We start from the raw sequence: 270,821 nt of genomic DNA on the forward strand, positions 1-270,821 counted from the left end.
ACGTTAAATGTTTTTAAAAAATCAACAGTAATTCTGGTCCTTGAAAAAAGAAAACGAGCTGGACCACATAACGTAAAATCTTTTTCTATAGCTAGTAATAATTTCCAACAGGAAAATGGAATGTCTGGGCTCTTGGGGTGTCTTGATGCGGCTATGTCTTCATTTGAGGAGATTATAATTTAAGACTAGACACTTAAAAAGTAGAAATCTGAGCTACTTCAGTAACTTTGTTTTTAACTTTAAAAAGAATCTTGAGAGGTCAGTGGTGCCCACTGGAAGGCAAGAACTTGTTCTGGCAGGAAAACCACCACCCATGGCTTGTAGTATTTGCACTTAACCTCTGTGCCTAGGTTCCTCTGGCTGTCAAGTAGGGAAGAATAGTAATTGCTACCTTCCGTGAGACATAGGAGTGTGCTTTGACATCCTTGGCTGAGGATGCTATATCAACATAAATTATTGTTATTAGAACATAACGCATGTAGGCACATAAAACACCAGCATAGTGTTCTTTTAATGCTCCTATAACATCTATAAATACTGCTCTTTTATGCTTTCCCTTCACTTTAGGTCAGAGGAGAATATATTCATAGCATGCCACTAATCCGATTTCTCAAAATATGGAAGAAATATATTTCTTAAAGCTCCGTATCATCCTTTTGAGAAGCACTAAACCTGTTAATCCCTCATGGTCTCTGTGGCAATTGCACGATGGCCCCCATATTAAGCCTTTGGCATCTTTTCAACTGTTGGCTAAATTACTGTTTTCTGGTGACTGGAACCATCAGGGAAAGGCTGGGGGAATGAAATTGGCTAGCGATATTAAAATTTTGGTTGTTTAACATTTAACTGAGTATCAACAACGTGTTAAAGTGCTGTCTAAACAGATAATTAGCTGGTTGCTGCGCAGTGGGCTCTGTCTAAATTTAGCAGTGAAATTAGGTTTAGGGAATGAGAAAATAGGAAAAGGAATTTTCTCAAGGGAAAACGGTGGTGTCAGCACAGCTGAGGAATGTCACAATAGCTACATTTCGTCAATTACGATCATCATCAGGGGATCTCCCAGAGCGAGGCAGGACAAGGTTTATTCATAAGTGCATCCCAAGGATAGGTGATGGAGAGGAGTGGCTGCAAGAGACAGGCTTACAGGGACAGCAGAGGCAGGCAGGCTTCCAGAAGGAGAGAGAAGAGGAAGGGGGTGGAGGAAAAGAGGTGCTAAAAGAGCGCAGGGAGATACGATGGGAGGTGGAAGTTAGGCAAGAAAAAAGAGAGGTGGGCAGGGGTAGAAAGGCGTATAGCCTTGGAGGTGAGTAAAACATTTTGTAAGCCAGTGGGTGGAGGGCGGGGAGAGCCTCGTGAGTGAAGGGGGAGGACAGCGTGATCTCGGCGGCAGGCAAGCATTACTTTAGCTGAGACAGACGGCTAAATCCTTATTCGACTTTCTTACTGGAGCACATTTGTAGCTCTCTGGTGAAGATGGCAGGACCTACATAGAATTAATGGTGTCAGGACTGAGGACGTGTGTCCTCTGCCTCCAGTCCCCCCACAGGACAGTCCACACTGTCCATCACCCCCGCAGAACCGCCAGTGGCTGTGGCTCCAAGGTCAGGCCACCAGGGCTGTGCGTGGCGGGCGGATGCAGAGGGCAGGGCGCGCAGCCGTCTGGGGTGAGGGAGGGTCGTGGTAGATCACAGACGCTCCCCTTTCAGGCAAATGTTTAATACTTCCCGAGGTCGCTTTCCCTCGGTCAGTTCAAAGGCAAACAGGCAATGAAACTAAAATTACACGTGCGAACATGCAAATGAAACAAAACTAAAGAAAAACACCACCGCACTCTAGGCGCTCCGATTGGGGAAATCCATGGCCTCCTGTTGCCAGTTGCCCGGCGAGGATAGCGGACAGCCCGGCCGCCGGAGAAGCAAGAGGGAGAAAGAAAACCTTCCGGGGACCCTCTCCTCGCCCGGCTCCGCTGACCCTTCCACCAAGCCGCCCTCCCAGAGAAGGGGGCAAGAAAAGCGCCCGTGCAAACGTGCCTCGGCGGGCTGGGGAGTGGCGCCGGGGAGTGGCGCCGGGGAGAAGGGCGGCCTTCGGAGAGCACAGCCGTCCCGGGAAGAGGAAGGAGGAGAAAGCCCTCCTTTCAGCCCCCCGCGCCCCGGGCGAGGAGGGAGGCGACGAGTCTAGCAGGCTGCGTCCCAGAGCCTCCTAGACCTTTAGCATGGGCGACGGAAGGGCAGCCCCATCCGGCCTTCCCCTCCCCATCCCCCTGCCCGTCCCGGGCCCACGCTAGAGGGACAGAGCCCGCCCGGCGAGGCGAGCGGCAAGCACGCCGGGCCCTCCGCCCTCCGCCTCCGTCTGCGCCGGAGCCGCGGTGGACCCGTGAGGGGCGGAGTGGGCGAGACCATTGGAAGCGCTCGGGAGGGGGGACGAGGCAGGAACGAGGGGCGGGGCCTCCTAACCTATTCCAGATTTCCCCGTGCTGTCTAAAACCCTGCGTTGGGAGAAACCCCGTTATCAAAGTGGAGAGAAGAGATTTCTTTTTGGAAAGGGGAGGAGCGTGTGTAGGAGGGCGGAGGGTGGGGGGGTTGCCGCGGCCGGCACGCCGGGCTCAGACAGGAGCAGGGAGTTGCGCGGGGAGGGCGGGCGAGTCCCGGCGCCCGCTCGGAGGGTCGGCTGCCTCTCCCCCTCCCGCGCGGGCCGGGGTGGTGCGTTCCGAGTTCCCAGGAGTTCGAGGCGGGCGGGTGCCGGGGGGAGGGGAGTGGTGGCGGTGGCGGCGGCGGGCGGCTCCCGCCTCAGCCTCGGCAGTGGCGTCGGCGGCGGCGGAGTCGAGGCAGCCGCGAGTGCTCGGCTGAGAGGCAGCCGGCGGCGACGGCTCGAGAACTGGGAGTTGAGGGCGCGCGCGCCGGACCTTCCGCCGCCGCCGCGCTGCGGCCGCTTCTGCCGCCGCCCAGAGCCTGAGGCGCGGGGGCCGGCGGAGCCGGGGGAGCCGGGGGCGGGCGAGCGGGCCGGGGGGAGGGTGGGGGATGGCGCGGACCCCGGGGCCGGCTCCGCTGTGGCCCGGAGGCGGCAAAGCCCAACTTTCCTCCGCCGCTCCCCCCGGGTCCGGGCTCCTGCTGCCGCCCCCGACGCCGCCGCCGCTGCTGCTGCTGCTCTTCCCGCTGCTGCTCGTCTCCCGGCTCTGTGGTAGGTGCCCGCGGGCGGAGGGCGGCGCGGCCGGGGGGCCCGGGCGGCGCGGCGGCCGTGTTCGGCGGTTGGCTGCGCGAGCGGGCGCCGCGCACTTGGGGTGGAAACTTTTCGCCGCGCCCGGGGCGAGGCCGGGAGGGCCGGGGCCGCCGAGTGCGGGGCCGCCCGCTCCCGCCCCGCCCCTCCCCTCCGGCGCCGCGGGCCGAGCGGACGGCCGGGTTCGGCGGCGGTGCTTTCTGCCCGGACGCCGGCAGCTGCCTGCGCGGGCTCCTCCGGGGACCGTTACTTGTTCGCGGTGTCGCGGAGGCAGCCGAGAGCGCGGACTCGTGGGCCAGGGCCGAGGTGCCGGGATGCCCGGTGGCCGCCTCCTTTTTCCCCGGTGAAACTTGAGCTGTGAGCCCGGACACCTTTCGGGAGCGGAGCCCCAAGAACGAAGCCTTCGGGTCCCCGCCCCTCTTCGTCTGCCACCCGGGACAAGGCACCATGTTAGCCCCCTCCGCAGCATCCCCTCCGGCTCGCTTTGCTCGGTCCTCCGGCCCCGTCCGCCCGGGCAGCCCCGGATCGCTTTGCGTCGCTGCCTTCCACTTTGCGGGACGTCTCTCCCCCTGCCCGTGTTTATTTTAGCGATCCCTGTTTGTCCTCAGGGCTTCGATTTCTGGGTGAAATACCTGATTGCATCGACTGTGCCCCGGCTGTTCTCGTCAAGACAAACCCCACGCCTCTTCCCCATCTCTTTCTTCCCTCCTGTTAGGTTACAGTTTTCCTGTCGCATTTGGGAGCTAGTCTGTAAGTTCTGTTCCTAGATACTTGAGACCTTGTTAAGGGTCGTATAAAAAAAATCTGCTTTTCGTGCAAGAGAGGTGTGGACGTAAGGGATCGTTAATGAAAGGCAGCGGTTTGGGAAAGTAAGACGGCCAGGCTTTGGGGCTTAGCTGTTTTTTGGTAACACCGAGAAACTGCAGGATTTTAGTCATTTGGAGACTCTTTGGTGAGGAAGGTGGAGAAGCAAAACTTAAGCTCGCTCAAAGATTGGTTTGCTGCGACGTTTTTCTAGTACGTACAGCTGCTGTTGGATCTCAGTGTTTAGGGAAATCTTAAATGAAACCAGAAGTTTTCCCAGTATTTATTATAAAGAGAGGTGTGTGCGGATTTCTTGGATACTGTGGTTTAGAAGAAAGAGAATCCTGTTCCGGGTAGGTGTGTCAGCGTAGTTGGTTATGAGGGAGGCAAAGTTTTCAAGAGATTGAGTGCCCCTTGCAGGTTGAGAATTTCCACTTGCAGTTCGCCACCACGTTTCAAGCACTGTAATGAAAGTTTCTGATTTACGGAGTATAGAAGGATAAGTGGCATGTTATCTCATCTGCATTGTTTCTGCAGCGGCACTCCCCAGATGTTTGGTTCCACGGCACAGTTTTTAATGCTGTTACCTCTTTCAATTGATGCAGGATTCTGGACTGAATTTGTGTACTGTTCTTTTCCATTGGAGAGGATTGTGGATTACACTTGGGTGGGAGGAAAGATGGACGGGGTGTTAACAAGTTTACTATCCTGATTTAGATTGTGTTAAGGACTGAGAGAATATTATTTGTACCTCCAATAAGTACTTACTGGATAAGGCTTATCTAGCTAGGCAAAGCCCTATGGAAGACTGAAGCTTGGTAAGAAGGACAGCTCATACAGGGAACTCGAATTTGGGTAATGATTTCACAGTGATTGTGCACGTGAAGTGTTGATTACTTTTTGAAGGAAAACATTGGTTTTAACGTGGAAGAAGAAAAGAGTTTTATTTCAAGTAAAATTTCTTTAATATAATGTGCTGTTGGAGGGATGGACTTGATATTTTATTTTAGAGTCCTAAAAATTCAGTCAGTATAGGCAAATAGACTGCTTTAAAGAAGGTGTAAGTTGAAGTTATTAGGGTCAATTCTGCTTGTAGTTGTAGAGACAGACGCTAGCTTTGTGTTGCTGTGCACTGCTCGTTTGAAGAGCTTCCTTTTTTGGCGTGTAGTGTTATAACACCCTAATTTGTGAATCCTTATGACAAGTTTTTTTTCATGAACTTTTCTGTATTTTAGAATTCAGTCTTTGAGTAGGGTACAGTTGCGACTTATGGGTGCTTAGTAAGTGCGGAGACAGAGTTTTCTTCTTGTAACCTGTTTGTTGATCTAGTGTTCATAGCACTCCTTACACACCAAACTTACAAGGTTTGGCATGTACTAATGCTTGACTGAGTAGTCAGTTTTAGAGTCGAAGAGATTTTTAGGTTTCAAAGAGATGACTGTCTGATGATATGTTAATCAGAATGCTTTACTTCTTGTATCACATTCGGATTTTGTTTCTTTTTGCTTCTATTTTTGATATGCTGCTTACATTTAGCATTGCTTTAACTATGCTCCACTTCTACAATATCATCTGTTAGCACTGGATAATTTTTATATCATGTTAATTTGACTGTTAAAAAAACCCCTCGCAACAGGTAGACTTGATATTCTGAAAGCTATAAAAAAGTTACATAAGATTTGCTGTTTTGAGGGTGTATGTTATCTGCCTTATTTGAAGAACAGAACTTTTAAAATGAGAATTTTCCAGGTCAGTTTTTTTTAAAAAGTCTAAGAAATCCCTAGGTATAAAGGTCAGGGGGACTAGATTTACAATACCATGTGACTAGATAAACTTTTTTTAATTCTGGGATTCCATATTTCTTTATGATGGCAATAATCAATTCGTAAGTGATCAGATTTATCTCACTTTTCTTGTCATCGTTTTTCTTGAAGTAGAGCGTATTAGCAGGAATGTGGTATTGATGTAAGAGAAGATAGACTATTTGACCTGTGCAAGTTCCTATTTGAATCTGGGATTCTACAACTCTTTCCGTTTTTTTCAGCAAGGTTTTTGTCTTAAGATGGATGTTTAGAAGATGATAGGAAAGAAGAGCTAGTATGATATTGAATCTTCGACAGCACTGTCAGTACTTTATCCCTACTACTGGATAGGCACTTTGGGACATGAAATGTAAATAAGGCAGAGTCCTGGCTTCAAGGAGCTTACAGCATTGTGCTAGACATAAAGGCAATAGATGACTATAGGACAGTTTGGTGTTTATGATAGACATCTGCTTGAGGTACTGTGGGTTGCCCCAAAGAGGGATGTATAACCTGTAAGGTAAAGATGTGAATGTGAACTGAGAAAAAAAATTACTTTTTAAAATAGGAATTAAGTCAGATCTTATTGAGATTAGACGTTGTGGTAGGTAGTACAAGTGTGTTCTCTCTCTCTCTGCCGTTTACCGTTTGATTCTGAAAAGACTGCCACTTAACTAGTTGTGTGGTGTTGGTGAGCAAACTTAAAGGTTCTCATCTTTTAAAAAACAGACAATATTATCATCTTGCCTATAGAGTTCTTGTGAGGATTAAATGAAAGAATAAAATATAAACATGTAGCAGAGTGCATGGAATATAGTAAATGTTCAAATGTTAGCATTTGTTATATTACACATTATAAATCAACCAGCCTTGTATTCATCATTCTTAAATTCTACCCTGATGTCTTGAATAATTGAATTTTCAAGTTTGAGTCTATAGCCCAGTCAGTACTCTTTAAATATTTGTTAAATTTACTTCAGCTAAATATACAGATGACTAGTTTTCAGGATATTAGGATACAGTGAAATTAACTCAACTGTGTAATTGTATAGGACCTAGTTGAATCTTCTCTTAATAAAGTAAAATGCATTTTAGGACTTGGCAGTGCCATAAGGTCGCTTAGAACACTAGTGATTATATTGAAAATATGGAATTGGAGAGGGGAGTCACAATTTTGCTTCTACTTTATCAAGTTACTCATAGTATCAGGTTGGGGCCTATAATATATTGCTCATATGAATCTTCTGCATCCTAAACAGATATGATTGGAAAGTGAACCAGATTTAAAAGCAAGCCAAAAATATCAAATCATCCTTTCTTGCATTTAGCTACAGCATCAGAAATAGGAATTGGAAAAAGCTGGGCAATTATATATTTGTGGTGTGTGTGTCTATTTATTGTCTTAGCTTGTTTATCTCCCTTCTGCTTACATGTATTTATATGTATTTAGTTTAGTGATTCAACAACTCTGATGCACATTTTGCATCTGTATAGTTAAGAAATAAAACTTATGGCTTATTACCTACTTTTTGAGATTATTTGAAGAGAAGCTGGCTGTGATACCCTTGTTAAAAAATAGAGTATTTTGATATTCGGTAATTTACCCCTTAAAAATTAGCGAATAAATAATATATTGCTATACCATATTCTCTAAGTCCTTGTAAAAATTGACAGTGAGGACTATATGATTTGCAAAAGATATGGCATTCAATTAATAATGGCTATTAATATGTACTTGTAGGATAAAATCAAATAACCCTTAAGTCAGTAATGGAATGAATACTAAAGATGATTTTGTGTGCCAAGCACTCAGATCCAAAAGTCTAAGTGCCATTAATGTCATTCTTTTGATTACCTTTTATATGTTTACCTAAAATTGTCCGTAAAGTCTTAAACCTGTATCTTTTCCTGAATTTCATAAAACTTATGATTTTTATTTACAATAGGCTCTGAAATAGTTTAATCATTTATTTACATAAAATTTGTTGTGAATCTTTATCAAGGATGAGCTTTTTTTCCTAAATGACTCACTTGTTATAGCGTACATCGTTAATTTAAAATTTTAGTGAGAGCCTCCTCCTCTGAGTTTAGATACAGCCATATTGTAGGTACCATAGTGGTTTTAGAAAGGATATTGTACTGTGTACTTAAATTGTGAATTTTACATATGCTCTTTAATATAGCCTCCAGGGAGATTGTTTTTTTACGAGTCTGTTGACTGCCTGACATTCATTCTGCTTGTTGAGTAGGAAAGAACTGTTGCTTTGTGAGTAGATATTCATAAACTGGAATTTGAGGCTTCTGTAAAAACATACCAGCTCGTAACTGGATTAAGTGGCTAAGAATTAACAGTCTGCTTTTCAACACTTCAGATTGTTATTTTGTAGGTATAAGATAGTAAATTATACATGTGACTCTGTAGATAGGAGAGGTTATAATAGTTTTTCTTTTTTTTGTTAACTTTACTTCATTTTCTTTAACTTTAATGGTTAAAAAAAATCATACGTGTTCTTATTTTAAATAGGTTGCTGTTGTACACAGTAGAGGCTCTTTAGTTTCTCAGCCTAGGTTTCTTCAGAAGAAATAAAATTTAGAAGCGGGGAGGGGCTATAAATCATTATTCTCAGTTGGCCAGGATCAGGAAAGTAGGGTGTGTGGTAGATTCAGATCCTAGTTACCAGAGAATCTTTGTCAAAACAACATTCCACACCCCACTGTGGACTTACTGGATCAACAGTTTTTGAAACAGGAGTGGGGGGTGGAGCCTTGAGATTGGGGCATTGTGTTTTGAGAGACATCTTCAGATCAGGCTTTCTTTCCTTGACAGGTGCTATTTATTACAGCATTTTTATTTCAAGAGCTTAGCAGCAAAATCAAATTTAGTCTAAACCAGCATTGTCCAATAGAAATATGGTGTGAGCCATTAACATAATTTTAAGTTACCTGATGCCACATTAAAAAAGTAATAAAAGAAGTGAAATTAATCTTAGCATATTTTACTTCAACACAGTGTATCCAAAATATTATAATTTCAGCATGCAATTGATATTAATGAACTGAGATATTTTACATTTTCTTTTTTAGTTAGTAAGTCTTCAAAATCTGGTGTATGTGTTTTACACTTACGTATGGTTATTTGTACTAGCTATATTTCATGTGCTCAGTAGTCAAGTGGGGCTGGTGGCTGCCATATTGGACAATGCAGGTCTAAGCTAGTCATTGTCTCTGATAGCTTCTGCCCTTCTCTGGTCCTTACTCATAAGGCTTAAAATGACATTACTTTTCCTTCCTACCTAGTCCAAATCTGAAGTGCCCAGTTTAAGATTAATTTTCTCTTTGAAGCCCTCCCTCACCATTTCTTGCATACAGTGAGTGAGCTTTTCTTCTTTCTAAAGTAATTACTCTTTATATTTGTTATTTAGTATTTAATTATTAGTTTTTTCGTGATGTGTGCTCTTTGCGGTAAAGACCTTGCCTCAGGCTTCATTGTATGTATCATAGCATGTGTCACAGAATAAACACAAATTATTTTTAAAGGTATATAGATTTTAACATTGGCTTTCCTTCCCCACCCCCATTAATAACTATTTAAGGAATTGACCAAATTTGCTATACCATAAAATAATATCAAGAAATACTGGGTTTATGATTTTGTCTTCCAGATTGTAATAAAATAATAAAATAGAATAATAGCTGTAATAAATAAATACTAAAACTTTTCTGAGTTTGACTTCATTTACTGTCTGTTCATAGATATCTTTCAAATCCTTCGTCCCTGGAAGCCTACCCTTGTCTGTGTTTAACAATGTGACATGTAGTCATTAGTGGGAAAAACATGCAAATTCTATTCATTTTTGTGTTTTTAGGTTTAGAGCAGTTTGCCAAAGTGGTTCAATGGAAGACCAGTCTCAGAAAATTTGTTTTTTGAAGAAAGTACCATGGTTGAATACATTTACGAAGGGGAAAAAACTAACCATATAACCCCCTCATGGAAAGTCACTATGTATATTAGTTTTATTAGTGGTCTAAGAAATTCTGAAGTAAAATATCCTGTTTCACTAACTAATTAAATGCTTCTTTGTGTAATACCTGTTATATTGCAGAGGCTATGTTGTGCAGAACATACTATAGGAAATATATCCTTAGAGACATTTGTATACTTGGTATTATTTCTATCTTGACATTATTCCTATTTCTGCCTTCCAAAATAGGGGAAAATAAATATATTAAATAAATAGGTATATTTAATAAACTAGAGTAGGTTGACAGTTTTAAAAATGTTGTTTGATGAGATAGTTCTTCACTGGTTTTTCTTAAAATTATTTTTGCTGTCTTTAGTTCTGTCTCTTTATTCCCCATTGTCTTAATCATTTTGAATCTGAGGTATTTGCAAAATTGACTTTCTAGGAGGAATACAGTTCTTCCTCTTTGGTATTGCAGACTAGGCTATGTATCAGTCACCCCAAGATATGTGTAGTTTAAGCAGCTTCTTTTGGAAGTACCTCACTTTATGTAAAACACATCTCATTCTGGGTTTGAGTTTTAGGAACAAAGTGCGTAAATTTAAGATTTTTTGTAAGTTTGGTAAATTTTGTAATGGAAATATGTCAGTGGTGTTATTGAGAAGGCATGAAAAAAAACCAAGAGGCCAATATAAAAATAGATACACTCGGCTAGGACTCCAACTCAGCCTTTGAAAACATTGTATATAATTAAGAGTGTGCTTGACCCTTCTAATGGCTTCAATTCAGACAAAAAACAAAATTATCAATGAAACGTTAGCATTGATATACTGTGGTAAGATCAGTTTCATGTAGTAACAATTTTTGTGAGTTATCGGTGATAGGCAAGGTTGTCATTACTAAAACATCTTAGGCCACCACTTTTGAAACAAATTTGTATGATTTCTAATTTAGTCATATATACTGTGGGCTAGATTAAGATTCATTTCACAAGTGTCCTGTCATCGTGAACTCCAGACTCCCTTCTAATTTGATTTAGATTAGAAGTAATCATTCATGGTTGTAAGTTCAATTTAATACTAAGACAGTAAACTATCTAGTTTTTAAACTGCCTAGAGATTACCCCGGTTCCGGTATTTTAAATGCAAAATTTAAAAACTTCTTAATTTTTTTATATTTATTTTTTAGTTGAAGAGATTCAAGTGGGAGAAGGTACATAGGTAGAAGTTCTGTCCTCATTAAGGACACAGGGCTAGAACACCATAGCATTTTTCACTAAACCCTGAGTCTGCTGTGCATGTGTTCATGGCTGTAGCATCTACTCTAAATCTCTGATTTCTGCTTGTTAAAAGAGGTGAAAAATTACTACCAACATAACATCCTTGGGGAACATATGCAAATACTGCAGTTATATTGAATATCAACTTTTATAGTAGTTTCCTTATTCCTATAAGCAATTCTGAGATTATAAACATGTAATTATTTTGATGATAGTTTCATTTGCCTAGTTCGTATTAAAACCTGAATGAACTTTAATATTGAAATAACAGTAAGGAACTCCTATTCTCTTTCAAGTTGTTATCTTCTGTTTGTTGTATTCGAGTAAAATGTCAAAAGATTTATTATTTTTTCTTTTAAAGCTAGGATAGCCCTTACAGTTGACTGACTGATTTTGAATAACAAAAAGAAGACATATCAACACTAGAATTAGTAATACTAATGAAAGCGTCTATTCTTTCTTAGCAAGAAATGAGTGTTGAATTAGACTGTTGACATTCTTTTCTGTATTTAAGTAGATTAGTTTTACACTTTTCAATGAAAAAATGTTTTCAACTTCTAGTTTAAGTAGATTAGTTTTACACTTTTCAATGAAAAAATGTTTTCAACTTCTAGATTAGTAAAAGAGTCAGCAATTACGGTGGCTATTTTGAAGCCATGCATTGTTTATCAAACTTATTTTTCCATTTGTATATGAAAGAATCTGAGCCTTAATACTTTTATTATTTTTATAACTGATAGTGAAAATGTTTGAATATATAAGTAGCTGGTGAAATTTGTATATAGCGTGCCAAAAAGTCTCTTGTCTTCTAAAAGCTTTAATCCTAACAGCATCTGTTAAAATATAAAAGCAAATCTGAAGTTCCCTAAGAGAAATAACACATTTGTCTTTGAGGATACTACTGTTGCTTTGCTGCCCTCTACCGTCTTCTAAAATAGTTACTCTAGATTTTTTTTCCCATCAGATGATTAAAATACTTCCTTGACCTGTGAGTGTTAAATTTCAGGAATGGGTTGAGTACTATTTATTGTTAAAATATGGTAGTGTTTTATTAGTCGTAACAGTTGATCTATCCTTGTAATGCAAAAAATAAAACGCTTAGAAATTGAAGCAGGGGATAGATTGGGGACTATTGAGTGTCAATCAGGAAACACGTTCCCTCTACATAGTGTATTTTTCATGTCTTTGATGATGTCTATGGGTTTATTGCTGTGGACCCTAAAACTGGGGGAGAAAGACCCAACATCCTCTCTGATTTGCTGAACTTGAAGCAGCCAACCAAGTGCTAGGTAGTATTGAAGGTACCACAGTGGAAAAAGACATGGTGGCTGCTCCCAAGCTTATAAACCCATTAGTAAGACTAGCTGCATGTTAGAATATATACGTAAAAAAAGATATTTGTAACAACATACCAAGTGATATGATTCAGCCTGTAAAAATCAGTGAGGCCTGGAAGAATCAAGGAGAGCTAATTAGAAGAGGTGAAACTTTTGAGCTATGTCTTAAAGAATAGATTAGAGTTCAGATAGGTAAAACAGGGTTATTGCAAAAGAGAAGAAAATGTTTATTAAAACACAAAGCATCTGTTGTACAGAAGGGACTATGCTCGGCCCCGTGGAGTCTTTGCCCTTAAGAAATGTACAATTTAATTGTTAGGAGATTGAAATTAGAAAATTGTGTATATGTGTGTTTGTTCTAAACCCAGTTTCTTAACCTCTCTGCCTGTTTTGTTTCCTATACAGTTGGCTAAATAATACTTCTTTTACAGAGTTGCTGTGAAAATGAAGTGAAGTACTAATTAAACTGCAATAAAGTGCTTTACAAATACAACTAACAATAATGCAAGGGAAATGAATTGTCTTAGAAATATAGACAAAGTTGTGGGATTATAGAAGAAGGAGCACTTTAACTGGGAATGGAGGAAGACTTGACACAGGACCTAATTTTCTAGCTGAACCTTGAAGGAAGAGTTTAGATTTCCACTTATGAGGGAAGGTCAATGACAAAGAAGGCATTCCAGGCTGAAAAGATCACTGACCTAAGGACTCTGTGGAAGGAATTAATGTTCCCAAATGGTTTAAGCATGAGCTTTATGGAAGGAACTCATGGATTTTTAAATACTTTGCTGATGCTGAGATTACACTGTGTGTGGTAGGCAGTGAGGAGCTTTTGAAGGCAGGTAACTAGTGAGTCTGTGATTTGAGAATATTGTATAGCTCTGACAGCAGTGTAAAAGATATATTGGAGATATGAGAAACAAGCAAAAGGGAAAACCATTGCAGTCATCCATGGGAAGAGTGGATTGTGGAGATAAATGGCAATTTGGCAGAAGAATTTGAAGAGAGGGTTGGATCTGAGAAGGAGATTACATGGTATTTGAATATTATTGTGGGTGGGGAAGGAAGATTGGATATGAACTTATGTTTCTCTGTTAAATGACTAGGAAAGGACAGTAAAAGGATTGATAAATCAATTCAGTAACTTTTTGGAGATATTTTAATTGCAGTGCTTCTGGGGCATATTTTAGATTTATGGTTGGAAATTTGTTATGAGAAAGTAGGGGATAAGATTTGGAATTGGGAATTAGGAGGATTTAGGTATTTGAATTAGATGAGCTGTTTGAGAGAGAGAGGAGGCAGATGGGGAGGAGAGAAAGAAGGAGGGAGGAAGGGGAAGTGGAAAGGGGACTGGGAAAAATTTTCAAAGTTGAGGCATTTTGATTGGATAAGAGGGTGGGAAGAAGGGAAGAGAGAATCTGGGGAAAAAATCTTGGTAAAGAGACCACTACATTTAGTAGTGAAGAGGAGTGCCTTGATGACTCAGTAATTTGGTAAAAGTTGTTAGGAGAAAGAAGTCAAATTCCAACAAATTTACAAATGAGGGGATAGTGAAGAAGTAGTAGGGTAGAGCCTACTCTTGGGTAAGATGAGAGAGAGAAAGATGAGAGATTAATTTGAAGGGAAAGAATAATGTATCAGTTGTTATAGACTGAGTGTTTGTGCCGTGCCACAATCTGTATGTTGAAGTCCTAACTCTCAATGTGATGGTATTAAAAAGGGTTCTTTGGGAGGTAATTAGATTTAGATGAGGTCATGAGATTGGAACCCCCTTGATGGGGTTAGTGCCTTTATAAGAAGAGGAAGTGACACCAGAGCTTCCTCTCTCCACCATGTTGAGCACACAGCCAGAAGGCTGCCATCTGCAAGCCAGGAAGAGTTCTCACCAGAACCTGACCATGCTAGCACCCTGATCTTGGACTTCCTATCCTTTAAAACTGTGGGAAATAAATGTTTGTTGTTTAAGCCACCATAACAGCCTGAGCTAAGACATCCATCAAGGTACTTAATTACAAACATCAGAAACTTAACTTTGGTTAAAACAAAGCTTACTGAAGGATATTGGGTGGTTCAGGTAAAAATCAAGAACCAAAGAAGGGTAGGCATCTGGAACCATATCCAGAACCAAAGCCAAGATAATGTCAAAGGGCAATCTGTCAAGGTCATTGCTTGCTGCCTGTTGAGACTGGGTATTATAGCTTTGCCTCTTACACTGGCATTGCTGCTCTTAGAAAATGGATATTATTGTTGTCGCCCAAGAGGATATATTTTCCCTGGGTGTCCACTAAAGAAAGTTGGAGAAAAGCTTTTCAAAAAATTTTTGTGGTGAGACTTCTCTGTCTTTGAGAGAGGAGTGGGAGAAGCACGTTGATATGGCAAGGTCCAGGAACAGAAAGTAAGTAGAAACATTAAAAACACAGCTGAGAGCTAGTCTTGGAAGAGCTGAGAGGCTCTTTTACTGGACAGAGAAAAAGAAAATGATAGGTGAAGATATAGAGATACTTCCATGTATAAGAGGGGAAGTTATGGAGAGGCTTTGATCTTTAGTGATTTAAGTGTTATATTTTCAGAATAAATGAATGTAGGGTGATGTTGAGACTCACTAGTAGAACCTTTGGGCAAAAATGGGGTAAGATATCAACTAAGAATGAATAAAATGATGGATCAGTATTGAAGGCATAAGATGAACTTGTAAAATATGAATGATGGTGTGGAGGTAGTAATAAGGTTTATATTGGTGGTGGTTAGTATTTAATTGAGCGCTGTGTCTGCCAGAGTTATCCTAAGTACTGTGAAAAACTATCTGATAAAAGAATAAAGTGTGTTTTTGGGGACCAGTTGTATTTATGTATTGAAAGAAATAGCATAGTGCCAAACTATGGAATGTCTTTGAATATGATGTAATAGCGTGTTATAGGAAGTTTGGGAAGAGAGAAATGATATAGAGAAAGTAGTATTTAGGAACTACTGATTTATCATAAGCAGGATAGTCTAGATGTAGAGTTATAAAAGCCTGAATTAGGATGGTAATGGTAAAAATGAAAGGGAAAAGTTTGAAAATGAGATAATTGAAAGGCAAAATAATACCTCTTGATCCCAGGATATGAAGAGTGGGGAAAATGAGTGTATTTGGAGTTTTTGCATTAGACAGATGGGAGAATAGTGTAAATACTGCTGAACATGAGGTTTAGGTAAGAATTAGTTATCACATGAAGGGTGTATTAATTTCCTAGGGCTACCATAACAAGGTACCAAAAGCCGGGTGGCTTACACAACAACGGAAATTTCTCTTTCATAGTTCTGGAACCCAGAAGTCTGAAATCAAGGTGTCAGCAGGACCATGCTACCTCTGAGACTCTGGGTAGAATCCTTCTTTGCCTTATCCTAGCTTCTGGTGGTGGCCGTCAATCCATGGCAGTCCTTGGATTGCAGCTGCATCACTCCCATCTTTGCCTCTGTCATCACATGATGTTCTCCCTGTGTGTTTGTCATGACATGTTCATCATCTTATAAGGACAGCAGTCATATAGGATTAAGGCCACCCAACTCCAGAATAACTTCATCTTAACTCAGATCTTAATTATATCTGCAAAGACCATATTTCCAAATAAGTTCACAGGTGCTTAGAGTTAGGGCTTCAACATGTCTTTTAAGGGGGACACAACTCAACTCATAACAAAGGGATAATGATTTTGTTTTTGACTGTTGACTGTGAGATTTGAGGCTTAATGTAACTCAAAGTGCCAGGTAAATACAGCATTTGAAGATGTGAGGTATGAGCTGGTTTGAACAAGACTTGCGATATATATTCATGAAATACTGAAATTTTTTATTGACGTATATGCACACAAAAGTTTGTGTGCAGTAGTGTGCAGTCGCATGAACTATTATTAAATGAGCATATCCATGAACCGTCAAGGAAATCTTTACCAGCACTCCAGAAGCCTCTCTTACACTCCTTCCAATCACAAATCCTTCTCTCTTCCTCACTAATAACTGCAATTCTGACTTTTAGCATCATAAATTAGTTTTACCTGTTTTTGATCTTTACCTAGTACGTCTTTGCTGATATTGTGAAATTCATCCATGTTGTTGCATGTGACAAACAGTAGCTTGTTCTTTTTTTTTATAGCACTTTGCAGCATTCTGTTTTATGACTGATCCATAATTTATCAGTTTTAATGTTGGGCGGACATTTGGGTTGTTTTCACTCTGAGGCTTTTATGAATAGTACTGCTATGAGTATCACTGTACCTCTCTTTTGGTGGTGAAATTGCTGGTTTATTTTTTGCATGTTTTTGTTGAAAAAGTTTTCCATCTATGCAGTCATGCCATCTGTGAATAACGAAAGCCTTTTTTCTCTCCAATCCTTGTGCTTTTCTTTTCTTTCCTTTGCTTATTGCACTGGGTAGGACCTCCACTATGATATTGAATTAAAGTGGTGACTGCAGGCATTGTTATCTCATTCCTGATCCCAGAGGTAAAAAGTGTTCAGCATTTCAAAATTAAGTGTGATGTTTGCTGTAGTTTTTTTTTTTTAATAGAACTCTTTTTTATCAGATTAGGAAAGTTTCTATTTCTGCTTTGCTAAGAATTTTTAGTATGAATGGTATTTAATTTTATCGAATATTTTATCTAAGTTTTGAGATGATTATATGATTTTTTTTCATTTTTTTATAATGTGAATTACATTTTAAAAAATGTTAAACCATCTTTGTGTTTCTGGAGTAATTCCAGTTTATTTTTGATGAATATTTCCTTTATTATATCACTGGATTCAGTTGACTGTTGTTTTCTTTATTTTTTTCCCCATCTATGTTTATCAATTAAATTTGCCTATAGTTTTCCTTTCTTATAATGCTCTTGCCAAGTTTTGGTATCAAGGTTATGCTGGACTTACAAAAAAAATTGAGAAATGTTTCATCTTTTTCTATCCAGTGCAAGAGTTTAAGATTGGTACTATTTTTCTTCTTTAACTGTTTGGTAGAATTCATAGATGTAAAGCCATCTGGGCCTGGAGTATTTTTTTTATGTATTTAAAAAAAATTCTTTGCTAAAGAATTTTTAGTTACAGATTGTTTTTTAATAAGTATGGTACTATTTAGATTTTCTTTCTTCTTGTGTCAGTTTTGGCACATCATGCTTTTGTAGGAATTTGTCAATTTTACGCTTTCAAATCTATTGACATCAACTTGTTCTTAATGTCCTATTACCTTTTCAAAGCCTGGAGGATCTGTAGTGATTCCCCCCCTTTTCATTCCTTATATTCATATTTTGTGTCTTTGGTTTTTGGATTAGTCTTGCCAGGAGAACCCACCTTTGACTCCTTGTTAATCCTCTCTATTTTATGTTTGTTTTCTATTTCATTATTTTCTGTTCTATGTTTTCTTCTACTCTTTTTGGAGGGTTTATTTCCTATTTATTTTCTGTTTCTTGTGATGGTTAGATTATTGATTTTCAGCCTTTCTCTTTTTCTTATATATGCATTTAAGCCCATATATTTCCCTCTAATTGTGTAACTGCATTGCATGAGATAAATGTTCACAACATTCTTAAATTTCCATGTAATCTTTTTTTTACTCTCGGATTATTTTGAAATTTATCACTTAACTAAATGTATGGAAATATTTTAGTTACCTTAGTTATGGATTTTTAGCTTAATTACATGGGTCAAAAAACTTGTGTCTGATTTCAGTTTTTGGATACAGCATGCAGTTAATTTTGATAATTCATGTATACTTAAAAAGAATGTACATTGCCCTTTTTGGGTTAATTGTTCTCTCTCTATATATATATCACATAGGTCAAGTTGGTTGCATTGTTCAAATCTTCTTTATCTCTTCTGATTTTTTTCCTGCTTTTTCAGTTAATAACTGAGAGGTGTATTAAAGTCATATACTATGATGTGGACTTGTCTGTTTTTTCTTTTGATTCTGTGAAGTTTTTTTTTAAAGATTGGCACCTGAGCCAACAACTATTGCCAGTCATCTTTTTTTTAATTCTTCTCCCCAAAGCCTCCCAGTACATAGTTGTTTTTTCTAATTGTGAGTGCCTCTGGCTGTGCTATGTAGGATGTCGCCTCAGCGTGGCGTGCTGAGCGGTGCCATGTCGTCGTCCAGGATCTGAACCAGTGAAACCCCGGGCCGCAGAAGCAGAGCACATGAGCTTAACCACTGGGCCACAGGAGCGGCCCCAAGTGTGAAGTTTTGCCCTGTACATTTTAAGGCTAGGTTGTGAGATACAGTCAAATTTGGAATTGGTATATCTTTCTGGGACTTGACCCTTTTATCATTATTAAATAGCCCTCTATCTCTAGCGGTACTTGTTGCCTTAAAGTCTAATTGTCTGCCTTTAGTATAGCTACATTAGGTTTATTTTGGTTAGTGTTTGCATTTCATCTTTTTCCCAACCTTCACTTTCAACCTTTCTGTGTCCTTAAATGTAAGATGTGTCTCTTGTAAGCAGCATGTAATTTTTAAATCCAGCCTGCTAAGTTTGTCTTTTATTTGACGTTTAGTTATCTATAATTAATTTAATCACTTTCATATTTGTTTGAATCCGCTATCTTACATTTTGCTTTCTGCTTGTCCCTATGTTCTTTGTTTTATTCATTGATTCGTTACTTTCCTTTGTATTAGTTATTTTTAATTCCATTTTTTCCCCTTTTTGAATTGTTAGTGTTATAGTCTTTTACTATTTATTTAGTGGCCACCTTAGAAATTATAAAATACATCCTTGACTTATTAAACACCGAATACAAATTAATAAATATATAATTTCTTCCCTGACAACGCATGGACCATCAAACCCTTCAGCTCTGTCCCCATTCTGCCATTAATGCGAGTGTGTTTGTGTGTGTGTGTATTCCTTAATACATTATTATTGTTTTATACAATAAATGTTCATTTAGTTTTCCCTATGTGTATTTACCTTTTCTGTGGTTCTTCATTTCTTTCTGCATCTTATAGTTTCCATCTGGAATCCTTTTTCTTCTGCCTGAAGAGCATCCTTTGTATTTTCTTTCTTTATTTTCTTTATTTTATTTTCATTATTTATTTTCATGAATCTGTTCATTAAAATTCTCTGAGTTTCTTTGCCTGAAATTTTTCTGTTTTCTTTTGAAATATATAACAGCTTTATTGATATAACTCACATACTGTACCCTTCACTGACTTAAAGTGTAAAATTCAGTGGTTTTTAGTATATTCACAGAATTGTGCAACCATCACTACAGTCAATTTTAAAACATTTTCCCCACTTCTACCCCCACAAAAGTAATTATTCTCCCATTTCCCCTCACTCCTCCCAATACCAGGCAACCATTAATTTACTTCATGTCTTTATAGATTTACCTGTTCTGTACCTTTCAAATAAATGTGTAGTCTTTTATGTCTGGTTTATTTCATTTAGCACAATGATTTCAAGGTTCATCCATGTTGTACATATGTTAGTACTTCATTCCTTTTTATTGCCAAACAATATTCTGTTTTGTGGATATATCATGTTTTATTTATCTGTTCCTCAGTTGGTGGACATTTGGATTATTTCCACTTTTTGCCTATTATGAATAATGTTGCCATGTACGTTCATGTACAAGTTTTTTTGTGTGGACGTGTATTTTTTACTTCACTTGGGTATTTAACTAAGAGTGTAATTGCTGAGTCTTATGGTAGTTGTAACCTTTTGAGGGACTCGCAGTTTGTTTTCCAAAGTGGCCGTACTATTATACATTCCCACTGGCATTATAGGAGGCTTCTCCACATCCTTACAAATACTTCTTATTATCTGACTTTTTGATTGTAGCCATCCTGCTGGGTGTGAGGTGGTATGTCATTGTTGTTTTGATTTGCATTTCCCTAATGGCTAATAATGTTGAGCAAATTTTCATGTGCTTCTCGGCCATTTATATATCTTCTTTCCAGACATGTCTATTCAGATCCTTTACTCATTATTTAATTGTTTTATTTGTGTTTTTACTGAGTTGTAGAAGTTCTTTTTATAGTCTAGATACAAATACCTTAGATATATGACCTATAATATTTCCTTTCTGTCTGTAGCTGTATTTTCATTCTCTTCATGTCCATTTTAGCACAAAAGTTTTTAATTTTAATGAAGTCCAGTTTATTTCTTTTTTATCCTTTTGTTGCTTTTGGTGCCATATCTAAGAAGGCTTTGCCTAACATAAGTTCGTGAAAATTTGCTGCTGTATTTTCTTTTGGGGTCTTATAGTTTTAGCTCTTACATTTAGGTTTATGATCTATTTTGAATTAATTTTTGCGCATGCTATGAGGAAGGAGTACAACTCGTTTTTTTAAATGTTGATACCCAGTTTTCCTAAGACCATTTGTTGAAAAGACTGTTCCTCCCCCGTTGAATTGTCTTGGCAGCCTTGTTGAAAATCAGTTGACCATAAATGTGATGGTTTATAACTGAACTCTCCGTACTGTTCCATTGATCTATATGTCTATCTTACGCTAGTTTCACACAGTTTTGGTTACTGTAGTTTAGCCACATATTTTTTATTACTGTAGTTTTGCAGAGTCTTGAAATTTGGAAGTGTTAGTCTTCCAACTTTGTTCTTTCTCTTGTTTGGTTATTCCTAAACCCTTTAATATTTGTATGAGTTTAAAGTGAACTTGTTATTTTCACCAATGATGCCACCTGGGATTTGGAGATTGTGTTGAATCTGTAGATCAATTTGGGGAATATTGTCATTTTAACAGTATTGAGTATTCTGATGCATGAACATGGGATGATTTCCCCTTACTTTAGATTTTCTTTAATTTCTTGCAATGTTTTATAATATACTGAGGATAATTTTTGTACTTCATTAAGTTTATTCATACTTATTTCTTTATGATGCTATTGTCAATAGAATTGTTTTCTTAATTTCATTTTCAATTGTTCATTGCTAATTTATTGACATATAGTTGAATTCTGTGTATTGGTCTTATATCCTGATAATTTGATAAACTCTTTTATTAACTCTAATGGTTTTTGTGGATGAATCTCTTAAGATTTTCTATATATAATATCATATTCTGTAAATAGAGATAGTTTTATTTCTTATCAATTTGGAAGCTTTTAATTTCACTATTAAGTATGATGCTAGGTCTGGATTTTTGTAGATACCATTTATTGGGTTGAGAGATCATTTGAATTGCTTTTTCTAATTGCCACATGTTATATTAGGTACTATATTTCTTTGTGCTTTTAAACACATTCAGTTATGAATGTTTCCTGTAGCTTCCCATTAGCTTCACTTGTTACTTTCTAGAAGAGCTTAATTTCATGGGTAGAATTGGAGATTTTCCTGTGTACTTCCATTTCAGAATTATAAAAATCTTAAATAATGCTCTAACATCTGTGATTTGAGTGCTATATTATTATTAATAACTTCAAGATAAATCCCTGTTTATATTCAAAAGTAGTTTGGGTCTGTTCAGGAGACAAAAACTATGCAATAGGTTAATTAGGGAAAGTTTAACTTAAAGAATTATTAACTTTAGTAAGAGAAAAACTATACAGTATAAGGAGACTCTATGGTATGCTAGAGCTGAGGGAGTGTACCCAAGGGAGGACAAACTTGGAAGGGGCTCAGACTTTGTTGAGAAGGTGTAGTTTACCCCACCTGATAGTGGAGCAGGCTGGAACTCGTCTGGAGATATTAGGCAAGAAATAAGTTATCTTCTGGGAGTGCAGGTGGTGGTGAGTGTTTAGTGGGAGTTCTAGTGCTCGTGGGGGCATTAGACTTTTGAGAACATTTGAGCTGCCTGGGGTCTCTGGTTTCTGTGTTGTGAGGACTGAGGAATGGTTGTTGCCAGGCTGAGGCTACAAAGCTGTGGAGGGACTGAGTTCTGGGCTCATGGCTGGGGCTGGTTCTACCTGATATCCTTACACCTGCACTGGCTCTACCCAATGTCCTCACATCCAAACTGCCAACTGCTAATCTGCACTGGATGTGGCAGGAGAGCCTCTTCCTCCTGCAGTATCCTTTTAGCACCATCGTCTGAGAAAGTTTAACACCATGTTCACATTAAGTGGAAGTACTTAAAGGAATTTCGTTTATCACAGAGCATGTATGGAAGATGCATTTGGAATTGAGAGGCAATAAATCGATAACACGTGTACCTGCATAGCATAAAGGTACTTAATAGGAGTTCCTGCATAAGATTAGAAGCTAAGTATTATGTGTTTTGTTTATCTCTTAGGCTAATTGAAGTGGAAAATGTCTCTATTAATGCTTTTCTAGAAACTTTGAGAATTATAGATTCATGTAAATAAAACATTTTGATTTAAATATCTAGAAAGTATGTGGAATAAACAAAATATATGTAATTCTTTTCATATCTCTTCTAATCTGTTTTTTTGAGTGTTGTAACTTGCGTTAACATCTGACTTATATGAAATACTTATTTTTTAGGATGCTGATGTACTGCTTTAGGCTATCAAATTTTGATAATTACTATATTTCATCAAAATAAGAAGTTATTGATTAAGAGATACATTATGATTTTATATACCATTAAGGAATTAAAAAAGAAACTATGACAGTACTTTTCTATCACTTAGAATTTTTATTTTGTGTGTATTGCTTCTACTTATTGGGCTTTTATTTCATACTTATCAATATTTATAGGCATAGTTTTTTAAAATCATCATAACTTGTATGCATGCATGAAAAGCACAGTATAAGTGGAAAATCTGTTTAACGTATTCCTGTTGCTGCTTCACATTCAGAGTCCTACTTTGTATTGATTTTTGCCTCCGTGCCATGAACAGCTCTTCGATGCTGTCTTTCTTCAAAGATGTGTTATAGGGTCCCCAAGAACACTGTTAGATTCAGTAATTCTCTAAGAAGTAAGACTCACAGGACTCGGCATATAGTTGTACTCAAGGCTATGATATTATAGCAAAAGTTCCCACAGACAGCAAAGGGGCATAATGCAAAGTCTGGGGAAAACAGAGTCCCAGTTGAGTTAATAGGGTACTCTTAATTCCCCCAAGAATGACTTGCAACAATATGGATGAAATGTTGCCAACCGTGGAAGCTCATTAGAGACTCAGTGCATAGAATTTTATTGGACACTCATCACCTGATTACATAGGCACTCCCTCCCTAGCACATATGCAAATTCCAGATTCCCAGAAGGAAAGTAGATGTTCATCATAAACCATAGTGTTTATACAAACAGTTTAGGCACAGTGAGCCACTATTATCAATTAATGATGGAACTTTCCCAAAATCTGAGTTCCTCACCAGCAGCCAAAGCCCATCCTTGCAGAAAGGCCTTTTCAAGGATAGCAGTTTATGGTTTCTGTGTTAACCCTTTAATACACAGAAGACCATCATCTCTGAGATTTTTTTTTTTTTTTTTACAAGCCTCTAATATCCAGCCTGCAAGTTTCCATTTTGGTGCTGTCCTGATCTTACCAGAAGGAATTAGTGGAACATACAGTTCTTGTTGTGTTAAAGCTCATATCATAGGCTCCACACCATCAGCCATGCTGTCAGGAATTATAACCAAGTTTGCATATGCACAGGCCACCTGTACCCCAATTTTAGAGATGTGGAAAAAATCTGCATCTTGGAGTCAGTGGAAAAAAGTAACCTAAAATTTTCTTTTTTTGAGGTTGCTTGCTGTATTGAAGAATTTAACCAGATTCAAAGAACAGTAAATGTTTACTGCTGAGAAGATTTTTATGGAAATTTTGGTGGAAGAGAGTAGCGTGGTTAGATTATAGTATAAATTTTGGGAGTCTAGCTTTGACCATCTTTTGTCCAGAATGTACAAGGACAAACTGTGCTGAAAACGACTCGAGACGTCTAGTCTGGCAACATTCAGACCCCGTCCTCTTCCGCTTCCTCTTCCCCCTTCAACAATTTTACATGTATAAAAGTGAAACTGCTCAGAAGTTCTAAGCCCTGTACTTTGAAATTGTATTGTAGTGCTTTCTCCCCACCCACTCCTCACTCTTTCAGTCAACGTTACTAGAATTGGACCTGGAGAACAGTTTGAAACCACTTTGCTAGTCCAGATTCTTCCTTTTCTAGATGAGGAGTTTGAGACCTATCAAGGTTATAATTGTGGTTTTTGTCCGTCTTAATTTGTAAAATTCTTCTCTAGATTTGGAACAGAGAAGAAAAATACAGTGATTCTGGGACTTTTGAGTGGTCTCTAAGTCTGAACATCTTCCCTGTTTCTGATTGTATTGTTACTACTCTTATTTTGGGCAGTTATTCTCTCATGCCTAGTTCAGTGCAGTAGCCTTCTCTCTATATTAGTTTCCTAGGGCTGCCATAACAAATTACCATAAACTTGGTGGCTTAAAACAACAAATTTATTCTCTCACACTTCTGGAGTACAGAAGTCCAAAATCCAGATGTCTGCAGGGTCAGTTTCCTTCCAGAAAGCTCTAGGGGAGATTCTGTTCCTTGCTTCTTCCATCTTCTGGTGGCTACAGATGTTCTTTGTCCTGTGGCTGCGTAACTCCAGTCTCTGTCTTTACATGGCCTTCTCTTCTGTCTTTCCTTTGTGTGTCACTTATAAGGATCTTTGTCATTGGATTTGGGGCCCACCTAGATGATCCAGGATATTCTCATCCTGAGATCTTCAATTTGATTACATCTGCAAAGACCGTTTTTTCAAATAAGGTCACATTCACAGGTTCACACTTCCTAATTGTTTTTTCTGTATCTGTGCTTTTTTCCACTGTCATATGTGAACCTTTGCTAGATAAATTTTCCTAGCTAATTTTTTGACTTCTTATATTTTCACACTATGATATTCCTTATTTTTTCCCTCCTGCTTATTTACACTTTCCCTGACTTGGCTTTAAGCTCTTGAAGGGTAAGGAATGTTGCTTCCTCCTTGTCCTTCTTCAGCATAAAGCCTGGTCAGTATAGGGAGGTGTTAAATAAGTGTTAGAGAAAAAAATGGATGTGCAAACAAAGTGAATTAAGAATTTGCCTTTCTGGCTTCATCTCTTTTATTTTGTTACCAATTCTGGGATTTTTCTGACTTCTCCAAACTGTCCTTGCACTTTCTGTTTCTGTGAATCTCTTTGCTTTTGTTCTTTTTCCTACAGTGCCCTTTCTCTGCTTGGAAAAAACTTGCCTTGCCTAAGATCCAGCTTAAATTCCACTGTTCTTCCACAAATTTACCCAAATAAAATTAGAATCACTGGGTTAGGCTTAGCTGAAGGAAAATTTCCCTTTCAGAAGGAGCTTTTCTCACTTTACAACTCCTCTCATTCCTTCTCCCAAATCTCTATAAGTTTGCACCTTTAACTAGCATGGCTCTTGGAAAGGTGATATATCCCAGTTTAGCTTGGAATGTCTAGGTTTGCAACTGTTATTCTGGCAATATTATCAGTAATGCTCCTGCACTTCCCTTTCACTCTAAAGAATATTTTGGCTTGGATAACAAATGATAGAATCACTCTACCCATAACATTCACTGCCTTGTGTGTCTTATTTTCTCTTCCAGATTCTCAGCTCTTGGAAGTCTCAGGCTATACTATTTTCTACCTTATGGTACCTAGTGCTTAATATTCAGTGAATGAAACTCAGTAAATATTTGAGGACTTACTATGTGCCATACATACTGTATTTTGTCCATATTAGCTCACTTCTTTTTTCAACCTAGACTTGTTTTGTAATATCTAATCCCTTCCCCCAGATGTTTTTCACTTAGACCGGCCTTGGGAAATCTTAACTCCAAATCAGTTCAGGTCTACACATTCTTTATGCTTCTCTCTTGACTACTCGTGGTGCTTGGGTAGAAAAAACCCGTATAACCACACAGATTGGTGCCACTACGGAGTCAGGCTTTAACTTGAAATGGACCTCCAACAATCCTTCTAGCAATTCTTCCTTTGGTGTTTAATCAGTGCATGCTCCCGTATTTGAATTTTTTCTTTTAAATTTTACTGAAACCTTGTTAATTAGCTGATAATAGTCCCATTTTATAGGTGATAAAACAGGCTCTCAAGTACCCAGGGTTACACTGCTAATAATTTAGATGTCTGTGTGTTCTTGAATCTAGGTTAGTCTGGCTCCAAAGTTCTTGCTTTTTTATTCCACCATGTTAGAGTTCACAATTTTAAGCCTCATTCTTGGGTCTGAGAAGTATTGTACTGCTGAACCATAAGCTCCATGTACTTGTTTAGAGATGTCTCTTTTAAAACAGTAAGTTTGAAATTTTTGGATTATTAATGCATATTGTATAAATTTTTATGTGGATCATTATAGAAGGCTTTCATTTATGAGAATAATAGATCAATGTCTTCGAAGCGCTGGTTCTGTACAATGGCTACTTCATCTGAGAATATTTACATATTCATAGGCCTTCTGTTTTTATGTATCACTTGTAATAAGGTAAAAGTAAATTAAAGAATCAGAAGTAAATTCATTGTATGGTTAAAAAAATAATTCCATTGGTTGAAAATTGTTTACTGTTGATTGTAAATTTTACTGCTGAATAACAGTAAAGCCTAGGAGAATACAATTACTAGAGTATTTTGGGGAATAAATTTTATGATGGTGATTAAAACTCATAATTTTATTAGTGTTTAAAAATTGCCACAATTTCACAGGTTGAAATGGAATTCAAAGAGCAATTTGTTAGTAATTGTTAGGAAAACCCATTCTCCCAAGCATTTCACGTTTGGTGGAAGTAGTGCTAATTTGAGAACTACAGCTCCCCTTCACCTTTTATTTTGAAAATCACTAAGCTTTTGAATGTCTTCACTAATAAGGCTTCTAGATTTTCTTTCTGTGAAACGTTTAGTATTTATTCATAATGTGCTCAGCATAATGAAGTTGGAAAGATTACTTTTCAAAACCAGGAGGCTTCTTTTCTGTGTTTTGCCACTAGCTATAAGATAAGGGCAGTTCACTTCACTGTGACTCTGTAAAATGAGGTAGATCAGATGTCCTGTAAGTTTTCCTCCTGATAGAAGATTCTGTGCTTCTGTTCTGAAAATTTGAAGGAATTGTGCTTTTAAGCATAAATTCAGCTAAAGAAGACCTTTATTGATGTTGGTTGGTTAAACCAAGATGTTTTCTTTATTTGAAATTAAAAGGTAGCGACTGAGAATATATAGTGGAAATGACATTTTAGAGCATTTTCTAAAGGCTGAAATTGATACTTAAAAATTAGTAAAGATGATATGTTACAGTGGGATGAAATTTATAGTTAGTGTTAATGTATAGGAAATACTGTAGTAGAAGTTTGCTATCTCTTGCATCTGTCATGCCCTGTATTGGTTTCATGTAAATCATTATCATAGAAAGCCTCTAGAACCTCCTCTCCTCTTATTCTCACATGAAATCCTTGCTTCCTATTTTAAGGAGCAAATAGAAGTAGGCAGAAAAGAACTTTCACTACCATATCTACCAACCTACCTATCTACTGGTAGACTCTGCCTGCTACAACTGATGCACAATGAATGGCCAATGGTATCCTTTCCAGTCCTGTCCCCTACTGTCTGTTCTCAAAGATACCACTTCAACAATTGTCCCCCCTTCTCCTGTAAACTTTCCTTTTCAATCAGCATAAAAATATGCTGTAATATCTCCCATTAAAAAAATACTCTCCCTGAGCCATCGTCTCTTTTGAGCTACTTTAATCAGCAAGTCTGATCTCTTTGCCTGCCTTTATAGTAAAAATCCTCACAAAAGTTACTTATGTGTTAAATGTTCTCTAATCCCTCTCCTACTCTCATTTTTTAATAAAACAGCTTTACTGAGTATAAGTGACATATAATAAGCTGCACATATTTAAGGTATACAATTTGGTAAATTTTAACAAAGGTATGCACCTGTTAAATCATCACTACAATGAAGGTAGTGAATGTTATCCATCACCCCTAAAAGTTTCCTTGTAAGTCCTCTGTAAATCATCTATCTCATCCCTTCTACCCCTCTTCCCTCAGGCAGGCACTGATTTGCTTTCTGTCACTATAAAGTAGTTTTTATTTTCTAGAGCTTTCTGTAAATGGACTCATACTCTATGTACTCTTTTTCTGTCTTTTTTTAATCATAAAATATTTTGAAATTCATCCATGTTGTTGCATGTGTAAGTTTATTTCCTTTTATTTCTGTGTAGCATTTGGGTCTATAAGTATTCCTTTTTAAATTTTTAAGTAGACTTTATTTTTTCAGAGCAGTTTTAGTTCAGAGCAAAATTGAATGGAAAGTATGGAGAGTTCCCATATATACCATGGATCCCCTTCCCCACAGTGCCCCCCCTAACATCCCCCACAGGAGTGGTACATTTGTTACAATCAGTGAACCTACCTTAACACATCATAATCATCCAAAGGACGTAGTTTACTTTAGGGTTCACTCTTGGTTTTGTACATTCTATTGGTTTTGACAAATGCATCTACCATTATAGTATCATACAGAGTAGTTTCATTCCCCTAAAAATTTTCTGTTTTCCACCTATTCATTCCTCTTTGCCCTCTCACCCCTGGCAACCACTGATCTTTTTGCTATATCCGTAGTTTTACCTTTTCCTCAGTATCATATTCAGTATATATATATATATAGTCATTCAGTATATAGCCTTTACAGATTGGCTTTTTTAACTTAACCCTATGCATTTAAGGTTCCTCCATGTCTTTTCATGGCTTGATAGCTCATTTCTTTTTAGCACTGAATAATATTCCATTGTCTGGATGTACTACAATTTGTTTATCCATTTGCCTGCTGAAGGACACCTTGGTTGCTTCCAAGTTTTGGCACTTAACGAGTAAAGCTGCTGTAAACATCCATGTGCAGTTTTCTGTGTGGACATAAGTTTTCTGCTCATTTGGGTAAATAGAAGAGCACAATTGCTGAGCATAGGGTAAGAGTACATTTAGTTTTATAAGAAGCTGCCAAACTGTCTTCCTAAGTGACTGTACCGTTTTTCATTCCCACAGCAATGAATGGGAGTTCCTGTTGCTCCACATTCTTGTCAGCATTTGGTGTTGGTCAGTGTTTGGATTTTGGCTATTCTGATAGGTGTGTAATGGTATCTCATTGCTGTTTTACTTGTCACTTCCTTAATGGTATGATGTTAAGCATATTTCATACGCTTATTTACCATCTGTGTATCTTCTTTGGTGAGGTGCCTGTTAAGGTCTTTGACCCGTTTTTTAATCGAGTTGTTTTCTTTCTTATTGTTTAGTTTTAAAAGTTCTTTGTATATTTTGGGCAGTGGTCCTTTGCAAACATTTTCTCCCAGGCTGTGACTTGACTTCTCATTCCCTTGATGGTGTCTTTTGGAGAGCAGAAATTTTAATTTTGATGATGTCCAGGTTACCCATTATTTCTTTTGTGGATCCTGTCTTTGGTATTGTATTTAAAAAGTCATAATCATACCCAAGGTCATCTAGATTTTTTCCAATGTTATCTTCTAGGAGTTTTATAGTTTTGCATTTTACATTTTGGTCTGTGATCCATTTTGAGTTAATTTTTGTGAAGGGTGTAAAGTATGTGTCTAGATTCATATTTTTGCCCGTTGCTGTTGAGTTATTCCAACACCATTTGTTGAAAAGACTCTCTTTGCTCCATTTTATTGCCTTTGTCAAAGATCACTTGACTATAGTTGTATGAATCTATTTCTGGGCTCTCTATTCTGTTCTGTTGATCTATTTGTTTATTCTTTTGCGAATGCCACACTGTCTTGATTATGTAGATTTATAGTTAAGTCTCGAAGTCATGTAGTGTGACTACTCTGACTTTGTTCTTCTTCTTCAATATTGTGTTGGCTATCCTGGGTGTTTTATTTCTCCGTATACCTTTTAGAATCAGTTTGTCGATATCCACAAAGTAACTTGCTGGTAATGTGTTGAATCTATAGATGGAGCTGGGAAGAACTGACATCTTGACAATATTCAGTCTTCTTATCTATGAACATGGAATATCTTACATTTATTTAGTTCTTTGATTTCTTTGATCAGTTCTGTAGTTTTACTCATATAGATCTTGTACATATTTTGTTTGATTTATACCTAAATATTTCATTTTTGGGGTGTTAATGTAAATGATGTTTTTAATTTTGAATTCTAGTTGTTCATTACTAGTATATAGGAAAGTGATTATATCCTGCACCTTTGCTATAAGTGCTTATTAGTTTGAGCAGTTTTTTGTCAGTTGTCTCTGATTTTCTACATAGACAATCATGTCATCTGTGAACAAAGTTTTATTTCTCCCTTTCCAATCAGTATACCTTTTATTTCCTTTTCTTCTTTTTTCTTTAAGATTGGCACGTGAGCCATCTGTTGCCAATCTTTTTTTTTTTTTTTTTCTTTCTTTTTCTCCCCGAAGCCCCCCCAGTACATCAGTACATAGCTGTATATTCTAGACGTAGGTCCTTCTGGTTGTACTATGTGGGATGCCACCTCAGTGTGGCCTGATGAGCAGGGCCATGTCTGTACCCAGGATCTGAACTGGTGAAACCCTGGGCTGCTGAAGTGGAGCACACAAACTTAACCATTTGGCCATGGAGCTGACCCCTATTTCCTTTGCTTATCTTACTGCTTTAGCTTGAACTTCTATGATGTTGAAAAGATAGCATAGAGAGGACATCCCTGCCTTGTTCCTGATCTTATCATGAAGGCTTCTAGTTTCTCACCATTAAGTATGATGTTAGCTGTAGGTTTTTTTAAATAGATGTTCTTTATCAAATTGAAGAAGATCCCTTCTATTCCTGGTTGCATATTTTTTTTTATTGCTGAGTAGTATTTCATTGTATGGGTATGCCACAATTTATTTATTCATTCACCTGTTAATGGACATTTGGGTGGGTTCTGGTTTTTGGCTGTTACAATTAAAGCTGTTATGAACATTTGTGTACAAATCTTTACATAGACACACACTTTCTTTTTTAATGAGTAAAGACATAGGAGTGAAATGGGTGGTTGATATGGTGCTTGTATGAACTTGAAGAAATTGCCAAAGTGTCTTCCAATGTGGTGGTACCATTTTACAGTTCAGCCAGCAGTGTAGGAGAATTTTAGTTCCTCCACATTCTCTCCAACATTTGGTATTGTCAGCCTTTTTAATTTTAGCCACTCTATTGGATGTGTAGTGGTACCTTGTTTTGGTCTTAATTTGCAGTTCTCTAATGATGTTGAACATCTTTTCATGTACGATTTGGTGATGTATCTGTTCAGATCTTTTGCCCATTTGTTTTTATTGGCTGTTTGTTTTCTTTTAATGAAGTTTTGAAAGTTCTTTATGTATTTTGGTTTCCAGTTCTTTATCAGATATAAATCCTTTATTAAATACATTTTGCAAAGATTTTTTTCCCATTAAGCAGCTTAAGTATATCTTTTTTTTTTTTTTTTGAGCAAGATTAGCCCTGAGCTAACATCTGCCACCAGTCCTTCTCTTTTTGCTGAGGAAGATTGGCTCTGAACTAACAGCCAAGCCCATCTTCCTCTACTTTATATGTGGAATGCCTGCCACAGCATGGCTTGATAAGTCGTGCACAGGTCCGTGCCCGGTATCTGAAATGGCGAACCCTGGGCTGCTGAAGTAGAGCACGTGAACTTAACCTCTACACCACCGGGCCGGCCCCTCTCAGCAAGTTGTATAGTTTTAACTGTACGGGTTTTTCATAGCTTGTATCAGATTTGTCTCTATTTCGTCTTTTTAAATTTTTGATGCTATTCTAAACAGCAGTGTTTTAAATTTCTTTCTCCAATTTGTTGCTACTAATACATAGAAATACAATTGATTTCTGTATATTGATGTTAGGTCCTACGTAAGGACTACTTAGTGTTCTTGCTGAATACCCTTGTGTAGCTTTTTTATAGATTCTGTCATGTTTTCTACACAGATGAGTGTGTTTTCTGCAAATAAAGACAATTTTATTCTTTTCTAATTGGATGTGTTTTATTTCTTTTTCTTGCCTCATTGTACTGGCTAGTACCAATGTTGGACAGAACTCAGGGAGACTGGCTGGCTGTTTAGGTTCTCTTTCCCTATGTTGAGGCTTTGGAATTGATTCCAGGTGGTAGGCTGAGGCTATTCATCAAGCTCACCTTGTGTGTTTACTGTCTCTCAGGGATCAGTATCCTTTTGTGCCTGTTGATCATTGTCTTGAAATGGTTGTTTCAAGCAGGAGGGTGAATCCTGTTACTCCTCCTTGGCTAGAAGTTGAAGTCTTTATAGGATTATAAATTCATTCCAATCAGACTTTTATCCTCACCACTCACTGAGACAGTTGTTAAATTTATTGATTACTTATCACTCCTTCTCTTTTTTGGCTTATTGGCAGCATTTGGAATAATTGATCACTCTTTTTCTAGGTAGTTGCTTCACTGACTGTGCAGGATGCTTCTTGGTATTCTTCCTTCTTCCCTGGCTACTCTTTTGCTATCTTTTTTTTTGAATTTTACCCAACTTCCAAACCTTTAAATGTTTGAATGTGCACCATGGGTGCTTGTTCTTTATGCCATTAATACCTTGTAGATGGTTTCATTCAGTCTCATGACTATTATATGTTGGTTACTCTAAATTTGTATCTCTAGTCCGTCTCTTTCTCCAGAAGAGCATACTTTTACATATCTAGCTGCTTCTTCAGCGTATCCATTTGGTTGTGCAATAGGCATCACAAATTTAACAAGTCCAAAACTGTAAAACTGCACTTCTGAGCTCCTCTCTACCTCCACTTCTGAGCTCTACCGTCTGAGCTACCTCTAATCCTTAAAAATGCTCCATTTGCTAGTTGTCATTTTGGTAAGTGGTAACTCCATCATTCCACTTGCTCACACCAAAAACTTTGGAGTAATTTTGGCTTCTCTCTTTCTCTCTGACTCAATTTTTTGTTCCATCAACAAATCCTGTTTGCTCTGCTTTCAAAATATAGTTTAAACACTGTCACTTTGATTACCCTGGTGCAAAGCCCATCTCTCTCCTCCATTAACAAAATAGGTTCCTAACTGGTATCCTTTGTTTAGTACTTGCCTCCCTGTCATCTGTTCCCAACATAGCAGAGTGATCCTTTTAAAAGTTAGAATATGTCACGTTTCTGCTAAAAATTTTCTAGTGGTTTCTCATTTAGGATTAAAGCAAAATCTTACAATGACCTGTATAGGTCTGGTTCCCTCCTACCTCTGTGGCCTCATCTCCTATCATTCTTCCTCTCCTTTCACTCTAGGGACACTGAAAGGTTCTTTCCTCTCTCTCCCTCACTTGAAAAAAGTGCTTTAATGTCTTCTCAAAAAGGCCTTGTTTTATCACTTCTAGATCTAAAAGCTATGGTGCTACCCTAAGCAATTAGCGTCCCTCTTACCTTCCGTACTTTCCTCCATAGTTCTTACTTTCTGAGATGTCTTTTTATTTTCTTGTTAGTTCTTTTTCTCTGATTAAAATGTAAAGGAAATAAAGACAGGGACATCTGTTCAGTACTCTTCCCAGCACCTAGAACAGTGCCTGGCTCAAAGTACCCACCTAATACATACTGAGAAATGAATGCCCTGGGTTCTCTGAACCATTTTTGGTATGTGATTCAGGTTTCTCCTTAGAATATAGGATGTCCTATGATCCCAGGCTTATCTTTTCTAGTTATAACATGACAGGAAGTTAGAGATTCTTTCATAGAACCCTAATAGAATTTGAATTTGCAGCTTATAAATAGTTTCACATTTTATTCTTTAATTCACTTGGCTCTGCTCTTCTATGCTTTTGTGTTTTGGGAATTTTGTTGAAAAGACTTTTTCAGTACATTTTCAAAGTTGACATGACGTAAACATTTATCAGTTTAAAACAGTTCAGATTAATTATTGAATGTGCTGGTGATAAATTTGATTCATCTAAAATGTGTTTATGCTGAAGTTGTTGAGGATACCTAGATGCTGTGATTTTACTAATTTTTTGAGAATGTATGCTTCAATTGTTGCTTCAAAAAGCTGTTCTAAATTCAGAGGGGTCTGAAAGGATCCATACCTCAGAGATCCTTGAAGGTTTCTAGTTGGACATAGAGTACAATAAATGTTTCATTTGTAGTATATTTGAATGTACCTCTTTGTAGATCCTGACATTTGAAAGATCCTTGGACCTAAAATGTCCAAGATGTCTGCCATTTCCTGTAGGTTGAGAAATCAAAGGTGATAAAAGATGGTATCAAAGTGTCAGAAAGGATAGTTTTAAAGATAGATTTGTGATGACTTCAACTACTTCTTGGTTCGTTCCTGGGAGTGAGAGAGGTAAGAAAGTTAACTGTTGCCACTTTATTCATACTTCCATTTCAAACACTTTAATATCATCTCTAATAGGAATCTCAAGTCTTTTTGTTTATTTTTGTTTTTAAATAACTCATAGAAGTTATAGTACATGAGTCATTATATTTTCTTTTTCTGACACAAGCTTCTTGTTGGATATATATTTCCAAATGATTTGTATCGTCTGGGCACTCTAAATCCTGACTGAGTGACTACTCAGATACACATGAAAACTCCAAAAAGTTGTATTTTTGTAGTTGTAGTGTTTTCATGGGAGCTACAGTTAGGGGAACTTTCTCTCTGAAAGGATAATAAATTGGATTTAATTAATTAGTTAATGATACAAAACTTATGAATCAGATAGACACACGGAGCAGAAACAGAGCATCATATCTTATCATGTTTTTCCTTGGCCCCTTGAGTGTTCAGTAGCTGGGAACACGTTATGACAAAGTTAGGGTTTTGCCAGATATGATGGTTCAAGTCTTTGCTCTTCCTTAGACTCTTTATATTCTAGGCTTCTATCACCATTAATGAAGAACTTACTTCACATAATTTAGGTCTTTAGTAATAAACATTTATGTTTCCCCGAGACATGCTTCTGCTCTGCAGTCATACTCAGCTTCATATGGGAAAGTTCGGAGTGAGAGTAGGCTCAGTGTTTGGGATGCCTTGAGTAGTGAGGCATTCTAAGATTCTTTGGTCTAAGAACCACAATGGAAAATCTGTTATTCCACAGGGAAAATCATCTTCAGAAGTGATTTTTAACTTTTGAGTTTAGTTTAGGATTAGAAATGTATTAGACACTTTGTTTGCAAGCAACTGAAACCAACTCTGGCTTAACTAAAACACAGAAAAGGAGATAAATCATTAAAAGCTAATAGAATCTAACAGAGAACCAGACTATCAATATTTGAAGGGTAGTGTAAAGCCTTGCTCAGAGGTTTAAGGATTGAAACAACAAAAAACATTACACCAAAATTTACCTTTGCAATAAGCAAAAACTACTCAGAATATTTTTGTAGAAAGTAAAAAATCACTCATTACTTCCTAGAAATTAAAACAAAAAGTGAGTGTGAAAAACCTGATAGTTACATTAATATTTATTTGTTTACTAGTATAGTTGAACACATTAAAAATAACCATTTATAGTTTTTTGTAAATATCTAGTCAAACTCTTTGTTTACTAAGGGGTTAGTTTTTCTGGTCAAATCTGTCAACCTTTTGCTTGGTGTTTTTTCTGTCTTTGCTGATATGCTGAGAGAGTGGCTTTCACCATTTAAATGTTGCAGAATATTTTTTGTGTATTTTTGATTCAGTGGATCTGTTTTTTTTTCCTATCTCTAAATACTCCCTTGAGTAATAGTGGCCCACGAGGCCATGGTTTTTATAGGTGGAAAGGAGATAGAATTAGCACTATCCCTCCCAGGTTATTCTGATACTTAATGTCTTAGATCAGATTGCTATAACAAAAAACACTATAGTCTGGTTTAAACAACAGACATTTATGTCTCACTGTCCTGGAGGCTGAGAAGTTCAAGATCAAGGCATGAGCAGATTCAGTTTCTGGTAAGGACCCTCTTCCTGACTTGTAGGCATCCACCTTCTCACTTAATCCTCCCATGGTGGAGAGAAAGAGAGAAACCGTGAGAGAGTTCTAGTCTCCCTTTTCTTATAAGGACATTAATGCCGCCTGGGGGCCCCATTCTCATGACCTCATATAAACCTAATTGCCACATAAAGGCCGGTCTCCCAGATACCATCACTTCAGAGGTTTGGGCTTCAATATCTAAATTTTGGAGCGATACATTCAGTTCATAACACTATCCTTATCCTACCTCTTCTCCACTTCCACCTCAGGAGGAGAATTCTGTTTATTTTTATTTTTGATTTGCTTTTATTACTAATATTACTTATTATAAATGATTCTCATGTCAAAGAATAGCACAAAGTAATAACTAAAAGTTCTTTTTTTAATCCTTAGTAATCCCACACCATAGGAGTAACTAATATTATCTGCCAGAATATGCAAAAAGTAACTGTCAGTATATGCACATTTTACATTTAGATCTTCAGTCAGTCCATCAGGATTTGTGTGTGTGTGTTTAGTATAAAGCGAGGATCCATCTATTTCCAAATATTTAGCTGTTGTCCTTTCAGCATGTTTTGACTAATTCATTTTCCCACACATATAAAATACTAACTTTATACTATATGCCAGTATATGTGTTGATGTATTTGTGTACTTTCAGTTGTTTTAAGATACTAATAGTAAGCTTTTTATTATTTTTACTTTAGTATTTCCACTCCCTCCTTCTGGGCCATTGTTTTTGAATATTTCTTAGCTATTGTCCTTAGTCTAATTTAAAAAATTTTTATCAATTTTCACTGCAGTTACATTGAATTTGTTAATATGGGGAGATCTGATGTCTATGTGGTATTAAGTTTTCCTGTCCAGGAACATGACATATCTTCCATCTATTCAAGTCAGTTGCTTAGGTTTATAGGTTCTTTACAACTCTATTCATAGATGTTTTGAATAGTAATATTTTGCAAATATTGTCTTTTTCTGCAATAAATTTATAGACGTTATCACCTGTTATAATGTGTTAATTATATATTTTCTATACATTTTGCGTGTCTTCTAAGCAACGCTATTATTTCTTTTAATAGCCCTTTACCTGACCTTATTAGGGTTTTCAGGTAATAGGTTTTTCAAATAATAATTCTGTCTGTTCCTTTCTAATACTTATCCTTCCGTTTCTCTCTTATCTCATTACACTAGAATGTCCAGTCTCAGTTGAACAATGATAATGATACTGCACCATCTTGTCTTGATCTTTCTTTAATAGCCATGCCTCCTTTTTCTGTTTTAGTGTTGTAATGGCCACTGATTTGAGAAGAATCTGTTATTAAGAAAGCTTTTCTTAGTTGTTAGGTTTTGTTTTTAAAAATCGGATAGTGAATGTTAAACTTTATTAAATGCCTTTTCAGCATCAAATGAGAAAGTCTTGTGAGCTTACAGTGTGATAAATAGTGTAAAACTATTCTTAAGTTCTTGGAATATCCTACTTGGTCATTGTGTCTTTTTCTTTAAATACAGACCTCAGTGTTATTTCATAATATTACATGCAATTTATAATTAATACTCATAAACTGCTCTTTCATTTGTGTATTTTCTGTTTTATTATTAGGCTTATGATAACTTGCTAGAATAATTTAGAATACTTATGTATATATTTTATGTATCTTGGATTAATTTTAAAACAGTAATTATCTATACTTGAGAGCATGATGGTACATATTTTGGGCTTGATACTTTTGGGGGGCAATGATTCAAAAAAATATTTTTCTTCCATAGCTGTTAAATTTAGTAAGTGTGAATTGTCATTTTTTGTAATATCCTCAGTCATCTCTTGAATGGTAAAGTTTTCCCTCTTATTTATTTATTTATTTTGTTGTGTTTTTTTTCCCTCCCAAAAAAGGTTCATGGAATAATATTGTATAGTATTTGTCATTGTTTAGAACTGTTTGAACATGTTTAAACATATTTTTCTTGATTATCTTTTAAGCGATACCCTTCTGCATTTTTGTATTTATTTAAAAATGTTATTAGACATAACTCTAAATTTTAAAGGTATTGTTTATGCAATTTCCATTTTTGAGTGTTTATATCAGTTGGCTTCTTAATCTGAGTATTTATTTTGTCAGGACACATATGTGAGTCATAAACTCTTCAAGAATTTGTTATGTATGTTCTAATATTGTCAGTGAGCAGCATCTTGCTTGACTTTAGTATTCATAAATGTTAGTCTTCTTTCCCTTAAAATGATTTAGATTTTGTCTGTTGCTTTTAGGAAGGAAATCAGTATTATAAGAGAATTTGATGTCATTTCATTTTAACTTTTGTTTGTGAAATTCTTTTTTTCTTCATGATGAAAAATGGAAAAAATTGATTTCACATTTATATGTGTTTTTAAATTTTAATTAATTAATTAATTTATTTTTAATGAGGCTTCTTTGGGATTGCCATGCTTTTAGTCTCTTTTTCCCATACCATTTTGTCCAACTGGAGAGCACCTTAATTCAATGGGAGGTGGTGTTTTGGGTTTTTTTTAAAAGGTATGCTTTTTTTTGGCGAGGAAGATTGGCTCTGAGTTAACATCTTTTGCCAGTCTTCCTCTTTTCTTCCCCCTTCCCACAGCGCTAGCACATAGTTGTATATCTAGTTGTAACTCCTCCTAGTTCTTCTATGTGAGATACCACCACAGCATGGCCTGATGAGTGGTGTGTAGGTCACACCCAGGATATGAACTGGCAAACTCTGGGCTTCCGAAGTGGAACGTGGGAATTTAACCACTATGCCACCAGGCCAGTGCCAAGTGTTTTTTTAATTAATTATTTTTTGGCAGTTGATCTATCTTAAAGTTTTTTATAGAGATTTTTGGTAGAGGAATCCTCTAAAAGAGGATACTTTGGACAGATCCTACATGTATTACTTATCTTTTGCTGAGTAAAAATTACTCTAAAACTCAGCAGCTTTAAAACTACTGTTTGTTATCTCTGTTTCTTTGGGTCAGGAATCCAGGCATGGCTCAGCTGGTCCTTTGCTTCAGTCTCTCACAAGGCTGCAGTTAAGGTGTCAGTAGGGCTGGGATCTCATCTGAAGACTTGACTGGGGAAGGATCTGCTTCCAGTCTTAATCTTGGTCCAGTCTAGTACTTTTCCCACTGCAGCAATATTGGCTGGTATTTGATCTATTTGAGAGTCACTCTTTGGGTCTTATATCTAGCCCCAGGAATATCTAGCATTTTTCAGTCCTTCTTGTTATTCAGTCATAAGTGTGTGTGTGTGTGCCCCTATAGGAGGGAAAGGGAGGGAGGGGGGAAACAGTAAAGGAAGGAGAATGGTCATATGTTAGCATAACTTTTTTCCATTTTAAGACCTATACTTTTTTTTTTCCCATAGGTGCCTTAGCTGGACCAATTATTGTGGAGCCACATGTTACAGCAGTGTGGGGAAAGAATGTTTCATTGAAGTGTTTAATTGAAGTAAATGAGACTATAACGCAAATTTCATGGGAGAAGATACATGGCAAAAGTTCACAGACTGTTGCAGTTCATCATCCTCAATATGGATTCTCTGTTCAAGGAGAGTATCAGGGAAGAGTCTTGTTTAAAAACTATTCACTTAATGATGCAACAATTACTCTACATAACATAGGATTCTCTGATTCTGGAAAATACATATGCAAAGCTGTTACATTCCCCCTTGGAAATGCTCAGTCCTCTACAGTTGTAACTGTGTTAGGTAGGTATGCTTGAATTGTATGTTTTGGTGGTATTGGTGAGGATTATAATAAAAATATTTTCAAGAATTTAAAATGATTGAAATTATATATAAATTTATGTTTAAAAGAATTCATATATGATTTTTCAAGTTGTCTTAAAATTCTGTGATTCTAGGCTCTCTTAAACAATGTCTGTATCTACCTGCCTATCTATATAATGCTATGTAGTTTTTAGCTATTTTTTCTTCATGAAAGATTGCTTTTTATTTTTAATAACTGCTGAGTTTCTTTGACATATTTATTTTCATTATTTTCCCTCAAATTTTCAACCTTTAAATAATCTTTCTCCGTTTTTTTTGAGGAAGATTAGCCCTGAGCTAACTGCTGCCAATCCTCCTCTTTTCTCTGAGGAAGACTGGCCCTGAGCTAACATCCGTGCCCATCTTCCTCTATTTTATATGTGGGACACCTACCACAGCATGACATGCGAAGTGGTGCCATCTCTGCACCCAGGATCCGAACTGGTGAACCCCGGGCCGCCGAAGTGGAACGTGTGCACTTAACTGCTGCGCCACTGGGCCTGCCCCACCCATTTTTTTTAAATGACTTGTCTTGGAGCCATTGACTCCTTCTGTTTGGTTTTTAAATCAATTTTATTTCTGCTGTTGTGGATTTGCATAGCTGTTTGAATCTTGGTCTCCTGCTCATAATGAGTGATCTTTTACCTCTTCCTCTCTGATAACTGTTAAAGTTTATGGTGGAATTTAAAATGAGCTTATTAGCATTAAGATAGCCTCTTGCAGTGAAAGGTAAACCAATTTGGAAATGCTGGTGAATACGTTTGGAATATTAGAACAAGAATTAAGGAGTAATAGCAATGTTAGCCATTTCCACCCGAAGTGAGACTCCTTTAGTGGGCAGGAGGAGGAAGATTGTGCCGAGTCTTCCTGTTGCCTGTCAGGGACTTTGTCAGGTCTGCTGATAGATCCCCATACTCAGTCCTTCTCCAGTTTTCTCCCAGATGTTATTCTCTAATGAACCTTTGTGCTCCTCACATGGTCTCAGTGTCTGCTTCCAGAGAACCAAACAAGTACACAGCTCCTATCATCTAATGGTTTAATTTCCTGAAATGCAGGAAAGCAATTTTGTCCAAATTTGTTATGTTTTTTCATGTTGAGAGATATAATATAAAAATAGAAATAAAATTAAATATTTGAGGACTTTATATGTTTAAGACACTGCCCTAAGAGCTGTGGGGAAATATAACTTAATTTACGAATTTGGTACTTCTGAGAAACATTTTGATTGGAAAGCAAGGCATAAATATCTGAAATATCAAGTGCAGGCCATCAGGTTTTTTACCTGAGGTCGCAAAGTTCAGTGTCAAGAAAATAAAAGAAAAATAGTTTGCATGTGGAAGAGAGCTCATGGGAATGAACTTATTTTTTGCTTTAAATTTTAGTAATTTTTCCTAAATTAATACAGTAACAATGGTTTAAAACTCGACTGTTTATAGTATAAGACGTCATGATTTTATCAGCACCTACTTCTCTAGCTTGATCCATTCCGTCCCTTGCTCCACCTCTCCCAACAACCAAAATTTTATGCTCATAACAGACTATTTGTAGTTCTCTTAACACCTGTCTGTGTTTTTACGTGTATTTTTCCTCCTACCTAGATTGCCACCTTTTCCTCCTGTCTCTCCCTGCATTCTTCTGTTTAACTACTATTCATCAAACCACATCCTTTTGGAAACCATACTGGAAATATCTAGCCCCCACACAATTTGATGTTGTTTTGCTCTTTTGCTGTTGTATCTTGAGCATATTTTTGTTGCAGCAGTTACCATACTGTCTATTATGTTTTCTCCAGTATAAACACATGGTGGACTGCAACTCTGAGCTTTAAAACTTAACTTTATATTTCTGAAGCCTATGAGAGTTCCTGGTATGTAGCAGTCATACACTAAATGTTAAGTAGGGTGTAGGAATGGATTGGCAAACTTGGTAGTCTGGAAGTGTTTTCTAAAAAAACAGTTGAGCCAGTCCTTGAAAGGTGGGTAATTTTTGGGTAGGCACAAAGGAAGCAAGCATAGGGAGAGTAAGTGAGCCAATGCAGGGAGGCAGAAAACATTTATTAGGGCAGAATTTCTTCAGTGTTGGCATAGTTGAAATTTTGGTCTGGAATTCTTTGTGATGGTAAGCTGTTCTGTCCATTGTAGACTGTTTAGCAGTATCCATGGCCTCTACCCACTAGATGCTAGTAGCAATCCCATGGTTTTGACAACTTAGAATGTCTTCAGACATTGCTAAGTGTCCTCTGGGGGAGCGTGGAAGAGATCTTTAACTGTTGAGAAGCTTCGTTGGTGGAACTACTGAATAATTTGTTGATGGTTTAAAGGATTTATATAGAGTACAAGACTTGAAGGCTAGAAATGTAGAGTAGGACCACATTAAAGGAACTTGAATGTTAGGATGGGGAATTTGAGCTTTATGTTATGCAAACTTAGTATACAGTGTTGTGTTTCTTCTCACTTCCCTGCTTCTGCTCTCAGACTCTTGCTGTTTAAAATGTGGTTCATGAACAGCAGCGTTGGCATCACTTGGGAGCTTGTTAGAAATACAAAATTTCAGACTCCTCCTAGACTTATTAAATGATAAATCTACATTTTAGCAGGATCCCCACGTGATTTATATACACAGTAAAGCTTGAGAAACACTGCTTTGACCACCTTCTCACCTTGCTTAGAGGGATGCCTAACTCATAGTAGACCTGATTTAGGAAGTATTGAGATGAGAGTTGTGATTTAGGAAGATCAGTCTGATGTTTGGGTTTTTTTTGGTGAGGAAGATTGTCCTTGAGCTAATAACATCTGTTGCCAGTCTTCCTCTATTTTGTATGTGGGATGCTGCCACAGCATGGCTTGATGAGCAGTGTGTAGGTCCATGCTCCAAATTCAAAACTGTGAACCCTGGGCCTCCGAAGGAGAGCATGCGAACTTAACCCCTATGTCACTGGGCCAGCCCCCCAGTCTGGTGTTTCTGATGGATTGAAATGAAGAGGTCCTGAAATCATGATGTCTCAGCCATGAGGCCATGAAGGCTTGAAATTTTCTAATTTCTGCCACTTGAGTGAAGAAAGAAGCTATTACAAAGGAATAACTAGCAGGACTTTATAACTGACTGGATATAAGAAATAAGGGAAGTTTGAACAATAACAGGTTTTGAACCTTGGTGATTGAGTAAATCTTATTACCATTAATTTAAATAGGCCTGTCTGAATGAAAAACAGGTGTTGGGGATTGGGAGGATGAGATGGTGATGTTCAGCATTTGGTTTTTTAGTTTGAGGATATATAGGCAAAAAATACGAGGCAGGTGGTTAGAAACTGTGGAGTCAAGCCTTGTTTCAGAATTGGAGAAAATTAGGGATCATCAGGGAAGTAGTGTTTATCAGATAAAGGTTTTTAAGGGAGATACAAAAAGTAACTGAAGGCCTAGGGCTGAGTATTTTATTATGGAAAAGGTTGGAAGAAATAGAGATGAAGAGCTCAAAGAGAGCTTTCAGGAAACTTGGGCAAAGTCATATTATTTCTATCAAGAGAAAAAGTTTTTAAGATTACTCTAGCAGCTTTTTTCCACAGTGAGAGTTAAATGTTAGAGAAATTGAAGTGAGTGACCGTTTTTTCATTTCTCCTATGGATGATGCACATAGTATCATTCTAAATGCATAGCCCAGAAGTTAGCTCCTTACAGCCTTAGGGAGTTAGTGCTTAATTCTTCTGGAACTGATTGGGAAGAACTGCGCTGAAGTAGCAAATTCTACCAAGTTAGTCAAAGACAATAGCAAGGAAAAGTATTGAGCCTGTAGATTAGGTGGTGATGTTAAAGTTTCAATGGAGTAGTAGTAATAGAAACCAAATTAAGGGAATGTGATTTAACAAAGAACTTTGGGAAAATTGAAGAACAAATGCTCCATAGTAAAAGAGTTGTTACACGATTGGTTACTTCCTCTTGATGGGATATTACATAGTTGTTAAAATTATGATTGAGAGTTATTGCTGCTTGAAAAACAAAGCCTCAAAGTTGTAGGCATGCCATGATTACATCTGTATAGAGACTAGAAATAGAAAAAGAGAAGGAAATGGAAGAATATGATGACTGCATTAGCATATCGGAGCTGTGGATAATTTTTCTCTGTTTTCCCAAATTTTAGTAATGTTACTTTTTCAATTAAAAAATAGACTTCTGTTGCTGGACGTGCTGGAGTGACTGGGATTGGACTTAGCCTCTCTCTCTAGGAACAAGAGAACCAGGCAAATAAGAAACTTTTTGTTTTGAGGAAGATTAGCCCTGAGCTAACATCTGCTGCCAATCCTCCTCTTTTTGCTGAGGAAGACTGGCCCTGAGCTAACATCCGTGCCCATCTTCCCCTACTTTATATGTGGGACCCCTACCACAGTATGGCTTGACAAGTGTGCTTAGGTCTGCACCCGGAATCTAAACTGGAGAATCCTGGGCCGCCGAAGAAGTTAACCGAACTTAACTGCTGCACCACCAGGCCAGACCCAGCAGTTTTTAGTTGTTGGTCAATAGGCACTGTAGGATTATGATCTCAAACAAGGTGAGTCCTACAGTTGCTTCAGCTCTCTCCTTAGCAGTTTCCAGGCTACTGCTCAGTGACAAGGAATTGGAGCAGCGCTTGGGGCCTCACTGAATTTAAGAGATTGGACTTCAGGAAGGACAGGTGATTAGAATTTGTGGCGTAGAATACTGGAAAGAGGGAGCATCAGAGAGATGGGGAGAGTGAGAGTGAGCGAGTGCTTTAGAGACATATAGAAGGGCTCTCTGAAGTCTTTAGTACTGATGTGTGTACATGTGAGAGGAGACTTTTGAGGTGGAAGAAGGAAGCAACAGAAAGCAGAAGACCTAACAATATCCTGGCGTTCATATAGGGCTGGGGAAACTTCGTGTTCCCTCCAATGAGAGTACACAGGGCATTGGATAGCATCTTAAGGGGAGGCAACAGCAAAACTGCTGGACAAGGAAGGGGGTGCAGAGAAGTTAACGAAATACTGAGGTATTTGAGAAAAGTAACTTTAGAAAGCCAATAAAATTGATAACCAGGAGATTGAGTCCCTTCAGAGGAAATAGGAATAATGTAATTTAAAATTGACTTGAAAATAAATTTTTAAGTTCCTGAAAGATAAAAGTTTCTATTGCTAATGGCATAATTCGTTCAAACCAACTCACCCACAGGGGTTGAAATATTAAAAAACACCATTGAAAGCTTCAAAGAAATAACAACATAATAAGGAATATAACTAGAGCAAAATCTAAGGAGAGGATGAAAACGTAGAAATCAGCCTAGCACTGAAAGCTGAAAGGTGCATTCAACCTGAGGACATTTGACAATTCAGAAGAAACACTGGAGATGCTGAGCTAAGATTTTGGGAGCCTTGAGAAGTGAGAGAGGAAAATAAGTGCAATTCAGCTCAAGATGGGATTTCTAATAACCATTCTCATATTCACCTGGTACCTAAACGCTTATATTTTCAGAACAGTAGTAAACCAGAAGTAAATCAGCCTTCTCATGACTTCTAGGCCTAGTTTATATGACCCAACTAATCTGAACTTAAATTAAGGAGATGCTGGACTGGTTAGTGTTTTCAAGAGCTTGGCAGAAGAAAACACATCTTTTCTGAAGGAAAGGTACCTTTGTTCTAGACCTCAAATTTACTTCTACCTTAATTAGTCAAACATGGGCATGTAGTCTGCTTGAATAGCAGGCATACAAGTAAGGCATACCCCAGAAGCGGTAGCCAGCACAAACAAGACAACACAAACAGACGTGCAAAGATATAAGATGTTGGAATTATCAGACACAGACTGTTAAACAACAATACTTGCCATTTGAATAAATAAGTCAATCTGTAAAATTTCTGTAGAGAAGAAGAAACTATATACAAAAACATCACACAGCAGTTGGCCTCAAGTATTTCTTAGTATATGAAAGCAGTTAACATAAAAGGAAAATAAAAATTGATATGTTTCACTACATTTGAATTAAAAACTTCTGCTCATCAAAATATACCAGACGGGCCTGGCCTGGTGGTGCAGCGGTTAAGTTTGCACATTCCGCCTTGGTGGCCCAGGGTTCACTGGTTCAGATCCCCAATGCGGACCTATGCACTGCTTGTCACACCATGCTGTGGCAGGCATCCCACATATAAGGTAGAGGAAGATGGGTGTGTATGTTAGCTCAGGGCCAGTCTTCCTCAGCAAAAAGAGGAGGATTGGTGGCAGATGTTAGCTCAGGGCTAATCTTTCTCAAAAAGGAACACACCATGGTGTAAAAAGACAAGCCCTAAACTGATACGAGATACTTGCACCAGTTATAATCAAAAAAGGACCCTCTTCCCAAATCAGTAAGAAAAAGCAATTGGCTTTAATAGTCATTTTTCTGAAGAAGAAATTCCAAATTGCCCATAAACATGAAAAGATCCTTAACCTCATTCATAATCTGAGAAATGAAAAAGTCTCAGTGATATGCCATTGCGTGCCTGCGAGACTGGCAAACATTGCGAAGTCTGACAATATCAGTTGTAGTGAGTATACAAACTAACAGGGACTCTAAGATTGGGAGTAGAAGGTACTTTGGAAAGCTTTTTGGCATTATCTGGTGAAGCTGAAAATAAACACAATAGTAGCACTGCCACTGCAAGGGATAAACTTGAGAAACTTTTGCTCAGAAGATACCAAGGTAAATGAATGAGAATGCTTTTAAAATTGTTTATACCAAACAGGAAACAACACCAGTATCTAATAGTAAAGAAATCGTACAGCAGTTAAAGCTAAGTGATCTAAAAATAAAAAGTAAAAAAAATGAGTTCCAAAATAAGAGACTAAGGCTAAATGTTGCCACCTAAATGAACTTCAAGAACACAAAGTTGAATCAAAGAAAAACTATACAAAAATACATGTAGTCTAAGTCCATTCATGTTAAGTTTACAAACAGGTAAAATGAAACTTGTTTAGGTTTGCATTTGTTGGTTGTAGAACTATCATGAAAAGTAAGCAAAAATTTATTTCTAACATCAGTAAGAATGGTGTCACACTTGGGCAGATCGGGTGTTAAGATCAAGAAGAGGCATATGAGGGACTTGGGAGGTGCCAGTATTCTTTATTAAGATGTATGGTGGTTACATGGATGTTTGCTGTAAATTATTCATTACATGGGTTGTATGCACTTTTTATTATTTTATGATCATGCATCTTATAAAAGAGAAAATACATACAGAAAATATTAATATCCCTTCAAGTAAATTGTGAAACAAAAATAGTAGATACAAATCAAGAACACCTGGCATTGAAAGAACCAATTAGAAATCTTGGAAATGAAAAAAAGTCTTTGAGATAAAAACTTAATGCACAGAATAAACTATAGGCTTAAACCAAAGAATTCATGAAGTGAATACCAAGGAATTTATGCAGAAAGAAGCACATAAAATTTGCTAGGAAATGTGAAGAGAGAGCTAGGATATCTGGAGCGTAGATTGAGAGTGTCTAACATTATGGTTACTTTCCCTTGCTGAGGAGCTTTCTTTTACCAGAAAAAGGTAGGTGGCATGTACATTCCAATAAACGTAGCTCTTAATGATGTTACATTTTAACAGTGTAGGTCCATACTGGTAACGTATTTTAAAATGTATTTTTCTTTAAACATTTTTGCTGGAAAATGAAGCATTATATATTAAAGGTCCCCTTTTTTCCAGAGTAATAATATCTTTAATCTCATAATGGAACTTATCATCCAATTCACAGGAATTTTTTTGTATGTATTACTAATTTTGAGGGAGAACTCATATATAACTGTAAAGAAAAGCATCTCCTTCCCAGAGAGAGCCGTCTTTGTAATGGTTCTATAGAAAGACGGCTTCTTGTTTGTCCTGGCTTATGATCTCTTGTTCCAAGAATCCAGTTGATGTTGACATTACCTAAAAAGCGTGTGTGTAAATTTTATAGGTAGTTACCTCTAAGTTTATGAAATATGGCTAGATGTGGCTTGGAAGGGTGTAAATATATTCTTAATTGAAATGTAACTAATTTTTTAAAATTTAAACAGTTGAACCCACTGTGAGCCTGATAAAAGGGCCAGATTCTTTAATTGATGGAGGAAACGAAACAGTAGCAGCCATTTGTATCGCAGCCACTGGAAAACCAGTTGCACATATTGACTGGGAAGGTGACCTTGGTGAAATGGAATCCACTACAACTTCTTTTCCAAATGAAACAGCAACAGTTGTCAGCCAATACAAGCTGTTTCCAACCAGATTTGCTAGAGGAAGACGAATTACTTGTGTTGTAAAACATCCAGCCTTGGAAAAGGACATCCGATATTCTTTCACATTAGATATACAGTGTAAGTAATGATAACGTTTGCTTTTTAAACGTCATGCATTTTAATTTTCTTCCTTTGATGTATATCATACTTTTTAGTTTGAATATTTAGTATTCAGGTATTCTTACAGCTTTTCCTTGTTGACATTTTTTCTTAATTTTTAAAATATTTTTGTGGAAATTTCATTTAACCAGAACATTTTTTATCAGTTTGTAAAAAGAGAAAATGACTTTAAAACTGCTCTCCAACAAAATTATTTAACCCTATCCTATTTATTTACTTATTTTGGTGAGGAAGACTGGCCCTGAGCTAATATCTGTTGCCAATCCTCCCCTTTTTGCCTGAGGAAGATTGTTGCTGAGCTAACATCTGTGCTAGTCTTCTTCTATTTTGTATGTGGGACGCCACCACAGCATGGCTTGATGAACCATATGTAGGTCCATGCCTGGGATCCGAACCAGCAAACCCTGGGCTGCTGAAGTGCAGTGTGCAAAATCAACCGCTATGCCACTGGGCAGTCCCCAACTTTACCCTTTTTAGATCTTGAAAATAGACTGGACTTAAGTGAATTGTGGAAATTTATGCCTCAAAATGTGCATTACTTAGAGACAAATGACTCCTTCTCCGAGCCACTTAACTCAGCTATTGTTCAGTTATATTGACACTACCCATGAGGTTTTTAGCAAGAATATTTTACTTCCTAGGTGCATTTTAGTTAGTTTGAAAATTTGTAGTTTTTCAGTATTATTTCTAATCTGATTTTATTGGCCATGTTATAACATTCTTATGTAAGTAAAACAATATTTTAAAGACATCATTGAGATAATAACCATTATAGATAAGGTTCAAAGCTGACCCATCTTGTACTTTTATTTTTTTGTTAAGGGGTACTCTCTCATGTGTATGTGTGTGTGTATATACTTTTCCCTTTTCTATAAAGTTTCTCAGTTTTTGATACATTCTTCGTGTAGCATTTTAAAATTTTAAACGAGAAAAAGTGGTGGTGCTGATAGCTTATAGCAAGGATAATGAAAATTAAGCAGATTAGAGAGAAAATTAGAAGTTTTTGGGTTCTGTTGTCATTTCCATCCATGAGCACATCATAAACCTAGGTAGATTTTTATAGGAGATGTTGTATTTTTTGTTGTTATTTGATATGACATGCCTGGAATTTTAAATTATAGATATTCATCACACTTGGTATGATAGTTTCTAAAGCTAATTCTAAGGATCTTTTTCAACATTTATAATGTTAAACCTGAGAAGTGATCTTATGTGAGTGTTATTACCATTGTATTCTTCAGTTCAAATACCTTCCTTTCTCCGTACTTCTCTGGAGAATGCAAATTTTTCTTTTTCCTTTTCCTACTTTGCTTTCACAGACTTTTAACTTTTTCCTTTTTCTTGTAAAACTCAGATCCCAATTGTAAGTACTGTTAATATTTTTCTCATATGTATTTTTTCCTTCCCTGTGTCTAATAATGACTGAAATTTTCAATTTGTATTATGTATATTTTTTGTTTACTTGGGTGCAATCCTAAGTATGTAAAAATATTTCTTCTAATGTAAGACTTTATAGTTATGGCTTAGATTTATTGGCTTGCTCTTAAAATATTTTTAGAGTACTCATGACTTCTTTTCCTCTTTGTAATTGGGACCTGTAAAACATGTGAACAAAATTTAAGGTGATAAAATCTTACATCCAAAATTCACATCTCAAAATTTGGAAGTATTGTTTGGGGATACTTTAAAACCTATCCTCTCCTCCTTTTACAAGAAATTAAACTCACAGATATCTGTACTGTTCAGCAACATCTTTTTAGTACCAATTTTAAGTTACAAATGTGTTTAATTCTTGATTTTTATAAGAGGCAGGCATTTCTTTTTAAAATTACTAAGGAACCTTAGTAAAAGTTTAATTCTTTACCACTTTTCTGTAAACCTTGCTTGACAATATGTCAAGCTTCCCTGGCAGAGTTAAAGACTGACCTGGTCTCTCTCTAACTTCACATTTGGCCATGTACTATTATCTAGTTCACTATGTGGCTCGCAGAAAGAAGGAGGGTTCTTGCACCATGAGTAAGTAACATTTCCTTGGGGAAGTCTTTTATGACTTTCCCCAACCCTATGCCCAGTGTAGATTAGGCTCTTTCTCTTTTTTCTTAACATCCTATTCTTTTCCTTCTTGGCCCTCATAACAGATGTTTAGTTAAATATTTTTAAAATGTCATCTTTCCTATTACTGTTAGAACATAGATTTTATGTTCTAGTCTAGAGTGTATATGTATAGCAAATGCCTAAAACAGTGCCTGTTACTTACTAGGAGCTAAATAATATGATGGTTGAATGAATGATTAGTGTTGGATTTGATAGTTTGAAGGCATAAATTTTTTTCCTGGTAGATATGGATAATTGCTTTTTAACTAGTTGTATTGTAAAAGACCTTTGGGTGCATTGAATGGATAAAAGTTCATGTTTTAGAACAGTTGAGGCCTTGGATAATTTACTTTAGTTGTAATTATAGTCTTTGAAAGTTTGTGTCACATCTCTACATGTCCATAGAATATTAACTGTAGTATAAGAAATCTAATCTCTGTAATTGAATTGATATCTCTTAGGGGATATTTCCTTTCAGATTAAACATTTCTTTAAAGACAGTTTTATGTGGTGATTTGGTACTTAAATGCCAAGTCTCATTATCAAATTAAGTACGATAATGTATTTTCATTGTTCATATGTCTCTACATATGTCATAATAGGACTCTCGTTTTTTGCTTTTTCTCATTATAGGTTTGTGAATATTCTTACATTCAGCCTCTAATAACTAGAACTGTGCATGCTTATATAGTTGCCTAGTATTTGGGTACTCATTGTCCATTCATTCACTCATTCTTTTAGTCAACTAATATTTATTGAGTACTGTCTTCCACATTGGTTATGTATATTGAGAGAAGGAAAAATGATTTCTGTTCTTCTAAAGTTTAGTGTATTATGTTAATGCTTTATTATTGTATGTTGCATTTATCATTAACAAAAGATAATCTGCCTTGTCATGAATTTATTTTATAGATGCTCCTGAGGTTTCAGTAACAGGCTATGATGGAAATTGGTTTGTAGGAAGAAAAGGTGTTAATCTCAAGTGTAATGCTGATGCAAATCCACCACCCTTCAAATCTGTGTGGAGCAGGTAACAATGTTAGATACTTCTAAAGATAAATTATTGCAAAGTGAAAAATATTATTAAATCGTATTTAAAGTAATTTTTATCAGTGTAATACATGATAATAGTAATAGCTGAAAATTAAATTAAATGAAGAGTTTCTAAGTGTTCTTCTGTCCCACCTCTCCCCACCATCCTTCTCCCACAGTTCTATTCCTCAGAGGCTACTTTAGCAATTCCTTCTGGTAGTTACCATCATAGGTCTTAAACCTAAGATTTACTAATTTTTAACACTATCAACTTATTATGATAAATGAAAATTTAATTTTGTCTCCCCCTTCACACACAAACATGCTCATATATATTCCAATGTTTCATAGCCCCAGTGAAATTAAGCTACTTTTAGTTCAACTCTGTAATCATTGTTTGCCTCCCAATGACAGATGAATATTATTTACTGAGAGCTAAGTAGTATACTGGAATGCTGTTTTCTTTTGTCTAAAGCTATTTGTTTTCCCTGAGGCTAATAATTGCTTCTTTTTACTTGTGTAGTTTACTGTCTGAGTATCCTTAATTCTCTTTACCTATTAAATTTCAAACTTATACTGAAGTTTTCCTTTGTATTTCTCAGTATTGGGGGCTCTTCTCCAGTATAGAGACTTGTATCTGTCAACTGTGGATAATTTTCCTATTTTTCTTATTCTCTGTTCATTTTTCATAGCATCTTTTTCTTGTTTTATGCATGGTAGTGTCTTCTTGTTCCTTCCTAGGGATACTAGAGTTGTTTCCTCTGCGGAGAGTTTTTTCTGCTTTCTACCTACTGTCTCTTTTGTTCCTCCAAGGTTTTGGTGGTTTTTTGTGTTTGTTTGTTTTTGTTTTTGGTTTTTTTACTGAGGAAGATTGACCCTGAGCTAACATCTGTTGCCAATTTTCCTCTTTTTGCTTGAGGAAGATTGTTGATGAGCTAACATCTGTGCCAGTCTTCCTCTATTTTGTATGTGGGATGCCACAGCATGGCTCAGCAAGTGATGTGTTGGTCTGTGCCTGGGATCTGAACCCACAAACCCTGGGCCACTGAGGTAGAGCATGTGAACTTAACCCCTATGCTACTGGGCCAGCCCCTCAAGTTTTTTTGTTTGGTCTTTTATTTTGTAGATGTTCCTTAATTTCTCAGTGTCCAGTCATTTCACATTGATGTATTAAAATAAAATGCTGAGTGGAAACTGCCTCTATAATGAGGATTACTCATTAGTAGATTCTACTTAGAGTGATCAGGTAGAGAGCTCGTTATTTTCCTGGGGAAGCTTCAGATGGCACTTATGGAAGAGTGGAGGTCTTTTTTTCATGACCGTTCAGTTTATTTATTGAATTAACCTTCATTCTTTTGCTTAAAACATAAATGCCTGGTAACTGTACAGAGTTGGGAGGAGTCTATTGTCTTTTCAACTTTCAGCTAATCTTATTTCTAGCCCTCTGCCTCACTCTGGCCTTCTGCAGTACAGTGAGTCAAATTCCAAATCTTCCTTGTGTTCTTTGGAGCAAATTGGCTGCTTTCTCATCTGTTTGCCTTCTGCAAGCACTTCTTCAGCCCAAAGCAGAACTTTTCAGCCTTGGCACTCTTGACATTTTGCACTGGGTAAATGTTTGTTGTGGGAGGCAGTGCTGTGAATTGTAGGACATTTAACAGCATCCCTGGCCTCTGTTCTCTAGAGCAAGTAGCACTTTGCTCTCCCCGTCTCTCCCCCCGTCTCCCAGTTGTGGCAACCAAAAATGTCCCCAGACATGCTGCCAGCCAACAATGTCTCCAGATGTGCCAAACACCCCTCACAGACAAAATCACTCTTGATTGAGGAACACTGGCCTGAGGCGTAGATTGTTTTCTCCTTCTGCTTTCTGTCTTCTAAAAGTTTGTTGAAGCATCTTGTCTGATGAATCCTGCCTCCTGTTCTGTTTCTCCTCATGAGTTTTTAATAGCTTTTTAATTCCTTTACTCTTGTTTTAGGTGGGATTTTGTGGGAGCAGGGAAACAGTGTATTTGGTCAATCTATTGTCTTTAAGCAAAGGTACAATTTTAAAAATAGAGAGGGCCTTTTTCACTTACATTTTCTTAAAAGTGGGGAGCAGTTATTGGGTAAGATGTGTGATAGGGTATTTCTGAAAGTCTTAGAATTCTGAGTTCTCATCCTAGTGTCTGTAGTTGGAGATGTCTTTTTTGAGTAAGTTATTTAACCTCTCTAATCTTTTGTTCCTATTGATAATAGTACTTTATAGAGTTTTTACTAAGGTAGAGAAAGTGGATATAAATCACATAACGTAGGTAAAAGCGTAGATGATGCTTAGCATGTCATTTGTTGTTGAGTTTAATGTGATGTTTAGATTTTTCTGCCTGTGGCTTATTTGAATGAACAACTTTAAAGGATTATAAGCCATGTTTATATTTCTCAGAAAGGGAATAGAATTTTGGGCCCAAAGTATAGAGATAATTGATAAGATATGTATGTTCACTCTTATCCTTCTAGAGAAAGAGTTCACCTTTTGAAAACTAATGCATGTAAAAATGTTCTTTCCAAAGTCCTCTTAAGAAGAAGTTTGTGTGTTTTTGTTTTTAGTTTTTAAACCATGTAAATATTACCTTTATCCTTCAATGCTAAATTAAAGTACTAACAACTGCATGGTAAATAGTAAGTTTCTATTGAATGGACGAGTGGATGAGCTTTTTGAAAACCTACTTATCTCAAACTATAGTAGTAGAGTGCCTGGGTTTACTTGACTTTTTATCCTCTTATCTTAAAAAATAACTTATGGACTTTAAAAACAGTTTCAAAATAAAGACCTGTTGGTGGTGTTTTTTTCTTTTTTCTGTACCCTAAGGTTGCAAAAATGATGTATAACAGTATACTTAGTTCCATTGCAGTGAATGGCTTTAGAGTTCTTATAGTGAGATTTTATTCCTGTTATGGGTTATAGTAATGTTTATACTAGATAGAACCTCTTAGTAAAATTAGTATAGGCACTGTTTAAACAGAGCTACTATTGATACTAAAAGGTGCCTTGGTTTTTATTATTACAGATGCCCACCTTGCAAATGAAATTCTTTTATAAGAAAACCCTTCTTTGTGCTTTAGAAACTAACAATCTTTGGATGGGGCACAGTATAGATTTGCTTAGTATTAAATGGTGCTCTTTAAATATGTTACAGCAGGTGCTAAAACATTATCATTTACTTAGATGACTTTTCTTTAAGAAAATTGTAGATATATCATGAATAGATCTGTAATTCACTGAGGATTATTTTAATTCCTTTGATATTTCAAATAATATACTTTTCTAATTTTCCAAGTTTTCTTTAAAATCACTGTTTTTTTCCTCTCCTTCCTTCCTATTCTAATATATTTGCCTAGCTATACTTAGATGAATGGATATTTTGAAAGAATGGATACTCTTAATGGACTTTATTAGTTCATCTTTATTAAAATGAAAATTCATAACTTATATGCTTTCATTTCATAGTGAATTTTACCTGAATGATGCTGGTTCTTTACTAACACTTCAAAAATATAATATCTTATTTAAATAGCTGTCAATGAATAGAGTCTGAAATATTTAAAATAATTTCATGCTTTTTAAAATCTAGGTTGGATGGACAGTGGCCTGATGGTTTATTGGCTTCAGACAATACTCTTCATTTTGTCCATCCACTGACTTTCAATTATTCCGGTGTTTATGTCTGTAAAGTGACCAACTCTCTTGGTCAAAGAAGTGATCAAAAGGTCATCTACATTTCAGGTAAGTTACTATCTACTTGAAAATGTGTTACTTAAATTATTCCTATAAGGACAATCATGACAATAATACTGTGACCTACGTGGTAATTTATACTTGTGAAGGTATAGATTCCTCAGGTTGGGGTTTTCCAAATAATCTAAAAGAGGTATATTAAAGTGTATATTTTAAGACCTATGTATATAGTTAATTTTTCAGTTAAATAGTATTAACTATTCCTTTTATAGGTAGTGTGTGCACTTTTCTAGGTTCTTTCATCTTTACACCAAGAACAGACATTAGGTTTGTTTGGTTGGTTGGTTGGTTTTGGTGGCTGCTCTACCCACAAGTGTCTGATAAGTAAAATGGGATATCAACTTTGATGACCTGGCTTATTAAATAACATTGTATGTCACTCAATATGGGACTATACCAGAGTAGGTTACTGAGAGGTGAAGTAGGAATGCTACCGAAAATGTTCTAATGAAATAAAATTTAAGCTGTTTCTTATTGTAAGTCCTTAAGCCACTAAGAACTTAGATTTTTCACATTCTGTTTGTTTCATTGTGAACATTTTTGTTAATTTGACTGAGTATAAATTTGGGTAGTCACAAAATTTAGTTAGAGCTAAAAATATTTTTTTTCTGGATGTGGCTATAAATAATAAATTATCAATGGAATGCTTATTTATAAAAATTTATAAAATATTTTGAGCATCTTCTACTGACTCTAAGAATGTAGCAATCTTCTTGTCTAATAAATGGAAAATTAAAGGAAAAAGGAAAAGAACCTTGAGAAATGCAGGTTTGTATGGTAGTTATAAAATAGTTAAGATTTTTATCTCTGTTCAAATCTAAAACTAACTAAACTACAGATTTTAGAGCAGTTTTAGATTTGCTTTAATGTTGTATGCTCAGTCATTATATGGTCACTCACTCTAAAAACAGTCTTCCTTATTCTTTCTTGTGGCACTTACCACCGTTGGTAGTTGTGTGCATTTATTTACTTATTATCTCTTCTCATTAAGCAGTTTTTGTTTGCTTTATTTACCGTCTTAGACTCAGCACTTACTTAGTACCTGGCACATGATAGGGACTCAAATATTTTTTTGTATGAATCTCACAAGAAGCTTAAAGCTGTCACATCCCAGCCTAGCCCTTTCTGCCAGCAGCAGTGGTTTAGTGGAAATCTGAATGAGATTAAAGAGTAATATATTAGTTTCCCTTTCTTCCCTTAGGAGTCTTTTATTGAAAAAAGAATCTTAAATCCACAGGAGATGCATATTTAAAATGTAGTTACCTAAAGACTGCTTACTTTTTTTTTTTCTGTAGTACAAAGTTTGGTGTGAGATTTTACTTGTAATTCTTAGGCGCAATGTATTATAATTGTGTAATCATTTAAGTAAAGGCTCAGTTTGGGCATTCTTATATATACCGATTTCATTGGTGATATCCTAAATTTATACCTTTTGACATTCTGGGTCCACATCCCAGTACTCCTGACTTGTGTGTCTAACCCCCTGTTAATGGTCATTAACGCTATGTAGAAATATAATAGGCATTTATAACTTAACATTCAAAACTGAGGTCTTGATCTTTCTCCTGCCCCTTGCCACCAAACATCTTCCTCCAACAGTCTTCCTCCTTTCAGTTATTGGTAGCTCCAGCCTTACATGTGCTCAGGGTATAATCCTTGATACTTATCTTTGATTTTTGATTTTTCTTTCATACCCCACCCAATCCATCAACAAATCGATGCCAGCTCTCCCATTATATTATATGCAGAACTTACCAGTTCTCCACTGCTAGCATTTTGGTCCAAGCCATCAGAAACCCTTTCTTCACTATTAGAACAGCCATTTAATCTTCCTACTTTCAGCCTGTTATCAAATGAGCAGGCAGAATGATCCTTTTAAAGCACATGTCAGATCATGTCACTTCTCTCCTCCAAACCTTCCATGGACTTCCCATTTTACCCACAGTGAAAACCGTATCTTTACAATGACTCATAAGGCTCTGTACATGGTCTGGTCCTAGGTTGTCTCTCTGCCCTCATCTCTTATCTCCCTTGCTCACTTAACTTCCGCCACACCAGCCTCCTTGTTTTTCCTTGAACATAACAGGCACATTCCTACCTCAGAGTCTTTGCACTTGTTGTTTCTACTGTCTGGAATGCTCTTCAGATATCCTCATGGATCTTTCACTCGCTTCCTTTAGATCTTTGCTCACATACCACCTTCACGTCTGTATTTCAAATTCAAAACTTCTCCTTTACTACTTTCTGACCTCTTTCTCTGCCTTATTTTCTCTACAGTACTTATTGCCATGTGGTAGGCTATATATTTTATTTATATGCTTGTCTGTTCTTACCCCCACTAAAACATAAGTCCTAAGAGGAAAGGATTATTATCTGCTTTAATTACTATATTCCCACCATCTGCAATAATGTTTAGCATGTAATAGGTATTCAGTAAACTTTTGTTGCATGAATGAATAAATTTGAGAAGAAAACAATCAGAAAAGAATTAAAAATCCGGAGTCTGCTTTTATGTTTATTTTCTTTGACAAAGGAACTAATGTAATACGGGTGGTGAACTTTACACATTTTTTTATCAACCTCTACTGGATCATGTAAGAGGGGAAATCAAATTTTGAGTAAATATGGTTTACTGAGAAAAATTACGGTTAATTACCACTAAGTACTTCAGAAAAAGATAGCATTATATGAGATAGTTTTCTTCAAGTAATCATCAAGAATTAGACTTTACCTTTCTATCCAAAGTCTTTAATATAGTACCTTATGCTGATTTTAGTTAATTTCTCTAAGAGCTTCTTGCAGTATATCAAGTATCCTAGATATAATATTGCCTTTCTAAAATGACTAGTAAAGCCTCGTAGGCTTTTATCAGAATAAAAGGCCATATCAAACCATTAGTCTTTTTTTATTGTAACTTATATGTACTCTTTTTCCTCTAGGAAAAAATTTTACCTTAGTATTAAAATTGATATTTTAAAATTTCAGAAATGATTTTTAAAAATATTTATGAAAAGAATGTATCTTATGACTGGAGATTAAAAGTTCTGCTCAGAACAGAGTAGAGTTGGCAACTCTGTTTGAGAGAAATTGTTCATAATTTTATTACACATTGTCCCATATTGGTATGCATAAGATTTTGGGCAAGAGGTGATTGATTCAAGATTGCAGTACATATTCAACTTTAGTTGTTACTCATGGGTACGGTGGCTCTTTGTCCAGTACTAACCAACTGCTGTAAATTGTCGTTTTCTTGTTGCTTTTGGTATGTCTTTTTTTTCTTAACTGATACTTCTTCTCTTTGAGAATAGAGAAGCAAATTTTTACATATCACATAAGTTCCCCTGTGCCTAAAACTCAAAGTATATTCCTATGAAAATACTGAATTTTACATTGTTGATTTCACATCAAGGATCCAGACATAATATCAGACTTAAGAATCCACACTTACTTAGCAGTCCTTAAACTTTAAAATTCATAGATTTTGTTTATTTAAACAATTCATATAAAGTCTAAAAGAAAAAGAAATAATTGATTTAATTTCTTTCAACATAATATTTATTAGGCTGAAATATACTTTATAGCAACAGAGGCCTTACTGGACTATTTATTTTCCTATTTGACAGACCTCATTAATTTGAAAAAGAAACTTAAGAAGTTCTTCATTTGGGTGTGGAGAATGCAGTCTACTAGTTCATTACATTTGTTATATACTCGTTTATCACATATTTAGCAAAGGATGTAAAAAAATATTGTTTTAAAAAATAAGGAATGCTGTTGGGAAGGATTTTAAGTGATGATAATTAAGTAGCTATTAGTGATTACAAAATAGTCCTCCTGCCACTTTACATGAATTGTGACTCTTACTGCAATTATCTTGGAGTACAGCAAGAATTAGAAAACATGAATCATTGTTGTATATGCATTGTTATGTGTCCATTGCTTAAAATACAAAATAATAAAGTATTATCAGTAGTCCTTCTTTCATAGAATCATATTAGTAGTGAGGCTGTGCTATTTTTAACACTGGTTGAGAAGGGGATGGTAGGTTAAAAAGTTTCTAGAACCTCTGACAAAATTAAATAACAAGATTTTTAAATAGGTTTTTTTTTTTTGGTTACTCTTTTTTTAGTTAGATTTTTCTCAAAGCTATATTTTGTTAAATCTGAGTTAAATAGACAGTAGACATCTATCTGTGTTCACATAGAGAACACTGCAAGTAAAAATAAGAAATGTCAGGGATTTTGTGTTTTTTTGAGGAAGATTAGCCTTGGGCTAACATCTGCTGCCATCCTCCTCTTTTTGTTGCCCATCTTCCTCTATTTTTCTTTTCATTTCTTCTCCCTGAAACCCCCCAGTACATAGTTGGTGTATTTTAGATGTGGGTCCTTCTAGTTGTGGGATGTGGGATGCCACCTCAGCATGGCTTGATGAGCAGTGCTAGGTCCATGCCCAGGATCTAAACTGGTGAAACCCTGGGCCACCGAAGCAGAGTGCATGAACTTAACCACTTGGCCTCGGGGCCAGCCTTGAAATGTCAGTGATTTTTAGTTTTTTTTATTTTTAGGATACTTGGTAAAAATGTTCAGTTAGATATCTTAGACTTGGTGAAAACTCAGATGTATGCAATCTTCTGAGAAAAAATAGCATTTCATTAAGAGCTGTCAAAAACTCTTAAAATCTTATGTTCACAAAAATGTGTGAATTATGACTAATTACTTAGGTGATTTGTAGTTTTGTTTAAGCATGCCGATACCAGTATTGTAATCCTTTCTTCTTTGGGAATCATTGTAAAGTTGACATTTAATACTTAAAACCTGACTTTTCCGTAAGTCCTCTCCTTTCAGAAAATACAAAAATTGTCTTACAAATGATTGATTTTTAGTTTGTTTCCTTAATATTCTGGTTCTGTGAAGTTGGATTATATAAGGCTTTATACTTTTATACTAGAAATGATCCTACAATTCCACAATTGTTTTTTTAAAGATTGGTTTGGTCAGCTAGTGAATGTGTTTTCACAAATTAAAACTCTTCCTTGATTCACTTACTTACATAGAATCTGGTAACTAATATTCACTTCAAGGTGCTTGACAGGATTGCCTGTTATATTGGTTTAAGCTCACAGGAAATTAGTTATGCTGTGCTTGTTAAATTTTATACTGTACTTGCTAAATTTTTACCACATTCTATACATATGGCATTCCGTGATGAAACCTGTTTCAGTAAGTATTTTTCTTTAGCTTGTAATTTTAGAATAACTTACCCCATGTAGATTTAGTATTTTTCTAACAATCATTTTTTAAAAGCTCTATCAGTACCACTCATTTAAAAATTAATTATAGGAGGTTACCATTTGGGTCATTTATTTTTGTCTATGAAGAAATTCAAGATTTTTTAACTCATTCTTTCTTCAAACTCAAGAATTTTGTGTAACATGACCTACAAATACCACTTAATTGACAATTAACCAGTCTTTAATTTTTACTATTTATGTTTAGTTGCTTTTTAATATTAATGGCTATTTACTTTGTAACCTAGTGGCAATACACAGGATCATTTGCATCTAATATTCAAGTATTATTAGAATGTTCTCTCTAAAATATTAGCTACTCTTTTTGGAACTCGGTCCTAAAGCAAAGTGACATTAAATTTTGCAAATATGGTTGAAATTCCTCAATTTCCTAAATGTTCATATATCCTGCCCGTGGGGTATAGACATGATGACGTTTTTGTAACACTTTATAACTTGTTTTTACTTTGTGTATTAGTCTCATTTGATAATAATCCATTTGGCTAACACAGTTTAAACATATGCTTTTATTTTGTAAATTGCTAAATAACGGTATGTATTACATATATCCTTTCTAAAAATTGAACAATTCTCTTTATTTAAGGAAAATATTTTTGAGAGAATTATTAAACCAACAGCTTATACTGTGGCCACTTAACAAGACTCTATAGTTTTTCATTCTTTTAAAGATTAAGTTCAGATCTTACAATAAACAATATTAGGTAAAGATGGATATTAAGAAAACATACTTTAATTTTTTCATTCTTTCATTTTATTTCCTAGTGCTACTGGCTAAGAAAATGTATGTTTGCATTATTTCATTTAATTTAGTTTTTTGGTGTGATAATTCTTAAGCCAGCTGTATATAGGACACTTAAGTAATACTCTTCATTAAAAAAAAGTATTCCTTGGAGTACAATATTATGCAAAAACTTGGAGTAGAATAATTTAGGATTTACACTGTAGGTAATTTTTCATTCCTTTTACTTCATTGGTAACTGTCAGTTTTGTTATTTTTAATAAAATGTGTAAGTAGCACTACATTCTAATCTTAAATCAAATTAAGAATGAAAAACTATTGTTACTATGAATATATATTCATTAACTGTGCTGTCTGTTCAACTTGCTCCTGGATCAGCCTGCATTGACATTCTTTGCTTTTCTGTGTCTTGTCTATCTTTACTGTTTCCATTAGATCCTCCTACTACTACCACCCTTCAGCCTACAGTTCAGTGGCATCCCTCAACTGCTGACATCGAGGATCTAGCAACAGAACCAAAAAAATTGCCCTTCCCATTGTCAACTTTGGCAACAATTAAGGATGACACAATTGGCACGATCATTGCTAGTGTAGTGGGTGGGGCTCTCTTCATAGTACTTGTAAGTGTTTTGGCTGGAATATTCTGCTATAGGAGAAGACGGACGTTTCGTGGAGACTATTTTGCCAAGAACTACATTCCACCATCAGATATGCAAAAAGAATCACAAATAGATGTTCTTCAACAAGATGAGCTTGATTCTTACCCAGACAGTGTAAAAAAAGAAAACAAAAATCCAGTGAACAATCTAATACGGAAAGACTATTTAGAAGAGCCTGAAAAAACACAGTGGAACAATGTAGAAAATCTCAATAGGTTTGAAAGACCAATGGGTTATTATGAAGATCAAAAAATGGAAATGAAGTTTGTCAGCGATGGACATTATGACGAAAATGAAGATGATTTAGTTTCACATGTAGATGGTTCCGTAATTTCCAGGAGGGAGTGGTATGTTTAGCAATCACTAAATGTGACTTAACAATGTATAATCTTTCATTCATACTAGTTGATCATTTTCAGATTGTTCATACTTTTTCTTGAGGAAGAATAAGCTTTTTCAACTTGATTTTCAAGCTTACTTTTTATATTCTAATTTGACAAATGAAAATGTAAAATCTGGGTTAAATGTATCTGAGCTGCTTTACAATTTTTTTTCAATGCTGTACTACTGTCTCAAGATTTAAATTTTAATGCAGAGTACTTTATTGGTCTGAGGCACACAGGTAAGAAGAAATGTCAGCATTAAATGTATGACTTTTTTTGGTACAAAAAATTAAAAAACAAAAGGAAACTACCTTGGCATTGTGTATTAAATGTTTACCTAAGACTATAATCTCAAGTATAATGTTTGTTAAACATATACCTCTCAAAATTTATCACCACTGAATACTACATCAAAATTGACTATAAACTAATTCAAGAAATGTTTATATATATTTTTAGTATACAAAAAATATTCAGCCTGGTGAAACACCTTTCCTTTTCAAACATTATTTTCTAAGTTTCTATACAAATGGAATCTTTACCTCTGCATTTTAATGAGCCTTGCCATAATTACTGTAGAGTGGCTTTTCAAAGATATTTTGTTGCACTAAAACTGTGGTAGTAAATGCAGTGAATGTGATGTGTGGAAGAGTATAATTAGCTGATCAATATTTTTGTCCAAAATACATGCAAGAGTAATAAAAACGCCTTTTAAACATAATTATTACAATTTCTTTCATCTCTGGAGGACAATTTTTACATTGTCATATGAACATGGATTTTGGTGCATTAAGTGGTAATTTTGTTTTAATGCTTTATGTCCTAAATATAAGAATAATATGAAAAGATGGCACACAGTTTAGTACAGACAGGGCATTTCAGTATATGAAAAAACATGGGTAAACATGGGAGTACCAGTTTTAGAAATGAGACATATCAGCCAAGAATCTATACAAAGAATTTTCTAGACCATCTTGTTTTAGTCATTTAATGTTGATGTAGTTCAAACGGGTAAATATGCAGAAAAAAATAGAATAAACTTGGAAATTTGAGGTTTAAGAAGAAAAATCTGAATTATAGAACTCATCACTAACGCTTGCTGATGGATATTGGCAAATCATCCTGGTATTTTTTACTCCTAAATGTATGTGTGTGTTTCAAGATTTTTGTTTTTCCGATTAAAACTGGAAACATCATGAGGTGTTTTACGTTTTTGCTTTTTACGTAATTAAGTATATCCTTTCCAGAAATCATGTAATTTTTGAGAAAGAAATGTCATCTAAATCTTCAAATGTAGATCTTCTTTGTAACGTAAATTGCTTCTACAGTGAAGTCCCATAAAATTGTAATAATGACAACTATTTTGAAGCCCAAAGAACACCTTTTTTTCTGTAGATGATTCATTTGAAAAAAGGACTGTGTAGAATTGCCTTAGGTGTTTTGCCAGGAAATTGAAGTGGAGGTTAGTAGGAGAATCATAAATTAAATAAATTATTTTGTTAATAAAAAGGCAAAGTAGGTACTTTTTTTTAACCCTCCCAACCACCCCCCTCCTGATCCTTGTCAAAGCTAAAAAAATGTTTTAAAAGGCAAAGTTCTAACATGTTTATAGAATTTTGCGAGTAGTGAAGGCTTTATTCTAAATGATTATGACCTAGTTTTCTTTGTTTTAACTAGCAGTGTTTTGTGGAAATTAGAAACCTGTTTTCTTTCTTTTCCCAAACACTTATTGTAAGACTATAATATGGGTTAAGGATACAGTTAAGTAAAGTTCACGATTATCTTGTTAAAAATATCTAGTTTTATATATAATTAACCACTGCTGTACAAATAATAAGACGCTTTGGTCCAAGTCATTGGAAGAAAACTTTCTTGATACTAACCTATGATTTGAAGTGGCTTTATTTTTTAAATTTAAATATCAACAGTAATATGGCCACAAGGAAGATGGGTCTAAAATTTTTTCCCTGAAAGATGTACATTTGTGTCTTTTTTGATCAAAATTTCATCTTTAGAGCAATGATTTGAAATGCTATATTAATCCGAGCAGGCTAATCACATTTAGAATAGTATATAAATCTCAACTTGAGTATAATCTGAAGGAAATTAATGTATTTCAAGAATTGTATTTCAAAAATATAAATATTTACTTAGCGATAATGAACTTCCTTGTATATTGTGGTCATTGTGCAGTTAGATTATTTATTTATTTTTTGGTGGGAGAGGCTGACATGGAAAACTGCAAGTGAGTATTTGATGTATTCTGTATCCTTAATCGAACTCATTTGGCAAACTAAATTTCAAATTTTAAGAATCTGATACTAATACTTAAGACTTTCTGAAGCATTGCACTGTTAGAATTTTGTTTACTGTACATAGACTTGTTTGTAAACATCAATAGTCATATTAAATAAACATTTTGTTAATTAATTTTGAATATCAGTGATGTGCACAGCTAATTGATAGGTATATCAATTGTATATCCTGCTCTCAGAAAAGGTGGAAGAATAGTTTCCTTTTACTTTGGCCATGTTTATATTTATTTCTCTCATATTCTTTAAACTTTTTTCATTTTTGTATTCACTTTAGGGCTGTCTTTCACACTGGTTAAAATATTTCAATAATACAATGGAGATGAATGCAACTCTTATTTTTTCCTACCATTTTTAGTGAAATACATTGAAACTTTAATAGGGTAAGGACTAACTTTAAAGTGATACTTGAGAAGTAGTTTATAGTTGAAAGGTTCAGTATTTTACCATGTGCCTAAAAGGTTTCTATTTGATATCTAACATAAAAGAAACCATTAAGGTTTTTCAGTAGTAAATATTACTTTGGATAGCCGTTTATAGGGAAGTTTTATAAAGATAACCCTGGCTAAATGTTTAGCATAAGGGGCTTTAGGAAATGCAATGTGTAAGTACAAAATTTGAAAGAAACGTAGCAATTTTATATTCAAAATCGTCTGATTTGAGTTTGATTCTCCTTTGGGTAAATATTGCTAAAACAAAGTATATGAACAAGTAAGAAGTTACTGATATGTGGAAGCAATCAATGTAAAATATAAGAAAGGAAGAAGTAGTACCTATATTGAATTTTTAATTCTAATAGGGGAATGAGTTACAGACTGAATTGTTTTTCCTGTTTTCTTGTTAATTAGAAATGTATCATCCTTAAAAAGCTCCTTTCTCAAATTTTTGGTATGTTGAGTTTGAATTTAATTTTAATTTGTACCAGTGTTTTTTTGTTTCATTTTGTTTTTTTCATATTGAGTTACTTATCAGGTGGTAGCCCCAATAGCTGTGCAACAAATCTTTAAATAAAAGTTAAAAAAAATTCTTTAGAGGCATATTTCTGTAACAAGCCTTTGGCTCTGTATTGCCTTATTTGTCTTTGTTACGATATTTGCTGGAGTGGGTGAGTGAGTGAGTGAGTGAGTGTGTGTGTGTGTGTTTGTGTAAGTAACCTATTTTCATTAATGATGTTTTGTGGGAATTATAAGCCTATTTTATTTCTCTTCCCAAAAAAGACTATAGCAGGTTAAGGATAGAGTTAGATAAATTTTGAGGAAGCATCTAAGTTGACTTTTAGCCATTATAGAATTTGCTTTTAATTAACGGTTTGATTCCCATCTCTTACATACACATCATGAATAACATTCTCCAGAATCATGAATTATCTTGTCTCTCTAGCCCTAGCAGTTAAACCAAATTTTAAATATTTTTGCTGTGACTTTGACATAAGTCAAATTTTATATATTTCAGCCTGGAATTAACACATTTCATAAGATATTTTTTAGGTTGGCATTTAGTGTTTTTCACTTATTGCTTGTGAGCTGCTTTGATTAGAAATGCCATTGTTTCTAATTGTTTGTAATTATGTTTTCCCTGTTTCCTATCTGTGATATTTAAAATTATTAAACATTTTTTCCCTAAACTTTAAATTATTTTAGAGCAAGCAGCAGTTTTTTAAAGTATATATAACGTAATTCGACTGGATTAACTTTGGTGTCTTTCTTGTTATGCCAGTAAAAGTTCATGCATGAAAGAATCATTGGAGTAGTGTACACAGTATACCAACTTTTTAAGGTTTTAAAAAATACTTTGTTTCTATTTTCTATTCCAGTAAACTTCACTTTTGTTTTTTTCAATACATAGCTACTTTGGGTTGAGTAGTAGTAGGTTTCCACCAAGAACTTGAAACAAAACATTGCTTGCAAAAGCTTTTGTGGGATTTACCCTTACACGGAGCATTTCTTTTCTTGAACCTTGATAATTTTTATTTTATCATGTTTATTTCAATTTAGAACGATAAAACTTGATTCAATTTTGAGGGGTCTTATTTCACTTGCCTTTTAGTTAATGGCTGCTGTTTATTCTGGCTGGGCACTATGGATGAAACAGAGTGAAATTGAATTTAGTGGAATAACTTATATAAATAATCCTAAAAACTTGAGAATAATTCAGGGCCTCATTTCCTTACATGCATAATATTTCTGTTGAGACATGATACCTAATTTCAGTCTCAGTTATGAGAAATATCTCAGGGAAAACCAAGTCTTGAATGGATGGGTTGATCTCAGAGCCAGAGGTTACTAGATCTTGTCCTTGGCCTCTCTTTTTAAAAAACATTCTAGGAGCCGGCTCCTTGGCCGAGTGGTTAATTTCGTGCGCTCCGCTGCGGCGGCCCAGGGTTCGGATCCTGTGCGCGGACATGGCACCGCTTGTCAGGACACGTTGAGGCAGCGTCCCACGTCCCACAACTAGAAGGACCTGCAACTAAGATATACAACTGTGTACAGGGGGCTTTTGGGGAGATAAAGCATAAAAAAAAAAAAAAAGATTGGCAACAGTTGTTAGCCCAGGTGCCAATCTTAAAAAAAAACAAAAAAACATTCTATTATGGAAGATTATACACAAGACAGAATTATGAAATGAACCTCTATTTACTTCAGTTATTATCAACTCATGGTCAATCTTGTTTCATTTAAACTCGTACCCACATTATCCCTCCTGCCATTAGTTCATCTGTGAGTATATCAGTATGTAGCTCTAAAAGATAGGAAACGTTTAGAAAAAGTAACCACAGATTCATTATTACACCAAAAATTAGTAATTCCTTAACATCAAGTATCTAGTGAGTATTCAAATTTCTAACATACTTTTGCAGTTTTGACTAGAATCCAAATAAGATTCATATGTTATGATTGGTTGAAATGCCTTAGTTATATGTTCTCCGCACTGCTGCCCCATGCCCCTGTTTTTCCCTTGCAATTTATTTGTTGAAGAAATGGCTTCATTTGTCCTACAGTTTCCCAGTTTCGATTGTGCGAATTGCATGTCTGTATTCTTTGTAAATTGATGGTGAGAGCTAGAGCCTTGACAAGATTAAGGTTTAATTTGGGGGGGCAAGATTACTTCTTAAGCTGAGGTATGTTCTTCCATCAGGAGCCACATAATGCCTGCTTTTTTGTTATGGCAGCCATTTGATGCTCCAAGCCTAGATCTACTAACAGGGAACCTCCTTAATGTCTAGATCTGTTAGCTTTGTTCTTTTACCATACCATGTGCTTTGATTTCTGAATAATTATGTCCATGCTGGTCCTTTCTGAAATTCCCTTCCGTCCATTTTCCACACTGGGGAACCAGTCTGTATTCAAAATCCAGCTCAAATGGATAGCTTTATGAAACTTACCTTTCTCCTTTAGAATTAATAACTGCTGCCCGTATTCTTTTATGTCAACTTAGATCTACTCTACCATAACTTCACGCTTTATTCTCGTTTTGACTTATCTTCTCTAGGTCAGTGCTCTTCAAAAGTTTTGACTGTACGTATCAGTTAAAAATTAGTATGTACTCCTAATATGTACAAGTTTCTAAATTATATAAATGCTTCTATAGAAGATTGCTATGTACATTGTAAAATATTCAAAAATGAACATTTTAACATCTGATGAAATGCTATTTTAAAAATATTAATTTTTTTCTCACTAAAACAGAATTTGGGAAAACAATGTGATTGTACTTCTTTTTAAAAGTTAACTTCTTTTCTCACTAAAACATTTTTGAGAAAACCACATCATCGAATTTGCTTCATTTGGTTTTTTAATTTTGGTTTTATACTTTTTGATTCAGTGATTCAAAGGTGTGATTCTAGTATACTTTGATAGTTGGTTTTTAGGTATGATAGCTACAGTGCTACCTCTCAAAAACAAGTAGATTCAAATGGAAGAAGTCCACTGTGGAGGCCTTAACAGTTTTCATCCCAACTACTGTTTATAGAGCTTGTCTTCATGTTCAAGATGTTTGGTTTTTCGATATCCTGCTAATCCCAATGACCTCACTTCTCACATTAGCTACAATTTCAGCACAGTATGGGTTTAGCGTGAGGTTTATTGTTAATTAAGAGTGAATGTAAGTCTCTATTTTATTTGGCTTGCTAACGAATTTGAATTTTTTTGGTTGATGTCACATCTGATTAGATTGCCATGGTTTTACTTCATAATGTAACTGATAAAGTTTGTGTATTATTGGTGTTATCTTCATTCTGCCAGTTCTTTGCAAGAATGGTATTTACTAGGAAGGAATCCTTATTAGTATGTAGCACAGATTGGCACGGATACCCTCACTTGGTCCATGTGTCAGATGTTTACCTGTCTCAGGGCACCCATGTCCTGCCTCCTTTACATTTTTTACTAAGTCTAGATATGTTAGTTCATTCAGCTGAGCTCTCATACATCACAGTGTGTCACAAGATGCTGACTGTACTGAGGGAACAACCAAGTGAATTTGTAACTGTTTACTGGATTTCATTCTGGAACTATCCCACTCCACACTTCTTGTAGGATATTGTCGGTGTCCTGTGTGGCTGGACAACACCTGACACATGGACCAAGTGGGGCTGACAGTGCCAATCCATGTATTAATACTAGTACAACATTTATTTTTATTAAATGCCCTCTCCCCACCTTTTTTTAGATGTGATAATCTCTTCTTATACTTCATTGGAAAGTTATGTATTTTTAAGGATTCTGTGACCCCACTTGGGGATTTTGCTCTTGATTGTGATGACAGGTACGATGTAAAATTCATCCTGCATTCCTAGCCCTTAGCACAAGGCCTGTTACATGTTAGGTTAATATTGGTCGTTTGTTGGATGAGAGGCTGAGGAGACTGACCTGACCCAAATAGAAGACTTTTAGTAAAAAGTAATGAGGTAAATATTTGGATGGTTGTAAATAATTAGCTGTCATATTGAAAAGATAAGCATTTAAAGGGGCTATTGAAAAATAAAAGATGGGATATATTTATGGGGAAAATTGGTAATACAGTGATATGTATTATGGGAGCAAATAAAAGGTGGGAAGATAAGTTTGTAGAGTGTCACATTAACCTATGAATCACGTGATGGCATCACTGAGGTTTTGGTGAAGGGAATGAAGAGAAAAAAGAGGATGAAACTTAACATTTCAATTAATTATTAAAACTCGTTTCAATGTAAGTGTGAAAAGAGACTGTAGATTTCTATACTCACCCATTTTGAATGATTTTAGCAAATTGATGTAAACAAGTATTTTAGGATATTTAATAGTATTTAATTTTTAAAAATATTGTCATGCCTCAGTTTCAGATATGAATTAGGTGAGCAAATGTTTGAATAGCTTTCACATATTTTTTTATTCATTTGTATCAGAGTAAGACTTTAATTCAGTTTAACATCTGTAATATTTATACATGCAAATATTTTTTAAAAAGTAATGAAAGTTATTTCTTACATCTGTACTGAGTTTTTTGGTATGATTTGTAACTGGTTTTTGAACATTTTCCACATGAGACTTATGCCTGGTACCTTTAATTGTGGTCAGTATACTATTGTATTGAGGAATGCTATTTTTCTGTTTTTGAAGGTGAGTTTCCAAAGTATGTGGGTTAATATAGCTGCTGTGATAACAGGAAGCTGTACTTCTGAGAGACACACACACCAACCCTTTAATGCTAAATATTTTAACGCTTTTGTCTTTTTGTTTTCTTCTGCTTGTAAGCATTTAATTAGATTTAGTAGAACATCTCTTTAGGTGATGATGTTGTTTCATGTCATTCACTCAGTAAACTAGCTTAACATTTAAAAATGCCAAATTTTAATATATTTGCTTACTTGACTTTTTTCTCCTTGTAGTGGTTTTATTGGGATATAGAATCTATGTAGCTTATGTGGACAGGGATGTGGGAAAGGCAATGCTGGGGCTCAATTCTCAATTTTCATCAAAGTTCTTTGACTTGAATGCAGGAAATTTCATCTCTTCCTTTGCGTGCTAGTGTTCATCACTTGTTACTACCCTTAGAATATTAATACTCTCAAGTATATTCTTTTTTATAAATTAGAAGAATCAGAAAAGGAAATATGAAATATATCCCTATATGTATTTAACATAATTAATTTGCCTGTATATAGATTATCCAATTGGTAAATAGATTCATACCTAACTTTTCTTCCAGTTGTTCATTTCAGTACTTTCTAACCTTTTCTGATACTGAGAAATGTGCAAAAAAGAGAGGATAAATAAGAATAAAGATTGAATGGAGCCAGGTGAAATAAATATGCGCAAATTAAGATAGAAGGAAGTGTTATGGGATATATATAGTCAAGTCTCAGTTATAGAATCCCAGAGCTAGAAATTATAAGGCTAACGGTAGTCTGCTGGATAAAGTAGACCATAATTAAATGTTTAAAAATACGTGTTTAGACTTCAGAATTACTTTAGGATATTAAAAATAGTATATATTCAGATTTGGGAATTACTATATTGAAAGCCTGTGATTATGTTTATTACTTACAAAGCACTACCAAATTTAATATTATTGCTAAGATTAAATCAAAGGCTTTCTTGGAGGGAGTGTGAGATTTGATAAAGAATTTATAGTGATTTTGTACATTGAGGATCTTAATTTGGGCTAATTCAAAGAGCAACCTGAGTTTTTGAAAAATAATTTCACAAGTATTGCTATAAATCTGACATTAACTTTGTCATTATCATCAAAAGAAGAACACTAAATTCTGTACACTTAGGCAAAAATGGTAGCTGCTGAGTGTAGAACAGAAGGATTACTCCTAAATCATCCCAGATCTCTTTTTCACATTTACAAGAGCAGAGTAATATTTGACTATCTTGAATTGCAAATCTTTTTGTCATCTATCACATATTCAAATGGAGATAGTAGCGATTAGAGAAATGAGCAAGAACAGGAAGATAAACCAGATGTGTATTGGCAAATGAGGGTACCCTCCTGAGGGACGGAACTGATTATATTGTTTAAAATAATTGTATATTTTACTATTTTTAGATTCTTTCGCTGTTTGAAAGGTTATTGAAATGGGTTACTTGCCATTCATTGGTATAAGATTTTTAGTCTAGAATGAGGCAATAAAATGGCCCATTAATAAACCCAGTATTGTTAGTTTGCTAAAGAATTTTTTTCTTTTTTTGAGGAAGATTGGCGCTGAGCTAACATCTGTGCCAATCCTCTTCCATTTTGTATGTGGGATGCTGCCACAGAGTGGCTTGACAAGCAATGGGTAAGTTTGTGCCCAGGATCTGAACCCACCAACCCCAGGCTGCCAAATCGGAGCACACGAACCTAACCACTGGTCCAACCCCTAAAGAAATTTTTATAATTGGAGAGAAAGTAAAACATTCTTTTAGCAATCTAAAACACCATGTAACTCACATTTTAATAAAAACAAGAGTTGGAGAATATTTCTAAATATGTGTTTAAATGGAAATATTATGATGCTAAGTAGGTGAAACATGTTTCAAAACTGATAGTGCTTTAATTTCGTTTAAATTTGCCACGTCTGGATCCCAACAGTAATTGCAATTATTTAAGAGTATATGTGAATGTCAATCTAAGTGAAAGCTGAGTTCTTTGTTACCAAATAGGGGGCCCAAAAGGAGAGTCTACGTTAGATGTTGCAAAAACACATTCTCTCCCAACAAGGGTGTAAGGGCGATGGTTCCTCTCCTACCCAACCTTGCTTTGTTTCACTCTGTGTTCTCCAGTACTCACTGATTGTGACTGGGAAGAACATGTAGCTTTAGGACTGCAGTGTCTTCATTTAATAGAATGTTATATCTTTCCTATTGGATAGAAAGACAAAACAAACTCGTGTATATTAAAGGTACTTAGTAACTGCTGAGTCACCCCACAAAATTTAATTACTGGATTTAATGTGGCTGAAATTGTCAAAATAATACTTACACAGAAGGGTTGATCATTTTGTCATATCCATATACTTAGATTTGAAAATATATAGTTAGAATTGTAGTCAATTCCCTTATTTGAGGGTTCATAAAATAGGGTGACAGTTTTTCAGAATTGTGAGAATTGCTAACTGCTAAATATCTGTTTAAAATCCTTATAAAATTTGTGGGGCAGACTGGGAAAGAGAATTTGATGTTCAGAAATGATATAGTGTGTCTATAGCCAGGAGAAGGCAAAGAATTTCCATTTAATTTTATAGTAGAGACACTATCTTAAGTGTGTTTTGTATCAAATGTGCATGAATTAAGAGAAATTATCTGCAACAAGTACTGTTTTAATACTACTATTTTTAAACCTCTTAAATTTTACAATGTTACTTTTGACTATATTGATTTGGTCTGGGATATGTTTTGTTTTCTCTTTTGCCCCTTTTTGAAGGTTTTTGGTTTCGGTAAGATAATTTATTTTATATTTAATAGAATAAAAATGGTAAATGTATTGTTGGTTAACTCTATTAAAGAATACTGAAATTTTTTTGTTTGTCTTATCACCTTTTAGAGTAAGAACTTAAAATAGTTTTCTCTATCTCCTTTTCTCCTCCAGGCATTTTTGCCCATAGAGAATAGACTCCCTCATTGATATCTGACTAGGGATATTCTTTTCATAACTTGAAAAAAAGCAAAGCTGGAGTGCTAAGGTGACATCTTACAAGGAAGAAGGGTGTTAAACATAATGCTACAAAAAGTAATGAATCAAATTTGGGGTCCTCTGAACTTGCTGTTGGATAGCATACTTCAGTCAAATAGTCCTTGCACATTGTAGAAATTAGGGTAGCAAATTTAAGAATTCTTCTAAAAATTGTTTGAAAAGCCTAATTTTTGTTACTTTACAGATGTTCCATTTAAGCAGACATCTTCCATAGCCGTAGCTGGAGCTGTAATTGGAGCTGTCCTTGCCCTTTTCATCATTGCTATCTTTGTGACTGTGCTGCTGACTCCTCGAAAAAAGAGGCCATCCTATCTTGACAAAGTGTAGGTAACATTTTTGCCTGTGTTCAACTATGAATATTTAGTATGCATCAGTCTTTACATCTTTACAGCTACTCATATGTAAAGTGTCTGGGAGATAGAAGTAAAGGTACTGTGAGAGCTTTGTGAGATGACCACGGTTTCATCAGAATGTCTCAGACTACATGTAGGTAAATAAATGGTGTCGAGGAGCTACTGGAGACAAATATGGTAGACACCTTTTCCACCTACAGTATATTAGACATCTTTCCAAATGCTAACATAGTGACACTTCGTGTTGTCCTGCCTTCTGAATAAAAATGCTGGTCTTTGATGAAGTAGTTGAAAGATATAAAAAATCTTATAAGTTTAACTCTTCTTCAGATTGTATATGCCTATCTTACATATAGATACAACTTAACTTTCAACTGCTTAGAGTTATTAAATACATCGAGTTTTAAAGCTTTTTCCTTGAAGAATTTTGGTTTTGGTGATTTTTTTTCTGAGGAAGACTGGCCCTGAGTTAATATCTGTGCCAGTCTGCCATCACTTTATATGTGGGTCGCCACTGCACCATGGCTGACAAGTGGTGTGGGTCTGCGCCCAGGATCCAAACCCATGAACCCGGCCGCCGAAGTGGAGTGCACTGAACTTAACCACTATGCCACGGGGCCAGCCCCAAAATGTGCATCTTTTTTATTTAAAGAGAAAGCAATGTTTTTGGCCCAATCATTGAGATAGAATTATAAAGCAGAAATTGCTCTTTACTATAGAATCAAAAGACCAAAGTTCCCAGTTCACTTAATTCCATCAACGGCTTTGTTGCTTCATCTGTGAAATGTGAATAGTACTTTTCCTACTTACCTCACATGGTTGTGATGAGAGCAGAATAAGATAATGTTTATGGACAGTGAAGTTCGATACAAATGGCGTTATTTCTTGTGTAGTTATTAATGTTTTTGTGTTAGAAACTAAGGCTGGCTCTCAAAGAATGTATTTCTTCTGTCTTCGTAAATGCTTTATGTGGATCTCTGCCTCCCTAATCTGGCACAGTGACAGCACTAATCTCTTAGGATTGAAGACACCTGAGTGTTATCTTAGCTCTGTCACCATCAAATGAGTGTATGACCCCAAACAAGTCACGTTGCCATAGGCCTCAGTTTTCTCCCCTAAATGACCTATGGCACATTGGAGCTATAAACTTGCTGTGATTTTTGTTCAATGAAAGGAGATAATTACTTTAAATACAAGGACTGTAAAGTGCTCTTTCAGTGCCATACCTGTAAGACTAGGGTGCTTTAATATTTCAAGAGTAAGTAGCATGTGGTTAACTTCATCTTAGTTCTCAAATTATCTCAGGTTTTTCTACAATTTCAAAAACATAATATACTAGTAGGCTAGGAAATCCCTATAATCATTTTATGTACTCTTTGAATTCTATTCATTTAAAATATTATTTCATGCCCACCTTGAGAAGTTATAAGGCCACAGAGAATTTGTAATTACTTTGGCCTCTGTAGCTTTTATTCTCTTTATCCTTTAACATAGGTAACATTTCTGTTTGATTTACTAATCACAAGTACTAAAAGTTAGTTATATGTGATCTTCGAAAGTATGAGAATACATAAAAAATTATTTTCTAAAATGCAGAGAGCTAAAGGTTATATTTAATTCTTTTGTTGTAACTCAACAATGTTTAAAATATATGAAAATATTGTGTTCCCGAAGGATGTAATGGTCCCTGTTTATTTCAAGTGGCAAGATTTATAATAGTCTGTAGATTGAAAATTTTAATTTGCATGATGAATAGTCTGAGAGTGACCATGGCTTTTGAAAATTAGTTTTGGAAGTATTTTCAAAATACAGTATAAACGTTTTTCATTATCTTTTTAAGATATAGCCTTTTAAATTGCTTTTATGACACTTCGGAGGAAGGTGCCTTCCCTTACACATTTGACTGTCTTTAGTGTTGATAAGCACAGTTAGATTTAAAAATGTGCAATACTGAAGTAAATTAGTATGTGCTAGATTACTTGCTTAATAATTTTCAAAAAATGCTTCTACTTTATTTGCTTCTTTAAAAATGAATCAGATTGGTCCTAAACACTGGAACCTTTAAAATCAATTTACTTTTTTTTTTCCATCTATGATAGGTTAATGGAAATATAAGAACTGAATTAAACATGTACTAATAAAAATATTAGTATGAGGAAAATGTCCTCAAAACTTGAGAACCTTAATTGTCCCTCCTTTTTTTCTTTTTTGCTAAATGTGGCAGTCACGTTTTTTAACCTTTTTAATGCAGGATCGACCTTCCACCCACACATAAACCACCTGCTATGTATGAAGAACGATCCCCCACTTTGCCTCAAAAAGACCTTCTATATCAGGTAAATTTTCGTGAGTACACCTAAAATAGAATGAAATAAAATAGAAAATACTAAGCAATGTATATTATTTAGTCATTTTCCATTAAATATTGCATAATATTATATAATCATTTCTTTGAAACATTTAGGGGATCAAATTTTGTCTACAGATTGCTAAGAAAGGAAGTTATGGTTAATGTAGCTACGATACATCAACAGTGTATTTATTAGTATAATTTTTATTTTTTTGCTGAGGAAGATTGGCCCTGAATGACCATCTGTTGCCAATCTTCCTCTTTTTGCTTGAGGAATATTTGCCCTGAGCTAACATCTGTGCCAGTCTTCCTCTATTTTTTATGTGGGTCACTGCCACAGTATGTCCACCAACAGGTGGTGTAGGTCCATGCCTAAGAACCAAACCCAGGTAGCCGAAGCAGAGTGCACCAAACTTAACCACTAGGCCATGGGAATGGCCCTGGGAGTAGAAATTTTTACTAAAAGCATATGGCTGAAGACTTATTATTTTATTGACATACAGATTCATTGTAAAATATGCATTTTTATATAAAATAAAAGGTAGAAAAATTGAATTATTTTGTAGGGTATAACGAAGAGCTCTTTTTCCCTGGAGTACATATTTTTGTTTCTTTTCAGTATACTCAAGATCTAAATTTTAGCATTCCTTTATTTAGCAACAAAACATTTATATTCCAGTTTAAAAGTCTGGGTATGAATATTGGACCCCATATTAGATTTATGATAACTTTTAAAATTTCTTTTGGAATCATTTCACAGTAATTCATGTAAAAGTATTGTTTTCAAGGCATTTGTCTCATGTTCTACACCTAAAGTAATATGCTCTATTTGGGAAAGCTTAAGCCATCAGAATATTTGAATACTTTTATTAGCTTTTGTTTTTTGGTTTGTTTTTGTTATTTTTTTTCTCTATCACTCATGCAGTCTATTGGGGCTCAACCGTGTACTGGGGTTTATTACCTGTTGGAATATCCTATAATATGTTTCTCCTAAAATATTTCTTATATCTTCACCTTGAGTAAGGCAAATCATTTGCCCACCAATTAATTAATTTAATTTGCTAGAAAGACTCCAGTGGAATTTATCTGTTAAGGTGTTCTCCACTTCTGTTCCTTAGCTGAGCATATAGTCAGTCTACTGCCTGGGCACCGGGCAGGGAGGAGCATTCTCTGGCATGTGCATTCACTGATAATGGGCACCAGTTTTGCATCTTACACAAGTTTGGTGTCTTAGGAGTGAAGATGTACAATCTTTTCAAACCTCTTGTTTTCACCTAAACAGTGTAGACTCACCATCTCTTTTGGCAAATAAATGAGCTAAACAAGTAGTATGAAATGTCAACAAAATAATTAGTTAGAGTGCTTGTTAGTTGCTACAGAAGGATAGCTGGCTTCCTCCCTCCACAAAGCTGGTAATTAACCAGAGGATTTCTAGATTCATTTTTGGGAATTTTGTTAGAATGTTGTTAATAATTTTCTAGGACAACCCTAATTGCATATAATTTTATTCTTGTCTGTAAAATCAGTTGATTTTATAACTTGTTGTTACTTAATATTTTTAAATTAAATATGTATAGAAGCTTATGAATTGGAAAAAAATTATTTGGTCCAGATCAGGTATCCTGGGTTTTAGTTGAGAATATATGATTGCTGTATATGTAGGCACTGCTAAATAAACACAAAAGGAAGATTTTTCTTGAGTGATTTGAGTTGACAGTGGTACAAACCGCAATTTTTAGTGTTGTTGGAGTCAGAGACGGCTTCCTCGATGGATCGATTTTGCAGGTAGGAATTTTGAAGCATGTGACTAAATTACTCAGTTGTGATTAGAGTAAATTTAATTTGTAGTAAATTGCATAATTGAAAGCATAAACCTAGATGGAAATGAAGAGTTATGTGGAAAAGTAATGGAAATTTTAGAAAGAACCTTGACGAGAGAACCCCTGCAATGGGATAACAGATATTGTTGGACTTTGGGAGTCAGAGACCATTTACTAACATTGTGACTTTTTCCTCATCTGTAAAATTAAGCAGGGGAAACACATAATTGTTTCCCTCTTCTAGCTGTAAAACTGATTCTATAAAATGTTGTTAGGGTCAGCTAGTTGCTGTCATTTTCCTTAGGAGAGTCAGAACTTGAGTTGGAGATGAAATAATTCTTAATTCTATAAAGATTTTAAGAATAATTTAGGCTAAAATCATTATCCGTAAGTAAGATAATTTGTTAAGATTCATGCGTTATAATGTCTTATGTTAATATATGGCTGTTTGTGTTTTGATTAATGTTGTGATATAAACATGCAAAATATTTAGAACTGGTTACCAAGAAATCTGTGTGTAATTACTGTCTAATTAGTTTCATGCAGTGATAACATGTTGTAATAGTAAATGCCTTCATAATGTTCCAGTTCACTAGAGAGCTTGTCAACTTTAAACTCACGAGGTAATTCCTACTTGAAGTCATCATCAGCCCTCACAGCCAGGCCTAGTGACCTAGTGAGCCAGGCTATGCCCCCAAGTGCCACCGTGGCTGAAAGGAAGACAGAACTACTGTTCTACCCACAGTGTTCTATCCTTGGGAAACCACAGAAAGAAGCAGTGCCTCATGACCTACGTTTGTCCACCTTGCTTAACCATTGCTTTTATAGTAATAGTGCCAAAACTTATCCCTGAGAATTCTCCCTCTAAATATTAGTCAAGCAAATGAGGCCAGGTATTGTGAAGAGGCAGTTTCCTGGTATGAAACTATTACCATTCAGTTAGATGCATGGAGGCTTGCATACGTGTGAGGGAAATCAAAAGGTATGTCTTGACTGGAGGCAAAGAGTAATTAAGAAATACCACTGTTACTGGAACAAACGTGGGGCCCTTCTTGGGAGTTAAATCAAACTGCTGTAGAAGTAGTTGTCTCACAAAACAGAAATTTTATTTGTGGCATGCAGCAAAGAAAAATGGAGACTATAGGAAATAATTTCACAAAGCTATGGCTCCCCGAGCATGGGGAGGTGGGTACCTGTATCTGGGGTAGGAAATGAATATTCAAAGGGGACGTTTCATCATCGCATATAGAAGTGGGCATAGGCTTACATGCATAGTTTGAAATCATGCTTTTACATACATTGCATGATCTAAAAATGGCTGCTTTGCTCCTCCCACAGGAGGGGAATTTACAGTGTTAATGAGGGCAGATTACTTTGGTACAACTCTCAGCCTATCTGTGCAGGTGCCAGTGCTTGTGGCTGTGGCTGGGTCGGCCTGATCCGGTTCAGCGCAGCTGGGTCCATGGCAGTTGTTGCTTAGAGCTTCTTCCTGGAATATAGCTGAAAACTGCATAAGCTCAAGGCCCCAAGGTGTTAGATAAAGGAACACCTGCACCTCACAAGAAGACGAGAAAATTAGCTCAAACATAAAAGTGAGATTTTTAAGCAGGGCAAGAGAAGCGATTTTTGAGCAGAGTAAGAGAAGCTGGTTAGGGTCCATGTCTGGTGACACCATTTGCTTGTCATATTACCGATGATAATCCTACAAAAGTGAGTCTTCATTTAGGAAATAAATATTAACTCGTAACATTGAAATGTATTTCACCTTTTTATTATGTTTTATTTTCTTAACATTATATAGGTAATAACATAAGTATATTTTTGGTATTAAAAAATCTAATACTACAGAAATTCATAGAGTTAACTGTGAAAGTCCTCTTTCATTCACCCATCCCCAAATATATCCTTCCCTTCCCCAGAGATCACCATTGTTAGGAGTTTAAATGTCCTCCCAGACTTTTTTCCATGAATTTATTTTCATGTGTACATCATCCATATTTACATTTACAGATATTTTTAAAAAACATAAATGTGTTTATAGAATACATATTGTCCTACAAATTACTTTTTCCTCTCTATTATAGACCAATATTTTTCAGAGTGGCCAGTGTTGCCATCTTTATCAAAATCCTATGGATTATTAAAATGAAGATTCTTGAACACAATTTCAGGTTTACTGAATCAGAATCTCCGGGGTTGGAGACAGTGGGCATTTTACTAGCTCACCAGGTGAATTTTAATGCACATTCAAGTTTTACAAGTGTTGCTGTGTCTCTATCTCATTCTTTTTTTTTTTTTTTTTTTTAAGATAGGCACCTGGGCACCTGAGCTAACAAGTGTTGCCAATCTTTTTTTTTTTTTCTGCTTTATCTCCCCAAACTCCGCCTGTACACAGTTGTATATCTTAGTTGCAGATCCTTCTAGTTGTGGGATGTGGGACGCTGCCTCAACGTGGCCTTATGAGCGGTGCCATGTCCGTGCCCAGGATCCCAACCCTAGGCCACCGCAGTGGAGCGCGCGAACTTAACCACTCGGCCACGGAGCCGGCCCCTCTGTCTCATTCTTAATGGCTGTAATAGTATACTATTGTGTTGATATACTACAAATTACCTAATGATTTTGCTAGGTTGTTTCTAATTTTTTCTATTATAATAATTGTTGCAATGAGGGTACTTTTCTATACTTTATTGTACACATGTATTTATAAAATATATGCAAAGAAATAGAATTACTGTGAACATTTTTTACATTTAAATAAGTGCCATATTGCTGGCCAAACTAACTGTATCAATTTGTATTCCCCAAAATAGCATATTAAAACCCATTTCCCTCTCTAATACTGTTTAGTAGAACTGTTTTTTGCCTGTTTGATAAAACTGGAAAAATAGCTCATTTAAAAGCTGTATAGATTCCTGGATGACGTTTCATAAATGATTGCCTATTTGTAGTTCTGTAAACTGCCTATTTACATCATTTTTTATATTTTCAGTTATTCTTTGAACTTGATAACTTTTTAGCAGCTGTTTGATGCGGACAGTAATCTTTTTTTTTATAACCATCTCTTATTTTTTAACTTTATTGAGTATCTTATACTGAAAGTTTAAGTTTTTATGTAATCGAAATCTGTGTGTCTTTTTCCTTATAGTTTCTGGAAGTTGTATCTTGTCTATAACGACTTCCTCCCATTCCCCCTCTGTCCTTAATCTAGAGTGTTAAAAAAATCATTTAAAACTCTAATAGTTGTATGGGATTTTATTTTAAATAATCTGAAACTTATTTTTGTTTATGATGTAAGGTAATGACTATTTTTCCCCCCAGTGGAATAACCACTTGTCCCAAAACTATTGAATTCTTTCTCCATGATTTGAGAGCACTTTTATCCCAAAATAAATTCCCATATATATTGGGTGTATTTCTGAACTCTTAATTCTGTTACATTGCTCTCTGTTTCTTGTCCTAAACCAAGATACCAGTGCCGTCATTACTGTAGGTTTCTTGTATGGTTTGATATTCAGTGGAGCAAATTCCCTCATCCTCTGCTCTTCGTTTCCAAAATTTTCTTGGCTTTTCTTTTCCCTTTCAGCTTTAGAGCTGACTTCCCAGGTTCCATAAAAATCCTATTGAACTTACTAATTAATTTAGTGAGAATGACAACTTTATAATGTCAATTTTCCCTCTCCAGAAACCAGGTAAGCCTCTATTTCGTCTTTCTTTTATGTACTGGAATAGAGTGTTTTGTTTTTCTTTTTTTTTTTTTGGTGTATGTTTTCCACATTTTTTTCTACATTTATTGTAGAATTTTAAGTATTTTAATTTTCAATGGGGTTCTCCCCATGCTACCCCCATGGCTTTTTCTAATGGGCTATTATTAGCATATTGAAATGCTGTAGCTTTTTAATATGATCTTGTATCTAGCTTCTTTTCTCAAATTTCTTACTCATTCCAATAGTTTTTCAGTTTGTTTTCTTGAATTTTCTATATACATAATCTACTTGCTGCAAATGACAACAGTTATCTTTTTCATTCCTTGTTTATTGTGATTTTTAAATTTTTTTGCAATGATTGGGACCTCCAGCAGAGTGCTAAATGCTGACAGCTGTAGGGGGCTTCTTTATCTCATTCAGCTTCAAATCCACATGCAATATTCAACACTGATATAAAGTTTCTTTGTATTAAAATTTTGGACAACTTACTCTATGAGTAAGCTATTTTTAGCCTTGTATTGGAGGAGTTATATACTCTAATGTGAAAAAATATTTACCAAACCAACTAAAATGATATAGAGAACATTTTCAGGAAAAAATATCTAATGAATACAGTTTGATTTCTGATATGAGAAAATCTGGACATAAATGTAAATCTTTTAGAATACCAGTGTTTCAGCCTAAAACAGCATTTATTCTTGGAAAGTCAGGTCTAGTAGATTCCTTGAAAAAGATACTGTTACTTGACTCTACTGAAGATCATAACAGGAATTTTAGTCAAGCAGCAATATCATAGGAAATGTGGCTTTTGAAGTTATTTTTGCAATGCTGACATATCATATTATTCGAAGTTTTGTTGTCTCTTGAAAAATGATGGGATTTTTTTTCCCCTTGATATCCACATTTGCAGAAGCAGTATCACATCTGTCAGATGACTTTTGGTAAATTTTTAATTTTTAGCAACCTTGAAAATGTTTTATGAACAGTATTTCAGATGTTGGAATACATAGATCAATTTTCATGATTTTAAAACATTTGTTTTAAATATATGTAAATATGTGTGTGTATTAATATTCTGTGTGATAAAATGGGATATATGCAAAGAGTGCTTATATGACCGAATTCCAAGCTGAACTAGCTGATTTTTTGAGCAGATACCATTTTTACTTAAAAGAATGGCTAACAAAATGTGGTCATTCAGGCTTGAGTATTTTGCAGACGTTTTCTCAAAAATCAATGAAATGAACCTGTCACTCAAAGCAAACAACTGATAGTATTTGTTGCCAATGAAAAAATTTGAAGTTCCAAGTAAAAATTCTAATTTTTATAAAACTGGCCTCTGCCATCATGAGATTGACATTGGTGGAGAAATTAATGAATATGATGTTTTTTATATTGAATAATGAAAGAAAAGTGCCAGTGTTTGGAAGATCTGCATAACTTAGCGAACCAGTAATTTCCAAATGACCAATGCATGCTGTTACAAAATCGTGCATGGGTTAAATATCCATTCAAACTACAAGATAGATGTATGGATTTTCACATAACAAATATGAAAAGTTTATTGATATGTTTTCAGATTTCATGTAGCAACTAACCTTAAGAAACTGCCACTTGTCCAGTTTGGATGTAGTATCAAAGGAGAGTTTTCCTGATTATCTGAAAAGACAATTGATATATTCCTCCCTTTTCCAGCTGTGTATCTATATGAGGCCATTTTTTCTTCATATATTTCAACCAAAAAACATATTTCAACAGATTGAATGCTGTAGTAGATATGAAAGTCAAGCTTTCTTTTTTTGACTCAGCTATTAAAAATATTTGCACAATGTAAAACAAAGCAATATAAGGCCACTCTTGTCACTAATGTTTATTTGGAAAACATGGTTATTGTTTTCATTTAAAAGATGCTATTTATATTACCATATTATGGATTTATTACTCTTTTTAAATGAATTAATTATTTATAAATTCCTTAATTTTAATGTTTAATATGATAAATATAGATAGCTATTACCCACATAAATAAAAGTACTTTGGGTCCTCAAAATTTAAAAGTATGAAGGAGTGCTGAGGCCCCAAATTTGAGAACCTCTGCTGTAGACCATAAGCAGTGTGAAGGCAGGGGTCGTGTCGCCTTACTCAGTTTTGTAGTCCCAGTGAACAGCACAGTGCTTGGCATATTGTAGGCACCTGATAAAGGTTTATTGAATGAATAAGTGAAAGAATCAAGCCCTTCTTTATATTCTCTTTAGTCTGCAATCTGTTAAAATTTCTGCATTTCTTATTCTAGAATATCTATCCCAGAGGCTGTGTTTCAGTATATTTAACGTCAGTATATCTAATATCAGTGTATCAGATACCAATATATCAAGTATGAAAAAGAACAGAGAACAAGAGACTCTATAGAAATATTCCAAAATGTTAGCAATGCTTATCTGTGTATTAGAGTTCTCGGTGAATATTATGTTGTATTTTTCTGTAGTTTCTGACTTTTCTGCAGTGGTTTTTCTGCCCTCTGTCACTGGCCTTTTAGTATAGGAAAATATAGATCTGTTGAAAACCTGAATTATTGGACTGGAATGTTTAATCAGCCATACTGGCTATGGCAGTACTTCAGCAGAATTTACTGTCTGGAAAAATTATGATTTCCCCCCCCCAATAATTCAGTATCATATAATTACCATCCTTTAATAAATTTTTGCAAGTGTTAATGGTAGAGTGTTGTGGAGGAAGAGTGTTTGTATCTTGAAAGTATAATCTGCCAGATAAATTTTTTTTATTGAGTTCATAGTAGTTTACAACATTGGGAAATTTCAGTTGTACATTATTAGTTGTCTGTCATAGTATAAGCACTCCCCTTCAACCCCTGTGCCCACCCTCCAGCCACCTTCCCCCGTAACCACTGAACTATTCTCTTTGTCCATGTGTTTGTTTCTCTTCCACATATGAGTGAAATCATATGGTATTTGTCTTTGTCTGGCTTATTTCACTTAACATAATACCCTCCACTTCCATCCATGTTGTTGCTAATGGGACAATTTTGTATATTTATATACTACATCTTCTTTATCCAATGATTGGTCAGTGGGCACTTGGGTTGCTTCCATGTCTTGGCTATTGTGAATAATGCTGCAATGAACATAAGGGTGCATAACTCACTTTGAATTGTTGATTTCAAGTTCTTTGGATAGATACCCAGTAGTAGGATAGCTGGGTCATATGGTATTTCTGTTTTTAGTTTTTTGAGGAGTCTCCATACTGTTTTCCATAGTGGCTGTACCAGTTTGCATTCCCAGCAGTTATGGGGGTTCCCTTTTTTCCACCTCTCCAACTTTTGTTATTTTTTGTCTTAGTGATTATAGCCATTTTAATGGGTGTAAGGTGATATCTTAGTGTAGTTTTGATTTGCATTTCCCTGATGATTAATGATGTTGAACATCTTTCCATGTGCCTTTTGGCCATCTGTATATCATCTTTAGAGAAGTGTCTGTTCATATCCTCTGCCCATTTTTTGATCAGGCTGTTTGGTCTTTTGTTGTTCAGTTGTGTGAGTTCTTTGTATATTATGGAGATTAACCCCTTGTTGGCTGTATGATTTGCAAATACTTTTCTCCCAATTGTTGGCTTCTCTTTTTGTTTCAATTCTGGTTTCATTTGCCTTGCAGAAGCTCCTTAATCCAATAAAGTCCCATTTGTTTCTTTTTTCCTTTGTTTCCCTTATCTGAGAAGACATCCTATTTGAAAAGATCCTTTTAAGATGGATGTCAAAGAGTGTACTACCTATATTTTCTTCCAGAAGTTTTATGATTTCAGGTCTTACCTTCAAGTCTGATCATTTTGAGTTTATTTTTGTGTGTGGCATAAGATAGTGGCTTTTGCATGTGACTCTCCAGTTTTCCCAGCACCATTTATTGAAGAGACTATCTTTTCTCCGTTGTATGTTCTTAGCACCTTTGTCAAAGATTAGCTATCCATAAATGTGTTGTTTTATTTCTGTGCTTTCAGTTGTGTTCCATTGATCTGTGTGCCTGTTTTTGTACCAGTACTATGCTGTTTTGATTACTGTAGCTTTGTAATACATTTTAAAGTCAGGGATTGTGATGCCTCCAACTTTGTTCTTTTTTTCTCAAGATTGCTTTAGCTATTCGGGGTCTTCTGTTGCCCCATATGAATTTTAGGATTCTTGGTTGTTTCTGTGAAGAATGTCACTGGGATTCTGATTGGGATTGCATTGAATCTGTAGATTGCTTTGAGTAGTATGGATGTTTTAACTATGTTTATTCTTCTGATCCACGTACATGGAATATCTTTCCATTTCTTTATGTTGTCATCGATTTCTCTGAATGATGTTGTATAATTTTAATTGTATAAGACTTTCACCTCCTTGGTTAAATTTATTCCCAGATATTTTATTCTTTTTGTTGTTCTTTTTGTTGTGATTGTAAATGGGATTGTATTCTTGAGTTCTCTTTCTGTTAGTTATTAGAGTATAGAAATGCAACTGATTTTTGTAAGTTGATTTTGTACCCTGCAACTTTACTGTAGATGTTGATTACTTCTAATAGTTTTCTGATGGATTCTTTAGGGTTTTCTATATATAAGCTCATGTCATCTTCAAACAGAAAGAGTTTCACTTCTTCATTTCCCACTGTGATTCTTTTTATTCCTTGTTCTTACCTGATTGCTCTGGCCAAAACCTCCAGTACTATGTTGAATATGAGTGGTGGTAGTGGGCATCCTTGTCTTGTTCTTGTTGTCAGAGGGATGGCCTTCAGTTTTTGCCCATTGAGTATGATGTTGGCTGTGGGTTTGTCATATGTGGGCTCTATCATGTTGAGGTAATTTCCTTCTATCCCCTTTTTGTTAAGAGTTTTTATCATAAATGGCCTTTAGATCTTGTCAAATGCTTTCTCTCATCTGTTGAGATGATCATGTGGCTTTTACTCCTCATTTTGCTAATGTGGTGTATAACATTGATTGATTTGCAGATGTGGAACCATCCCTGTGTCCCTGGTATAAATCCCACTTGATCATTGTGTATGATCTTTTTGATGTATTGTTGTATTCGGGTTGCCAATATTTTGTTGAGGATTTTTGCACATTTGTTCATCAGTGATATTGGCCTGCTTTTTGGGGTTGTCCTTGTCAGGCTTTGGTATCAGGGTGATGTTGGCCTTGTAGAATGTGTTAGGAAGTGTTCTGTCTTCCCTAATTTTTTTTAATAGTTTGAGAAGGACAGGTATTAAATTCTCTGAATGTTTGGTAGAATTCACCAGGGAAGCTGTCTGGTCCTGGACTTTTATTTTTTGGGATGTTTTTGATTACTGTTTCAACCTCTTTACTTGATCTTGCTACAACAAATAGTAAATGTGATTATACTTTTGATAGATGTTGTTAAATTGTCCTATATCAATACTGTAATTTTTGCACTCCTATGAGTAATGCTTGAAAGTCCTTTTTTCTCCACATCCTCACCAACAGCATATGTATTCCACTTGATTATTGGTAGGATGATTGGTTAAAAACAGTGTATATATATATATTGTGCAATCTCATTATTAGTGAGTTTCAGCATCTTTTCCAGTGTTTAAAAGGCCATTTTTTTCTGCAAGCTGCCATTCTTTTGTGTTCTTACTTGTTGGACAAACTTATGGTGACCATATGAATGTTTTATAAGTGCGTATGAAATTTTTGTTTTGATTCTAGCACAAATAGTATGTACATTGCTCCTTGGTATCCAAATTTGTGGTACAGAAAGTTTAGTAAGATGAATCATATATTCTCATTCCTTTATGTTATAAAATAAGAAGATAAAAAATGGAAAACTGTTTTGTGACTAGAGCTCAGATGTTATCAAACTGTGTGGTTTTAGAAACATATGATGGTCCTACTTGTTATCAGGTTCTACACGTAGAGATGTGCCCTCCAGGCATCTTAATGTCAGTTACCAATCATGCCATGTTTCATTTAAGGCTTTCCTGAAGCTGTTCACCCTACTGCTCTTTATAGTTCTGTAGATTCCATTATTTTTTCTCAAAACTCATATTTCCAACACTTCACTGCCATTTTCCAATAATATTTTTAGATAAGCTGCTTTTGTTAATTATTACCGATGGCCTCATTTTCCTCCCAGGGTCTGAATATTTTAACATGTTTCCAGATTCTACCTGTAGTTATGGGCTTTGGGGTCAGGGAGAAGGGAGAGAGGAAGATGATAGAAGAGTTAACATTTTTCTCTCAAATTAGAGGAAACTGTATGACTGAGTGGGTTATTCAAGTAAATGAGCAGTGAGTATTTCTCGCATGGTTTTGCCCTTGAATAGCAAAAAAGTATTTCAACTTGCATACGACCTCCAGTTGATGGGATGTGGCAATTAATAAGACAAAAAGTGAAAGAATTGTGGGGCTTTATTCTGGTCTGAGGAGGGAAAAAGTTTTGTGATCAACAAAACTTGGATGAAATAATGATTTATAAACTAATAATATTGAAATAATATATTCAACTGAAATATAGATGCAACATTTAAAGTATAAAGGATTGCCGTGTTTACTAAATCAACGTCCTTACTGATGGATCTTATAAAATGAGAAAAAAATAAACCTACTTTATAACGTTTTATAAGGATTAATAAATTACCATATGTTACGTTCTTAGAACAGTGCCTGACACATAGTAAGTACTATGTGTCTGGTGGTGTTATTATTGTTATTAAAAAAGAAGCTGTGTAATTCTTAATAAAAATATTAAAAAGACCAAGCAGTGAAATTATTTCATTAGAAGAATAAAACTGATACTACTTTGACTCACGTAAACTCAGCATGTATTTCTTTTGGAAATTATTGATGCTTTTATTATAAGTAGTGCTTGAAATGAAATTAAAATGTATGAGCCTCCATTTTTTGATTCATAGTGCTGTTTTATTTTTTTCTCTGTCATTTATCAAACACATATTTCTTGAGTACTTAATATGTGCCAGTACTGGGAATACATAGTTAATGAAACAGACAAGAAAATATTGTCTTTCGGGAGCTTACATTTTAGTGATGAATAGACAAATGCCTATGATGATATCTTTTTTACTTTTTTAAAAAGAACTTTGTCGAACTATAATTAGCATACAGCAAACTGCATATTTAAAGTGTGAGTTTGATACATTTTACATATGATACACAAACATGTGCATACCCTGGAAACATCACCAAAATCAAGATAATGCACATACCCATCATTTTCAAAAGTTTCCTGGTGCCTCTTTGTAATCTTCCCCTTCCACATCCCCAGGGAACCAACCACTGATCTGCTTTCTGTCTATATGTATTAGTTTACATGTTCTTGAATTTTATATAATAGAGTCATACAATATGTTCTCTTTTTCGGTCTCACTTCTTTCACTCCATATAATGATTTTGAGATTCCTTCATGTTGTGTTGATCAATAGTTCATTCCTTTTAGATAGGTATATCTTGTAGATACGCTACATTTATTTACCTGTTGATGGACGTTTATGTTGTTTCCAGTTTTAAGCTATTGTAAAACAATGCTGCTATGAACATTTATATATAAGCCTTTGTGTAAACATATGCTTTCATTTCTCTTGGGTAAATAAGTGAGGACTGGTGAGTCATAGGTAAATGTAACTTAGAAAAGTGTAGCTTTTTGAGAAAAGGCCAAACTGTCATCCTACATGGTTTTATCATTTATGTTCCCACTAGCAATGTATGAATTGCTCCATATCCTCACTACCATTTGTTATGATCGTACTTTTTAAATTTTAGGCACTCTGATAGGTGTGTGGTTGTATTTCATTATATTTTAATTTGCATTCTTTTCCTAGTTGCTAATATGTACAACAGTTTTTTCACTTGCTGATTTGTCATCTGTTTATCTTCTTTGGTGAAATCTCTGTTCAAATATTTCCTGATTTTTTATTGGATTTTTTTTATTTTTGCATTTTGAGGGTTCTTTATGTATTTTGTGTTAGGGACTGCGTGTTTGTGTACCCCGCCAAATTCATATGTTGAAACCCCAATTCCAAGTGTGTTGGTATTTGAGAGGTAATTAGGTCATGAAGGTGGAGCCCTCATGGTAGGATTAGTGCCCTCATAAGAGGAGACAGGGGACAACTTATTTCTTTCTCTGCTCTCTGCCATGTGAGTATACAAAAAGACAGCCATTTGCAAACCAGGAAGAGGGCCCTCACCAAGAACCAAAATCTTAGACAAATATGAGGCTTAGATTTCCCAGCTTCCAGAACTGTAAGAAATAAGAATTTGTTCTTTAAACCACCAGTCCATGGCAATTTGTTATACAGCCCCACAGGAATAAGACATTTTGGATACAAGTCCTTTGTCAGATATGTGACTTGGAAATATTTTCTCCTGTTCTTTTGTTTGTCATTCTCTTAACAGGGATTTTTGAAGAGCAGAAGTTCTTAGTTTTGATGAAGTGCAGTTTGTATGATGACAATGTCATGCCATGCTTTCTTTCTGGAATGGGGGGAGTAATACCTATTTTTGGTAGTTGCTATTAGTGTGGTTAATATATCTTTATGATACATCATTTTCTTTATAAAATTCATCACTAATTAGGAAATAGTTCAGACAGTATTTTTCTTGCTCACTAGAGTTCCTTTAGTATCTACTATCCTCAGAAGATGTAAAGAGTGTACGTAATTCTCATCTCACCTGAGAAATATGGAGATTAGGAAGACTTGGCCTCTCTAATAGTGTTTTGTGGCCTATGGCACTGAAGTAGCTATTATCTCTTTGTATGTTCTGTTCATCTCTTTATCACACAGTAATTAGCACAGAGAAGATGCTTAATAAAAATTTTAAATAGGACATAAGTAAGCAGTACATGAAGGAAAAATATTTTAGAGTCATGTTGTTAACTCTTGTTTTTAGTAGAATCAAATGAGATCTAACAATCTAGTTATAATTAAGAAGACTGGGATTCATTTATTTTGACTTGCTGTAAATTGTAGGACTACTCTATGAAAGTTTATTTTAGACTTACTGTATACATAAAAACCAGTACTGATCTGGGGAAACTGGAGTGATGATTTCTCGGCAATAAAGATTCTGAGTTTAATTGCATTTCAGTGTTTTTAGTGGTATTGCCTGCATCAGTGCATTAATTATGCGGTTTTTCAGAAGGGGTTTGGAATCCTCTGACCTCAATTCTCATTGCTGTTTCTGATTTGTAGCTGAACTACTGGAGTGGGAGAGTTAGGACTGTCTTAAGAAAGAAAAAAAACTTAAGTTATGCAGTTGTTCCTTCAGAGCTATTTCTAATACTGATTGATTTATTTTATGCAGATTGAATGAACAAAAAGAGCTGGCTTCACCCTAGTCACAAATCTTCAATAACAAGGACAAAAAAATTAGATGATTAAATAAAAGATTAAATGTTGACCTTTTAAGATGTTCTGAGCAATCCAGAGAGGAGAACATCTTATTCACACCTTTACATAAGGCTTTTATAGTATAATTCCACTTGGTTCTATTTATGTTATAAACATATCGTCTTCTTTCTTCCTTTTGAATCCTTAGCACTAAGTTGTAAGAACTGATTAATTATAAAAATTACATACTATTTTAACTGAGATATGTGTGTTTGTGGTTCTTCTATTTTTCTATTAATTATAAGCTCTTTAGAAATGGAAACTATGACTACTACTGCCTTTGTAATGTTTCTCGGTACCTAATAAACTACCCTGTGTAGAGGCTACTCAGTAATTGTTGTTGAGTTGCAGTGATAATGGAATTAATTATTTATATATCACAGTTTTCCCAAGGTAGCTGAGAGTAATTCCAGGAATTTTGTGGAAGAGGGAAGACAGAATCTATATGCAGTGTCACCTCTTCCTCCTGTCTATATAATGCTTAGAAAATTTATTTTAAACAACTTGGAAATTTTATAGCCAGTCCATCATTGTTTTTGAACCAGATGATGTAACAAGGTGCCAATCTATACTATCTTATCATTTCCAAAGAATTATCACTATCAGCTCATGATAACTGGAAATGAACCTCAGCTCTTTTAACTTTATCACTAAAATATTTTTAAAGCACCTCATAAACCATGTTAAAAGCTGAAGCATTAACTCAGATGTAATGTTAAACTTTGGGGGAAACAACTGTTTTAATGGCTCAGTGCTAGTTGGGAACTCATGCAAAAAGGTATTATCCGAACTGCTAATTTACTTAAATTGTGTTTTTTGCCTTGATTTTTGAAGAGTTAAATTTAGATTATTCATACTTGAGATGCAATCAGAACATTAAATCTTGAGTGGTTTATGAGACCTCTGTTAAATTCACACCACCATCAGGGAACTGTAAGTCTTAATTAGGGGTGACTCTTGATTGACTCATGAGTAAGTAGAAGGAAAAGAACTAAGTTAAATACAGTAAGCTAAGCACAGTGAAATTTCCTCCCAGATGTTAGAGGACCTAATAGCTTTCTTCATTTAAAAGTGCTCATGGTTTTCTGTATTGAGAGTGATTCCTTTTTAATACTAAAAGCAGTCTGGACAGAGAGCTGAGTTATTTTAAATGTTCAAAACAAAGCAACTAAATTGTTTTCAGAGAATAGACTGATTATTTGTGAATTAAATTTTACAGACATTATCAGTCTAATTTTACTTTGAATTTGGCTCTTAGTCTTGATTTTAGTCCTGGCAAATTGTTTTTTTGAAGTTCTTTTGACACGTTAAAAATTGGTAAAGGTCACATATAGACTTTTGAGAGAATAATGTAAATAATATATTACTTAAGATAAATGTTACCCATATGTCTAAACTTATAAAGTTCATTCAGTTACTCAGTGAATTGTAGTAAGCGTGACTGAGTGGGTTTTTTTTTTTTTTTTAGCCTCTTCTTTTAAAGTATGGAGATCTTCAGTTATAGAGATCTGGTTAAATTAAGCTGATGTAAATGGAGAGTTGCTTTAGGCTGCTACATTCATATTGTGACGTGTGCAATGACAGCGAGGCCTCCATATCTGCCAGTACCAGACTTCCTATCAGAGAATAATAGTAGAGATTAATAACACATTAATTTAGTAATATCATATTACCTGTTAACATGAAAACACTATGGGGAAACTATCTCAAGCTATTGATTATTATCAAAACCCTTATTATATATTGACACAGCAATCTTATATCCGAGAATTTCCAGAATGGTCCTGATTTCATATATTTGTGCCCTAGTGTCAGGATGTATATAAGTGCATCTACCCCAATTTGGAGACTGCTCTTTCTCTAAGAAACTCTCCAGCACTTCCCACTCTTATTCCTGTGCCTTTTCTCCAATTCCTTAATAGCCTCTTTCTCCATTTCTGATCATTCCAATTCAAAGTACTTTCTTCTCATAATTAAAACGGCTCCTATATCTTATCCTCCTTTAAAAAAAATCTCCATAAGGTAATTAGAAGAATATCTAATTAAGAATAAAATGTACCAATGTGAACTCTAGTAAAAGTATTGTTATTGTGATGGTCACTTGCCAAAGTATAAGTGGAAACCATAATCTTACTTGGAGAACTTTAAGAGGTAGAGAGTAACCTGGATTCTAATTTTGCGATTTGCTATGGATTATATGATTTATTTAATATTTCATTTTTATTCTCTGTTTCATAAAATGGTAGAGTAGCTAGAAAACAGCATAAGATTTTTCAGAAGAGCCAGAAAATTGATAATTGATCACTTCATTTAAAACAAGTTCATTTAATGACAGATTTACTGAATACTTACACTTTTGATGGTTTTAAAATCTATTCAGATGTCTTAAAATGAAATTAGAATGAACATTTTCAGTAAAATAAAATTTTAAGTTTGAAACCTTAAATTTGAAGAAAGCATTCTTGAGTGAACTAATTTAAACCTTTCTAAAGAGTGCATTGGTTTAAAAAAAACCTTCAACAATAAAGCACAGGCTGTAATTTTTTTAAATACTAGAAATTAAAAATTGGTTGGAAATACTAAATTAAATTCAAGATGCTTGTGGTTTAGAAATCTTTAAAATACCAAAACCTAAGAAATTTTTTAAAAAATCTAATAGATGGAAAAACATTCAAAAGGGTTTGTTTTGGGTAAAGTAGTTAGGACCACACTTCATCCTTGGTTGAGTTAACCTTAGTGGTTTCACCTAGAACCACTAAATCATTCCGTTTTCTTATATGAGTAGGAGTCTTTCACCCAGTCTGCCTTGGCAACTTGTCAGGTGAATTTCCATAGTTACCAAACTACCACAGTACAAATTTCCTGTTTCTAGCCGTGCTGGTAGACACAGTTACCACTCTCTTTCCCCAGAGACGTGATTTCACCTGGTTAAGTTTGATTGTGGCATGATTCCAAATTTGTTTTGTTGGTTCTTTGACACATACTATTCTCAAACCAAGAAGGTTGTCTCCTCGGTTTTATGTGCAGTAGTCTCCCTTGTTTGCTTTACTGGTATTTGTCTAATTAGGAATATATGCAGGACAAGGAATCAGCCTATTGCTGACTCAATGTTTTTTTTAATATATTGCTTGCTATTTGGGAATCTGATTCTGAAAAGAAATAAGCCCCCAAGTGACATAAGTGTTTCCTTGGGCATGTAAATTGAAAGGTTAATCTTATAATTCACTCTAAACAGCATTTTATTATTGAGGAATTAATAAGACCCATTATTTGGGGGGAAAAAACTTATCTGAAGTGGTACTTTAGTTTGCATCATTGAAGCTGCCTTGCAAATATTTTGCAAAAATCGTTAGGCCTGTTAAAATCATTTCCATATTTACAAACATGTCACAACCCACTTTCTTTACCTTTGTGTGCTGATTACTAGTAAATACATGTGTAACACATTCAAGATCATCCTTTATATAAATTCTTTTAGACCTACTTCTTGTTTTTTAAGAGACCCAGCTTGAGATCATTTAGCATTTATGGTTACATAATTGTCTGTTTTTTCCACAAAGCCGAGCTCCATGATGACTTCCTATTGATCCTTGATTTGGGGAGTATGATTTTTCTTTGTAGTTTTAGAAAGCAGAGCTAGGAACAGAAGGTGAAGGTCATAGGAATATAGATTTGAATACTCAGTATAAAGAAGACCTTACCAATAATTAGGTCTGTCTCATAATGGAGCTGATACCTCAGGAAGTGATACCTATTTCCTAACTGGCCTTCTTTAAAGGACTCAACTGTTGTCCTTTGTTGTATGTTATAGGAGGCTTTCCACATTGAGAATAAAGCTGAATTTTAAGGTCCCTTCTAGTCCTATCTCTTTTTTTTCCCTAAGAGAATAATATAGGTGGTAGATTGAAAAATAACATTGGTGTTACTTGCGAACAATGTTCTACATAGATATCTTAATGTGATTCTGAGTGTAATATTTAACTACATAATTGATTAGATAGCTAATGAGTTACTAAAAACACACACATTAGTTAACTGACTCTTTTCTGTACGTGTTTTCACTGAGTTTAATTTTAAAATCTGTTCCCATTTCCAGATGTTATTGAGTCTTTATAAAAAGCAATTTGACATGAGCAAAAATTACTTTAAAATTTTTTTCACCCTTTTTTAAAGAAGAAAAAGATTTTCTTCTTAAAATGCAAATTATACATTGTTTTATGGTTGGTTTACAATTATCACTGTTTGACTGCTCACATAGATCGTAAAGCTTAAAATACACTTTAAATGATACCTTTACAGTAGCTTTAACTACAATGAATATCAGATGAGATATAAAAGTTGCTAACTTGCAGAATATTTCATGCACATAAGTAACTTTGGAAGAATGAGAATTGTTAAAGTTCTTTAAAAGGAAATACTTAGCTTTATAATGATTCCTATTTTAAATTCATTGGCACTTTACATAAGGTAATAATCTCAGTTTCAAATGTTTGGTGGGCAGTAATTGTTTAGGCTATCAATTGTGTTTATTAAAAGAAATGCCATGTAAATGTATTTGTTTGAAACATTTGAAATTCCTTATTACTGATGTATTTGTTCCCATGGAAACCACCAATACTCCTTTAGAAAAATGATGTGAAATAGTGGCTCTACTTTTAGGTAGAACCTGAGAAATTGCAGGCTATATTCAAGAAACGCTAGTTAGAAAGTTGAAAAGTTTTCCTGTGGTTACTTCTTGCTGAGATATCAACTACATTTGAAATTGTAAAACCACGTGTGTTTGTTCACACACACACACACTCACTCCAAACAGATTAATTATACTAGAACACAAAAATATGGAATAAAAAAGAAAAAGAGTGATAAATTAGATCTCATTAAAGTTAAAAGTGTTTGATCTTCAAAAGACACCATTAAGAAAACAAAAGCAAACCACTGGCTGGGAGAAAATATTTGTAACACATATATCAGACAAAGGAATTGTATCCAGAGCAAATAAAGTAGTCTTACAACTCAGTGATAGGAAGACAGCAACCCAATTTTTAAAAATGGCCATAAGATTTCTATAGACTTTTCATCAAAGAAGATATGCTAATAGACAATTAGCATATGAAAAGATGTTCAGTATCATTAGTTTTCAGAGAAGTACAGATTAAACCACAATGAAATGCCACTACATGCCCAAATTTGTTTAGTTTATATAAAAGCAATTTATGCTTAAATTTATTTTCCATTTTTGTTCTACTAGGTTAATTTTCATTATTATTTTTTGTCCTTATGCCTCAAAGTACTGTACATAGTTAGAAGTCCAAACATCAAAATTGTTCCCAGAGTGTTCCGTCACCTTCATCCGCATTACAGTTCTTATATACAAGGATTTATAGTGAATATGTGATATGGTTTTTGGCTCAACAACAATTAACTCGTTTATGTTTTTATTTCAAAGTCCTCCACAACTAAGTAGTCCTGTTCTTGATGGTAGTTTTTTTTTCCATAATAAACTATGATCCACAGTACGTAATTTGTTTAAAATGGAGAATGTGCTATTATGGGTTACCTGACTTGCAAAGGGAGAGAGTTGTCAGGGCAGCATATGGCAAATCTGAGTCATTGCCCTGGAGTTGGAAACACCATTTGAGGTTTCATATCCCAGACTCCCACAAAGGCAAAATTTCCTTCAACAATATCCCAAGAAGGCAGTCATCCAGCCTCAACTTAAAACACATGCATTAACAATTTCACTATTTCACAAGGCATTATATTTTATTTTTGATAGCCAAAATTGTAGAAAATTAGAAATCTAGCCTCCTTTCAAGCAAATTAGTCCTGATTCTGACTTCTGTAATTCTTAAAATTCTTTTAAGCTGCAACCATTCAGAACATATTTTTTTTTAAATCCTGATGCTTTTCATACATACCTCAACTGATTACAACCACCCTTCAGGAATTGTGGGGTAGCTTTTCAAATATTTAAAGTTCTCTAACTTGCTGTCACTATCTTTGAAAACCAACTTGAATGTTTTCAACTATTCCTTAGATGATGTAGTTTTATCTTCCCTCCCGGGTCCCTCTCATCTGAGTGAATTCTAGTTTAATATTTCTCATGAAATATGTTTTCTGGAACAAAATATGATACTGCAGAATGGTAAGTGCCAAATGAACTTAGACTGTAACCTCCTCTTGTCTACTCCCTGTACTTCTGTTGAAATGGTCCGCTTCCATTTGTGTATGTGTGCATGTTTGACAGCCAGCTATGAAGGATTGTCCTGTCAATCCAAACATCTTCCTTGCAGTTAAACTGATTTTCTTAACCTAATTATATTTCTCTCCAAAATTTAACCTTTATTTTAGATCAAAATTCCAACCTATTGTAAATTTCTTGTTTAACTAATGCAGTCAAAATTCAGAATTTTTGATTCTTAGTGCCCTGAGCTGGTGTGAGAAATAGGAAGCCAAAGTGATATGACTCCAGACAAGTAAAAGGAGATGGCAAGACCTGGTTGGATTATCAAAGTCAGTTATTGTAACATTCATGCCTCCATATTTCAAGTCAGTCCTGCTATGTTCCCCATGCTCTGCATCGACCCCTTTGTATGTGATTTTTTTTTTTTTACTTTATATAGTTTCCACTACGTAGATTTTTCAAATGATGGGCACATATTTTCTAACTTTAAAATTATTTCTAATCAAGGAATTAGAACTGACAGAAGAGAAAAGTTAGAATGGGGTATAGGGAGGAGCCATTGTTGAAAGGAGAAGTAGAGAAAGAATGAACTTGCATCTCTGGTAATTTTTTTTTTTTTTTAAAGATTGGCACCTGAGCTAACAACTGTTGCCAATCTTTTTATTTATTTATTTTTATTTTTTTCTGCTTTTTCTCCCCAAATCCCCCCATTATGTAGTTGTATATTTTTTTAGTTGTGGGTCTTTCTAGTTGTGGCATGTGGAATGCCACATCCATGTGGTCTGACCAGCAGTGCCATGTCCGCCCCCAGGGTCCGAACCAGCGAAACCCCGAAACCCCCGGCTGCCAAAGGAGTGTGCGAACTTAATCACTCGGCCAAGGGGCAGCCCTACATCTCTGGTAATCTTGAAAGTGAGATTAACTGTGAGGGTGTGGAGTAAGTGGAGTAGAGAGAAATGTAAAATATTACAGATTCTAAAGTTTTTCAGACACGATCTGATGACATAGGGTATGTTATACTTATGAGCTAATTAGACTTTCAAACAAAAATTGGTGTCTTAAGAGTTGTTAGTCTGGTACCACACCCACCTTTTTCTAGTGGGTAAGTGCTGCCACTTGGCCTCTGCCACCCTAGGATGCCATTTTCTCCAATTCATTCAGAGAGCCCGGTTCATTGACAGCAGCCCCTGCTGTCATTCTTGGCCTGCAGAGAATAGCCACCTGAGAGCTCTTCAAGGATGCCGGAGCTCCCCTGGTGAATGCATTTCATACAGAGTTGGTCAAGAGAATGTTCTCAGGGCTCTTCTGGAGGGCACTATTAAGGAGTGGCTAAACAGGTCTTACATGGTAAATCTACCTTAACATTTGATCTCCTTAAGTCTTTGGATACTTTCCCCTACAGTATACCAAGGAAATTCTAGAATTTCACCTTCATTTAGTGTAGTCCACCTTTGGGCCTAGATTTCAGTCATCTAACCAAACTGTTAGAGCCACTACCAGCCACTCAAATTAGTATATTGAATCCAGAATCTTGAATTAGTACATTTGAATAAACAAATTTTGTTTGATTCAACATTATGTTCCTTCCACCTCATCCAAAACCCTTAGGTTCCCTTAATTCCATGTAGGTTCTTAAGGTTTCTGTTTCTATGGACTGACAAAATCTTGCAATTTTGGGGGCCACATTTCGTAGCCTAGTCTGGGGTAAATTGAAGTAGAAAATTAAACAGTTTCTTTTGTTAAAAAGAAAAAATCTCTCTATATCATGTGCAGCCAAAAGAAAATAGCACTTACAGCATGCTGCCTAGAAGTCTCCTTAGGTAAGTCTACCATTTCATTATGTTCTGATTTTTTTCCACATCATCACAGGCAATGCTGTTGCTAAACTTTATACCACTATGTAAGAGGGTTCCCTTTCCTTCAGCTTCAACAGCATTTTCCTAACTGCCCTTTAATCGTGCACCAAAAAGCTACCAAGTTTCTATTAGTTCTCTCTTCAAGGCCCTCCCAACTGTTGTCTGTAGCATGGTCCCAAAGCCACTGCCATGTGTTTTAGGTTTTGTTAACGCAGCATCTGACTTCCAGGTACCAAAACCTCTTGTTTTTCTATTGCTATATAACAGACCACCTAAACTTAGCGGTTTAACAAACAGCAACTATTCTGTTACTATCGTGTCCTGGGATTGACTAGGTGCCACTAGGTGGTTCTTGCTGAGGGTTTCTCACAAAGGTTTCAGTCAGATGGTGGCTGGGACAGTAAACATCTGAAAATTCACTCATTTGTCTGGCTCATGAGCTGGGAAGACTCAAAGAGCTGGTGGCTGAAACAGTTTATATTCCTGCGCACCAAGAATCTCTCTTTGATCTCTGTGCATGGTCTCTATAGCACAGTGGTGTCAGGGTAGCCAGACTTCTTACATGGCAGCTCAAGATCAAGGATGTAAGACAGGGTGACATAGACTCTACCTCTTGTGGGGGGAGTGGCAATGTTCTGGAAAAGCATGTGTGATTAGAAATAACATTGCAGCTATTTTTGGAAAAAAGTTTGCTTTCTCTGTGTGTTCTCTCACATCCAAAGCCTTTTGAAGCATGTAAATATAAAACTAAAAGGGAGGTAGATAGCAATGTAGGTAAGTAAAATTTTTGCAAGACTTGTCACTTTACAGTCTATGTACATTATATTTGCCATACATTGTTGGATGGTCACAACATTTTGTGACCAGTGAAAGACTCAAGGCAAAGATTTATTCCCATCACCCACAAATACTGTGACTGCTATGTAAGTATATGACTGTGTGTGTTAGTTTCTTAGGGCTGCCTTAACAAATTACAGGTGTACGTCATTTTATTACACTTCATTTGTTGGACTTAGATAAAATATTTTTACAAGTTAGTTTGTGGCAACCCTGCATCAAGCAGGTCTGTTGGCACCATTTTTCCAATAGCATTTGCTCACTTTGTGTCTCTATGTCACATTTTGGTAATTCTTGCAATATTTCAAACTTTTTCCTTATTATTATATTTGTTGTGGTGATATGTGATCAGTGATCTTTCATGTTACTATTGTAATTGTTTTGAGGTGCCATAAATGTGCCCATATAAATGCTGAACTAAATGTTGTGTGTATTCTGACTGCTCCACTGACCAGCCATTTGCCTGCCTGTCTCCTTCTCTTTGGGCCTACCTAGTCCCTGAGATGCAACAATATAGAAATTAGGCCAATTAATAACCCTACAATGGGCTCTAAGAGTTCAAGTGAAAGAAAGAGTCACACCTCTCTCACTTTAAATCAAAAGCTAGAAATGGTTGAGCTTAGTGAGGAGGGCATGTCAAAAGCTGAGATAGGCTGAAAGCTAGGCCTCTTGCACCAAAAGTTAGCCAAGTGTGAATGCAAAGGAAAAGTTCTTGAAGGAAATTAAAAGTGCTACTCCAGTGAACACACGGATGATAAGAAAGCACAACAGTCTTATTGCTGATATGGAGAAAGTTTTAGTGGTCTAGATGGAAGATCAAACCAGCCACCACATTCCCTTAAGCCAAAGCCTAATCCAGAGCAAGCCCCAACTTTCTTCAGTTCTTTGAAGGCTCAGAGAGGTGAGGAAGTTGCAGAAGAAAAGTTTGAAGCTAGCAGAGGTTGGTTCATGAGGTTTAAGGAAAGTGTCTCTATGACATAAAAGTGCAAGGTGAAGCAGCAAGTGCTGATGCAGAAGCTGCAGCAAGTTGTCCAGAAGATCTAGCTAAGATAACTGAATAAAGGTGGCTACACAAAAACAATAGATTTTCAGTGTATATTAAACAGCCTTATATTGGAAGAAGATGCCATCTAGGACTTTCATAGCTAGAGAGGACAGGTCAATGCCTGGCTTCGAAGCTTCAAAGGACAGGCTGACTCTCTTGCTAGGGGCTACTGCAGTTGATGACTTTAAGTTGAAGCCAATGCTCACTTACCATTCCAAAAATCCTAGGGCCCTTAAAAATTATGCTAAATATACTCTGCCTGTGCTCTATATATGGAACAACAAGGCGTGGATGACTGCACATGTGTTTACAACATCATTTACTGAATATTTTAAGCCCACTGTTGAGACCTATTGCTCAGAAAAAAACTTCCTTTCAAAATATTACTGCTCATTGACAGTGCACTTGGTCACCCAGGAGCTCTGATGGAGATGCAGAACAAGATTAATGTTGTTTTCATGCTGCTAATGCAGTGTCCATTCTGCAACCCATGGATCATAGAGTAATTTTGACTTTCAAGGCTTATTATTTAAGAAATACATTTTGTAAGTCTATAGCTGCCATAGAGAGTGATTCCTCTGATGGATCTGGGCAAAGTAAATCGAAAACCTTCTGGAAAAGATTCACCATTCTAGATGCCATTAAGAAGATTCATGATTCATCGGAAGAGTTCAAAATATCAACATTAACAGGAGTTTGGGAGAAGTTGATTCCTGTCCTCATGGATGACTTTGAGGCGTACAAAACTTCAGTGGAGGAAGTAACTGCAGATGTGGTGGAAACAGCAAGAGAACTAGAATTAGAAGTGGAGTCTGAAGATGTGACTGAATTGCTGCAATCTCATAATAAACTTTAATGGATGAGGAATTGCTTCTTATGGATGAGCAAAGAAAGTGGGTTCTAAAGATGGAATCTACTCCTGGTGAAGATGCTATGAAGGTTGTTGAAATGACAAAGGATTTAGAGTATTACGTAACATTAGTTGATAAAACAGTGGCAGGGTTTGAGAGGATTGACTCCAATTTTGAAGGAGTTCTACTGTGGGTAAATGGTATCAAACAGCATCGCCTGCTACAGAGAAATCATACATGAAAGGAAGAGGCAATTGATGCAAACTTCCTCGTTGTCTTATTTTAACAGCCACTCCAACCTTCAGTAACCATCACCCTGGTCAGGCAGCAGCCATCAACATTGAGGCAAGATCCTCCACCAGCAAAGAGACAACAACTTGCGGAAGGATCAGATGATGGTTAGCATTTTTTAGCAATGAAGTATTTTTTAGTTAAGGTGTGTACATTTTTTTAGACATAATGCTATTACACCATTAGTAGACTACAGTATAGTGTAAACATAACTTTTATATGCACTGGAAAACCAAAAATTCATGTGACTTCATTGTGATATTTGCTTTATTGTGGTGGTCTGGAACTGAACCCAAAATATCTCCAGGGTATGCCTGTACCACAAACTGGGTGACTTAAGACAAGGGAAATTTATTTTCTCACAGTTTTGGAGGCACAAGTCCCAAATTAAGGTGTCTGCGGCTCTGAAGAAGAATCAATTCCATACCTCTCTCCTAGCTTCCTGTGTTTATCAGCAATACTTGACATTCCTCTTCATGTGAGGTTCTCGTCTCTGTGTCCAAACTTCTGTCTTCTTGCAAGGGTACCAGTCATTGGATTTGGGCCCACCCTAATCCGGTATGACCTCATTTTAACTTGATTACATCAGCAAAGACCCTATTTCCAAATAAAGTCTCATGCAGAGGTACCAGGAATTAAGACTTGAACATATCTTTTTGGGAGACACAATTCAACCCACCACACCATGTCACTCAAGCACTGAACTTATGGCAAAAGAAGATTTAAATGACGGGACATTTCATGCATATTTCATCTTTTATTGACAACATTTTTACTATTAAAACAATTAAGCTTAACTTTAATCAGGAAGCAGATAACTCTTTTAAAGCATTATTTTTACTGTCCATATGCCAATGGAGTTTTTCAGCCAAAAGGAGTTATTCACATAATTTGTTATATCTTTACTACTTAGAGAATGATAGAGATTTCTTCAAAATGGCTTTCCTAAAAGACCCTGAATAACATACAATAGAGAAAATGTTTGAAACTAACCCATATTGCCTGTTTATTGTGAAGAATTGACTGACTAGCATGGCAGAGAGCAGAGGAAGCCTTTGAAATTCTGGTTTTTCCAGAGGGCTAATTTGGATGCTTCACACATGCTTGTGAAATTAAAAAAAACTTGCACAAATAAGTAACTTGGCTACTTCGAATGAACATCACTACCTCCTAATCTTGTTAGATGCACAATGGGAGACTTAAGTTATGGAATAATAAATTAGTAATGATTGAGATACTGTATATTTCAGAAACAATATTTGGGAAATTGCCTGGCCTGAGTTATAGACAAAAGTGTTCAATAAAATAATTTTAAAAACTCTTCTGATACTGAAATTAATTCTGTATCTATATCTATATATGTAACTATATGTATCACATGTAAATATATAATTAAAATATGTATGTTCATGTAAGATTTTTTAGGTGGCCTTATTTTCTTTCACATTTATTTATTTTTCAGCTTTATTGAGGTAAAATTGACAAATAAAATTGTAAGATATTTAAAATGTACAACATGATGACTTGATACTCATGTACATTGTGAGAGGATTTCCCCGTGGAGTTAATTAACACATCCGTCACCTCATGTGTTTACCTTTTCTTTTTGTTTGAACACTTATGTTCTATTCTCTTAGCAAATTTCAATTATTGATAAAATATTATCAACTATAGTCACCATGTTATACATTAGATCCTTAGACCGTATTCATCTTATAACTGAGAGTTTGTACTCTGTTACCTACCCACTCCCCGTTTCCCCCAGACCCCAGCCTTTGGCAACCACTACCATTCTACTGTCTGTTTCTATGAGTTTGACTTTTTAAATTTTTTTTATTTTTTTAGATTCCACATATAAGTGATACCATGCAGTATTTGTCTTTGTCTGTCTGGCTTATTGCATTTTGCTTGATGCCCTCCAGCTTCCTTCATGTTGTCACAGATGACGGAATTTCCTATTTTTTTTTTTAAAGATTAGCACCTGAGCTAACATCTGTTGCCAATCCTTTTTTTTTTTTTCTTATTCTTCTCCCAAAAGCCCCCCCAGTACATAGTTGTATATTCTAGTTGCAGGTCCTTCTACTTGTGCCATGTGGGATGCCACCTCAGCATGGCCTGATGAACAATGCTAGGTCTGTGCTCAGGAACTGAACCAGCAAAACCCTAGGCTGCCAAGGCGGAATGGACGAACTTAACCACTTGGCCTGGGGCTAGCCTCCTTTTTGGGAGCGGGGGGGACAGGTAGGGTGTCCTTTTTAAGGGCTGAATAGTATTCCATTGTATATATATACCACATCTTCTTCATTCATCTGTTGATGGGCACTTAGGTTATTTCCTTACCTTGGTTATTATAAATAATGCTGCAGTGAACACAGGAGTACAGGTATCTCTTCAAGATAATGATTTTGTTTCCTTTAGATATAGATGCAGAAGTGGGATTGCTGGATTATATGGTTACCATTCTATTTTTAATTTCTTGAGTAACCTCTAAACTGTTTTCCATAGTAGCTGCACCAGTTTACACTCCCAGGAACAGTACACAAGGGTTCGCTTTTCTCCACATCCTCACCAGCATTTGTTATCTCTTGTCTTTTTTATAATAGCCATGCTAACAGGTGTTGTTTTTTGCTATTGAATTGTATGAATTTCATGTATATTTTAGATATTAACCGCTTGTCAAATATGTGGTTTTCAAATATTTTCTCCCATACCATGCTTTGCCTTTTCATTTTGTTGGTGGTTTCCTTTTCTGTGCAGAAGCTTTTTAGTTTGACGTAGTCCCATTTATTTATTTTTGCTTTAATTCCCTTTGCTTTCAGTGTCAAATCCAAAAAGTTACTGCCAAGACCAATGTCAAGGAGCTTATCCCCTATGTTTTCTTCTGTGAATTTTATTGTTCCAGGTCTTACACTCATGTCCCTAATCCATTTTGAGTTAATTTTTGTACATGGTGTAAGATAGTGATTCAGTTTCATTCTTTTGTATGTGGCTGGCTAGTTTTCTCAGCATCAACTGTTGAAGAGACTGTCCTTTCCCCACTAGATATTTTTGGTTCCTTTGTTGAAAATTAATTGACCATATATGCACCAATTTATTTCTGGACTCTATTCTATTTCATTAATCTGTATGTCTGTTTTTATGCCAGTACCATAATGGTTTGATCACTGCAGCTTTGTAAGATAGTTTGAAATCAGAAAGTGTGATGCCTCCAGCTTTGTTCTTCTTTTTCAAGTTTGCTTTGGCTATTAAGGGTCTTTTGTAGCTCCATTGAAATTTAGAAGCCAGCCCTGGTGGTCTAGTGGTTAAGACTCAGTGCTCTCACTGCCACAGCCCAGGTTTATTTCCCAGTCAGAGAACCACACCACCTATCTTTTGGTTGTCATACTATGGTGGCTGCATGTTGCTGTGATGTTGAAAGTTATTCCACCAGTATTTCAAACACCTGCAGGGTCACCCATGGTGGACAGGTTTCAGCAGGGCTTCCAGACTAGGAAGGACCTGGCCAGCCACTTCCAAAAGAATTGGCCGTGAACACCTTATGAATAGCAGCAGAGCACTGCCTGATATAGCACCTGAAGGTGAGAGAATGGCACAAAAAGACTGGGCAGGGTTCCACTCTGCTGTGTACAGGGTCACCAGGAGTCGGTATTGACTCAATGACTCTAACAGCTATCAAATTTTAGAATTGTTTGCTCTATTTCTGTGAAAAATGTCTTTGGAATTTTGATAGGGATTATTTTTAATCTATGGATGGCTTGGGATAGTAGGAACATCTTAACAATATTAATTCTTCTGATCCGTGAATATGGGATAACTTTCCATTCATGTCTTTAATTTTTTCATCAATATCTTAGTTTTAGGTATATGGACCTTTCACTTCCTTTGTTAAGCTTATTCCTACAATTTTAATGCTATTGCAAATAGAATTGTTTTCTTTATTTCTTTTTCAGGTCGTTTCTTGTTAGTGTATAGAAATACAGCTGATTTTTATATGTTGTATTTATTAGTTGTAACAGTTTTTTGGTGGCATCTTTAGGATTTTCTATACACAAGATCATGTCATTAGCAAACAGTTTTACCTCTTCCTTTCCAATTTGAATGCCTTTTATTTATTTTTGTTGCCTAAATGCATTGGCTGGGACTTCTCATACACTGTTGAATATGAGTGATGAGAGTGGGTACACTTATCTTGTTCCTGATCTTATTACTTTATGTTTTTTATGTCATGATATACATCTTTTTATATTATGTATCCAGTAAGAAATTATTGTAGCTAAACTATTTTTAATACTTTTATCCTTTAACCTTTATATTGGAGTTAATTGGTTAATATACCACCATATTACAGTAGTAGAGTATTCTGAATCTGACTATATACTTATCTTTCCCAGCGTTGTTTATTTTTATATGTTTTCATGTTGGTAATTAAGATCCTTTCACTTCAACTTGAAAAACTCCTTTTGGCATTTCTTGTGAGGCAGATCTGGTGGTGATGAGCTCCCTGAGTTTTTGTTTGGGAAAGTCTTTATCTCACCTTCATTTCTGAAAGACAACTTTGCTAGATAAAGTACTCTTGATTGGCATTTTTTTTTCTTTCAGCGCTTTGAATATATCATTCCACTCCTGGCCTGCAAAGGTTCTGCTGAGAAATCCACTCAAGGCATTATGAGAGTCAGCTTGTATGAAAGAAATTTTTTTCTCTGCTGCTTTTTAAATTCTCTCTTTGTCTTTGATTTTAGATAGTTTTATTATAATGTGACATGGAGAAAATTGTTTTGGATTGAAATTATGCAGTGACTTATTACCTTCATGAACTTGGATGTCCAAATCTCTCCCCAGGTTTGGAAAGTTATCAACCATTATTTCTTTAATAAGCTTTCTGCCCCTTTCTCACTATCTTTTCGGTCTGGGACTCAGTGATGCATAGGTTTCTCTTAATGGTGTCTGATAAGTCCCAGAGGCTTTCTCCATTCCTTTTTCTTTTTTATTTTTTTTCTCTTCTGAGTGGATAATTTAAAATTATCTGCCTTCGAGCTCACTAATTCTTTTTTCTGCTTCGTCCAGTCTGTTGTTGAAGCTCTCTTTCAAACTATTCACTTCATTCATTGTATTCTTTAGCTCCAAAATTTCCTTTTGGTTCTTTTTTATGTTTTCTGTCTCTTTCTTGAACTTCTCATTGTGTCTTTGTATTGTTTTCCTGGTGCTGTTAAATTTTTTATCTGTGTTCTATTGTAGCTCTCTATCTTTAGAAGAATTATTTTGAATTCTTTGTCTTGCAATTCCTTGATCTCCATTTCTTTGGGGCCAGTTACTGGAGGTTTGCTTTGCTCCTTTCGTGAGGTCATGTGTCTCTGAATCTTCGTGATCCATGTAGCCTTGCAGAGGTGTCTGCATATTTCAAGAAGCAGTCTCTTCTAGACTTTATGGACTAACTTCAGTAAGGGAAGACTTTCACCTGCAAATGGGGGACATGCTGGAGCATGCTGTGACCCTTAGTCTATGCAGGATGCCAAGTGTGGGGGCATGTGGCAGCATTGGGTCTGGCAATGGCTTCAAGGACTGTTGAGGTCCTCAGCAGCACCTCTAGGTCCAGCAGCTAGGGACCAGAGCAGGCAGCAGTGGTGGCCAGAGACAGTGATGTGCACACACTAGGCTGCAGGGCAAGCTGCAGGTGCCTGTATAGTGGCAGGAGCTGGTCACACACAAACATGGTGGTCAGGGCCAGCTGTAGGCACACTGGGAGCTTCAGGGGCCCTGGCTGTCAGCATGCTTTATGGTGGCTGCTGGGTCTCACTTCAGGCATGCACATGGCAGTGGAGGCTAGTGATGAGAGTTGGGCTGGGAGTTGCAGGTGAGTCCAATGACACAGGCCAGTGATTTGAGATAGAGCTGAATCTGGACCCATAAGCAGCTGTGGGGGCATTGGCTGTCAGCGTTTACTTCCATGACTACAAGATCTTGGCACAGGCACACACCTAGCAGTGGAGGCTAGTGATGGGTGTCAGGCTGGCTATGTGCAAATGCACAGCTAGAGAGACTAGCCGCAAGTGCACACGTGGTGGTGGGGGTCAACTATGGTGGTCTAGGCTGGTATCTTGCACTTGTGCAGCTGCAGGGCCCTAGGATGGCTGCCAGAGAGGATCCTAGGCTGTGTTGGGGGTAGGGGAGGGTGGGAATGGGAAGGACTCAGGCCACAGTGTCTGCATACCCTAATACTTTGGGTTGAAAACTGGTAAAATCTGCAGGAGTTCTGTGTTGGCTGTTGGTTTCTTCAGTGGCAAAAGCTACTGGGGTCTGCTGCAGAGCAGGTCACTAGGAACTGTGATTGCTCCCACTGCAGGGGTCATATTGTAGCCTCCTGCTCTACTTCCTTGTTCCTGTTCATCTCAATAAGTCTCAGCTTTGCTCCTCCCTGAGTGGGATGAAACCAAAGTAGATCCTTTGTTTAGTGCCCCAAAAGGCTGGGGAAGCTAGTCATTTGCCCCATGCTCCCTTTCCAGGGAAAGGAGCTCTTTCTAGCCGGGAAGTTCCCTCTTAGCCCTGAGTGGTGCTGTCCTGGGGGACCAGACGATGCAGCAAAATGAAGCTGTTCTTCCTTCCCTTTTTGTGCAGTTATTCTCAGGTATTTTGTTCCGCTGTGTGGCTGAAGTTTCTTAAGTGGACCCCCAAGCCCTCCCAGAGCTGTTTTTGTCTGTGGATAGCTGCCTAATTGTGTATCTTTGTTGGGGGGATGGAGGCTGGGCTCTCCTACTTTGCCATCTTGGTGATATCATTCCCCAAAGTGCTTAATTTTTTAAAATCAAAATTTGGCATCAAACATGATACAGCGTGATATTGCAGTATTGTCATAAGCACTTTTTTCTCCTTAGCAAATTGTGCTCTGGACTAAGTAAAATGCACTAACATAGAAAATTAGTAGATTATAAGCATGGTTAACAGAGCCTGTTTTGAAGTTGTTTATGATTTTATATTTGCTTAACTTCTAAGGTATAATGTGAAGCTATTAACGTCTCCATTAAAACCCTCAGTAATAGGTGCATGTGACCAGATACTGGAAAGACACCTAGAGTCTTGAACTAAGAATTAGGGAGACAGTTTTACATTCAGCTGCAATGATTAACTTGTAAATACAAATTTTCATGCACGTAGAAGCATATCTGTTAGATGCATCCGTAAGAAGTGAAAATTAATGGGGATATGGATTTTTATTTTGATGGTTATTGCCAACAAATTTATGCTTTATACCAATGTACGCTGCCACCAACAGTGTATGAGAGGAAAGCCTGTCTTTTAGTTCATTTATTAGCTAGTTCTGCATTTAACAAAATTACTGCTGTACCGTGTTAGGACCCTAAGTGCTATGCTGGTGAGCTGAAAGTGCTCTCCTGCATCCACTTTTTCCTGTCTTCAAAGTGTCAGCTCTTATCCTTTGCTATATTGGATAAATTTGGCTGTGTATATCTTAAATGAAATTGTCTATTTTTTAACTTTTTCGCTTCTTTCCCTTATTTAATATTGAAGAATAAATCCCCACTCTTTTCTTCGTTATTGGGCGTAGGGATGCAGAAAGGGGAAAGGGAGAGGGAGACAGTAGTGAGTAGGGAAGGAGGAGGGAAAGTTTAACTGCATTATTGTTTTTTAATAATATCTACTATTTATTGAGCACCACTTACATGCCAGGTACCATTGTAAGTATTTCACCAGAATTATTTCACCTTCTCAGGCAGGAATTATTATCTTTCCCATTCTATAGATGAGGAAACTAAGGCTTTGAGGAGTTAAGTACTTATTTTCCCAAGGTCATTTCTAGTAAAGGGCTTCTAGGTTTGGGCTCTTCTATTCCCTGCTGCCTCCCAACTGAGAGAACATATATGAACCCTAACTAAGCAGAGCTTACATTTAGTTAGCATTGTTAAATGTGGGGCATTGTCCTAAGTGCTTTGTACATGTTAAATCGTGTAGTCCTCATAACAACCTTGTGAGGCACATGCTCGTATTATCTTCATCTTTCACGGGAGCAAACTGAAGCTCAGAGCATCAAAATTTTACCATTGTCACCCAGCGATGAGCCAGGATTAGAACCCATGCAGTCTAGCTCGAGAGTCCACACTGTATTGCAATTATTGGAAAGATTGCTGGCCTGAGAGTCAAGAAACGTAGATCTGGATTTGTGTCCCAGCTCTGCCATGAGTGAATCCTTGGGGAGATCCCTTTACCTCTCTGGAACTCTCTTCCTTTATATGAGAAAGAGAGCATTTGTTTCTGGTTAATTCCTGAGGCCCTTCTTGCACTAACATTTTAGAATTCCTCAGATGAAAAGGGCTAAGCAAGTCTGCTGCTTCTGATTCATCAATTATTAAGGACCATCTTAGACTTTAGTAGCTGTGTTATCCCACAGCCTCTGGGATTGTACCCAGAAGATGCTCAGCTGCTGAAATTAAATATCTCATCCTTTCCAACACATCAGATGCCTTTGCATCTGTATAGAACAGGGCTCCATACTCCAGTACATATTGCCATTTGAGAGCTATTTATAAGGAGATATCATATGACCCCACTGCACATGGGTGGAACCTCGTAAGGAAAAAAGCTCTTAAATTAAAAACAGTTGAAATCTCTATATACATACAAACATATATGTACATATACATACATATATATATATATGTATGTATGTATATGTCATCTCCTGGTAAGTTAAAAAAAAAAAGTTTAGCTACAATGTGAAATGCATGTACTTTCTCAGAACAACTCACCTCATCATCCAGCTTGCCCTGTTAAAGGTCTGCTGCACAGATTTGTAGCCAAGTACTTGAGGTAGATTTGTTTTTTCAGCATTTCACAGAATAGGGAAGCATTCAGACGTTTTGCTGGCATTAATCATCAAAATATTCTGAGCCTTCTCTTCTTCTTTTGAACTAAATGCAGATTCAACTAAAATGATATTTTAAAATAAATAAGTTGAGGTCTTTGTACAGTTACACCTTTTTCTTTTGGACAGTTGCCGTATTTTATGACTTTCCTCTTTGAGTTCTGCAAGTTGATTTTCAGCCCTACAGTCTTGGTGCTTACCTTTTTTCCTTGTGTGTGTGGCAGCTGCCTCTTTCCCTGACCCTCGTCCTTCCTTCCTCTAGTGCCTGTTGCCACTGTTCCCCCCCCAGCTACGCATGCACTCAGGCATGTGCACGCATGCACTCCTACACATAATGTGTCATTCTGGGCCTTTGTTACTTTGTTGCAGAAGACTAAATGATGCTAAGTTAAAATACATATTCATAAATGAACATGAGCTTGAAATGTCACAAACATTTAAATCTAGATGAGGAAAGGTGGAAATAAAAACAAGATCCTTTCCATCTACTTCTACGCATTTAAAAAGCCTAAAGTTAGCCTGGGTTCTATTTCACAGAAAAGAAATTTGTATTACCTAACTTCTTTATGTACTTATTTAAAAAAAATTATGTTTCCCCAAACCATACTAAGTATAAGATGGTGTGGTATTCAGAATTAGTTTTAGAAGGAGGAAATTAAAGTGGGTCTTCAGGTTCAATTACCGAACATGATAAGAAGTAAAATTTTCATCCTTAGTGGTGCTGTGATGTCTGTTAGAGAATTCTCCACCCACAAATTGTTATTAGGAGGATATCGTTCCTGTTGGCCTGTTTTCTTTGATCTGCCATGCACCATGCACATTGGTCAGAGGCCTCATTTGTTTCCTGAACACAGTTGAGCAGCCAGACTTACTGTGAAATCCCGCAGATGTCTTTCTCTGAACCTTTGTCTGTTCTACCTGTATTGCTGAGTTTCCCCAAATCCTTTTGAACTAAAATGAGATTCTAGCAAAGCACTCTGAGCTGCTTTGGAGGAAAAGTGATAGATTTTTGCAGCTTTTGAAGCCACTTACATTGAGTATGTTCTTTCTCTCTTCTCCTCCAAGTAGCCTACACAGAAATGCAATATATTTTTTTTTTACAAACCAGGCTACGATCAAAAGCAAACGTTATGCCTTTTCCTTTAATACACACATGGTGCTCACTCTCTTTGATGTGTTCCCCATTCAGGGTCTGTTAGGAAAACATGACTCCTCGTCCAAGTGCATGCCACTCTTCTTTAATGCAATGTGCTTCATCGCTGGGAACAAGCAAGGGCTATTTCTGAACCTGCAGCTGCTCCTCATCTTCACATGAGCAGCAGTGTTTTCCTCCATGTGATAACATTTAACCCCTCCCGTTGGGTTGCATCTTGTCATTTTCTGGCCTCGAGCAGCTTTCACCTCTTCTGGGTCTTTCACCTGCAATCATGCATGGTCCTTTCAATCAGAATTCCTTGATTCAGCTCTGATTTGCCTTTGTCTTTTATTAGGGCGCATGAAGTCTTACCCAGCTTTCTCCGTGCAGCAGCCTTATCCCTACTCCTCCTCTTCCCCAACCTCACAATTAGTTCAATGTCTGTAACTTGAGCTGCTTACTCACCACCTGGAGATTTTATAGTCTTTGTCTTCTTCTCAAGAACAATCCTTTCCCCCCTTAGCCAGCCCCTATAATATACTCCCTCCTACATTTGAGCCAGTATTCCTTTCTCCTTTCATTGTACTTTTGAAAAATCTACATTCTGTTTTCCTGGATGGAATGTGTTTGTTCTCACGATTCAACTCAATCTATAGTTATAATCTCTGATCCACACTGCTATTCTTTTCACAGACAAATAGATCTTCTGTCCCATAAACCTCTAATGAAGTGTATAGCCTACATTTATTCTTTTTTCCTCTTATTCTCTCTTTGTGTACATGCTTGCATCTGCACACTTGACTTAGGCCTATAGATCTGTTGGTGTTTTCTGTGTTCTCTCATTTTCCCTGCTCTGCTCCCTACTATTGGTAGTCAAATCCTGCATTCTCCTGCACTCTGACAGCCTGGCCACACTCACCATCATCATCATCATCATCATCATTATTGATCAGATTAATATTTCTCAGCCCCTACTTTCACTGCATTGCTCCCATAACCTAGGATCTGGGTGGCTCTGAAGGCTTGGGACTCTCAGCCTGGCGCTCTGTGATCGGACCCCACCACACCTAACCCAGTACCTCAGTGTGGTCTCGCGAGTCCTCCCATCTCACCAATACGGTCTGGGTCCTCGCTAATATTGTTTAACCTCTGCCTCTCCGTAGCTTATCTTGATTGTTCTAGCCTCTGAACTCTGGTTGTTCGTGTGATATATATTACAGGTCCACAATCTATTGTCTACCTTTCTAAAAATCTCTGAGCACCTGAAGTTTTTCCTAACTCATTTTGCATCAAAATCTGACCTATACTGCTGACTCTCATGTGGTTATACGTAGTCACTTCTTTCTTCACTTAATGTGAATACTCATTTTCCACTGCAGAAGTATTTGTATGTTTGATTATGAAGTTGTATACCAGACCCTGCTGGAGATGTTTTATAAATATATGAAATAAGTACCTATCACATTTCTGCAAATCTGAAAAGTTCTGAATTCCAAAATACATCTGTTCCTAAAAGTTTTAGATAAGAAATTGTGGACCTGTAGTGATTTGGGCATATAATCAGATCAGATCACCAGGTGGTTATATGCACACAGTGTGCTGGATACCATGGTAGGAAGGTAGGCTTCCCACTTTTAAGGAGCTTGCATTCAAACTGCCATGCTTTGTTGTTTAACTGTTTGGAAGAGAAGCCATATGAAACAAGACAAAATTGCTGGAGAGAAGGGGCCCCTGAGTTCTTTTGCATCTCCATTAGTAGAGTATTGCTGATGATGAGGGTATTTCAGAAGACAGACTATTAATTTCTGGTCCATTTAGAGGAGATTAAGTTCATCTCTGTAGAGTTCCATTCTCATAGAGAGCAGAACCAAAAAATTTCCCATCAGATCTCAAGCCAGATGTCCCAAGCATGGTGGCACTTCTCAGAAATGCTGTCTGAGCTAACTAACTGCACGGGACTGAGGAAAGGGCTGCTGTGGCTTGAGTGGCACCTTCCAATCGTTCCTAAGGAAGGCTTTCTAGATGTGATCAATTCCAGCCAGGGTCATCCTCAGCCTAAGGCCATTCCAGCTGGGGTAAGGCATAGATAACGTATGTCACCTTAAATACTGTTAATATTTAATTAATCTACATGCTTTTGAATTGATATTTTTAAGATTTTATTCATTTTCTACTGTAGCCCCGAAAGTCCGCATTTAGTTCTTTGTTTTAAATAATAGAAATGTTCATGTCATAGCAGAATGACTGATTCCCCTCACTATCAAGTGAAGGAGTGTCATCTTGCAGTGGCATTTATGAATCCCAGACTAAGTAGATGACCTCTTGTTTATAGTTGTTAGCCAATTGTAGCAGCTAATAGGAAATACCCAACCTCTGTTTGGCCATTTAAATTATGTGTGCATGAAGAGAAAGTGCTATTTTAACTGTTGTTTAGTTTTAGTAAGCCATGTTTCTTGCCTCTTAGAGGAGTAGCATCTAATATGAGCATATCACCATGTAAGCATTCAATACTGACACTGTAGGGTAAATTGAAGACATAAAAAAGATCTTTGACTCATTTTATTAGCTAAGCAACTTATCTCCACTGGAAGGATTCCCTTCCTCTTGTATCATCTGCCTCACTTTCCTCCTCAGACCGCTGACACTCTGAACCTTCATTCCAGTCCCTGATGCATCCTGGTTGTGCTTAACTTGTGAGCTGGAGTCCAGCCCAAGCTGCCTTCATGCAAGTTGCTTAAGACTTCAGTGTCTGGATGCAGGGAATTGCCAAATGGATTACAGTCACTTCTCTAATTCAAACAAAACTGCCTACTTTGGGGTTTATATTTACAAAATTGGTGTCCCTGAAGGTTAATGTTAGCTTTCCAGAGTGGGTGATTCCTCTTTCTTTCTTTCTGCTTTACTGTTATTAGGTTATCTTCCTTCAGAATGAGAAATAGTGTATGCCGTCTATATTTTCTTTTTTCCCTTCAGAAAAATGGTGAAAAATACCATTCAATTAAATTTAAGACCCCAAAGAAAAATACATGTAATTATTAACTAAATATGTTCAAGGAATTCCTTAGATGGTTTGTGGAATAGTATCCATTAAGCAAATGGATAAAGACCTTTCCATATTTCATTTTCTACCTTTTAGTTACATCCTCAATAGAAAAAGTAGATTATTGGTAAAGGAAATGATTCCTGTATTATCTCATCTTTCAACAGGAAGGAACATAAGGGTAGTGGTGTTCTATGTTTTGTATATTGCCTTTTGTTTCACCATCTAAAATATCTTTAGTATTAAAGATTTTAGGAGGCTCTTTTTAGTTTTTTTTTATCCTTTTTGCTAACAATAACATAAATTATTAACCACAGAGAAATTCTTACCAGAATATCTTTTTCCAGGGCTATGAGTTAAGGAACTTAGATGCTGAATTAAATATGAGATTTGGGAAGGTCCATATTAATAGTATCTAGAGAAATTAGAGGTTGGATCTTATTTTAGCGTGTAAAATTTTGACCGTTGCAACAGCTGAGCCAGAAATGGGATGATTTTTGTCATGTTTTCTCCAAGGTAGTACATGGTAGTATGATGAATCATATTTTTGCACGTCTTAGAGTACAATTTTGCATGGCTTGAAGTACAATACTGTGCTTGACACAGAAGAGGCAATTAACATCTTTTTTGAGGGTGTTTGGGTATGTGGATGAAGTTACATTAACAGCTCTGAACTAAAGGTTTACCTTGTGGTCTCTTTTGGAGATAAAGTGGTATGAGTGGGTAATCTGGTACAGGATTAGGACAAGGGGTTGAAGAGCAAAGATGCCCATTGTGACAAGGACAGCATAGCATTCTGATGTTAAAATGTGAAGGTATTTATTAGTTGCATAAAATGGCACCTATGAATGCATAATCATTTGATTTGTGCCCTGGAAATGGGTAGGTTTATGATTGGGGACATCTTAGCATTATATATAGATGTCTAGTTTGCTTGCAAATAATTTTACATCACCTTTATCATCTGTCTGCTTTAACTGGATACTTTGCATATATATTTACAATTTAGGTGAAGAATCACTTTCTTGTGTATTTTAATGTGAGGATTAAGTGAGACCAAAACCAAGATAAGAAATTTCATTAAAACGTGTCATATCAAATTTCACTTTGAAAAATTAAAATCTAGAATGTATACTCAGTAGAAGTAATAAATTTTATTTACCAATGATAGGAAGGAGCACTGTCCTCCTTTGGGATAAGACGTTTTCAGCAACAACTAGGCTGTTGTAATTCTATGGTGACTTGAGAAAAATCCAATGCTACCTTGTGGGATAAAATATCTAATCTTATAAATAAACCATGGTTTAAGCCTACATTTGAAAAGTTTGCATTCAGGGCATTCTGTAGTCATTTCTTCTTGTAACTGTCTCATTGCAATCTTTAATATTATAAATTAGGGGACTAGACATTACATTTTAAGGTACTAACTGTATCACTGCAGGGTATAAACAAACAATAAAACAGGAGGGAAAATGCCCTCTAAATTGATTTTTTTAAAGTATTATCCAATGGCAAATGACCATGTGTTCAGCCCTGGGCTGGGGCAGATAAAAACACTCTGAGAGGCTGAAACTGCTCAAGAAAAGCCTTGCCTTTGTTTTCCTTTAGCTGAGGCTGGAGCTCAAGCAGGAGGTGCAGTAACTTAGGCCATAGCTGCTCTTTGACCAGTTCAGATAACTCAGGGCAGATGGCAAAGCTGGCAAGTGTGGAGTATCACCAGTCTGTCTACTCAGTGTTATGCCTTCTCCCCTCTCAAATGCTCATTGTCTTCCTGCTTTTCAGTCCTCTTGTGCAGTTAAATTAGGAAGAGATTGGATATACTCAAGATAGGCAGTCTTGTGTGATGGTTTAAGGTACAGACTTTGGAATTACATAAACATGAGTTTGAATCTTAGCTCTATGAACTTGGGAACGTTGCTTCTTCCCTCTAAGCCTCAGCTTCCTCATCTTTATTATGTGAACAGCAATAACATTACCTCAAGCAGATAGTATAAGAATATGAGCACATCTAAAGCATCTTGTACAACGCCTACCTTATGGGGCAGGGAGTAGAAGAGTCTGTCCTTACAAGCTACAATTGTTCTTTTGCCTAAGCGGTGCCTAATAATGTCTGTTTTAACCATGTTGGCATTATTGAGCCAGCTTCTATGCTCCCTTTCTCTCTGACTTCCTTTAATCCAGACCCTCTCCTCCAGCCTTTCTTTACAAGATTCCTGAGTAGCAAAGATCTAGAACCTATTTTCATGGTGTTCACTCCCTTCTCAGGAACCATTTCAGATCTAACTGCCTTGTTCCTTACAGTTAGGAATTCAGACTCCAAGGTTTCCAGTCCAACTGTCACAGGTTTTCCAACATACTCCAGCTCCCAAGATCTCTGTGGGGATCACTGACTAAGAGTAGGAGTCAGAACAGGTCCCGTGCATGGATAGTACGTCAGCAAGTGTTCAGTGAGCATCTACTCTGTGATAGCCCATGTGAGGTTTAGGGGAAACCTCCTTGTCACCCTTTTAGGGGTTAACAGGAAAGGATTTTTAGGATGGGATGCACAGGCAGAACACAGAAGTGAACCTCACTTCTCAGACATTGGGAGAGAGCAGTTGGAAGCAAATTAATCTCAAGTCTTGTGAATAAGATCCAGGCAGACCTTATACATTTAACCTGTATAATGTGCTGTGGCAATCTGCATTGATTATGATTGATTGTAGATACCAGAGAACTAAGAATTAACTGAAAAATAATAAGGAAACATTTCTAAATCTAAAAGATAAAGGTTGATTAATAGCATAGTACCTCCCTTGACATTCATAGAGGATACCTATATACCTGTTTTATAAAAGTCATATATAAGAGTTGAGAATAACAATGATACATTGAAAGGTGGATGTTGAGTGGTTGTTAAGCTCATTAACTAGCTAAATCACACTAGCCCATCACAAAAACCTCCTAGGTCTTGATTCAAAGTTGTGTCTCAACAAATTACAAAGTACAACCTGTCATAACCTTTTTAAACTCACTCATAAATGGTTAAAACCAGCAGTATTAAATTCATGAATGCCAGTGGTCTACTATAGTAATAAGAGATAGTCATGTGAATAGCTTATCCTTATGGGTAATTATCATGGAGAAATGAAACAATTATCTCATTAAACAAGTACCTAATTAATGTTGTAAATTTTACCTGATTAGAACACGATCTTTATAGTTGTTGCTCAGGCAACGTGGTCGGCCACTCTCACAACTATTTAAAAAAATGAAAGGGAAAATTGACCTTTGGTTCACAGTTTTAATAACGTTTTATAACTTCTTTCAGAGAGGTACTTAATAGATAGGAATGTAATATCTTTATGCCTTGAGGAATCCATACTTTGTGAATTATGTCTGGTAGCCATTTCTTTGTGTTACTCCTTCAGTGTGGTGAAATCATCTCTATAGATTAGGAACTCAGTCACTAGAACACAAATAAGCAGCTGGATTGTATAGCCGAGAAACTCCTGCATCAAGGACAATCTGTCACAAAGTATTTGTAGAGAATTTATATGTGCATCATGACAGGTTCCAGACTATGTCATTGCCTCTCATTCTACACCACCTCCCCACACATGCTTCTCCAAAAGGGAGTAACTGTGATGAAATGGAAAGGCGTAGTTTTAATAAAACTTCTTTACTCAGGTGAATTTACACAATATTGTGCCCCATTTTAAGTGCACAGTTTGATAAGCTTTGCCAAATGTACACATTGATGTAAACACTACCCCAATCAAAAACATTTCTGTCACCTAACAATTTTCGTACACACTCTCCACCACCACCACTTGCCCCCGGCCCCACACACCTCTCCTGCCTCAGGCAACCACTGATGTGATTTCTATCACAATGTATTAGTTAGGCCTTTTTTAAAGAACTTCACCTGAAGGGAATCACTGTGTGCTCCTTTGTCTCCAATTTCTTTTGTTTAGCATAATGCTTTTGAGATCCATGTTGTTGTATGAATAAATTTCTTTTCATTGCTGAGTAGTATCCCGTTTTATAAATAGTTTATAATTTGTTTATTCATTCAACTGTACAGGACTGTTTTGGTTTAATGTTTTGGGATATTATGAATAAAAATCTTTAGTTTTCCTTTTTTATAATATCTTTGTCTGGTTTTGGTATCAGGGTGATGATAGTCTCATAAAAGAAGTTAGAAAATGTTCTCTTTTCTCTCATTTGCTGAAAGAATTTAAGAACACTATTAGTCCTTTAAATGATAGGATTTACTAGTGTTTCCATCTGGGCCTGGAGTTTCTCTATGGAAAGGGTTTTCATTGTGTCTTTCAAGACATTTGTCCGTTTCATCTTGATTGTCAAAATTAATTGGCATCAGATTGTTCATAACACACCTTTTTTATCGTTCCAACTTTTATAAGATCAGTTATAATGTCGCCTTTTTCGTTTTGATATTGGTTTGTGTTTCTCTTTTTTTCTTGCTAGGATGTTTCCAATTTTATTAGCTTTTCAAGAACCAGCTTTTGGTTTCATTAATTTTGTTCAATGTTTGTCCATTATTTATTTATTGATTTTTCACTCTTTATTATTTCTTTCTACTTCCTTTGGATTTAATTTGCTCTTCTTTTTTCAGCTTCTTAAAGAAGAATCTTAGATCCTTAATCTGAGATCTCTCTTCTTTCCTAATACAAGTATTTATAGCTATACATTTTTCTTTAAGTAGTTCTTTGAAATCCTGCAAAGTTTGGTATGTTATAATTTCATTATCATTCAATTCAAAATATTGTCTAAATTCCCGTGTTATTTCTTCTTTGGCCATTGAGTTATTTAGAAGTATGTTGTTTAATTTCCAAACATTTTGCAGTTTTCCAAATATGTTTTTATTATCAATTGCTCACTGATTCTGTTATGGTTAGAAAATATATCTGTAGAATTTAACTCCTTTTAAATATATTGAGATTTCTATTATTGCCCAGCATACAATCTATCTTACTGAATGTTGCGCGTGCACTGAAACCAATCTATGTTCTGCTGTTGTTGAGTGTGGTATTCTGTGAATGTCAGTTAGGTCACGTTGGTTGATAGCATTAAGTCTTTACACATAATGATTTTCAGTTTACGTATCTACCAGTTACTGAGACAGGAGTGTTATTTCCAACTATATTTGTGAACGTGCCTATGTCTCCTTTCAGTTAGTTATTCATGTGTTTTTGTAGCTCTCTGAGTGGGTACATAACACATTTAGGATTGTTACGTCCTGTCATTTTGATAAGTAGATCCTTTTATCATTATGAACAATTCTTCTTTATCTCTGGTAATTTTCCTTGTCCTGAAGTCATTCTGTCTGATATTAAGAAAGCTGCTCCAATTTTTAACCATTTTTTTATGATTTGTGTTTTTATGGTACATGTTTTCCATCCTCCGACTTTTAGACCATCTATATCTTTATATTTAAGATGCATTTCACATAGGTAACATCTAGATCAGTATTGCTTTTAAAAAAGACTGGGTAAACCCAATCTGAAAATCCCTGGCTTTAATTCCTATGTTTAGTCTATTCTTATTTATATATTTATTGCTATGGTTGGGCTTAAGTTCACCATCTTGTTATTTGTTTTCTATTTGTTCCGTCAGTTCTTTGTTCCTTTCCTCCTCTTTTCTTGTCTTCTTTTAAATCAACTGAGTATTTTTAGTATTTTTTATCTCCTCTATTGAATTATTTAGCTATACCTATTTATTCTACTTTTTTAGTGATCTCTCTGGGGTTTAGTATATGCATTGTTAACTTAGCCCTGTCTGCCTTAATATAACATTATACTACTTCATGTATCATGTGAGAACCTTAACGTATACTTCTATTTCTTGCCCCCCTCCTTATTATTCTTATACATTTTATTTATGTCTTAGACTGTAATGTATCTCTTTTAAAACTTTAAAACTTCATGAAGTTTTGTTTGGAATCAATTTTCCTTAACTTGAAGAACTTTCCCATAACATTATTTATGGTATGGGTCGGCTGACAACTTCTCTTAGCTTTTGTTTGTCAGCAAATTTATTTATTTCACCTTAACTTTTGAATATTTTTGTGGGATATAGAATTCTAGTTTGACTTTATTTTTTCATTCAGTGCTTTAAAATTGTAGCTGCATCCTCTTCTGAACTTCTCGTTTTTTCTTTTTTTGTGTGAGGAAGATTGTCACTGAGCTAAGATTGGTGCCAGTCTTCCTCTACTTTGTATATGGAATGCCACCACAGCAGGGCTTGATGAGCGGTGTGTAGGTCCACGCCCAGGATCTGAACCCGTGAACCCTGGGCCACCAAAGCAGAGTGCTCAAACTTAACCACTACACCACTGGGCTGGCCCCCTGACCTTCATTTTTTTCAGACGAGGAGCCAGTGATAATTATCTTTGTTTCTCTAATATGTACTCTATCTTATTTTTTCCTCTGGCTACATCTTGGATTTTCTTTATCATTGGTTTTGAGCAATTTGATTTTGAAATGTGTTGGAGTAGTTTTCTTTGTGTTTACCGTGGTTGGGGTTCATTGAGCTTCTTAGAACTATAGGTTTATATTTTACATCAAATTTGGAAAATTTTAACAATTCTTTGAATATTTTTTCCTACCTTTCCTTCCTTTTGTGATTCCAATTACGCGAAAGGTAGATTTCTGGATATCATCCCACAGATCTCTAAGGCTATATTCAATTTTTTTCAGCCTTTTCCCTTCTGTTCTTTGTATGGATAGTTTCTGTCTTCACGTGCACTGATCTGTTCTTTTGCAGAGTCTATTAAGGCCATGTAGTGACTTTTTTATTTCGGACATTGTATTTTTTCAGTTATAGAAGTTCTCTTTGGTTCTTTCTCATAGTTTTCAATTATCATATTCTCATATTTTCTTTTATATCCTTAAACATGTTTATAATAGCTGTTTCTAAATTCTTGTCTACTAATTCCATCATACTTGTCATTTCAAGGTTTGTTTCTATTGACTTTTTTTTTCCCCTTGTTCAATGCATTTACTTGGATGCTGGGCATTGTGAATGTTACATTGTCAATCATTTGAATTTTGCTATCATTCCTTGGTAAGAGTTTGGTTATTTTCTGGCAGTCAATTAATTTACTTTAAGGTCAACTTGATATTCTGGAAGCTTCTTTTTAAGCTTTGTTAAGGTAGTTCTAGAATATTCTATCCTCTAGAGCTACTTTAGCCTTACTCCTAACGCATGACCCAGGGTCTTTCCTGAATGTCTGGTGTTCAATGAGAATTGTCCTTCTCTTTAGTACCCTGTCCCACAGACTACAGCCACCTCAGCTTGTTGGAAAGCTGAACTCTGTCTCCTCACCTCAGGCAGACCCTGTGCTCTTCTTGGGTTTTCCTTTTCCTGAATCAGCAGAAAAGTCAGGGCCATCAGAGGATCGCTGTGTGTATGTGTGTTTGTGCACGTGTGTATATGTGTGCATGTGTTCCCATTCTCTGAAATCCCACTCCTTTGCAGCACAGTTTTCTAGTGTCTGAAAACAGTTGTTTCATATATTTTGTATAGATTTTGACTAATTTATGTCAGGAGGGCAAGTCTGGTATTAGTTCTCCATCATGACTGGAAGCAGAAGTAAAAATGTATCACTTGTCAGTATAAGGAAGCATCAGAGCAAGATGTGTCAATAGGATGAAACCCTTTAAAATGCCGTGTGGGGGCATAATGGGAAGAAAGAGAGAATGCCAACAGATGCAGATGTTGTATAAAATAGACCAGGAAAAGGACACTGAAGGTTGTGGAGCAAGAACTCAGCTCAGAGAAAATGACTGGGTGTCCTGTGACCCAGTAATTCCAGAAACTTTTCTATTTAGAGTTTAATAGAAAGTAATTTCAACATGATTCCTAGGTATTAAGCTGAAACTCTGATGCAGGGAAAAAATAAAAGAAACATGATTCCCCCAGTCACCCGTGGAATTGAAAGAATAACAAAAGCACAAATAGAAGCAAACTAAAAAGGAAGGAGTCACACCAAGTATTGTATTACCAAGGGTTCAGAGTTTCTTGACAGGTATAAGAGGGCAATGTGTAGTAATTTGCTCCATTTGTAAGAGACTGGCCAAGATTTTAGGTAGAATCAAAGTAATTCAGTAATATATTCATTATTCATGCATTCTTCATATAATCTATACTCTAAGGTTCTCTGGTTCCATAAAAAATAGTGAGCTCACATTAAAATATTTGATTATGTCTGGTATGCAGTGGAAAAGTTACCCAAGGATGTGACAGGGAAGCTTAGCAAATGCTTGAATTGGGAAGGCATCCGTGGAGGAGAGACCAATTACACACTAGGTGTGAGGGTGTAGGGTACTTGGTATATCTTCACTTACAGCCTTAGGCACTGAGGGAAGAGGAGGGCCTTCAGCAAGTAATGAGTTAGAGGTATCTTGTTAAGCTGAGGTTTCAAAAGGTAAGTTAAGGACCTTTTGTAATTTAAGAAATTGAGGTTTTAATAAATATTATCTTTTCATTTCTCTGTTAAGATGGCAGATGCTTGAACATGTTTGTATGCCAGGAGGAAGGAATCCATGGCAAAAAAAAAAGTAAGAGAGCAAGAGAGTTGAAAGTGAAGAGAGTAACATGGAAGTTCTTGTAGATGGGGGAGTGATGTGCAGTAATTAAAAGGAGTCTTGCTTTCTCCAGGCTTAAGAAAATTCTGGAAAAGACATATGTCAGTCGGGGCGAGGAATTAGAGGGAACATGTTAGGGAAAAGGTTGGGAAGGTGGGAGAGTATGTTTAAAAAGAACAATGTTTAAGATTTATAAATCACAACAAAAGAGTTGGGGCAAAAGTGATTGCCCCAAAGGTTGCCCCATGGTTCCAAGGAAGGAAGTACAGAGCATTTTGAGGATGAAATCATGAAACAAGATGGAAGACCAAAAGGACTCAGATTTGGTGATGGGGTTAATGGATCCAAATGGAACTCTCATTTGCAGTTTTTACATTGCCAGAGCAAGCAGAGTATCCAGAGTTACTGTAGACCTCCTGACAATAGCCACTTCAAATCTTGCTTCTGTCATCACCGAAAATAAACCTTAACAACTCGGAAAGCTCTGCTTATGGAATTTTAAAATATTATCTAAATGGAAACAGGTTAAGATATAATACATAGTAGAGAGTGGAGGTTTTGGTTTATTTATATGAGTCAGAGAAGGTAAAATATTTGTTAAGATAACATCCAATAACACTTGAAAAGCTAGTGTTGTTAGCACCTTGGAAGCCAGGAGTGAGAGTCTACGTGACTTTGCTAAGTCAGGAAAGTGAATATGGGTTGTAGCTCAATAGAAATTACTGCAAGATAGGCCCTGAAAGTAGGGAAATTGAAATGTGTATTAGAGACTCAGAGCAGCCGGAAACTTTCTAGGAAAAAAATGCAAAAATAGTAGAATAATATATGCCGTGTATCCAAAAAGTATTATAGGTTGATTCAGTATTTATATATTAAGCACCAAACGTGAGGTGTTTATTACGCAAGACACTTTTCTACATACTGTGGTCATTAACTTCTTTTAAAAATCAGAATATGCGTGCTCGCTTCGGCAGCACATATACTAAAATTGGAACGATACAGAGACAATTAGCATGGCCCCTGTGCAAGGATGACATGCAAATTCGTGAAGTGTTCCATATTTAAAAAAAAAAATCAGAATATGCAACACTTTAGGTAGTTTATGGATTAGCAGAAAGAGAGCACGTGTACCCACTCACTGTTAAATTAAGTTCCTTATGTATCTTGTCAGAAATTGGATGGCCTCACAGTGCAGAGGCAAGCGCAGCGCACTTTTCCGTTGCCCCCATCCCTAATGCAGGCCTGTCCCTAGGATATATGGCACTCCTGTGTATCTAAACAATTTGAATAAATGCTCTATTACAAAACTCATGAGGTCTTGTGAGGTATAGTGGTTATAGATGAAGGTTTATGATATTGCATAGAGAAGAGGAACTTAGGCTTTTGCTTGTTGTCCAGTAAGTGCCCATGAAGATCGTTCATAGTGTCCTGGCACCACTTCTTCCTGTTCAGGTCTAGGAACTCTCTCTTCTTGTCATTATTGTCAAATGTACCACTTTTGGCTAATTTTGTATCTCTTATCATGAGAAAAAGGTAACAATGCTATTATTACTCACAAAGCCATGGCTCTTTGAAGTCTCTTTATATTGAAACAAAATAGATTTTCCTGCCTCTATAATTCCCTGATGCTACTGATTTAATCCTGGTTGTATTGTTACTCATGACGCTGCATCATCCATTGTGTCCTCCCGGAATACTGGCTTCTAAGCACTCAAAGCTTGTTACTGTGTTTCGTTGATAATGATCAAATGCAAATCTTACCTAGAGTGCTCAGAAAAATTTATTTTCTGCTCGTTAAATTTACCATTTGGAATTTTATAGTATAATCATAGGAAAGCACGCATTCCAACCAAGTCTTCTCTTGAACTCTTGAGATCGTAATCACTATTTCTAGACTGTGATCTCCTTTAGTGTTGCCTGCAACCCTGCTTCCCCCTCACTGCCACAGCTCCTTCTGCAGAGAAGCTTCTCACTGCCCTGCGTCTTGTCAAATTAGCTACAGTGATGCTGTAGCATCCTTCCTTAGTTACCTGTATGAATGGAGAAGGGGAACAGCAGCAGGGGTAATCTAACACGGCAAAGAAACAATGCTAATTTTAATTTTAGGTATTTTTCTTCCAAGTCTGTTTTCCTTAGACCAGGAACAGCTACATAATTTGTGAGGCTCCATGCAAAGTGAAAATGCAGGGCCTCTTGTTTAAAAATTAAGAGTGTCAAGATGGCAATACTGGGTTCCTAGATCAGGGGTGAGTGGAAGGCTCGCCCTCACTGAGACGTGTCCTCCAGCCACCTGCCAGCTGTGCCATGATGTACAGGGTACACACTCCTGACCCCAACCTCCTTTGTACCAGTGCTCAGGGCCCTGCCAGGGCAGAGGGCAGCTATAGTCACTGGACAGGGAGGGCGGGGAAGGCCAGGGTGGCCTGGGACACCAGAATGGGGGAGTGGTGGCCAAGAACCAAATCAAAGACAAGCAGCAGGAGGCAGGATGCCCTTGCACTGAGGCTACAAGTTCCCGAGGAATGTTGCATTGTTCCATTATACCACTTTCAAAACACTAATTCACAATAAAATTAAGAAATCTAAGATACAACCACAGAGCATTAAACCCCAAAGTGCGACCCTTCTTTAGCACTAGGTCCTGTGTGACTAGTCACATGTCCATGAAGCTGGCCCTGCCTTGGACTTTTACCATTGGGCACTGTCAGTCTCGACTGGTCATGTGGAAAGCACCCTAGAATTAGGCAGAATACAACAGGAGGAATGAATTTCTCACAGGTAATTTATAATTTGGATGATGCTGACGTGGGATATCAAGAATTGGTAATTTAGATTTCAGTAAATTCATTAGTTTACTACTGACTTCTTACTATTGCAGAACCACAGGCTAGGGTATGGGGATGGAGCAGGAATGCCAAGAAAGGCCCACTGTTTACTGGACTTGAAAGATACAGACATTAGGAGCTATAAAACAGATAGATGATTATGTGTGCTGTAATAGAGGCATAAACAAGAACAATAGGAAAGCTGGGAGTAAAGAAACTGACTTGATGGGCAATGTGGAAAGGCCTCCTGAAGAAAAAAGGACTTTAGTTAGGCCAATATAGATGGATAGATTTCAACTGCCAGAGACTAAGGGACCGACCTTCCAGACCAAAAGGATAGCATAAGCAAAGGCAGTGAAATGGAGAGCACGTTGATAGATGTGCCTACATGCTGAGACGTTCCAGCTTTCTTTTATTATATTTATTGAACATCTATTTTCCACACACTGAGCTAGAAGCAGAGGATATAAGAATATAGAATTAGGAATCAGACAAACCCATGTTTGAACCACAAACCACCACTTCGCAGCTGTGTAACTGGAGACATCTTAACCACTCTGAGCCTCAGTTTTAGTCGTCTGTAAAATCGGTTTTATAGAATTATTATAAAGATTGCGTGAGATAATCTTTGTAAAATACCCCAGCCAGCATCCTCAATCTAGTGAAGGAGACAAGCAAATAAGCACATGATTGTGCTAAGACATGCAGTGAAACCACAGAAAGGAGAGTGGCTAGCTCTGCCTGAGGGTTTTGTGCAAGACTTCCCAGAAGAGGTGATGTTTGACCTGGGGGCTGAAGGGTGAGTATGCCTTTGTATATGAAAGGGAAGCTGAGAAAGATGCTTCCTCTTCATGAACTCTGTGGAGTGGGGGACAGGGAGGAACAGCAGGAAGAGAAGGGTGACCATATATACATCTACAGCTAAAAATAAAAAACAACTTTTCATTTCACCTCAACCACTTTTAGCAGATTTAAAATACCAGACCCTTCCACTGAGAGAAGGCAAGAGACCCTCTGTGCCGAGTCCTCCCTCCAGTAAGACGTAAACAAGTTTGCATGAGAGATTCTACAGCAGACGTTCTGTATATTTTCTTCCTTCCAGAAGAAGCCTGGAGCCAGGAGAGAGAGAGAGAGACAAACTCAAGAAATGAGGTTGTTTCTCCCATCCTCCTCTGAAACACTTTGCTTAGTTGGCAAACCCTTAACAAGACATGATTGGCTTTTTAAATATAGGCGTCTTCGTGGTCCCGGTTGATCTGTTTTATCATGTGCTTGGTGCTTTAAAGAACGTGTCTTTCTATCTTCCTCCTCCAGACCGAACACGTGCCTTTGCAGACTCAGTTCAAAGAAAGAGAGGTTGGCGGCCTCCAGCACACTGTAAGTAACGCAGTGCTGTTGTGGGGGGTCAGCCTAGGTGTAGTCGTGGCCACCTTGCTTATTAAAATATCATCTGATTTCCATGAAGTTTCATTTTATTCACGTCTCTGCTATTCGAGCATCTTTAGTATGATTTTATGAAGTCCTTGAGCTTGCTTGTCTCTCTTAGAAGTAATCAATTTTTATGAAACGAATAATCAGGAAAGGGGTCAATACCAGAGATACCACAGAGCATCAGGGGAGTTCATTTTATGGTCTCAGCTATGACCCAAGGTCCAGCAAGGAAGAAAGGTCAAGATGAGGATATGTTTGACAGCATTTCTTAGTCTCATTCGGGCATCCAGTCAAATACCTGTTCATTCCACTGTGTCTTTTCCCTCATTCCCCGGTGCTGAATCCCAGGGTTTCTTTTGGTTGTTTGATTTAATCCTCTGTATGTCTCATGGACTCCTTCTGAGCTTGAGCCTTGCTGAGGGACTCCTGAAGTTCACAGCCTTGTTTTTCTCCAGTTTACCTAAACCAATACCAATTCCAAATTTCCAAACCTGAAACTGACTGGAGTCTCCGTTAGTCACAATTTTCTATTTAGGAGCTGCCATCACTCTTGTTCAGGTATTGTAAGCAACCAAATGACTGGAAAATGATAAGTTGTTGAACTCTACCTTGCCATTGAATAGCTCGTGGGATAATGAATCGGGGACACAGACTGTAATGAATTCTGTTCTTGCCTGTTTTTAGCAAGGTGCTAGAGAAATGCAAGCAGCTGCTCTGAGCTAACACAAGCAATGTTTGAATTTTTAGAATGGACACAATAGCAGGAGATTTGACTACGAAGCCGAGAATCCAGTGGGGGCAGACGGGATTCAGCAGATGTACCCCCTTTACAGTCAGATGTGCCACCGTGACCGGAGCCCCGACAGCTGTCATCAGAGCAGCGGCCCTGAGAGAGTCTACATCAACCCACGGGAACATTACGTGTGATTGTCCTCTTTTGTCCAGTGGGTGTTCTGACAAATGTTTATTCTTAGACTGGGGAGAGAAACTGAGGCCAATAATTATTATTTTATTCTCTCTCATATAAAACCATCTCAGTCCAAGTGTATTGGAAGTCGTGATGAGTGACTTGGAGCCAATAGCGAATTTCTTTCCTTCATTAAGAGTTTCTTAACTGCCAGCTGTGTTTGTGAACTTGGCTATAGCTTTGTGTGTTTCTGTGACGGTGGTGTTTAACTACTAACGTTTGGCCTACAATGGCATGTTCATTTAAAAGCAGAGCATCTGCCTGTGATGACAGCAGTGATTCTCCAGAAAGAAAGGCCCCAGCTGGGAGTATTGACCTCACTGGGTCTCAGGCAGGCCAGCCTGTTCATCTGTAACTCAAACGGCCAAAAAAGCACTTCAAAATCCATTTAACTGATTATTTAGTTGGGATTTGGTTTTCCCTGACGTGCTTAATACAGCTGTAATACCTGTGTACAAACAAGAGGCCTGAGGAAAGAGGCAAAATTGGTTCTATATCCAAAAACTCCCAACAACACAAGGCAATTTAAAACTTGAAGCCTGTTGGTTGCTTTTAGACTCTTGTGATATTGTAATATATATTCCTTCTTGATCACTAAGTTCCTAAGGGACACCTATTTCTTGCTGTTATCTGCCTTGTCTTGATTAGCTGTGTGCTAACCAGGGTTCTTCCCTTGCTCTGTATTGTTCCCACAGCTCTGTTCTTTACTAGCCAGATGAGCCTATTTCCCACCTATTAAATTCTAAAAGCCCTGTCTAGATGGCAGCCAACCTTGAACCTGTCCTTCTTTTCTGTAGTATTGTATATGACAAGCTCAGCTTTCACTACTGACATTTCCTTCAAATTAATCCTACCCACACAGGCTTTAGCTACCCTCTGCATTCTTCAGACTACTTATTGTCCGTGTTTTATCTACCTCAGAAAAGCCTGCTGGAAAATCACCATGAAATAACTCCTACTCTTAAAAGCTAGGTGGAAAATTTGAAAACTTAAAAAAAAAGCCCCTTCAGTATGACATGTGTACTAAACCTAGGTGTTGTCCCTTATCTCTCTTCCCCTCCTGTGCCTGGTCACCCACAAGAGTCAGGAGGCGCTAAAAAACAAGTAATATAGTGACTGACTTACTAGTGTGTCCTGCTGTACTCTGGTGCCCGCCAACGTCTGCCTTGACTTTTCTCACTTCCCTTTCCAGCTTTTCCTCAGAGACTGAAGGTACTAATTATAGTGGGGTGAGCGGGGGGCTGGGGGGGGGAAAGGTACTCGTGCAAATGTCGATCACCCTCCCTCACTTCTTAGGAAAGGTGTTGTTTTACTGCGTGTTCTGGAAGATTAGAGGTATATCACAGGCATAAAAAACACTACAGGCTTGTCATATGTTAGGAAAGAGTGACATGAGCACTAAAATAAAATAGTACACATTTCCAACCTAAGCTTCAAGGGAACAGGAAAATATTAATATGATTTCTAATAAGATACCAAAGATAGGTTATGACTCATGTTGCGCGGGCTCTGGTTCTTGCTTGTGTTTCCTTTTTTTAGTTCCATGCTTTGCCAGACAAGTTATCCAGGTTGTTCTGCAGTAGTGTATTACTACTCCCCATTATCTGGGTGACCAACAATTCTGGGAGAAACGATGATTAAATTCTAACTCAATGTGTTAGCCAGGTTATTAGCAATTTAAAAGGTGATAGTTATATGGGATCAAAGGGTAAATTCCAAGGACCCTCATTGCTGTATGGCTGTGCTACCTCAGAGTTAGATTACTGCCCTTTGTAGCAAGCTGATGCAGAAAGAAGATATTTGACTTTATTACTTGGAATCCCATTGGTGAGTAACTGAAGGTGCAGGAATTTGCAATTGTTTTCCAACAGAAAGATGACTCTGGTCAGAGCTCTCCTTGACAGGGAAGTGTTTTATAAATGCTGGATGTTACAGAGGAGGAGATGTTGCAGTGCATCACCTCCTTTAGAAAGCTTTAAAAACATCTTACACATGGGGGTTGGTTCCTAGGGTCCTGCTGGGAAGCAGGTTGTTGAATTTGCATCACAAAAGCACACCCTAGATCTAGGGGGGGAGTAGCAATGTCTCCATTTGCACCAGGGAATGAGATTTGGAAGCACTGGGTTTCAGAAGCCCTTTGACTTGTCTTCAGCACCCTCCTTACCAAGAAGAATCCACTATTGCATTTTTAACGTTCTCCGTGTAGTTACGGAAAAGAAATTTCAGGATGTAGACACCTGTCTCACAGCCTGCTAGCTCAATATCCCCTTTGCCTCTCTGTCATATCTTGTTACAGATATTTCTTTAACAAACTAGTAGATTTCCTAGCTGATGGCCCCTTACATGGGTCACATAAGCTATATGATTGCTTATCCTGGTGCCTCTCATCTGTTCTCTCTAAACACTGAGTGCACTAGAAAGGAGCTTTAAAAGGGTTTGATCAACCAGCCCCCTCAACCAAAAAGTGCCATCCAAAATTAGCCTCTTGATCTCTAAATTTGCAGCCTAGACTACTTGACGATGGCCATTTAAATTTGGAAGTAAGACTGTTAAAGGTCAGTGAGTGAGGCTTAGGAATATAAGCCACAGCTGATACTAGATACTCTTCCTGTAACTGGCTTACTAAAACACCCCGAAACAGAAATAAATCCCCAGAGCGCTTATCCATTTATGGTTGTGGCTTTGCATTTCAAGGTGGGGTGTGCATGCTCCATCTTAAACACACAGCCTTTATCGCCTATTTTGTAGGCAGCTCAAGCTCCAGGAGTGCACATTGTTGCTGCAGCAGCAGATCACCAGGTTCTTTGCACACCACACGAAAATAAAGCATCCATACCTCTTGGGACTTGTCTGACATAATGGGATAAAAATTTAGATTAATCCTTAAATGGCAGTGATTTATTATCTGTTCTGTGAGGGTTTCCCTATTCCTGGCCTTATGTATCTAAGTTTGTAGAAGTCCATGCTCTTTGGGGGATGTATTATAAAATTCTTACCTGTGCTAGGCTTCCCTGTAACATGAACATAGTAGATACTACAGAAAGGTGCTGTAAACTAAGTGAGCTGGTCCCCTCATTAATTTTTAACGGCCTTGTTTACCCCTTGGGCCAGCAGTTTGACCATCTTTTGAGAGTGATTTCTTAGGTCCTCTTTCACAGTGGTCTGAAATGCACTATTTTCTTTTTCATCATGTGCTGTTCCCCTAGTGCTGTTCTTTGTATGCAGTAGAGCTTCCTGCAAGCCTCTGCTTCCCTGGGTGTAGCGGACAGATCCTTAGACCAAGAATCAGAGGAACAGGTTCTACTCCCAGCTCCACCCCTTTCCAGCCGTGGGAACTTAGACAAGTCACTAAACCTGTCTAGTGCATCAGTTGCCCCTATCCATAAAGCAGGGATTAGAACCCCTGCCCGTCAGCCTCTCAGAAATGTAGTGAGCGTTGAACAAGATAGTAATGGATGGGGAATTGTAAGTTCTCTTCAAACTGAAAATGCCTAGGACTCTATGACTGTTGTATGTTGAACCTAAACTCCCAGGACACTGGCCAGCATTTGAGTACCATAGTGTCCTCATGGAGAGCCAAATGGCAACATGAGAATTTCAGTTAGACCTGATTTGAATATAGTCAAGTGCGAGTGGGAGACATTCCTTTTACCATAATAAACATTTGTCAGATGGAAAGCTTGGTATCTGGATCTTAGCCTTTTAAGCTTTATCTAAAATTGAAAATGCACATTGCCATAATGAGCGGGTGCTCTTATTTCACAGATTACTACGACTAACAGCTACCATTATTGAGTATGTAGAATGGACTGGACTTCAAGGCAGAACACCTTACATGGAATCATCTCTCTGACGAGGGCTACCTCCTATTCTGTCCCCTTTCCAGGAGCCCCTGTAGGGACAAAGGCTCACACTCCTATGCTGCATCCCTACAGATTACGTTAATCATCAGTCAGCTGTTACTTCTTTCAAATCTACTTTTGAGCAGTGGTGTTAAGGAAGAGGTTGTCTTGATTTTTCTTTTTAAGCAGAGGTATAAGGCTACATGGAAGAAAACCATAAGAAATGTTCATTACAATGAGAGCAAGTACATATGCTTGTTTTAGTTTTTGAATTTCTCAAAATGCTCAGGAAGACTTTCATATCCAATAGATTAATCACAGCTGCAAAAATAACCAACCAAATAATTAAACTACTCCATCCCAGGTGGTTCGGTTTGGGTGGGCACAAACTAATGCCTCTTCCTCAGCTGAGTTCTTTGACATACTCATCGCTCTGTCCAGTTTGCTTCACCTTTATTGAATTCTCGGGGTGGTGGCACTCTTAGAGTGCACAGCTGGAAAGCTGGCTTTGGTAGAAAGCCAGAAGAAGAATAGGAAGGGTGTGAAGTAGAAATGTCAGGGCTCCACCTGTGGCTCAGCTCTGTGCTGCTCTTGTTCCTGTGCTTGACTGACAAGCCTTTTCTTCCTTGGGCTGTTTGCAGACCTTATCAGAGGACGAGGGACTTCCAGTTCTTCTGTTAATCTAGAAACTATTTGCAAGCCTATTCAACTATAGACCATGATTAGATTAATCTTATTACACCTATAAAGGTATTTGTTTTTCCTCCATTAAAGAAAATTGTTGTAAACTGGACTTGGCCCGTTTGGTCACTTGCAATTATTAGGTTGTTTGGTGGCCTTCAGTAGGTGGAGGTGGGTGAGGGCTGTAGCTGTCCTCTCCCCAACTTCACTAGGTGGTACTTTACACTAAAATCAGATTTTGGACCAATTTCTGCGTCATTCCTGTTTACAAACAACTGGGCACCAGAACAGACATCCTTGTAACAATCAACCTGTCTTGTAAGCTTGAAAAAGTCCCAACTCTGTCCTTTCGGGAACCCAACAATACCTTATATGAAAGGGTTATTAGATGTGAATCCAGCAATATTCCAGCATATTCAGTGTCAGATGACCTGATTGTGTTTAACTTGTAGACACAGAACAGGTTAGTAATCTGGGAATCTCAGGGATAATGGGCTTGCTAGAGTCTTACACCCTGTTCGTGGAAGGGCTCGAGTGCCCTACAGTAGTTGGGTCAATCCACATGCCTTTAACACCACTAATTTGGCTATTGAAAATAGTAGCTTATTAACAAAGTCTCTGATGTTGAGCTACAGATAAAGCTCTTGTGGTAGTAGCCTCTGAAGTGACTCGAGCTTTTCACATGCTAACCATCAAACTTAAATGTTAACTAACCACTCCTAGAGTGTATATTATGACTAATTAACATCTGCCAAAATAATTTAGATTACACTGGATATGACAGAAGTTATTAAGGATTCCTGCACTGGAGTGGGGTAGATGTATTCACTGCTCTGAAGTCAACCCCCCTGCTGAATAGAGTGTGACTGGCATTTCTCCTTGGTGACAGCCTTTACCTTCTGAGTGGGGTGTGTGTATGAGAGAGAGAGAGACAGACATACTTAAAATTTGCAGTTGAAAATAATTTTGCAGTTCACACATACAAGAGAACCCTCACATCTGCAAATATCTCACTATTTCAGGCTTATTTCATTAGGTTTGCTTTAACGTTATCTCTGCAAAAATGGTTAGAGGCAGGAACAGAGGGGCCATATTTACCTTGACAGATGAAAGATGTAAAATATTAGGTTTATTTCTACTATATTTCCATTATTAGTTTAGTTATTCTTTATTCAAGTTTCGGCTTGATTGTGGAGATTTGGAGCTGAGTAGACTGGAGTAAAATAAGATGTCAGAAATTCAGATGACACTAAATGTCTTTTTATCATACATTATCAACGGAAACCATGATGTGGAAATTCCTTCTATATGTCACGGAAAAGGAAACGACCAGGGATAAATAAAAGGATTCTCCATTCCGATCTTGGGAATAAATCCCATCAGTCCATTCCCCAGAATTCTCAGCAGTGTGTGGGGGCCAAGTCCATGATGTGTGTCAAAATATACACCCCTCCACACCAAAAGTTTCTAGTTATATTCTGTATTCTTTTCCTCTAGCTGTGAGGTTTAGGGATAAATGCCTGAGTTTCAAGGGAACAGATGTTGTGAATATTTATGGAAAATAGCAATGTCTCCATGAATTGAAAATGGGCAGGCCCTGTCCTCTCAATGCTCCCATTCGAGAGCTACTTTGTTTACAGTTGCCACTTGCACACGATTTACACAGGAGACATGTCAGCTGGAACCAAGGAGATAAATTCTTATACTTAAAATTATTAGTAGATTATAACTGCCATCCCAAACAATCTTCAATAAACAAAACCCAGCTTTCTGAGATAGTTGACTCTTTCGCTCCATCTAGAGGTGGAAGACCAAATGGTTGCCCTCTTGAGGTTTTCCCAGCCCTGCCATTTACCGTTTTATGACCAGGTGCCCTATGGCCCAGGAGGATCCTTGGTAACATGGCCTAAACTGGTTGTATTTATTGTCATGGCATGGGATTGGACTATGAAAGTTGATTAGAGGAGAGCTTGAGGGAAAGCCTCCCTGGGAATCCAGAACATCAGATTTGCTACACTGGCTTAGCACTGGGGCCCATCCCGCTACAAATATGTATGACAGCCAAAAAGAGATGTTTTATGTTTCTCCTCCAGAGGTTAGGAATGTACTTCAAACATTCACAGTGTCCTTTAGTAACTCACAGGGGATCTGTGAAGCCCAGGGTTGCACGTGATTTTCTAAGTGAAGGAACACCATTGTTTTGGTTTTCAATATTCTTTCCAATAACGACCGGTATTTCTTTTAATCCGCCCTAACACATTGATCAGGCTAAATTAAATTCCTCTCTTAAGCTGTGTTGACGGCTCAGTATCCATCCTATTTTAACTACAGGCAGCAGTATTTAGTCCTAAATGCATTAGTTTGCACTTGCTCACACTGTGGCTCATTTATGCCTCTGCTTTTTCACGTGGTCCTATGAGAATTTATCATGTATATTCGGCTGAGCACTTCAATACCCAGAAGAGCATTCGGCATCTTAGGTTTCATTGTGTACTTGAAATTCCAAGTCCTTTGTAGAAAAAAATGTTAAGTAGCTGGTGTTGCTACTGGATCCCTAGATTATTCCACTTGTCCATCCCGAAAAGTTCCTGTTTATCCTCTGCCTTCTGTTTCTATTTTTAAGCCAATGCTTTAAGACATAACATCTGCCGCAGCCTGTTCCCTCTCCACGTGGTCTTAACCTCTTAGCTTCTTTACTTCTCACTTTCACCCCTGTAAATTAGTACTCTCTACCTCCCAGGGGTTTTAGGGAGGGAAAAATAGGATGTTTAAGGGTTGTCTTCAAGAGAGGTCCTACTTTTAGAGTGATTTTATAAACGCCTCTTGGCTTAGAAATGAGAAACTCTATAGCTATTATTTTTTTCCTATTCTTGTTTAGCTATTTTTATTTCTGAAAAGTGATCTCTGTCTAAATAATGTTTTTACTCTGGTTTTGACTTTCTTCCCATTAACCCTTTTCTCACTAACTCCTACCTTACCCATGCTCTGAACTTTTTACGTACAGAGCCAGAACGAATTCTCTCCCAACAAATCCCACATAGTTTTACTTCCATCATGGAGCAAGTTAATGTCCTCTGTAAAGAGACATCTGGCTAATGATCTCATTTGGCCCTGGCAAGATCTCACCACGTGCCTTGGTTCTCCCTGTATAAACTGAGGTTAGTTCTGCTATTTCACAGCACATGGGTGTTGTGAGTCCTGACTAATAAATAGTGAAAAGCATTTTGTAAATGCCCTGTACCATATAAATGCATAGTGAATAATCTGGAGAGTCTTCAAGGAGAAATGTGTTCTTGTGTAGCTCAATTCGCCTATTTTTAAAAGAAATATTTTACTAACCTGTTTTTTTTCTTAAGTGAAAATTAGTTTCTAGTCATTTGAACTATTTTTATTTTGATGTATAGGAATAAATCAATAGTATATATTCTTGCTTGTCAGAAAACACCCAAGTTGTATTTTAAGTGTTAAAACTGAAAGGGTTGCATAACAATGTAGTGGAGCAGGGGGAGGATTCTAGCTCAAATGTGGTGAAATAGAGAACTATGAAGATTAGCTGTGATTTTGAGATTGTATTATAAATAGTAGATGTTAATGTAGTTGTTTTTTAGATATTCTTTATTTTTGAGTTACCAGAAATTGTCTTTTATTTTTGCAGTTTTGAACTATATCGTTCCTGATGTGTTTTGAATAAAGTTTTTATCAACTAAAGTTTTTCATTTACATTATTATCAATAAATCAATTATGATTAAAATACATGTAAAAATTAATAACCTAATTACATAACTATAAAATTCAAGATCTGAAGAACATCTTTTATCAAAAGGGTAAGTTTCTACACTGGAGTCGTTTTATCAAAAAGATTTTAAAAATAGTAACCAAAGTACTTTTATACTTCAAGCAGTATTGGAAATGTTTTTTTAAACATGTAACAAGTTACATGTTATGATAATTTCTTTGAAAATTGCGTAATAGTTTTTTTTTATGAAGCTAAATTTATTCCACTTAAAGAATTGTTCTTCATGCCTGATTAATCCTTAGGTGTTCAAATGTACTTCCTCGTGAAATGATTTTGGTACTAGATGGTAACTTCTTAAGTGTTATTATGGCATCTATGATGGATCCTTGAATTTTGTTTTAGGAATGGAAGCTTTACTGGTCTGTGAAATCTCAAAGTCTGGGAACCACTTTAATAAAAAAAACCTTTTATTGAGATACCATAAAATTCATCTTTTTAAAGTATAAAACTTACTGGTTTTTAGTGTATTCACAGAGTTGTGCAATCGTCACCCCGCAATCAATTTTAGAATATTTTCTAATTTCTAATTTTAGAATATTTTCAGCCAGAAAGAAACCCACTGCCATCCTCTCCTCACGCCCCCCCCACCCCCCCACCCCAACCCCTGGCAACCACCAGTTACTTTGTGTCTCTGTGGATTTGCCTATTCTGGACATTTCATATAAATGGAATCATATGATATGTGTCCTTTGTATCTTGCTTCTTTCATTTAGCATAATGTTTTCAAGGTTCATCCATGCTGTGGCATTTATCATTCATTTCTTTTTATTGCTGAATAATATTCCATTGTAGGGATATACCATATTTTATCCATTCATCAGTTGGTGGACATTCGGGTTGTTTCCACTTTGGGGAAATAATTATGAATGATTATGAACATTCGTGTACAAGTCTTTGCGTGAACATATGTGTCTATTTTTCTTGCATATATATATCTAGAAGTGGAATTGCTGGATGATATGGCAACTCTATGGCTTAACCTTTTGAGGAGCTGCCAAACTGTTTTCCAAAGCTGCTGCACATTTTACATTCCCGCCAACAGTGTATGAGGGTGCCCGTTTCTCCAAATCCTCCCCAACTCTTTTTCTTATCTGTCTTTGTGACTATAGCTATGCTAGTAAGTGTGAAGTGATATCTCACTGTTTTTTATTTGAATTTCCCTGATGACTAACAATGTCTGTTTTCTACAACGCTTTAAGTTTATTTCATGGGCCACATAATAACAGGCTGTAGGCTGGATTTGACCCACAGTTAGCCAGCCTCTGACCTAGAGGATAGAATCAGTAGACAAATACATTAAAATGGCATTATAAATACAATCTGTTGTTCAAGACCATAGAGGAAAGCATAAGCTTGTTAAAGGGAGAGGTGGAATATTAAGAAGAAAACATGTAATAGGGTGCTGATAAATCTGCTTGCTGGATTAAAAAAAAAAACTTGGTTTGCAACATTTGCTGATTCCCACAGTGTAAATACTCCCATCATAGCCAATTCTAAGCTGTTGACCTGACACCACTAAAGTTGGGAAGGGACATGCGCAATTGGCACCTGCAAGCTGATGCCAGCTGACTCTGACACATCGCTGACATAAGCCGTGTCTAACTGTGCACGTACCACATGCGATCGGGAGCTGCAGCTCCATCTTCAAGGCTATCGTCGGTCTTCTCCACTCCTCCAACCGACCAGTAGGAGGGAGACTAGCCATCCCCTCCCAGTGTATTATTAGACTCTCAAATAGCCTTTAGCTCTTTCTCAGTCTTTATTACTCTGGAATCATGGCCACATTTCCACAAGACCAATAAGTGCAAACACATGCGCACTCCTCAGAATGTCAAAAAAGTGTTGGAATAAAATCAAAGCAACAAAGGTGAACATATTCTGGTCCATCCAAAAAACTTCCTGGAGAATATATTTTACCTGGGTTTTGAAGGAATAGGAAATGGCCAGGTAAACAAAAAGACCAGACATGGTCCAAACATATAGATGGTTTGTGCAGGAGTTCAAAACTGGGAGTCAAAAAAATAAATTGGAAAAGATGTGTCTCAGTGGTGAAATATGAAATCGCGAACTCTTGTGATCAGATATTTTCCCCGTGAGTTTCTTCTCCCCAGAGGTTCTGGGAAAAGACTCGAAAGATTTGTGCCTTTATCAAGAAGCACAATATAAGGGAAAGAAATGTCCTTCTACACCCTCTGAAATTGCTTCAAGAAAGCTGTAGAAATTAGATGATGAAACCTCCAGACAATGAGTAGTTCATATCTCAGACTTTCAATAGCTCTTTGACATTCTGGTCTAATGTGTTCCCAGACTGGTGTTAGTTCATGGACTGTGTGTAAGAATAACCTAGCCTTCCTGTCCACTGTCTCCTGGGCTTCCCTGCCTTTTCTAAACACTTCCCTTCCTGCTGATGGTAAAGCCCAAAGGTACAGTGTGGGGTGATGCTTTTGACCCATATTTGTGAGCTCAAACCAAAGTGAAGAAGCACCTGTGCTGGCAGAAGTGGTCCGTCTGTTACCTTGCTCCATGTGGCAAGGGTGGAGCTCTTCATTGCTTAGAACTCACAATTGCTAACTCCCCAAATTTGAGATTTCCTAGTAGAAATGTGTAGGGCAGAGAGACCTGAAGAATCTGTGACTTCTCTGTAAACTCTCCTGTTCTTTTGTTGGCTAAAGAGAACACAAAGGCTTTTCTAAAATGCAAAGGACATTCTAGCACAGGGGTCCCCCACTGTGATCTGTGCCACCTTCCTGGGCTTCCTGGCTACAGGGCTACTTCCCAAAGTCAGGCCTGTTATACCTGTGTTCACTAACTCAGGTTCTCAAACTTTAGCTTACATTAGAAGCACCTGGAGAACTTGTTAAAACTCAGATTTCTGGGTCCCACCCAGAGTTTCTGATCCAGGATGTCTGGCAGGGCCCTGAGAAGCTGCATTTCTAGGAAGTTCCCTGGAGCTGCTGCTGCTGCTGGTCCAGGGACCCCTATAATCTTCTCCAGAACTCTCTGTGGGTCAGGCCCCCGTGGCTGCTACTCTCACCTTGCTGCTCACTAGGATAATTGCATCCGCCTGGCTTGCTTCAGGCAGTTACACATGGCCTCTGTTATTTTGGGGTCCTATCCTTTGGAGTTTGATCCTAGCACCATCCGTGGTCCTTCCATCTCTGCTGAACATTTCAGTGATGCTGGAGCCCCTCTTGCCAGCATGTTCCTGATGGCCTTGATAAATCGTGTGTCCTCCCAGACTTTCTGTGGAATATAATCCTTTGGTTGGTTTTTGGGCCTCGCATGATATGTAATATATCCACTCTAGCTTGTCCACATTCCTGAGCCTTTTAATTCTTTCTTCCTTAATCTGCCAAGGAAATTTTGGCCTTCCAACTTCATTTAGTAGAGCCATTGCTTTTTCCATGCTTCTAGGAACCATCCTAGTAACAAGGTAACACCATCTCCTAGGGTTCTTGCCAAGATGTAAATCCTGTATCTCTAGAGTCAATGAACTCTCCTTTCTCCAACTTTAATGTTCCAGCTCCTCTTCATCAAGCCGCCTGAGCACCCAGGCCCACTGGTCCTGCCCTGGCATCTGCCAGTATGCGGTGGCCAGGCCTGCAGCAACTTTGGGTTAGGGTCCCTCTTCTCCCTTATCAGGCCCAGCATGTCCCTAGGTGATTATGCTATGACTTAATCCTACTTACAGGCCTAGTAGCCCAGAGGAGAGGTGGGGGTGGATCTTGAGTGGGCACATGCTGTCTCAAAGAGGGGGAAACTGCCTTGTTTTCAAGCAAAAAGAGTGCTAACTCCAAGTAGGGAGAGTAGGCCACTTCTGCAGGCTCAGAGAGTGCAGAGGAGTTCGAGGGTGAACAGCAGGCCGGATTTGCCCAGGATGGTCCCACTTTTAGCATGGAGAGTCCCACATTCCAGGAAACCCCTCAGTCACTGGAAACCGGGACAGCTGATCACCCTAGGATTCTGGGGATTCAACATTTTCAGGGGGATCTTCCCAGATGTTCCTGTCCCAACTCTCAGGGTCCCATTTTGCCCACCAGGTCTGGGTGACAGGCATGCTCGGCTGGGTGTTTACCGTCTCTGGACATCAGCACTCGATTTAGTCCTGGGTTGGGCCTCAGCTGCAGGATATGAGAGCCTCTGTAAACTACCGGGGAGACTGGCTAGTGCATTCACTCCATAGATGGGTGATTCCATTCTACCGGGCCGCAGGATGCCGCGTTCCATCTCTCACCAGTGGGTCCTCATTGACTGCCAGGTGGCTAGTGATTCAGCTCCAAAATCCTATTTTATTGACTCCTTTCTAGGACCACTCCTAGATGAAGGTTGCGCCTTGGGTTCTCTCAAAGCAGAGGCTGAGGTGGATTTTGGTGTGCAGGGTCGTTTATTTAGAGATGAACATCTGTGGAAGGGACAGGGCAGAAGCCAGATGGGGCGGAGTGATGGAAGAACAGTGAGGCAGGTCCACAAAGCCTCCCCCACCCCACGGGGAGTTCTGAAGCATACACAGCCGGTCAGAGTTGTCCCACCTTGGGCTGAAATGGCCAAGTTTCCATACCCCTGCCTCGCTCGGTTGCTACACTTGGGCTGCCCCAGGAAGGGTATGTTTTTGGGTGAGGAGGTCCTCTGCAACCATGGAAGCTGAGAGCTGGGGCGACAAGTCCTTCTTCAAAAGGGGATATGGGCAACATGTTTCCACTGCCGATGCCAGGAAGCACATTGAAGGAAGCTGGTTATTATCATTAAATTGGCTACTATTGATTTATTTACAGGCTAGGAAGGCTCTGTAAACAGCAAGATAATATTTAAGTTATGACTTATGTTATCTCCCTATATTTTCCTCCTTCCTCTTCCCCATCGAAGAGGGTAGTGACCTCTTACGTTCCCTCATCTCAGAGGAGGTTCATTCTGTTCTTTTCTGGATTTTTCCCTAGAAGCCTAAAACCATTGTTCTGTGAAGAAAGTGTGAAGAGAAGGCAATTTCTCTCAAACTAAAAAAGATGCTGCGGGCTGGTAGGTCCTACAAGAAATACAGGCATTCAGGTTGCTTCTGGAATTTCCCTGTGTGTGTATCAGAGCCTTAGAGGGGATAGTTAGCCAGTGAATATGGGAGGCAGGACTGGCCTGTGTCCTCATCCCGGCTAGGAGTCAGCACAGTGTAGGCCTGAAGAGACATGTGGGCTGAAGCAGCAGGTGTCTGAGCAATAAGTTCCAACTGCCACTGCCGTCACCACCACCTTGGTGCTGTGCAGGACTCCAGGACTTTGAAACAACCCTGAAATAGAAAAGGTAAGCCAAAGAACGTTGCAAGAAGAGCTTCAAATTTCCAACTCACCTGCTGGGATGGAAACATGGCTTTAGAAGAAGTTGACTAGAAGAAAATAAAGAGATGTGATATTTCTTGCACATCTAAGTGTATGGACTGATTCTCACCTGCTTCACACATGTAAAGGGCTGTCATGCCTGTCTCTCCATCCTTCCCCATCTCTTAATGGCTCAGGTCCTCTAAGCCCCCCAGTTCCTTCCACACATACCTTTTGTGCCCTTCGGCCATCTGGACCACAGATTGCCAGATGGATGCTGAGAGGGTGTTAAGCACTTTATGCAAAGCCTGCCTCCAGCTCTTCTCTTGTCCACCTGAGAGCCCGAGCCGGCCCACGCCGTCCCCCCCACCACCCCACCTGCTCATTCTCGCATCCATCTAACCTCCACTCTGGTCCCACAATGTTTTCCTTACAGCCGCCCTTGAGGAAGAAAACTTGGCTCCACCCCTTTCTTGTTTATATCATCAACTTTTATTCACTCTCGCATTCATGTTCCTTTCCTTTATATTCATATCTTTTTTCTTCCTTGTTTTTGATTTCCACATATGAGAGGTTCTTTGAGATTTCTAATTATAAAACAATGGATTATAGTATTTGTCATAAGAAACCTCAAAATGCTATTTTAAAAATGAGCTTTTGAAGTGAATACAACATACTGATACTGATTTTAGAATTCTGACCAGTATTAAAACGGACTTTTTTTTTTGCAGTAATATCAAGCAGAATTAAAGATAGAAGGGAAAAAGGTACATGTTTCAAAACCTCATTAGGACTATGCTGGGAAGGGAAAGTTGAGACTTATTCATGTGGCAGGTCCCTTCACGGGTCTCATTCAGACGTTCATCATGCTCGTTATAAACCTGGCCATACAGCCCGTGTCTCAGACACTGAGTAACAGCAGGGCTTCTGCAAAAGAGCGTGCATTCCTTAATTCTGCCATCAGTAATGCAAAGGCTCTGGCATCTTTCTACAGTCTCTCCATTGTCACCCTCCTTTTCTCCATTCTTACAGCTGTCCTCCACTTTACACCCTCAGCCCTTCTCAGGTTCCTGTGACATTCACTCACTCACTCATATATCCATTCACTACGTACAACTGAGTGCATGAGTTCTGCTCTAGGTGCTGAGAACGTGGCAATGAACAAGCAAACAAAACCTCTGCCTCCTGGGGATAGGGGAAGAGAGAGACAGTAAATGATTAAGAGTGCTAAGTATGAATGAAAAACATAGTAGGGAAGGGAGTTAGTGTTGGGGGCACAGGGTTTATAGTTTTAGGTAGGGTCGCCAGACAAGGCCTCACTCAGAAGGTAATACCTAAGTAGAAGTGTGAAGGGGTGGAGGGCATGCATCTGGGGAAAGAACCGTCCAGGCAGAGGGAGCAGCAAGTGCAAAGGTCCTGAGGCAGGACTGTGGCCACCATGTCTGAGGAACAGCAATAAGCAAGTGATGGAAAGAAGTAGAAGATGAGGTCTGAGAAGGCATGGGAGGGGGTCACTGGATCAGGTATGACTTGGTGAGGCATTGTAACGACTTAGACTTCTCTTTGCATAATTTAGGAGCCATTGGAGGGTTCTCAAAAGAGGAATAATATAATCTGCTTATAGTTAATGGGATCACTCTGGCTGCCGTGTTGAAACTGACCAAGGAGGGCAAGGGCAGCAGCAGGGAGTCTGGCTTAGAGGTCAATTCAAGCGTTTAGCTGAGAGGTTCTGGTGGCTTAGCTCAGGGTGGTGGCAGAAGAAGGACTGTGTATACTGGAGGCATTCCCTCCTAACCATCCGCCCTGCTCTAGTCCTTCCTGCATTCTCCGGGGCTGAACCTCTTTCTAAAAGTCCACTCTTCTCGGGTCGCTCTCTTACTCAAGAACACCCAAATCCCTCCTGGCTGCCCAAATCACGCCCTCATCTTTTCTCTAGTACTCTAACCTTTTGCAACTGGGCATTCTTCCCACCTGCTCTTTCCCTGCCCCTGTCCCAGCATGAGCTCTCTATTCCCACCAGCTGATTTACTATGCCCCCAACATACACGCTTCCTGCTATTCCAACCTTGGCAAGGAGAGCCCACTTCTCTTCTTCCCTAGATCCTTCCCATCCTTCAAGCCCGTCTCACATGCCCTCTTCTGGCCATCTTCCCTAATGTGCAGAGGCCACGTGAGCACCTCTGTTCTCTGGCCTGGACCGTAGGGCCTGCCCCTCACACGCTGACGGTTCAGCTTACACCATTTTGCCTTGTTTTCTCATTTGGCTTTTGGTGCCTCCATGAGTTCATAAGCTCCACAAAGGCAGGGACTGGATATAACATGTGTCTGCGTCCTCCATTCCCACCAGCACAAGTGAGGCATGCCTTTGGCAAATGTTTGCTGGACTGAACAAAATATAACACATGCTTTTCAAAACTAAGGTAGTTCTTTGCAGAATTGCCTTTCGCAGTGATCTGTCAAACTGTCTTGAACATGTTAAAGACACTCGGGAGAACGTGATGATGTTGACTGCCACCCACAACTCGTTACCTGTGTTCCTAACTACTTGACCATAACCCGTATTTTCTGGTGTGTAACACACTTTAATGCCTGCTTCCTAGGACTGTAGTGAGGATGTCTTGTGTGTCTCTTAGGTAACGCCTATCTCTTCCAGCTTCCTGCATGCACTCTACTAGGTGCGAAATAGCTGGCTGCCTTCCCTCCTTCCTTTCCCCACTCTTCCTGCTCCCTCCCCGCTCTGCCTACCCCTTCCCTGAATTCTGTGGATTATTTGCAGGCATCACTTCCAGGAGGAATCTCATCAAGACCCACTGAGCTGCAGATTTATGCAGTCTCCAAGCTTTTCTTACCAGCTGTGGACGTTTTTGCAAACTCCACATTACCACCTAATTGAAATGGCTGCTTGGTTCCATTTCTCTTATTAAAGACAGATTAAGAAAATCAGTTCAATACCTGAGCCATTTGAAAGTCATCATTAATCTCATGATCTTGATTTACAAGCTGGCTTTTAAAAAGAAATGTGTCCCTACAAATTCTTCTGTTGCTTTTTAGTCCCCCCTTGCTGGTATCAAAATACACTTCATTTTGGCTGCTCATTTCATTCCTTTTAGCCTACTTTAACAGTTATGGTTTTTGTTCATTCCCCACTGGGCCTCTTCTAATACATATTTTTTTTCCTTATCCATAAATCTCTTGTAATTTATCATTTGAAGTTTCCAGTTGATCATGAACTTGAATGGTGAGAATGAAATGCAGTATTTCGAGTTTCATTTGGGGTGTCCTCGAGAGCTGTCTGCTGGTTTCTCTGATGACATTCCTGGCTCCTTGCCTCCTCAGTCTGCCAGTCTCCACAGCTGAGACGTCTCAACCCCCATCTGGAGGCAGAATCTGGGCTCAAACCCAGGCTTTGCTGGAAGAATGTACAGAATCGGTGTCAGGGGTCTTGAGGATAGTCTCACCCAGCCCGCACCTTACGTGTAAGATGGGCACATGACTGGTCTCCTCTTTGGATGTCTGGGCCCAAGGATCTGACCCAACTTGTCCAGATCCTCAGATCGTCCAGGGTCCCCCTTACCCTTGCTAGTCCTTCCATGAACCACAGCTAAGGGCCCGTGGTTTGCCTTTGCATGTTGCGACACCCTGCTCTAGCCTCACGTTTGGGCAGACAATATATTTAGCTCTCAGTGTCCTATCAAGGTCAGGGACACCCACCAGGGATCCCTCAAGGAACTCCTCAATGTCCAGTGCTGTCTGCTTGGGCAACAGCTGCACCTTATCCTCCGGCTGGGGTGCTCTGCCTTCCTAGATGGACGTCCTTCCACCCCCTGCTGCCTAACAGGAGGCTGCTCACCGATGGGTAGGTCTGACCTATTTTATTACTAGCAAGCATCTCAGTCTGACCCCCACTGCTGCAGGAGTGTTTAATGCCCATTCCAGTGTCACCTCTATGTTTTCCTCTCAGTGGGAATGTCCTCAGAAAGACGAGCTACCAGACAGTATTTGTCTCAAGACCTTGACATCCTCCAGGACTCCTTTCTACGCCCCAGAATCTCCCTTCCAAGTGTCAAAGTGCCCCTGCTGCAGCACAACTCTGATGGGGCCTGCCTCCACGGGCTGTGGTCTGCTCCAGGCTCCAGAACCGCCCCCTCCTCACACCTGCCCCTCCTCCTCTCTTTTGGGCACCTCTGACATTTTGATCCCACAAGACACAGCCTCAGTTTCTCTTGAAACTCCACACTGAGACTGTCTTACTTACCAACAAATGGCTCCATTTACGACAGTTAAGGAAGGCCCTTTGGATAGACCTACGATAGATACTGTGAAGAAAATACACCATACATGCAATAATGCTTCTTTTTTTCCTAGAAAAATGAAACCTCTTAAACACTATGAGACTTGAAACAAGAATGAAATGGCCGTTTTTCACTCCTTATAGTAACAAAGAATTTTTAAATATTATAGTATTCAGTATTGAAAACAGGATAATAAAATAGCTTTCATATCCTGCTTCTAGGAATATAAATTAATGCATCTTTCTAAAAAAAGAAAGCACATTCTCTCTGACCCAATAATTTCCCATTTAGCAACCTACCCTATGAATATAGTAAAACAATCAAACAAAGATCATGTATTAAGATGTTTTTTAAATCATTGTTTAAAAGCACAAGTATTTGGAAAAAATACAAAAACTCATTAATAGAGAAAAGTTAATATATAATGATATATTTCTACTAGGGAACATTATGCATTCATTGAAATGTTTTCAAAGAATATTTTCAATTATTGGAAAATATTAATGATATTAAGTGAAAACAGTAAGATTCAAAATACTGTATTCTGTGACCTCAATTATGTCACAAGTGGTACAGCATGTATATGTGTTTGTGTATGTGTGCTTTGTATAAATAAGGTGGGGATGTATGCATTAAAATGTTAACAATGCTCCTTTATGGTGTTAGAATTGCTTTTTGTTTTATGTTTATTTTGTGTTTTATTATATATTTATGTTGTATTTTCTCAGATTTTCTGTAATAAACATGTATTACTTTTATAGTCTCAGAAGCAGCATTAAAAACACATAGATAGTTAGGCTTGAGTTCGATGTAAACGTTTCTAATGACTGGAGCCATTGAGACGTGGGTCCCTCCAGCATCGCTAGGAAAGACATTCAAGTAGAAGAGCAATGTGCCCCCATCGGGGAGTTTTCTTGTTACAATTGCTTGAGAAATTAAGCCCTTTCAGCTTCTGAGCTTACGTGTGTAACTCAGATTTTCTCACGTTCAAGAGGAACAATTAAGGGGTTGAGCATGACAAGCATAATGGCGTAAAACAGCGTTTTATGAACTCCATGCAGCAAAAATGCTGGAAAATCAACTGAGCAGCTAATTTGGCCCGTTGTGTCCTCCTGATTCCTGCCAGAGTCCCAGAGAGAGTGTATAGCTTCGGTCTCCTGTGCTGGGCCCTCCCCAAACACAAAAATGGCGTAAACTGTGGAGATTTTCTCTAACGGAGCCGCAAATAAACTCAGGATGTATACAAGAAAATTGAGAGTAGCTTTGAACTCCTAGAACTATGAGAGTCTTCTGACTATTTAAACAACATTTTCTCTTTCCCTGAAACAAACTTTTTTTGAGTAACTTCCTAGAGAAACTGCCCTCCAGCCTTCTGCGTGAGGAGGGAGAGAACGGATGGTTGGATGCAGGAGTCAGGCATGCGAGGAAGGAGGGAAGCCAACCTCAGCGCCTTCCTGGGCTGGGCCCACATGTGGTTTTGGTTTTCTGAGCCACAGTGAAGCTGTGGAATAAAATGCTCTTCAGGATACTACCTCCCTCCCTGTTCCAGCAGATTCACTCCAGTTGGAAGGCCTTGCAGACGGACTTTTTGAACTCCTTGCCTGTCCTGCCCAGATTCTAGTCAGGTGAGGCATCTCTCTGCCCGCAACAACTCCTCACTCGTCTTGGCTTGGTGGCTGTCAGCAACGCTTCTCTTCTCTCAGCACCAAGCTGTCCAGCTCTGACTTATGCATTCCTTACTGTAAAGGCTATATTTTCCTAACCTCAAACCAGAACATGCGGGACAGGACACTTTTTTTCAATTTGTCTTGGAAAAGTCTTTTCACTACAAAAATTAGATCATATTTAGTTATATTTAGCAAAATGCTTCTTTTGAGGAAAAAATGCAAGACTTTGAGCTGTCCCAGCACATCTGGTTCTTATGGTCACCGTACTTCTGCTGACTATCCTGAGGAAGCCCTGGAGAATCAGAGACATCTTCCTCGGGACTCCTCCCAACCCAGGCAGACTCCTCTGACCCTAGTGGGCAGCAGCGCCGTCTTCGCTCGAATGTGCCTACTCCCATGAGAACTTTGTGCAGAATTGCTTGGCCATCTGTGAACTAATAGGCTATCAGTTTTCAGCTATCTACAAGCTTATTCCTAAAAGAGCTTTAGTATTTTCACCACTAAGCTTTTAAAATAGTCTATATATTTGATAAGCAGTTAAAAAAAATACGAAATTAAATCTACCCTCTCCTATTTTTCAGTGGTACCTTCATTTTCTCGAAGGTCAACTGAAGACAGAAACAATTTATCTCAAATTACAAATTATTTGCAGTAGAAATCTGAATAATCAGTTCTGAGGGGAGTAGGCAGGGAGGGAGGAACTGCAGGGGCTTCTCACAGCCTCGAGAGCCGTCCTGGGTGGGTAAGCACCCCTTCTGTGTAAAGTCGGCTTCACCACTAAGAACTCTTTCTTTGAACTGTAAGCTGTCTTTCGTGAGTCCTAGGAGGGTTTAAATGCCCTCATGGATGTTGTAATGTGACACAGGATCTGAAATAGGATGAGACTTCAGGAATTTTTCTTAGGAAAGAAGGAAAAGTCTCAGGATGTTCTTGTAAAGATAGTTCCCTGTCTTGGTCCCTTTACTTTAGAAGAAAGCCAGACTGAATGAGATGAGTCCCCACCCCTGCCCTCTTTGGCTTATACTGTCTTTGACTCTGTGGCTGGTCAGTAAAGCACAGAACTATCACAAGCAATCAGGGTTTGATGGTGTAGACTGGCACTGTGCTTTGTGCCGTGGCTATGGAGAAAACGCACGTTCATAGCCTGAGGTGGCCATCTTGAAAACATATTACCTTGGTCAAATAGAACCAGAGTGTAAGAGTTCAGTGATGGGCCACGTAATGACATTTCAGTCAACTACAAACCACATATACAACAGAGGTCCCATAAGATTAGTACCAGATAGCATGGGTGTGCAGTGGACTATACCACCTAGGTTTGTGTAAGTGCTGTAGGGGAGGAAGAAATTTTACTCCACCCTTTTAGGTTCTTCTAGCTGAGCTAAGAATTAAATTGACATGAGACAGGTTAACAAGAGAAAAACAAAAGTTCAGTAACATGTACACATGGGAGAAACCCAGGAAAACTGAGTAACTCACCAAAATGGCCAAAGCCCTCACCTTAAATACCATCCTCAGCTAAAGACAAAAGAGGATGTTGAGGGTGGGAGGTTCAGGGACTTCAAAGGGAAGGAAAGGAATTCACAGGTAGGTGAAAAGGAGCAAACTTTTGGAAAACAAGTGTATGGCCACAAAGAGACAGAAGAACACAGAGAGGAGCCCAACAAACAGGCTTTTCTAGGTTCCTCCCTGTCTACCACCTAGTTCATGTGATGCTGAGGTGATAGCTTGCTTCCTGAGACAGGTTTTTTTATCTGAATTCTTGTAGGCAGTTGAAGGGGAGGTAACAAGAAAGATTTTCAGTCTTTCGTTTCTTAAAAACAACCAGCCTAAAATAGTCCTCATGTTAAAGGGACACATTTTGAAGTGGCAAATTTTGTTCCCCTTAAGTACACTCTATAGTGTTCACACAACGACGGAATCGCCGGATGACACATTTCTCAGAACATTTCCAGGGGATCCCGGTCGTTAAGCAACATAAGACTGTACTCAGGAAGAGTGCAAATCTGTTACCCCAAGGTAGAATTCACTCAAAATACTTGTCCTGCACGTGGAAAACAGCAGTGCCACCTTTCTCTCTGCAAAGGAAATCATTGCTATTATTCTGGGTTGTAGAAGTTTTTATTTAATATAATTAAATATGCTGTTTCATAAAAATGGAAAGCCAAAAGGAAGCTTTTTTAAAGCTATTGTGATAGAATGGGCTTGAAATAGATTAATGGACTCATCATTGAAGAAGAGGAGGGAGCAAGGATGTCTTAGTTCCATTTTTATTATTCACTTCTTTTCCCATGGAGATTCAGATAGACCTGTTTCTTTCTCCCTAATCATCTCCAAGAGTGGGAAAGGATTTCCTCACAGAATTTTAATGCAGGAAGGAACCCTAGCGAATGTCAAGCCTGAGGGTAGATTTATCAGGAAAAAAACCCACTTTTCTCAGACATTCAAAAGATGGTCAGAGCTGGCTCCCTCTTCTGAGAGAGACCCCTAAAGATCACTGATTCCCTCATTTGAAGCATAGTTTCACCCAGGAAGACTGGATGAGGCAGGAAGGAGGAGAGCCAGATTTATCCAGGTATTTTTAATATGAAACAGTGGAAAAAGAAACAGTTTTATTAAATGACAGATAGGAAAAAGAAAGTCTTTGAAAGTAATAGATACAAGCCATGAAGTATAAGTTTTCAAACAACACATGGTAGTAATAACACTGATGGCTAACTCATAGCTTGCACTTGCCCCATACCACATGTCGCTCTGAGTGCTTCATATTTACATTAACTCATTCCATCCTTATGAAGTAGGGGTACTATTATCATCCACACTTTACAGATGAGGACACTGCTGAAAGGAGAGATGAAATAACTTTCCCAGCGTTATATAAGTAGAAAGTGCTGGAGCTGGTATTCATAGCTTGGCTGTCTGACTTCAGGATCTGTGCTCTTCCCCACCACACACACGCCGCCTTGAATTGACCGTAGTTCCTGTTCAACGGCTCCACTCTATTACCTGAGAAAATCTCAGTAAATGCCTAGAACAAGCATTTATTGAGTACCTACTGTGTGCCAATTATTGGACCAATTTACCCAACAACGCAAGGAAATCTGTTACTCAAGAAAATCTCAATAAAAGAATTGAATGAGTAGGGGCCTGCCCCATGGCCGAGTGGTTGAGTTCATGCACTCTGCTTCGGCGGCCCAGGGTTTCACTGGTTCGGATCATGAACCGCTCATCAGGCCATGCTGAGGCTGCGTCCTACATAGCACAACCAGAAGAAGCTATAACTAGAATATACAACTATGTGCTGGGGGGTTTTGGGGAGAAGAAGAAGAAGAAAAAAAAAGAAGATTGGCAACAGATCTTAGCTCAGGTGCCAACCTCTAAAAAAAGATTTGAGTGAGCATTTATCCAGCACCTATGGTGTACCAGTTTTGGGTCAATTCTTCCAAAACTTTGAGAGGTAGTTTTCCTTAACCCTGTTTTACCAATGAGGAAGTAGATTCAGAGAGGTGAAGATCAGAGAGGTGAAGTAACTTGCCCAAGTTACAGCTGGTCAAGAAAGAGAACGGACATTGGAACATGTGTCTGTTTGATTGCAAATTTGTAATCCTTCCAACCTTCCACCATCCTACACTAAGAAATAGAGGCAAATAACCTAATATCTGAATTTGGTTTGCTCTCTAGATTTTCAGTTTTAAAAATACATATTTATTAAATTTACCACATGAAGTTTTTATTGAACAACATGATCATGACCAGTCAACACTACTCTGTCTTGACCTAAGATCTTAAACACCTTTGCTTTGAAAGCAATAGCATGAGAAATAGCCCAAAGGATAAACAATGTAATTAACTTTCCCAAGGTAATTCCTGGTTGGGTCATACAAGCACCAGAAACATACATGCAATTGTAAGTCTAGTCTAACTTGAAGGACCTTCTAGAAGGAGAGATTTTAGAAATAGAGACCAGAGCCTGCTGTTTCAAATCAGTCCTTTGCTGCTCTACTCTGATTAGGGCTTCTTGTTCGACCAGTGATGAGCAGGAGCTGAATTACAGACTTTGGCCTTCTCTGCAGGCCTCCATTATGCTAAAAAGCCACTGACTGATTTATCTGACAGATCTATGTACCAAATGAATTACCCAGACAAACAGATGGCCTGGCCGGGGTGGTATTTCACAGCAACATGTGTTTGTTTGAATAACATGGCCATAAACCCTTCACTCTGGGTCTGAAATTAAATTGTGGCTTTTGGAAGTTACCTGGGGCTACTCAGGAGAGAGCATTCAAATGTCAAATTAGTGCAGTTTCATCAGTAAGTCCTACATAATTGTCTATGTTCGTTTAGAAGAACTTAAAATGTGTAAATGTTTTGGATGTGTGTGGTGGGGGGAGTATTGTACATAAAGATCAAATTCTATGGTTCTTATTTACAGTTAGACAGATTAATGCTTGGGTTTGTGCCTTATCATATGAAAAATATGCTTCGCTCAGTTCTGAGCCTAAAATTTCACTTTCCCACACAACAGCAGGCGAAGACTCTGGGATCCATTCTTCAATAAAGTTACTGATTGTTACTGTATCTTAAAAAATTAAGAAGAGGTAGGGAAAGAAGGCCTCAGTTTGGGTAGCAGTCTGCCCTAAATGATGATACGATGTTATAGCTGTGGCTTTTAACATGACTCTTCTCGGGAGAGCCAAGGGTAAGATGGGTGGAGGATCCACTTGGCAAAGGTGGAGTAGGATGAATAACAGAGAAAGCGGAGTTAGCAATGCAGTTCTGTACTATTTTCTCCTCACATTTTATGTTTACAGAGAGTAAATAAGACTGAAATTTTTTGTCTTTTAGAATCATTCATTATTTGAGGGATGCTAATAAACCCCATCCTATTCTTTGTGTTTATCCAACTACTACCCACAAGAATAAAGGAAATGGGCATTACTGTTTTTTCCTTAATTGAGGTGTAATTGACATATAACATTATATTAGTTTCAGGTGTACAACATAACGATTCCATATTTGTATACATTGCAAAATGATCACAGTAAGTCTAGTTAATATCGGTCACCTTACATAGTTAAAACAATTTTTTTCTTGTGACGAGAACTTTTAAGGGTTGCTCTCTTAGCAACCTTCATATATGCAATACAGTATTATTAACTATAGTCACCATAGTGTACATTATATTTCCATGACAACATTTATTTTATAACTGGAAATTTATCTTTATTTATTTATTTTTTTTGGTGAGGAAGATTGGCCCTGAGCTACCATCTGTTGCCAATCTTCCTCTTTTTACTTGTGGAAGATTCTTGCTGAGCTAACATCTGTGCCAGTCTTTCTCTGTTTCATTGGGATGCTGCCACAGCATGGCTTGATGAGTGGTGCTAGGTCCACACCCAGGATCTGAAGCTGTGAACCCTGGGCCACCGAACAGAGAGTGTGAACTTAACCACTACACCATCAGGCCAGCCCTGGGAATTTTACACTTTTTGACCTCCTTCCCTCAATTCTCCCACCCCCTAGCCCTGGCCTCTGGCAACCACCAATCTGTCCTCTATATCTATGAGATTGTTTTTTTCTTTTTCTTAATTTAACATACAAGTGAGATCATACAGTATTTGTCTTTCTGTGTCTGAATTATTTCACTTATCATAATGCCCACAAGATCAATCCAATCGTTGCAAATGGCAAGATTTCACCCTTTTTAATGGTTGAATAATATTCCTCTGTGTGTGTGTGTGTGCACACATGCATGTGCATGTATCTTACATTTTTCTTTATCCATTCATCCATCAGTGGACACTTAGGTTGTTTCCATATCTTGGCTATTGCACATAATGCTGCAACAAACATGGTGGTGCCTATCTTTTCAAGTGACTGTTTTTGTTTTCTTTAGAAGTACACCCAGATGCGGAATTGCTAGATCATATGGTAGTCCTATTTTTAATTTTTTGAGGAACTTCCATACTGTTTTCCATAAAGCCTGCACAATTTGCATTCCCACCAACAGTGCACAAGGGCTCCCTTTTCTCCACATCCTTGCCAACACTTGTTAAATCTCATCTTTTTGAAAATAGCCATTCTAACAGATATGAGGTGATATCTCATTGTGGTTTTGATTTGCGTTTCCCTGATGATTAGTGATGTTGAACATCTTTTCATGTACCTATTGGCCATCTGTATATCTTCTTTGGAAAAATGTCTATTCAGATCCTTTGCCCATTTTTTATCGTTTTTTTTTGTTTGTTTTTTTTTGCTATTGAGCTGTATGAGTTCGTATATATTTTGGATATTAACATCTTATCAGATATATGATTTGCAAATACTTTTTCCCATTCAGTAGATTCCCTTTTCATTTTGTTGATGGTTTCCTTGTGCAGAAGCTTTTCAGTTTGATATAGTTCCACTTGTTTATTTTTGCTTTTGTGGCCTTTGCTTTTGATGTCAGATTAAAAACTATCATTGCCAATACTTGTGTCAAGGAGCTTAGCCCTATGTTTTATTCTAGGAATTTTATGCTTTTAGGTCTTACATTTAAGTCTTTAATTCATTTTGGTTTAATTTCTGTTTATGGTGTAAGATAGTGATCCAGTTTCATTCTTTTGCATGTGGCTGTCCAATTTTCCCAACACCATTGACGGAAGAGACTGTTCTTTCTCCATTGTCTGTTCTTAGCTCCTTTGTCATAAATTAATTTACTATGTATGCGTGGGTTTATTTCTTGGCTCTCTATTCTGTTCCATTGATCTACATGTCTGTTTATGTGCCAATACCATACTGTTTTGGTGACTATAGTCTTGTTGTATAATTTGAAATCAGGGAGCATGATGTCTTCCTTTGTTCTTCTTTCTCAAGATTGTTTGGCTATTTGGGGTCTTTTGTGGTTCCATACAAATTTTAGGGTTGTTTGTTCTAGTTCTGTGAAAAATGCCAATGGGCATTATTGCTATAATAGTGTGACAGCATTATGGAGAGAATTTTCTCTTTCCTGTTTACTATTACGTTAGAATTTTTTAATAAATACTTTACTGTGAGATAATTATAGATTCACATACAGTTGGAAGAAACAATATAGAGGGTTCCCTGTATGCCCTTCACCCCAGTGACAAAATCTTGAAGAAACTATAGTACAACGTCACAAACAAGAAATTGACATTGATACAATTCATGGACCTTATTCAGATGTCATCAGTTTTATGCACACGTGTGTGCGTATGTTCTTGCATTTAGTTCTATACAATTTTATCACATGTAAGGAGTAATATGACCACTACCACAGTCAAGATACAAAACAGCTCCATCATGAGGACCCTCATACTATCCTTCTATAGCCAGAGCCACCTCCCTCCTTTCCCCACTCCCCAACTGGTCATAATCACTAATCTGTTCTCCATCTCTCTACTTTCGTCATTTCAAGAATGCTATATAGATAGAATCATACTGTATGTAACCTTTTGAGACTGGCTTTTTAACTCAGCATAATTCCCTTGAGATCTGTTCAAGTCGTATTTCACAGTGTAGAGGTAGCATAGTTTATCAAGTCATTCACTCCAGCGAAGGGTAAATTGTTAAACACACTGTGGTTTGCTTCCGGTTTGGGGCTACTATAAATAAAGCTGCTAGGAACATCTCTGTACAGGTTATTGGGTCAAGACGTTTTCATTTTTCTGGGATACATGCCCATGAGTGCATTGTCGGATTTTATGGTTGGCCATATATTTAGCTTTGTGAGAAATCTACATACTCTCTTCTAGAATGGCTGCACCATCTTACATTCCCACCAGAATATGTTATATTGTTTTTATAATAATAAAATGACATTCCACATACTTTGATAGCCCAGATCAATTCAAGTTCTCAGTAGCATCTTTCCTCCCTCACCATTCTCATCTGTGCTTGCCTCTTTTGTATCTTATATCTCCTAATATTTGAACCTTTCATTAACATTTGTAGCCTTCTAATATTTAAATATTTCTTATTTTAAAGTCTCCTCATTCCAACTAAATTGAAAATTTTCTGAGTCCTAGGATTGTTATTTTCCTTTGGTAGTTCCCTTGCTGAGCTTGGCACGATAATTAGTGATCAGAAAGTAGTTTTTGAATGATTAATGTTGAATAGATAAAAAGTAATATGAATAAAAAAAATGTGTTGTAGTTTTCAAAAAGTACCAACTTTAGAAGTGATGTTATCAGACTTAGGTAAATTCTAGAACTAATTGTTTTAAGTAACTTATCATAGCTACAGCAAACTAAATGTGTGATTATTCTGTTTTGTCTGCAAAAAACCTTCATACTTTATTAAGATGTTAAACCATTAGAGAAATAGCAAAATACTGTATCAAATTTTTAATTAGAATGGCTTAATTAAATTACTGCTTTTTATTGCCTTACTCCAAGTGTTTCTTGCCGGCCGCCCTGGCATTAGTTGACCATGTGCTGGTAAATCTTTAACACCTGGCTCTCTGGAAGGAACAAAAAGAAAAAGAAGCCCTGATCTGTAGCCCTTGCTAATGTCCATGAAGTAGGTACTCTGACCACAGCCAATTTCAAGCTACCGTTTTGATGTCAATGAGTGCAGGCTCAGGAAGAGATGCTTACAGTAGGTTGTAGTGAGCCGGTACGAGCTAGCTCCAGCACACCAGTGCTAGGAATATATTAAATCTAATGAATGGAAAATGTTCTACAATATATCCCAAAATTCAAATGAGTCATCTGCACATGGACACCGGGAGTTTTTGAATGCCTTCAGTCTTGAAAATCTGTTTTCTCACCAGTAACCTCTAATTTTAATGCTTTCCCAGAAGTAACCCACTCTTCCCCCAGCTAACATCTATTCATTCTTTTCATCTGTGTTCAGACGTCTCTTTCTTAGTTTCCACAGACCACTCCCCCTCCCCTCCACACACCCAGTTTAACACAGGACCACATCATAATTTCTTATCACAGTCTTTACTTTTTCTTCAGAGTACTATATATGTTTTATGGATATATATTTTATTTTGCTTCTATTTAATGTCTGCAACCCTTAACAGACTAGACACCACATGAGGGCAGGGACTGTGTCTATTTTGTTTACCTCTACCCCAGCAGCACAATGAATGAATGGATGAGCAAATTGCACTGCCTGGACGTGTGAAGACGGGTCTTTACTGCAGGACACTCTGCAGACTTTGCTGAAATATCTGAGAACGAGAGGATGGGCAATTAGACCGTCAAAGTCAAGGCCCAGGCACCAGTGTAAAGTTTTTGGGAATCATATGGATAGATAAGATGCACATTGTCCCAGAGGCTGTTAGTGACAAGACACAAGCCCATCCAACCCCTAACAACGTGAAAGGGATGCAAGCCTTTGTGGGGATTTGGGGGATTTTGAGGACTTTTATTCCCCACCTGACACAGTGCCTCCATCTCTTATACCACCTGGTAAAGAAAGGGCACATGTGGGACTGGGGATCAGAGCAGCCAGCCACCTTTGAGAAGATAAACATACTAGGGAAGCAGATTAAAGCTCTGGGCATCTCCCAAGCAGGGCTACCATTTGAGTTAGATGTGTCTGTGATTCCAGAAGGTATGGGTTGGGCACTGCGGCAGAGACAAAAGAAGGAAAGAGATCCCCTAGGATTTTGGTCCCAGCTATGGAAGGGGGCAGAAACCCGATATACCCATAGAGCAACAGCTCCCAGCTGTGTCCACAGCACTTCTCCAGGTAGAGTGTCTCACAAAGGAGCAGCATATCATGGTAAGAACTTCCCTTCCTATCAAGGAGTGGATTGAGAATATGTTCCATCAACCCACCTCTGCCATGGCTCAAACTCCCACTTTGACTATATAAAGTATGCTTATTTGCAGCAGAGGAGCACCCTGTCCACCACCCCACTGATTCTGGAAATGCGAGTGGAATCAAGATATATGGAAGGGCATTTGAGTTCACCTGTAAGAGCCTGAGGCAGGCCTCACTGTCTTTCATGGCCTGGCTCGTAAGGCACTGATACTCCTTGGCAATCAAGAGGCTAATGCCTTAGCTCACACACAAGTCCTAGCAACTGACTCTTCAGTAGATACAGTAGATTGGGTACATAGAAAGAGAGACCACTGTGGCGCCAAGGATGCCAGATTGCCCTTGAAATACAGTGACTTGTTGAATGTGGTAACAGCATGTCCTGTATGTTCTAAACAATGCCCAAGGCAACTGCCAAAGGAGTCTGGGGTCATCTGGGGAGCCATTGGCAAATTAATTATATTGGCCCTTCTCTGCAAATGAAGGTTCTAAATATGCCTCTAAATACGGACACCACATCTGACTTAACCCAAGCTTTCCCCTGTCATTGTGTAAACCAGACTGCCACCATTAGGAGATTAGAGAAGCTGAGTACAATGTACAAATACCCTTGTGAAACAGTCAGTGACTGGGAGTCATATTTTAAAGGTCATGATGTGCAAGACTGGGCAAAAGAATATGATATTAAATGCAAGCAGTGGGATTGAAAGAAAGGAAGACTGGATATTAAAGCAACAGATTAAATTACTAAGAGGTAAAACCACCTTGGTCGGATGGACTAAAGTACTGTCCCGGGCTTTAATACATTTCAATGATCAACCAGTAGGGCCTGTTGCCCCATATGGCAGACTAGAAACCCCAGCTGAGGCACCCAATACCATAAAGGTATAGAAGTTGTAGGAGACAGCCATGGCCCCGACTCTCAACTGTGGATCAACACGCTGGGCTGCTGAGAACACCGAACCCCATCACACCCGGGAGAGGCTTTATCTCCTGCAATTTGTAATGGGATGTTCCACGGGGATGGGTGAGTTATCATACCCCTGGGTGAAGGGGAACTACTCAACCTTCACTTGGGTCGCCTTGTCCTGCCACAAGCTGGACCTGTGGAAATGCACTAGACATGGAATGGAACACGCACCATTGAAAGAGAGGAGAAGGTGGGGGTCCTGCTCTGGCATATCCAGCCCCCAGCCCATCTCTTCACACCTGGCAGTGCCACCTTCCCCAGCCAACAAGTATGGTGTGTACAACCAGGTGGAGTTCCTAAAGCTGCACCTACATTATTATCTAAGGATCAGGCCACAAGCGTAATTCTTCTAAAAGGGGAAGACCTTCCCATACAAGTTACCACTAAATATCTGTCTTTTCAGCCTTAGACTTCTCTGTCCTATGCTGTCTGGTCACAAGGCGGGCACCTGATGGAAACATCTTTCTACAGTGGGCCCACTCGTATGCCTGGCAGAGGAATCAATCCAACTATTGGGTGTGTGGGCAGCTGCCCCTCTCCATCACGATTGCCATGGTGGTATCACCACTCTAGGGAGGGGATTGGAAGGCCCTAAAACAAAGAAGAACAAACTAAGACTAATACTCTGAATTCAACGGATATTACCAGTACTGACCCAGAAACCTGGCCTGTGGCACACACTATGAATAACACTGGGTGTGGGTATTCTTTTTCTGTCAATCAAACACAGGCAGTTGGTCAAACTGCTGACTGGAAGTACTAAAAATACAACATCAGAGCCAGATTTGGGATGGGTTTGATGTGACTTACCCTGGGTTGTACACTCATGTACCCCTATGTTGGGAACCAAAAAAATCACTCTAAATAGAAGCACCAGTTGTACCAGGGATATGGGATGGATATCTCTGGCACAGATCTTTGGCTGTGGTTTCTACCTGGGTGGTGAGGTCCTTACAACCTATGTTTTCCGTAGAGAAAACCTGCCTCACAGTAACAAAAGTTGCCAGCCTTCCTTTCCTCAAGACCAGGTGGGTATATTCTGTTTTCCACTAAGGCTACTGTCTTTGACACCCCCGTTGGCCTGGAGGACAGTATAGCACACACAGAAGCCCCTACTAAATTCACCCAGTAAGCTTTAAATGATAGCCAGCTAAGCCTGTCCTTGCTGAACCCTGAAATATCTCTGAGAAAAGCTGTCCTCCAAAATAGGATGGTCTTGGGCATCATCACTGCCTCACAAGGAGCCACCTGTGCCATTATCCAAACAGAAGGTTGTGTGTTCACACCTGATGAGTCTGCTAGCGTATCATCTTTATTAAATCACATGAAAATACAAATGAACGCCCTGAGTGATCCAAACCCCAGCCTATGGGACTAAATAAATCAGTGGTTCGGGTCATGGTGAAAAAAATCATTACTCACTTTGGGAATCGTTATCCTGATCCGTGTTTTCTCTTCCTTGTGCCTCTATTTCTGCTGTGGTATCTGCCTCCAGTGCAGCCAGATATCTGCCAAACGAGCCTCCTCCACATTAGTGAAGCCCTTGCTGGCCACTCAGGACCATTGCAGAAGAGTGGGGCATACAAGATTGTAAATGCTGGATACAAGGGGTGGAGTGTTGGAGGAGGTCATCATGAGGATATGACCCCCAGGTGATCTGAGCAATCAGAGGTCCCTCACCCCCTTCCCTATCCTTGGAAAGTACATTCTGTCCAGCATTCCCACAGCCAGAGCCAATTTCAAGGATGCAGCCTTCAGAGAGCAATATTGAGACCTCTTGGACCATAATCCATGAACCCAGGTAAGGCCTTCAGATAAACTTTAAGATTCCAGTGGGTGGGTATGGAGATCTACTCTCCTTGTGGCACCCAAGACAAGCCTGGTAAGTATGTTCTCTTGCTTATTAAACCTGCCACCTACCAATCTGGAGCGGCTGCCTCTTTCTTCTGTCTCTCCTTGCCCTCCATGTGTGGGGCCAGTTTCAGCATCCTCACAAGTCACACCCACAACAGTACAACACTCTGCACTATCACCACTGGTTAGGGGTCGTGTACAGGGGAATTTCTTTCTTTCATTAAGTTTTACCAACTCTTTTCTTTTCCTCTATTGTTTTTCCTGTCCTTACCATGAAGTCACTTTCTGTTCAACAGGTTCCTTCAGCTCTGTAAACGTCGTCTCTCTCTCTGTGTGTCTCTTTCTCTCTCTCATCTTTGTTTAACAATCAAGTTATGCTTGTTTTATCATTATAGAAGTAAAGGAACATTGAGTGGTTTTTGTTTGTTTTTTCTTTGTTTTTGCATCACTTGCAGAAATTTCAAAACTAGAAAGACAAAGATTTTCTTTGCCCTTTGTTCTCTCTCTTCCCCTCTGGAATATAAGCTCCCTGAGCATAGTTTTTTTAATATATATGTTTGGTACGCTCCATTATCTGGGACCTATACCAGTGCCTGCTACACAGTAGGCATTCAATAGACATATGTCAAACGAGTTAATACATTTCTGAATCGTTCAGAATTTATTTCTGAAGCATTTTGATAAACAAGGAGAGCATGCAATGGATTCTAAAAAGAAACCATGAGGACAGATTTTTTACGAAGGTACAACACTTAAATATTTTCAGAAGAAAAGCAATCTGTTAATAGAAATAACTCTACAAAAATCAGCAACCAAATACATCCGAAATTGAAATAACTGTTAATTGAACAGAAAAGAAGTCGTTATATCATGGGATTGATCCTGGTCCTGGTCCTGGTCCAGGTCCAAAACCCCTTTCAGACTCTGTGTGTTGAAAGTACCAATTCCCTGAATTAATAGCTAGTAGATTTTTATCTTCAATGATAATATTTTACATTTATGTGGCACTTCATAGATTACAAAGCTTTTTCTTATATTGTCACACTTGATTATTATTCAAACTAAATGGAGACTTTCCTATGCTTGAAATCAGGCTATATACTACAGAGCATAAAAGAAAAAAGGATAATGTGTTAACTTCTCAGATTCATTTCTTCTTCTTCCTTAGAAATAAGAACACTAAGTTTGAGCTGGACACAGACCACACAGCTAAGAATCTATTTTTCTCAGCTCCTTTGCAACTCAGCGTGAATATGTGGCTAAGTTTTTGTCAATGAGATTTAAGTTATAGTGTAGACAATCCCTCCCTTAAAGGAAGGAGACATGCTCTTCTTTATCCTTCCCTACATCCTAATGCCTGAAATACATTTGTGAAGGCTGGAGCTTTAGCAGTCATTTCAGACCATGAGGAAAAAGGCCACACCATGCCCATCTTATCCAGCATTGTATTCTCAACACTTAGCACAAGACGTAGCATATAATAGATATACAATAAATATTTATTGGATAAATGAATAAATATGATTTCCTTGATCATATTCTCTTCTGCCTCTATTTTTGTCTTGGAGAAGCTTTGGACAACTATATTCCAAGGAAGCAGCTATAATCATAGAGGTATTAAAGGTCCACATTTGCACAGTCCTATGCCATGCCATAAATCATCTCTAGCCAGTTGCACAATTAACTAGTTCTATAGAGCTATAGAATTATTTTGAAGTAGTCCTCATTGTAGTTCTTGGGAGAGTTGCTGAAGATAAGTCTTCACCATAGCATATGGAACTCACGCAAGAGAATTTATATCACACAGGTTGATACCAGATAAGAGATATACAAGATAAGGACTAGATTCTTACAATCTTCAAGAATTTCAATAAGCTAAGTTGGGGGAAAGAAGCAGGAGACTTAAGGAGACGTAAAGTATGATTGGAGCCAGAAGATGAAGGGAGATCAATCTCAGGAAGGAACTGAGGGCAGCGTTGGGGTGGGATTCAGGGTGGGGTTCTGGGGCCAGGGCTGTTGCATATGCAGTAGCTTTTACTCCTAGGGTTCTTACAGTTGTCATTCGGTCACTGATAATTCCTGCAATTTCATGACTACTTTAGTTAAAAGTTCATTTTGGTAGTAGCTGTCTCTGGTTGTCATTACATTATTGCTTTAAGGAGTTTCTTGTTGTTAGTGCCATCAAGTTTCTTTTGTCTCCTAGGGACCCTGTGCACAGCAGAGCGGAACCCTGCCCAGTCTTTCGGTGCCAGCTTCTCCCCTCCCAGTGCCCTATCAGACAATGCTCTGGGGCTATTCACAGGGTTTTCCTGGCCAATTTTTTCAGAAATGGGTGGCCAGTTCCTTCTTCCTAGTCTGTCTGAGTCTGAAAGCTGCACTGAAACCTGTTGACCATGGGTGACTCTGATGGTATTTGAAATACCAGTGGCAGAGCCATCAGCATCACAGCAACACACAGCCGCTACAACATGATAACCAACAGACGGTGGTGTGGCTCCCTGACCGGAAACGAACCCGGGCTGTGGAGATGAGAGCAACAGATCTTAACCACTAGAACACCAGGGCTGGCTGCTTTAAGATGTAAACTATATTAATGCTTTTGAGATAGCAATACTTTATATGGCTATTTAGTATACTTCCAAATGATCATTTAGAATATCCTAAACTCACAAACTTCCAAAATTCCTTAAAAAATTGCTCAGGCAAAATAACGTTAGTACATTATCAAAAAGATTTCATGGCAAGCTTTATACAAAGTGATAGTATATTGTTTCTGCCTAACTGGTTTGAAAGAGAATGCTCAACAATGTCCAATAAAATACCTTGAAATGTTATGCATACTCTAAGACTGAGTATGCATAATACTCATACTGGGACTGTATCCCAGATGGACTCATTGCCTAATCTTTACAAAAGATGGATTTTTTTGGTATGTTTAATGGTGGCAGTTTTTGCAGTAGCTAATGCTGAGATTTCAGGAGAGAAATTTGGTGCCGGAAATGTTTACTATACTGCTGGCACATAAACCAAGAGCTATTAGACTTTAATGCTTTTTTCCCTAAACTTTTTATAGCCTTTCATTTTTAATCGCTGCCAATCTGCTGATTTTATTTTAGATAGATACTTCAAGACTGTGCTTTGTCAAAACAGACAGATGTATCATTAAATTCCCTCCCAAATTACACATTAGAAATGTCTTTGTTTCGTGCGCTACTGAGGTATTTGAATTTGTTATAATCTGGAGGCCGGAGAGCTGATTTGCAGAGCAAAAAGCTCTATAATTTAGAGCTGATTGTTCTGATTGCATCTGGCTTTGTGAATTGCATGTTGGCCAAAGCGAGGGTGGCCGTGGTTCTTAGCGCTCACACTCAAGGTCATCATGACTCGGCTTCACTGGAAGAGGCTAGAGAAGACTTCAGGCCAGAAGTCTCTGGGTTTGCTCTTCCTATCTATCAATCACCTCTTTTTTTTTTTTTTTAAGATTTTATTTTTTCCGCTTTTTCTCCCCAAAGCCCCCCAGTACATAGTTGTATATTCTTCGTTGTGGGTCCTTCTAGTTGTGGCATGTGGGACGCTGCCTCAGCGTGGTTTGATGAGCAGTGCCATGTCCGCGCCCAGGATTCGAACCAAGGAAACACTGGGTCGCCTGCAGCGGAGCGCCCGAACTTAACCACTCGGCCACAGGGCCAGCCCCTATCAATCACCTCTTTAAAGAAAGGGGTGAGGCATAATTTGACTAATTCTCAAATGTCCCTTTTAAATTAGTTATGTAGTAGCTGCCCTGTTGCTGCTACAACAAATTACCAGATACTGAGTGGCTTACAACAACACAAATTTAGTATCTTACTGTTCTGGAGGTTGGAGTCTGAAATGGGTCTTACGGGGCTGAAATTTAGGTGTCAACAGAGTGGCATTCCCTGGAGGCTTTAAGCAAGATTCTGTTTCCTTGCTTTTTCCAATTTCTAAAGACCACCTGCATTCCTTGACTCGTGGTCCTTCTTCTAGCTTCAAAACCCGTGATGTAGCATCTTCAAACTTTCCCTCACTCTGACCTTCCTGCCTCGATCTTTCACTTGTAAGAACCATTGTGACTACATAGAACCCACCAAGAAAATACAGAATAATCTCCCCATCACAAGATCCTTAGCAGAGCCACATCTGCGAAGTCCCTTTGGCCGTGTAAGGTTATACCTTCACAGGTTCCAGAGTTGAGGACGTGGGCATCTTTGGGGGAGCCATTCTCCCTTCCACAGATATTTATCTAATGAATACATGTTAAGCAACTTTTGTGTGTAAAGCCCTTTTCTAAAGCCCGTGATAGATTTCCTTTCAGCTGGATAACTGTCTGGAAAGTTATCTTTTTACCAAATAACTCTTGTTAACAGTTTTAATAAATGAAAAGAAATAGAGATTATCTTGAGAACAGGAGCCCATCTTCAGATAAGGGAAGCATCTAAGTAAATTGAAGCTATGTGAGAACTAGATGCCTATCTTTGCCCATTGCACCCACCCCATGATACACAGGACAGCGATGCCACAATACCGTCTTTAGTGACCTCTCACTCTCTCATCCCATAAAGAATGTTCAAATTCTTAATCTCAGAATTGGAAGAGAAAACGTTCAAAGAAATGATACCTGGTATTCCACAGCTGTCATGTTCGCATTGCGGTTCACTCGGGTCAAAGATTGAAGTGAAAAAGACAATTCAGAATCTTCAGAAAAGGCATCTCTGGATGGGAAAATCTGAAAACTAGCATTAGAGGCCCACATAATGGGGATGCTGGAAAAATTTCCGTCAACTCCGGCAGCTGCCGTGTTCTACGAGTGCTGTGGCTTACTCAGTTGTGTGAAGTGACTGTGCCTCCCAGGGTGAGCCAAGCTATTGAGGGGGATCTGGTTGATCTGAATGATAGAGAAATGACGGAAGAAAAGCAAGCTCTGCCTTTTGTGCACAGCCTGTCTTTGGAAAAGCCTGTGCATTGTTATTAGTAAGCCTTACTAAATCCTGAAAATGTTCTTTTTGCTTCTAAAACTGTCCCTATTTTTAAGACTAAATGTTCTTTCTCTTCCTTTTACTGCCTCCAGGGTGCATTTAAACCTCCGTTTACTACGTGAAGTTTGTCATGTGTTGGCCACTTGGTTTTTGCTGAGCTGGGTGATACCCCATTGGGTTCTGGAGGCTCCTTAATCAATCGCCTACTGGAGCTCCTTTGAGGCCACTGAATTAAGTTTTCTCTTTCCCACTAGGAAGAGATAGACATTTTTACATTTCTTCCGAGTTCTTTGGACCCCTTAAGCCCAAAGAAGGATCTGTGCAGAACTTCCTGTGCATTTCCATCATCAGAGTCATTTTGACTTCCTCTCTGGGGACAAGTCCTGGCACCTGATGCCAAAGTGTGTCACAGACAGTGGTAGATGTTCTACTTTTAAGGTAGTTTTGTCTCTGTTTTTTCTTGTCGTCTATCAAGTTAGGAAAACGGAATTGATGTTTTTTCTAGAGTCTCTTTTTCCCCCATTTAAGGAATTGATCATTAATGTTAAAAACTTTTTGAGTTCATTTTTCTATTCTTCCAACTTCACTTGTTGAGGGTGTACTGTGTACAAGGCTCTGAGCTTGGAGTTCATAAGGATTCTCTATCTGAATCCAGAGAATATGCAGCATGAACACAATGAAAGGAGAGATTCTCTCTGAGATTCTAGCCCAGGGTTTTTTTTTTTGAGGAAGATCAGCCCTGAGCTAACTACTGCCAATCCTCTTTTTGCTGAGGAAGACTGGCCCTGAGCTAACATCCATGCCCATCTTCCTCTACTTTATACGTGGGATGCCTACCACAGTATGGCTTTTGCTAAGCGGTGCCATGTCTGCACCTGGGATCCGAACCAGCGAACCCCGGGCTGCCAAGAAGTGGAACATGCGAACTTAACCACTGTACCACCGGGCCAGCCCCATAGCCCAGAGTTTGTTGTGATGTCACCAATGCATCCTGACCTTGAGTAAATCCCATCTTCTCTCAGGAACTCTGCTTCCTCTACTGAGAAAGAGGGTGGTGCTGGTGCATCACCAAGGTCACTCCAGCTCTGGATTCAAATGAGTATAAGGCCAGGGGTGCAGCTCTCCATGCCTGCCCTGTTTCAGCCAGTGATGGGGAAAGCTCAGGCGAAGGCAAGATGGAAAGACTCCTTCTAAAAGGTGATTCACTTTAAGGGGAAAACTCCCTTTACTTCTCCCAAGATAAAAACTTTCCCCCTCTTAGTATAATGCCTGGAATCAGAGATTAAACCTGTTTAAAATAAACCCAAGGCAAACAAACAAATAAAATGCCTAGTTATAAAACGATTTTATTTACAGTAGCAATTTTTAGAAAATTAACTGTCAAAAATTTAGAAAATAATAAAAAACAAAGAGAGGAGGGATAAAATTTAACAATAATCCCACTGTTCAGAGGTATCCACTATTAACATTCTAGTGTGCTTCCATAGACTGTTAGAGTTCTTTGTAGTCCTGCCATTGACTGAATGTTTGTGTCCCCCCAAAATTTATATGCTGAAGCCTAAGCCACAATTTGATGGTATTAGGAGGTGGGACCTTTGGGAGGTGATTAGATGATGAGGGTGGAGCTCTTATGAATGGGATTAATGCTGGTATGAAAGAGACCCCAGAGAGCTCCCCGTCCCTCCACCGGTGAGGGACACAGTGAGAAAATGCCATCTACGAACAAGAAAGCTGACCTCGCAGACATGGAATCTGCTAGCACCTTGATCTTGAACTTCCAGCCTCCAGAAGTGTACAAAATGAGTTTCTATTGTTTATAAGCTACCCATCCTCTGGTTATGCATTGTAGCCTCCCAAATGAACTAAGACAAGTCCCAAATAAAATTGCGAATACTTTCCATATAAGACGTCTTTTTATATATATATACATAACTGTATTGTCAATAATTATAAAATAGTGCATACCTACTTTTATAATTTTGGAAACTACTTAATAATACAAAGAAGAAAAAATAATCACCTTAATTCTTCACGTTAATTCTTAAATAGTGGTGAATTTCTGTCTCTTTCCCACTTTGTGCTTCATGCTTTATTTTTCTCAAAGATCGCGTTTGAGACTCGGGACTATTTTCAGGCAGCATTATTTCAGCAGAGAAGCGTGACATTTTCCTCTTTAAACACAGGTAAAACAGCATGTGGCTCCTGCCCTGTGGACACTTCCTTGGCTGGCGCAGTGATTAACCTGGCATCAATTACACTAAGTGCTATTTAAGCAGGGAAGACATGCAGCCTGGAAATTAAAGCATTATCACTAAATTAAGGCCATTGTGAAACAGTCAAGACACCTTTTAGACACAAATGCGCTTTCCTCTCTGCCTTTCTGCTTGACACAGAGACCTGGTAAATTGCTCCAAGTTCAGCAGAGTTGGTCAGGTGGATGTTTGAAGAGGCAGGGTCACAGGACCGCCTTTCCTTCCAAGAGAAGCTTCTGGAACTTTGTGCTGAGGCAGTGGGTGCCATGCTGTTCAGGGTTCACAGAGAATTCACTCCCCCTACGAAAACCGCATTTATGGTGCATATTATTTGTCCTCCTTATTAAGCTCTGTGTGTACGCATGTAAATGTGTGCCTGCGAACACATGTGAGAGTTTATAGACACCTAGGCATTTTTAAGTAAATAAGCTCAAGTTACACAAGTATAGAAGGAATCTAAAGAGGGATTTGAAATCAAAATGCATTTGCTTTTTGTAGTTAATATATGCATCTGTCTGGCCAAATACGTCACACAGTTTACCATCATCATCTATTTACTCATATTTATGGAGGGTCCATCGTATGTTGGGCACTCTACCAGGCACTGGGGCCGCAGCAGAGAGCCAATAGACCAACTCTCTGCTCTCCCAGAATTTTGTGCTCCAGTGGAGAGAGGCAAACGTGTAAATAACATAGATGTTAATAACTACTTGGGAAACACACAAAGCAGGAGGAACAATAAAGCCAGGGGATAGGGAGTGTGTGTGAATATTGGTTGGAGGTGGTGGGGAAGGGTTGGAGGGAGGCTATTCTAACTAGTGTGGTTAGGGAAGGTCTGACCATATGTGACAAATCATGTACACCATAAACTTGAGTGATAAGGAGGGATGTGAGTGGAGACCTACAGGATGTGAGAAGAGAGTCATGAAGCCATTTGGAGGAAGAACGATGTAGGCAGAGGGGTCAGCATGTGCAAAGGCCCAGAGGGAGATACATACTTGACATATATGAGGAAAGGCAAGGAGGCCAGAATGGCTAGAACAAGGGGAGTGAGGGGAAAATGGGAAAAGGCGAGATGAAGGGAATCAGGAGTGTTATACCATGGTCCTCAACTTTAATAACATTTCTTCCAGATGCTGTGTACATATCACTTCAGTCCTACTTTGTGCTTCGATTCCTGGGGAAAACTGTACTGGAGAAAGTCCACCAAATGGATTGGGGGTCATTTATTCTTCAACTTTGGTCATCTGGTGGGTGTTTTCGCATATTCATTTTCCATTGCTGCTTAACAAATTACCACAAATTTGGTGGCTTAACATAATGCCGTTTATCATCTATAATTTCTGTGGGTCAGCAGGCTAGGTGTGGGTTAACTGATCTTCTGCTCAGGGTCTCACTAGCCAAAATCAAGGTGTTGACTGCTCTCTGTTCTTACCCGGAGGCTCTAGGGAGGAATCTGCTTCCGAGCTCATTCAGATGGTTGGCCAAGTTTTGTTCATTGCGGTTGGAGGACTGAGGTCTTTGTTTCCTTGCTGACTGTCAGCCAGGGGCCACTCTCAGTTTCTAGAGTTCCCTACAGTTCTCTGCCACTTGACAGCCTCTAACTTCAAACCCAGGAATAGAGAACTTCCTACCTTCAGCTCCCTCTCACAGGTCCAATCTCTTATGCCAAGAAGGCATAAGAAGAGCTCATCTGACTAGGTCAGGCCCACCAAAGATAATGTCCCTATTTTAAATTCAGTTGATGAGGGAAATTAATTACATCTACAAAATCCTTTCATAGCAGCACCTAGATTAGTGTTTGATTGAATTTCTGGGAGAAGGTGTGTGTACAGCAGGGGCCAGGAATCTCAGGGGCCATCTTAGAGTTCAGCCTACCATGGTGGGAAAAGCTATACCTAGAACACACTGTACATAGGAGAGGAACATTTGTGGTACACTCAGGACTAAATCACCCAAATTTCTGTTGGGTAAGGTTGAGGAGAAGGGGAGATTTAACAGTTATAACTCTGAATCACCACGATGGAGGCGTGGGAAACAAGAAGAGGAAGCTTGCATTTGTTGATCATGATTAGGTGCTACCGTCCTAGAAAGTGTGAGCACCGTATAACTGGAGGGGGCGGGGTGAGAGACAGGAAGGGGCAGAGGCTGCAGAGGGAGACTGAAGATTAGAACATAGAATTATGAGCAGCCTGTGCAATGGGCTTTGTCCTCAAGGACAGCATGGGTAGAGCAAATGAGGAGAGTGAGGCTCAAAGAATCACATCTGGGAAGCGGTGTGGCCAGGATGCTAACTCAGGCCTTCCCAAAGGCTCAGGTGGGGCCACTAGACCAAAGGTATGCAAAGTGTGGCCCATGAACTCACAGCGTCAGTATTACCTGGGAGCTTGTTGGACATGAAGAATCTTGGGCCCCATCTCAGACCTCCTGAGTCATAATTTGCATTTTATCAAAGGCCCCAGGTGACTTGCATGTGCATTAAAGTCGGAGAAGCACTGCTCTACCTTATTGCCCCTGAGGATGACACCTATTGTTGAGGCTTCTTAATATCTGACAAAAGTTCTGCATCCAAGGAAATGCCCTGAGTCTCAGTCAAACCGGGAGAGTTGGTCACCTGGCCTTCCATCATCCAAGGCACAGTGTTACAGTTATAAACACGTGCTAGATGTCACCTCCCTGCTGTGAGCCACTCCCTGCCGTGCTCCCACTGTCACCCGGGGATTATATCCTTCCCACATAAGGCTCCTCACAAGAGGTAGGCTGCAGAAAGTGATTTGAGGTCCTTGGGGGTAAAAGGACTTCTTGCAAATATCCAGCCAGAATGACAACTCTTGCTATCGTAAGCTCATACAGTGCGTGTCAGATATGAGAACTCAGGAGGCAGGGCTCATTCTGCCCAGGTTGATCAAGCAGAAAGGTTCTCTCCGAGAAGCCAAACGCTGTGAGGGAGGCCCCACAGGAGCCGGCCGGACTGAAGGAGCCATCAATCTTGTGAGCTGCTTCTCTAGCTCTTCAGAAATAACGAGTCTGTCCAGTGAGATGTGACTAAATGGCTTGAAGCTGTGTGCCAGCCGAGGCCCGTCCCCGCTAAACAAACCTGCCAACAGCTGCCACACAAACCCCCCATGCAAGATGAACGGCCAGGCTACTTTGGAACCCCACACAGCTCCTTCCTCTCCTGGGATGACGTGTCTTGCGTCTGGTATGCTGAGATAATGATAAAAACAGTTACAAATTAAGGCGGGTGTACTGTGGGCCAGGTGCGTGCTAAGTGTTTTACTGTATTTTCTCTTATAGACTTTACAACAAGTTTAGGCAGTAGCTTACTTCACAGATGGGGAAACTGGGTTTCAAACAGGAAAATCATTCAAAGAGCACATAGCACTGTCAGTATTCTCACCTGGTTCTTTCTGATTCCAAACCCATGTTCTCAACATGAGTTTGACACATTAACAGTTCTTAACATGACAGCTCACTGTCATAGAGGCAAGTACTATGTGGAACTAGGACCATGATAGGTGGCATAACATGTGATAGACTCAAGTAATCTTTGAATTTATGAGTTCCATCCAAATAACAACATTTAGGGGTTATGAAGTGTGTCTGCATAAATTATCTCATCACACATAGCAATCTTGTGAAAGACATAGGGCAATATGGAAGCCACTAGCCACACGGGGCTACTGAGGACTTGAAATGTGGCTAGCCCCAATTGAGATGTGTTGGAAGAGCAAAATACACACTGAGTTTCAAGGACATAGATATAGAACAAAAGAAAATGTAAAATATTTCTTTAATAAGTTTTTATATTGAATACCCATTGAAATAATTATACTTTGTATATGTTAGGTTAAATAACATACATTATTAAAATTATTTTCACTGTTTCTTTTTACTTTTTAATGGCGCTACTAGAAACTGTAAGATCACATGAGCAGGTTGCCTTTACATCTCTTAGCCTTGCCTGAAGTCCATAATCAGTTGATATCAGAGTGAAAACGTAAAAGAAGACCCCCAGGACTCTTTCCAATTAGAACACTGAAGAGAGTGGTACCTTTATCCAATGATTGACTCTGCATGGCTTAAAATACGCATCCTGTGGAACAGCGCTTCTCAGATTTTAGCTGCGTACAGAACACTTGCAGGTCTTGTTAAAATGCCTAATCTGATTCAGTAGGTCTGAGGGTGGGACCTGAGATTCTTTATTTGTAACAAGCCCCAGGTGATGCTGATGCTGCTGGTCCATGTACCTACTCTGAATGCCAAGAATCTCGAGGAGATGAGCAGAATCCATACTTTTGGTCAGGGGGCTTTCAGTGCTTCTCAAATCATGCCGTGAGCACAGTAACTGAGGCAGGAGGTTTCTCCTGATGCTGAACACCCCATTCAACATGTGTCAAGCATTGAAGTAGATGAGGGGAACAAGCTTGTGTGTGTGGAGGTGCAAATATGTGGCACCCAAGGCCAATGGGAGGACTGGAAGGAGAGTGGTGTGCATTGTGTGTATGTGTCAGGGCTGGCAGGAGGGCCTCGACAAGGGGAGCGGTCCGAGCCAGGAGTGCCTTTCTAAAAAGTAGGGTATTTGTGTGTCAACAGGCCTCTGAGTTCTGATGTTTTAAACTATTTTCATGTCTACATAGAGTAGGAAGATTTTTTTTCCAAATGGGGCTTCAGGTGAGTAGCCTGTTGGGGAAAGAGTTTGATTGAACCAAACAGCAAATAGAAGCTCTGATAACCTCTCTCATCCTCTCAGTCAAAAATGTCTCTAGGGGCCAGCAGGGTGGGCAGTGGTTAAGTGCGCACGTTCCACTTCTCGGGGCCTGGGGTTTGCCGGTTCAGATCCCGGGTGCGGACATGGCACCACTTGGCACGCCATGCTGTGGTAGGCGTCCCACATATAAAATAGAGGAAGATGGGCACAGATGTTAGCTCAAGGCCAGTCTTCCTCAGCAAAAAGAGGAGGATTGGCAGTAGTTAGCTCGGGGCTAATCTTCCTCAAAAAAAAAAAGTCTCTAAAGTCAGACTGGAATTGCCCTCTTTGTTAGTTCTGGCTAAAGTCAGATAAGGAAACTCAGATATTTTTCCCTCACAACAACCCCTGTGTGTTACCTGGGACAGTCTAAATTCTCCTTTTCTGCTTCTGTTCTTTTCCTGTTCTCCTCCCCTCACCACTCTTCCCCTCCCCTCCTCTCCTCTTCTTATCATTTCCTTGCAATCTCCTTGGCGTTCCTTGTTTCAGGGGCTTGTTTTTGCGCTGGAGGCCGTGGGCTTGGACAAGTCTTAGCGGAATATTTGTGCGTAGCTCTTCAGAACTGAAGAGAGCTCCTGGGAGGAGTGCCTCCTTATCTGGATGTCTTCCTCAGCGCGGTGGAATCTGGAGCGCAGCTAGGGGAACGTGAACCGTTCTCGTGGTGCTGGGGCCTCCTCCAAGGACACATTCTTCAATATCAAGTGGGCATTCTTCCTAGGGAAATCTTCTCAGCCAAATTACAGGCATTTTCTCTCTTAGCATTAAGTTATTATTATGTTTTAGCCTCTTGCCTCTCCTTAAATCCAACATTATCTTGTAGCCATCCAGGGAACTAAGCCTTTATTTTGCAATTTGTGGAACATTCTCGTAAGAGCTTGATGTAGAATTCATAATCACTTTATAAGCCAGGTTGTTAGGATGGCAAAAACTAGTGTTTTCAGACAAACACCAAGAAGCCGATAAATTACATTAGAGCAGAAGTTGGACAGGGGAAAGTATAGTGCAGTGTGGCTTTTGAGGGTAGAATGCTGTGTCTGTGTTTTCTCATGCTCTATTTTTTTTTTAATATATTTTATTTTTTAGAGCAGTCTTAGGTTCACAGCAATACTGAATAGAAAGTTCTGTGATTTCCTTCTATTCCCTGCCCCCACACATGCATGGCTTCACCACCAGAGTAGGTACATTTGATGAACAGACATTGATACATTATCATCACCCAGAGTCTATAGTGTACGTTAGGGTTCACTCTTGGTGCTGAACATTCTATGGGTTTGGACAAATGTATAATGATATGTATCCATCATTATAGTATCATACAGAGTATTTCCACGGCCCTAAAAATCTTCTCTGCTTTGCCTATTAATCTCCCCTCCCCCAACCCCTGACAACTCACTATCTTTTTACTACTCCTACAGTTTTGTCTTTTCCAGAATGTCACATAGTTGTAATCACACAGTATGTAGTCTTTTCAGATTAGCTTCTTTCACTTAGGAAGATGCATTTAAGATTCCTCCATGTCTTTTGTGGCCTGATATTAATTTCTTTTTAGTACTAAATAATATTTCATTGTCAGGCTATGTCATACTCTATTTAGCCATTCACCTACTGAATGACATCTCAGTTGCTTCCACATTGTGGCAATTATGCATAAAGCTGCTTTAAACATCTGTATGCAAATTTTTGTGTGGACATAAATTTTCAGCTCCTTTGGGTAAATCCTAAATAATGTGATTGCTGGATCATATGGTAAGAGTATGTTTAGTTTTGTCATAAATCACCAAACTGCCTTCCAATGTGGCTGTACCATTTTGCATTCCCACCAGCAATGAACGAGAGTTCCTCTTGTTCCACATCCTTACCAGCATTTGGTGTTGTCAGTGTTTTGGATTTTGGCCGTTCTAATAGGCGTGTAGCGGTATCTTGTTGTTTTAATTTGATTTCCCTGATGGCATACGATGTGGAGCATCTTTTCATATATTTATTTGCCATCTATATATCTTCTTTGGTGAGGTGCCAGTTACAGTTCTACTGTTTTAAAAATAAAGTTTTCTTTATTTTCTCCTTAGTACAAAAGCAATACATGCTCGAAAGTATCCAGCAGTTTCCCATCTCACTCAGGGGGAAAGCCAGAAACCTTCCCATGATCTACAAGACACTATGTAATATGGACCCCGTCACTTTTCCAATAGACTTTCTCTCTATTCTCCCCATTTCTCACTCTGCTGCAGGCATGTTGTACTCTCATTCAGGCTAAACATGTTCGTATCTCCAAGACTACATCGAAAGAAAACTCTTCGCCCACATAGCTCCGTGACTAGTCACCATCTTGTATCTTTCAGATCCCTGCTCAAATACCACCTTATCCATGAGGCCTTTCCTGACCACCGTATATTAAAGATCTCCCTCCCTACAAGGACACTGTCCCCTTTACCCTGCCATGTATACATCTGTATATATTCCCTCTCTCTCCTTCTCTCTCTTTCTCTTTCTCATAGCACTCCTCACCATCTTATACATTATACTTTTACTTGTTTATGATTTGTCTCCTCTCCCTGGACTGTAAGCTCCTTGTACCGTTAAAACAGTGTTAGCACCAAGAGGCATTTGATGAATATTCTTTTCATGGATAAAGGCATATATTGTTCATGGATTCTTGAGCTCAAACTGTGCTTTTACAACCCAGATGAGGATGTGGCTTGCTGGGGCCTACTTTGGGTCAAGAACCAGGAGATCCCAATATTTGTAAACATTTTTTAATCAGAAGCATATAGATTGTATATCAGTCAGAGTTTGGTCAATAACAACCACACTAGGTATTTGAAGTAGGGAAAGGTTGAATAAAGGGAATTGGATTCTGCATAAGTGAAGCCTTAGGTTGAGAGGCTGGCGGAGTAAAGGCAAGCCAGATTGCTTCCCAGAAACCAGGAAGAACAGGCTTTCAGGAAGCCATCACTATGGACCCCACTGACTTCTGCATGGAGAAGTGAGTGCCTCCCAGGAGGATGCCTGAAAGCCTCAGGTAGAATTCTCCATGTCTGTCTCTGCTGGTCTGCGCTGCCACGTAGGGAATAAAGGCTCTTCTCTTCTGTCTTTGAAATCTCAAACAACTGCTTCTTATTGACTGAATCTAACGGGGCCTACTGGCAAGGGAGTCTGGGAACTGTGGCTTTTGAGCTCTCATCTCTGCAGTACAGAGGAGAGCTTAGAAAAGTTGGAAGGTTCTGATTGTCAACAAACAGTATCCACACACATTGTTCATTCACTGATTAGGGAACTGTGCTAATTTATGGTGGATGTAGTTTATTCCTGCCAATTATAAGCCACCTGACATACTGTAATGGGAAATTTTAAAATCTAAACCTAGAGTAGCTGGGAGTATCCTAGCTAACATCACTAGGTCCACCTACATGCTTCTTCCCTGCCCTAAGTAGTACTTCCAAGTGTGCCTCTTGAAGGGGCCGGCCCGGTGGCACAGCGGTTAAGTGCGCACGTTCCACTTTGGCGGCCCGAGGTTCCCCGATTCGGATCCAGGGTGCGGAAATGGCACTTCTTAGCACTCCATGCTGTGGTAGGAGTCCCACGTATGAAGTAGAGGAAGATGGGCATGGATGTTAGCTCAAGGCCAGTCTTCCTCAGCAGAAAGAGGAGGATTGGCAGTAGTTACCTCAGGGCTAAGCTTCCTCAAAAAAAAAAAAAAAAAAAAAACCCAATGTGCCACTGGAAATAACTGTCTTGGAGCATGCTGGACTACTGTATTCTCATCTCCTCAAATTGCAGTGCATTTGTTTTCCCTTCAGTAGAAAACCCAAAAGATTCTTCCCTGTACCCTCTTGCACTGTCCCATTCCCTAACAAGTGTGCTCCTCCCACCTGACAGGTGCTCTGGAAATAACCTTGGCCTCAATTGCTTGCAGTTGTGGCTGCAGCCAATGGGCCAGTGGCACCAAGCACCCAGGTTTACTTTTCACTGACGATCCAGACACAGCCTGAGAGGGGAGGGCAGGAAGGAGTGCTGTGCCACAGGGAAGACTTCATCATACTCCAGTGGGGTCAGAGCAGGCAAAGTAAATATTGTCCTCACTCCTCATTAGAGCAGAAATGAGGCAGAACGACTTGCCAGTGATGGCATGGTTGCTGTGGTGCTCGCTTTCTCTCCTGGTGTGTCAGCAGCAGCCCTGCCAGGAATAGATCTTTGGAAGATGGCTCCTATTCCATTTTGCACAGACGGCCCTGACACATTGGTCTCAGCTAGTTTTGGGCACAGCACTGCACACCAGTGTTCCAAAGTAGAACTAGCCTCATCTATGAATTGCTCATAGCCATTTTCCATAGTCCTATTTAGTCATTTTAAAAGGCCTTCGGACAGATACACTCACATAGTTGGCTGGAGATTGTGAAGTCAGGCCAACAAAAGAAAACCTCATGAACTCCTGGGTAATAGAACAGAGATAGAGCCACTCTTGTTAGCCTGGAGTGATCCAGTAATAGCTCACAGCATGGGGGCATCATACTTCTCTTCCAACACACCAACGCAACATGCTTCTCTCCTCTCATGGTGACCCTGTGAACTTCCACTTCTCCATTTAACATCACAATTGGTCACTTGGAAACACCCTGAAATACTCAAATCCATGGACTTGAATTTTACGCAGAATGTCAAATTTCTTCTCTCATCACAAAAACTGTATTAGAACTCTTTGCTCTTGATTAGATATTTGATTCTTCAGAATCTTATTCAATGTAGGGAAAACAGAAATTTCACAGACAAGTACGTAATACTCGTTCACACTCCCATAATTGTTATCTACACAATCTGAGGATTTCACCGAAAAAATACCTCTTCCATGAAGCGCGGCCTATTGATTCAGGAACTCACTTCAGTTCCTTCATATGGTGATTGCAGAATCACTTTATTTTGTGCTCTGTGCTGTACCCAACTTTGCTCTGATTTCTGAGGACACTTCTCTTTACACCTAGGCTCTCACGCTCCACAATCTCCAGCCCCGCTAGGCCCTCCACCCCACTGCACAGGCTCCTTCCCTATGCTTCCAAATATGCACAAGACACTTCCATGAGGATATGAGGTTTGGTTATCTTGCTAACAACTCTCCTTTTTACTTTAGCCTCAAGGCTTCTTGACTAAATGATCTCTACTTATGACTGCTTTTCCTGATCCCTCTCGCTGTTCTTAATTCTTTGAAATCTAGTTTTTGCATTTGGAATTTTCCCTGAAAAATTATCATTCACTCTTAAAGATCTCTAGTGATTATCCTGTTTCCAAATTCAGTAGTCTTTTTTGCATATCATCTCTGATGTATTTGCCCAAGTTGACTAACCTGAAGCTTAGCTGTAACTGCATAACCCCAAACTCAGTGACAGAAAACAACAACCAGATAGCATTGCTCCCACAGTTTGCAGGTTGTTAGGGGTTCATCTGATATAGGATGGATTTGGCTGCTGGCCCTTTCTTCAGGCTGTGGCTGCTGGGGGTGCTCTGTTGTACACTACGGCCAGCCAGGGAGGCTCTTTTCCACATTTCTTTCACTCCCTTCCTGTGATCACTGGGCAAGCAGGGGCATGTTCTTCTCGTGGTAATGGAAGGGACACAAGAAGCTGAATGGAAACATGTAAAACTTCTTAAGTCCTAGGTTTGGCACGCTCTTACTTCTTGCCACATGCTATTGGCCAAAACAAGTCACGTGGATAAAGCCAAAGTCTAGGGGCAGAGAAGGGCATTCACTTGCGATGAGACCATGGCAAAGGTGGGACTGCAGGGAGTGGTGCAGAATTGAAGTCATTCATTCAGTTGACCATACCTGAGACCCTCTCCTACTTTGGTTTTTGTGACTCTGCACTATTCTGAGACTCATAAGGTTTCTGGTGACCTTTCATTAGAGCCTCTTGTTTGTTTATTTTTATTTTTTTTGGATGTACATCATATTTCAAATTCTGTATACATTACATCATGTTCACCACCCAAAGACTAATTATAGTGCATCCCCTCACATGTGAGCCTAACCACCCCTTTTGCCCTCCTCCCTCCCCCCTTCCCCAATGGTAACCACCAATCCAATCTCCAATGCTATGTGTTTTTTTGTCTTTGTTTTTATCTTCTTCTTATGAGTGAGATCATATGGTATTTGACTTTCTCCCTCTGACTTATTTCACTCAGCATAATACCCTCAAGCTCCATCCATGTTGTCACAAATCGCTGAATTTCATCATTTTTTATGGTTGAGTAGTAGTCCATCATGTATAAATACCACATCTTCTTTATGCATTTGTCCCTTGATGGGCACCTAGGTTGCTTCCATGTCTTGGCTATTGTGTATAACGCTGCAATGAATGTAGGGGTGCAAGTATCTTTATGCCTTTGTGTTTTCAGGTTCTTTGGATAAATACCCAGCAGTGGAATAGCTGGATCATATGGTAGATCTATCCTTAATTTTCTGAGGATACTCCAAACTGCTTTCCACAGTGGCTGCACCAGTTTGCACTCCCACCAGCAGTGTACGAGGGTTCCCTTCTCTCCACACCCTCTCCAACATTTGTTGTTTCCTGTCTTGTTAATTATAGCCATTCTGATCCGAGTGAAGTGATACCTCATTGTAGTTTTGATTTGCATTTCCCTGATAGCTAATGATGTTGAGCATCTTTTCATATGCCTGTTGGCCGTCCGTATACCTTCTTTGGAGAAATCTCTGTTCAGATCTTTTGCCCATTTTCTAATTGGATTGTTGGTTTTTTTGTTGTTAAGCTGTATTAGGTCTTTGTATATTTTGGATATTAACCCCTTATCTGATATATGGTTTGCAAATATCTTCTCCCATTTGTTAGTTTGTCTTTTCATTTTGTTGGTTTCCTTTGCTGTGCAGAAGCTTTTTAGTTTGATGTAGTCCCATTTGTTCATTTTTTCTTTTGTTTCCCCTGCCCGGTCAGACATGGGACTTGAAAATATGCTGCTCAGACCAATGTCATAGAGCGTACTGCCTATGTTTTCTTCTAGAAGTCTCATGGTTTTGGGTCTTACATTCAAGTCTTTAATCCATTTTGAGTTGATTTTTGTGCATGGTGTAAGAGAATGGTCTACTTTCATTCTTTTGCATGTGGCTGTCCAGTTTTCCCAACACCATTTAATGAAGAGACTCTCCTTTCTCCATCGTATGCTCTTGGCTCCCTTGTCAAATATTAGCTGTCCATAAACATGTGGGTTTACTTCTGGGCTCTCAATTTTGTTCCATTGATCTGTGTGTTTGTTTTTGTGCCAGTACAATGCTGTTTTGGTTACTATGGCTTTGTAGTATAGTTTGAAATCAGGGAGTGTGATACCTCCAGCTTTGTTCTTTTTTCTCAGGAATCCTTCGGCTATTTGGGGTCTTTTGTTGATCCATGTAAATTTTAGGATTCTTTGTTCTATTTCTGTAAAAAATGTTGTTGGAACTTTGATAGGGATTGCATTGAATCTATAGATTGCTTTAGGAAGTATGGACATTTTAACGATGTTAATTCTTCCAATCCAAGAGCACAGAATATATTTCCATTTCTTTGTGTCTTCTTCGATTTCTTTCAACAATGTTTTATAGTTTTCGCTGTACAGATCTTTCACCTCTTTGGTTAAGTTTATTCCTAGGTATTTTATTCTTTTTGTTGCAATTGTAAATGGGATTGTATTCTTAATTTCTCTTTCTGCTACTTCGTTGTTAGTATATAGAAATGCAACCAATTTTTGTACATTGATTTTGTATCCCGCGACTTGACTGTATTCCTTTATTATTTCTAAAAGTTTTTAGTGGACTCTTTAGGGTTTTCTAGATATAAAATCATGCCGTCTGCAAAGAGTGACAGTTTCACTTCTTCTTTTCCAATGTGATCTCTTTTATTTCTTTTTCTTGCCTGATTGCTCTGCCTAGGACTTCCAATACTATGTTAAATAAGAGTGGTCACAGTGGGCATCCTTGTCTGGTTCCTGTTCTTAGAGGGATAGCTTTCAGTTTTTTTCCATTGAGAATGATATTTGCTGTGGGTTTGTCGTATATGGCCTTTATTATGTTGAGGTATTTTCCTTCTATATCCATTTTATTTAGAGTTTTTATCATAAATGGATGCTGTATCTTGTCAAATACTTTCTCTGGAACTATTGAGATGATCATGTGATTTTTATTCTTCATTTTGTTAATGTGGTGTATCACATTGATAGATTTGCGGATGTTGAACCATCCCTGCATCCCTTGAATAAAACCCACTTGGTCATAATGTATGATATTTTTAATGTATTGTTGTATCCAATTTGCTAGTATTTTGTTGAGGATTTTTGCATTGATCTTCATCAGTGATATTGGCGTGTAATTTTAGGTTTTTTTGTTGTCCTTGTCTGGTTTTGGTATCAGGATAATGTTGGCTTCATAGAAGGAGTTAGGAAACCTGCCCTCCTCTTCAATTTTTTGGAAGAGTTTGAGAAGGATAGGTATTAAGTTGTCTTTGAATGTTGGGTAGAATTCACCAGCTAAGCCATCTGGTCCTGAACTTTTATTTTTTGGGAGGTTTTTGATTGCTGTTTCGATCTCCTTACTGGTGATCGGTCTATTCAAATTTTCTATATCTTCTTGATCCAGTTTTGGAAGGTTGTATGTTTCTAAGAATTTATCCGTTTCTTCTAGATTATCCAATTTGTTGGCATATGGCTTTTCACAGTATTCTCTTATCTTTTGTATTTCTGAGTTGTCCATTGTAATCTCTCCTCTTTTGTTTCTGATTTTATTTATTTGAGCCTTCTCTCTTTTTTTCTTGGTGAGTCTAGCTAAGGGTTTGTCAATTTTGTTTATCTTTTCAAAGAACCATCTCTTGGTTTCATTAATTTTTTCTATTGTTTTTTAGTCTCTATTTCATTTATTTCTGCTCTGATTTTTATTTCCTTCCTTCTGCTGATTTTGGGCTTTGTTTGTTGTTCTTTTTCCAGTACCTTTAGGTGCACTTTTAGATTGTCTATTTGGGATTTTTCTTCTTTGTTGAGGTAGGCCTGAATTTCTATAAACTTCCCTCGTAGAACCACTTCTGCTGTCTCCCACAGATTTTGGCATGTCGTGTTTTCATTTTCATTTGTCTCCAGGAGTTTTTTGATTTCTTCATTGACCCAGTCATTGTTCAGTAGCATTTTGTTCAATCTCCACATTTTTGTGGCTTTTCTGGTTTTCTTTCTGTAGTTGATTTCTAGTTTCATACCTTTGTGATCAGAAAAGATGCATGGTATTATTTCCATCTTCTTAAATTTATTGAGACTTGTTTTGTGGCCTAATATGTGATCAATCTGGAGAATGTTCCATGGGTGTTTGAAAAGAATGTGTATTCTGTGGTTTTTGGATGGAATGTTCTGTATATATCTGCTAAGTCCATCTGGTCTAATGTGTCCTTTAAGGCCAGTGTTTCCTTATTGATCTTCTGTTTGGATGATCTATCCATTGGTATAAGTGGACTGTTAAAGTACCCTACTATTATTGTGTTACTGTCTATTTCTCCTCTTAAATCTGTTAATAATTGCTTTATATATTTAGGTGCTCCTATGTTGGGTGCGTAGATATTTACAAGTGTTATGTTTTCTTGTTGGATTCTTCCCTTTATCATTATGTAGTGCCCGTCTTTGTCTCTTATTACAGTTTTTGATTTAAAGTCTATTTTTTCTGATATAAGTATTGCTACCCCCGCTTTCTTTTCTTTGCCATTTGCATGGAATATCTTTTTCCGTCCTTTCACTTTCAGTTTGTGAGGGTCTGCAGTGTTTCTCTTGTATGCAGCATATACATGGGTCTTGTTTTTTTATCCACTTGGCCACCCTATGGCATTTGATTGGAGCATTTAGTCCATTGACGTTTAAAGTAGCTATTGATAAATATGTATTTATTGCCATTTTGTCACTTTTTCTTTTTTCTGGGTGTTTTAGTAGTTGTTCTCAGTTCCTTTCTTTTTCTCTTGCTCTCTTCCCTTGTGGTTTGATGGCTATCTTTAGTAATATGTTTGATTTCTTTTGTCTTACTTTTTTTCCTGCTTGTTATAGGTTTCTGATTTGTGGTTACCATGAGGATCCTTTTTAATATACTATGCATATAACAGTCTATATTGAGTAGATAGACTCTTTAGCTTGACCTCTTTGTAAAAGCTCTGCTTTTTCACTCTCGTCCTCCCACATTATGTTTTTCACGTCATATATAGTCTTTTGTTTAGTGTGTGTCTATCCATTACCCTCTTATCATTGAAATAGGTGATTTTAGTACATTTGTCTTTTAACCTTCATATTATCTTCACAGGTAGTTGATCTGCTGCCGTTACTATATTTTTACCTTACAAGTGATTTTATTGCCTGTTTTTTGTTGTTGTTGTTTGATAATTTTTTTATCTCTATTTGTGATCATTGCTTTCCCACTTAAATAAGTCCCTTCAGCATTTCTTGCAGAACTGGTTTCTTGGTGATAAACTCCTTTAATTTTTGCTTGTCTGGGAAGCTCTTTATCTCTCCTTCCATTCTGAATGACAACCTTGATGGGTAGAGTATTCTTGGCTGTAGGTTCTTCCTTTTAGTACTTTAAATATATTGTGCCATTCTCTTCTCACCTGTAGGGTCTTGACTGAGAAGTCCTCTGATAGCCTGATGGGCATCCCTTTATATGTCACTTGTGGCCTTTCTCTTGCTGCTTTTAGGATTCTCTCTTTGTCTTTAATTTTGGACATTTTGATTATAATATGTCTTAGTGTGGGCCTCTTTGGGCTTCTCTTGTTTGGAGCTCTCTGTGCTTCCTGTACTTGGATGTCTGTTTCCTTCCTCAGGTTAGGAAAATTTTCCTCTGTTATTGCTACAAATAAATTTTCTGCCCCTTTGTCTCTCTCTTCTCCTTCTGGAACCCCTATAATCTGAACGTTAGCACGCTTGATATTGTCCCAGAGTTCCCTTACACTGTTCTCATTCAGTCTAATTCTTTTTTCTCTTTTCTGTTCTGCTTGGGTGATTTCCTCTAGTCTTTCGTCTAGCTCGCTGATCCATTCTTCTGCTTCCTCTACTCTGCTATTGAGACCCTCTAGTGAATTTCTCATTTTTAGTATTGTATTCTTCAATTCTGATTGTTTTTTTTTCTATCTTCCAGTTCTTTGCTGATGTGCTCACCGTGTTCATCCATTCTTCTCTGCATATCTGTGAGCATCCTCATGATATTTTGTTTGAATTCTTTGTCAAGTAGCTCGCTAGTTTCTGTTTTACTTAGTTCTTTTTCTGGGGTTTTGTACTGTTCCCTTGCTTGGAAAGTATTCCTTTGCCTCCTCATTATGCCTCTTTCTCTGTGCTATTTTCGTTGTATTAGGTGAGTTGGCTATGTCTCCTGATCTTGGAGAAGTGGCCTTATGTATGAGATGCCTTATGAGGCCCAGCAGTGTGCTTCCCTCTTGTCACCAGTCCATAAGAACCAGGAGTGACCCCTTTGTGGGCTACTTGTGTCCTTCTGCTGTGGCATGGTTGCTCCCACTGCAGGTACCCAGGGAGTCTGATCTTTTCTTCCCTGGCCAGCTGTTTGTAAATCCAGTTTGGGGAGCCTCAGCACTGTTGGCTACAAAGTCTATCAGCACAGTCTTATTGCAATTGTCCTCTTAATTGGGTTGGTACCCAGTGTAGCTGATTGCTAGGCTCAGGGGCATACAGTTGTGATAGGCCTAAGGCCAACAAGGCTGTTGTCAGTTCTCTTAGGAGTGCAGCTGAATGGGGCTAACCTTTGGCATGGGGGCACGCAATTGTTTCAGGCTTTGGAAGGTGGGGCTGATCCTTTTTATGGCTATTTGTGAAGCACAAGTTTTCTGCAGTTGATAAGCCTCACTCGCCACAGGACCACATACACTGTCAACACAGTCCTGGTCCGTGCACACTTGTCAACCCCCTGGAGTGTACCCCAACACCACACTGCAGAGGCTCCCACCTCTCCCCCAATGCCTCCCACAGTTCACCTGGTCCTCACACAGGCCCTGCCCCACAGAGGCAGACACACTCACCTGCCTGTAGAGGATCAAGGCACCCAGTCAATGCAGGCTGAAAAGTAGCCTGAGGGCTTGCTGTTAGGTGGGGCCAGTCCCTAAGGCAGGTTGCCTGCCCTGGCTGAACTGGATTAAATCTGTGCTCTAGTGGGTGTGGCAGATCCCTGGGTTAACAGCCCAAGGGATGCACCTCAATGGCCCCCACCTGTGTCCATATCAGCACGCCTGGACCAGCTCAGAACAATGGCCCCCACCAATGTCTCAGTCTCCGGAGAGGTCTCTCCTCTCACCAAGATGTCCCCAGAGCCCACCAGGTGAGTCTCGTTTCACCAAAGGACAGTCAGCCTTCTCTCTGGTGATTTTAGGTTGCTGCAATGAGTGAGTTCATGCATGGGCTCTTTAAGACCTGGGTCTTTTCGGCTTTCAGCCAATTTCTTTTCTGGGGGTATCCTCGCTGCAGTTAATAACCAGCAAAGCCAAACAGTAAGACCCCTGTCTCAGTTTGGCTGAGTCCAAAGGATGTTTATAGCAATATCATCCTCACTCTGGACCTCACTCCTCCGGGGAGGGCTGCATACCTTAGGGTAGCTCCCACCTGGCCAGCTGAGAAGCTCCGCTGCTCCTGAAGGTGGCTTTTTTTCCTCTCTGGCAGGAATTACTGCCTCTTCTGTCTTTGTCAGGACTGTCCCTTGTTGTAGGGGTTCTTTTTATCCAGTTTTCAGTTTTCAATCCAGGGTAATTCTTCCAAAAATTGTTGTAACCTGGTTGTGTTCATGGGAGGAGGCGAGTTCAATGTCTGCTCACAGCGCCATCTTGACGAGATCTCCATTAGAGCCTCTTGTAAGAGGACGTCATAGAGAGGATGTGACTGCCAGTTGACCCATGAGCTGGACCCAGGAATCAGAGGCCCCTCACCTCCTTGCCTATCCGTGGAATGTACTTTCTGCCCACTGTTCTCACAGCCAGACCTGCTTTGAAGGACACAGCCTAGAGAGAGCAACGTGTGGTTGAGAAGACCTCAGCTATGTACATGACTGAACCCAGGTAAGTTCTCTAGATAAACTTTAAGACTCTGGCAGGCGGGTGTGGAGATCTACGCTTCTTGTGGCCTTCAAGACAAACCTCATACATTCTCTTGTTTATTACACCTGCCACCTACCAATTTGGAGTGGTTGCGTCTTTCTTCGGTATCTCCTTGCCCTCCGTGTATGGGGCCAGTTTATGAACCATCACCTCTAATTACGTAACTCTCGGTTTTCCTCAATACACTCTCATTTATCCTTTGCTCTTCTCTTCATCAATAAGATCCTCAAATTCAATTATTACCTCAATGTTGAAATATCTCTCAGGTCTCTACTCAGCGCTATTTTCTTACCAGTTTTAGTTTGTTTCCTCTACTGAGATTTTAATTGGTGTAATTCACTATCACCCTAGATTCAATAATCCTAAAAATAATTTATTGTCTTTTACCTAAAGCATCTTTTCCCTTTATTTCCTTTGAGCCTTATCAGTGGTACCTCTATTACATTCTAGAGTGGTCATTTTTTCTTTTCTATCCTTGACTCTCCCTATCATGCATCACACTAGGTCTTAACACATTTTCTTAAGAAATGACTCTCTTTATCTTCCTAACAGGGCTTCTGTTTTCCTTACCCATCCCTCACCAGTCAAGTTCTGTACCCATCCTTCAACACAACACATGGTCAACTTTTCAGCAAGGCCACCTTCTCTGACATCTCCAGATCTCCAGATTTCTTTGCTTTTCTTTGCTTTTGAACTCCAAAATTGTTTCTAATCGGTGCTACAAAAATCATCAATATTATAAATTATCAATTTTTCAATTCGCTTCTCTCTGGCATAATTTATTTTGTCCAATTTGTGTATATTTACTCTCCCTGAATAGACTGTAACTCAAGGAGGCAACCCAAGGAGTGGAGGATTTAGAGGCAGACAAACTGGTTTGAGTCACATTTGGCTTATTAGCTGTGTGCCTTGAGAAAATTACTTAACCTCGTTGAGCATCAGTTTTCTCATCGATAAAAATGGGTTATTTACACTAAAGAATCTTGGCAAGGAATGAAAGAGATCATGCATGGAAAGCACTTAGCACACAGTAGGCTCTCAATAATATTTTGGTTTCCTCCCTGTTTTCCCCTTTTTTTTGTCTCCCATGGCTTATTGTTGGCTGTTTGGTATTACTAGGCTCCATTTACATCTTTTCACTCTCTCTCCTTAAATCTAAAGCAAATTCTTTAAGGAAAGGAATCTATGTCTTTTATCTCTTAGTTATCGGCATATATGGAAGATGTAAATCATATAGCCCGAAAATCTATATCTAATATGAGATTAAAAAGCCTTTTTCCTCCAACGTTTCTAGGAAAGAAGTCCTGCGTGTATTAGTAGAACACAGTGAATTGTGAACTAACTGGAATTTCTTTTAAACGGTTCCAGTTATCCTATTTTGCAAAACTTTTCTACCCTCTTCAGGAATCCAAACACTTTCCTTGAATAAAACATTTTCTCAGCGAGTATCTGATATTGGGCATTTCTCACTCAGTGTGAATTTTAGCCTGAGTATTTCTTCTTCCAGGTATCTCCTTAATGAATGATTGATTGACTGATTTTGCATTGATCCATGGCTTTTCTTAGCTTGCAGTGATTACACCTCTCCAGGCAGCACCAGCCATGGGTAAGTTGGGTCCAAAAGATGCTCAACAGCCTCATCCTGTTCCACACACTGAGATGGAGTAGTGCTCCTCTCTTACTATTAGCATTTTAAGAAAATGCTCTTTTCCACATGCCTTGGATGAAAGCTTCTTGTCTGGTTTGTAGCTTTGTAGCTGACACAAAAGTGGGAAAAATAGAATTCAAAGTGCTATTAGTAGGGTAGAACATAGAGAATACTGGAATCAACTAAGAAGGTAAAACCCAAGAGATAAAGGCCTATATTTAGCACCACATATGCTTAATCTTATAATATTACATACAAAAAAAAAAACCCACAAAAACCCTAACACAATGGGATTCTGTGTTGGTAAAGGTACAGAGTCATGAAACTCTAGTCCCATTTTACTCAACCACATCTGGAGAACAAGGTTAATTATGCATGAGACACCCCTGAAAGATCACTGACAAGTTAGGAGCAGTTAGAGGAGAGCAGCCAGGGAATGGAGGGTCTCGAAACCCTTCATGACATGAGGCACGTTCAGAGAGAGGCTCGAGCTGCTGGAGGACCAGGAGGTCTGCCTCGCTGGAGGAAGAGTAGCCTTGCTTCACTCTGTCCCAGAGGACAGAACCAGTGCTATCCAGCAGTGGAAGGCCTGGCTTGTAGGGCACTGAGTTTCTTGAAGTTTCAAGCTAGAGCTCAATGGCCACTTGAAAATGACAGTGGCCACTTACACTTACTCGTTACCAGCCACTTGTATAAAAAAGTACTTTTCATATATATATATTTTCTTTTTTTTTAAAATTCTCACAACAACCCTAGAAATTAGGTATTATAATTATTCCCATTTTACAGATGAGGAGACTGAGGCTCAGAGAGACTTTTGCCCAGGGTCACACAACTAATTAGGGGCAAAGCTGGGATTTGAATCCAGACAGTCCAGTCCATTCTGTCTGTAAAGGGTGTACTTGATGGGCTTTCCCTATGGCGTGTGCATTTAGCCTGGATGTGCTTAAGTTCCCTTTCATCCCTAAGTCTTTTTCACAGAGATAGTCCTTGTTATGTCAGTAACAGTTAAAAATCCATCTATGCTTCTTCTGTGCTTTGGATAATTTTGTTGATTTATCTGAATCCTGTGTATTTTAAGTATTATCTGGAGACAGAGCACAAATAACATGAAAATTAGGGCATCAAATAATTTTCTCTTTCTTGGCAAGTGATTGCACATTCAAAAGAGTTAAAATACACCTCTCCTTCTTAAGTCATAAATAAGCCCTAGAGTTCTCTTTAAATCTCTGTGAGCTATGAGAGTTGCACTGAATGATTCAGATGAAAGAATAGAAAGAGAGGACGTTAATATCTGGTGAGCAGTTTCTAGATACCAGGAGGCATCTAGACGTGTTTGGAGGTTTATGTGCATTATCTTACTTAATGCTTGCAATGAGCTAGATATTATTCCCATTTTATTGATGAGTAAACCAATACTCAGAGGAATTACCCACCCCACACCACTAGTGAGCTGTAGAGAACATATTAGAACTCAGAGGCATCTGGTGCCAGAACACGCTGTTCTGACTCTTTCATATTTCTTCACCATCACAAGCACCTGGAGTCTACTGTGAGTTTGACCAAGTTCGAGGACAGCATGGGAGTAGATATACTGGTACCTTGTTAGCCCCTTCTGCACCAGCATGCCCACATCCTCTCTTCTGTCTAGAGCTTCTAAGAAATTTCAGGAAGAAGGAGTGTCCCCAGAGTCTGAGCATTCAGAGGAATTCTTACATGAGGTTCGGGTACTTAATAAAGGTTTTTACTTTTACATTTACTACTTATCCTACTATTGCCACCACCGCAGCCAAATGTTAAGGAACTCTTAACTTAATTTTAGGCATTCTATACTCATATAGGCCACGTCATATCGCATTCTGAGAAGATTGTAAAGTAACTATTAATAACCTCTTTTTATAGATAAGAAACAAAGGCTCAGTGAGAGAAAAGATCTTTCTCAAAGTCAAATACTATGGAGTGGCAGGATGAGAACCTGAACTCAGGTCTGCCTGACTCCAAAGTCCATGCTATTTCCACTACACAATGCTTTATTTGAAATACCTGCACCACCCCCCAAAAGAATGGAAAAGAAAAGAAAAGAAAAGGAAAAGAAAAGATCTGCACCCAAAACCAATTGTAAAATGCCATATGTGAGCAGGTGGCTTTTCCTTATCAGAAGTTCTGTCCAAAAGCATCTTTCACTAATCAAAGTAACCCACTGCCACTAATTTATCAGACTTAAAAGTCAGAGAAATGCAAATGACTTTTATATATTAATTTTGTATCCTAAAACTTTACTGAATTCATTTATTAGTTCTAATACTTTTTTTCTGGTAGAATCTTTAAAGTTTTCTACATATACGATTATGTCATCTGTAAACAGAGATACAGTTACCTCTTCTTTTCCAATTTGAATCCCTTTAATTTCTTTTTCTTTACTGATTGCTCTGGCTAGGACTTCATGCGTTATGTTGAATAAAAGTAGCAAGAGTGGGCATCCTTGTCTTGTTCCTGATCTTAGAGGAAAATCTTTTAGTTTTAGTTAGCTGTGGGCTTTTCATATGTGGCCTTTATCGTGTTGAGATAAGTTCCTTCTATACCTAGTTTGTTGAGAGCTTTTATCACAAAATAGTGTTGAATTTTGTCAAATGCTTTTTCTGTATCTATTGAGATGATCATGTGGTTTACATCCTTCTTTCTGTTAATGTGGCATATCGCATTATTAGATTTGCATATGTTGAACCATCCTTGCATCCTAGAGATTAATCCCACTTGGTTATGGTGTATGGTCCTAAACTGTTAGAAATAATAAATGCATTCAGACAAGTTGCAATATACAAAATCAACATTAAAAAATCAGTTGCATATCTATACACTAATAATGAGTTCATTATTTCCAAAAAATAAATTCAGAAAACAATTGCATTTACAATAGCATCAAAAAGAATAAAATACTTAGGGGTAAACTTAATCAAAGAGGTGAAAGACTGCAGAGGAAGCAGGAGAAGGGGAGAAGTGAAAGCAAAGATAGATGGGGCAGCTCTGGCAATGTTCTACGACATGAGTCAGCAGTGGGTTCACAGATACTCATTTTATTAACGTATTTTATAAGTGTACGTATGTTGGATTCTTCAGTAAATATCAAATATTGCATAATAAAAGAGTGAATATAAAAAAAGAAAGTCACATCGCTGAGTCTAAGGTTGGGTTAGGCCAGTTGTTGGTCAGCCTGGCCGTACCTCAGAGTCCAGAAGGAAGAGTCAGATCTCCTGAATCAAAATCTCTGATGTAAGCTCTATTCCTGCAGAGATGTTCGATTCATCTGCTTCTGTATCTTTGCACCTATACCAATGCCCGAAACCTTTTGGCTACTATATGTTAAACGGATGAATGTGTGAATAGGTCTGAGCAATCTACATTTTCGTAAAGCTTCCCATGTGATTCTGCTAGTTGGTCCACCAAATAGGACTGGCCTCTTCCTCTCTCACATGCCATGGATCCTTCCTTGTGACTAACAATTTGGGAATCATCGCACAAAAGCTCATTTCATGCATAAGGAACCAAGATGTGTGTCATCACCTCAAAAGAAAGCTGAAGAGAAAGAAGGGAGATGCACACCTTGACAGAGCTTACATGAGGCAGGCAGTCTGACAGAGCAACAGGGAGCCAGGCTGTAGCCTCGGGTGGGTGAGGCCTGAGGAAGAGAGAAGGTGGGACAGAGGGGGCTTCAAAGCCTAACCTGACAGAGGAACAACCCTGGACTCCTGAACAGCACCCCTGTACTTCTCCAGAACCACTGACTCTGCCCAGCAACGCCCCCTATTGGTCCCCAACCCCCATGTGACACTTTTCCTAAAGTGTTGGCTCTCCTCTTTTCTTCCTAGAAACACCCAGAACAGGGTGCTCAACTCACTCTACCTCAGCAAGTCATCTTTGTGTGCTGCTAAATGGCTCTGTCATGTGGGAAAGACCCAAACGTTCTCTATTTGCTATCCATTGCTGCATAACAAATTACCCCAAAACTTAGTGGCTGAAAACTACAAAATATTTGTCTCCCAGTTCCTGTAGGTTGGGAATCCGGGAGCGACTTAGCTGGGTACTTCTAGATCAGTATCTCTCAAAAAGTCACAGCCAAGCAATCAATCAAGTCTGCAGTCTCTGAGGGCTGAACTGGGGCTGAAGGAACCACTGCCATCTCCCTCAGTGGCTCTTCAGTTCCTTACCATGGATGTCTCTGCACAGGGCTGTTACTGTACGGTTTCCCCCAGAGCACGTAACAGGAGAGAGAGAGCGAGAAAGAAACTAAGATGGAAGTTTTTTTTAATGATCTAATCTTAGACGTGACACACCATCACTTCTGTCATATGCTGGCAATCACCCAGACTAACCCTGGTAAAATGCGTAGAGGATCACACAAGGGTGTGAATACCAGGAGGCGAGGATCATTGGGGCTGTCCTTGAGGCTGGCTCCCACTTTCCATTGATGGGCTCTCAAGTCCTAGGGGCCTTCAGTTAAAATGGAGGTGTTTCCAGAGGGGGTTAGCTTATTACCAGGCCATTAGCTAATTAACCAAGTAGCTGCCACTGCGAAAAGCAGAAAATAGATGGACACACTGTGTGTGGAGGAGGAACAGGAGATGTGAGAAAAATTTCTCCGTGGAGCTTTGGAGGAGGGTCAGTGGGGGGGGATCTGCTATTTGTAGGACGAGGCCTTAGGACAGTACGAGGATAAAGACACCAAAACTCGGGGTCCCTGTCGAAGACGAGGAGATAGAGCGGGAGTGGGGAATGGAGAGACATTCCATTCACCGTCTTTGCAAATGTCACCTACTGAGACCTTGGCGCTGTGCATCCATGGGGTGTGTGCAGAAATGGGGAAGAAATCAAGGCCTCACTGCTGGTTAATTAAATGTTACTTCCAAGGCAGCCGGTGGAGTATGTGCACTGTATAGCATGCTCAGTTTGGTTTTTCTCTTTTTTCCTAAATCACACATTTTAATTAACCTGCAAGCCCTTGCTGGGGCTTTGAAAGCACTTAATTGGCCTGCAGGGAGTGGAACGCACAACAGCCAGAGAAAGGCTTCGTCTCAGTTGTTTTCACTCTGAGGACTTATAAAATTGAAATTATTGTTTTATTTCATTCTTTGAAGCCCAGAGCTACGTGTGGATTCTTATTGGGTGCTGGCAGAAGCTTCCTTAAATGCTTAAGTGAGGGTTGCAAGAAGTGTTTAAGCAGAGGTTACGTGTGAGTATGTAATACTTGGATCTTCCATCTTGTGCCTTTGGGTTTGCAATAAGAGTTGAACTCTTACTGGCTTTTTTTTTTTTTTTTTGGCTTCCTCATTAAGGATGAGAAATATTTTGACCTAAATTTAATACGTAAATTTTCACAGTCAGGTGGGAAATCTCTTGAAATGAAGACCCCTTAAGAGATTTCCAGATATTTTCAGTTTTGTCAAATGTAGTTCTGAGAATCACAGTCAAGGTACATATTTTATTTTCCATTTGAAAAGCAACTCACAGTACTTATTGAAAACCAATGATCTACAGAGATCAAGGCCACAGGTAAACACTGTGTGTCTTTGGGATGGAGAGCATAATTTTCAGGATGAAGCCACAGAGTGAGTGAGTTCACCAAAGGCATGAGGCAGGGATTGACGAGCAGAGAGGCAAGACCTGGTGTGCTGACAACCTAGAGGAAAAGAAGCTAGCAAAGATGATGGAGAGGGGGGAGACCATGAGGTAGAGGGATGCCCAGCAAAGAACAGTGAGGAAAATCAGGGAGGCAACTGGAAAAGAGACTGGTTAACAGTCTTAAAAGTTGCAGAAATATCCAGGAACAAACGAATAGAGAAAAGGCAGCTAGATCTAACCAAAATGGCAGGTGGGGGTGGCAGGTTTTCCATGTTTCACTTTTATTTTGTATCAAAAGTTTACCAAAGTCCTTTTACCTACTGTGTCAGTTATCTATTGCAGGATAAGAAATTAGTGGCTTAAAACTATAACTGTGTTTTCGGTCACAAGTCTGTGCACTGGCAATTTGGGCTTAGGATTCTGCACCCATTTACAAGGTGTAGGTTTTCTCCCCACACCACCAAGCAATTCTCACACTAGCTGGGTGTCCTACAATTTAACTCAATTCTGACACTATTCACCTGGAGACAACATCAGACCCCCCCCCCCCCCACCCAGGTTAAGGGGTCAGCTCTATAAGACTGTGCACCGTGCTCCCTTCAGATGCCAATTGCAAGGCCCCATTATCACATGGCTATAGATTGGAGGTTCTAACGACCCCCTCCTTGGTTTTGCTTAATTTGGTAGGGCAGCTCAGAGATCTGAGAGAAATATTTTACTTACAAGATTATCAGTTTATTATAAAAGGATATGACTCAGGAACAGCCAAAAGGAAGAGGTGCACAGGGACAGATATGAGGAAAGAGCGAAGGGCTTCCATGCCCTCTCTGAGGGCTGAGAGCGTGCCACTCTCCCAGCACCCCCATGTGTTCACCAACCCAGAAGCTCTCAGAACCTCATCCTTTTGGGTTTTTTGGGAGGCTTCATTACATACGCATGACTGATTAAATCATTGGTCCTTGGTGATGGATTCAACTTCCAGCCTCTTTCCTCTCTTGGGAGGTCAGTGGGGTGGAACTGAAAGTTCCACTCCTCTAACCACATGGCTGTTTCTGCTGGCAGGCAGCCCCTATGCTTAGGTGCAGTCCCAAAGTGACCTCATTAACATAACAAAAGACACTTTTCCGCTCTCATCACTTAGGAGATTCCAAGGGTTTTCAGAGCTCTGTGCCAGAAGTAGGGACAAGACCAATTATATATCTCTTATTATAAATCATGATACCATAAGACTGAACTCAGCTGGAAAATCCGTTGCTTCTCTAGTGTTGGCTGGACTCGTTCGCAGAGAGCTGGTTGATCAGCTCAGGGCTGGCTGCTCCAAGATGACCTCATTTGCATGTCTGGCAGTTGGTGTTGGCTCTTGATGGGCCTCTCTTTCCACAAGCTACAAGGCATCTTCAGGCTTAGCCTTGGAAGTCACACACTATCACTTTATCACACTCTGTTGGTGCAAGGACATCACAAGGCCAGCCCACATTCAAATGATGGGGAAGTAGATTCTACTTCTTGATAGGAGGAGTGGCAAGTCAAATTGCAAAGAGAAGTGGACACAGGGAAACATCATTCATTGGGGACCATTACTGTAACAATCTACCAAATGCACCAGGATGGACAACCAGAAACTTATAAAAGGATCAGAATTTTCTAACCCTGTACTATTTCATGCACATTATTATTAACATTTGTTCATGTCAGAATACATCCTACAATGGTATGCTGTTTCCATTCAATTAGGAAAAAGTTAATCCATAAGTGAAGTAAAGGCATAATGGGTAAATAATCAAAGGGGCATCTGACCTTTGCTTAAACCCAGATTCCTGCTTCTTGACCCGTGAGGGACTCATCTGATTTCTCTCTTTCAATGAGATAACCAATTGGCCACTATCACCTGATTTCTCTCTTTCTATGAGATAACCAATTGGCCACTATCTTTCAATGAGATAACCAATTGGCCATTGAATTTTTGGTGGCTGGGTTAGAAGCAGCCCTTTGAGCTTCTGCATCGGTCAGGGACCTTCACTTAGGGTTATAAGGGAGACCATTCACTTTGCGAGGTTATGGGAATGAGCCCATTGATGTATGAAGCTCCTCCTCTCAGTGGATTTGAGCTCTTCTCCAACCTCCATCCCCTTTACCTGTCTCTCCTTTCTAAAATTCCAAACAATGAATGCTATGTGAGTTTTGGTGTGTGTGGGTTGCAATTGATCCAGAGGATTTTCTTTTTGATAATAACCTGGAAATGGAATATCCAGACCTGATGGCATCACATCTTCCTTCAGCATTGCTGTGGAAAGTCAGGGTTTGGTCCTTGAGGAACAGTTTCATAATCAAAGGTGGGGATTAACCTGGGCCCAATAATAAGCTATGATAACAAGAGAAACAAAAGATACAACAGCAAAGAAAGAAGGGATGGAACACTGCCCTTAGCTCTGTCAGGAGCTAGGCACTTGGTGGGCACATAATTCGTGCGCTCTCACTTGGTTCCAGACCTACCAGCAAGACAGCTACCTTAATCCCAGTTCTACAGATGAAAAAACTACAGCTCAAAGATGTTAATTTGTCTGAAGTCACACAGCAAGTTATTGGTGGAGCTCGGGTTTTTGGCTAAAGTATGTCAACGTGTGTGTTCTGTCCATTTCACCAGGGTATTAGATTCATCTTCAAAAACAGTAAAATATTATTGAGAAAATCATATTCTCCATGTTATATAGGATTCTTTTGTTCTCTGTTTCATAGTTTAATTCTCGTGTTCTATGAATTCTTGAATCCATGTTGGTTTAAAGCACAAAGGATCTCATGGTATCCTCGGTTCTGCAGACTGTTTAAATTTTATCCTGACCTGGAGTGTTTCTTTTCCTCCCTTTTTAGCAATTGGTGATCAGGGAAGAGTAAACATGCAAATGCTAATCAGTCCATTAGGTTGATGGTTAGCTGCTTATTGGGGAAGAAGACAAAAACAATTGCTAAAGCAAATTTACGTTTTTTTTGGAGACTTCAGTTGCCTGTGTTATGCCCATCCACCACTGTTCTGGAAAAGAAATGGTCCACATGCCCTGATGACCCTTCAGCCTCTCCTGATATTGAAAAGAATTCTCCTTAAAAGAAAGCAGTGCAAAAACCTGGGGAATTCAATTTATATAACTGTGAATATCTCAGAAATTTCTTTCCAAGGAAGAGAAAAGTTCATCTTAGGAAAATTTTAATTGATTTTGCTTATTATTGCTAGCAATTTGGGAAACTAGCAAGAAATTATCTTTATCACTTTGTGCCTCTGTTTAATGCTCATTCAGGCTTTCACTCAGGCTGTTCAATTGGTTCCCTGTTTCATAAAAAAAAAGAGGGATTCATAAACCTGGGCAGTGATTTTGTTTCTAGTTCATAAAATTGCTTAGTTTAATTATAAATGCATTTGTCTCATTATAATTTATGCATGTGAGGTATTCACACTAAATCTTTGCCCAGCTTCAGTGTGAAAAACCAAGTCTATTTTTCTTTCTTGTTATTTCTCCCGTATCCCTAAATTGATGCTGAGTATGAACTGTATTGAGAGAGAGGAAGTATGAAATAATAATTAAGAATGGCATTCTATGGAGGACTTACTGCGTGCCAGGCACTGGGATAAGAATGCTTATACCTTAATTCACTGAATCCTTGCCACATCACTATGGGCTAGGTGCTATTATTAACACCATTCAACCAACAAGGGACTTTCAGTTCAGGGAGGTTAAGACTTTGGCCAAAATCAAACAACTACTAATGATGGAATCAGGACTGGAAACTTGTTCTGTCTGACAACAAACTATAATCTCAACTACTATACTTGCCTTTCTAGAGATTTTTTTAAAATTAAACTTTTCATTTGAAATAATCATAGATTCACATACAATTGTAAGAAATAATACAGAGAAGATCCTGTGTTTCATTTCCCCAATATTACCTTGCAAACCATAGCACAATGTCATAACCAGGATATTGACATTGATACACTCAAGATACAAAACAGTTCCATCGCAAGGATCCCTCCTGCTACCCTTTATACCATCACTTCCCTCTCACCCCCATCCCTAACTCCTGGAAACTACTAATCTCTTCTCTGTTTGTGTAATTTTGTCAATTCAAGAATGCTGTATAAATGGAATTATCTACTGGCTTTTCAAACTCATAATATATCATAACAAGTATTTTTTCTGACCACAATAGAATGAAACTAGAATTCAATAACAGAAGGAAAACTGGAAAACTTACAATTACGTGGAAATTAAACAGTATACTCTTAAACAACCAAGATGCCAAAGAAGAAATCACAAAAGAAATTAGAAAACATCTTGAGACAAGTAAAAATGAATATACAACATACCAAAACTTATGAGATGCAGTGAAATCAGTAAAAAGAGGTAAGTTTATAGTGGCAAATAAATCCATTAAAAAAGAAGAAATGTCTCAAATCAACAACCTAAGAATTCAAGGAACTAGAAAAAGATGAAGTAAACCCAAAGTTAGCAGAAGGAGGGAAATAATAAAGATTAGATATAAATAAATAAAATAGAGAGTAGAAAAACAATAGAAAGAATTAGCAAAACTAAGAGTTGCTTTTTTGAGAAGATCAATAAAATTGACAAGCCATTAGCTAAATTAAGAAAAAAAGGAGAAGACTCAAATAACTAAAATCAGAAATGAAAGAGGAGACATTGTAACTGATGTCACATGGGGAAAAAGGGGTCATAAGTGAGTACTATGAACAATTACATGCCAACATTAGATAATTTAGAAGGAATGGATAAATTCCTAGAAATATGTAATCTTCCAAGAATGAATCATGAAGAAATAAAAAATCTCAACAGACTTATAACCACTAAGGATTCTGAATAGGTAATCAAAAACCTCCCAACATAAAAAAGCCCAGCATCAGATGGCTTCACTAGAGAATTATTCCAAACATTTAAATAATTAACACCAATCCTCTTCAAACTCTTCCAAAAAATTAGAAGGAGGGGAAGCACTTCCAAATTCATTTTATGAGGCCAGCATTGTCCTGACTCATACAAAAGCCAAACAAAGATATTGCAAGAAAGCTACAGGCCAATATCCCTGATGAAGATTAATGCAAAAATCCTCAGCAAAATAATAGCAAACTGAATTCAACAGCACATTGAAAAGATTATACACCATGACAAAGTGGAATTTATTCTTGGAATGTGAGAATGCTTCAACATACAAAAATCTATCAATGTGATATAGCAGATTAACAGAATAAAGGATAAAAACCACATGATCATTTCAATTGAGACGGAAAAAGCATTGGACAAGATGCAACACCCTTTCATGACAAAAACACTCAACAAACTAGGAATAGAAGAAAACCACCTTAATATAATAAAGGCCCTATATGACAAGCCCACAGCTCACATCACATCCAATGGGGAAAAACTGAAAACTTTTCCTCTAACATCAAGAACAAGGCAAGGATGCTCACTCTCACTACTTCTGTTTAACATAGGACAGGGAGTCCTAACCAGAGCAATTAGACAAGAAAAAGAAATAAAAGCCATCTAAATTGGAAAGGAAGAAGTAAAATTATCTGTGTTTGCAAATAACGTGATTTTATATGTAAAAAGCCCTAAAGATCCCACAAAAAAATTGTTAGAATTAATAAATTCAGCAATGTAGCAGGATATAAAATCAACACACAAAAATCAGATGCATTTCTATATACTAACACTGAACAATCCAAAAAGGAATTGAAGAAAACAATCCCATTTACAGTAGCCTCAAAAAATGCTTATGAATAAGTTTAACCAAGGTAAAAGACATTTGCAGTGAAAAGCGCAAAATATTGCTGAAACAAATTAAAGAAGCCACAAATAAATGGAAACGTATCCCCTGCTCATGGATTGAAAGACTTAATATTGTTAAAATATCCATACTACCCCAAGCAGTCCATAGATACAACGCAATCCCTATCAAAATCTCAATGGCAGTTTTTGCAGACATAGAAAAAAACCTCATCCTTAAATTCATATGAAATCTCAAAGGACCCCTATATAGCCAAAACAATCTTGAAAAAGAAGAACAAAGTTGGAGATCTCACATTTCCTGATTTTAAAACATATCACAAAGCTACAGTAATCAAAACAGTATGGTACTGGCATAAAAACATACATTAGACCAATGGAACAGAATAGAGAGCCCAGAAATAAAGTGAACCCCTGTGCATACTGTCAAATGATCTTTGACAAGGGTTCTAAGACTACACAATGGGGAAAGGACATTCCCCCACTTCAACAAATGGGGCTGGGAAAACTGGATAGCCACGTGAAAAAAATGAAGTTGGGAGGCTGGTCCGGTGGCATAGCGGTTAAGTTCACGCACTCTTCTTTGGTAGACCGGGGTTCACCAGTTCAGATCTGGGGTGCGAACTTATTTATGGCTCATAATATAAATGATGACATATATGGTATCCCACATATAAAATAGAGGAAGATGGGCATGGATGTTAGCTCATGGCCAATCTTCCTCAGCAAAAAAGGATTGGTGGCAGATGTTAGGTCTGGGCTAATCTTCCTCAAAAAAAAAATGAAGTTGGACCCTTACCTTACACTATGTAAAAATATTAACTCAAAATAAATGAAAGACCTAAATGTAAGACCTAAAGCTATGAAACACCTAGAAGAAAACATAGAGGAAAAACTTCATGACATTGGCTTTGGCAATGATTTTTTTTAAGCTTTACTGCAGAGTAATTGACAAAATTGTCAGTTCTAATGTTCCAGCTGAATAAGGTTGAAAGAAGCTTTCTTAAATTAATTTTCTTCATCTCATCTTGAAGACCTTTGTAATAAGGAATATTGAAATGTTTTAGAGACTGATTTTTTGTTTTCTTTTTTCAGCTTTATTGAGATATAATTGACAAATAAAACTGTAAGATATTTAAACTGTACAACGTGATGATTTGATGTAGGTATACATTTTGAAAAGATTCCTGCCACCGAGTTAATTAACACATCCATCACTTGACATATTTACATTTTTGGTGGGCACATTTATGTTCTACTGTCTTAGCAAATTTCAATTATATAATGAGGTGTTATCAACTATAGTTATACATCAGAGCCTCAGACCTCATTCATCTTATAGCTGAAAGTTTGTACCCTTTACCAACCTTTCCCTTTTCTCCTCACTCTTCAGCCCCTGGCGACTGCTTTTCTACTCTCCGTTTTTGTGAATTCGACTTTCTTTATTAGATTCCACATATAAGTGATCCACACACTATTTGTTTTTCTGCATCAATTGATATCCTTAGAAATTTTTAAATAGTTCTACACAAGATCAGGATACTTGGAAGTCTAATAGAAATGGGAATTTAGTTTTGATAACTTTCTTCTGTTGGCAACTTTTTAATTCATTTACCCAAGCTCTCCTTCCCCTCATAGAATCATATCATTCTAAGTTTCCCTGCCTGTTAGCTTCTTAGCCTCCTATTATTTTCCCCAGTAATTTTCTAGCACTGCTGCAAATCAGGCTGGTAGACAAATGCCTGTGTTTGGGAAAAATATAAGTCGTTTTAACAGTGGCCTGCTAAAGATTACATATCCAGCATCAACATCTTCCTCACAGTGTCTCAGCAATGGGAGTCCGTCTAGGTGATGGGCCTGCCATGCCTCCTCTGAGCAGAATCTTCACTTTCCTCCAGGGCTAAGGCAGGCCTCACCTTTGTCTTCAAGAATCGGGTGCAATTCTGTTTGAAGGGAGAAGCTGGGTTAAACAACTTCTTAGCATCCATTCTAGGACTATAAATCCACGACATTTTTATTCATCAAATAGAAACATACCATGGTTTTTTAAAAAAATGCTTTCCTACAATGATGCTTAGGCTGTGTTAGCAGCTTAGCAGTTTCGATACTTGCCCAGCAGTGATCACTAACTTTCCCCTTCATAAATAGAAGTGGTACCCTCAGCGAGCGTCATTTGCTTCAAGAAGTGAATGTCAACTATTCTTCCCTCTCTACTTTCCTTCTTTCCTCTTTTTCTACCTTTAACTAACACTGTGTAAGCACTAGACACTGGAGTGACAGAGAGGTGGGCTTGGGCAATAAAATGGCATATAGTATTTATGTTTTTAAGGCTTTACATTCTATGAAGAGACACATTTGTTCACAAAATAAGAGGATAAAAAGCAAAATCTCAGTGTCATAAAATTGGTAGGTCTGCCTCCTAATACTGGTTAAATCCCAGGACTGTCATGTGCTACTTAACCTACTGGATGCTTTACCGTGTTCTCTCTCTTAATCTCCCCAAAACAAACCTGCAGGGTAGACCTATTTTACAGCTAAGGAACCTGAAGGAGTGGGGCCATAATCACATAACTGATACTGGAAGAGCTGGGGTTTGAAACTAGAGCTGTCTGATTTCAAAGCCTGGGTCATTTCTACTTCCACTTGATGCTAAGTTCAGAGAAGGGAGAAATACCCAACTGGGGCAATCATGGAAGTATTCATGAAAGGGGTGATCTAGGACCTTGGCCCTGAAGGATGGCCAGAATCCTTGGTAGATGGAAAGAGCTAGATAGAGAATGTGGAGGCTGTGAGAGGGCATTTCAGCAATGGAAAAGGAAAGAATTCTGGACTTGGCATGCAAATTTGTCTCCAAGTTGAAGCAGATGGCTGTTTTTGCTATTGTAGCATTTCTGTGGGACCCAGTGGGACAACAAAAGGAAACACGATTTGGGATAAGAATACATAGAGCTATGAATGCCAGGCTGAGAAGTCTGTACTTTATTCTACGCTCAACCTCAAATGGAAGTTTGAGTATACTGTTACATTAATAGCCCCGAGTGAAGTAAGGCTTCTGGAATTTCATGCCTTTGTGTGATTTCTCTCCCACATTGATCTGGGTTTGGCTGTGTGACTTGCCATATTGCTTGGCCAGTGGAAGATCAATAAACCCGATGTAAGCAGAGGCTTACTATGCACTTGAGGACTGAGGTTTGACCTCTGGGAGGACTGCTGCCTCCATGTAAGAAACATGGAAAGATCATCTGGAAAAGAACACAGATGCCCTAGATCTAGTTAAATAAGGCCCTCATGGGCCTTCCACACTAGTCAGGCCACCACAAGCGATTCTAGTCAAGATCAGCAGAACTACCCAAGTGAGCCCAGCCCGGATTGCGAATCTTGAGCCAATAAGTTGCTTTTGTTTTATGTCCCTAAGTTTTGGAATAGTTTGTCAATAGCAATAGAGAACTTATTCACAGACATGAGAACTCATTGAGGATAGTGCTGATCTCCGCCGTGCCTGCATAAGTAACCTCAGGGCTGAACCAGTCAATCTGCAGCAAGGAGGGCAGAGCTACAGGACCCACCTACGTGGAGTCAGCGATTTTCTCGGGGGAGGGATAGGCAGAGATCTAACCAGCCTTTGAATTATAATGATGAGTCACTTGGAGAAAATCTCCCTTTGCCCCAAACAATAGATTGTTGGCTAATTCAAAATCGCTCTCAGTTCTGTGATCACTCAGATGCTGAGATTTTATCTTGCATATTATATCTTAATTTAAAAATGCATTTTCATTGAAAGAACGTAGCATTAAAATGAGCAACTTTATGATCCATTTCATTTTACTCCTTGCAGTCTGGTTAACAATCAGTTTTAATAAGCAAGTGACTGTGGAACTACTGTCCGCTCATGTAAATGAGAAGGTGCACTTATCTTTATTCTTCACTGTGATTACCTTTTATTTATTTTTGAAAGCTTCCTGGATTTCAGCTCCTTGTTCAATTGGGAATCATATCTGTCCTATTCAGAGCGGTATTTTAATTTTCAGATTCTGAGCGGACATTATTTCTGTGATTCATTTTGCTCTGCATTTTTGCTTTGCTTTTTCTGAATGTAACTTCTGCCTTTTTTTCCCCTGTGCCTGCTAGAAATCACTTTAACTATGAAGTCATTGTCGTTCCTCTCTCCCTTCTTGCTTCCCATTTTAATTCCCAATAGAAAAACCTCCCTTTGGCATGGAGAAAATGGGAATTTTGTGGGGTAAATTTTTGCTTTCTGATGTTTTATTGTCATGCATGATTACTTTGGGGCTTCAGTGATAGGTACATTTTATGAACCAAAAAAAGAAATATTACAAACCAAGTGAAATTACCAATAGCTAGTAGGAATATGAAGTGATGAGAAAGCATTTTATTCCATACCGTTTTTCAAAATAACTGGTGTCCAAAACAATACAGCGTGTGTCAAGAATGACTCATTGAAAGTCTATAATAGAATGGAAAAAGAGCTTGAAAATGAATACATACTGCATGGTGTAAAATTGTGTGCCATGAGGTACTAACTCCCTTTCGAAAATAGTATGAATCATGTTCCAAACCAGTGGTTCTCAAACATCATCCCTATCTTCCCCTCACAGCAATCGTGCCCTGCTCTGTCCTCGTTAGCCCTCGCTGTCTCTCAAACAGTGCATTCTATCCTCCTAGAATTCAGGCACATCCAAAGATGCGAGATGTGTGAGTAGGAGTCCCCATGTAGGTTTCCAAAAGCTCTGTGATCTGCTCTGTTCATGTGAAGCGGGGCCTTCTACCATCAGCCTGAACTCCTGCTTAGCAGCGTATGAAACTGGGAGAACTTGCATGTTGGACCAACATCTTCCCATGAAACAAAATCAAGGTCCTGCTGATGATGATCTATGCTATAAAGTGCACTTAATTCTTAATATGCATATCCTTGATCTCTGAGCACATAAGCTGACTAAAGTCAAGGTTAATCTGTTTTAATCAGCTCTCTGTCTTTTCTTTGTGCATAAAAGTGTACAAAACAACGCATCATTGGAATTAGCCCATATAATGGGCTAAATTAATGGAACTTGGACTGGAGGATTTCGATTGCCAAAGCTACATACAGCTGACTGTGTTCCTAAGTTACCTCAAATCTCATTGTGTAGCTTAGATTCTTCGTCTGTACACTGGGATGTTTGTATTTCATTCTTCTTCAGTCAGGGATATATCATTTTTAAGGAACAGAGACCCAGTCAGATCAGATCAAGTGAAGGCAGGAGGGCGTTGTAGGGGTACAGAGCTCACACGGGGATCCAGGATTGGAACCACTGTAACTAGGCCATGTGGAAACAAAAGTCAACAGGAATCAAAGCTGCTTTCTCTGCTATTCAGGGCCTGATGAGCGACCAGCTCAGTCCTTCTCTGCACATACTCTCTACTTTCCTTTCTTCAAATACCCGTTTTATTGTATTCATCAGCTTCCCAGTGACCCCTCAAATTGCTAAAACATCTTTAATCTTCATGATCTTCCTACTCTCACATTCACCACCAGCAAAACTTTTTGTATTTTAGCTTGAAATATTAAAAGAGAAAATCTTTTTTTATTGAGGTCACAGAGGTTTACAACGTTATATAAATTTCAGGTGTACATCATTATATTGAGACTTCTGTATAGACTGCATGGTGTTCACCATCCGAAGTCTAGTTGCCATCCATCACCATATACACGTGCCCTTTATCCCTTTTGTCCTTCTCCCACTCCCTTTCCCCGGTAACCAGCAATCTGTTCTCTGTATCTATGTATTTGTTTCTCCTCTTCATATAAGTGAAATCATACTGTATTTTCTAACAGAGAGAATCTTATTGGACCAGTTCCACTGCTTAAGTCAGAGCACTTGGGTCAGGGATATCCATCCATATTCCAGCCACTCATAGCCCAGGATGGGGTGGAAGCACATAGTGCATTGCCCTGTCCTCTTAGGAACTGTAGGAAGGGCAGGCACACAAACATGCGGATTAAATTCCCAGCACAGAGGAAAGAAGAGAAGCGTTAAGTCACGAGAGAAAAATACCATAATTATGCCATTAACACCATGAAAAGCAATAGTGTCATGCAACAATTTCCGTGTTGAAATAAAACAGGTGCACATCACATCACTAAGGGCAAAGATGAATTTTTGACCCATGGTATAATTAAAATTTCAGTATAGCAGTGGTTTGAAATGGAAGTTTTCTATTTATCGTACACATCCTGCATGAATCAGAGGACAGAAAAAAGAACTGTAGCTAAAAGTTAGGCAGAAGTAAATTTTATAGAAGCACATCGTATAAAAGAACATTCTCGAATTTAGAGTGTTTTAAACCTAGACAAGCTGTCTCCGTTAGTGGTAAGTTACCTGTCACTGGAGGTGTTCGCATTCCAACGTTGAAGGAGTAGCTTCCAATTTTAAGATTCCAATTCTGTGACTGTAACTTGGAGTTATTTGGTTTTTTAAAAAACGAATTATTCATGGAGACTATATGCTTAACAAATATACTATTAAAACTGAAATTTTTATTTTCTTGATGATGTTCCTTGTGATGGGTGGGTTAAATCACTCTCTTGGACAGGGCAGCTCATTCTGGTTGTGGCGCCAGAGGAGCAGGGGATGTCAAGGTTAGCATCCTGTAATAAACGTTAGGGAATCTCACCTCTATCTTACTTAGCAAAAATCCATTTATGTCCACATCAAAACCTCAGGACTGTTGGGGCCTGGCCTGGTGGCACAGTGGTTAAGTGTGCACGTTCCACTTAGGTGGCCCGGGGTTCACTGGCCTGGATCCCGGGTGCGGACATGGCACCACTTGTCAAGCCATGCTGTGGCAGGCGTCCCACATATAAAGTAGAGGAAGATGGGCATGGATCTTAGCTCAGGGCCAGTCTTCCTCAGCAAGAAGAGGAGGATTGGTAGCAGATGTTAGCTCAGGGCTAATCTTCTCCTTCAAAAAAAATAACCTCAGGACTGTCATCAATCAACAGCACAGAAAATCAACATTTTTAGACACGTTTAAAAGAGCTTGGTCTTGAAGTGGTCCCTATAAAGCATCCACTCAAAGTACAGGTGACAAATTATGATCAAAAGGAACAGGCTGAGAGGCATCTATTTATTTCTCTAGGTTCTTTAAACTCTATCCTTGTATAAAATAAGATTATCAGGATGCTATGTACCAGGACTGCTATCTTAACTTCCCACAAAGCTACTTTCATGTCAAACTTTACTTTATGCTGTTAAATTTTTATTTTGATATAAGGAAGGACTCCTTGAAGACTATTCCATGATCCCCTACAAAACTGTTATTTTTCATTGTGCCTACTCTACAGCTTACTGCTTCTTATACAATGTAGAATGGAAAACCATTGTCCAGGAATTTAGGGCCATGAAAATATCTCCCCAGGTAAAACTGTGGGCTTCCTTTTAACATAACTATGTAATATTGCATTTAATGTTAGCCTTGGCTTCTAGGAAGCTGGGAGATAAAATAAGTGTTTAATTGCAGTAATGATCTCATCCCAGGTATGGATAAAATTATTCTTCCTCCCCTAAACTGTTTCTTTAACCTGTGTTTTAAGTATATGTATTTAAATCATAAAACATTCTTTATAGAAGCTGATAAAATTTAACTGTGTAAAAGGGGAGGAATAAAGGAGAGAGTTCCTGAAGCCCATAGGCTATGAAGTCAGTTAACATAACAAGAAATTCCAGAGAATCCTTGGTATTTGAACTATGGGTGTTTTTGTGAGTCTGACCTGACTCCACCTTCCCTTGATCTGCTAAATGTGCTGCGATAAATTATCAGCAATAAACTTCAAAGGGAATACAACTTGGAAGAAAAATCTCTAGTAATCCCTAGGGTTATCATTGATAACAGATTAATGTATTCATTTACCATCCAGAAGAAAAATCTCCTATTGATGGAATGAAAGCTTTAAATGCAATCTGTGGTGCATTGCCAGGAAGGCTGAAGTTGCCACCCGAGGTACATACCTACTTTATTATAGTTTGAGATTTTATTCCACATCTTCTACTTTATTCGTGTGCTTATAATTAGGGTTCCTGCATGTTTGGTCCTGCCAGGTTTTGCACTTTAATCTAAGCACTGACTCTTCCGCTTGGAAGGTGAGGGGTAAGTGTTTATGGAGGTACCTTGGGCAAGGTGACCACATCCACTCTTTCATTAAGCCTGGAGCATAGCCATCCCCAGATGGATAATAAAACAAAAAGCAAAACCACACAATTTTCAATAATAGTAGTGTCTTTGTACAAAACAGGTATATTTTCTTCTATATCATAGTAGGAATGATGACTTTCGATGCCTTGATCTCTGTTGTAACCTTGGTGCCTAACATGCTACATCTCAATAAATGTTGTAATAGGTCTGCTGACTGAAGGACTGATGAAAAGGCATATTTCAGTTTGCCACAGCAGAAGCAGGACAAGATGAAAGAGAGATTGTGAGTGGATGGGGAGAAAGTCAAGTAATGGTGAAGGGGTTTGCTTAGCTGAGTAGGAAGAAGTGCCAACTGGGGGTAGGCTCTTTCTCGCAGAAAGCAGTTAATTATCTAATTTTCATATACCGTAGGATTGGGGACATAAAAAGCAATAATTGCTTTCTTCCCCATTGATCAAGCATAACCACACAATCATACCTTTAATTACCATAGGCATAACTTAGAAAACACTAGTATATTTTCCACAGCTTTAAGGAAATTTCAGCCACTAAAATGTGTATTGATTAACTTTAGTTGTGAGACTAGGAGTTCTGCCATAACTCCCTGTTTCACGCCCTCCAACAATTTAAAAACAAGGATACCAAGTTATTTTTGAATAAGCAGAGAACTATTTTTCTGATAGTAATTCCCAACATCCCCTTTCTCCCCTGAGGCTCTTGGTTTGGGCTCATGCCTAGGACTAGCAGACTTAATCTCAGCTACATTTCCTACCAATTTTCAAATGAAGACTTTTTCTTGCCTATTATCCAGGCCAAAATGCTGTTTTCAGAGCAGCTTGGTGGGTCTAGTTCAGCCAGGGGTATAATGTGAAGAAACCTGGATTCCTGGCCTCAAACCCCTTAAGCAATTGCGCAATCTTGAGCAAGCCACTTATTATCTCTGAGACTTTCTTCACCTAGAGAGAGCAAAATGCTTAGAAGACCAAGTAAGCTAATACACGTGAATGCACTTTAAGAGCAGAAAGGAGCTATTACAGAGAAAGTTGTAGTTATTGAGGGCTGCAAGGCACGTACCCAGACACCTTGGAGATTCAAAGGAAGATACAGAGAGAACTTGTCCACTCAAGGGTTTGCGAAGGTGCAGTGCTGCTTTCTCCTTGGGTAAAGAGGCAGAATGTAACGGAGTTCAGTGCGCCATTGCCTGAATTGCTCACTTGCCAGTGAGAAGGGCAATTATATTATTGCTTCTTCCCCAGTCCTGTGAATGAGAGAAAATTCCCTATTACTACGGACTAACCAGTATCGATCACCTGATTATTCCTGCCATTCATTGTGGACCGACTAACAGCCCAGGACAAAAATAAATTAAGAGGAAAGTAGATCAATGTTTCTCAAAGGAAAAAGATGGCAGCAGCCAATGAGACGATTGGAGTTTCTAGGAGTGATAGGTCGTTTTTTCCTATTAGAGATTTTCATGGTTTATGAATATTTTTCAGAAGAAACGGATTCCGCAGAATGACTTAAGGAACTGTGGTCGTGTCCCACCACATCGGTCTTTCACGTCCCCGGCCTCCACGGAAGGTGAATGGCACCTTCCCATGCTGCAGGGTTTTCTGTGCACTCACTTTGCATCTTAAATAATGAATGATGCATGATTTAAGATGACAAATATTCTTTGAGTACAAATCTTAAGACTAACGGTGATAATTATCCAAAAGAACAGGCATGGCAGAGCATATCAAGATAGCAATGTTCTCTTCTTGCCATTTTCCCTCTCGTTGCTTTTTTTTTTTTTTATGTTTTGTCTGAATCACAGTTTCTTTCTTCAATTTGTAACCTTTGCAAACCGCTAAAAACCGCGGAACCTCAGAGGACCCCTGATGATTTAGGAGAGTTTTTCTATGTGGACACAGGAGAAAAATGGGCCAGGGATTCGGCTTTAAGATAAATTTCTGGGGAATAAAAACCCTCAAGCTATTGAATAAAAGTTCATTTCAAGATTATGCCTTTTTAAATTGATTTTAGAAATTAAATCATGTATTCTGATTGCACACAGAATATATTTCCTTTTATTTAAACTCAATTCTTTCAACAATTATTTGTTGAACACTGCCAGGTGCCCCGTTGGCTCCATGTAGGACCCTTCTTTCATTCACAAATTTCTCGGGAACTGGGTCAGACAGGCTATTGGACTCTCCCACCTGCATTGCCCCGCCCCCTTGGCTTTCACCAGAGCCAGGACTCCGTGCTTTCTCATGGAGATGCATTTATGATAGGATGGGCTCACTTCCCAAGTTGGGGATGCTGGAATACAAGTTTTGGTGGGAAACACGTAGGGAAGTGGATTCTTAATTAGAAAGAAGTCTACTACACCTCCTAATGCTGCTGTCCCCAGACAGACAAACACAGATATGCTGTTCCTTAAAATGACTTCACCATCTCATCTCGCAGACCACCTTCTTGCCCAATCTCCTCTCCCAGTTTTGCCTCTCTTTCTCCAGCCTTCTCTCTCCCCTCTCTCTCCCTCTCACTCTTTCCCTCCCACTGCCTGCTCCCTCCCTCCTTTACACACCATAATATATTTCCTTTTATCAGTATGGAGTATCTTGAAAACTAAGGTGAAACCAAAATCTGGCTCGGAGCCCAGACACTACTTTCTAAAGTGACAGGCTCTGGTAATAGGGGAGGGTTTGCAATTATACAGATCATTGCTCTGACCTGGTGCAAAGTCAACCAGGCCACAATATAAGAACAAAAAGGCTTAATTTCTGCAGCTTGCTGAAGGGCCCCGAGCAGTGCCTGGGTATCCACTGACCTGCCCGCTGTGCTGGTAGCCCCGCTGCTCTCCTCCACTTGCAGCCCCATGATAAACAGCTCAGCTCCTTTGCTCTTTGCCTTGTGATCTTCTGCCTTGTAAAGTAAAAATTAATGTCCTTATTACATATGTTCCTTTTCTCCACAATCTACCCAAAAATGATTTGCACAAATGAAAAAAATACCCTCTTAATGGCGCAAGACTCTATATTTTAAATATCCAATTAGCTGTACCTTTTGCATCTAGCTTCGGCTTGAACCACATTAGAAAAGGCACTGTCTTATCTTTTTTTGAAATAAAATTTCTCCTTTCAGGCTAGCTTAGCATGTGATCTACATGGAATACAGTGGGGAAGATGCTTTGTTTCAAAATATATTAAGGCCTTCTAATCTCTTTCAAAGTGAAATGAGGGCAGGAGCTCAGATTATATGAGAGTGTTGTCACCCAGATAAGGAGAATGCCTGGTTTGTAACTGAACCCTTATTACTATTCACTTTGACTCTCTCAATTCGGCTTGTCTTGAGGCATCTATTTTTTTTAAGCTTCGGGGAATTAGAAATTTAAATGAGATGTGGGAGAGGGAGGGGAGCCTCTTGTGAGAATGCTCCACATTTCTGGACTCAGCAGTCACAGGGGTGGGGAGAGAGCTGCGGCACGCTGCGGAGTCAAGAGAAAGGAATGAAAGCATCCTTCAAGCCACGAAGGAGCAGTCAGCCTTTGGCAGCTTGCACAGTCCTCAGAAGCCAAATTGTGAACTCTTGAATCATTTGCAATTTTAGGATTTACTTATAGATTATTTATGACCTGATTAAATTTATTTTTTTAAAAATTTTTTTCCCAGCTTTTAAGGCGAAAAAACCCCACTCTTTTCTTTTTTTCTTTTTGGCTGTATCATTCTATATAGTCTAGCCTTTCTTTTTTCCATGTCTTGAGATAATTGCATTTCAGCCTTCACTTGTGTCTGCTGGGTTCTGCTTCTCGATGAGTAGACGTTTATGGTGGACATGACTTACACACTTACCTGCGCTGCCCCCTCCCTCCCTTCGAGGCTGCATGAGAGCACATCAGTGTCTTTCTCACACTAGGACTTCGTCACAGCCTCAGCCTCACGGTTTTGCTCACGCCCCAGGAGGACGAGAACAACGAAGCAATGAAAAGGTGACCTGGGTGCGCTAGGGCTTAGATGATGAGGATGCTCCCCTGTGTGTGTCTCTGTTCTTTAATGATGCCTTCTCGTTGCTGCTCCTGGGAGTCACTCATTGCTGGGCAGCAGGTCAGGAGCGGGGAGTCAGGCAGTAACTGGTAACTGAGGCTTGATGTCGGAAAGGAAGAGATGGAAGAAGGTGGTTGTGTTAGTTTCCTAGGGCTGTCACAATAAATTACCACAAACCGAGTGGCTTAAAACACAGATTTATTCTCAGATCGTTCTGGAGGCTAGAAGCTGAAATCAAGGTGTCAGCGAGCCCTGCTCCCTCTGAAGGCTCTAAGGGAGAATCCTTCCTCGCCTCTTTCAGTTTCTGGGAGCTCCAGATATTTCTTCGCTTCTGGCAACATAACACCAATCTCTGCCTCTGTCTTCACATGGCCTTCTTCAATGTGTCCCTCTGTGTTCTCTCCTCTGCTTATAAGGATACCTATCATTGTATGTAAGCCCCATCCTAAATCTAGGATAAATTAATCTTGAGATCTTTAACTAACTACATCTACAAAAACGCTCTTACCAAATAGGGTCACATTGAGGGTGGACATGAATTTTGGATGCCACTATTCAACACACTGCAATAGTGGAAGCATGGACTGTAAAAGCTGGAAGGAAGGGACCTAAAGATCATCAAGCCCAACTCCTTTATCATGCAGATGAAGTAACAAAAGATATTACCCAAACTTACCAGGTTGTGAGTGATAGAACTTTTTTTAACCTTAGTGCTAGATACGCTAGGTTATGTTGAGACAGGAGTAAATTTTAGAGGAAAAGAGAGCATACTAGTTTTTAAAATTGGCTGCAAATTCTTTGACATTCCTCCCATTGAGAGCTGAGGTCCATGTCCCCTCCCCAAATGTGGAGGTGGGATTTTGACTGTTTTGACCGCTGGAGTATGGTGGCAACGATGCTGTGTGACGAATGAGAGGGGCTTGTGAAAGGTGAAGTGGCTCTGCTTTGGTCACTGTAGCACTCTAATTTGGAGCCCTGAACAACCATGTAAGAAGTATGACTACCCCGAGGCCATGAAGCTGTGAGGAAGTCAAATCACAGTGACAGACAACATATCAGGGCTCAGGTTGGCAGTCCAGGCACCAGATATGTAGAACATCCAGATGATTCCAGCCCCAGTCATCAGGTTATCTCCAATCTTTGAGTCTTCTCAGATGAGGTGCCACACATCATGGAGCAAAGACAAGCCATCCCTGCTGTGCCAACTGCTATTGTACTTACTAATCCACGTGCATAATAAAATGGTTGTTTTAAGCCATACATTTTGGGATACATTGTTAGGCAGCAGTAGTACCCAGAAAAAGCCACCTGAGTGATAAATAAATATATACTCACCTCTGTTGTACTAGGCAGAGAAATAAGCACCAAGATTTAGACCAGCTTAATTCCAACAAGGATAGAACTCCAGGGGTGCACTCTGGCAAATGCTGACCTCACTGAGAAAAGGGGCTCACCACATTGACTGTGGGAGAGGCAGGATCGCTTGTCTATTGCCATGTGTAAATTTAGTTGGGAATGTTTCATGGTCCTGGGAATGGCGGCGTATTAGTTGTTTTTCCCACCACCTGGCTGGAGAGCATGCATACTGAAAGAATTGAGTCCAATATTCAAGAACAATTTAACCTGAAAATTTACAAGCTCTTTTCTCTGGGTTTTCAGTGCTGGAAATAAATGAAATCTGGAGTCTGGTGTGCTACAGCTGTCCTGAATACTTAGGCAGAGATGAAAGTAAAACCAAAGGTTACCGGCTTTTACAGAAAGACAAAAAAAAAAAATCTATAACTTCAAATTTGTCTCAAAGGATGGATCTGTCTACATTCATCTTTTCAAAGAAGATACCATTAATTAGTCAAAAACTAAGAGTACCTGTGGACCAGGCTCTCTTCTAGGTCCCAGGGACACAAGTACTGTGTATACAGGAGTAATTTATATGTGTGACAAAGACAGCACTCCTGTATTATGCAACCTACATTCTGGGTGGGAAGAAATAGGCAGTGAATATACAAATAAATAGTATTTGGGTGATGGGAAGTGCCTTGAAGGCAATTTAATAGAGTGATGTGAAAGACAACATGTATATGTAGGGGTTCTTTGAAAAGAGTGCTTAGGAAGTCCTTTCTTATAAGGTGACATTTGAGTTGAGTCCTCAACAATCTACGGGAAGAGCATGACCCACAGCATCAGCTAGCATGGCTTGCTGTCCACAGGTGGCTGACCTAGATGAAGATCAAATAGATATCAGATTTCCCAATTCCATGAGTATTTGCTGAGCACAGTTGTAAACTTGTCCTGGTTAGGAATCACTGCCGATTCTAGTACTTCTTCGTGCTAAGTACACCAGTAGACTAGAATTTCCCAATTCTATCATGGGTACTTAAATTCTGAGTAGATGAAATGCCAACGTTGGGATTGTACCTAGGAGCTAACGTGCCCCAAGATCCATTTTAAACAAAGTTTAAAATGAACTTCTAAATATCATGCTCTATAAAAGGGATGACATTTATAATGCATGTAGGGGGAAAAACCCTACACCAATCACCCTCTATAAAGGGAGCAGACAGCAGGCTGCAAGTGAAAAATAGATGAGCGAGAGAACAAATACAGATACAAATATGACTGGACAGAGACTCCCAGATGGACTTAGGTAAATGTGATAAAACAGAGTTTACATTCTGTGCCTGGTCATTTGGGTGTCTGCATTCTTTGTAGGTCTGATTTTCTAATTAGTCATTTCTGTTGTCACCCACATTGTCTCATTCTTTAGGTGTTAGCGTCCTTTCTATCTTTCCTTTTTTTTTCTAATTGTGAGCTTACGTTTCTTAGGAATTTATCTGTAGAATTCCTTGAGGTCTGTGTTTGAAGTTTGCTCACCAGAGAGCGTAGGTTTTTGCTTCTCCAGCTAGAGATCTCTTTAAACCAGGAGGCAGCACACTTTTTCGGTAAAGGCCAGAGAGTAAGTATTTTAGGTTGGCGGTCACGGTCTCTGTCACAAGTACTCAACTCTGTGCCTGTGGTGGGAAAGGGGCCAAGGACAATATGTAAACAAATGAGCACAACTACATTCCAGTGAAACTTCTTTGGGTGCTGAGATTTGAATTTCATATAATTTTCATGTGTCATGAAATATTTTCTTTTGATTTTCTTTCAACCATTTAGATGTGTAAAAACGATTCTAGCTTATGAACTGTACGAAAGCAGAGGGCAGACTGGATTTGGCCATGGACCATTTTGACAACTCATGTTTTAAACTAAATTTTTACCATGTGGTTTTTTTGAGTCTTCCAATCAATGTGAATTCTAGCCCCAGATTTGTGTGAGGGCAGAATTGTGGTTAAGATTTCAGAGGAATCATTTTCTTTTTTTCCTCTTTTCCCAGAGCCTAGGCCAAGACGGATAAATATCCTTACCATTTGTCTCTGTGAAGCACTTTTCCTCCTAGTTTATTCACAGAGGCTTCCAGGGGCCTAGCTTGATACAGAGGCCCCAATCTAAACTCCTCTGATGGTCATGTCTCAGGGGGTCTCCTCGTGGTCTGCTGAAGCTAAGTTCTAGGCCATTAGGATTGGAAGGGGACAAATGCTGATGTTTCCTTTCTGGATGACAAATTCTGACAGCCCGTTTCTGGATTTGAGATTTCTTTTTTATTCTGACCTCTAAGAACATCTCTTTTTCCAGCCAATTTAGCCATGCATTTAAAAAGAGGTTTTTGCATATTGCCCAGAATTTTTAAGTGTTCGGTATACTAGAAATTGTTGCTGAACACAGAAGCCTCCTTGAAATCTGTGTCTGGTGCTTTCCCAGTATCCACCCTGGTGTGTGTTTCATGCTACTCCAGGAGATTGTCGTGCTGTGGGAAAACGTTGTGGGGGAAACGGGGAACTTTTGGAGAACTGTGCCTTCTAGAGGGTAAGGAGGGATGAAGTCACCCAGGGGTAGAGTGATAAAGAAGTGAGAAACTTGTCGAGAAGAAAAAATTCCTGAGAAGCAGCTGAGGACAAAGATGAGGAGATGAATACTGAAGTGGCTGAAGTTTGTTTCCCAGTGAAGGAGCCTCCAGAAAGAAAGGAAGTGTAATATTTGGGCAGAAGGAGAGGAAAGGTAATTTTGCATCAGGAAACAGAGTAATTAGTAGGCTGGAGGTAAGAAGAAAGGAGGCAAATTCAAGCCACAGTAAGAGGAATGTGCAGTGGAAATAGAACTGTGTGTATTCAAAGATGGAAGGATATGAATATCTACATGGAATAAGAATCATTGTGTCTGCAAACAGGCAGGTGATTCATGAAAATTATGACTTAGGGAAGATTAATCCTGTAGCACAGTGCGAGACAGTTCGGGTCATAAAGAAATTGGTTACAAAGAAGACCAACTAAGAGACTATAGCAATAATTGCAATGTGAATGTTGAGGAATTTTGCCTGTGGTGGTGGTGGACCTGAAAGGTGCCAGGCAGATCTGAGAAACGTGGAAGAGGCAAGTCAGCAGAATGTGACACCCAGCTAGAAGAGGGGGCAGAAGTAGCAGAGGTCCCAGGTGGGAGAGAGCACGTGGATTCTCATGGTGCTCCTAAACTTTCTTTGAGTTCTAGTTCAACCTATAAAGGTATAATTCAAAGCTCATTCAGTGCAAAATTAGATAGATTCCAAGATACAAGGGTCTCAAAAAATCAGTTATTTTTTTCCTTCTGAATTGACAAGAGTTGGGAGTACAGTTTTCTCAGAACATTTCCGTCCTTATATCTGAGCAGCATCGACAATGGTGTGAGCAGGCTCCCTTGGCGTTCTCCATAGTAACCAACCACCGAGCTTCCTTGAAAGACTTATGACAGCTGAGCCAGCTGACGGTCTGTGCACTGCCTTCCCATCAGCACGCTGATTGGTGAGCCAGAGGTGGCAGTTACTCACAGCGACACAGGTCAGATGAGGAAAACTCATTTTGGACGAACCAGGGTCGAAAATTGAAAATGTTTCACGTTAACCGTTTTCATGCTTGACACACTTCAGAAGTTATTCCTTCTGAAACATAATCAAGGTTAGTGGTGGGCTTAGTGTTTTATTTTGCCTTCTTTATTATCAAGATGTTGTTGCAGTTTCTAAATGAATCATCCCAACAATAACCTTTAGGAATGGCAATGTCATTTTTCAGAAGGAGGCAGAATGGCCTGCCCACTTTGTGTTGAGCACCTTTCTGTGCCCTAAGCGTCAATTGCCTTTTCAGAGAGGATAATTAATTTATGGAATAGATGCTCTTTGAGACAGAGCTACAAAGTGTGGCTAACTGTGTAGTTGGGAAGAAAAGAGGCAAGAAATTAGAGGGAGAAGTTATGACAATGTGGCATGACTGCAGTGCAGCTGGAATAACCCAAGCATGCCTGTCTTCTCCAGGGAAGTGACCCCACACTTCAGTTTGCTTCTGCTGAGACATTTTGGAAGAGCCACCTTAAAGGAACAATCATTTTTTAACTCACTTCTTCACGGCAGTTTGCATCCACTTGCAAATATAAAGGAAAGGAAATGTTTCTTTCCAGAGCAGAAAGGCCTAAGATTTTGATGGTAGAGCTCTGACAACTGAAAAAGTTGTTCTATGTGACACAAAGGAATGAACCTTGGCCTGAAAGTCAGAATCTTTGGTTCTAGTCTGGCTTCTGTCTCTAATTATAACAGGTACCATTGATCAAGTGCTCACTGTATCAGATACTGGGCTAAGTGCTTTTCACAAATTATCTCATTTGAACCTTTTCACACTTTCAAGAGGAGAGTACTATTCTTATTCCTGTTTTAGCAGATGTGAAAGTTGAGGCTCAGGGAGATTAAGCAGCTTGCCCAAGGTCCCACACCAATAAGTGTTGGTGCTGGTATCTAAACCAGCATGTGGGACTCCAGAGCTGGAGCTGTCTGTCATTGCTTGCCCAAAGAGTATTGGGCCTTGGAAGATCCAATCAACCACTTTGAGCATCAGTAGTATTAGAAAATAAGGTAATTGGCCTTGTTGATTCATAAAGTTGCTTCCAACTTTAAGATCCTATTCAACTCTGTCTCTGAAGGATGGAGAATAAAAAGGTGACACCACATAAAAGATTAAGAATATTAGGTCCCTGGCCTTGGGAAAAGTCAGCATTAGAGTCCAGATGAACTCCTTTGGTGGGGTGGGTGTGGACGGGTAATAACAACAACTGAGTAGTTGTGTCCTAGAAGAATCCTGGAAAGATTTCTAAAATACTGAATGTTGAAACAGATGGATCAATCTTAATCTTAGAGAAATGACTCATGGGGGATTGGAACATGTTATTTGGTTTCTTTTCCCTCCTTAATAATTGGACTCTCGGAAGACAGAGCTCAAAGCTCTGCAAAAATACAAGAGATTCCATTCTGAGGGATTTCCAGGTAATCTGCCTTAGTTCTGGGACCTTCGGCTTTCTGAAATCCCTTCATCTCATTTTGAGGTGGATTATTAAACGTTTCCTCTCCATACTGAACCTGAGTTGAAAACTAACCAAAAACCATTAAGGCCCGTAGGCAGAAAAACTCAGAATTAAATGAAAATCCAGCTGTACTCTCTAAACACGAGTAGAGGTCTTGACATGTTCTCAGTTAATCTTTATAACGTTAAAGCCATTTTAGTCCTAACGAAATGCTGTGGGCAGGTATACCATTTAAATTTCCTTTCTCCTCCCTACTCTCTACCTCCCTCACATTGCTTTTGATCATAAGCAACGTTATTACCCTTTAAGCACAAAAATAGATAAGGTAATATTAACAGCCAATCTGATTACAAGTGTCCTCCACTTCTCTTTCATCTTCTGTCAGTGATGTAAGGCTGGCTTCTCCACTCCAAAACATTTCCATTCAAATTTTATTATTTGCAGGATTTTTAAAAACATTCCAAGCAATAAAGTTGTTTTAGTGATCCAAAGGCTAATTGTGTACAGGGTAATTACAATTTAGCCAATATGAAAGATTGTTTAGAAGGAGATGACCTCTGTGCTCTTGGTAACTGCAGTTTAGGACCCAACCAGCTGCTGCGATGCATGAAAAACATCTTAGTTCATTAGGATCAAAGGAGTGAGTCACTTGTTCACAGTGCTGATTTCTGCAGCCAAAAAAGTATTTACACCAATTAACAACTTTTTAAGGCCCTCTGCTTGAATTGTTAACCTTCAAATAAGCTATCTCTGGGGAAATCATTGATGATACACCACTTGTCTCAAAATTCATCTGCTTGATCTTTATTGAACTTGATGTGCAAACATTTAAATGATAATTGAAACACTAATTAAATACTGTGTCTGGGCACTGGAGTCAGGAATTCAGAGAGCAGGACCGACTTACTGTTGGCAATTTCAGGAGCCAAAGCCCAAGGTGCTGCCGATTTCAGCAGGAGCAGTTTAGATCATGTTTGGGCTGCCCTGATGTCTACTGATGTGTGCAAGGCTCTTCTAGGTGTGCCATCAAACACAACACAGGGATACACACAGCTTCTAATCCCAACTGATCAGCAAAAAGATTCACCATCCATTCCAGAGAGGACCAGGTAAAATCGTATTTTTGAATGAGGCCATTGTTAGGATTATTATTTCATTGATTTTTGTTTCTTAGTGTCTAGGGTGTACATTTTTCGGTTCAAATTTGGGAGCATTGGATGTGCACCTGTTTACTTTCTTTTCATTCAGTGGCTTAAAGCAGTGGTTCTCAACCCTGACTACATATTAGCATCAACTAGAAAATACTGATACTAGGGCTGCATTTGGTACCAAGTGTATCTCTGACAATGAGGCCCAGGCATTGGCATTTTAAAGTAGTTCTGCTGGTGATATTAATGTGCGGTCAGAGTTTAGAACCACTACACTAGATGTGAGCTCCATTAGGGTAAGTGTTACCTCTATTTCACTCACTCTTGCATTTCTAGGATGTGGCACAAGGCCTGACACATAATAGCTATTCAATAGATATTTTTGAATGACACGTGCTTTGTAAGAATCCTGGGCAGAGCCGAATTGGCTGGGGCCTCTCTGAGGGTTATGGAGTGTGCCATAATTAGAGAGTAAATTAGAGAGGCAGATAGAGTATTCCTACCCCGATTCTACCATTGCTTCCTGATACCAGAAAGCAACGATCCTGGAGCAAGCCCTTGGAAGCTGAATACCTTCCAAGCTTCAGTCTTTCTTTCAATTCCCACCAGATGTGCCCCCTTCCTATGATTCCTATGACTGACTCCCCATTTTCCCATTGCACTCCAATTTTCTGCTGGCATTGGCACCTCGCCCTGAATCTAACCCTGAAGAGGAGATGGTCCCCAGTCACTGGGAGTGCTGCTGGCAGACACTCCTCAGCTATCAACCACCTATCAACAGAGAATTCCTTCATCTGAGTTCACACCCTCTTTTGGGGGCATCCAATACCGAATGACTGATGTGAAAGTGTAAAGGTGAACACTTTGCCCCAACTCAGGGCCGTTCTCATGGACTATCTCAGCTCCAGAGCTCCTGTGGAATGAGCCGAAGTCTTGTTTGGGACTGTACTATAGTTTGCTTCTTCCTCTGCCAGCTCTTCTTCCTTCCCCTTCCTCCACAGGTGCTGATAATAAGGGCACTTCCTAATGAACTACTTCACTCGAATCTCCATAGCAGAGTCTGCTTACCAAGCACAAAATGACAATAGCGTGAACTACTTAACCTCAGCTATCCATGCCCCCTCAGACTGAGCCTGGGCTCTTCATACCACTGCCTGCCATGTGCCAGACGCCATGGTAATAATGATCGAGACAGGCAAAATTCCTGCCTTTATTGAGATCACATTCTGGTGGGTGAGACAAGCGATAAACAAAACATTTTGTAATGCTGGGTGATGATGCAAGCCGTTTAGAAAATTTAAGCACGGTAAGAGAATCAAGTGATAGGAGTGAGGTGGGGCAGGGGTGTGCTGGCACAGTTTCATGCTGGCTCGTGAGAACTGAGTGTTAAATCCACAGGAATTTTGCAAGCCAGTTGTCAAACAGAATCTTTATTAAAAATTAAATGACATGAACTTAAATCATATTAGAAACTAATACATACTCAAAACTCATCCCTTTCTCCTTTTACTACATTTTGCTTTATATTTGCTCTTGTGGTTATTTACATCTATTATATCTGTGTGGTGGAAATACTTTGTAATGCTGCACAACGGTACGTCTCCTCCTAATTATGGATTCAGTGACGTCAATGGGCCTGAACTGTACTCATTCAGTTGCAGCCATAGGTTGGTTATGGATACAAGAGTTTGGCAAAAATCAGCAAAAGCTTTCTGAGGGAATCAGTTGTGTAGAATCTACAATCAAGAATAATGCACGTGTTATTTTTATTTCTAAATTGTGTGATATACATCTTTTATATCAGTAAAATTTGTAATACGCTTACATACATATATACATGCATACATTTTCCCCCAGAGATCCAGCTGTGAACATTTACCAACACATCACTGGGTAGCGGCTTCATTTCAGGTACGTTAGGGAAGAAGTGTGTAACATTTGAGCTGATACCTGATTGGACCCAGGGAGCCTGTGTTTATTGCTCTTGGGGAGAAAATATGCTGCCCCAAATCCTTTGTGTTCTCATTTCTTATTCTCAGATGACGGTCTCTAGACAATTTTGTGAGCAGTTCACCCATAGGGATAATTTATCTCTCTCAAATTCTATTGATTTCTTTTAGGATTTTGAGAACTTCTATTATGTCACAGCTCAAGGTCTTAGCTTTCCCAATGAGGATAAACTCAACTTGCTTGTTTCATTATTGTTTACATTCTGATAGCATATTTTGTTTGTAATTGCCTAGCTGTAAATATATTTAGTCATCTTTAGTTGTTTATATGGTAATTACAGATATTTTTGTAAAGAATGCCTCTCAATTATAAATTTTATTCTCTCTGGGAATTTAGATACTTGAGTACTGAACTAATTTCTTGGGAATCACAGTTAAAAGATGCTTAGATATCAACATGCAGGTATTATTATAGAAAAGGCATAAAAAAGAAAAGAAGTTGGGTGTCCTGAACCAATTTTTGGCTTTGTGATCATGAACAAATCACATGATATCCCCAAATCTCAGTTTCCTGATCTGCACAATGGAAATTCAATTTGGCAAACTGATTTATTATTAAGACCGCGCTGAGATTGATTGTTAAGATTGTGTTAACAATTAGCCCTGAAACTATTTCTAATTCAGTGTGATGAACATTAACAACACCTGTAACATGAATATAGAATTGTGCGAAAAATCAAATGAGATAAAGTAAATCAGCACGTTTTGTGAACATGGAAAGTACTGAACCATAAATTTGTAACGTTCAGCTGCTCATAGAACTTCTGGGTACTAGGTGCTGAGTGCTTCCTGGCACTTGATAAATGCCTACCTAAGGAATGAATCTGGTAGTATGCCAACAGGTTGTTCCAGTAAAGACCACCACGCTTCTAGGCAAAGACTGGCTCTGCTGCTGTGTGGTTATGTTTAAGCTGCTTAATCAACACTTGATCACACTGGTCTAAAATAAACGTGTGGTTGCAAAATGTAGTCTAATTATGGTACAAGATGTTAAAGTAAACAAAATGTTTCTTTAATAGAACAAAATATGCTATTTTATCCTGTGCCTTTTCTGGGCATTTCATCTGAGCACCTGCGGTTGCTGCATATTGGTTCTTTCTAAAGCCTTCAGAGTGGTAGTAACTACCCACCCACCTCATGTTAGAGATGAGGCACCACACAGGGATGTGATCATAGTTTGAGGCCAATATAAGCAATTCTTTCATTGGTCATGAGAAAATGCTTATATATAATTGAGTTTTTTAAAGAAAGAAGAAAAAGCTTTTTCTATGGTAGAGATTATACCTGTTCATCAGAAAAAAAGTTTAGAAAGTACTGAACAGCAGAAATATAATCACCTGCTGTTCCACCACCCAAAGACCATCATTTTAACTTTTTGGTCTCCATTCCTCCAATCTTTGTCTATGCATATTATTATGTGGCTGTAATAATCCTAGATGTATAATTTTATACCCGCTTTTTTTTTGCATTTGACATTATAACAAAAGCATTTTCTGAGCTATGGAACATCTTTTTAAACATCCATTTAAATGACAGCATGTATTTCACAGTGGGAATGTGTCATACTTGTAGCCGGTTTTTGAACCACTGTACCAAAACTTATTTGAAGGAATGAATGCTGACTGATTTAATTATCTGGGAAGGTTATTTTCTTCATCCAATGACATTGCCATTCCTTAGATTATTTTGGAAATGACATTTTTGGAAACACCTTCAAAACAACTCAGAAAATTGGTGTCATCAACCTACAAATTTTTTAACAAAAATAGAATTTCACCTACCTTGTTCCTTCTAATGAGCTATGAGTGACTTTTGGCTATTTCTAATAACCAAATTCACCTTCAAGAAAAAGCATTGACTAACACTGAAGACATTCAAAAGAATACTGCATAGACTTTGATAGCACTTTCCAAAGGGAAGTTGGGAAATATTTTGTGAAATGGCTATAATAAGAGAAACTTATATTTTTTTTTACAGAGTGACTACTTAAGGTAGAAAAGAAAACTAATTTGCATAAGCAAGTTTCATCATGTTTTCTAAAAATCAGGTATTTTTTGTTACAGTCATGCCCTCATTTCCGAAGACCTCAAAATTTTGACATCCCTTAGGACTTTAAATCTCTCTAGCTGATCGGTCCCTCAGGTGTGCCCTTGAGTTTCCAGGTTCCAAATGAAACTGCTATTACACCAGCGCTCTTCAAGATACATCTGCTCTGACGTTAGAAGTAGAGAGTCCTCCAAGGTCTTGACGCAGAAGAGAATCAGTTCCTGGTCAAGAAGAAAAGAAAGCCAAAACTCAAAAACACTGCATTAGGCCTTTTCTTATCCAGGAAACCCATGCTGTTTGGAGTGTCAAATATTTATGAATGACTGCTGAGCAGAACGTCCTGTGCCGGGCATCCAAACTCTGCCTTGATCACTCTGGGGGGATCTCTAGTAGGTTAAGCATCATTTTGCACGGAATGGTGGAAAGCAGAAACTTAGTAGTCAGGGGCCCTAAATATTGATAAACGTTACTTCCACTGTTAACCTAGGCAAATTTTTTCTTTCTGCCTCAGTTTCTCCTTTTATAAATTGGCAGGAATGGGTGTGGGAGACTTTTTGTGAGATAATCTCCAGATTAAGCTCTATGACTCCTTGGCTCTGCAAACGTGGTTGGCAGTACAGGGGGAGGTCAGGCTGATGTTAGTCATGGTGAGATTTGCTTCACTGAGCAGTGAAGACTCAGGAGTGCTTTAAAATGCACGGGCATGAAAAATGACTACCAATGTTGTACGAAGGGGATAAAAACTCTTCCAAACAAATTCTTATATTCTTGACTTTGCCCCCTGAACTATCAACTGGAATTTTAGCTATTTTGGAAATATTCTTCTACCTTCTGGATGCAGAGTTTGAAAATGTAGAGATTCCCTCTACCCAGTTCTTTCTTTTTCACCAACTCAATGAGGGAGGCTTAGTCTGGGTTGATGGAGGTGGTGAAGGAAGGGCTTGTGATCTCTTGATGGGATTCCCAGGGCCTGATATATACCAGAGTTTTGAGGGATTCAAATGCTCAGGGATGATGAGATTAGGACGGATTGGGACGAGAGGGTAGAGGAGGGAAATTTTAGTAGTTGTCCAGAATAAACAACAGGGAGGAAGTCTCTGGAAGAGTTTAAAAAGCACATTTCAAGAATGAAAGGAGTTTTGACAACTCTGGTCCAGTCTCTGGTTGCCTGGAGATGGAAAGATGTGAGGAGAAGAAGAGGACAGGGCTTTGAATGTGCACTATAGAAACCATGAGTACATCACATGGTGTCACGGTATATTGAGATGGGGCATAATAAAACAAGAAATAGGATTCTAGAGCATGGGACCAGCAGGAATAACGCTGGAAAGCAGTCCCTTATGCCTTACTCTGGCTACGGGGTAGAATTTCCTCAGATAGCAGAGACTCTTGGTTTCCACTGGCTTGGAACAGAAGTAGGACCAATTGCCCTCTGTTCAGGGGTTTCTCATGCACTGTCAACATACCAGAGGGCCAGGTTGACCACCCATTTCAACTCAGAGATCAGTGATAGACTATCATCATATAACTCCATGAGCATGGGGTGAACACCAGTGCCCAGCAGCCTGCAGTGGTGCCAGGCAGAGGTATGGCAGCCAGGAGAGTTCGGTGAAGCCAGCCTTTGGGATAAGGACTGAGACCACATTGTTCAGCCTGACTTTTGGGGAGGTGGTGGTGGAAGAGGGTGGAGGAAGGGATGTTGAAGAAGTAGAAGCCCCAGCCTCCTTTCACTGTCTTCTGTTGAACGTCCCAAATGGGGTAGCCTTCCTTTCCTGTTTCTCTATGCCTCAGAGACTCAGTTTCTGTGTGCACATGATGAAAGCCTCAGGGTTTTTGAATTAATAAGCTCCTTTAAAAATGTCAGCCAGGAAGCGCTAAAGACTTTTCACCAGCCACTTTTCAATCTTGTTATTCTAATACTTGCCTATACCCTAGACTTCATAGAAATGTAAAAGGTAATGAAGCGTTTCACAGGCTGTTTTCTGTCTTTTTATTCTAATTTAAATCTATCATTTAGTGCGTGCTTTAAAAACGATGTTTACTTGAGTCAGAGCGCTTATTCCATGCAGCCCAGAAGTGCTCACTGAGCTTGTATGTTAGACACGTCATGCACGTTAACATGGCACACAACCAGCGCCGTGGGAGAAGAAACATATTTTCAAACTTAGCCCTCAGTTTTAATCTGGAAATCTGTGGGGATTTTGTCATGTACCCTATTGGGGTCAAGTTGGACCTGCTATCATCTAGCGAGCTAGAGAGCAGGATCCTGAGTCAGATACGCCCTCCCTCCATCTTGAGGCTGTGACTTCCCCCTCCCTTGCTTTATTCTTTTAGCTATAAAAAACAGAGAGAAAGGAATGCTACTTCTATATCATGTTGTGGGTGAGCTGAGAAGTATTTCATTAGTGCCCAAAAGATTTCTAAACACTCTGATTTATCAAGCATATTCTACACGCGTAATAGTACAAGGTTTGAGGGAGACCAAGTCCCTGCCCTCCAGTGGCTCAGTCGAATTAAACAGGCCAACTGATAAAAAACAATACAACATGATACAGGTGAGCATGAAACAGATCACAGTGCTGTGGACTACCAGAAGACGGAGCAATGGATTCCGCCGAGATATTTCAGGAAAAGAGAAGATTCGTAGGATCCAGTTTGAAAAACGAATAAAGGACAAGGCTGGGACGCTGCAGACAAAGGAAGAGTCACGTGACAAAAACCATTAGAGAAAGCTCCATGTGTCTAGGGACCAGTGAGAAATTGAGCATGGCTGGAGCATCAAGCGTAGGGCAGGGCAATGGGAGAGTCGGGTACAAGCCTGGAAACACACGATGAGATCCACTGAGAATACCTTGAACGGCTGTGAAATGCATTTGGACTTCTCCTTTAGCCGCCTGAAAGCCAGCATAGAACTTAAATCCCAGAAGTCAGACAAGAGTTGATGGGATGTAAGGGAGTGCATTCTGGCGTCAGTGTGGATGGAGGGTGAGCGCGAACACGGAGGTGATTACAGCAACTTAGGTGAGAAATGGTGATAGCCTGAATTAAAGTAATGATGGTGGAGATGGAGAAAACGGGCCGCATCCAGGAAGCATTTCTGAAGTAGAATTCATAATATTTAGTGATGTTTTTAGGCATGTGGTGAGAATAAGGTGTGGCTTTAGAAAAAAAAAGTGAAAATGGATAAAATTTGTTTTCATTGTTTTGGAATCCACTTTGTGGACTTTGGCTTCTTTCCACAGGACTTTTAATCAATATCTGCTCTTAGGCCCTTAATTCACACTAATATGAATTTAGTGATTACTGACTACAGATGAAATGCTGCTCCTGAATGGGAGGATTTATTTTTGCTCTTTTTTATATGATTTCTATTTCTAGTTTTATTTTTTATATTTTACTATGAACCCAAAGATGTTCATGAGAGTGTTTTTTACGTAACAGAATCATTGAAAAACAGCCTAACAGTGGTATGTCCAAAAACGATCTCTAGAACAGTCATCTAAAAATACGTAGAAACACATTTACTGACTTTAGAAAGTGTTCAAAATATATTAAGAGAAAAAAAGAACAGTTTACAAATAGTATATACAGTATAATCACATTGTCTAAAAATAGGTATTTTTCAATGTGTTTCTAAGCAAAGAAAAAAGACTGAACAAATATTCACTGTGTGGGAAGTGAAATTATCAGTGACTTTTGTTGTCTTCATCACGTGATCCTGCAGCTTCCAAATTTTCAATAATAAGTATACTAAGAAGCTGAATTGGAGGTTACCATGGAAGCACCAGGATATCATGGGTATGACATTCCAAAGTGAGATTCTGGACCAAATTGCAAAATTTCAAAAGTAACTTCAAAAATACAGTTTGACAAGTTTTAAACCCCTCATCCACAGTGAGAGTGTGAAGGTATGAAGCGCCAGGTTGTTCAAGATTAGTCGTGTAGGACTTCCGGAGGGATTTCTTTGAAAAGATTTGTACTGTGTGTCCTGTCTCCATCAAGGAGGAGAGGTGGATATGCCAAACCTAAAAAACAGAGCAAGTGAACAAACAAAGCGAAACAAAACCAGACTCACAGATACAGAGAACAGACTGGTGGTTGCGGGGGGCTGTGGGGGTGAAATGGGCAAAGGGGATCAAAGGGTACAAACTTCCAGTTATGAAGTCAATAAGTCACGGGGATGTAATGTACAGCATGGGGAATATAGTCAATCATAGGGTGACAGATGGTAACTAGGATTGTTGTGGTGACCATTTTGTAAGACGTATAAATGTCAAATCACTATGTTGTACACCTGAAACTAATATAATATTGTATGTCAGATGTACTTCAATTTAGAAAAAGGATCACTGATTCTTTCCTCTGCCGTGTGCAGTCTACTAATGTGCCTTCAAAGGCATTCTTCGTTTCAGTTAGTGCCTTAAAAAAGAAAAAGCAAAAACAAACAAGGAGAAGAGGTGAAATAATGTTTCTTTTTCCTCTCTAGCTAAGAAAAAAAGGATTTGAAGAGGATGAGGGCTTTAAGAATTGGATCTATATCCCCTGCAAATGAAGGAGAATGGGCTTGTGTCTGACCCCCACCTGAAAAATTGAAAGAGAGCGATGGATAGTCTAGATCCTGACAGATGAGCTCAGGTGAAGGTGGCTGCTTTAGCGTGAGCTTGCACGACCAGAGCTTGTGAAGGCAAAGAGCAGGCAACTATTTCCTGTGGCCCATGGTCACGTTTGGAATTTTGATAATGTAGCATTAGACATTACTAATACAGCATCGGGACCAGGTTTGGGAATTTTGGGTGAACAAAGGATTATTATCTAAGGGTGACTGAGAAGTTCATGGAACTGTTTGAGTTTTCGTCCATGGGCATGGAAAAGAGCAATCTCCCACCATATATATGAAAACATTTTAAAGAGATAATTGGAGAAAAAGGGTTACTATATAATTTTATCAACTAAATTCTGTTTATTTAGTGTCAGCTTTCAAATACATATTATTTTGCTAACTCTTAGGTCAGGGGTCTCCTTTTAAGGTTGTCCCACTGGTTATCACTCTAATATCTTATTGTCATCTTTGTAGGGGCAAAAATCAACCACAGCCTACGTCTACGTGAGTTTCCCAAAAGCCACACGGTGTTTTGAGAAGTACATTTCTGTGCTAACAGTGATTGCAGGCTCATGGACGTGGATTCCATATTGCAAACAAGTTAACCGCTCCTCTGTCCGGTTGCAGTGTTTCTCCCACCTTCCTTTAAAGAATATGAGACAAGTTTCCCCCAGAAGACTAACTTGTAACTCTGCAGGAGTTGATAGAACAGACTACTGCTCAGTGATGCACTTCTAGGAGGCACTGGAGAACGTTGCGAATTAAGCACTCGTCTATGAAATGAACAAACAAATCCAGCATTTGCTATGTATTACAACTGCTTTTGAGAAACTTAAACAAGAACTTTTGTATGGCAAAGGGAGAGGAATGCTTTAAATTATTTGAAAATTTGAATTGGATCACTTATAACCTGAAAATCACTCTGGGTGACAGGATGGATGTAAAACTTGAGGGTGCGTGTGTGTCTGTCCGTGTGTGTATGTGTGTGTGTGTGTGTGTGTGCATGTTTGTGCATGTGTGGAGAAGGGAGTGGTCCATAATATATCCTGAAGATTCAACTATCAATTTAATTGGATCTGTTACATTCACCTAAGTTTGCCTCTGCTGCTACTGACTTTTATACTAAGAAAAACGTTTAGCTGAAAGATGATTTTGGACTAGGAAAGGATAAGAAAACCAAGATAGAAAATAAAATCCCAAAAGGTCAAGACGTATTAAGGCTTCTCTTGATGTTGACAATGGTACCATAGTAAGATTACCACTACTGAAAGAACAGAAGTAGCAAGAGAGGAGAGGGTGTGTTTCTCCGAAAAAGGCTGATACATGGAAACCCACCCATTATACTTGTAGGCTCTGTGCCATTGACTAGGCAGAGGCTGTGTCCCTGAATGCTCAGTGCAGACTTTCAGCTCATGGATGAATCTTCTCCTGCTGTGGGTACCGCACACCTCAGGAGGCACACTCTACTCTGGGGTTTGCTAAAGGGATGACCAGAGATGAGAACTTTGAGTTTCAGTGCTCTGTTTGGTAAATGGTTTACACTTGGATTCCTGAACCACCATTTCCAGGTGACCCAAAAAGAGGCACGGAAACCACTGTTCCCCCGAGTATGTGTCTGTTGAGTGGGAAGGGGAGGCCACTTCAGCAAATGTCACAGAGAAGAAAACAGAGACCTCAGTGACCTGCTCCTGTTTGACTTTCCCTTCAATGCACTCATCAGGCAAGACCAGACAAACAGCTACCCTTGCTTTACCTGTGCAGTTCCAGCAATGAGGAGCTGTGTACATGATGTATTAAGGGGAGGGCATAGAAAACAGAATAAGGCAAGTCTCAAGCAGATTGAAGGAATCAGTGTAGGAGACACGTTACCAGACTCCCTTGGGAGGGATGTTCGCAGAACCTGGAAGGGGTACTCTCTGTCCATCTGGCTCGGCCAAATGACTGGACCGGCAGTGGGGACGAGGGCTCTGGAGTCAGACCCCTGCATTTCAATCCATGTACTACTGAGGGTGTGCCTTTGAGTAATCCCTAATTTCCCTGTGCCTTACATCCATCATGAGTGAAGAGGAATAAGAGTAGTTGATACTTTATGAGTGTGTGTGTGTGTATGTATATATAGCACTTAGAGCACCTTGCACACAGTAAGAGCTCAATAGCCACTGCTTATTATTATAGAAAGAAAAAAGGAAGCTAACATGTATTGAATACCTACCCTGTGCCAGGAATTGTGCTAAGTACTTTTTCCTCATTTCCTCCTCATAACAACTCTATAAGGTAACTAGTTTAGAGTGATTAAGTGGTTTATCCAAGAATGGTTTGGATTTAAAATCTGGCCTTCTCTGTTTCACAATAGGATACTTCCTATCCTGTGGTGCAGTGTTTGAGACACAGAAAGAAAAGGAAGAATCAATGTTATTTCAGAAGTCCATGTCTCTGAGTGCTAATGAACTGTCAGGGTTCTCCTTCAACTAAAGATGCTCTAAGAATGAGAGATTGGCACTGGCCCACTTGTATTAGTAAGGGAAGGCTTGTTTCTGGACGAAGTAAAATGCAGCTTTCAGCAGCTTTAGGTAGAAGCTCATTGTGCTGGCATCAAGTCCAGTCACTGTTGGTGGATGCGGTGCGGATGGAGTTTCTGCATCGAGGGACTTGGGTTCCTTCCTTTTTGCCAGTCCTGGAGTTCTCTGTTGAATCCTCTGCCTACAGCTGGAAAATGAAGGAGAAGAGTGAGTTTGGCACATTTGGACTACTTACAGGCTGGTCCTGGAAGTGGGCACACCACTTCTGAGCATGCTCCTAACAGCCAGAACTTGACCACATGCAAAAGAGGCTGGAAGAGTAGTTTGGTTGAATACACAGGAAGAAAAGAGCTTTTATAATTAGATAGTCTGTGTCACAGTCTACTCTTCTGATCACTAAGTATTTTCACTCTTCCTTCCATATATAGAACCCATCGTCCCCCTACACAAGAGAGACAACTCTAAGTCCCATCCAGTTCAGAGTCCAGGATCTCTGGGCAATGCAAAGTCCTCCTCAGGCTTGGATGTGCAGCCTCTGGTGATCTATGAAGTGAAAAAATAAGTTATCACTTCCCACTCTCCACCCCCCAACACCATCTCTTTTCCGCTCAGTAGACAATGGTTAAGCAACATACAACTTACACCATTTCTTTGGAAAAGGGCAGAATGGGAGACACAAAGCAGTCACTGATCCACCAAACTTCTGAAATCCTCCTGGCCAGGCAGTCTGAAGGGTCCCTTCCTGGCAGTGGAGGAAGTGACTCGGTCAGACCCCGAGTCTGTGCTCTGCCCCTCACCCTCTGTGACCCTTGATCCACGCACTGGGAGTTTCTTTCTTCTCTATTTTCCTCCATGGTTATATCTGAAGTGGGCCCGGGGAATAAGTTCTCCCTGGGAGCTTTACAGCTTTCACAGCCTGCTTCCTGCTCATGCAAGTTCCGGGGCTCAAGAGTTGTTTTAAGCCTTAAACAATCAGAAGCCTTGTTAGAGCAAGCTTGTGATTAGTTTGGCAATAGAATTTCCTCAGACTCAGTAGGCTTCTCACCTATTTGTTTCTAATGAGTAATCACACCCAGGTTCTTTCGTAAACATAATTCTCAAGCCTGATTTCTTTCTTTTCTTTTGCATCTCCATGCATCCCTCTCTCAACTTCCTGGCCACTAACTTGAGGCTCACTGAAACAACAGACTTTGATGCAAGGTGTCCCCCGTATCCTGATGTTGCTGCCAGTCACTGTGTGTCAGCAAGAAGTCATACAGGGTCATCGTAGCTCAGGATTTTCCCAGCCTTATCTCTTACTATTTCAAGTCCAGCCGCAGTTGGCTCTTCCAAATTCGTAAGACTCTTGATCTTTGGATTTTTTTCATTCCCTTCAATCTCTGCCTGAAAAACACTCCTTTCTTGCCTGAGCTCCCGTCCTAAAGGCATTTAAGAGCAATCGACACACTTTTCACTCTACCTCTTTCCAGCCACTTTGCTCACAGCTTCAGGCTCAGAGGCAGGCAGGCGTTTCCCGAGTTGTTACAGATGACACTTGTGTGAAGTGTTTGGCCAGAGAATATCGAGGCTCTCTAACTCCGTACCTTGCCATATTTATCTCCTCACCGCCTGCAATCTGACCACTAAAACAGCACCACACACTTTAGGCTTTCACTAGGTCAGCATCCCACTTTCTGTCCTGATTTCTGTATTAGACAAAGAAGGCTAAGTGCTAGAACCAGTAATCTCAAAATATCAGTGGCTAACACACTGGAAGTTTATTTCTTCCTTGTGTAGAGTCTAATTGGCAGTAGGCATAGGGCAGGGCTCCTGTCTACCACGCCCTCAGGAATCCAGGCTCCCCGACTCTGGGGGCTTTCATCTCCTAGGTCCCCAGTCCACTGTTGGTTTTTTTATATCAGGTCTGAGACTGCCCGGAAATGACTTGCTTTACCCACATTCTACTGGCCAGAACTCATCAAAGTCCACATCAAACTATAATGCAAGGTAGAAAATGTAGTCTAGCTGTGCAACCAGGGAAAAGTGGCTATGAGTTGGATAAAGAATAATCTTTCTCCACCACACTGCTTCTGCCCTGAGGTGCTGACACCCTCAGCTGTAGCATGTGAGAATACACGAGATGGAGTGTAGCATGGGGAGGGAGTGCCTCTCTCTTGATGGACACAAGTCAGAGATCATGAGATAACAGCTTAACTTTTTCCCTAGATTTCATATTGAGTAAAATCCTTGAATATTGGAGGACCACTAAATGCAAGTATACTGTCATATTTTCAGCGTTCAATAATTGTTCAAGTCTTGTTCTGCAGAAATAGATACGATCGGTTTGGTTTTCTAGAGGGGAACTGACTCTTTGATGGTATTTCCTTCTGGAAAATATCCTCTGCACATACAAATCCCTCCTTGTTGTCTCCATGTCAGAATATTTTACATAAAAGTCATTATTATCTGCTTGTTATTATAGATACTGCAAGAGATAGATAGATATTGCAAGAGATATAGGATTCTAAATAAAGTAAAATCAGTAAGATTATAGCCCACCATCTCTAGAAGATGATTTCAAGCTGACTACATAAGAACCAAGTTACATACTTTGATAAAATACTCAAGCTGAGATCCACTTCTGGAGATAAGACTCCTGATTAAAAAATACCCAGATGACCTTAATTATTGATCTGGTTTGTGGACCACTGTCCAAGGAGACCAGGTTGCACATATCTGCCCAAATTTTGACTTGGGTTGACTATGTAACGTGAGACTTTGAGGATCCTCGTGCTGTGGGAGTTTAGGGTCTTGTACCTGGTGTTTCCTCCTGGAGCCAGGCAGGAGGACCCTCTCCCTCCTTTTGTCTGATTGAATTACTTCCTTGTTCTTCTCTTATCTGTTACCCAAGCCTGTGAGTTCTCTCATAGCTAAATGATTAAAGGCAACTTTCCATTCTCCTAAAAAAAGAATAAAAGGCTCTTTGTGGTGCTGGCCTGTTTTCAAAAAGTAAAACAGACTTCTGAGGTTTAGGGTTCTCTTTGTGTGAGAGTACAAAGAAGTGTAAGCAACTAACACGTGGAGACAAGTTACAAACTTGAGGTGTTTTGCTAGTGGCACATGCTGGATGAAAAAGAGGGGGATGGCTGTGTTTGCAAGAAACCTGCTCCTTTCTCCTCCAGTGTATACAAGGGCCCACCTGAGATGATAGGATGTTGATGCTTAGTCACCAATGAGCCAGGAAAAGTGGAGCAGGGATGCACACGACCATTACCCCCAGTTCCAGGAGAGGAAGAAGTCGATTTTGGACCTCACAGGATGTGTGAGCCAGAGATGCCCTCCCATTCTTCGTTTCTCGGGCACGGAAATGATATACAAGCAGCAGTGGTTTTGGGGATTTTTTGTGTGGTAAGAGGACACCACAGCCTCTTCCTTTCTCCTGTCACTTCTCTCCTCTTTGTAACAGAGGAAGGACATTGGACTCTGAGTCAGAAGACCTGAATTCTTATTCTGGCTCTGTGTTTAGCTAGATTTGTGACCTTCAGCAGCTCACTCACTTCTGTGAAAATTTTCTCATCTGTGAAATGAAGAGGAAGGAATCTGGGAGTTTCTGGGATCCCTTGCAACTCTACTTTTGTTGTAAAGGCTAGTGGTGACCTCCCCTGCCTCCAGGAAGTCCCAGTTGGATCTGGAACAATGGATTATCCTGTGGGGAACTGTTAGTTGGGTGATATTTTAGCACACATTTAAAGATGATAGTTTGGAGAGAAGAGTTCTAGGCTCATCTGGGGCATTTTGTGGACGCAAAGCTGTGAAGGTCAATCTACACCAGAGGTATTTGGGAATTTTCCTGATGACCTGTGGAATAATATGCCTCTTTACCAGTATTCCAGGACACCTGGGAGAGGCAGTCAGGGGCGATTGCTGCGATGCAAGGTGGCACGATTGCTTTTAGAGCAGCAGCTACAGCTATTTGATCTTTCGTCCTCCTACCCCTTGAAAAGCATTAAAACCCCAGGCTATCTTTACTTCCACTAAGTAAGTAATGTTTCAAAGAGAACTGAGGAAATGTCTAGTAGCTCTCAGTTTTCTGATGCTGACTTAGAGTGAAATGCATCCAGAACCCAGAGGCATAAGGTGAAGAATGGGTTTTCTAACAGAAGCCTGAGGTGGCACCTAGGTGTGTGTTTACAAACAGGGGCACATTCAAGGCTGCCTGGATCTCATCTGAAAGGCCAAGTTACTGTGGATCATTTTGCTATTTAAAAATTATGTATTTAGTGTGGGTTTTAAGCTGTCAAATAGAGGCTAAGTCAATACAATTACTCAACCAACTGTTTGAGGATGGCTGTGAACGGAGTGGGTCTGGGTTTCAGCCAGGTGTTGGACAAAGTCTTCTGTGTAACCTGTGAGGCAAGATGTGGTGCTGTTGGCCAACAAGAGCATAGGTGGACGATTTACTAACTTGTTGAATGAGACCAAAAGGATTAGTTAATGGATCAGTGTTGATTTAGTCTCCCTGCCACAGAGATTTATTCTTGACCCTGTCCTGTTTGTAATTTTTCTCAACGACTTGAGTGGGAACATTGAATGGCCAACTGAAAATATGGGTCAAATTCAGTGACGTGAAATTTAGCAGAGGTAAATGCAAAGCCCAACACTCGGGATCAGGATATTTGCCGTTCAAGAACAGTGTAAAGGAGGCATCATTTAACAGCAGGATGCTATAAGTACTTTTGCATCCAGTTACAGTTGGATGTAAGTTCAGTCTGAATCAATAGTGTAACATTCCTGACAAAAAGGCTAATGACGTTCTGGTCAGAACCTCAGCTCTCTGCTGGGAAGAGCTCACTTGAAAGGATGGCTTTTTAGGGCCCCAGATGAGTAGCAGAAGCTGGCAAACCACGAATGCATGAGAACAGGCTGAAGGAATTCAGGGGGTTTATGTTGGATTAGGAGAAGACTTGTGGGTGGATAATTCTCTCATCAAATCTGCAACAATCTCCGATGGAAGAAAATTTTCAGATTTATTCTGGGTGGCTCCAAAGTGCAGGACTAAAGCTAATACAGAAAAATATAGTGTGGCAGATTTTAAACCAACACATGGGAGAACTGATTATTGATCTACCTAAACATTAAATGCGCTAGCCTAGAAGACAGTGAATTTTGCATCCCTGGGGTGTCCAAGGAGAAACGGATGAACACCCCATGAGCAAATTGCAGAGGGAATTTAAGCAACATATGGAGAAATGATGTCTGATGTTTAACCCTGGCATTCATTGTTCAATGGATAGGGTATAAGAGTTGCGGAGAAACTTATAGACAGTATAGTCTGAGGTAGTTTTGGACAAAATCAGCCTTCACCTGGTTTCATCTTACCGGATAATCCTTGAATGGTATTATATATTATTGGCTCCTGAGCTGAGGCTGACAAAACCTTTAGAAGGTAGATTAAAGTTTTTAGGAAACTATTGTTAGAACATAGGAAGAGTTCTAGAATAAAAATTAGGAAGCCTGAGAGCATGATTTTTGGTGCCAGAATTGATCTTTGGGAGTCATCGGGCAGGTCACTATGACTCAGCATCCTTAACTACAGAACAGGATTCCACTTTTATTTATTCTTAGAAGCTTTGGATTATATGTTGTGCTTCTAACCGCCCCAGGGCAGAGAGATAGTAAATTATGAAAACACTTCGCGGGACTGCGATGTGTATTACCAAGGAGGAGTTCCTTCTGAGCTTGAATTCCTTTGCTGAACAGATCTCTGTATGAATACAAATAATCATTAGAGAGACAGCTGGCTGCTGCTGTGCATCACCGATAAAACACTCTTCACACATCCCTGTCTTTTCTTCCTGGGAATTTTGCCAGAAGGGCTGGGAGCAAGTGTTTGGATAAGCAAGTGGGGTCTGCTGTCTGCTTCTGTAAGGCCCCGTGGGACGTATTGATTCCCCTACATCTGTAACATCAGGAATGAACATGAGGCTAACAGACTTGGAGAAATAGACTATGCAGGGCCAGCTCTCCCCAGCTGTCGCTGTTGATAGGGAGGCCAATGAGATTAAAGAGGCAAGGCCATTAGAACTGTCGAGAGTGGAAGGTGTTTGGGACTCGTGCCTGTTGAGAGCGTTGGGAGGAGCAGACACCACAGAGAGGAAGATCCCAGAGGCCAAAGTTGGTCCTTTTCTGTCCTTATGCTACTGCACCTCCCCAAATCTCAGCCATTCCCATGACTTCAGCTGTCACCTATGAGCAAATGACCTCCACCTCTGTATCTCCTGAGCCATGTTTCAGACCTGTGTAACCAAATTCCTATTTGATGTCTCCATCTGAATATCACACAGGAAGCTCAGACTCAACATGTTCAAAGATGAGCTAACCATTCCTCTGAAATTACTCTGCCTTTGCATTTTCTTTACAAGTGAATGACAGCACAATCCACCCAGTCATCCCAGAAAGAATCTTTCATCCTTTCACTCGTTGATCTGAAAAAATATTTATTTTACTGCATACTCTGTACTAGGCAATCCTTGCTTGTTGTCAATTTAGTAGTTAAAAGGCAAAATCGCTGTACTCAAGATAGTGCATTTTAATGCAAAGAGATTGACTATAAATGTGGTAAGAATAACAATAAAAATCAAATGAAATAGGTACATATATGAGAGAATATCAGGTAATAATAATATCTAAAAGGAACAATGAATAAATAGGAGGGTGAGGGGTTGGGGGTGTTCAGAAGGTGCTCTCGCCAGGGTGCTCAGGGAAAGAAGTTGAGTGAGTGGTGAATTCTGCTGCCATAGGAAGATTTGCAGGAACATTAAATGCAAAAGACTATATATGTGTGTTTGTGTGCATGCACACTATGTAGGGGTGTGTGTGTGTGTGTACACATACATACCTATAGATGTGTATATATATGTGTGTGTGTCTGTGTTCAAACAAGGGTATGCATTGGAAGGATAGTGGTGAATCTGGGGACACAAAGAATGATTGAAAAGCCAGGCTTTGGGAAGAGCAGGAACCAGCGCTCCTTTGGGGATCTCATCAGCAGGAGACTATGGGTCCTTCCCTCCAGATTGCCGCCAGTCATGTGACCTGGCAGGAATAATACCCAGTTTCTATGTCTCTCAAGCTAAATTCCAAATTCTAGATATAATTCAATCAGTTTGGATCTCATATGCAATACTGCACCAGTTAGTTTTATTCAGAAGGGCAGGATTCCACAGCTTAAATATGAATATAGGAGACACCAGTGTGTGGGGCAGGTAGTTCCCAGAGATAAGATGTTAGGTAGGCAACTCCATACGTGTCCTTAGGGAATAATTAGAAATAAGAACAAAGATTTGTAAGATGTTCACACAGCATGATTTATAATAGCAGAGAAAGAGAAACCCCAATGTCCAGTTGGAAGGGAATGTTTCTGGAAATTATGATCAACTATTATTAAGGCAGTTAAAATTGTGTTCATGAAGAGTTCAGTGATGTGAGAAAATTGCAAATGATATAATAATTAAGTAAAACAATTTTTACAAAAGTTTTTAAAATATCATGAAAACATCAAAATATTAATGGAAGTTTAACATGAATGGTAGTGAATAAAATTAGCACCTGGATTTTAATGTTGTCTTGATTTACATAAATTCCTTACAATGGTCCTGTATGACTTTTATAATCAGAAAATTAAGCTATTTAAAAAAAGACATACTTAATAAAAGCTGTATTTTGTAGTGTTGAAACTCCAGAAGTAAACCTTCTGTGTTTGTAGTTTGGTTCTGCCATTTACTACCTGAGCCATCTTGGTTACGTGAATTGATCTCTTGTAGCCTGAGTTTTTGTATGTGAAAAATTGAGGAATGATAATTCTTACTGCCTAGGGCTTTGTAGGCATTGAGTGCATGTAAAACACTTAACCTCTGCTGTGTCTATCATCTAATGAAAGGTAACTATTGTTGTAATAACCTAGGAGCACAGATAAGAGCCAACTAATTCTGATTAGGAGAGCAAGAGGTTGTGACATTTAAACTGGGTCTTGTTTCATTCATATTTATTTCTTGAAATAGGGTGCTATTGTGAATTGGATTTTTTTGAAAGAAGATTGGAGACTAGTTAAATCCATTAATATAAATACTCCCATAATGTATGGATCTTCTTTACCTTACAAACATAGCAGGTGGCTTCCAAGCTGTACTCACATGGGAAGGTCCATGAGTCGGAGCAATGCAACTGAAAGGCCTAATTGTCCCTGTGTCCTCTGGTCCTTGGGCCTCTGTGGTGGGGCAAGCTAGACCAGCTTCAATAAAGAGTCAGAACAGTGTCACCTCCAGCCTCTGGTGCAGGCAAACCACTAGTCTTTCTTACTCTTGGCACAGGATTGGCCAAGAGGCTGCAAGGCCAGGACCGACTGGTGACTGCCATTTGTACGTAAGCAGTGGGAAAATGGGGCTGGGGGTTGGTGGGAGGGTCCCATTGTCAGCCCTATTTCTGCTTTAGTGCTTCTCTTCTTGTCTCTCCCTCCATAGCTATATCTAGAAATGTGACTAGAGTTCAGAATCTGAAGCTCTCTCACAATACTCTTTTTTTTAAATAGGCAAATAGTTCTAATACATTTTCCACATAAGCCTTACTATCTTATTCTGCTACAGTTTTCCAAGTCTCAAGGTACTTCAGATTATTTGTGGTTAGTGGGAAAAGCAGAGCCATATTAATAATTTAGAGGCCATAAGCTTGGAAAAGAGTAATAATGCCCACTCTCCAATATTTATTTTTTTCAAAAACCCACAGCCTTGAAAAATTATGTTTCAAAGTAACACAAAATTTTCATGTAGGCTGAAATTAAAAGAGCTTTTTTGCCCCACACTTTTCTGACTTTTTTTTTTAAACCACTCCATTAGATATGATTGACATACAAAAAGCTATACATATTTAATGTATACAACTTGGTGAATTTGGAGATAGGTATCCACTCATGGAATCATCAACACAATCTATGCCATAAACATATCCATTACCTCCAAAATATTCCTCCACTCTCTTTATTATTATTATATTTGTCTGTGATGAGACACTTAAAATTATCTATGCTTTTAATAAAAATTTAAGTGCTTAATACGGTATTGTAAACTGTAGGCCTATGCTGGACAGTAGATCTCTAGGATGTATTCATCTTGCATAACTAAAACTTTGTACCCTCGGAATAACGCCTTCCAGTTTCCACCTTCCTCCAGGCCCCAGCAACCATCTTTCTGCTCTCTGCTTCTATGGGTTTTACTGTTTTAGATTCCTCATGTAGGTAGTATCATGTAGTATTTGTCCTTAATGTAGGCATTTAGCACTATAAACTTCCCTCTTAGTACTGCTTTTCTCATATTCCATAAGTTTTGATATGTTGTGTTTTCATTTTTGTTTGTCTCAGGATATTTTCTAATCTCCCTTTTGATTTCTCCTTTGACCCAATGGTTGTTCAAGAATGCATTGTTTAATTTCCGTGTATTTGTGAGTTTTCCTTTTTGTATTGATTTCTAGTTTTATTACATTGTGATCAGAAAATATCCTTGGAATTATTTCAGTCCTCTTGAATTTATTGACTTGTTTTGTGACCTAGCATGTGCTCTATCCAAGAGGATGTCTTACATGCTATTGAGAAGAAGGTGTATTCTGTTGCTGTTGGGTGAAATGTTTTGTGTATGTCTTTTAGGTCTGTTTGGTATAGTGTTGTTCAAGTCTGCTGTTTCTGTATTGATTTTCTGTCTGGATGATCTGCTATTGAAAGTAGGAGATTGACGTCTCCTGCCATTATTGTATTGTACCTGTCAATGCTTGCTTGATATATTTAGGTAATCTGATGTTAGGTGCATAAATATTTATAATTGTTCTGTCTTACTCAATTGACTCTTTTATTATTATGTAATGAGCTTTGTTTCTTGTGACAACTTTTGACTTAAAGTCTCTTTTGTCTGATATAAGTATAGCCACCCCTACTCTCTTTTGGTTAACATTTGCATGGAATATATTTTTTTCCTTTTTTCACTTTCAGCCCATGTGTGTGCTTAAATCTCAAATGAGTCTCTTGTAGTCAATATTTAGTTGGATCTTGGTTTTTATGCATTCAACTACACCATATTTTTTGATTTGTGAGTTTAATCCATTTATATTTAAAGTAATTATTGATAGGTAGGGACTTACTATGACCATTTTGTTCATTGTTTTCTGTCTGTCCTGTAGTTCTTTAGTTCCTCTCTTCTCTTGCTGTCTTCCTTTGTTATTTGATATTTTTTGTAGTGATATACTTTGAATCTTTTCTCTTTATCTCTTTTGTATCTACTGTACTTTTTTGTGGTTTTCATGAGGCTTGCATAAGACTTATAGTTATAACTATCTATTTTAAGCTGATAATAATTTGACTTCAATTGCATGCAAAACTCTGCCCTTTTACTTCCTCACTTACCCTTTATGTTATTGATATCAGCATTTGCTTCTTTTTATCTTGTGTATCCATTAACAAATTTTTGTGGTTATAGTTATTTTTAATACATTTATCTTTTAACAGTTATACTAGGGTTAAAATTGACTTATGCACCACCATTACTGTATTACATTCCGTATTTGTCTATATATTTACCATTACCAGTGATATTCACATGCTTTTATGTTGTGATTTAGCATCCTTTTATTTCAAATTCAAGAACTTCTTTCAGCATTCTTGTAAGGCAGTTCTAGTAGTGACAAATTCCCTTACTTTTTGTTTGTCTTGGGAAATCTCTCTCCCCTTCATTTTTAAAGGACAGCTTTGCCAGATATAGTATTCTTGGCTGGCAATTTTTTCTTTTAGAACTTTGAGTATGTCATCCTACTCTATCCTAGCCTGGAAGGTTTGTGCTGAGTAATTTGCTGATAATCTTCTGGGTTCTTGTCTATGTCATGATTTGCTTTTTCCTTGCTGCTTTCAAAATTTTGTCTTTGAATTTTGGCAATTGAGTTATAATACATCTAGGTGTATACCTCTTTAGGTTCAACCTATTGAAATCTTATGGGTTCCCTCCCCAGATTTTGGAAGTTTTCAGCCATTATTTCTTTAAATAAACTATTTGCCCCTTTCTCTTCTCATCTCCTTCTGAGATTCCCATAATACACAGTGTCCCATAAATCCTGTAAGCTTTGTTTACGCTTTTCTTTTTTCTTTTCTTTCTGTATACTATCGAATAACCTGTCTTTGGGTTCACTGAAAAAAGTAAAGAAGAATTCTGCTTGATTGAGTCTGGTTTGAAGCTCTCTAATGAAATTTTCAGTTCAGTCATTGTATTATTCAGCTCCAGAATTTATGTTTGGGTGTTTTGTTGTCGTTGTTCTTTTGGTGAGGAAGATTTTTCCTGAGCTAACATCTGTTGCCAATCTTCCTCTGTTTTTGCTAGAGGAAGATTAGCCCTGAGCTAACATCTGTGTCAATTTTCATCTATTTTGTATGTGGGTCACTTCCATAGCATGGTCTGACAAGTGGTATAGGTCTGTGACCAGGATCTGAACCCATGAACCTGGGTTGCTGATGGGGAGTGTGTCGAACCCAGCCACTTCACCATGGGGACAGCTCCTTTTTGCTTTTTTCTAATTGTTTCTATCTCTTTGTTGAATTTCTCATTTTGTTTATGTAATGTTTTCCTGGTATTGTTTAGTTGTCATTCTGTGTTCTCTTGTAGCTCACTGTGCTTTTTTAAGAGGAATATTTTGAGATCTCTGTCAGAAGTTTGTAAATCTCCATTTCTTTAGGGTCAGTTACTGAAGCTTTATTTTGTTCCTTTGGTGAAGTCACGTTTCCCTGATTCTTTGTGATCCTTGCAACCTTGTATTGGTGTCTGTGAATTTGAAGAAGCAGTCACTTTTCCCCAAGCAGCCCTGGTGGCAGAGTCCACTGACAGGCCTGATGCTGGGTTTCACAGGTGGGTGGACCTGGTATCAGGGTCCCTGAGTGGGCTTGATCTCTCTTTCTCCCATAGGAGAACTTCTGAACCAATGGAATCTCTCTCAGCTCTGCCCTGTGCCAAGTTGGGGATGCAGTGATGTGGGTAAATGAAACTGTTCTTCTTATCTTTTCAATGAGTCTTTTCTTATTCTGAGCTCCATCAGGGTACTATTATCTCACTTGGATTCCAGGACTCAAATAAGTTATTTTCGCCTGTGGATGTGTTGTTAAATCAGTGTTTCTGGGGGGTGGGGAGGTGAGAGCTGGGACCTCCTATTCTGCCATCTTCTCACATTTTTCTAACTTTTTATATCCGTCTCACTCCCTTTTTGTTTTTCCTTAAAATATGTGCTAAATGTGCTCAATGGATCATTCAATACAGGCCTGGGAGAGAGCTGGGATTTTGACTATGATTGTGGTAATGGCCTTAGAAGTCATCTTACCTAAACTTTTCCACTTTGCAAGTATGGAAATAGACCCAGAAGTGCTAAGTGATTTGCTTCGGACCTTACAGTTAGTATTAAAACTAGGACTTCTGGCATTTCTTTGTCTAAAAAGTAAACAGCAGCTGAGCTAGGCTTGGTTAATTAACTGATTTACATCTTAAAGATTTCTTGAAGCCTGTAGTCCAAGTGGACCATGAGACTGGACAAAAGTAATTTACCTCATTGCAGCTTCCTCTCCATCTCTCCTATGTACCTCCAAGATAGCAGTTCTCAGTCCAAACTGCACATTAGAACCACCTGAGAATTTTGTTGTTTTTTTAAAAAATGACAATACCAGGTCTCATTCTAGGCCTTTTAATTCAGAATATCTCGGGATGGGCACAGACGTGAGTACTTTTTAAAAATCTCCCCAGGTGGTTCTGATGTGTAGCTAGCATTGAGACCCACTAGGCTAAAAGATTGTTTCCTTGTTTTTTGTTTGTTTGTTTTGCTTTGCTTTCAGCCTCACATTTTTTCATGTCTGGCTCTCTTTTTTCCTTCTCTCTTCCTTATGCCCATTCTCTTTTCTGATTCCCTTTTAACTGGCTATCATGTGGAATTGAAGTTCATTGTTAAATATTTGTTATACGTATTGATTTTTGTTTGCTGCTTGGTCTTAATTTTTAAATCAGGTGATTTGAATATTTTTTCTTCCTTCAGACTATCTTTTCTTCACTCTCCGCTAAACTTAATTAGGCTGTTGTTACACATAGCCTTAAATTAGCCTATTTTGCTGTGTGAAATAGACCTCTATAGAAAAAAAAAAAGTGATGTATTCTATTTGGAGTTTTGGAAGAGGCATTATTTAATAACCACAAAAATATATTTGACATTATTGACCACCTCTTCTTTTCAATTCCCTTGATACTGCATTGTTCTGGGCTCTTACCATGTCCTGACTGATCTCTCCTAGCTCCTATTTCTCTTTCAGATCTAATAACCCACTTGTCTTCTCACTGCACATGTTCTTCCATGGTGGTTTCACTTACTTTACAGCTTAACTGTCTTATCTCTCTCTCATTTTTATTCTTGCTCTCACTCTCTCCAACTTTATAACTATTGGTTGAATAATCCTCACACTTACATCCCTTAGTTCTTCAAATCAGCATAAATTCATCTTCTTTTTTCTCTTTCTTTCCCATCTCCACAAAAGGTTCTTTCTCCATTTATTGATGCACATAATTGTTAACTTATGAATTCATTTCTTCAAGTACTAAATAAGTATTGATGAACTCGCTACACTATACCAGGCACAGTGATAGCCTGGGGAGAAATCATGGGAAATTATTTTATCGTTAACAATGATTCATTCCTTCCTTCTGCTTGAGAAGGTTATATATCCCCACTCATTTCTATATGATTTATAGTGTCTTCTGTGTGGTGAATAGTCCTTCCTTGCTCCATTGACTTTGGGCTTGGTTAGCCATGTAACATATTTTTGCCAAAGGAATATGAGATGTGATGTATACCATAAGTGAGCAAATTTTTTAGGCAACATCACAAGTTTGTCAGTGCTCTGGCCCCTGCCTTCTTCCATGAGAGTAATATTTACAGAGAGAGGCTGCCTCTCAGCCTGGGTTCTTGAGTGAGGGACATATGCAGTGGAGCTGCTGCCTGGAGCAGAATTGCAACTGACTCGCAATCTACTTATAATGTGAGCAAGAAATCAGTGATTGTTGAAAGCAAATGGTACTTGAAAGCTATTGCAGCAGCTAAGTTGGCTAATACAATGATGATGAATGAAACACTGTCCTTGTCATCAAGGGCTCAGAATTCAGTGGAGGATCTCCAGTTCACTAAGATTTGTCTCTTCAGGCATTTTCAATTTTTCCTTTTTCACTGTATCTCACATTCAACAGAATCCAATTCATCCTTTAGATTCAACATCCATGTTGTCAACTCCTTTTCACTATTTGCCATCTTCCTGACTATTGTAATAGCCCCTATTTGGCTTTCCCAGCCTTAACTGCGTTCTTTATTTGGGTTTTCCTGCTGAAATATTGCCACTTTATGTATTGGTTATGAATCCATGTTGCAAGTGATTAAAATCTCAACTTAAATGGACTTAAACAATGGAGAGGTTTATCTAGTTCATGTAACTGAAAGAGTTGGGGTAGGAATGACTCATGCAAAGCATGTTCCAGTGGCTTAAATAGCGCCAAGTTTCTCTGCGTTTTTTTCTGACCTTTTTAAAAACAACTTTATTGACGTGTAATTCACATACCATAAAAATTCACCTGCTGAAAATGTACAATTAAATGCTTTTAGTACAGTCACAAAGTTGGGCAACCATCTCCACAATCAATTTTGGGCATTTTTAATCACCTGAAAAAAACCTCTATACCCTTTAGCTATTACCCCCTCATATCTCCATACCCTCTCCCCTGTATCCCTAAGCAACCAATAAGTACTTTCTGTGTCTCCATTTGCCTATTCTTGACATTTCATTTAAATTGAATCAGGGAATATGTGATGTCTTGAGACTGGCTTCTTAGAATATTCTTAAGATCCATTTATGTTATAGCATATATCAACACTTCATTGCTTTCCATGACTGAATACTCCTCCACTGGATGGATATACTACTTTTTTGTTTATTCATTTATTAGTTATAGACATTTGGTTTGTTTACGCCTTTTGGCTATTATGAATGATGCTGCTATCAACATTTATGTATAAGTTTTTGTGTAAACATATGTTTTCAATTCTTTTGGGTATATACCTAGGAGTGGAATCATTGGGTCATAGCATAACTGTATGTTTAACTTTTTGAGGAAATGCCAGATTGTTGCCAATGTAGCTACATCATTTTACTTTCCCACCAGCAAAGCATAAGGGTTTCAATTTCTCTACATCCTCACTAACAATTATTGTCGTCCTGCTTATAGCCATTTTAGTGAGTGTGAAGTGGTATTTCATTGTGATTTTGATTTGCATTTCCCCAATGGCTAATGATGTGAGCATTTTTCATGGATTTTTGGCCATTTGTATACTTTCTTTTTTTTTTTTTTGTTTATCCTTCTAATCTTTTATTTAGGGTTATATGTTTATGTAAACATATTTTCTTTTAGAACGATGGGGTCATATTGCTGATAAGCTGCTTTACAATTTTTTTAATGGTTAAATCTTTATTTTTTTATTGAGGTAACATCAGTTTATAACATTATATGAATTTCAGGTGTACATCATTATATTTTGATTTTTGTGTAGACTACATCGTGTTCACCATCCAAAGACTAATCACATCCATCACCATATACATGTGCCTAGCTACCTTTTTTGCCCTCTTCCCTCCCCACCTCCCCTCTGGTAACCATCAATCTAATCTCTGTATCTGTGTGTTTGCTTGTTGTTGTGTTTATCTTCTACTTATGAGTGAGATCATATGTTAGTTGACTTTCTTCATCTGACTTATTTCACTTAGTATAATACCCTCAAGGTCCATCTGTGTTGTCACAAATGGCAAGATTTCATCTTTTTCCATAGCTGAGTAGTATTCCATTGTGTATATATACCACATCTTTAGCCATTCATCTCTTGATGGGCACTTAGGTTGTTTCCAAGTCTAAGCTATTGTGAATAATGCTGCAATAGAGGTGCATATATCTTTACACATTCGTGTTTTTGTGTTCTTTGAATAAATACCCAGCAGGGAATAGCTGGATCGTATGGTAGATCTATTCTTAATTTTTATTTTTTTGTTGAGGAAGATTTGCCCTGAACTAACATCCATTGCCAATCTTCTTCTTTTGCTTGAAGAAGATTAGCTCTGAGCTAACATCTGTGCCAGTCTTCCTCTACTTTGTGTGTGGGATATCTCCAAAGCATGGCTGATGAGTGGAGTAGGTCCACACCTGAGATCCAAATCCACATACCTGGGCCACTGAAGCAGAGTGCATGGAACTTTAACCACTCGGCCATGGGGCCGGCCCCAGTATTCTTAATTTATTTATTTATTTATTTATTTTTTATTTTTTCCTTTTTCTCCCCAAAGCCTCCCAGTACATAGTTGTATATTCTTCGTTGTGGGTCCTTCTAGTTGTGGCATGTGGGATGCTGCCTCAGCGTGGTTTGATGAGCAGTGCCATGTCCGCGCCCAGGATTCGAACCAATGAAACAATGGGCCGCCTGCAGCGGAGCGCGTGAACTCAACCACTCGGCCACGGGGCCAGCCCCAGTATTCTTAATTTTTTGAGGACTCTCCATACTGTTTTCCACAGTGGCTGCACCAGTTTGCACTCCCACCAGCAACGCATGAGAGTTCCCTTCTCCACATCTTCTCCAACACTTGTTATTTCTTGTCTTGTTAATTATAGCCATTCTGATGTGAGTGAGATGATATCTCATTATAGTTTTCTTTTACGTTTCCCTAATAATTAGTGGTGCTGAACATCTTTTCATGTGCCTGTTGGCCATCTCTATATCTTCTTTGGAAAAATGTCTGTTAAGATCTTTTGCCTATTTTTTAATTGGGTTGTATGTTTTCTCTTTATGAGATGTATGAGTTCTTTATCTATTTGGATATTAACCCCTTATCTGATATATGATTTTCAAATATCTTCTTCCAATTGTTAGGTTGTTTTTTTGTTTTGTTGATGGTTTCCTGTGCTGTTTAGAAGTTTTTAGTTTGGTGTAGTCCCATTTCTTTATTTTTTTCTATCGTTTCCTTGCCTTCTCAGACCTGGTATTTGAAAAGATCCTGTTAAGACCAACGTCGAAGAGCATACTGCCTATGTTTTCTTCTAGAAGTTTGATGATTTCTGGTCTTACATTCAAGTCTTTAATCCATTTTGAGTTAATTTTTTTGTATGGTGTAAGATAATGGTTTACTTTCATTCTTTGCAGTGGCTGTCCAGTTTTCCCAACAACATCGATTGAAGAGACGTTCCTTTTTCCATTGTATGTTTTTGGCTCCCTTGTTGAAAATTATCTGTCCATAGATGTGTGTGTTTATCTCCAGGTTCTCAATTTTGTTCCATTGATCTGTGTGTCTATTTTTGTGCCAGTACCATGCTCTTTTGGTTACTATAGCTTTGCAGTATATTTTGAAATCAGGGAGTGTGATACCTCCAGCTTTGCTCTCTTTTCTCAGGATTTCTTTGGCTATTCATGATCGTTTGTTGATACCTATAAATTTTAGAATTCTTTGTTCTCTTTCTGTGAAGAATGTTGTTGGAATTTTGATAGGAATTGCATTGAATCTGTAGATTGCTTTAGGAAATATGGACATTTTAACTATAATGATTCTTCCAATGCAAGAACACTGAATTTCTTCCCATTTCTTTGTGTCTTATTCTATTTCTTTCAACAATGCTTTATAGTTTTTGGTGTATAGATCTTTCACCTATCGTTAAGTTTACTCCTAGAAATTTTATTGTTTTTATTGAAATTGTAAGGGAGATTGTATTCTTAATTTCTCTTTCTGCTACTTCATTGTTAGTGTAAAGAATCTCAACTGAATTTTTTTCTTTTTGGTGACAAAGATTTGCCCTGAGCTGACATCCATTGCCAAGCCTCCTCTTGTTTTTTTTCCTTGAGGAAGATTAGCCCTGAGCTAACATCTGTACCAATCTTTCTCTACTTTGTATGTGGGATGCCTCCACAGCATGGCTGATGAGTGGAAGTAGGTCTGTACCCAGGATCTGATCCAGCGAACCCTGGGCTGCCGAAGCAGAGTGCACGCAACTTTAACCACTCAGCAACAGGGCTGGCCCCTAAACCCAATTGAGTTTTGTATGTTGATTTTGTATCCTGCAACTTTACTGTATTCATTTCTTATTTCTTAAAGTTTTTTGGTGCTCTCTTTAGGGTTTTCTATATATAAAACCATGTCATCTGCAAGCAATGATGGTTTCACTTCTTCCTTTCCAATTTGGATCCCTTTTCTTTCTTTTTCTTGCCTGATTGCTCTGGCTAGGACTTCCAATAGTGTGTTAAATAAGAGTGGTGAAAGTGGGCATCCTTGTCTGGTTCCTGTTTTTATAGGGATAGCTTTCAGTTTTCCCCCATTGAGGATGATATTAACTGTGAGTTTGTCATATACGGCCTTTATTTTTTGTTGAGGTACTTTCCTTATATACTCATTTTATTCAGAATTTTTCTCAAAATGGGCACTGTATCTTGTCAAATGCTTTCTCTGCATCTATTGAGATGACCATTTGATTTTTATTCTTCATTTTGTTAATGTGGTGTATCATGTTGATAGATTTGTGGATGTCGAACCGTCCCTGCATTCCTGGAATAAATCCCACTTGATCATGATGTATGATCTTTTTAATGTATTGTTGTATTTGATTTGCTAGTATTTTCTCGAGGATTTTTGCATTGATGCTCTTCAGTGATATCAGCCTGTAGTTTTCTTTTTCTGTGTTTTCCTTGTCTGGTTTTGATATCAGGATAATATTGGCCTCATACAATGAGTTAGAAATCTTCCTCTCCTCTTCAGTTTTTTTGGCAGAGTTTGAGAAGGATAGGTATTTACATTCTTTGAATGTTTGGTAGAATTCACCAGGGAAGCCATCTGGTCCTGGACTTTTATTTTTGGGGAGGTTTTTGGTTACTGATTCGATCTCCTTATTGGTGATTGGTCTGTTGAAATTCTCTATTTCTTCTTCATTCAATTTTGGAAGGTTGTATGATTCTAAGAATTTATCCATTTCTTCTAGAGTATCCAATTTTTTGGTGTATATCTTTTCATAGAGTTCTCACAATCTTTTGTATTTCTGAGGTATCTCTTGTAATGTCTCCTGTTTCCTATCTGATTTTATTTCTTTGAGCCTTCTCTATTTTTTTCTTGATGAGTCTAGATAAAGGTTTGTCAATTTTGTTTATCTTTTTAAGGAATCAGCTCTTCATTTTGTTGATGTTTTCTATTTTTTTCTTTTAGTCTCTATTTCATTGATTTCTGCTGATTTTTATTATTTCCTTCCTTCTACTGATTTCGGTCTTTGTTTGTTCTTCTTTTTCCAGTTCCTTTAGGTGCACTGTTAGATTATTTATTTCAGATTTTTCTTATTTGTTGAGGTAGGCCTGCATTGTTATAAACTTCACTTTTAGATCTGCTTTTGCAGTATTCCATAAATTTTGGCATATTTTCATTTTCATTTGTCTCCATGTATTTTTTTTTTATTTCTCCTTTGATTTCTTCATTGACCCAATCGTTGTTCAGTAGGATTTTATTTAATCTCCATGTATTTGTGGCTTTTCCAATTTTCTTCCTGTTGTTAATTTCCAGTTTCATACCATTGTCAGAAAAGATGCTTGGTACTATTTCAGTCTTCTTAAATTTATTGAAACTTGATTTGTGGCCTAATATGTGATCTATCCTGGAGAATGTTCCATCTGCATTCAAAAAGAATGTGTATTCTGTGGTTTTGGGACAAGGTTGGACTTGCTGCAAGTGCATGTGGAGGCTAGGCTGTCCCCCTGGCTAGCTGGTTGTAATGCTCAGCTGTCTGTGGCTGCTATGGCCCCTCCAGTCACTTTATCAGGTGTGGGGCTCCCCAGCACAGTTGGCTGCAAGGTCTAAGAGCACATTCCTGTTGCAAACTTTCTGTTAAGTGAGTAGGCCTCCTGTGTGGCTGATTGCTAGGCTCAGGGGCTTGCAATTACTGTAGGCCTCTGGCCTTCAGGCTATTGTCAGCTCTCTCAGTAGTGCAGTTGGGTGGGGCTGGTCCCAGGCGTAGCAGCATACAATTGTTTTAGGCATTGGAAGGTGGTGCTCATCCCCTATGTGGCTGTTTGAGAAGCGCAAGCCTTCTCCAGCTGACGAGCCCCACTGCCCATAGGCCCACACACCCCATCAATGCAGTCCTGCCCTGTGCACATGACTCAACCCAATGAAGCAGACGCACTCACCCCACTGCAGAGGTCCCACACACCCACCTATGTGGGCCTGCAAGTTGCCTGAGGGCTTGCTGTTGGGTGGGGCTAGTCCCTAGGGCTGGGCTGCCTTCCCTGGCTGAGCTGGATTAAACTGGTGCTCTAGTGGGTGAGGCAGACCCTTGTGCTAATAGGCCAAGGGAAGAACTCCAATGGAATCTGCCACCATCTCTGTCAGCACACCTGTACTAGGTCACAATAATGGCTGCCGCCAGTGTCTCAGTCCCTGGGGAGGTGGTCCCAGCCTGTGGAGGTCTCACTGCTCATTAAGATGTGGTCAGAGTTTATCAAGAGAATCTCTTTTTACCAAAGGACTGTGCATCTCTCTTTCTGGTGATTTTAGGTTGCTTTCTGAAATGGGTGAATTTGTGCATGGGCCCTTTAAGAGTAGACTTTTTCTCTCCCTTATATTCAATGGCTTTTTCTGGGCTATTTCCCATTGCTGTTAATAGCCAGCAAACCCAGGTTTTATGACACTCATCTTGGTTTTGTTGAGTCCAAAAGCTGCTTATTGTGGCAAAGATCTCCCATTGAGATTGCCCCACTCCTCCAGGGAAATCTTCATAAGTTAAGATTTCTCCCAGTTGTGAGCACTGCAGCTGGAATGTGGCTTTTTCCTCTCCAGAAATGAATTTCTGCCTCTTCCACCTCAGTCAGCACTGTGCCTTGTGGGGTTCTTTTTATCCAGTTTTCATTTCTCTCTCAGTGGTGATTGTTCCTAAGGTAGTGGTAAATTTGTTGTGTCTGTGGGAGGAGATGAGTTCAGAGTCCTCCTACACCGCCATCTTCCCAGCAATCCCCTGTGTATCTTCTTTGGAGATAGTCTATTCAGATCTTTTGCATATTTCTAAATAGAGTTGTTGTTTTATTAGTGAGTCATAGAGTTCTTTATATATTCTTGATACAAGTTCCCTATCAGACATATGATTTGCAAATATTTTCTCCCATTATATTGGTTGTCTTTTAATTTTCTTGATGGTGTCTTTTGAAGCACAAGTTTTTAATTTTGATGAAGACCAATTTATCTATTTTTTCTTCTGTCACTTGTACTTTTGGTGTTGTATCTAAGACTCTGTTGCCAAATATAAGGTCACAAAGATTTACCCCTGTTTTATTCTAAGAATTTCATAGTTTCAGATCTTACAGTTAGGTCTTTGATTGATTTTGAGTTAATTTTTGTAAATTGTGTGAAGCAGGAGTCTGACTTCATTCTTTTGCATGTGGTCATCAGTTGTCCAAACACCATTTGTTGAAAAAGACTATTCTTTCCCCATTGAATGGTCTTGGCATTGCATTGAAACTGTAGATCATTTAAGAGTCTACATAGCATTAATTCTTTTAATCTATTAACATGGAATGCCTTGCCATTTCTTCAGATCTTTTATAATTTCTCTCAGTGACGTTTTATAGTTTTAGTGTACAAGTCTTGCATGTCTTTATTCCTAAGCATTTTATTCTTCTTGATGCTATTATAAGTGAAATACTTTTTAAATTTCAACAGTTGTTAATTGCTAACAAATAGAAATATAATTGCTTTTTGTGTATTGACCTTGTATCCTGAAACATTGCTGAACTCATTGATTAGTTCTAGCATTTTTTTTAAAGTAGATTCTTTAGTATTTTCTAAATAGAAGATGATATCATCAAGGAATAGTGATGGTTTTGCTTTTTTTAATTTCTTTTTTCTGAATTCCTTTTTTTCTTTTCTTTCCTTTCTTTTTTCTTTTACTTCTCTTTTTTCTTCTTTTCTTTCTTTTTTTTCCCCCCCAAAAATGACCTGGTTATAACTCCTAGTACAATGTTGAATAGCAGTGTTGAGAGCAGATCTCCTTTTCTTGTTCTTAATCTTGGGGAATAAAGCTTTCAGCCTTTCTCCATTAAGCATGATATTAGTTGTGGGTTTTTGCAGGCACCCTTTATCAGGTTGAGGAAGTTTCCTTCTATTCCTAATTTTGTTGTTTTTCATCATGAAATGGTTTGGATTTTGTCAACCTTCATACATTCTGGTGGGAGTGTTAAATGGTGCAGCCACTTTGGAAAACAGCCTGGTAGTTCCTTAAAAAGTTAAACAGAGAATTACCATATAAGCCAGCAATTCCACTCTTAGGTATATGTTCAAGTCAATTGAAAACATATGTCTACACAAAAACTTGTAAACAAATGTTCATAGCAATGTTATTCATAATACTCAAAAGTGAAAACAATCCTAAAGTCCATCAACTGATAAATAGATTAACAAAATTTGGTATATCCATCCAATGGAATATTATTCAGTCATAAAAAACAATGAAGTACTGATATATGCTACAACATGGATAAATCTTGAAAACATTATACTAAGTGAAAGAAGCCAAATACTAAAGACCATATATTGCATGATTCTATTCATAGGAAATATCCAGAACAGGCATATAAAGAGAGACAGAAAGTAGATTAATTGTTTCTAGGGTCTAGGGGAAGGGGGAATGAGGACTGACTCTTAATGGGTATAGGGTTTATTTTGGGGGTCATGAAAATGTTCTGGAATTAAATTGTGGTGATGGTTGCACAACTTTGCGAATATAATAAAAATCACTGAATTGTGTACTTCAAGAGGGTAGATTTTGTGGTGTATGATTTTTCTTTCAACAAAAAAATCTACCCATTCTTTAAGCTTTATTGATCTTCCTCCGTATCCACTCCAATCTGATGTGTTCAATTCTTCCTTTGAACTTTTATCTTTTGGGCAAAACTCTTTTATAGCAACTCCTATGGCCTTGTCGTACAATTATTTGTGTGGCTTTCAAAGGTTTAAAGGGGACATGTCCTGAAATGGACTGAAATGGATATCACCTATAGAGGCTGGTTGGTTATCAACACAGGGACTGTATAGGTAGCTTTATGGTAGAGAATTTGCTGTGGTCCAATCAGTGATTCAACCTCACTGCTCAGAAATTCTCTCTTGACAGTATTCCAGAGTTAATCAGACCTGGACAATTCCTAAACTCAACAGAGTATGAGCATGAGCCTAAAATGCCATTATGTTAATTTTGATTCATATCAACTCTGTAGCGGACTGATCATAGCAGTGTATGTTCTTCCTCTGGGGATATACCAACCGGGATAGCAAAAGCCAGAAATTTGATTGGTGGGCACATAATCAGAACAATACCGTGATTCAAAAGCTTGGTACAAAAGGCACTCTAGTCAAAAGCAGCTTCACAGCAGGGCTAAACCAGACACAAGAACTGAATAGTGTTTATCTCTGTGGCTGTCCTTTATCCAAGAATCGCCTGACTCTTGCCCATCTTGCTTCAAGTCCAGGAAACATTTTATCTCTAAACTGCCTTTTTACAGACTTCTGATTGCGCTTTCTGTGCTGATTTTATAGTTCAAATCCTACAGAGCAGCCTTACAGTAGCACCAGCCAATGCTCAATTTTTCCTATGTGAAACTGTAAGTTCCGTAAGACAGAGATTGACTAACTCATCTTTGTGTCTCTTACATCATCTAGCATAGACTTACATGTTATAAGTATAATTGAAATGAACTCTAACTTGAGATAATTTATCTTTAAAACACATTGATAATTTTCTTTTCCTTCATAGTATGGTGTATGATAATTGAAGAAATTTAAAATTTTGTCAATGTGACTGTCATTTTCTGAAATTATATAGCTCCTCTATCTATATATTGAGTAGATTTATTCTGAGGATTATCTACATTGTTTTATGCGAAGTTGCTCAAATAATGATGCCTCAAAAATGGTTATTGCAAGTGTACTGTCTTCTATTTCAGTAGTCCTCAAACTTAGATGTGGACCATAATCACCAGGAGGGCTTGCCAACACACAGAATGCTAGGTCCCAACCCCACAGCTTCTGAGTCAGTAGGTCTGGGGTGGAGACTCAGAATTTGAAATTCTAACAGCCTGTTCTCAGGTGATGCTGATGCTCCTGGTCTAGCACCAACTACACTTTGAGAACCATTGCTCTCCTTCCTATTTCTTGGTCTTCAGTATTTGAATTGGATCCCCAAAGTGTGGTCTGTGGACCACAGCACTGGCAGCAGCTGAGAACTTTTTAGAAATCGAGGATCTTAGGGCCCATCATGACTTCTGAGTCAGAATCTGCATTTTCACAAGACGCCTCAGGTGATTAGTATGCAGTCATTAAAGTTAGAGAAACACTGACTTGGAGCACTGAGAGAGGTCACTTGTAGAACAGGCCAGAGAGGTATAAAGTGAAAGATGTTCTAACAAAAAGGAACAGGAAACCGTAAGTGTGCTAGATGGTGCATCCTTAAACTAAGCTGAGAGAGCAGAGAAAACAAGATGACTAAATCAGTACGGGTCCTGGCAGGACGCACATGGGACTATTCAAAGAGGAAACTGAAGAAACTTTAATGAAGACACTACTTGCAAAGGTGTAGGCAGGATCAAGTTAACCTATAATGAATGGTGAAGCATTTAGACATTAACAACAGAAAAAAGCTGTTACCACCCTTAGGTCTGAAGGGACAAGAGGAGGAGTTGTAGGGGATAGAAGACAGATAAACCTCCAGACCTCTTTTTCTTCTCATCCTTTAGTGTCCTCAGTGTGACTTCCATTGGCCAAATCCACTCCAAGAAGGCAGAAGGCAGGGAAGCCTAGCTGAAGGTCCTTAGAAGTCAGCCTTCTGGGGGCACAGAGGAGAGTTTGGAAGGGTGGACAGCTCTCTCTTAAAAGAATCATTTTTTTGTTCAAGTACTGGTCAGAATAGGTCAGGTCGAAAGTTATACTTCTCATTTTTTTTCTTCAAATGAAAATATATGCAGAAAGTGTCAATTGACTTGTAGAAAATCCAAATATTCCGCTTCTACCTGCAACCTGATAACTTTCTAATGACTGTCACCAAAAGAGAGCATGGAAGGCAGCATGTAATGGTAAATTAGTGAGCAGTAGATCAACTGGCTCGAATTTGTCCTCAGAGCTTATTTGTAAGTTGAGGCCCTGCAACGGAAAAGTAAACAGGCAGCTGATCATCTCAGTGACTCCAGGAACTATGCAAAGGCTGGGGCAGGAGGTTTGTTGGGACAAGCATGATGATAGAGGGTTCAAGCTGAACTCATGTGGGAACAAGAGGGAATGGAGAAATTATTCTCTTGAGTAATTTTAAAATGTCTTAGTGTTCATTCTCTCTCTTTTTTAACAGCTTTGTTGAGATAAAATTGCTATATAAAGAACTGCACATATTTAATGTGTACACTTTGATGAGTGTGGACACATGCACACACCCATGATGCCATCAACACAATCAAGATAATAGACATATTCAACACTTCCCAAAGTTTCCTTGTGTCCTTTTGTTGTTGTTGTTTTGTGTGTGTGTGTGTGTGTGGTAAGAACACTTAACATGAGATCTACCCTCTTAATAAATTTTGAAATGCACAATAGCATATTGATAACTATAGGCACAATGTTGTACAGCAGATCTCCAGAACTCATTCGTCTAGTATAAGTTTCAGTTATACTCATTGAACAACACTTCCCCGTTACCCCTACTCCCAGCACCTAGCAACCACTATCGCATTCTCTGCTCCTATGAATTTGACTATTTTAGATGTCTCATTTAAGTGGAATCATGCAGTGTTTGTCCTTCTGTGACTAGCTTATTTCACTGAGCATAAAGTCTTCCAGGGTCATCCATGTTGTCACACATAGTAGAATTTCTTTCTCTTTTCAGGATGAATAATATTCCATTGTACGTCTATGCCACATTTTCTTTATCCATTTATCTGTCAGTGGACACTTGGGTGGTTTCTATATTTGGCTATCACAAACTAATGTGCATTCTCTTGAAAGCTGGCACTCCAGGTGTTGCTTACCCTATGTCAGAACTTCTCAAAATGTGATAAGTGCATATAAATTGCCCGAGGATCTTGTTAAAAGACAGATTTTTATTCAGTACATCTGGGGTGGGATCTGAGCTTTTTTCCATTTTTAACAAGCTCCCAGGTGATGTCAATGCTGCTGGCCTTAGGAACACATTTTAAGTAGCAAGGTCCTAAGGTACAGAAAATCAAGAGTAATCCTGATTCCATGAAATTGGAATTTTGCTGTCTTTGGCCTTTGAAAAATGGGTGGTAAATTAGAAAAGATCCATGGAAGGAGGAGAGGGTAGCTCAGGGAGTCAATCATGGTGAGTTTCTTGTAGCTTATAACTCATTCTCATTTTTCCCACCGGGTCAAAACTATAGAGTTTGTTCTTATTTTCTGCTTCCCCTGTCTTGGCCCTTAACATGAATTTCATACTCCTTTGACATATTTACCCTGTCAACAATCCCTTCAATCTTTAAATGGACTTGGTTTCATCCTATTACAGATGTTGATGCAGGAAACACAGTTCTACTTAGTTTGTGTTCCATACTCCCTTGGAATTGGCTTCTTATGTATATGTCTACTATGAGGCAGAGAAAGAGGTAAATTTGATTCCACTTTTTTTTTTTAAAGATTGGCCCTGAGCTGACATCTGTTGCTGAGCTTTCTCTCTCTTTCTTTTTTTTTCTTCTTTTCCCCAAAGCCTCCAAGTACATAGTTGTACATTCAGTTGCAGGTCCTTCTAGTTCTGCTATGTCCAATGCCTCCTCAACAGGGTTTGATGCTAGGTCCGCGCCCAGAATCTAACCGACAAAACCCTGGCCCACCAAAGCGGAGCATGTGAACTTACCCACTCAGCCATGGGGCTAGCCTCTGATTCCACTATTTTTGATAATAAAGAAAATTTCTATCCCAAAACATCCTCTGCTCAATGCATATGAGCAGAAGCCATAATGGCATCTATAGAATGATATCAACCAAGATTCCCAAGGGTATAGAATCTTTGGGAGTCAGTCATCACCACTGTCTGATGAAACAAATAAAAAGTAAAAACTATGCTTCAAGGACAAGTCAGAAACCCACACTGCCCCCTTGAAGAAGTTGCAGATCCATTCGCAGTGAATCAACGAACAGATACTCACTGAACACCTACCATGGGCCTTGTATTATGATTGATATTGTGAGAATGTGGAAAAAACAAGGACTCTGGATCTAGAGGATGGCAACGTTAGAGGGAAGACAGAATCAACATGTGAAACAGTAACACCCTGTGCTTGGTCAGGGAGGACTTGGCCATCTCAAGTTGGCTCTATACCATATGCCACATGGAAAAAGGACATCCCAGCCCTGATTCACAATTCAGCCATGAACTACTCACCCTCCAAACTCATCCCATTTGCTCTCAGCTATGATCTTACAACTTACTCTGTTCTCCCTTTGCAATTTGACCTGGTTGTGGGTTACCTGTCAATTCCAACTTTAGATTAATCTGGCTCCTTTAAACACTTTTTGTTCTCCACCCACGTCTACTGCCTCAGGCTGCCTTGACTACTCCTTGTCCCTGAAGACCAGCCCATCTTGAGGTCAGTCCTCCTAGAGGGTAGACCTAAGGCCCATGAATACACTGAATAGAAGTGATATTTAAGTGGTGACTTGAGCAAAAAGTTAGAGTTTATCCAGTGAAAAAAGTTGGTGAAAGTGTTTATAGTGGTGGTAAGTGTGGTTTCCAAGCACGGACAATGAGAAGGAATATGCTGCAAAGACACGTACAGTAGTGCTCCCTTATCCGTGGTTTTGCTTTCCTTAGTTTCAGTTACCCACATTCAACTGCAGTCCAAAAATATTAAATGGAAAATTCCAGAAACAAACAATTCATAAATTTTAAATTGCATGCTGTTGTGAGTAGCAAAATCTCATGCAATCGAGCTCAGTATCACACAGGACGTGAATCATTCCTTTGTCCAGTGTGTCCGCACTGTACATGCTACCCACTCCTTAGTCACTTAGTAGCCGTCTCAGTTATGAAATTGACTGTCATGGTATGGCAGTACTTGTGTTCAAGAGACCCTTATTTTACTTAATAATGACCCCAAAGCACACAAGTAGTGATACCGGCAATGCGAATATTCCAATAGAAGCTGTGAAGTACTTCTTTTAACTGAAAGGTAGAAGTTCTTGACTTAAGGAAGGGAAAAATTCCTATGTTGAGGTTTCTAAGATCACAGTAACTTTTATTATAGTATATTGTTATAATTATTCTATTATTAGTTATTTTATTATTAATCACTTCCTGTGCTTAATTTATAAGTTAAACTTTATTGGGTATATATGTATGGGAAAAAATATAGTATTTATAGGGTTAGGTACTCTTTGTGGTTTTAAGCATCCCCTGGGGGTCTTGGAGCATATCCTCTGCAGATAAGGGGGACTACAGTAATAATATCAGATATATGGCTGGAAATAGTGAGAAATAACACTGAAAAGCCATTCACAGAGGACCATGACGTGATTCTCCTACAGTGGAATGATAGCAATTGCTCTTCTATATGCTTTGAGGCCACAGAGTACAATTCAGTTTGCAGTGAAGCTCCATGCATGGGGAACCCTTGATCTTACTGGCACCAGATTCTGCTTTGAAGTGGATGTGACCCTGGCTTTATGTCCTGAAGATTCTCAAGAATGGGAAGGTCCTAGTTAATTCCAAGCTTAACCATTTGCCTAGGCTGTCTACAAGACACCTTGGTCTTATGTTGGTATTAATCACATTTGAGACAGACAAGCAGGCATTGACGAAAAACTAGATTAAATAGCTTGGAAAATATTTTAGTAAAATATTATAATTTTGGTCATAGACTCTCATGTGTTTTTTGACCTTTGTTTGTTTTCTCAAACGCCACTAAGGCCATCATCACTGTCAGTGAAAGAGATTAATAGTCTAGCAATAAGATTCAAATTTAGAATGGAATGCCACTAAAATGTCATGTTGCCCAATACACTAGGGCAAAATAAACCCAGAATATTTGGTTAATATGGAAACCAAAAAAAGAGAGAAATCCATGCAATGACCCGTGGAGAGTTGACACATGTGCTGATGCTCTGCATCCATCATTTTGAGGAGAACTCCCAGGTTGATCCTATACATAGTTCAGCAGAAGCCACATCTGTTCTCTTGCGCCAAGATGTAACTGTGCCCTGGCTTGATCAGCTGTCTCAAGATTTTCAGGCCCTTTTGTCCTTTCCCAGTATAAATAGCAAGGCCAGGCCTTTGACTTCACTTTGGAACACTATCAAAACCCAACAGGTGTTGACCTTTGCTGACCTCTGGGGGCCTTTCTCTTTTCAGGGAGGGAACTGTCTACTCTTCGTGAAAGGGATAGCCCCACAACCTGACACCACAGGATGACAGCTGGTCTCCTCTCACAACACATGCCAGCAAGGAGGAAAGCTCAGAAGCGACAGCCGAGAGTACATGGCACCAGCCGCTCGTCCTTGTAAACCACCCATTAGGACAAGAAGAAAGAGAAACAAAACTGCCGAGAATCTTATGTTTCCTACACATGTAATTACCACAAATGTAAAAGATTTGGGAAGTTACAGGTTGCCATCAGAAAAATCCAATTACTTAGAGGTAAAGGTAATGTCTTTGAAACATGGTAGATAAAAGTGCAAATCAGGTTGTTCAAAAATGTGTCTCAAAGGAAGGACTGAGGACGGTGATGCTGCACAGTTTTGGTTTTTTTTTTTTTTTGGCTCTGAGGCATTGCTTCCAAATTAGGTTGCCAGATTACGCAAATAAAAGGAGAGGATTCCCAGTTAAATTTTAATTTCAAGAGGACAACAAGAAGAAATTTGTATAAACGTGTTCGAGGCAATATTTGGAGCACACTTATACTAAAAAGTTATTTGTTATGAACCTGAAATGCAAATTTAACTGGGTGTTTTGTATTTTTTCTGATCATTTGACTCCAAATCCAGCAATCTATTGCCCTTTCTAATTCCCAGTTATTCTCCTCCTAAGACCAACAGTGGCACACCCATGCCAATCGCCACTTTATTCCAATCTTTTGAGAGAAATGGGAGACCTCAACCACAGGGCCTCAGTTGTGTCTCTGGGTTTGACTCTCTGTGTGATGCTGCTCATTTCTTTCTGCTCACTCCGTTTTTAATGCAAGTTTAAGCATCTGTCTTTTGTTTTATAATACCTTATAAATAACTGCTTTCTCAGAGGAACTGAGACAAGTATATTAAATGAAATTTAATTTACTTTGACTAATATTTGCCCCATGCTGAATCAGGCATGACCTGGAAGCAGAGGGGCTGATGAAGTAGTCTAGAATGTTCTGCCCATCCAGCTTCTGGTGGACTATGGGATTACAACTCATTACAAAAAAGAATAGATCACTGCAGCTTACCATTCAGCACAGTTAAGTAAATACTTAATGCCCACTAGGTACCATCTGCTGGACTAGATGCTGAGGATGTAAAAATGGACAAACCATTGTCCCACAGTGCTGACTCTCTTGTAGGAGATACATAATGGGGCAAACATGAACTTTATATGGCAGCCTCAGGGAAGGCTTCACAGAAGAGAGGATGGAAACAGCAAAGCTCCCTCTTAGGGGAAGTGTATCAGGGACCAGAAGTTCTGGGAAAGAATAAGAGGTAGCCTATTATCAAGGGATTTTTCTCGCCTTTCCAGTCATCCCTTGTACACTTGTGGGATTACTTGCTTCATTCCGTAGGAAATTCTCTTGTATTTCCTGCATGTTAAAGGCATTTATTGGTAAATTTTAGAAAGGCAACATAATGTTGTTACTATAGGGCAGAGAATCCATACATAGCATTGGAGGTTTAAGAACCTCCTGAAATCATATATAAAAATTTATATGTAACAGATAGCATGACTTTTTCTAGGGAAGAGGGTTTTATAGTTTTTTAAAAAAAAATTCTCAAAGTGTTCTATGATACCCCTAAAATTAAAAACTCCATCATAAAGAAATCAGAATGTTCATTCAAAATAACATAGCTCATTGTAATCCATAAATATATATTGAGAGTCAACTTCTGCGGAGCTGTTATTACCAGCTTAGGAGGACACAACAAGAAGAGGCACTACGCCTGTGTAAAAATAATCTCAAGCTTTGGAGAAAATAATGAGAACCCGTGATCAATGTATGTATTATAGACTCATAGTAGAGAAGGGGCACTGAGAGATGGTCTATTCCATTAGAACTGACGTTTCGCTCACCAGTGAGAATCTCCCTGGCTCCACGAGTCTCCAGGTAGAAGAGTTCACAACTGTCTCAACACTGTCTACGTTTATAAATATCCATACTTACAAACATCAACTCATGACACCAAGGCTTAATAAAATTCAGAGCAGGTCCACTAAATATACTCAAATCTACCTTCTCTCCTACTTTTTATTTTTTTTTAATTCTCTTTATAATCTGTCTAAAAGGAGAATATTTATTGAGTGACTATTTCATCCTTACAACAACCCTATGAGGCATCATTTATTTTAATTCCCATTTTACACTTGACGTGAAGTTATTGAGACTCAACAAAGTTAAATTGCTTACCCATGATAGGAAAGATAGAAAGGAGATCTGAGTATCGGTTGTCAGAGAGGGTAGAAGCAGGTGAGTACGCAATGAAGAGAAGGGATCCCGGCTGAACAGAGATGTCAAGGAGACTCGTGTTACATTTGATGATGCCACTTACCTGCTCTCTGGATTTGCAGGTCTCCTAACAAGCCCAACCTTATCCCATGATACACTTACTGGAAATTTGCTGTTTTTAATACTTTTAGTTTTACATAAAAAATATGTTAATGAATGTAGAGATTATAATTAAGCACAATATAATTGTATGTACAATGCAATAATGGAACAGATCATCATGGCATTTCCTGGGCTTCAGATATTTGACGAGATAATTGCTCTGTGGAGCAAAGTGAATCAAAGAGGTAATGATTTATTATGGTTGAATAATGTAGTTTAGATTAAAACAAAACTAGCAAATAAAGATGAAACCAATCATTTATCTAACAGATATTGAAATTTGTTATTTTATTCAGGTCCAACATTAGACTTTTATGCAGAGGTTACTAATGCTCACTAACTTCCAGGTTTCTCTGTATTTCCCAGCCTCCCTTGCAGTTAAATTGGAGCCAAATGCCTGGCAACTGTCCTGGGTTACTTCTATATTGAGGCATTTAGAAGCTACAGTGCCACCTCCAACCCTTTCATCTTCTACTCTGGTATCTTGGAGGCCAAAACTTCCAAAAGACACGCTGTGAGAGCTGGAGGAGGGCCAAGCAATCCATACTGGGCTTTCCATGAGCGAGAAGTAAACACTTAGTGTGTCATATTAGCGTGGGTTTGGGGGGTTAGTCTATCACAGCTGCCCTCAAAGTGTAGTTACAGACCCGCAACATGAGCCTCCTCTGGCAGCTTGTTAGTAATGCAGATGATACCAACCAGAATCTACATGTTAACAAGATCCCTGGGTGCTTGATATACATATTAATTTGAGAAGCTCTGTTACAAACTACACCAGGAATTCTGGTAATTTGGGCTACCAGCAGTGAGATTCTAGTCTGGGGATTCCAAACCTGATTTAACTACCAAAGGCAATAGCCTAGATTTTTAAAAACACGGAGATATGAGACCTACTGGATAAAAATCTCTAGAGGTGAGGTCAGAAATCTCTATTTGTTAACATTTCCCAGTGACTCTGATCATCAGCTAAGTTTAGAATTTTGTCAGTTTTAATTGGGAATACAGGTGAATATACACCATCAGCTTCAGTTTTGCTATGTGGTAATATTTATGAATCGTATAAATCTTCAAAGTTTAGTAAAAAGAGATTCTAGGAGGAGGCCCTAGTACTTTTATGTAGAGTTGATAGAATTGATCATTTTTATCACTTGTCATCTGGTCTTCAGACACAGGGCACTCTCCTGTTTTCTTAGCCTCGGAAACTCTGGGGAACAGAGCAGCCGAGCAGTGGGGAGGGTGCCGAACGCATGGCTTTGATGGGCACTGCATTTTCCAACTAACCGGCTTGCTTCAGCCCTTTCTGGGCAAAACGTGTCCCTGAGTTTAAAAAGCCCCTGCAGCTGTCTCCATTTAGCAGCTTCCTTATCAGAATGAGGCAGCTCCATTTCCCTTTGTGTACAGACATCAAAATACTGCCTCTTCCCTTCTTTATTTCTGCCTCTCTTCCTCGAGGGTCAAACGGCACTGAAAAAGAAGCATTGTAATCCAGTAAGCTCGCTACCACAGAAGGGCAGAGAGCCTGGCTGCTTTAGGAAACAGCCAGTTAGAGCCCCTCTTCTTAAGTTTCTCACTGCGGTGGTTGTTATTTTGCATATCATTTTTAAAACATCCTCTCTCTCTCCTTGAACTAGATCAGCAGCCTTCAGCTCCCTTCGTACCCACCACTTGGCTGCTAGCATTTTGTCTCTGCCTGCTCTTTAAGCATGTAACACAACAGGAGAATCTTTAAACGTGCTTTTGCATAGTCGTTTTCTCATGAAAATCCCAATTTTAAGTTATAAAACCACCCTTCATCTTTTAAAAACATGGTACCTCGAAGACAATCATGCAAGATGGGCGACACAGCTGAGCGGGCATTTGCCTGATTTCCTAGAGGCTCCCAGCCATGTTTAGAACAGAATATTTCCAACAAGGACAGAAGCTAACGAAGATATGGCACTTATTTCAAGGACTTAGGTGCAGGGAAGGTGACTGGAGAGGAGGAGGCAGAAGTCACCAGGTTCTGTAGAAGCTTTGGACCCCAGGGGAGGGGAGCGAGGACTACAGGGGGTAGGACGTTGGAGGTGGCAAGGAACAGATCCTGAGGAGTACAAAAGGAGAGAATGAGGAAACAGTGTGGACAGCGAGGATATTATTTCGCATGGATTAAGTAGCAAATTCTTTTCATGAAATAAAGCCCTGTGATTTGTTTTTCAGTACCCATAAGAGAAGATAGGTGCAGAGCAGATTGGACTGAAGATAAATAAACAAGTATTTCAATCCAAACAATTGGTCAATAATTGGTTAGTATCTGCGTGGAGTGTTGTTGTTAAGAGGTTTATAAACAGATGACATCTTAAATGATCATATATTCCTCCTACACAGGATAGGCTATTCGAACATGTGAAATATTTAACAAAGGCAGAGTTGTGAGGTAATTTTTTTTTTTTTAATGCCTCCACAAAGTGTAGCTCTCCATAACTACAGAGATTCTTTGTCTGTCTCTCTGTCTCTCTCTCGTGACTTTGGGGTTTTGTCAGCTCAAGAATCTTCTCTGTCCTGGTCACTCTAAACTGAAACTGCCTTTGTCTCGTTTCTCTTCTCTTTCTTTAAACTGCTTTCTCTCAGTCATCTTTGACCTCCAGTCTGTACTTCCCCTGCTATCATCTGCTCCTCCCTGGAGGCAACATTTCTTGCCTTCTTTGAACATATTTGAAACGGCGGATCCAGAGCTGCCACCTAGTTCTTCTGTGTAAGGCCTTGGAAACGCCGAATAGTTTTGCAGGAAAAAATGTGCAAATGGACTCCCTCCATGAGCGCCACTGAATTCCTTGGAACTCACTGTGGCGTGGATGTGAGTCCTGTGAGCCATCAATGGCAGACACAGAATAGTTCTTCTTCCCTCACAGAGAGATTCCTGGGTTAGAAGTTCCAAAACAGGACTCATCAAAACCTGGAAGTTACCATCATGAGGTTGAGACCCCTCAGAATGAAGGATGACCAGAGCTTCATAAGAAAGTCAGCAAGTTCACTAGGAGATGCAAGATGGAAACACATTCCTGACTGGCCTTATGGCATTGGCTCCCATGAGTCACAGGAGTCTTGATTTCTAGTTCTGTGAAGAGAAGGAGGGAAAGAAGGAAAGAAAGATGGATAGAGAGGAAATAAATAAAATCAAAGGACATGACAAACCTACCCTGTGACGGAGAAGAGTTGACGTTAGCAGACCTGAGGCTGCTATCCTGTGAAAGACCTGCTTACAAGGTGGGCCCTTGGCTGGAGTCTGGGAACTTGGGTTTTGGAAGATTCCCGTAGTTTCCTGATAAGAAAGCCTCACTGTGCCTAAACTGTCTGTGAAAATGAGGTAGTTTATGTTGAATGCCTGTGTGCCTTCGGGGAGTCCAGAATTTTGGTACATGCTCAGTGGAGGGGGCCTATGCGACCAGTCCCTGATAAAAAACTTGGACTCTGATGAGCATCTTTGATAAAAAGCACTTCCCAAGTGTTGCCGGAGGAGCTGTGTAATGCTCCACTGCGAGAGGATTCTTAGAAGCTTACACCCAGTTTTCTCTGGACTTCACCCCAGGCAGCTTTGCTCACTCTAATTTTGTTTCGTATCCTTTTGCTGTAAGAAATCATAGGAGCAGGTACAACTATGTGCTGAGCTCTGTGAGTCCCAGCAAATCATTGAACCTGGCAGTGGTCTTGAGGACCCATGACATATCACCTTTCTGTCACCATTTAATAGCTTCGATTTTTAAAACTATGTGTTGACTTTATAAACCACCTAGGAGAAATTTTGATTCATCTTTTCTGTACCCACTAATTTCAAGTTTGTTTGGAAAATGAGATCAAAATGAATAGTCTTTTGAAATGTTTGGAATGTTAATGTTCTTTAGATTACATAAAACCAATTAAACAATTCACAACTAAAATGTTGGCAGCGTAGAGCCAAGTGAGAAGCAGGTCAGAGCAGAGTCAGAAATTTGAGTCTAAGGCTTGGCTCCTCCACTTAACTGCTCTGTGACTTTGTACAAGTTGACTTTTCTGAGCTTAAGTTTTTAAAAATCTGTAAAAACGGAATGGTAGTACCCACCTACAGGTGTAATTTTGGGGATTAACTTGGGACAATTTATGTAATATACTTAACATAGTGCCTGGTACATTCGAAATGCCCAATCAGTAGTGGAGGTAGGTGTTGTTAATGAACAATACAACAGAAACAATTCAAGGATGCCGTCAAGATCATTTCAGGGGTAATCTGAGAAGCAGAAGCCTATAGCCAACTGGCCCTTGGGGGCTCCAGTCACATCTAGAGCAGCCCCAAGAGGCGTCATTTTGAGACCATTATAGCCCACCCAAGGGCGAACCTACACCTCACAGACCTCCACTAAGTTCTCCTTGTGCCCACTCCCTCCCTTGTGACCTCAGTCTCTTGCAGCTCCCTGCAGGGGAAAGGGTCCTTTGGGGGTTTCCTTAAGTCCTTTCTCCTGAACTTCAGTAGTGTAGTCACCTGGGCAGCATAGCGTGATTGAAGAAGAAAGACACACGGTCCCATTTCTGTTTCACCCCATGTGACCTTGGGAAAGTCACTCCTCTGAACCTCAATATGTCTCACTGGAAAACAAAGTAATTAAAAATATCTATTCTTCACCACCTCACTTGACACTTGTGAAGAAAATCTCAGATAATATTGGTAGAAGTGCTTCGGAAATTGTAAAATGCTATACAGAGAATTGCTCTGGGTTTTTTCTAGGGTGGCCTTAAAAACCATTATCCATGGGCGTTGGGCATTTGGCAGAGGAAAGTGACACGAGCCTGGGACTTATTGACAAAGGAGATATCCTGCTATGATATTACTTTAAAAATATAAATTGAGTCCTGGGTATGTATTTAGATGTCACAAAGCCTGACAAAAATTGATCCTCTTCCAGCGTGAGCTGAAGTAATAGATAATGAAGTCACAGCCTTGGTATTTAATTGCAATAACTGGTATCATCCTTTTCTTTGGCTTGACGATGGAGCATGATTATTTGGGATTGATTTATTGCTTTGTTGTGCAAACTTGTTTTTCATTGATTTTTCTGCCTCAGTGCTCTTCCTCACTAATTGATTGATTTGATTGTTAGAGCTTCGACTCCATCTCTGAAGATGGATTGGGATCATTATTGCAGCCTGCTGTTTAATCATTCTGCCACACAATGACGGCTGCTCTTGTGCTCTGCACCAGCACTTTATTAGCTGTAGTAATTGTAGTTGAGTTTAATAATTTAATAACACACTTGGAGATGATAACTTGGTCATTATTCAGGGGCACTTCTGTGGAACCTACAGGCTCCCGGGCGAGTGAAAGTCTCAGTACCCGCTTCTCCTGTTTGGTGACCTTTTAAGAAGTACTTGAACATTCCACCTTGCAGACAACTGTGGCCACGAATGCCCAATTTGGAGAGGTGGACTGGGGCATCTCAGCTCAGGGGATATCAATTGTTTAGGAACCTGAGCCTGCACGTAGTAACACTTACCTTCCTTAAGTGCCACCATCCCCAAGCCTCAGGATATTGTATAGCTATGCACACAGGTGGAACATAATACCGATCTTTGTTAATTGTGTCTCATGATATTTTTTGATAAGCCTGTAAAACTCCTTCCCCAAGGCTCCTTCTTCTCTGAGATCAGAATGAGCAGAGCAGGGTAATCTCCAAAAGTAAAATGTGATGGTTTCACAGCATGAGGTGAAGCATCCTTTTTTCTACCCTCATCTTTTCACCCTGAGTTGGGTGAATTCTCTCTGCCACGCCTGCAACCCTGCACCAAACTTGCCGTCTCCACCTCCCTGGGAAAAGAGACCAGGACAAGAGCCAAAGGCTGCTCTGATTGATCAAACTCTATTTCAAAACTCAAGACAGGGACCTACTCCTAATTCAAGTGCACATGAACCACATACTAAATTATTCACTCGGTGTTTTGCTTCCCACATAATGAAGACAGCCGCACTTGTTTGTGAAGATATTTGAGATTCTCACAAAAGAGCGTTGCTTAGTGTTGAGTTGTATTAATTGTCTGCTCTATCAGTGTCACCTAGATTGGAAGCAAAACCCTTTGGAAGTTGATTCTGATTTCTTCCTTTGTTTTCTATTTTAATCACAATTATGGTGTTCACTAAATCAATGGGGAAGAAAACTTTTTTAAAAAACATTTGTTATTAATAACCCATAATTCTTTCCCCTCCATCTCTTTTTATCTCTCTGTATCTCCGTTTCTTTCTCTCTCTCTCTCTCTCTCACACACACACGTGCACACACACCATTGACTTCATTGCTTATTCCTATTATCTCTCATGTCAATATCCTTGATTTTGGAGCTCATAATTTGGAAAAATGGTAATCTACACAGCATGAGAAGGTAAGCTGTCCAGACTTGCTGTGGCACTCAGAACTATACCTGTTTTGCTTATTTGATTTTTTCTGACATTGAGGTAAAAGAAAAATATTGGAATATAGAAATCTTTATGTAGAATTCTCGCTAATGATTTATTGTTCGAGGAAATCTACTTTGCAGAACTTTTTGTAATTACGATTTCTTTTACTGATTTTTGTTAAGCTTAAGAATTCCTTCCCAATCCAACTGCACCTCTATCAAGGAAGATGTGTTGGCTGGACAACAAATTGCTAATTTTGCAAGCAAATGCCATACACAGAGACCTGACAAGGATCCCTAATACAACAGCAAGACTTTCTGCTTCTTTCAATAGAGCATGCTGAGTTAAGGAGAGACACGTAGGTCTGAAAGAAACCTAATGCTTCTCTTTTTCCCTTCAGTGGCAGCTACAGGCACAGGTAGATCTTGCTGCGATTTTGCAAGGTGGAAGAGAGAGAGGATGCAATCCTGTCCTATCACGTCAAATCGAGAATCAATAATAACAGCTAACTTCTGGAAGGTGAGCTACCATAGCCTGACCTTTCTGGGCACTTCTGCTGATCGCCAGAAAATATATCTGACTCAACTTGTTTCTAGGAAAGCATAACGGATTCTTTCTGTTATGAGTTAAGTGGGAGGAAGCTAGGATCCTGTAGTCCTTTTAAAGTGAATAACTTTAGTAGAAGCTTAAGATATTAGGCTTTCTTGAGTTGCTGCAATAGATTGCAAGTACTATGCATTTTGCAGAGATACCATACAAAATGTAGAGAATTATCATTTGCTTATATCACTCCATCAGTTCCAACAACAATAATAATAATGGCGTGGTAGGCTGATAATGGCTCCCCAAATTTTCCAGGTCTTAATCCCTGGAACTATGAATCTTACCTTTAATTGCAAAAGAGACTTTGCAGATGTGATTAAGTTAAGGATCTTGAGAATGAGAGACTATTCTGGATTATCCAGGTGGACCCTAAGTGCGATCACAAGTGTCCTTATAAGAAGCAGGCACAGGAAAATTTGACAGAGGAGAAAGCCATGTGAAGGAACCAGAGAGAAGCAGAGCCAGAGAGGGTGCAACATCTCTGGTTTGAAGATGGAGGATGGATCTACAAACCTAGAAACACAGTCAGTCACTAGAATCCGGAAAGGGTAGGGAAATGGATTCTCCACTAGAACGTCCAGAAAGTGTGTGGTTCTACCAACACCTTGATTTCAGCCCAGTGAAATGCATTTTTGGACTTCCAGCTTCCATTTGTAAGAGAATAAATCTGTGTTGCTTTTAGCCACCAAGTCTATGCTAATTTGTTATGGCTGCCATAGGAAACTGATACAAGTGGTACCAATAATAACTAACATGTATTGACCATTTCTTCTTTTACTTACCAGTCGAGAACTGTGCTAAATATTCCAAATGGATTTTTTATAATTTTATACTCACAAAGCAATGTGATGTAGGTATTAAAATTATTCTCATTTTACAGATGAGCAAACTGAGGCTCAGAAAAGAGCTAGGATTAAACCCATATCTGTCTGACCCCAAAACTCCTTCTCTGAACCTGTATGGGGAAGGTGTGTCCCCAAGGGGTCACTATTCCAGGGAGGAACCACTGCTTCTCCCGGAAGTACCTGTACTATCAGATCCCTGCCAAGCTGTGGGCAAAGCTTCTGGTGTCTGAGACAGCATATCAGAGTGATCATTCATTCATTTTTCAAACATTTTCTGAGTACATAAAGATGATGTAGAGGCCCTATTATCTTGAGGTTCACAATCTTGTGGAAAAAACAAACAGATTCAAAGCTGAGTCATTCATAAGGGTAATCTTAGGCATACTCGCGGTGGTGATGCTAGTAGTGTCAGGTTGGGGTGGGTATCAGAAAAGTCTTCCTGAGGCAGTGACATTGAAGGAGATATAGGAGTTGTCTAGGTAAGAGGAAGTTGAAGGGCCTTCCAGGCAGAGAAAATAGCATACTCTAAGGCCCTGAGTAACGGAGACTGTGGAACCTTGAGCAAATTGCAATTCACTTGCTGTGGCAGTAAGGACTGCATTGGGTGGAGAGAGAGGGTACAATAGCTAGGGAGGTGATACAAGAAGAGGCTCCAGGCCCACCACTTGGACCCAGGTTCCAGCGCCACCCCTGTGGGTCCAGGCTCCAGGCTTTCCCAAGTGCCAGACCTCCCTTTGTGGACCCAGGCTTCAGGCCTGCCATATCACCAGGCCCACCCATGGCCTGGATTCCAGGCCCACTCCTATGGACCCAGGTTCCAGGCCTGTCCCAGTAATCCCTGGTCCCAGGACACTCCCAAATCCAGGCTTCAGGCTTACCCCAGTGCCAGGCCAGCCCCC

The 270,821-nt window shown here is 38.7% G+C and overlaps 1 protein-coding gene and 1 non-coding gene across 4 annotated transcripts; both read left to right on the top strand.

The window, feature by feature from the left end:
• The first annotated feature begins 2,609 nt into the window (after positions 1-2,609).
• NECTIN3 (nectin cell adhesion molecule 3) lies at positions 2,610-137,114 on the top strand. Of its 3 annotated transcripts, XM_046659277.1 has the most exons (10): positions 2,610-3,177; positions 39,590-39,931; positions 48,035-48,331; positions 51,380-51,497; positions 55,105-55,256; positions 73,509-73,647; positions 75,929-76,013; positions 77,767-77,812; positions 127,800-127,862; positions 128,664-128,802. In XM_046659277.1, coding segments are annotated over exons 1-10 (1,404 nt in total). In that variant the 5' UTR covers positions 2,610-3,017; the 3' UTR covers positions 128,666-128,802. The 3 variants fall into 3 exon arrangements, with proteins under 3 accessions (XP_046515233.1, XP_046515232.1, XP_046515231.1); XM_046659276.1 differs by lacking the exon at positions 77,767-77,812 and having other exon boundaries at positions 128,664-137,114; XM_046659275.1 differs by lacking the exons at positions 73,509-73,647; positions 75,929-76,013; positions 77,767-77,812; positions 127,800-127,862; positions 128,664-128,802 and adding an exon at positions 61,751-63,867 and having other exon boundaries at positions 2,611-3,177.
• LOC124238764 (U6 spliceosomal RNA) lies at positions 124,619-124,725 on the top strand. The gene has a single exon (XR_006888370.1). It is a non-coding gene; the product is annotated as a U6 spliceosomal RNA (small nuclear RNA).
• Positions 137,115-270,821: the final 133,707 nt, after the last annotated feature.

The sequence above is a fragment of the Equus quagga genome, chromosome 4 (assembly GCF_021613505.1).
Source record: "Equus quagga isolate Etosha38 chromosome 4, UCLA_HA_Equagga_1.0, whole genome shotgun sequence".
NCBI lineage: Eukaryota > Metazoa > Chordata > Mammalia > Perissodactyla > Equidae > Equus > Equus quagga.

Excerpts from the sequence above, each read along its gene's own strand:
- NECTIN3 (XM_046659275.1), top strand. The coding sequence starts at position 3,018 with ATGGCGCGGACCCCGGGGCCGGCTCCGCTGTGGCCCGGAGGCGGCAAA. Across the intron at positions 3,178-39,589 it reads GCTCGTCTCCCGGCTCTGTG|GTGCCTTAGCTGGACCAATT; the intron begins GTAGGTGCCCGC and ends TTTTTCCCATAG. Across the intron at positions 55,257-61,750 it reads AAAGGTCATCTACATTTCAG|ATCCTCCTACTACTACCACC; the intron begins GTAAGTTACTAT and ends TGTTTCCATTAG.